General features: G+C 38.3%; 1 protein-coding gene and 2 long non-coding RNA genes across 4 annotated transcripts; 2 read left to right on the top strand and 1 right to left on the bottom strand.

Annotated features, from left to right (window-relative positions):
* The first annotated feature begins 62,571 nt into the window (after positions 1–62,571).
* LOC123652793 lies at positions 62,572–80,377 on the top strand. 2 transcript variants are annotated; one of them, XR_006742284.1, is made up of 3 exons: positions 62,572–62,854; positions 79,939–80,074; positions 80,162–80,377. It is a non-coding gene; the product is annotated as an uncharacterized LOC123652793 (long non-coding RNA). The 2 variants fall into 2 exon arrangements; XR_006742285.1 differs by lacking the exon at positions 62,572–62,854 and adding an exon at positions 78,062–78,186.
* A 30,151-nt stretch (positions 80,378–110,528) lies between these two features.
* LOC118723387 lies at positions 110,529–114,960 on the top strand. Its single transcript, XR_004989249.2, has 3 exons — positions 110,529–110,730; positions 113,912–113,917; positions 114,949–114,960. It is a non-coding gene; the product is annotated as an uncharacterized LOC118723387 (long non-coding RNA).
* Positions 114,961–122,991: 8,031 nt separating this feature from the next.
* TTLL7 (tubulin tyrosine ligase like 7) lies at positions 122,992–251,520 on the bottom strand. The gene is made up of 21 exons (XM_036445638.2): positions 251,340–251,520; positions 206,077–206,272; positions 205,769–205,900; positions 202,879–203,003; positions 202,043–202,110; positions 198,793–198,951; positions 194,633–194,849; positions 191,872–192,036; positions 187,612–187,770; positions 182,412–182,506; positions 175,481–175,628; positions 175,326–175,399; positions 173,547–173,682; positions 168,286–168,372; positions 164,431–164,623; positions 159,841–160,043; positions 156,979–157,113; positions 154,658–154,738; positions 145,962–146,122; positions 141,675–141,848; positions 122,992–127,548 (listed from the first exon to the last, which is right to left on the bottom strand). Exons 2-21 carry the CDS (start codon positions 206,099–206,101, stop codon positions 127,443–127,445), a joined length of 2,643 nt encoding a protein of 880 aa, XP_036301531.1. The 5' UTR covers positions 206,102–206,272; positions 251,340–251,520; the 3' UTR covers positions 122,992–127,442.
* Between the last annotated feature and the right edge of the window lie 36,838 nt (positions 251,521–288,358).

Raw genomic sequence — 288,358 nt, 5'->3', positions numbered from 1 at the left:
ATGAAGTACCCTCTTATTAAGGCCTCCCTGCATCTTCTGAATCTGCATAAATGCCAGGATCCCCATCCATTAGCATGAGAGAGGGAAAGGAAGCCATGAACAGTGACTGATAGAAGACACCTCACCTAATCTTGAGGATAGGGTTCAACCAGAATTTATTTTGATTTTTGATAAAGAAATGAAGCATACTGATACATAGGATCTCATGAATAATCCAATGCCTATTACAGAACTACTGAAAAGTTATCATTCCCATGGGGGAGGTTCAAGATCAAAGAAGAAGATATTTCAAGGAAAGCAGGACATGCATTGTATTGGACTCTTCAAAGTCCTTTGTACAACCTTATCAGTAATTGGTTCAAGGTTGGCATTTGATCTAATATGGACAATGAAACAAGAGGGGATTTCTGTGAAAGGATTCCTCATTCTTAATCAAGAGACCTAGAAAAAGAGATGGTCCTTTTTCCTATGAACATCGTATGTCTAGATGAGCCTGCTAGATTGCTGCAGCCATGTTGCTGTCAGCCCAAAGACAAAGTCAGCATGTGGAAGAGAATGGCTGACAAGGGGACCTGGAATCCAGACTGACCACATCAGAGCCACTGCTTTCTGAATACATTAGATGAAATGATGAGTTTCAGTTTTCTCCCATGTGCTGACATGAGTATTTGATATACAAGGTGTGGCTGTTTTGGTGTAATCCCCTCATACTTAGTGAGACAGTTCATTAAAGTTCAACCAGAACAGCGGATCAATACATGGAATGATGGGCCCTTTTGACCCCACCAAAATGCCATCATCCCAAAATTATCTGGTCAGATTGTATCTCTCCTTAAACATCAATATGGGCTTTCTATTTTCCTTAGGGAAAACGTTCTACTATGGCAGGCAAGGTCTTTGGGAATCTGGGCTTCACTTGCCATCTGCTAGCCTCCCACTGAAACATGGGGTTCATGGTGCAGACTTTTCTTCTGATTGGATCTTGTCCTCACAAAGTTTGAAGCATAAACTCATGGACAAAAAGGCTTCTTTCATTAAAATGTAGTTCATTGGAAGCAGATAGAAACTCCATCTGGGCAAGGGTGTCCCCAAAGGGGATGAACTCTACTCCCCCCCCCTCCCAGCAATGGGAAAGGCGCTCTCTCTCTCTCTCTCTCTCTCTCTCTCTCTCTCTCTCTCATTAAAAATCCCTGCCTTAATTTGGAACCCCCACATTTCATATAGGATATAGAGTTCTTCTACTAACTAAACAACCACTTCCAGTGCCTCTTGAGAGCATGACAACTAACCATGAGATGAGTTATTCCACCACCTTAAGCTATATCCTGACCGCTACTTTATCCAAAGGGCTGATCACTGTGGTGGGCATGACTTTCTTATCCTCTTCTAAGTGTGAATATGGAAACCGACTTCCACCCACTACAGGGTTATTTGGGATGGTTGCTTAACACATGTATGACATTGTCTTTTTTTAAAAACTAAATGAGAATCATGTGATATAGTGGCACAGAGACCAAAATAAATATCTTGTATATTTTCAATGACCTTGCTCCTAAATATATTTCCTCATTGATCAAATACAAAATGCATATATATATTTTATATAGAAGTATTTTCAAAAGAGAAAAATGTTGGTAGGAATTAAAATCGGCCATATTTATGTAAAGTATGTAATTAGTAATATGTAGGCATGAGTCGGTATGAATACTTGTTGAAAAACAATAGATGTATTCAGAAAGATATACACAATCATGATATATTCAGGCAAGAAGACAGACCAATGAAGCTAGGCATTATGCTGATACAATTCTTTTCTCAACAGCTCTTCATCAGCTGCTTGCCACTGGGACCCAAACCATGGCATTGGGAGGTCTGACAAAGCCCCACTGGTCTCTGGCAATTTGGAAAGTTGGCTTCAAATGGGGGTTTCCTGAGGTGTCTGCTTGCGGAGCCATGCTGGTGGCATTGCGTCAGTGCCTGGGAAATACTCATAGCGAAATGCTTTCCCTGTTTCATTTTCTAAATTCCATAGCCCAATAACAGCCAGGCTGTGGACGTTGTATTCTGAAAGGATTGTTGCACTTCCTGAGACGCTAAAGTCACTCAGCTTTTGCCCCCGTGGCTTGGGACACCAGCCGAGGCACACTGCAGCCACACAGCTGCAACGGGCTGTCTCTGGGGGCCTCCTGCTTAATGACATTCCAAACATCAGCGCTCCCTTCTATTATACAAACTCTTTGCCACCAACTCCCTTTTGCTTCTTTTAAGGCTTTTTCCATTTTTTTGTGTGTGTGTTTACCTTATTTATCTTACCTTCACACTTCCCTGACCTGATTACCCTTAGACATAATCAACTCCTGTTCTCCTTTATGTATCAGTGACTGCCGCTTGATATTATGGGGTTATTTTAATATAGTAACGGAAAATGATAAAGGCCAATCAATTACTTTGTATTATCCATGGTGTTCCATTGGGATTGACTTGCCTCTATGTAATCATGTTCACAGCCATAAAAACAGAGATTAAAAAGGGGTTTCTTTCTATTTTTTCATATTCAAAGGAGTTGCATTAGCATCTCTGCCTCATAATGTTTCTGCTAAGGAAGCAACATCTAGAGAAACGGAGCCGCTAAGAGGTGACTAGAACCGTGGGCAGGTCCCGCCACTAGCCCTAGCACTACGGCCCATATCCCCAGGATTTATTTTCCCTACTGCTCTTTAGAAATCTCTGGCATCACATGCATTAATTAATAAGTGATAACCCTGTGCCTGCTGCACGTTTTTACATAAGAGGTTTCCACCTTCTCCCCACCACGTAACTGCTTAAAACCTCCCGTATCAAGGAGCCTCGAAATGGACCCATAATGCCTCTTCCCCAGTACTTCAGTGCCATTCACTCACTGGAATGTCATGCCCCGGGGCTCCCAGTCCTTGAGAATAAATATCCATCAGATGCAAGCAGGGCACATACACTCCCCAGCAGATAACACAAAGCAGGGCAGGCAGCTCGCAGGAGACACCTGCAGAAGACTCCCAGCCCCTACAGCAGGGAAATGCTCTGAGCCAGATAACGGCTTTCAAGAGCCGAGCTAGAGAGCCGTAATCCTCCATCGCCAGCCTTACCTGCACTGGGATGGACACACTGGTGGGCAGCCCCGAGCAGCAGCCCCAGATACCACAGAGAACACTGCTCTCCGCAGCCCAGCCGGCGGCCTGTCCTCCCTGCTCTTCCTCCCTGCTATTCCCATGGCCAAATGGCTCCACCGGCCGTTTGTCTTTTGTTAGTCTGGAAACCCAAAAGGTAACCCTGCCTGCAGGAAAGCTTTGCGACTGAGTGACTGAGTGTGGCCCCACCTCACTTTCATTGCTGGGGTGCTCCAGACCCTCTTTGCCCTCCTCTGCCTCCTCAGCTGACTTTCCCCCTGAAATATGCACAGTGCATGTGTCAAAACTCATCCCCGGGTTATGGGGGACCTGAGGCGGGGGTCGGGGTTGGTGCTGCCACATTCCCCTGCACACATCGGAGGCCTGTGGAGTCTCAGAGATCTGGGAGTGGGGGTGCAGGGACTCTGGCCCGCAATCCAGAGGCTCCCTGGGGGCTGGGTTGGCAGGGCTGCCCCGCTAGGGCTAGCCTGGTTTGTCCTCTCTAGAGGCCAGGGAGAGCCTGCTGCCTGTGGGCCTGGGCTCTGGAAACCGCTGCCCTGCCAGTGGCCACTGTGCAGACGCTGTGATTGAGGCGATGGTAGAAATCTCCTCTGTGCCTGTGGAGGTGAAAGAGTGCATGGTATCAAGGAGACAAAGAAGTGCTTTGTACGCGTTGGCATGCTGATCGGCCCTCCCTGAAGTTTCTGAGCTACCCTCACCCCTTTGCAGCCCTTGAGCCTGAATTCCCTTCTGCGGCTGCCTCCTCCCGAGGCCCCCAGGGGCAGCGCTGTGGCCTCACAAGCAAATGAAGCCCGAGGAAGCCAGGGAGGCCTGTCCCCACGCGGCCCTCCGCTCCCAGAGCTGCAAGCTCCTGTTTGCTCATCTGGTTAAAACACCATCTCCGACTGCCTCCCGCGGCACCCTCCCTTGGAGAGTTCATTCTCAAAGCCGCCGAGGAGTTTTTATGGTAGAGCAAACAGTTGCTTAAATAGGTTGTCTCCTCATGGCCACTACCCCTACCCCCCTACCCCCCCCCCGCCCCCCGCTCCACCTCCACCTGCCACACGTCTCGGGGGCCTCGCAGCTGCTGCCAGGCCTGCCCACTCCGCGGGCCTCCTCACCGAGCTCCCCGTTTGCAGCCTCAGACCCAGGCGCAGGGGGGAAGGACGGGTCTGGAACTTTTACAACAGCCTTCCAAACGCTGCGTGGCAGGCACCCTTAGCCCTTTGAGGGTAGGGAGGCTGTGGGAATGGGGTCAGCATTCCCCCTCTGGAGAAATCACTCCATTCGGTTTTTAAATCCGTGCTGCGCTGTGATAATAAATACAAATAAAATGCACCTCCCACACGCAGGGTTTCTCTGGCCAGCACTGTGCTCCGAGGTGGGCTCCCCCTACTGTTCGCCTCTGTTCGGACAGAAAAGTGTAGGAGGGTCATTTTCCAGAAGCCGCTCCAGGACTTCCTCCACCCCAGTCCCACGCCCATGGCTCTAAGGAACTGTCTTTCTCTGCGGACCCCATCACTGGCTCCCTGTTCTCCTCCCCGCCCGCGTCTACTTCCTCTCCTTCTTTGGTTCTCTCCAGCTCAGGCAGAGAAGCACCCCTCACCAACACCCTCCCCCCCAATCAAACGCAGTTTCACCGAACCATTCACAGCACCCTGGGCCGAATAACAAAGCACTGCCCCTGCTCCTCATCCTAGGACCATATTGGTGCTGGCCCCAGACCCACTGCACCCCACGCCAGCTCAAACCTGTTTCCAGCACCGCCCAGAAAGGTGACACCATCCAGAATGAAAGTTTAGGGTTCCAAGTCATCCATGCAATTACATCATCAACCTTTACCGTGGTATAGAGTAACTTTGCTTGGGGTGAGATGTGGGAGCTGCACTGATGGGTGTTTCCCCCTGTTTTCCAATAATTATCTCGCTGTAGTGCAGAGGAGACATTGTTCTGTCCTAAGGCATCTCATGAATTGTGTCCAAACACAAAGAAAGCCGGCTAGTTTTGAAATATCAACATCTGCCCCATGTGACTGCTCCTGCATGATGATTCTAATTGCACTCCATCTAGCCTATTGTTGTTGGATCCCCTCGAGGTCTTGGAAAAACTAGTGAAAACAGTGTGGAATGAATTCCGTGTGTGAAATCAACAGGCTTCTTTTTTTTCCCCTCTTTTGCCTTAAATATTAACTTAGAATATATAACACTCCAGAGCCCATATGAAAAGCATTTCGTGAAATGGATGAAATTATCTCCTGAAACTAATTTCTCACATAAAAATTGAACTGGGTGAACCCTTCTCACAGTAGCTGACAGGTAAAAAAAAAAAAATCAGTAAGTTAATTTCAGTTTTGGGATATTCTTCACTCTAAATATATTATTTAAGTAAATAATTTGAAGCATTTGTAAAAAGCATTTTAAAGGCGCACATACCTGAAATATTTTGCACCTATCTTAAATTTCAGGGCACGGCATTGCATGTGCAACACATTCTCGTATCTACCACCATTTAGTGTTGTCATCCGAATAATATAATAAGGATGTCTCTGTAGATTTAAAAAAACAAAAGCACGTTTTGCTTCAAGCACTTATCGTTGTGGAAACAGGACTTACAATTCTTCCCCTTCACAATATCTTCAGTGCTTAAAATGTGCTGGGAACTGTGTTCAGCATTTTATATGCAATGTGTGTGTTCGCCTCTCACAACCTTTCCAGGCAGTTTTATTCCCTCTGACGTACAGGTAGGAAACCAAAGAGGTGAAAAACGTTGCTCAGAGGGAAATGGCAGAGTCAGAACTGAATGCAGGTCCATCTGCAGATCACAGGAGCCTTATTAAAACAGGAAGATACAGACAGGATTTCTGTGGCTGAGGACTGTTTTGAATGCAGGCTGACTTTATTGACTGCAGACGAGCTGATGTTTGAATATTGTTAGGAAAGATCCCGCAGGAAAGAGCTGTGTGTGCAAGGAAAGTAAACTTTTATTCCTGTGTTGTTTCAGGAGACTTGGCAGCACCGGCTTCTCCCACAACTCGCATGAATCGCTCTGTGACTTAATCAGGATTGTACAGCACCACTTAATCCTTTTTATGGCGTGGCTTGTCATGTAACGGTGTACTGCTGATAAACCCACTCCCAGGAATAATGTACTTTTTAAAAAATCAACACCACGCTCTGTTTTTAAAGCAAGGACACTTTACTTGTGAAAGTTTCTGTTCTATCACCGCCTTCATCACAACACAGACACTAACAACAGGGTTACCCGATAAGGACTTAACAGAGATGAAACCGTTTGAAACACGTTATTTACGGCACTGTCCTCTAAGTTCTGATTATAGGGCATGAGTCCTCTTGATCCCTGGGTTAAAAGCATCCAGATTGAATTTTTATCATGTGATACATCAAATATTTCAACAGTTATAACTGTAGTAACATGCTGTTGTTTTTTTTAATGGAAGAAGCATTTCAATCCTGAAAACGTGCACAAATTTGGCAGGTGGTGGGGGTGGGGCAGCTAATTAAGGCAATATTTATTATCCTCCCTTCTGCAAAAGCATTTTGCAGTCAATATCCAGAATAACTAGCAGTTTTAATTTCAGCAAAATGAGCATCTTAAATAAATTGAGGGATTTTTAACATCGCATCAGAGTGACAGCATCAGCCTGCTTCCCTTTGAGAATCAATTAGCAGCTAAACAACTACACAGACTCTGTAATGATACATGTCGGTGGTATTTCCCCAAATTACCTGGAGCAAGGTAAATGGCAGGAGAGCTTTAGTCACCAGGGAAAGCATGAAAGGGGATACCACCCCAGCGTGAAGTTATTCAGGAAAAATCTGTAAAGAAAAAATAAGTGTCGGAGGCTACACGGCAGCTGTTTCAAATAATAAGATATTTGCATCTCTGCTGAGGATTTTGGTTTTGTGGGCTGGTTGTGACCCATACTTTTTTTTTTCCCTGAACCTGCTGCTCATTTTTTGAGCTTAACCAGTTACAATTAAACCATCAAGTAGATACACGTGTTTGTTTTGGGAATCTGAGAGACAGTCAAGCTTCGCTTCAGACAGAGGTGCCCAAGAGGAAGGGGTTAGAAAGTGCTGTGCAACGCTGTGAAACACTGGCTAGCAATTTAAATTGGAGTCAGACAGTTCCATGTGAATAGGAAAAGGGGAAAAATTCCTCACATATACAGAGTATGCAGTAGAATGGGTGAGGGACGGCAAAAGAGGTTTTATTTTTAGAAGTTTTTGCTAAGTTCTTTATAAGCATCTCAATCTTTGTTAAACAGAAACAACAGATATGCACATTTTCCTTAGGGGAGCATTTTTTTACCCATATAAAATTTTAGTATTGGGCTGCCTAGCATGATGCTTTTTGTAACAGAATATACAAATTGTATTTTGTATGGTTCCTTATTTATAGTGAAACAACCATTTTAATAAAAAGATTCACTTAGATTATTTTACTGCTTTTCATTATGGATCTTTATACTTTTTCATTTGTTCTCGTCGTTCTTCCAGTTCAAATTAAAATGTTTGACTCCATGATTAATCCCAAATGGATTTGATTTTTGAAGTTATTCTTTCAAAAAAAAAAAAAAAAACCCACTCGCTAACATATCTTTCTACAAAGATCAAAATCAATACAAACCCTTGGCTGCTCAGGTAAGTCATCCGGGGCTGAGTTAACTGTTATTCAGAGCAAATATCTAGCACTTATTTATTGGGAAGAGGGAAAATGAAGAAAACTTAGCACCCTAAAAGGAGCAGACTGCCCTGCCTCTTCCAAATTATAGAATCAATATTGGTACTTACCTAATGCAATTTTAAGGGGTTTTATTTTGACTTGTTTTGCTGGAGGGATAGAGATGGCTTTTGTTTTGTATTTGAAATATCACAATCTGAAGTCTATTCTATAAAAGGCTTTTTCATGTTGTGTGTACCATCATTTACCTTAAGTCATAAAGGAGAAATATTGTATTCAACATCGTGAATAATGTTAAAGAAAAGTCTTAGGATTTTGCATCTGGGCTCCAGTAAATCCAGTTTAAAGCAACAGGGCTTATATCTGTGGAGATGAGGATGGTAAAATGTATCCCATTTATATGAATGCCTTATGCATGCCTGTTAGCAAGCCAAGAGCCTTGTGACACTCAACTGTAGGTTTATAGTTCTACAAAAAGAAAATACTGTTTCAATATAAATTATTTCTCATCTTATCTGAATGGCATGATTCAAATCAATGTTAAATAGAACTGATGATATGAACATGAAATTAAACTGCTAAGATAAATTTTAAATTAGGAATTTTAGCTAAACACTGAAAAATACAAAATCACATCCTTTTTGTTCTTAATGTATTATCGATATATTGATGGAATGTTCAAATATTACTCTGGCAACATTCAGTGAGCCTAAATATTTGTAAATAAAATAAGATTTCAGTGAGAAAATATCTGTAAAGAGAAATGCTGCTTGTATTAATATATATTCTCACAGAATTTGTAGCTTAAAATGTAAAAATACACACACACACACACACACACACACACACACACACACAGAGTCTTTCCTCTACCTAATTTGCTGAGTTAATGTACCTTCTCAGAAAATATATACTTTGAATCAGATGAATTAAATATGTTGGTTGGGTTTGGAATGCAATAAAATGATTACATTAGGAATGACCATATTTAAGGGGAAAATAGCTAAGTTGGGCTAATTTATTATTATTACTCCTTGCATTTAAAGAAACTTGGACTAGAGATCAAAGTGCATTTTGATTTGTTTGAAAATTGTAAGTGACCCATTCCCAGATTCCCAGCCCCAATAAAGCCAGAAGGCAGTCTGCAAGTACTCCCTGCCCTAATCAAGGAGGAAGGGACTTCAGCTTCAGATGTCAATGCTGTAAACACGGTAAATCTGGAAAATATTTTCTAAGCAAGCAACCATGTGTTAAATGTACCGAACTTGTCATGAAAGGGCTGCAGCTGCAAACCTGCAAACTTCTCACTTCCATGGAGACTCCAGATGCCGAGACGGGGAAGCGGGGTTTTCATCCTGGCTCCCCAGCTGTCACACCTCAGAACTTTGCCTGCCTCCATCGCTTGAAACAGTTTTCACCGGGGAAAGAAGCAGTGACTGTGGAATCCCAGGAAGGAAAATCCTGGGCTTGCTGCAGAAAGCACTCCATGTAATTTATTACCACAACACCGACCAAGCATTCAACCCTAGATTACAGTTTGCGACCCATCTTGCTGCCCAGCTACACCGAGTTAGTTTCACAAAAGCTTCCAAGATGCACAAGGAAAAAAACCAGCTAATTATAAAATCAGGCAATTGCCATGTGCTACTGCCGAAGAGGATGCCCATTAAATGGCACGTGTGCATCATTTTGTGGAAACTTTTTTTCCTAAAACCGTGTTTGTGACTTATAACTAAAAACATCTTGGGATAAATTTAAAACTTTACTACAGAAATATAAAATCTGCCAGATATCATCGTAAACAAAGACAATTTGATGAATTTTTAAAAATTACTAGCACTACTTTTAACACCACAAGCATTATATGTAATATTTACAATATGCAATCTTCTTTTATAATGCAAAGTGTTTTTAAAATGAAATCTGCACTTAAATGCCAATATCCTCTCCTTCTGGCTTCTCACTTTATGACACTAACATAGGATCTCATTCACAAGCCAATTGAAATTTTAATAAAAGAAAGCAGGAGTTTCTAATAAACTCCTGCAGTGAGCTGATAATACTAAACATCTTTAGCAGCATGGTGTTTTTTATTATTATTTTAGCTGTATATTAATATGCTAGTATTTGTAAACTCCCCAGTGCCACTAGATTTATTTCAGAAGCCTTCACTACATTCTTCTATTGTGAAAAGTTTATCCAACAAAGAAAAAAAAATATTTTTTCAGTGGTTTACCATCCAACAACTACTTGACAGGAAAATATATAATTGATAAATGTATTGTGAATACTCATTCAGTTGATGCTAGTTCTGGGCTAACCAGGAAAACTGGCATAATTCATAACTGCAGGAGAGACATTATTTTGGCTTTTGTTTGTGATTTAGCAAACCATCCTGACCTACATTTCTCACAATCATATCTCCATGCTAACTTTATTTTTTATTCCTTTCCCTCAGTTCCTCCACCCTTAGACCACCACCCGCTACTTCCCAACTAGACCACCACCACTCTGCTCTCTGAGCAATAGGGATTGTGACTGCATAGCTTCTGCTTAAAACATAATATATAAGAACCCATGTTTACAAGGTAGTTTGGAGTGTGGAATTCCAATAAAACCATGGGGGATGTCCTTTTATGACACTGGGTGTAATGTGGAATGGTTACTGTCAATAGGCAATGAACTTCAACATATATTGTATGTGATAGGGTTGACAATTAGACAGTGTTTACTAGGCACCAAGAGCTGTTCTAGGCACTGAGTGTGTGTGTGTATGTGTGTGCACAACATGAAAAATTTGATGATTTCCATAGCTCTCTGTGGCAGATATTATTATTGTTCTCACTTTATAGATAATAAAAGTAAGATGCAGAAAAGTAACTGGCCAAGATCACTCAGCTAGAATGACTAAAAGAAGTTTGGGTGCAAAGGAGGTAAAAGCCCTGTACTCCAAAATTATAGGACATTGAAGAAAGAAATTAAGGAAGACACAAATAGGGGGTGTTTATGGATTAGAAGAATAAACATTATTAAAACATCCATACTACCCAAAGCAATCTATAGATTCAACACCATTCCTATTAAAATAACAATGCATATTTCACAGATCTTGAACAACAAACATTCCAAAAATGTATATGAAACCAAAAAAAGACCCTGAATACCCTCTTCAATCTTAAGAAAGAAGAACAAAGTTGGAGATATCACAATACCTGGTATCGAGCTATATTACAAGGCCATTGTAATCAAAACAGACAGGTACTAACATAAGAACAGGAAATAAATCAATGGAATAGAACAGAGTCTGGAAATAGACCCACACCTTTGTGGTCAATTAATACTTGACAAAGGAGGGAAGAACATATAATGGAGTAAAGAGTCTTTTCAATAAATGCTGTTGGGAAAATTGGACAGGTACATGCAAAAAATTAAACTGGACCACCAACTTACACCATACACAAAAATAAACTCAAAACGGTAAAAGACTTAAATGTAAGTCATGGAACCATTACAACACTAGGAAAAATCACACACACACAAGTAGTAAAATCTCAGACAGCTCTCACAGCAATATTTTTCCTGATATATCTCCTCAAGCAAGGGAAACAAAGGAAAATTAAACAAATGGGACTACATCAAAACAAAAATATTTTACAAAGCAAAAGAAACCATCAATAAAACAAAAAGGGAACCCACTGTATGGGAGAATATATTTGCCAATGATACATTTTATAAGGGGTAATTTCCAAAATATAAAAAGAACTTATACAAGTCAACACCTGGAAGTCAAACAATCCAATAAAAAAAAATGGGCAAAGGACCTGAATAGACAATTCTCCAAACAGGACACACAAATGGCCAAGAGATATAAAAAAAAAACCAAAAACAAACAAAAAAAAAAAACCATAATACCACTAATCATCAGAGAAATACAAATTAGAAGGGAATCTTAGTACACTGGTAGTGGGAATGCAGACTAGAGCAGCCACTATGGAAAAGAGTATTCCTCACAGAATTAAAAATAGAATTTCCATTTGACCCAGTGATTCCACTTCTAAAAATATATCCTAAGAAACCTGAAACACCAAGCAGAAAAGAATGTATGCACTCCCATGTTCATATCAGTGCAATTTACAATAGCTATGAACTAGGAGTAGTCCAAGTGCTCACCAGTAGATGAGTGGATAAAAATGATGTAGTACATTTGCACAATGGAATAGTACATAGCTATGAAAAATAAGGATACCTTATCCTTTCAGACAACATGGATGAATCTGGAGAGTATTATGTTAAGCAAAATAAGCCAGTCAGAGAAAGATAAGTAAATATCACATGACCTTCCTCATATGTGGAATCTAATGAACAAAATAAACTAACAAACAAAATAGATCCAGAGACATGGAAGAATGAAACAGACTGAAGAAAGATGGAAGAAACAGTCTCAGAGGGAAGATGGAGGAGGGTGAGTGAGTTGGTGGAAAGAGATTAACAAGGAAACTTATATATGTATAGTCCATGGACCCAAACAATAGTTTGGCAAAGGCCTGGAGGTTGGGAGAGACAGGGTGTAGGGGGGCGATGAGGGCAAATGGGGACATCTGCATTACTTTCAATAATTAAGATAATTTTTTAAAATGTAAAGAACCCAAAAACAAAATATAAAATAAAAACAAAACAACAACAAAACAAAAAAACCAATGAAATATCACCTCATACCTGACAGAATGGCTATCACCAATAAATCAATAAATGACAAATGTTGGTGAGGATGTAGAGAAAAAGGAACCCTTGTACATTGTTGTTTGGAAGGCAGATGGGTATAGACACTGTGAAAACAATGAGAAGTTTCCTCAAAAAATAAAAAAATGGAACTGCCTTTAAATCCAGCAATTCCACTTCTAGGGATTTATCTGAAGCAACCCAAATCACTGATTCCAAAGAATATATGCACTCCTACATTCATTGAAGCATTGTTTACAATATCCAAGATCTGAAGCCAGCCCAAGTGTCTATCAGAAGATGAGTGGATAAAAAAAAAAAGCGGTGGTACATTTACACAGTGGAATACTATGTGGCCATAAAAAAGGACATCTTACATTTTACCACAGAATGGATAGTCCTGGAGATTATTATGCTAAATAAAATAAGCCAGTGATCTCACATCTATGTGGAACCATTAAGTGAACAAAATAAATTGATTAAAAAAAATAGAAATAGAGGCGTGGGTATATGGAACAGACTGACACCTGTCAGAGAGGAGGGAAGAAGGGGGAATGTCTAAAAGAAGGTGAAGGGATTAGCCAAAGAATATATAGGTGTAACACATAGACACAGACAATAGTGTGGTGATAGCCAGAAGGAAATCAGGGTAGGGGCTAGGTGGAAGTGGGCAAAGGGGAGGGAAATGGGGATGGAAAAAGACTTTGCTTGTGGCAATGGGTGCATGATGCAGTGTACAAATGATGTTTTTATTAAGTTGTACTTGCAACTTGTATGGTTTGGGGACCAATATCATTTCAGTAAATTCAATTTAAAAAGTCTGAGGAGTGCATATGTTCTTTCTGATTGGTATTTCAGGTTTCTTAGGATATATCTCTAGAAGTAGGATCACTGGGTCAAATGGCAGTTCCATTTTTTGAGAAAACTCCATACTGTTTTCAATAGTGGCTGTACCAGTCTGCATTCCCACCAGCAATGTACTAGTGTTCCCTTTTCTCCACGTCCTTGCCAGTATTTGTCATTTGTTGATTTGTTAATGACAGCCATTCTGGCAGGTGTGAGGTGATGCCTCATTGTCATTTTAATTTGCATCCTTCTGATGACTGGTGACTTTGAGCATTTTTTTGTATGTCTCTTGGCCTTCTGTATATCCTCTTTGGAGAAGCAGCTACTTAGGTCCTTTGCCCATTTTTTATTGGATTGTTTTCTTAAATTGTATAAATTCTTTATATATTTTGAAAATTAATATAATGTATCATTGGCAAAGATGTTCTCCCATACAGTGGAATCCTTTTTTCATTTTGTTGCTGTTTTTTTTGTTTTTTGTTGTTGTTGTTTTTGCTGTGCAGAAGCTTTCCCTTTTGATGTATCTCATTTGTATACTTTTCCTTTGTTTCCCTTGCCCTAGGAGATGTATCAACAAACATTGCTACTAGAGGTGTCTGAGATTTTGCTGTCTATCCTTTCTTCTAGGATTTTTAAGGTTTCACAACTTACATTTAAGTCTTTAATCCATTTTGAGTTTATTCTTGTATATGATATTAGTTGATGGTGTATGTTAATAGCAGTATTATTTATAATAGCTAAAATTTGAAAACAGCCCAAGTGCCCATCAGTAGATAAGTGGATAAAAAAGATTCAGTACATTTACACAATGGAATACTATGCAGTTATAAAAAAGAAGGATCTTTTATCCTTTGAGATGGCATGGAGGAACCTGGGGAGTATTATGTTAAGTGAAATAAACCAGCCAGAGAAAGACAAGTATCACATTATCTCATTTATATGTGGAATCTAATGAACAAAATAAACTGAGAAACAAAATAGGTCCAGAGTCATGGAAGCATGGAACAGACTGCAGACTCTCAGAGGGAAGAGGCATGGAGGCAGGAAGAGTTTCACCAATGGATTTATAGGCATACCAGAGGCCTGGTGCATGAATTCATACACAGGTCGGGTTCATCCAGCCTGCTCCCCCCCTCCCCCATTGGGCTGGGGTGGCCAAGGGTAGGGGTTGAGGATGTTTGGCCAGCCAGTCCACCTCCTGGTCAAACTCCTGGTTGAACTTCCAGTCAAGGGGACAATTTGTACAATATATTAGTATTTTATTATATAGGATACGTATATCCATGGAAACAGATAATAGTTGGTGAAGGCCTGGGGGACATGAGTGGGTGCAGGGTGGAGGCGGTCAATGGGGGGAAAACAGGGACATCTGTAATACTTGCAACAACACAGGTAATTTTTTAATTACAGAATTTAAAAAGGTTTAAAGGCTGGACACAGCATGGCTATTATCACCCTGCTTCTCTGTAAACTCTGTGGTATGAAGAGTGAAACTGTCTTAAGAGTTGGTTTTAATTGGGTGGCTTCTCTAGATGGCACCTTTTCCCCTGCTTCTTTATAATACCCTGTGCTCTAAGGAAGCAGGATACCTGGTTTCCTTAATCTTAAATTCAAGAAAGAAAAAGAAAACTCTCACCTTCAATCTATACTACCTTGTCCTATTTGATTAAGTAAAAACAGTAAATAAATAAATAAATAAATAAATAAATAAATAAATAAATAAATTTATTGTTGGTGTTCTTAATACAAAGTTAAAGGGGAGAGAGCAACCCAGGCTGTGCTGACCCTTAGGGGTCTCTGTGAGGTTTAGGACAAAGTCCAAACGTTATATCGCTTAACAAGTAAGGGATCCTTACAAAACATTTTAAAAGGTACCCTTTCCTTCAGGCTGTGATACAAGGCATGGTGATTAGTGAGCATCCTACACCATGGTACCCATGGTGATCCTGAGGCAGCTTCTGTTGGGCTGGCACAATGTGGATAAACATAGATGCAGGTCTTCGTGAGCTCATCTGGAGAATCCCAATGATAAGGACACACCTTTTAGAGAAGGAAAACTTAGTTTCTCCCAAAGCCGGGATAGGGAATCAGTTCAACAAGGCAATGGCTGCCCCAGTGGCTGAAATTGAGCTATAGGTCAAGCAGATATACAAAATGGATCACAGTGGACCTGCCCCCCTACCTCCCAAATTCTCAATTCTACTTTTCTCCCAAAGATTCTTGCCTCCATCATAAGACCAGATATTAGTTTTAGGTAGTCTGCCATGAGGGCAGCATCACGCCATTTCTTGAGTCATAATTCAGATGTGTGGACGTTAGATTACTGTCCAATATGGCTCACAGTATTCAGTCATTGATTGCACATTAGGTGTTGTATAATTGGTTTCTATAAGCCGGCTACCTGAAGCTATAGGCACGTTTTTAAAAAAATAAGGTAATATTTGATTATAGGAATACCTTATATCTTTGTTTAGAAGGAGAGACTTCTATTAAATTTAATTACTTCCCCTGTAGCTTTAAATCAAGGGCAGCTTCTGTTAAAGTTAATTACTTTCCCCTGCGGTTTACATGGCCAACGTGTCATTACTATTTACCCAGTGCTTGTGGCCAGAGTGAAGGCTTGGGCATGATTTGTTCCATTATACCAGTGTCTTCCCTCATAATTATGCTTTCTCCCTTTATCCTGTAGCAAGTCTTTGTGGACATTTTGTTCATGAAACCTGCCTTTGGTATCTTTGAAAGTATTCAATTACAGTAGTAGCATGTGATTGACAACTGAAATCTGAAGAAAAACATGTTTGATACATTTCAACACAAAGATAGGCTGAATTTATTTCACCACTTTATGGTACTGAGTTTAGTTTATGTCACACAACAACACATTAAAGTTATCATTATGCAGAATCTGCATAAAGAAACGCTTTTTTTTTTAAGTTTTCTGAATGTGGTAGTTATGATCACTTTTATTTTAATAGTTGCATGCCCAAGTTAACAATTTTTACTACTAATTATGTCAACACCAATTCCAATTATTCTTCTGCCCCCTAATTGTCCAAGTTTACATTCAAGGGTAGCTCCTTAACAATGTTGCCCTTTATTGAGTTGCCATTGAAATGTATTCACAGAAGAGAATTCCTAAAAGTTTGCTTCTCTAAAGATGAAGAGGATCTTCATTAACATTCCGAAAATGAAATGCAGCTTCATAAAAAAATAAGGCAGCTTTCAGACCATTTTAGAATTTCAGAGAAATTTTGCATTATCTTTCCCATGATTCTATGCTGATGTCAGGTTATATTTCAACTGAAATGACAATGAAATCATTTCAATTCCATGCAATGTGCAAAAAAACAGTCAATTTTTCACTTGGCAAGCTGAAGTCTAAAGTAATTAAGCACTGCTGTGTGGGAGGCAGCTTCCTGCTCTGAAGTCAGCCTGAGATAATTACCATATTAAAGTCAAAACATCATGTGCCGCCCTGATAGATGGATGGAGAGATTGGGCATCTATTAAATGATCCATTTTGTTATGCTTCCTGGGAAATGTGCCATTGATGCCAATTAAGAAATATATATTCCAAGTGAGTATTTCTAAGTGACAAAACTTCTATCCAGTAAATTGAATTTATTATTTACTGATCATGAAGTACTTAAAGTCATAAAATCTAGACAGAGAGGAACCTATGAGTAGAATTACATGCTCTGACTCGGTTTACAAACCCTCATTACCCAATTGCCACGTTAGCATAAAGTTCTTCATGATAACATTTCTAGCCAAGGTACTAAGTTATTTCTGTCATGAAAACTCTAACTAGAATAATATGATATTGCAGATAAAATGTAAGCATTCAGAAATTTCAAAGGCACAAACAAGTTAAGTGAAAATTTCATTTTTATATGCTGAAAGGGAAGGTAAATGAAATAAACTTCAAAAAAATAATCTCTTTAAATACCTTTAAATCTCTTCTCATGGCCAAGGAAAAATGAAATGACGCCCCCCCCCCCCCCCCGCCCCTGATATCATAGTGAGATAGTAATTTATTCAACTGACTGCACCACATCGAGATTAAATAATGTTAAAATTCTTAGGATTCCCATTTATTAAAAAGTTAATAATGTATTAACATTCCTATGTGTGATTATTTATGCTTTTTCATGATGATACCTGGTTAATAATATACTAATGAAGCATGTTAGTCTATGATTTAAATCTACCCCCCATTCATCACAAAGCTTGCATTCAATTGCAGCACACAATAAAACTTTATTTTTGTGTAAATATTAGTTAAAGAAGAAAAAAATATGTTGGCTCTCTGAAAGAAGAGGGCATCTTCAAGTCAGGATTTTTTTTTTTTAAGTAAAGAGGAGTAGGCACCTCTATGTCTGCAGTGAAGGTTATGTTTGATCTTTAACATACTTTCTATGAGATTTACCAGTATCCACCACCATTTCCACTAGCTTATTGATACCATAAAGTAGGGGTGTCGAACTCAATCAGAGAAGGGGCCAAAATCTAAAATCCAGCCTAAATCGCGGGCCGAATGGTTTACTGAACAGTCATAAACTGTCATTGTGATGGAAACGCAGCGGAGTGCAGTGATGATAGCGCGGTGCGGGCCACATTGCAAGGCCTGGCGGGACGGATTTGGCCCGCGGGCCTTGTGTTTGACACATGTGCCATAAAGGATGGAGAAGTAAAGCAATATCCCTTTAAAATCAGAGACAAGAACTTTGAGGATCACAAGTAGTATTTCTCTTGTTGACAAATTTTTTCCAAAAAAAAAAACAAAACAAAAACAAAACTCTACCCATGTAAAGATTAAACAATAATTAGTTTCCCGAGAAGGCAATCTACAGAATCGATAGTCTATCTTAATACCAGCTTCCGTCCGTGCCCTCTGGCACATTACTTGATCAGGAATCCCAGTGAGTCAGGCAGTCATCTGAGCTAGGCTGCGATTGCTAAATCCCAGGCTATTCCGATAGATACTCTCAGGCCTTTGGTTCTGTGTGTTTCAATGAAAATTCTAAAATAAATGAAATTTTAAATTGCCTTGTGGGTGGCTAAAGTTTTATTCGGGCTCGTTTCTGTGCCCTGGTAGAAACGAATAAATATTTCCCTTGATTCTGTATATACTTTATATATCTGCATGTATACATACACACACACACACACACACACACACACACACACACACACAGTAAAGATTTTTTCATTTTAAACCAAGAAGGGAAACCATCTAAATTCTTAAGAATGAAAATGAAGATGCTTTTTTGTTGTTGTTGTTGTTCTTAGCAGGAGTTAACATTCCTAGTGAACTATGAAATTTTATTTCCTCCCTTCTTTGCTTCTACTTTGAAAATATTCTACAATGAAAATATACATAGTTGAAAAAATGATTCCACTTTTATTTTTAATTTAGAAAGAAATATTTCATCATTTTATGATGCATTCCTAAGCAAAATGAAGCTTAGAGGCTTGGGGGCGAGACGGCTTTGCAATGGATGGTCCTGAAGAGAAAACAGCAGGCAGGGGTCTCAGCGGCCTGCAGCCCTCCTGGAGGCGGATCCAGCCCAGGCCAGCTGAAGAGCCCTAATAACCCCAATCAGGGCGGGGCCTTCTTTGGTCATTTGGGTTCCATTCTGTACATGCAAATAAACAAAGAGATTTAGATGGACCAGAGAGTGGGAATGTGGTTTAGTAACTAGAGCTCTGGTCCGGGAGTAAGATCTAGATTTCTATTTCTGACCCTGCCACTGAATCGCTTTGTGAATTGGGGCAGATTAGAGCTTCACTCGTTCCTTTTCTCCAGCTGTAACGTGGAGGCAGTGTCATGCCCAGCTTCTCCTTTAGCGAAACCGAATTAGCAAGTAGAGAAAGACCGTGTGCATTCAGAGCACCGTCAGCTCTGGGAGAACTTCAGTTCTTCATTGTGAACTCCCGCATCATTTTCAGCTGCCAAAATCCAGGTGCTATTTAGGGAATTCAACCTTCAATGTTGCATTTATTTTCTGCCCTTTAAATGTCCGCGGTTTTGAGGTTTTTCTCACCATTTTAACGGCAACAGTAAAATTAGATTGTTCAGCTGCAGTTTCTACTCCATTTCATTCTTTAATTTCTGTGCTCAGAGATGATGAGTTTGGGTTTGCATTCACAGTGTTCCAGAAAACTAACAGATAAAATGGGTTTTCATTTGAACTTCATGAAAAAAAAAAATCTGCGCTGAGCATTGTGAATATAAATAGAATCATACATGGGGAAGCAGTTTAAGCTTTTCTAAGAAGAATGTCCCCAACTCTCACCCTCAGCCCCACCACAGCACACACACTTACCGCTACCTTCCAAAGGCTATTTAAACGTGTTTTGATTATGCATTAGAAAGTACATTTTTAAAAAAAAGTTCTTCTAACACGCGAAAAATGAAACAGATTAATTTTATCTCGAACTCTTAAGTCAAATAAACAAGACATCAGTGCATGTAACTTTTCATTCACACTTCATCTACCACCTCATTCTTTACTCTCTTGCACTTCACCCATGGTGATCTTCCTTCTCTCAACAAATGTCATAGCCAGTAACACAATCATACATCTTAATCAAAAGCAATAAGTGTAGCACCCGACATGAAAGAGCACCTACATAAACATAGTCTGTTGTGCCTTCACGTGTCTCCTATACTGACACTGCTAACACAAGACAGCCCTTCTCATCCATGGAAACACACCCCTGATGTTGTTCAGTGTTCAACACTTTCTCTAACGTCATGGAAGGACAGCCAGCAGCGGTGTTGTCTGATTTTTAAAGCACACTGGCACGGAAGGAGGTTAGACTTGAGAATTAAGAAGAGATAAGAGTGTTGCTTTCATTACCAAGATAGTTCCCTCAAGTTACTTGAATAATTACCTGACCCTTAAGTAGTATTTTTATATATAATGTGTCCAATTGCTCCTGACGACTGAGGCAATAAAAGGAATTCTCTTCTGTCTTCGAATTTCAAACCAAGGTGAAGAAACAAGATTTTTTTTTTTTTTGATGGGCTAGCTAAGGGGTTTTCATCAGATGTAGTTTCCTGCCATCACCTTGGAGAGTATGGCCATTTCCGCGGTGTGCCGGGGTAGACTAAGAAATACAGCCATTCTCTTCATTCTCATACCCGCATGACTTTATTTGCTTCCTAATATTGTAGTAATATTACCCTGATGGCACCTTAATATTCTAGCGTACAGGTAGATGAAAGGCAACTAACGTACTCTGAGCCCCTGGTGCAAAGCAGACACTGTACTGCTTTCACATGTTTTATGTCAATGTCAATTCATACACCAGCTCTGTTAAACCAGTGTGGTTTCTCCCCATTTTTACAACAAAGAGATGTGTGCTGTATTAAGTAAGTTGGGTCACAAGCTAGAAAATGGGAATGCCAGGCTGGATTACATGTAGCAGGTTCTCAGTAAATATGTGTTAATAAGTGTATTAATTCATTTCTAAATATGCTCTAGCCTATACCAGAGAGAGATCCTATAAGTATAGGAATAAAAAATTAGAATGTTTAAACCTAAATGGTGCAGGACTTTGTGTTTAGTTTGAGTAAACTGTGTCCTATCAAATTACCTTCCATAAACTAAAAGTTGAATATACAATATTTACTCCCATTGTACAGAAGAAAATATTGAGCTTCAGAGAAAATACATCCATATAGCTTAGTAAATGTCATGCTTAGTATCAGGATCACACTTAGATTGCCTCATAGATTATCACATAATTGAAACCTTATGGGGAAAAATAGACAGAGAATTATCAACCCTGAAGAGAAAAATGATGTTTGTAATGAATCTGTATAATGTTTTTTCAATCTATGTCTCTCGTGGACTTGAACAGACTGAGTGTAAGGTCAGGAGATTTGGGTCCAGTCCTACATACATTACTTATTGCTGAGACTTGGTTTTCTCATGTAAGAAATGGGGAGAAAAAAGTTTCTACCATTGAATCCCAAGCATCAATACCTGGAGCAAAACAAGTCCTTCATATTTGTTGAATCAATAAATGAAATGAATACCTCACAAGCAGTTGTATAAACAGTGTTTGGTAAGTATGAAGTTCTGAGTAGATTTGGGGAATAAAAACCCCAATTCTCTAGGCTTGAAGTGTGTGCACGCGTGCGCGCACGTGTGTGTGTGTGTGTGTGTGTGTGTGTGTGTTCACATTGAAACTACAAGTTCCTAAATATTTATTTGTAGAAATAAGCTGCCTTTTAAGTAGGTCAACATTTTACCATGTATGAATAAATTTTTATAAGTTCATTTGGGTCGATGTTTACACCAGTCTTCATTATACATTAAGACGGTCATTGTCTTCTTACTATGTCCATGGTTGGCAAACTAAGGCTCGTGAGCCACATGTGGCTCTTTGGCCCCTTGCATGTGGCAATTCCACAAAATAGCACAGCTTGGGCAAGTCTATTTTGAAGAAGTGGTGTTATAAGAAATTTAAGTTTAAAAAATTTGGCTCTCAAAAGAAATTTCAATCATTGATATTTGACTCTGTTGGCTAATGAGTTTGTGGACCACTGATCTATGCAAATATTTAGATCAAGGGTGAGCAAACTTTTTATGTAAAAGACCAGATAATAAATATTTTAGTCTGGTAGACCATATGGTCCATATGGTCTCTGTCAAAAGTACTCAACTCAATCATTGTAACACAATACCAGCCAGACAATGTGCAAGTGAATGAGCTTATCTGAGTATCAATAAAACTTTATTTAAACAAACAGATGGAAGGCCAGATTTGGCATGTGGACTTTATAGTTTGACAATCCCTGATTTAGTATCTTAGTGACCACCAGAAATGGCATGTTTTAATCATCATATTACCTCAAGTGCTTTGTTCAATAGTATTTTGCTGAGATAAAAGAAGTTCTTAACTTGTGTTAGGTACTCTACTATGTACATACCGAGCATAAAAGAAAAGATGGTGACCCAGATTGCTTAGATTCAATAGCACACCTACATGAGGAAGAGAGTTTATCAAGAAGCACACCAGGAGGGCTCAAAGGCCTGTACTGCTTTGATAGTACCAACACCTGGCAACTTTCACATTATAACAGGGTGTTTCTTTTGGGTTTGGAGGCACATTCATTAATCTACAACACATTAGAGTTTCTGCAATAATGAAGTGTGAGCTATAATATCACACCAATGACAAAATGAAAAGAAGCACACATGAGTGCTCTTTGTAAAGTCAAACATACCAAGAAAAGCTTTTAGCAGGAGCCAACTGTAAAGCTTGTTTTTGAGAGAGAAGTAAGTAAAAGGTAAGAGAAAAGAAAAGGCATCCTAGGTGGGAGGAAAAACATATGCAAAGCCATAGAAAAAAGCAAAGTAAAAGACTCTCATGATTAGCTTACATGAAACCATTTGGGTGAATGACAAGAAACCTTATCAAAGACTTATAGGAAAACTTGCTCACTCAAAGTTACTCTTTTCTTGTGCACATTATTTAACTTGAGAACTGGAAGTAGTGTGACAATAAGTTCTTAAAAGCTAGCTCTCTCGAGTGAGATGATTTCTGGAAATGGATCTCAACTAAGTACGTCTGCCAAAGGTGAATTTTGTTATATGACGGGTAGTACGGTAGATTAATAGCAATAAAGAAGTTGAAACTCTTAAAGAAATTCCATGTTGTTCTAGTGTCTTTAACCAACCAAAGTTCGGTTAAGTAAAATTCTACCTAAAGAGAGAAGTAGCCCACGTATAAGATTCAGGCACAGCAAGAATTTCCCAAACCTGCCAGCAATGCAGTTACTGTCATTCTGTAGCACACACCTGGCTGCCCCTCGTCCAATCTTGAACTGACCGTACTTGCAATAGGCAACATCTGTCAACATGCACCTGGCCTTTTGGGCAAGTAAAATTCAGTAGCCAAATCTCTTTTCATATGCTCACTTTTATAGAAAGAAAAGCAAGTTTTAAAATATGGAGGGAAGAAGCTAGCCCAAGTGCCCTCTACTTGGAAAAGCCTCCTGTTTGCCCTGGTTAGAGCTTCAGCCTTTCCTCAAGAAAAGCTATTCTCATGGCTTGGGAATACTCAATCATCTCTCAGGTCAAAGTAACTCATATGGCTTGGAAACGGGCATCTCTGCCCTTTATCCCAGAAAAACAAGTGTTAGGGTAGAAGATGGGAAGAGGGCTTGATTCAGAGATTCATGTAAGAATGTGGTAAGTAGTTAAAACGAAAGTTTGGTTCCCAGAGATTCCTTGGCGAATTACACACTTCATTTTCCTAGCAACGAAAGTTGGCCAGAAATCTAGTTCTGTGGAGTCTCCAAGTGCATTAACTGGAACAATAAAACCAAGCAAGCCTTTCTCAGCGCAAGTTAACATTTCAAAATAAAGCAACGAAACAAAAAAGAAAAAAACCAAATGGACAATAGCAAGGCATATAATTTTATATGGCAACAAATTATCTCCAAGATCCTCTGTGGCCCCCGAATCTATAACACACCGTTGCTTTAAAAGCCAAAGGAACCCATTACCTGGAATGCTTGAAGAAGTGGATTGGAAACACTTCTCAGATTGACATGAATTACAATTAGTAGATTGCTTCGTTTCTTTTAAAATACAAGCTTTTTACTGGCCTTTTACTGGAAGACTGTGATGGAATTTCTCTTTGATGGGAAACAGAGAAGCAAGTGCAGCAACTGGGCAAAGGCGCCCAGGAAGCACGGAGCCTCTCATCTCTCACACAAGATCTGCAGCGCGCATTCTTGAAGGCAGAGTGACATCTAAAGGGGTTTTGAAATAGCCAGGGCTGCTAGATGACAGCCAAACTGACAAAGTCAAGGGCATGTCATATTCTGGAAAACTGATGAGTTTTCGGGTTTCCTGTGCTTGATTGTCCCAAGTAACCATGAAAAGAGGATCAAATTCCGATTTTAATGACATGCCTCAGGGTGCCCTCAGGACAACTGCCATTTTTATCTTAGATTCTGCAGGTCCTCAGTGAACAAAAGGGGGGAAAATCAGCTTTGAATAGATTCCTTACGCTCTTGTCAAAAGTAATCCAACTCTGAATATCTATATCCCAAAAATATCATCACGCGGGCAGTTTTTATTAACCTGAAGAATTAATAGAGCAGAATATTTAAAATGGGGTTTCAGTTATTGATTCTCCAATTAGATCGTTGTTCCCTAGGTGCTGTGTGTAATAATGGGTTTTGCTCAGTCTCCCGCACTCCCTAGCTCACTCTTTCCTCTCTCTCCTTTCCTCTCCCCGTCTCTATGCTTCTCATAAGTATGCATGCTTTGAATACACATGTGGTGCATAATGACCAGATCTGGGAGGCGAGGCTGCATCTGTGGATCCCGATTATGCTCCTGAAAAATATATCCAATCCCCAAACTTAGTCTTTTTCAAGCTTAGAAACCCCGCTCTCCTTCCTTCTTTCTACATAAAATATTTTTTATTTTGGAGTTGACTATCATAATGTGTGGCAGCTTAGCCAGAGAGCAGGGCCCATGTGCTTGTTAACAGCACCCTGATGTTAACAATGAACTAATTACTTTTACCACTGATGTGCTCTGGGGCATTATTTTCTTTCTGTATGCTTTCCTACCGAACTGTTGTCATTACTCAATCAGACGACTGAGGAAAGCAAAAGCAAAAAAGAAAAAAAAAAAAAAAAAAAAAAAAAAAAAAAAGGTAAACGTATTTTCCTCCACAGGGCTGAAGCCAGCTTCCCATTTCCTAGGTCTTGATTTTTCTCCACTTTCTTTAATTGTGCCTTCCTTGGGAAGTGGGAATGCCTCCTGATGCATTTTTACTTATTTATGAAAAATAGTCTAAAATCATGCAAGGCTCCTGGGATACTCCAGCACATTTATAACCATGATGCCCCAGTGAACTGCTTAAGCATGGCTCAGCTGCCGACCGAGACATTAACTCTTTCTTCTTTACAGAAGCTGCGTGAAAGTGGTGGAACAGTTTGTGGTGCATTCCCCTTTCACTAAAAGTGCCTCCGGAAAGGAGAAGTATGTGTGTTTCTCAATTTGCACAATAGTATGTCTCATTTTATTGGAGTTGGGGGGCATGCGTGGGAGGGGAGCAATGAGAAAGGACCACATTAGCCCAGAGAAAGCTACACTCAGAGATCATTTACAGTGGGATATCATTTGCAGCAAGTGTTATTTTGCCCGGAGATAGAATTTGCTCACACAACTGACTTTCTGTGATTGTTTTTATACAAAACAGCCACCCTAGACCCATTCGCATATCTACCCAAAACAACAATATTTCACTTTCCTGTCAAAAGACGTTGGCATAGAAAATTCAGAACAAAACAAGGAACTCCTCTAAGGCATTGAAACGCTAAATGACAGGACCTCTCAGCTAGTATTAATAAAAGAGATTAAAGCAACATTTAACATAAGATGTATGTTAATAAAACGAGTGGTGAAAAATAATAAATTGACTACCCAAATAATAGATGCATATCTTTACATTTTAATTAGTCTTTGGCTGGTGCTGTCTTCTTCTTTTTTTCATTCAAACTATCTCAAATAGAGCAAGAATTCAACATGGAATGTTCAGACGCTGCTCAGTTTCCTAGAGCCGTCAGTGCCCACAATCTGCCTTATAAGGTTGGAATTCCGATAAGAAATCAGAAATGTAAAGACTGAGATGAGAAATCTTGGGGCAAGGACAATAATAATTAAAAAAGCCTTTATTGGTTCACAGACAGTGTTTAGGACCAGGAAAAAAAAACAACAACAACAAAAAACAGCTTCCTATTAATAATGCAATTTCAACTTCTAAAATATTTCTTCAAGTGTGAGTCAGAGATTCTCCTTTTTATTCCTTTGTTCTTCCAATAGTTATTTTCACACTAAGATGTTGAATCTGTTTAGCTGTTTTCCTGTAGAAGAGAAACTATGCTGATAGAATAGGTCTTTGTTCCTGTTTTCTTACGGAGTTGAACAATAGCAACAGTGGAAAGAAACAGTAGAAGTAAGAAAGTAGAACGGTGGCATGTTCAGCTATTATGCTGTATTTTCAACACACAATTTATAAGTCTGGTTTAGCTCTTTTTCCTCATGTAAAACTCTAATTTTACATTGCAATATCAGAGTTTTAGGAAGTTGTTGCTTTTACAAAGGAAACATCTTGAAGGTAGGACATATAACAGTAAGCAATGAAAACTGTATCGGATAAATATATCTGAAAAGGATTATGCTAAACTATAAAACTGAGGCATCTTTCGATAGCTTCAGACAGTATCATAAAACTAAAATATGGGCCAGTGCAGAGATCCAGTAAAAGAACTAAATCCTAAACTGTCTCAAAATGTAAAATCAAAGCATTATCAGGAGAATGCTGGCTTTGTATTTTTATAGAGGTAAAAAGCCCATCATTAGAAAAGAGATCATTTAAGGCTGTTAAATTAGTCTATTCCAGCTAGAGAGGGGAGAGGAGAAAGCAGACATTTGGGAGTAAGGTTGACAATTCTTTCCACAGTGGCTTTATTACTTAGCCTCCATGGGCTTTTTCCTGTATTATATAGGTGGTAGGTTTTATTTAGATACAATTTTTTTTAATCTTGATAAATGAAGTAAGGCTTGAGCAATACAAAAATTCAAATAGTGTTTTTAAAAATATTTTCTTAAAAGTTTCTCTATAGATTTATGTTTAAATTATTTAGCCTTAATCTGTACTTTCTATTATGAAATATATGTTTTTGCTAACATTAAAACTATTACTCCAGATATGCCCATATATCTTAGGTAAGTTTCTAATTGTATATGTTTCAGGGGGAAAAAATGGTATTGACGCCAGAACGAAGAGAAGAGCTAAGCAATTACCTAGATAGGTTTAATTCCATGAGCCTTACGTGGCCAAAAGCAGGGTTCTATGCACTAATTTCTCCTTGACAGGCTAACGGTTGTTAATGACTCCAGGAGAGTATATAAGAAGGCTTAATTGAACAGACCGAGATCAGCTTATGTCCTTATAAACTGAATGATGCAGACATTGATCAATTCCATAGCAGCCATTCCCACAAATTCATCCACACTGTGAATAAAAAATGTAACATACAATTACAATGTTGGCTGAGCATAGCTGAAACTTTTTTTATCCTCAGTTACCAACAACTTCCACTCCTTGCTATATAAGCCGCAGCACCCACAAAGGAGAGTTTCTTTTTTTAAGTTCTAATTTTAACTTGAAAAATCACATCTTAGGAAACCTAATATCCTTTTTAAGAGTAAGAACAATAAAAAAGCTGTATAATATATCCAGTTCATAGCAGAGTGAATCATTGAGGCAAACTTCCAAGATATGAAAATGAAGCTGTTAAAGCTTAGACTTGGTTTGGTTAGAAAAGTTGTATTAAAAATAGCAAGCTGATTATATAACTGAGGGAGGGTACAGTAAGGCAAGAACAAACAATGAATGAAGGGAAAAAATAAATCTAAATACCATCTTTATGAATGTGTAAAGAAAAGAATCACACCAGAACAGAAATATAAGTTTTCAGCCAATGAGTAATACAAAAGGAGAAACATGCAATTTGGGGAGAATTAATGAAGCACAAGTCGCTGATAAATACTTGCAATTACCTGGCACCTTCTCTCAAAGCATCACCCTAGGCTACTATATTTCTGATCATGACTATGGACTTAACAGAGCAGGTATCATTAGCACCAGTTTGCAGAATGACAAATCTGAGCTTATATTTAATTCTCCTCTTTTTCTTAACATCAAGTCAGCTCTTTTTTTTTTCCTTTTTCTTCCTAATACAATATATAGTATACAATAAGAGTTTCTGAATGTCTATTAAATGAGGAAACAAATGAATAATTAACTATGGACAAGGATATGTAAAACAATAAAATAAAAAAAATTAAAAAAACTGACTGCTCAAAGCCCATTCCAAACTTCTGTCTCAATTATCTTAATTATGGATGCTACTAGCAATCACAAGACTATCCCAGATTGGCCCTGGTGTTCATTTATTCAACGGATATTAATCAACCTCTGTCACGTGGCATGTGTGTAGCCACGAAGATTAATATAACAGTTTCTGTCCTCAAGACATTCACTCTAGTGGACTACAAGACAGTGTCCCTATAAATATAAAATGATAAGTGTAATAATAAAGACAATCTCAGAATGTTACAGTAGTTCCAAGAAAGATTACCAAATGCAGCAGGATGGTGTGGGAGATTCAGAAGCAGCTTCCTGGAATAGATTGTGGGGTAAAGAAGGAAGGAGAAGAGCAGAGGAACAGACTCTAAGCAGAGGAGATATGTCAGGGATCCCAAAGATTATCCCCAGTTTGTGATTCTCTAGGAGGATTAGATGCAGTATATACTGAGCGCTATGGTTTATTATAGTGAGAGGATAGACAGGGAAATTGGCAAAGGGAAAAGGCACACCGGGGCCAAGGGAAACCACAGGAGGCACTTGATTCTCCCAGCAACAAATTGTGATGACACGTGTAAATTGTTACCAACCGGGGGCACTGATTAGAGACTCAGAACCCAGGATTTTTTACTGAGGGATCGTCATGTAGGCATTCTTTGCCTCAAATGTACCAAAATTCCAGATTCTCAGAAGGAACACAGGTGTTCGGTAGAAACCATATTATTTGCATACACAGTTTAGTCACTCTTATCAGTTTTAGAAATTATTAGAACCCTTCTGAAATCCAAGCATCAACCAAGGGACAGCCTTATAAGTGGGGATTTCAAAAGATAGCTATGTGATCTGCTCTGCCTACTCTTCTTTGCACAGGGGGTTAACACGAATAAATTCAGGTAGGCAAACAAACAAACAAAAAACACACATAAAAAAAAAAAAACCTAGAGGCTTTCAAGAGTGAAAAAGGATCAATTAAGTATTAGGCTAGGACAAGAATGTCCTGGGGGTGGACATGTGAGACAATAGTTTGTTGTGTTAGAGAGCAAGAGTGGGTAAAAAGTTGGCTGAGGCTAAATCATGAAAGGCTTTGAATTTTAAGTTTAGTCTTTATCCATGGGCGGTAACAAACTAACAAAGAGTTTTATATAGGAGAGCCAAAGGTCAATAGTCATCTGGAAATTTTAATCTTTTAGTTGAAGGTCTCTAAAGAGAAAGCATTTCTTCTTTCCCCTTATGTACCAAGGCGATACAATGAATGGTGAAAAGCATAATCTTAAGGCCCGAGACTCCTTCCAATCCCATATTTGCCACCTACTAGTTGTGTGACCTTAGATAAGTTTATCTCCTATGCTTCAACTTTCTCATCTCTAAAAATGGATAATGATACAACTTGAGCTTTTATGTGAGAATTAAATGAGTTACCTATATTTCATAACAGTAAAGGTGTTGTAACTGTAAGATATATTAGAAAAAAATACAATTAAACTGTGATTCAATACCTTCTCATCATTTAAATTCATTTTAACTATGATTTAGATATAGCTATTCTTCAGTTATTACATAAAAAGAAATATATCAATGAAATAGATCGGTTGTTTCTTTTCAAGAAGACATTAAATTATGAGCATTTCTCCTAAACATATGCTTCACTAATGTTACATTTGGCTGTCTTTTCTTGCTTTTCTGAACATACCCCATCTTTTGGTTAGTGCTGAATCACAATGTAATCATTTAATAATATTTTAACACTCAAACTCAACAGAGGCACCAAAAATGCATATGAATCAACTAAAATGACAATATGAACAACTGTAGCCAAGCTTGTGCATACACAGGCAGTGATTACTGTGTCCTAACTTTTACTTGGCTAATAGCAACTATAAAATGCAGAGCTTATCAGACATAATTCATTTTCAGAAGTGTTAAAATGTTGGGGGGGAAATGTGCCTCTTAAAATAAATGAAATAATTGTAATAATAGAAGAGGTAGATTTCTTGTGAACCTAATGGAGCTAAGCTTCAAGGCCTCTCAATTGCATAGGTCCTGTGAGGGACCCTAGTAATGTATTCACATAGTTGCATGGTTTTGAAAATAGCTTATATTAAAAAAGAACAATAGCATAAAATTAATGATCTAAGGTTCTACTTAAAGAAGCTAGAAAAAAGAAAAGCAAATTAGACTAAAAGGAAAGAAATAATATAATAAAAAAGAGAGGAAATCACTGAACTAGAAAATGGATAAACCACAGAGAAAAATTAAACTCCAATATTGGTTTCTTAAAAATATTTATGAAACTGATAATAACCCTAGTAAGACTTATACTTAAAAAAAGGAGAGAAAATGCTGATCTATAATAATAAAAGCATAATATGCTAATTAGACCAGACATTCTTCCGGACATCCTTCCAGGACAAAGCCAGGGCTGCAGCCATGGGATAGAGGCAGCCGCCCTGGCTGCCAGTGAGGGATCAAGCAGCTGTGGTTGCAAAGGCCTACTCTTGCACAGATTTTAAGCATCAGGCCCCTAGTCATTAATGTTACATATAGTAAGAATGAAAAACAGGGTATCATTGGACAAATATTTTAAAAAATAATAAGAGTATGCTACATATTACACTATGCCAGCAGATTTCAACCTTTTTCATCTCATGGCACACATAAACTAATTACTAAAATTCTGCAGCACACCAAGAAATACATTTTTTTTTTGCCAATATGGCCACAGTAGGTATAATCTTGGTACATTCACACTGGATAGCTATTGTTGTGTTGGCTATTGTCATCTTTTATTTGACAATCTAAGGAAAAGAGGTCAATGCCCCTGACTAAATAGTTTTGAAATTTCTGGCAGCACACCAATAGGAAACACCTGCTCTAGGCCCAATAAGTTTGACAACTTAGATGAAATGGAAAAATTATTTGAAAAACACAACTTGCCAAAATTAACATAGGAATAAATAGAAAATCTAAAATAGCCCTATATGCAGTGGACAGACTGCAACAATTACCTAACCATTACAGTATCTCTTCCTCCTAGTATTCATGCCTTTTTGTAATTCCCTCCCTTTGAGACACTTGCATCTAATAATAATATAAGGCCTAGTGGATGGGATGTCACTTCCAAGATGATGCTCCGTAAGATTGTAACTTCCATATTGCTATAAACATTCTTTTCTTGTTGGTTTTGATGAAGTTGCTATGTAGTGAGGCTCACCTGAAAAGGAACTGAGGCAAGTCTCAAGCCAACAGCTAGCAAGGAAATGAGGCCTATAGTTCCTAAAAGGAACTAACTTCCATCAATAACAAAAGTAACTTGCAAGAAGACCTTTCTAGAGGCAAGCCATGGTTGAGACCTCAGTCTTAGACCAACACCTCAGTTACACCTTTATGGGAGAGTCTGAAGCAGAGAACTCAGCTAAGATATGCTTTACTCGCAGCAAGTCTGAGATAATAAAAATGAGATGTTTTAAGCTGCTAAGTTTGTGATAATTAGTTATACAGCAAAAGATTAATAAAACCTATTTTTTAATATATTTCACTGATTTTTTACAGGGAGGAAGAGAGAGGGATAGAGAGTTAGAAACATTAATGAGAGAGAATCATCGATCAGCTGCCTCCTGCACACCCCTACTGGAGATGTGCCCGTAACCAAGGTACATACCCTTGACCAGAATCGAACCCGGGACCCTTCAGTCCGCAGGCTGAAGCTCTATCCACTGAGCCAAACCAGTTTCGGTAAAAACCTATTTTTATTAAATGTGCAATAAATAATGTTCTCACAAACAAAACTTCAGGCCAGAAGACATCAATGATGAATGCTATAAAGAACCAAGGAGGAAATAATACTAATCTTACAAAAACATATTTCAGAATATAGAGAGAGAACTAAGATGGCGGCATAGATAAACACCTATACTTGCTGCCTCTCACAACCACATTAAAATTACAATACAACTAAAAGGGAGAACAGCTACCACCCAGAACTGCGGGAAAGCTGGCTTAGTGGAAGTTCCACAGCTAGAGAAGTGAAGAAAGCACATGGAGACGAGTAAGAGGTGCAGTGGCCTGGAAAATGCTGGCACCTGGATGTGCTGCTCTTTTAATTGGGAGGGAGTTACAAGCTCCTGCTTGCTCTGAACTTTAGTTCCGGGCGAGACTCTTGGGAACCCAGGCACATACTGGGAGAAACTGGACTCTCTGACATTGGGACAGGAATGCAAGGGTGACTTTCTCTCAGAGGTGCTCACAGCAATCATTGTTTTTACATGGGGGTTCAGGACGTGGAGACCCAGGGACCTCTCTGGTACAGGGCTGATTGGCAGCCCTTGCTGTTTGCTCCACCCTGGTGATTCTCAGAGACCCAGTCCCATCTAATTTACAACCCCACCCAAGCTGTGAGCATTGGCTTTTGCATATGAAATGGTTTGTTCTTTCACCTAAACCTGTCAAACTGCAGATGGGTCAGAGAGACCCAGAGCTTCCAAAAGAAGGCTCAAGTCCCAGCAGCAGCAGCGGTCTTGCTTCACAGCTAGGCCTTGTCTGGGCACTTTCAAACCCCATACAAAGAGGAGGAATCTACAGGTGTCTCTGTAACTCCTGTTGTATGGCCCCAGACAGTGGCTGATCTTACACCAGTGTACCCAATGGTCATATTGAGACCATACCAGATTACAACTCTTCACATCCATAAGAGACATATTCAAGGGGCAGACTCAGTGAGCACCAAAGCACCACTGAAGTATGTCCTGACCCATAAGGGTGTCTCCTGAGCAACAGATCTTCCAGGATAGACACAGCTGATCATCACAGCCAATTGGCCTGGAAGTCAATTCCTCCCAGTGATACCAACAATAATCAACTGTTAAATACAAGACTGTGCACACAGCCCACAAAGGGGTGCACAAAGAGCATCCAACTCAGCTGACTGGGCAGGCTGAGAGACTAGGCCCTATAGGACACCTACCACACAAGGCCACTCTATCAACTCAAGGAGACTTAGCAGCTACCCAGTACATAGAAACATGCACAGGGAAACAGCCAAAATGCAGAAACAAAGAAACAAGTCACAAGTGAAAAAAATGGATAAAAGCAAAATACTGGATATAGAATTCAAAAACCATGGTTATAAGGTTACTCAAGAATCTTCTAGAAACCTCCAAGAAATTTAGTGAGACCCTCAAAGATATGAAAAAGGACCAATCACAAATTAAGCATACACTCACTGAAATAAAGAATAATATACAGAGATTCAATAGCAGACTAAAGAATCTCAAGAATCAAGTCAAAGACTTGAAATACGAAGAAGCAAAAAACACCCAACTGGAAGAGCAAAAAGAAAAAAGAATCCGCTGAAACTGGTTTGGCTCAGTGGATAGAGTGTTAGCCTGCGGACTGAAGGGTCCCAGGTTCGATTCCAGTCAAGGGCATGTACTTTGGAAAGAAAGAAAGAAAAAGAAAAAAGAATCCAAAAACATGAAAATTGCATAATTAGCCACTGGGACAATTTCAAGGGGACCAACATCTGAATTATGGGGGTGCCAGAAGAAGAGAGAGAACAAGATATTGAGAACCTATTTGAAGAAATAATGACAGAAAACTTCCCCTATCTGGTGAAAGAAATAGACTTACAAGTCCAGGAAGTGCAGAGAACCCCAAACAAGAGAAATCCAAAGAGGACCACACCAACACACATCATAATTAAAATGCCAAGAGCAAAAGACAAAGAGAGAATCTTAAAAGCAGCAAGAGATAATCAGTTAGTTACCTACAAGACAACCCATAGAACTGTCAGCTAATTTTTCAACGAAGGGAGTGGCAAGAAATATACAAAGTGATGAATAGCAAGAACCTACAATCAAGATTACTCTATCCAGCAAAGTTATAATTTAGAATTGAAGGTCAGATAAAGAGTTTCACAGATAAGAAAAAGTTAAAGGAGTTCATCACTACCAAACCAGTATTATATGAAATGCTTAAGGAAAGGAAAAAGAAGAAAATGCTAAAAATAAAAAATTATGAACAACAAAGTGACAACAAATACATATCTATCAAGTGAACCTAAAAATCAAATGAATAAAACACTTGATGAACAGAACAGACTGGTGAATATAATAGAATCAGTGGTATGGAAAGGAAGCAGACTGACAAATCTCAGGGGGAAAGGGTGGTGGGGATGTGGTAAAAGATTGGACAAAGAGCTTATACTTATGGATGAGGTCTCTATGGTGAGGTGGAGGGGAGAAGGCCTGGAGTGGGGTTGGAAGTGGGTGTAGGGGAGGCATGGGGTGAAAAAAGAGGAACATCTGTAATAATATGAACAATAAAGATTTAAAAAATTAATTAATTAAAAAAAGAAAGTACCTGGAACAGAAAAAAAAAAAAAAAAAAGAATACAGAGGAGGAAGAAGTACTTGCCAACTGATTTTATGAGGCCAGCAAAACCTTAAAATCAAGATCTAACAAAAAGATCACAAGAGAAGAAAATTACACTAATATCCATTCTGAAGATGGATATAAAAATCCTTAACAAAATATTAGCAAATCAAATACAGAAAGATATAAAAAAGAAAATGCATCATCACCCAGTAGGTTTATTCTAGGAATGGAAGGTTGGGTCAACATTTAAAAAGCAATCAATGTAATTCACATTAAAATGCCAAGAGCAAAAGACAAAGAGAGAATCTTAAAAGCAGCAAAAAAACGAATGGGGAAAAAATTATTTCAATAGAAGAAGAAAACAGATTGGCAATACTTATCTGATTAAACTCTCAGCAAACTAAGACTAACATGGAATTTCTCATTCTGATAAACATATCTAAGAAAAACCTATTGGCAACGTTATATATATATATATATATATATATATATATATATATATATATATATATATATATATATATATATTATGCATATCCTCACTGAAAAGTGAGGATATTTTTTCCATTTTTTTTTAGAGATAGTGGAAGGGAGAGAGGTGAGAAAGAGTGAAACATATAATAGATGCAAGAGAGATATATTGATTGATTGCCTCCTGAACGTGCCCCAACCAGGGATGGGGATCAAGCCTTCAACCTAGGCATGTGCCCTTGACCAGGAATCGAACCCATGCTCTCTGGTGCACAGGTCAACGCTCTACCCACCCAATGTGGCCAGAGTGGCAACATTATTTTAATTGTTAAAGCTTACTTAAGAGTTGAGGCAAGTCAACTATGACTGCTCTCACTCCTTTTCAACATCATAGTGGAAGTTCTAACTAACACAATAAATGAGGATAAATACATTACAGACATAAATATTTTTTAAATAATAAAACTGGAATTATTCAGACAATATGATTTGTACATAAAGAACCCCAAAAATATCTACAAAAAAGACAATAATTATAAGTGGATTTTGCAAAATTACAATATACAAAGATAACATTTAAAAAGCAATTTTATTTTTATATAATTACAGCATAAAATTTAAAAACACAATTTATAATAGTACTAAAATATATCAAATACCTAGGGAAAATGTTAATGAAGAGGTGCAAGATGGCTACACCAAATACTATAAAACACTGGTTAGAAAAGTTAATGGCATAAGTAGATGAAAATATAGATCGTATTTATGGATTGGGAGACTCATAGGATTATAATGCCCATTTCCCAACATTGATCTGTATCTTCAGTGCAATCCCTATCAGAATTTCCATCAGGCTCTTTTGAAGCAATTTACAACTTAATTCTAAACCTTATATGGAATGCAACAGATCTAGAATGGTATAAGTAATATTGAGAAGAATAATAAGTTTAAGGACTTTCTTACCTGATTCCAAGACAATAGCCCTAGCCTGTTTGGCTCAGTAGTTACAGCTTTGGTCCTCAGACTGCAGGATCTCAGATTCATTTTTCAATCAAAGGCACCTACGTGGGTTTCAGGTTTAATCTAGGCCCCAGTTGGGGCACGTGAAGGAGGCAACTAATCAGTGTGTCTCTCTCACATTGATATTTCTCTCTCTGTGTCTCTTCCCCTCCCTTCCACGCTCTCTCAGAAAAGAATAAATTAATTAATTATATATGTTAATAGAAAAAATATCCTCAGGGGAAGATTAACCAAAAAAACACAATACAGTGTGGTACCAACATAGAATATCAAATCAATAGAAAGTGAGTAAAAAAATTTACCTCATAAATCAGTTCAACTGATTCTTTAGCACAGCACCAAGTTAAAGGGTCAAGACATCTTTTTTACAACTAGATAGCTATATGAAAAAAAATAAATAATAAACCTGAATCCCAATTTCACTCCATTCAGAAAAAAAATAATTTTAAATGGGTTATAGATCTAAATAAAAATACCAGAACCATGAAACTTCTAAAAGAAATAATAGACACAAGAGAATGTCATTTCAACCTTGAGTTAGGCAAAGATTTCTTGGACATGACACAGAAAGCAATTACCATAAAAGAAAAATTGATAAATTTTGTAAAAAAAAATTAGATTTTAAAATTATTAAATTAGATTTTTTCCCCTGCTGATCAAAAAACACCATTAAGAAAATTAATAGGCAAATTGCAAATTGAAAAAAATATATTTGGAACACATATTTTGAAAAAAAAGTCACATATAAAGTAAATATGTAAAAAAAAAAAATACAAATCGTACAAATTAAGAATAAAAAGACAAATAACAAAAAGACCAAAGACTGGGGCACTTTATAAAAAAAGATGAACAAATGGCCAATAAGCACATTAGTGATCAATATCAGGAAATTAAATCCACAATATGATACTACTTCAAACCCACTATGCGGGAAAAATTTAAAAGATTGAAAATGCTAAATGTTGGTGAGATATGTAGAGCAACTAGAACTCTCATATGGGGGGAATATAAAATGACACAACTATTTTAAAGAACTGTATTGCAGTTTCTTATAAAGTTAAATATACATTTTTCCTCTAAACTTGGAATTGCATTCTAGGTATTTACCAAGAGGATACAAAAATTATGAACAAAAACACTTGTACTAGACTGTCAATAGACCAAAACCTGGAAACAACTGAAATGTCCATCAATAAAATAATGGATAATTAAATTGTATTATATCCATAAAACTACTCAGTAATAAAATAATGAAGTACAAATTCAAGTAACAAAAGAATTTCAAAACATTAAGATGAGAAAACGAATCCTGATGCAAAAATACAATGCATGTTTTACAAAATCAGTACATATAGAGATAAGTAGGAAGTGGTTGAATTCAGATACAGGGAGGGGATTGACTAAGAGGCAAGAGAAAACTTTCAGGCTGATGAAACTGTTTTATTTTTTTGGTGCAAGTAATGATTACAGGGTTGGAAAGAACTGTCAAAACTCATCAAATGAATAACTAATATGTGTTCATGTTATTGCATTTTAATTATATGTCAATTAAAATTTTTCAATTTCTACTTAACAAGCATATATTGAAAACCTACTATTAAAAAATACTATACTATGTTATAAAAATGCCACATTTTTAAAAATCATAGCTGGGTAGCCATATTTTTGCCAGCACTGATTAGTTATAGAAGTTTTAATAAACCTGTATAGTTAAAACTAATGCACAATGAGGAAACATTTTTGTTCTTAAAACTCCAAAGAAAAAAACAAAAACTAGAATTATTACTAGAAATAAGTGTAAACCCTTGCCAAAAAAAAAAAAAAAAAAAATCGTTTCCTTGAAATTAAAAATCAGGTGGAAAATATCAGAAGTAAGCAAAAAGTCAACAGAAATGAGAGGGTAAGTTGCTCACACAAGGCCTTTTGGCTAGGATGCCCTGTGACCTCTCCTAGTTATATAAAGTGACAGACTTTATAATTGTCACTCATTGCACCCAGCAAGTTTTCTGTCTCAAAGAGCATGACCTAATCCAATTTGCACTCACTTTGCAAATTGTTGTATTGTGATTTATATATTGCTCATATGTGTTTGGTCTTTGTCCATGGCACCTGACTTACAGCTCCCCAAACCCAAAAGAGTTGGTTTCAGTGAAGTGAAATTTGCTAGTACCACAAATGGTTTGGAAAGAGAAAGAATGAAGGGGTAGTGGATAAGAAGCTTTAATTCCGGAATGACCACATAGTCACCCATAGTATGAAGCGCTCCTGTGCTTAAGTCAGTTACTAAAGGTGAAAGTTACCAGTTTAGAGATGGATCCACTCCATGAGAGTGGGTTCACTTAATACATACGAAAATAAAGGCTAATAAGAAAAAAACAAAATATTCAATCCATTGGTTATTGTTATCTGTAATGGCTAAAATGAAAGTTAAAGAATGTACTAGATTGGGGCTTGATGCTAAACCAAGATCAGACTTGGGTCAGTCTCAGCGATAGCCACTCGCCTCAAAGCTACATAGAAAGATAAAAACTGTGCACACCACAATGTACATCCAAGATGTCTAGTCACCAAAAAGGTAGTCAATGTGTGAGGACGGACACAACTAAGAAATTACTGAAACCAAGGAGTATAGTGTAAAGGAGTTGTTTTCTTTTGTGGATCAGTATCTTCAGCTTTCTGAGGAACCTTTACTGAAATGGCATTTTCATTTCTTCAGACCAAGGAACACATGTATAATGTCCATCAAGGGCAGAGAGATATCTTCTTCAGAGTAATAGTCTTAATAAAAAAATTGAAACAGGCGATTAAAACCTTGGTTGTCCAAAACAGAGGGGGGTGGGGGGAAACATGAAGGAATGGCTTCCTTGCCTTCATAAGTAAGCTCACATTCAATATAAATGGGGCAAAAGAATTGTCCCACTAGAGCACATGTGTCAAACACAAGGCCCGAGGGCCAAATCCGTCCCGCCAGGCCTTGCAAAGTGGCCTGCACCGCGCTGTCATCACTGCACTCCGCTGCATTTCCATCACAATGACAGTTTATGACTGTTCAGTAAACCATTCGGCCCGCGATTTAGGCTGGATTTTAGATTTTGGCCCCTTCTCTGATTGAGTTAGACACCCCTACTAGAGAGATGTCCTTATGTTTCTAGTATGACTGGGAAAGAGGGATGGGAAGGTGCTAATATTCTTTCTTCCCCATATCACCTCAACTTTTTTTTTTTTTAAACCCCTACATGATGCAGTGATCACAGGATCAGGGCCACACTCCAAGGACTGGAAATGAGGATGCTGTAACTGTGTTTTTTACTTTTGTGTCAATATTCCTAAGATATTCTAATCAGTTTTATATGTATTTTGTGGATTTTTTTTTTTTGATGCTTATTAACTTAAGTATTTTGTTTTAAACCATCTGGCAGAATTGGAATTAGCAGTGAAAGCAGCCCTGTTGCCAGGTGGTAAAGATAGCCCACCCCCAGTAACTTTACCTTATCTCAATAGAAGTAGCCTGAGGGGGGCGCTTGTTAGACTAGTATTGCCACCAGCAATCTAAACCAACACAGTGGTTGAATCCAATGTCCCTTCCAAAGGTGAAGTTTAAGTGTAAATAAAAAGAAGAAAAAGCAGTAGGCATGGGTAAAAATGAGGATAAATGCAATTGGTAATGAGGGAAATCCAATATTATGTTAACATCTCCCTCAAAAGAAGTTCGGAGCAAGAAATGATATTGTCTCTTAGCTTCATTATACCAGGTGCCTGACAGGGGGAAGTCATACACTGCTGACAGCACCCCTGCTTTGGAACCTGAAGAGATAAAACACAAGCCTCAAAACCTGAGTGGCCTTGTCCTGGGAGACATTCCCATTCAACAGGATGATGGTCTGGATAGTAATAATTAATGACAATGAGATTCTAGTATCTTCTGACTTTTATGTTGTTGTGTTTTTGTGTGTGTGTGTGTGTTTTTTATAAGGACTAATTCAAAGACTGTGATATTGGGATGTATATATTTCTCATATATATTTGGTCTTCACCCACAGGTCCTGGCTCACAGCTCCCAAAACCCTTGAAATTTCTAAGTGCTGAAAGTGCTAAAGGTGTCTTTTTTTTATGTTAATGTGGATACTTTTGAAAAAATATTTCTAAGAATGGGTCAAGTTGCTCAAGGAACCAACCTTGTGATTAGAGGATTAAAACTTTCAGCCCCGCCCCTTGACCTTCTGGGGAGGGGAGAAGAAAGCGAGGTTGATAAACACTCAGAAAGACTGGGTTAGGAGAGCTTCTTTGTACACACACGGAGACTGGAGACAGTGGGGCACCTGGAGAAAGCATGGAAGCTCATTACCCTTTCCCAAACCCTGCCCTGCACATCTCTTCTACTTGGCTGTTCCCCAAGTTATGTCCTTTCATAGAAAAACTGGTAATCTAGTGAATAAAATGTTTGAGTTCTGTGAGCCGCTCTGGCAAATTAATCAAACCCCAGGAAGAGGTGTGTGTCAAAAGTGCAGGTAACAACCTGGATTTACCACTGGCATCCTGAGTTGGAGGGGGTCATTGAAACCTCTGATCTATAGCTGGTTGGTCAGAAGCACAGGTATCAGACTGGGCTTGTGGCTGGAATCTGAAGTGGGGGCGGTCCTGTAGGACTGAGCATTCCATCCATAGAATCTGACACTATTTCTGGGTAGATAGGGTCAGAGTAGAGTTGAATCCTGGAACACCCTGTTGTTGTCTAAGAATTTCTTAGTTTTATTGTGAACAGTCCCTCGTACTCCATTAGAATCCGGTCCGGGTGTTACAGAAAACCGAAGAAGAACCAAGCAATACTTAGAGAGATGGAGTTACATTTATTATGCGTAAGTCCAGAAGAAAATATCTCAAATTCTGGGCCCCAACCTGGACGAATTTTCCCTATTTGTATGCTTTTACCTTCTTTGTCTCCCAAATATGTGGTGTTCCTGACCCCTTATGCAAGTTCTTAAAGAGCCCCTATGTGCTGGGGCCTTGAGACCGCAACCAAAGGCCTGGCCTGGTGCCAGCACTGATAACTTCGTTCGGAGAAGTTTGAATGGCCTCTCTGAAGTGAGAGTAGTCTTATTTTCCTTATTATTTAAGCAAGCAAGCATTTATAGAAGCCAAATATCAGGGTTAAAATTTCAAACAGCAGTTTTCATATACGATGGATTCTTCACAGAAATCAAAAGTCTAAGAAAATATATAGTGGGAGCCCCTATTCAATACACTTTCAAAACTCTGCACCAGGTGATTTCATTTGATCTTCACTTGAAGATCAAATTTCATTTGATTTAATTATTACAATGAGGTTGGGGGTATAGAGAGATTCTTTATGGAAGAATTAGAAATTAAGTATGACAGTCTAATCAGTTTTATATGTATTTTATAAACCTTTTGCTGTTGCTTATTAACTTAAGTATTTTGTGTTAAAATTGAATCCGTTAATTTAAATATTTTTTAGATCAAGCCTAAAATGATCATTTTCCAAATACCTTTGCATTTGTTTAAATATCCATGTCATCATTTATTGTCCCCATTTGTTTCTAGAGGCTTTCTTTGTTTGAGAAAATATGGTATACTATTTAAAAACCCACCAGGGAAACCATGGGGGCATATCCACTTGTTATATAATACATAGATGCTCAATAAAAAATTTGCTGAATGAATTAATGGACAAATTTTATACTCATCATGGGCCAACATTTCATAATGTCCTATCCCAAACACAGAACTGAACATGGATCAAAATAGTATTGTACTTCAGTCAGTCTCCAAAGTCTGGAGTTATAGGTTCCAACATTTTAATTTATGAGATTATCAGCAAATTTCTTAATAGTTCTAAGTCTAAATTTTCTCCTTTATAAAATGAGGATGAAAACTATTTACACCCAATACAATTATAATAAAGACTAGAGGCCTGGTGCACAAAATTCATACATGGGAAAAAGGGATGCCTAAAACTACAGTTAGCATCAAGCCCTATCTATACTTAATGTACCTACTAGAGGCCCAGTGCATGAAATTCGTGCATGGAGAAGGGAGGTTCCCTCAGCCCAGCCTGCACCCACTCCAATCAGGGACCCCTTGGTGGTCAGACACCCCTCTCACAATCTGGGACTGCTGGCTTCTAACCTCTCTTCCTGCCCACCTGATTGCCCCTAACTGCCTCTGCCTACCTGACCATCCCTAACTGCCCTCCCTTTTGGCCTTATTTTGCCCCCAACTGCCCTCCCCTGCCAACCTGGTTACCCCCAACTACCCTCTCCTGCCAGTCTGATCTCACCCCTCCCCATCCCCAAATGCCCTTCCCTGCTGGACAATTTTGTTCTGATTTGTCAGTTTTCATACCAGTCAGTGTCAAAGCTCTGTCTCCTAGGCAGCCATTGGCTCCTCACCGCTGACACAGATTTGGTTCTGATTGGTCAGTTTTATGCCAGTCAGAATCTCTGGGCCTATCAATGGGGCCTGATCAGAAAGGCAGGGTTGATCAGCCTCCCCCAGTATGTCACCTGGAGAGAAATAGAGGCACAGCTGTTGGCTAGACCAGGAAAGAAAGAGAGCTAAGTTCTGATCAATAGCTGCCACAGAGGCTACAGATTAGACCTTACTTCTCTCTCTGCAGGCCTCTCTCCAGGCTTGATCCACAGCCCCCTAGGCAGTCAGTGCTGGGTCTGGGCACCAGCAGTGGCCCCAGTCAGTGCTGTGTCACCATGACAACCCAGCACTGACTTCTGGTCTGGTCGAGCTTTCAGTGGTAAAGGTTGTTACAACTGTGGCTCTTTATTACATAGATAATAAAGATTAATTTATAAGTTATGCACAGAAAGAGATTAACAATAACAATAAAATAGAACAGTTAAAACAATGTACTGTAACAAAAGGTATGTGAATGTGATTGCTCCTTCTGGGGATCCCTTGATGAAGTCTTTATGTAGATTCTGGTGTAATATGTTGCCATCAGTTGGAACACATTTTCTCTTCATGTTTCCACCCACAAATTTAATGCTTTTCATGAATTTCTTTTTTCTTCTTCATAATTTCATAGATAGATGCTTCATTCTTACCACAGGTCTTAGCAACCTCAGCATACAATTTTTTTTTCTTTCTTTATTGAGTCATTAACTTTCACCTTTTAAAGGCAGCATTTCATGGCTTCTCTTTGGCAAATTGGAATTGATAACACCATTCTCTTTGGGCAATTATTAAGTAAAATAAGAATTAGTTGAACATAAGCACTCTGATACTTCAACAGGCTATTTCATAATCAAGAGGGGTACTAAGTGACTAAGGAAGGGGGGGGGCAGCATATAAGCATGTGTACATACTAGACAAAGAGATGCCTCATGCCCTGGGTGGGATGGAGCTGGAAGACACAAGATTTCCTCACCCTACTCAGAACAGTGTGCAATTTAAAATTTATGAATTGTTTATTTCTGGAATTTTTTATTTAATATTTTTGGTCCACACTTGACTTTAGGTAACTAAAACCATGAAAAGTAAAACATAATAAGGGAGGATTACTATAATGAATGGACCCTATTATCAGTGTAGTATAATAGTTATCACCATCATTATCATCTCTACCAAATAACTTCATATTTATTGTCTGAAAATATTCTATATAATTAAGAGATAATATACAAATTAACCTTCACACCATTACAAGATGGCTGTACCCACAGCAGAGGTGGGGTTCCCATAGCAAGTGATCCACAGGGACCTGAGGTTGTGTGGCACCAGGCCAGGATGGGAAACCTCAGACCACGCACCCCACTGCCCAGCAGGGCTTGACAGTGTGAGGCTGGTTGGGTCTGGGTCTTGCCTCAAAATCATGCAAGACCCAGACCCAACCAGCCTCACACTGTCAAGCCCTGCTGGGCAGTGGGGTGCGTGGTCTGAGGTCTTGCATGATTTTGAGGCAAGAGTGAGTGGGCAGGGACTTGATTCTGGGTCCTGTGGCATGCCCCAGAGTCATATACATTTTACTAATTTTCTTTCATCTCTGACACTTCTATTATAGAGAAAGGGCAAATAGCAATACTAAAATATTTCCTCTAATTAATTCTCTTTTAATGTGCACGAATTTCATGCACTGGGCCACTAGTAAACAGATAAAAGCCATATATAGAATGAATATGGAAGCACACTTCTGAAATACCATTGCTTTAGTTCACAATTCTTAGAGTGCACTGTTTCAAGGTCTTAATTCTCTGATCTGTTCTTTCATTTCCTCTCCATCTAGATAGTTCAAAATCTCCCATGATCAAAAACAACTCTTCCTTATGAGCTTTAGAGGCCATTTTCTCACTAATTCAGTTACTCCTTTAGAACTAAAAATATAATAAGTACAAATTCTGTCACATGAAGACCAAGATATGTTACTTCTGTTTCTGAAATTGCCACTAAATTGGATGTCCTTGGCTAACTCTTCAGTTCTGAGTTGTATATATTCTTTCTCAACAATTGTGTCCACAAGCTAACCTGAAAATTTATATACAGCCAAGGCTGCATGTAGAAAATAAACTAACTCAATCCCCTGAACAAATACTCTAAATTGATTATAATTATCATCATTAAAATTCCATAAAACTGCATCAGAAATACAACTGTAGTTGACTTTCAGCCTTTCTGGCCAAAGCTGACCATTGAAAATCCATGCTCTCTAACTCCAGTGGGCAAGCATTATTTAATAGCATGAATAAATAATATAATTAAAGGATTTCAAAGATTAATTGGAAGAAATATTAGAGATCATCTGATTCAACCGCTCATTTTATAAGAACAAAAAATAAGAGTGAAAGATGCCAAATATATGGCCAAACACATAAATTTATTTTGTGCAACTTTAACAGTAAAATAATAGTAATCATAATAAGAAGAATACCTCATATTCAAAAAGCCCTTCACACATTAGAGAGCACTTTCGGGTATATTTTATTTGACCGTCACCCAACTCTATGAAGTAGAAAGAAGGTATTATTTTTAAAAATATATTTTATTGATTTTTTTATAGAGAAGAAGGAAGAAGGATAGAGATCTAGAAACATTGATGAGAGAGAAACATCCACAAGCTGCCTCCTGGACAGCCCCTACCAGGGATATGCCTGCAACCAAGGTACATGCCCTTGACTGGAATTGAACCTGGGACCTTTTAGTCCGCAGGCCAACGCTCTATCCACTGAGCTAAACTGGTTTCAGCGAAGGTAAATATTACTATCTACATTTTACAGGTAATGAAACAGGCTTAGAGTGGTGAAATGATTTAACCGAAGTAACCAGCTTATATATAGGAAAGCAGAGATCAGAAACCAGTTCCTTTTGGACTCCCATACCCTGATTTTTCTGTAAATCAATCATTTGATAGGAGAAAAGATTTGTGCTAGGGTCTGAATGTGTCCCCTCAAAATTCATGTTTAAATCCTAACTCCTGAAGGTAATGGTATTATTAGGTGGCTTTATCCTTAGGTCTTAAGGGCGGAGCCCCCATAAATGGGTTTGGTGTCTTATAAAAGAGGCTCTAGTCTAGAGGAATCCCTAACCATTTCCACCATCTGAGGACATAGCGAGAAGCCACTGGCTATGAACCAAGAAGAAGACCTTCACCAAAACATGACCATGCTGGTGCCTTGATCTTAGATTCCCAGAATTGTGAAAAATAAATTTCTGTTGTTTGTAAGCTACTGTATTTTGCTATAGAACCTGTAAAATTAAGACATTATGTTTTGAGTGTGTGACATTACAATTTGATTTGTGATAGGGAGAATGTAGAATATTTATTATGCATTTTTCTTATATAGACACTGGAGGACTTTGAGACTACCATCCTCATGTATCAAAGCAGGAATTCACAAAGATCATATATGGCAGACCAGGCATTTATTTGAAGATCAAGTATTTTTCAAAATCTTCAAAGAATGTAGTTTCAACCCTCTTCATCCACAATACATTTTTACTATGTAATTTGACCAAACTGACAAGTTTTTATGCTTTACCTAGTGTTTCATGCAACTAGTAAAAAACTAAGATTTCTTTTGTATTCCAACTCAGAATAATCTAACTATTCTAAAAGTGATGTTTACATATCTATTTATTTTATTTTAAAATAACAACAATAATCAGTAGTTTAAATACTTATAACAAGTCCTGATTAATTTAATCCTATCAGTGAAACTCATCTCCCAGACTACAACGATTGAGTCAATTTGGGCACTTGACCTAACATGGGCCAATGAGTGCCAGAAGCTGATCATTACCAATATCCTTCATTGCTCTGAAAGGTCAGAGCTAGTTCGCTCACTGTCTAGTTGAAACATTGTTAGCTGAAGCAGTCTCCACCTCTGTTGTCTTACATAAATTTCTGTTATTGGAGTTTCCTGCCCAAGGGCTATGGGTGTATCAATAAAAGAGATAGCTAGACCAGAGAACTAGGGTAGTCCTCCCAATAGAGGTGGGCTCCCACCTGGCCCCCAATATTCCCAAGTTAATTCTTTTCTAGTCTATTTTGATTTGTGTGCAGCCTTCTCCAGAACCCAAACCCTGAACCAGAACCCTGAATCAATGCGGGATGTGAAAGGGGTTCCCACAAATGAGAACATAAGAAGGTTTCTAGAGCTTCTGGGAAAGGAAAGGTGTTTTCACTTCCTGCTAGATATAGGAGAAAAAGTATATTGCCTCAGAATCTGTCCAAAGTCGGTTTTAGTCTGCCAGCCTTGGCCTAAAGCCAACACTGTAAGTTAGAAAAACAACAACAAAACAAGATGTTTGGTGAAATGTTTGATGCATTGTACACAATCTTATAAAACACATCCTATTTATTAGCTTTTATGCTACTTGAGCCAGTAATTCCCCTTAACTTTTTAGCCATTTTGACATAAGTCTACCTCAGAAATACTGTATATTCGGTTCCAGACCAAGAAAATAAAGCAAATATCCCAATAATGCAAGTCACACAAGTTTTTTTGCTTATCAGTGCTTCCAAAGTTATGTTTACACAATACTGTATAGTGTATACTATTAAGTATGTAATAATGCTATGTCTAAAATCAACAATATATATAATCTTAAATAAACAATATCTTTTTGCTGGGAGAGGATTGTACCTTAAATTTGTAAAATAAATAAATAAAAACAAACAAACAAACAAACAAATAAATAAGGAAAAAAGCAGTATCTGTGAAATGCGATAAAGTGAGGCACAACAAACAAGGTATGCTTGCACTAAATTCCAGGTTTGAATGCAGTTCATCCAGTGTGTGTGTGTGTGTGTTTAGCAGTCAGTGGAATACTGGCCCTTTCATGAGGCAGAAGACAGAAGATAGAGGGATGAAACTTTTCTCTGGTCACACAGACCATTGACTCATTGCAGTACTGAGCAATATATCTTGTGACCGGCCTGGCAAACAATAGCCCATGAAATACTGGCAGGATCCAAGGGGAATGGGAGCCTTCTCCTTCACTTGCCCAATAGTCTAGTAAAATAACATAGATAGAAACCCCAAGCTTTGATATCAAGACCTTTAAGAACTAGCAGATCAGGCTACCCAAACCTGACAACCACCATGACCTAGAGACAGAAAAACAACCTCTGCTAGTTACTCAGATTCAAAACCATCAATGCCTAAGGCTGAGATGTGCCTTCAGCTATCCCTTTACTGCATTGGAAAGGCCTCCATCACCAAGGGATGACCTCTCCAGTGAAGTGCTGCCCACCCACATAGAAAGCTGCCGGCTCTAGCCCTTACAGAAAGGGTAGTGTGATGCAGAGTGGCCCATGACTAGACCTGCATCAGAGATGAATAGTCACAGTCAGAGGGGCTTGAGGAGGTGTAAAGACCAATTTCTAGACCATTTTACCAGCTTTCTATTCTGCCCTAAGACCCTCGCTCCTCTCCTGAGATATCAGTAATCCCAGAAACCACAGCCACCAAGCTGGGCAGAGCAAGAAACTGGTGTTTTCCATTACCTGCTGACCATACACCCTTTTGTTTCCAGGCTTTTATTTTAGAGTTCCATGACCCATATTCTGGAAAACCCAAGCTTTCCCTCAATCTCAGCTCTCTGCTGCCAGCATTGACTGTCTTTCCTACTGAGCTCTGAATTCCGTTGGCTCTAATACCAATCCCCACAAATCTTAGGTAGGTTTCCTTAGCAATAAACTTGAGGAGCTGGCCACATATTGCAAATATGATTATATAAATAATATGAAATTTACTTTTTATGTCCTTGTTTCTCTCTAAATCTAAATATAAGGCATTCCACAAGTATATGGACATCAACTTAGAGCAGGAGGTCATTAAGTTTTCCATTCACCCTATCAAGATCCCAGATATTGGGTTGTTTTACTTCTGCCAGAAAAAAAACAACCCCCCCCCCCAAAAAAAAAAAAAAAAAAAAACAGTTATCCATGTGAACGTTATCTATCTGAGGACAATACCAACTCTCAATGATCCAGAAGCTCCAAACAGAAAAAGATATAGTCTATACAAAATGAGACATCCAGGACACCTAAAATCTCATCTGTATCTGGTAGTGAGTAAAGTTAACCTTTTAGGTTTACCACCATCCAGCTCTCACTGAACATCATCTCAAATAGTCAAACCAAGGAGACTGGCTTAATATGATGCCAATATGCAGAGCCTAGCTGACACTTTATGAGTCTGACCATTTATCAACTACCAGATGCCACCACTTCTAAACCAAATCTGAGATGTGAGCATTAAGTCAACTCTAAGATCTGAGCATTTGAAAATGCAAAAGTGGAGTTATGGGATATAATCTGTCCATCAAAAGGTCTGGGGAGAATTCTGCCCCAGATATCATTAGCTGTGGAGTAAGTGACATCAGGGCAACCAAAACACCAGCTCAACCCAAGGTTTATGAATCTCTATCTTGTAGCTACCTACTCTCCACAGTTTTGTACAATTTTCTTTAGTAATTTTATGTTTTCTGGTTTGGCCCAAAGACCACTGATGCATCTTAGGAGAGAAAGACCTTATTTTTTTTTTACCCCAATGTTATGCACTCTCCAATTTGGTGAGGTGGGCATGGGGAAGCTCAGAACCAAGAACTTCCATTTCCAATTGAGTTGGTATTCTTTAGGATATCTGACTCCTAACCATTTCATATTGTATCTTAGCTTATCCCATTGCAGGCTATAAGACTGTGGCAGGTAAGATGGTTCCTGGAATCCTGGGGAGGAGGGGAGGCATGGTTATCATTTCTGAGTACTTTTGTTTTTCTATTTCACAAGTACCAGGTGCCCCAGAATAGTGGGTAAGAGCCCTATTTTGGAAACAAGAATATGAGACTTTATCTCCACCAACCTCTCACTGCCTCCCTTATATAATGAAGACATTTTCTGCTTCTGTGAACTGTCATGCTATAGAAAATTCAACTGCTGCTTCTGAAAGGTCTTCAAGCTCTTAAGGGGACTTTAAATGTTTCCAAGTTTTGATTTACCCAGGCACCACTCACCATCCTCAGACTAACAATCCATTGTTATACATCAGATCCTTGAAGAATAACTGCATGGCCCAATTCCTACAGACAGCAAATCTGGCCACATCTTTGGCTTATATAACTCACTGCACATCTCAAATCACAACAAGCAACTATAACTTACCACCGTATGATCCCTTTTCTTTCCTTGTACGTTCCATTCAGTATTAAATAAACATCCTCAGCATGACCTTTATGAAATCTTTGGGTAAGCTAAGAAATGGGATCATCATTTAACAGAAAGAAGTTTCTGGGTAAGATGTTTGCTAAGAGATAGTTTGGCTTTCTTTATTTATTTTTTTAAATAGATTTTATTAATTTTTTACAGAGAGGAAAGAAGAGGGATAGAAAGCTAAAAATATTGATGAGAGAGAAACATCGATCAGCTGCTTCCTGCACACCCCCTACTGGAGATACACCCACAACCAATGTACATGCCCTTGACCAGAATCGAACCTGGGACCTTTCAGTCTGCAGATGATGCTCTGTCCACTGAGCCAAACCGGTTTTGGAAGTTTGACTTTCTTTAAACAGTACACACAAATAAGCCTCAAAAAAAAGGTGGGGGAGAGAAACATGTGATAAGCCTCAGAAAGAAGGTGGGGGAGAAAAATATGTGGTTTTTTCAATGTTTTTGGTTTTCCAAGTACAGTTGCTTTTTTCTCTGACCATTCCTCTCCCAGGCTGCTTATCATGTTCTACCTAAAATGAGAGTCCAGCGGAATGAAGTACTAGTGTCTTGGTTCATTCAGGCTGCTAGAACAAAGGACAATGGACTGGGCAGCATATAAACAAAAGAACTTTACTTTGCTCAGGCTAGAAGTCTGCGATCAGGGTGCCAACATGGTCAAGTTCTGGTGAGGGCCATCTTCTGGGTTGCAGATGTCCACCTTTTCATTGCTCACACAGCAGAGAACTGAGAGGGGAAGCCACTTCTAATCCCAATCTCCACCCTCATAACCTCATCTGAACCAAATTTACCTCCAAAAGACCCCACCTCCTAATATCATCATATTTTCAGGGAGTATATGATTTTGGGGGGACACAAGCATTCAGTCCATAACAAAATACAGAGATGTCTTGACCAGCCATAATATTTGGGCCTTCGGTTAAGAATGTAGCCCAGGGAGCCAGATCCAGGAATTGGATTCCTACTTTTATATCATTTCTTATTAAGTCTTAACTCTTAGTAAATCAGGAAATGCCAGTCCATTTATATCTTCAAGTTAGTTCTCAACAGCTACACAATTTTGGCTCCTATTTTTCCTAATATGTCTTATCTTATTTCTATAATATAGAAGACTAGAGGTCCAATGCATGAATGGGCCTTCCTTCCCTGGATGCTAGCACCACCTTTGCTCAGACCAGTGCCACCTTTCTGCCTTCACTCCAGCCCTGAGCTGCCTTTTCACCTTCCCTTGCTGCTCAGAGGCCTGAACTGCTGGGGCGGTGTAAAATGCTTACATTGTCGCTATGGCACAAGCATCCCACCCCGGCCTGGTCCATTTGACACCTACATATGCAAATTAACCTGCCATCTTTATTGGGTTAATTTGCATGCTCACTCCTGATTGGCTGGTGGGTGTCACAAAGGTATGGTCAATTTGCATTTTCTAATTTATTAGTGTTAGTAGTCTCACCTGTTATTCAGTGTGTTCCCTAACATTGAAAATGTGGTCCCAATAATTTTTTTTTTTTTGTATATTAATTGGGTTATGTAATTTCTAATGGATGATGTCTAGTTTAAATGATTTCTTTTTCTCTGTAAAACAAACAAACAGACAAACAAACAAACAAAAAACACATTTTCTTGATTTGAGGCTTCAATCAGACTACCTCTTAGTTTATAAACTCCATAGCTATTTTTCCAGCAGAAGCAGGTGAACACTCAGAGGAGCAGAATAGATAGTAGATGTGGATGCATTTATAAGCCAAGGCCTTGGCAATGAAATGCATGTAAATAATTGCATTAGTATGTGAACAACCATTTTAGAGAATCATAAAATCTCTCTATCATGTAAGCCCAGAGCAGTCTGGCACCAAGAAAACATATCAGAAAGCCTTCTTTCCATTTTTCCTATGATTGTCTTGCAAAAGGCATACCCACTGATGTTTTTGGAGAACTAAGTTATTAGTATGAAATCTTAGGAGGAAAAATAGACAATAGTATTAAAGTACTAATTGAAAGAAATAATCTTTCTCATGCTCAAAAATAAAACTAGAATGTTTTATTATTTCAGTTAACAAAAATTAAGTAGTTAAGGCCATAAAAGGAAGCAACATACTCTTCTGCTCTTAAAAGAACTTCAAATTTTATCAGGAAAATAGAAAAAGCATATATATGCTAGAATATGGTTGATTGTCTTTAAAAAGAAAATCACAACATTTGAGACCAACCAAAAAGGTCTTAGGTTTTATGTAGAATCAAACTTCCAATCAGGACTTGAGAAATTAGCTAAGATTTCCAAAAGGAGCATCTGAGAAGAGTTTAAGTTAATCAGTGAATAAGTAAAAATTCATTGATTAGTTTATGTATTAACAACTAAACTAAGAAATTCTGGAATGAGAGAAAAATAAATGGTTGCTTAATACATGAAATTTTTTCAGCTCTTTCATTTAGAAGGCTGGTGCCTTCAACCAGAACATTTGATGTTACCTCTGGCAAGATACAGCTGGAACTCTGAAGTTGAGTACTGGTGGTTTAAATTAAGAAACAGCGTGTGATATTAAATTTAAGACACTTTTGAATAAAGCAACAAGACATGTCACAAACTTCACAGAGAGATAGAGCCTTTTATATAGTCCAGCAAATACAGAGGTAGGATTCTATTTACTTACTCTTTTAATATGCATTCATTAGATACCAACTGTCTACCCCATATAGCACTAATTGCTACAAAGACATAAAGGTGTGGAAAGAGTCCTTGCCCAGTAGGTAGCCTAATATCCAAGAGGTGAAATAAGATATGTAAAAATAAAGTAGGAGAAAGTTTCTGGACAAAATATGAGAAATTGAGAAATGGAAATGCTACCCACAGTTTTCTTCTCTCCCAGGGGACTCAAAGCCCATCACAATTACCTGGCAGAGTGTATCATTCCCATAAGCATTTTACAATGTGATTGGCAGGGATGCAGAGAATCTAAATGATCAGCATAAAAACCAGGTGAGTTGAGTGGGAGTACTAGAAATTAGTTTTCTATGTGGGATATTGCAAGAAATATTGGTAAGTCCAGAGTCAGAAGTCTTCAAGGTTATTTTTTCCCTTTCTAGGCCTCAGATGGATTCCAGGAAAGGTATTTAACCATCTCTGAAATAAGGTTTTTTCATCTGGGGATGCTATCTTGGGACATCTACCTTTCATACCTCACAAGGGTTCTATGTGAATTGAGTGAGTAGAGGCAGGGGGGAGAATTTTAAAGAGCTTTGCAATCCACAAAGCATTTATAAGTATACGATAGAATGTCATTATTCATTTGTTATTTACTGTGAGCCTATACACAATTTAGGTGACAGGTGAATGGGTGTGTTATGTAAAAAGATTGAAGATACAGAGAAGTTTATTATTTCCATTGACTTTCATTGATAACAGCTCCAGTAAGCACCATGCAACATTTTGGGTGACAGAATAACAACAAAAAATAAAATAAAATAAAATAAAATAAAATAAAATAAAATAAAATAAAATAAAATAAAATAAAATAAAATAAAATAAAATAAAATAAAAGAGGGGCTAGAAACTAGATTTAAAAAACTCAGGAGCCCAGGCACAGATGCTGGAGGGTAACAGAGATAGCTGTTGGGAGTGTCTGGGTTGCAGGGGATTTGGATATACCCACTGCATCTCTCTCAGCAACCCAAAGCAGTAAAGTCTTTCGATCTCCCAGATGGGTACATAAATTAACTGACAAAGAGAGACATCCAGCTGGCCCAAATGTGATGCCCTGTTTGTCACAAAGAAATGCCACAGGAGAAAGCAGCAAAGAGCATAACATCAGGGACAGTCTGGAAAGATGGGGATCTAGCCTCTTGGTGCACACCAGCATGGAGCAATGACTGTGCCGGACAACTTGTTCCAACAGGGTCAGACACCAATAATAGCCCATTGACTTCCAGGCAATGCAATTAAAATTATGTGAGTCCCTAGGAATTCTGATGGCAGGAAAATGAGGTGGAAAGCATAGAATGGCAAATTAGGGTTGACTAAACCTCAATATAAAAAGTCTAAGAAAAACATGAAGTGACTGGGATCTTCTAGAAATGGCCAGAAAAAGTTTTTATCATTAAATACTATAAGAAACCTGACATAAAAAACTATGTTCTATATACAAAAATAAAGTTATAGCTCTGGACTACCTGATGTGGTAAGCTGAAAATGTCATATCTGCTGCAAGATTTTATCTGGTAGATAACGAAGAGGTCTGGGAAATTTTTTAAGTAGAAGAGTGACATAATCAGATCTATGTGCCATAAAGAAAGGTGTGTGGAGCATGCTGACAGAGGAAATGGATGACAGAAGTACAATGGATGGCAGCTTGTGGTAATCTAGCTCAGTGATCGTCAATATTTTTTAAAAAAAATATTTTTACTTATTTCAGAGAAGAAGGGAGAGGGAGAGAGAGATGGAAATAGAAATATCAATAATGATAGAGAACCACAGATCTGCTGCCTTCTGCATGCCCATACTGGTGATCCAGCCCCCAACCCAGGCATGTGACCTGAGGGAATTGCACCATGACCTCCTGGTTCATAGGTCAACACTCAATCACTGAGCCATGCCAACCAGGCAATCAATCTTTAATGTTCAGACAGATCACATGGGGGAGTTCGTTAAAATGCAAATGTGTCGTGGGACTAAGGGAGCCACTGCATTCTGAATGTCCAACAAACTCTGGTGAATCGGGCGCTCCAGTCCTCCAAACAAGTATCTGAGTGACAGGTAACCTCAACCTGAATTAGGCAGTGACAATGGAAATGCAGAAAAGATATGGCTGAGAACCAGTCAGGAAGTAAAAGTGGAGAGACCCATGGTCGTCAATTAGGGTGAGAGGAAACGTTTGTGATGGCTTTAAGATTTTGGGGCTCAGACAAATGGGCAGATCACGGCACCATTAACGGGGTCCTTGGGAAGCAAAGGTTTATATGAAACACCACGTTTCTACCAAGCAATTGAGAAACACTCCTACAGTGTGAGGTTGCTATTGAACAACCTTGGCAGAGTTCTCTGTAGCACTACCTGCTTCTCAGCTCTTTGGTGTGGCTGCTTAGCACAGTGAGCATTCCACCTCCAGAACAGTTTGATACTGGAATCCACTTCTCTCTGCTCGGTGGGTTTGGACTGCTTTGTTTCATCGCACATTGTTAATAGTTTACCCCTGAACAAACTGAAAATATGCCATTGGGGAGATTAACAGACATGAAACTCCAAAGAACAGAAAAGGACTTCAGTGTAGCGTGAGGATTATAAAGTGAGTTCTTCCCTAAGTAAGGAGGAAACCATGGCAAACAGGTGTTTTAAGATTCCCCAAGCAATAGTCCAGAGAGGGCCCTGGAACCCAGCAACCATCCACAGGCGCGGTGTGAGTCTGGCGCTGCATCTGAAAGAGAGAGAGAGTGATAAAGAGATCAGGAGGCGCCTCTGCTTCCGCGGATACCCAGGAGGCATTATTATAGTTCACCTGTAGTCAAGAGGGTCTGTGCTGTTGCCAAAAAGCGTCCATGGAGATGCACTATATTGGAAATGTCTGCAATTTCATTTCTTATTGAAGTGAGACCAGATTCGACTCCAGCCCTAGTGTGCGCCATTGGAGGAGAGTGGGGTGTGAAGGAGAGAAGGGGTGGGGGCCTGGGAGGGACCTGCATTGTGCTTCTGTGGACTGGTTTCCATCATTTGAGGAGGTAGCGCTTAGAGCAGTTCATGGCTTCCCTGGGAAACCATTTCTAAGTGGGCCACGTGCCCAATGGTTTCCATCCCAGTTAAATAAATAAATGAAATATGCTAATTAGCACCCTATTAGCTCGCAGCGGGGAGTAATCCATGGCATTTTGATTGGAAAGAATCCTGTCATCCAAAAGCCTGGCCTGTAACAGAATGCAAACCGGCCCAATTTCCTCCCTCCCTGCCTCGTGGCAGCCGTCCAAATGTCTGAGAAGCAGACCTCACAACTGCGTGCAATTCCGAGGGTGTCACCGCGCACCTCCTGGCCTCCGCGGAACCTGGCAGCGGGCCCCGCTCCCAGCACCGGTTTATCCGATCCAGAAATGTGCACCAGGGCTCCGAAACACGCATGGGTGTGGGGGGATCTTTCTGGGGCTGCTCTTCTTTCTTTCACAGTGAGAACATCCCCACTTCTATTCTCTGGCCCTCCCAGACTCTAACCCAGAAGGCGCTTCCTTAACACAGGTGTGCAAGCATGTCACTGCTGAGCCATTCCTCTAAAGGGGGCCCTCTTATAAAAACGGCAAAGCTTTGGGGTTTCAATTGGGGAAAGGCAAGCTCATTTCATTTCACCTCTTTATATTTTTATTATTTCATCTAGCTCCTGTTTCCCTATTGTTATTTAAAAGCCCAGACTTACATCATCTTGCCTCTTCCCTCGTGCTTTGCAGAAGGCAGGGGTTTGGAGGCAATACAGACACTGTACAAGAACAGCAGGTTTTCCAATTTGCTCTTTGACAACATCCACTGTCCAAGGGCTGTGGGTGTTTACAGGGCTTAGCTGTTGTGACACATCTGTCAGATTGCATCAGGATGTATCAGAAACCCCTGTGAGAGTGGGGCAATGAAGCTTTGGCTATATCGTGGATAGGCTTGTGACACATGTTCTGTTCTTTTTTTAAAAATTTTATAAATTAGAAGGAAGGAAGATGGCAGCACTGGATAAACACACCTAAACGGCTGCCGGGCACACCAGTCCAAGGAAAAACTATAAAACAAACGTCTATCTCCCAAAAACCAAACGAAAGCTGGCTGAGAGGAAGCCCTTCACCTAGGCTGAGAGAGAAAGAGGAGAATCCAGGGCACAAGCGCTGAAAAGCTGAGGTAGGAGGGCGAGGATGCTATATGGGTTGGCGGAGGATCTTGGCGCGCAGAGGGTGGTGCTTTCCTCAACCCGAAGAGAGACAAGCACCCAATCTCTCTGAAATCCAGTTTCTGGGGAGAGGCTAGACTAGGGGTGTTGAACTCAATCAGAGAAGGGGCCAAAATCTAAAATCCAGCCTAAATCGCGGGCCGAATGGTTTACTGAACAGTCATAAACTGTCATTGTGATGGAAACGCAGCGGAGTGCAGTGATGACAGCTCGGTGCGGGCCACATTGCAAGGCCTGGCGGGACGGCTTTGGCCCGCGGGCCTTGTGTTTGACACATGTGGGCTAGACTGTCTGCCATGGGTCAGAAAGTGGGGCTGGCTGAAACCGGTTTGGCTCAGTGGATAGAGCATTGGTCTGCAGACTGAAACGTCCCAGGTTCAATTCCGGTCAAGGGCATGTGAAAGAAAAGAGCCACAAGCTAACCTGACAAGCTCAGGGAAGGCCTGCGTGGCAGTCTTGCAAACCCAGAGATCTAAGATAACCACAAAAGATGGTTTGAAAATTAAATGTCTAACAGGTTATAGTAGGTAGTCATTTCCCAGATATTTCCCCAGACAAAGATCAACTTTGATCTTTTTACTGAGCCATTTGCCTTTTTGCCTCTAAGATAACATATCTGTGAGATGTCTGGGTAACTTGTAACTTCCCTTTTTCCGGAGCCCCTGGGGCACAACCAAATGTGGTGGGCGCCAGGACAGATGCCTCAAATTCCTTCTTTATCATGTTAATTGTTCCTGCACTCACCTGAGTACACCTCCATCATTTTACTTTTTATCCAATCCCAGGAGTTTCCCACCGCTTTGCTTTCTCCCGCCTCCTTACTCCATCACCAATGAATTTCATGTAACCCACCTATGTCCCTCCTTTGATTTCAGTGTATAAATAGAGAAATGTAATCCACCATTCTTTGGAGCATTATCTCAATCCTTTGAGGTTCTGCTTCCCGGCAATTGTTGACAGTAAGGCTCAAATAAACTCTTTAAAAAAAATTCTTTACAGGTTTCAATAGTTTTTTTCGTTAACAGGCATGTACATTGGTTGTGGGCACGTTTCCAGTGGGGGGTGTGCAGGAGGCGGCTGGTCAATGTTTCTCTCTCATCCATGTTTCTAGCTCTCTATCCCTTTCCCTTCCTTTCTGTGAAAAATCAATAAAATATATTTAATTAAAAAAAAGAAAGAAAGTGGGGCTGGCTTGCTTGCAGAGCTGAGATTGTTTACCGTGCTGTGATGTGAGATGCAGGGAGACACAGGGATGCCATCCGAGAGGTGGCCGGGCCCCCATTACTGTTGGCCATGCCCCAGCCTAGTGATGCCCTGAGACTCTGCCCTAAGACTCCTTCCATTACAACACATCCAAGCTCCAAGCAGCAAACTTTGCATATGAATGGCCCTCTCTGTTGCAGTTTAGCAAAATTGCAACCTGGGGCAAACAGATCCAAGGAGGACAGGACTACAGTTCACGCTGTAGCTGAACTGCACTTCATTGAGACCCAGAAACCAGAGTTCTAGTGCTCAGTTTCAATCCCTTACACCCAGAAGTGACACCAAAGCCCCACTGAAACAAGGTGTGTCTCCAGCGCAGCAGTTCTTCCTTTATAGACACAGCAGGTCCTCACAGACAATTGGCCTGGAGTCAGTTCCTCCCAGTATACCAACAGCAATCAGACTTAATTACACCAAGACTGTGCACTAAGCCCATAAAGGGATATAGCAAAAGCAACCACCTCAGGTGTTTGGGAAAGCTGAGCTACTTACCCCTATAGGTCAACAACCACATAAAGCCACTCTATCAACACAGGGAGATTGCCAAAATGAGGAAACACAGAAACATGACATGAATGGGAGAGAATAAACTAATGGATGACACACAGTTCAGAATCACATTTATAAGATTACTCAAGAATCTTCTAAAATCCTTTGAGAAACTTGATGAGACCTCCAAGAAGCTTGGTGAGACTTTCAAGGATCTTAAAGAGAATACCAAAAAAAATGGAAAAAGACCAGTCAGAAATTAAGCATACAATCTCTGAAATCAAGAATATACAGAAACTCAACTATAGATCAATATACCCCAAGAATCAAACCAAAGATCTGGAATATAAGGAAGAAAAAAATCACCCAACCAGAGAGGCAGAAAGAAAGAAGAATCCAAAAGTGTGAGGACAGTGTAAGGAGCCTCCAGGATGGCTTAAAGCGTACCAACATCTGGATTTTTGGGATGCCAGAGGAAAGCAAGCAGGATATTGAAGGCTTAATGGAAGAAATAATGACAGAAAACTTTCCCTACCTGGTAAAAGAAATAGACTTACAAGTTCAGGAAGCATACAGAACCCCAAACAAGAGGAATCCAAGGAGGGACACACCAAGAAACATCATAATTAAAATGCCAAGGGCAAAAGACAAAGAGTGAATCTTACAAGCAGCAAGAGAAAAATAGCTAGTTACCTACAAGGAGTACCCATACGACTGTCAGCTGATTTCTCAACAGAAACTATGCAGGCCAGAAGGGAGTGGCAAGAAATATTCAAAATGATGAACAACAAGAACCTACAACCAAGATTACTCTACCCAGCAAAGCTATCATTCAGAATTGAAGGTCAGATAAAGAGCTTCACAGACAAGAAAAAGTTAAAGGAGTTCATCAACACCAAATCAGAATTACATGAAATGCTGAAGGGTATTCTTTAAGGAGAGGAAGAAGAAGAAAAAAGTAAAGGTAAAAATTATGAACAACAAAAAGACATAAAATACATACCTACCAACAAGTGAACCTAAAAATCAAGTGAATAAAAAATCTGAATAACAAAATGGACTAGTGAATATAATGGAATCAGGGACATAGAAAGGGATTGGACTAACAATTCTCAGGGGGTGATGGAAGAGACTGGACAAGAATCTTACACCTATGGATGAAGACAGGGGTGGGGTGGAGTTGGGGATCAGGTGGAGGGGAGCTATGGGGGAAGACGGGGGAAAGAGGAGCACCTGTAATAATCTGAACAATAAAGATTTATTATAAATAAAATTTAAAAAAAACAATATAGGCTCTATGAAAGATGAGGGAAGAGAAACATTCTGAAGTCTGAGAGAAAGTATATTGCTCTGAGAATGGGGACAGTACATATTTAAAGATAGTTAAGGATAAGGAACCAAAAGTTAAATAAGAAGAAGAAGAAGGAGATGAAGAAGAAGAAGAAGAAGAAGAAGAAGAAGAAGAAGAAGAAGAAGAAGAAGAAGAAGAAGAAAAAGGGGAATTCTAAAAAAAAAAAAAAAACTGCATAGCTAAAAAAAAAATTATAAATTACTTTTAAATTTACTGCTTCTTAGAGAGAGAGATAGAGAGAGGGAGAGAGAGAGACATTAATTTTTTGTTCCCCTTATTTATACATTCATGGATTGATTCTTGTATGTGCCCAAACCAGGGGTCAAACCCACAACTTTGGTACATGGGGATGATGCTCTAACCCAGTGGTCAGCAAACAGCGGCTCAGGAGCCACATGTGTTCTAAAGCCACTTCTTCAAAATAGACTCACCCAGGCCATGCGTCACAAAGTTCCAATCGCACTATACCTGTGCCCCTGCACGTGGCATTCTGTGGAAGAGCCACACTCAAGGGGTCAAAAAGCCGCATGTGGCTCGCGAGCCGCGGTTTGCCCACCACTGCTCTAACCAGCTGAACTGCAGAGCCAGGGCACACGTTCTGTTATTGACACCAAACGTTACAGGAATCACCATGTATTTCTTGACGGCTATCTAAAAAAAGGGATGAGAGGACAAGATTTTTAATCATCTGAATGTTATAGACTCTATAATATAGAGGGAAGTTTCCAGTAGGTTTGCTGTCTCAGGTTTGGTTTCTTCTTGTATGATGACCTACTTAAGCCAAATAGATACTGAATGCCTAGGACAATGCCATTTGAAAACACTTTTCTCTGTAGGCTCTTATGTTTCCTCCCTGATAAAGAAGTGATTAATATATTTAAATCTAAAATATATTAACAGAACATATTGGCTAAAAGCACATTACTCTTTCCCCCCCCCCATACCAGTTTGTTTGTTGTTTGTTTGTTTGTTTGTTTGGTGTGTTGTGTTTTTTTTTGTTTTTTTTGTGTGTGTGTTTTTTTTACTTATAAAGAAAATCTATTTATCTTGATTAGATACAAATTCAAAACAAATGCTGGATACCAGCTGTTGTATCATCAGCATTTTAAAATTCAACTTTCAATAAAATTTTTAAGAAGGCAAGTCTAGAAAAAAACTTCGTAGTAAAATTTCTGTCTCATTCACTACCATAACCAAACCACATTGATTGCTGTACCTGAAGATATCTATTCAGAATATTTTTTATCCTGTATTGAAAAATAAAGTATATTACCTAAATGACTCAAATGGCAAGAAACAAACAGGGTAAGGGTATTCCTAAAAGCCATCTGTGAACTAACGTGTGCTTCTGGAACCCAACATCTTGGTTCTATATGTGTCAGAAGAAAGGGGGGAGGGAGGAGGAGAAAAGAAAAAATTAAAGGAAGAAAATGGGACCCTGTCTTTAAATATAAAACAAGGAATGACTTTCTTCAATCAAGGTTATTTCAAAGAGGGAAGGTATTTATGAGAATGAAGCAGTCAATTAGACTTCACAGCAGCTCTACCCAAAACTGATACCAAGAGCAGTCACAAAACTTTGTCAGCCAAGACCAGATGCTGCTAATGAAAAATGTGCAAATCGAGGCATATTCAACATGCACCATAGGCTTTGTTGTTTTGGCAAATCAATCTATTTTGAACTAGAAAAAAGTTCAGTGAAAAATTAAGAAAGAAAATATGTAAGTGAAAAGCAAGAAGCCTAGCAGTGGTAGCAAGCATTAGTGAGTCTTAAAAGACCCTCATTTATACCAGCTATTACCCCCAATCCAGTTGGCAAAGTGGAACTTTGCAGCTTTTTAAAATCTAAATGTCCAATGCTGTGTATCTGCCTTGAATATATAGGCTGGTCTAATCTGACCAAATCATGTGATAGAGGAATGATGCCTAAATGCTTTTACATATTTTGAGTTTCTGAGTAACTTTTTTCTCCCTTGAAATTCATATGTTCCAAATATCTGTCTGACTTTGAGCTTGGATTCTCAAGGGGGAACTCACAACCTGGCAGTAGGAATAAAAGACAGAAATAAACTCTATTGACACTTTAAATTAGACATGGTTGCAAGGCCACTCAAGATGACAATCACCCCCACTGCAGCCATTATTGACGGATTACAAGCAAACACCGCCTGCTACCTGGTAATTCTACCTGTTAATTACTTGGAAAGATTCAGATTCCCAACAACTGACCTCAGTATTTTCTTGGGTTTGAGGGCCAATTAGGGAGGGGTAGGAATGACTTTAGAAAGCCACATAGCAGAGTTGACAAGTCAGGCTGGAGCTGCTGAAATTCTATAAAAAATATTCTTGCATCATAATGAAGCTTTTTAGGCAGCCAGTCTCCCTAGACACTTGCTTTTGCCAATAGTTACAACAATACGGAAAATTTTATTAGTGGTGTGGCGATTTCTTTTTTATTTTTATTTTTTATTTTTTAGTGCTGACTATAAAAACACCCACTGAGTTATTTGCAAGCTCTGCCAAGTGGCAAGTGCAGAGTGAATTTCAGATAAGAGAAGACTTTGGACTCCAGCCCTAAACTGATACTTGGGAAGTACATGTGTGTCTTTCTGGAAGAGAGCAGATGGCTATTGGAGAGGGAGGGTTGTCTGTGTGTGTGTGTGAGGGAAGCAGGAATGATGATGATGACAAGAAGCAGATGAAGAAACGCTGAGACAAGCTCAGGCTACTTCTTTTGCTTGTTTTTCTTCTACTTCTCAGTCATCCCAGTGGGATAGCATCTAGTGAAGTCGTGAGGCCTCTCCAGTGATAATGGCAAACCTCGGTGCTGCCGTGGCTCTGCCTGTGAAGAGCTGACCCCTGAAGGAATTCCTGTTGAAGGAGCAGCACTATGACAGGCAGAGTGGAGGGATGCAGATGGTGAATGACTTGCCAAGGGTCATGAAAGTCACCCTTTAAGGTAAGAGGAATTAGCTCATTCATTCAATTGGCATTTGTTGAGTGCCCATTATGTGCTATTGTAGATGGTAGAGATACATGGCCCCTATATGTAATTTAAGCACTGTCATAGCTACTACAGACTTTATTCACTAGAAGAAGAAAAAGCCACAGTTCCCTGCCTCTAGAAAGCTCACAGTAAATAATAACTGTTAATATTTTTACTTGGTACTTTGACAAAAGCTATCTCATTGTATCCACACTATACCCCTCATAAAATGATAATTGTTATCTCATCCTAATATATAAAAACCCTGGGTCCATCACTGAAGGCTCAACCAACTGGAAGTGAGTCCTGTAGTCAGTGTTGGGTTGCCATGGCGACCCAGCACTGTTTGCTATGGTAGCAGGCGTTGTGACCCAGCACTGACTACTGAGGGGACTGTGAACCAGGCCTAGAAAGAGGCCTAAAGATAGAAGTAGGGTCTGATCTGTAGCCTCTGTGACAGCTGTTGATCAGCACTTGCCTCTCTCTTTGTTTCCAAACCTAGCCAGCAGCTGTGACTCCATTTCTCTCCAGGCCTCCACTGGGGGCTGCTGATCAGCCCCACCTTTCTGATCAGGCCCCATTGATAGAACCAGAGATGCTGACTGGCATAGAAACAGACCAATCAGAACCAAATCTGGGTGAAGTGTGAGGAGCCAATGGCTGCCTAGGGGACAGAGCTTTTGGCAGTCTCTGGCATAGAAACTGACCAATCAGAACCAAATTAGCCAGCAGAGGAGGGCAGTTGGGGGTGAGATCAGGCCTGCAGGGGAGGACAGTTGGGAGTGAGATCAGGCCAGCAAGGGAAGGCAATTGGGGGCCATCAGGCCAGCATGGGAGAGCAGTTGGGGTGATCAGGCCAGCATGGGAGCAGTTAGATGTTAATCAGGCCAGTAGGGGAGCGGTTAGGGGGTGATCAGGCTGGGAGGCAGAAGTAATTAAGGCAATCAGGCAGACAGGCAGGTGAATGGTTAGGAGCCAGCAGTCCCAGATTGTGAGAGGGATGTCCGACTGCCAGTTTAGGCCCAATATCAGGCCTAACCTGGCAGTCAGAAATCTTCCAAGGGGTGCCAGTTTGGAGAGAGTGCAGGCTGGGCTGAGGGACACCCCTCACCCCAGTGCACAAATTTTGTGCACCGAGCCTCTAGTAAATTTATAATGAAGACAATGAGCCTTAACCTTGCTCAAGATCAAACAGCTGTTAAGTAGAGCCTCAAAACTTACACTCAGGTATCTTGATTCTTAAGTGTCTAAGACTGCAATCCTTTCTGTCTGAAACAATACAGTTGTGAGTTTTGATACAACAAAACTCAACGGAAATTAATGCCTGAGATCCCATAAGACTCCACTAGGAGTTGTTCATACTCACACTACATGCCAGCCTGCTACCATAAAGATTCAAAAAGAGACACCTAAAAAAAATAAGAAAGATCTCAAATGAACTTAACTTTACAATCTAAGGAATTAGAAAAAGAACAAGCTAAACCCAAAGCCAGTGGAATGGAGGTAATAGTAAAGATTAGAAAAGAAATAAATAAAATAGAGATTAGAAAATAAAAGAGAAAATCAACAAACCCCAAAGTTTCTTCATTAAAAAGACCAACCAATTGACTAAACTTTAGCTAGATGGACTACTTCTATTTAACATAATATGGGAATCCTAGACAAAGCAATCAGGCAAGAAAAAAATAAAATAAAAAAGGGCATACAAATAGAAAAAAATAAGTAAAATTCTTTTTTCAAAGATGATGTGATCTTATACATAGGAAACTCTAAATATTGCACAAAACGTCCTCTTAGAACTAATAAACTAATTCATAGTTGACACACAAAAAGCAATAAATAATCTGAAAACAATTCCATTTACAATAGCATCAAAATTAAATACTTAGAAATTGACTTAACCAATAGGTGAAAAATTTATATAATGAAAACTATAAATTCTGAAAGAAATTAAATACATAAATAAATGGAAAGATATCACATGTTCATGGGTTGGGAGAAAATATTGTTAAGATGTCTATATTACCAAAAACAATCTCTAGATTCAATATAATATCTATCAAAATTCCAATGTTTTTGTAGAAATAGAAAAAAATTATCCTAAAGTTCATATGGAATCTCAAGGGATTATCCCCAATAGTCAAAATAATCCTGAAAAAGAACAAAACTCTTCTTCTGATTCCAAAATTTACTACAAAGATAGAATAATCAAGAGTGTGGTAGCAGCACAAAGACAGTCATACAGACTAATGAAATACAGCAGGGTTCAGAAATGTGCTCTCACAAATATGGTCAAGTAATTTTCAACAAGGGTGCCAAAACCATTCAATGGAGAAAAGACAGTCTTTTAAACAAATGGTGCTGAAAAACTATATATTCTTATGCAAAAAAATGAAGATGGACCCTTACACTATAAGATTATATATACAAAAATTAACTCAAAATGAACCTTGGCCCAAAAGTAAGACCTAAAACCATGAAATATCTTGGAGAAAATACAGGGCAAAAGCTTCATGACATCAGATTTATTAATTTTTTTTTTTTTTGGATATGACTGAAAGCCAAGAAAACAAAAGAAAAAATAGAAAATTGAACTCCATAAAAATTAAAAACATGTGTGCATCAAAAGACTTTAACAGAATAAAGAAGGCAGCCCACCAAATGGACTAAATATTTTCAAATCATATATCTGGTAAGGCATTAATATACAGAATATATAGGAAATTTATAAAATCCAACAACAGAAATAAAAACCAAAACAAAAACAAACAAAAATAAAAACAAAAAAAGCACAAATAACCCTATTCAAAAATGGGCAAAGGACTTAAATTTCTCCAAAGAAGATATACAAATAGCCCATGAGCACATGAAAAGGTGCTTAACATGGCTAATGATTATGGAAATGCAAATCTGAACTACAATGAGATACCACCTCATATCCATTAGAATGACTATAATAAAACAATCAAACAAAGAGAAATAACTAAGGTTGGTAAGGATAGGAGAAACTGGAACCCTGGTGCTCTATTGGTGGGAATGCAAAATGATACATCCGCTGTGAAATATGGTATGGCAGTTTCTGAAAATAATAAAAATTATCATATGATCCAGCAGCTCCACTTCTGGGTATATACTCAAAGAAATTAAAAACAGGATCTCAAAAAGCTATTTGTACACTTACATTTGTAGCAGCATTATTCACAATAGCTAAAACATGGAAGTAACCTTAATGACCATCAATAAATCAATAAACAAAATGAAATGGGAGATATATATATATAATGGAATCAGTTAGACTTAAAATTATGGAAATGCTGACACATGCTTCAACATGGGTGAACCTTGAGGACATTATGCCAAGTGAAATAAGCCAGTCACAAAAACACAAATACTGTATGAGTCCCCTTACATAAGGTACTTAGAGTAATCCAACCAGAGATAAAAAGAAGGAGGGAATTGGGGATTATTGTTTAGTGGGTACAGAGTTTTAGTTTTACAAAATGAAAAAGAATTCTGAAGATGAATAGTCCTGATGGATAAACAGTGTACTTAATACCACTGAACTATATGCTTAAAAATGGTAAAGATAGTAAATTTTATAATATGTATATTTTACCAAAAAATTTTAAATGGTGGTAAAGTAATTGTTAATGATTATATGATTATGGTAATTATTTACTCTTCTATAATGATTACTGCACACCACTCGTCTAATCCTTTTATGCATATTAACTCACTTAATTCCCACAATTATCCTGTATACTATCATCATGTTCCATTTACATATGAGAAAAATTAGGCACAAAGAAATTGACATACCCAAAATCACATAGAAAGAGAGGAGGCAGTATTCAAACCCAGGTAAACTGGATGTATAGTTTACATTCTCAACTGCCTCTCAAAGACGAAGTAAAAAACGTAGGAGACAAGTTTATGTACGTTTTGATTGAACCTACAAAGCAGAAGCTTCTCTGCAGCAGAGGAGGAAAATGGAAATAAATAAACAAAAAAGATATTCGTGGTGATTATATTAGTTACCTGTTGCTGTGTAGCTAAATTAGCCCAAAACTTCAAAGCTTAAAGCAATAAGCACTTATGATCTGCAGCTTTCTGGAGGTCAAGCATTTGGAGTCACTTGACCAGTTAGTTCTGGTCCAGGGTTTCTCAAGAGGCTAGTGCTGAAGTCATCTGAAAGCTTGACTGGGACTAACGGATTGGCTCACTCACATGGCTGGTGGCAGGAGGCCTCAGCTCCTTGTCATCGATTGGCAGGGAACAGCCCATCCTTACCATGTGAGCCTCTTCAAAGGGCTTCCTGTTTCTATAAAAAGACAGTGGTCTTCCTCCAGACAGTGGTTCTCAACCTTTCTAATGCTGTGACCCTTTAATACAGTTCCTCATGTTGTGGTGACCCCCCCAACCATAAAATTATTTTCGTTGCTACTTCCTAAGTGTAATTTTGCTGCTGTTAATGAATCATAATATAAATATCTGTTTTTCCGATGGTCTTAGGCTCTACAGCAGCAGGTTTAGAACCACTAGCAGGGTCGCCTAAGACCATTGGAAAACACAGATATTTACATTATGTTTCATTAACAGTAGCAAAATTACACTTACGAAGTAGCAACGAAAATAATGTTATGGTTGGGGGTCACCACAACATGAGGAACTGTATTAAAGGGTCACAGCATTAGAAAGGTTGAGAACCACTGACTCCAGAACAAGAGATACAGAGCAAGGAGGAAGCCACATGGTATGACCTAAACTTGGAAGTCCCACATTTTCTCTGCTACCATGTCCCATTTGTTTCAATCCAGGTGCTAAATCCAGCTCTCACTTAGAGATGGAAATTAGCTTCACTTATTGAAAGGAGGATTATAAAAAAAATGTATGGGATATAATTTAAAATCATCACAGTAATCATATTATGATTATAGGAATGTGAGTAATTTGTTTTTATAAACAATTTTTTGTATTATATTTTTATAACAAAATAACTGAAAAGATAAAATTGTGTTATAAACACTATCTCTGTATTTCAATGCACTCAGCAAACTTTAAAATTTTTATTATTTTTTAATTACAGTTTACATTCAATATTATGTTGGTATAATTGTACAGTTTCAGGTGGACAACATAGTGGTTAGACAATCACACATACTTTACAAAGTGTTCTCCACTATATTTCTAGTACCCACCTGGCACCATACATAGTTATTACAATACTATTGACTATATTCCCTATGCTGTACTTTACATCCCTGTGACTATTTTGTAACTACCAATTTGTGCTTTTTAATCCCTTCACCTTTTTCATTAAGTCCCCCACTCCCTCACCCATCCCAGTCTGGAAACCATTAGACTGTTTTTTGTATCTATGAGTCTGTTTCAATTTTGTTTCTTTGTTTAGTTCTTTAGATTTTACACATAAGTGAAATAATATGGCATTTGTCTTTCTTTGACTGACTTATTTCACTTAGCATAATACCCTCTGTGTCCATCCAAACTGTTGCAAATGGTAAGATTTAATTTCTTTCTTTTTTTTTTTGTGGCTAAGTAATATTCCATTTCATTTATGTACCACATCTTTATCTACTCGGTTACTGATGGGCACTTTGGTTGCTTCCATATCTTGAACTATTATAAATAATGCTGCAATAAACAAAGGGGTGCATATATTCTGTTGAATTAAAGTTTAGAGTTTCTTCTAATATACATCCAGACGAGGGAATAGCTAGGTCATACGGTACTTTCATTTCTAAATTTTGAGGAACCTCCATACTGTTTTCCATAGTGGCTGCTCCAATCTGCATTCCCACCAACAGTGCACAGCAGTTCCCTTTTCTCTACATCCTTGCTAACACTTGTTGTTTATTGATTTACTAGAGGCCTGATGCATGAAATTCGTGCAAGGGGCTCGGCCCTCACAGCCTTGGTAGTTTGCCTCAGCCCTCACTATCCCAGCTCCATCCAAAAGGTCGTTCAACTGTCCAGTCTAATTAGCATATTACACTTTTATTATTATAGATTGTTGATAGCCATATTGAAATATGTAAAGTGGTATCTCATTGTGGTTTTAATTTGCTTTTCTCAGACCATTAGTGGTGTTGAGCATCTCGTCATGTTTAATGGCTATCTGTATGTCCTGTTTGGAAAAGTGTCTATTCAGGTCCCTTGCCCATTTTTAAAAAATATATATATTTTATTGATTTTTTACAGAGAGGAATAGAAAGTTAGAAACATTGATGAGAGGGAATCATCGATCAGCTGCCTCTTGCACACCCTCTACTAGGGATGTGCCCGCAACCATGGTACATGCCCTTGACCAGAATCGAACCTGCGACCTTTCAGTCCGCAGGCTGATGCTCTATCCACTGAGCCAAACCAGTTTCAGCCCTTGCCCATTTTTTAATTTGATTGTTTAGGGGGCTTTGTGTTGAGTGGTATGAGTTCTTTATAAGTTTTGGATATTAAACCATTATCAGACATATCATTGGCAAACATCTCTTCACACTGAGTAGGTTGTATTTTCATTTTACTGATGGTTTACTTTGCTGTGCAAAAACTTTTTAGTTTGATGTTGTCCCATTTGGTTTTTTTTTTCCCCTTTGCTTCTCCTTGCCTGAGGAGATACACCAGAAAAAATATTGCCTATAGTAAACTTTTTTGAAAGACACTTCTAAAGGTCAAATTCAACTCTATCAACTACTTCTTTGTTCTTTATAACATTCTCTTAAAATAATAGTCACTAGACAAACAGTTCTTCCTCAAATGTCTGCCATACAACTGAGAGAAAGGAATATTTAGGGAGTAAGCCTTAAAGCACAAGTGTCTCATCTACTCCTGGAGGCAGGCCTCCACATCTGCCTAGCTGCGCTTAATCATTGTCTTAAATTGCACAAAACACACACACACACACACACACACACACACACACACACACACACACAAAAACAAAAAACAAAAAAACCTGTGCCTTTAGCTTTCCTCCATTCTTACAATAGTCACATGAAACCTATTAGTATAGATTTTACAGCTCTGTTTTCAAGGACACTGCATATCATATCTCTCACTGCCTTCCACAGAAGATTCCATTTGGGAAATATCTTTTAGAATGCGCTGCCATGAAAAAAAATTACTCCCTTGAAGAATAAATGTGCTTAGTCACCTCTGAGTTATAAAGCTTGACATGTTTCCTTTCTTTGTCCTGGCTACAAGGAAACTTATAGTAATGAGTGTCTTTTGCAATTAACATAGGTCTTTTCCTTTACATGATCTTGATTTTATAATATTGTAACTTTATTTTGCATCAGCCCCTTATTCAGTCATGAAAAGTATTTTTTAGAAAGAAGCAGATAGGAATAATAAGTACTCTTGTACCACAACATGCGTTAATCATTGGCAAGATCTACAGATATATAGTAAGGTCTCCAGTGAAAAGAATTTTTATTTTCTTTTTAAACAACAGAAATGCAATTTGGGAGTAGTTGACAGTTTTTTATTTGTCCAGATAGAGACCTTTGGGACATTAGTGTATATCATCATTTTTATTTCTTCACTAAACAGTTATTAAGGACTTTCCGTTAAGTGGTATGATAGTCATGTATACTTCTAACCCATTTAACATGACTGGCCACCATACTGAGTGATTATATTTCTGTTGGTCTCTAAAGTCATTTCCCTCAAAATGAAACAATTAAGAAGGTGAGCGTTTATATATGGCCATCTAATACAGTCCCCATACTGCCTCGTGGATACTATCGGAAGCTGGCGGAGCACATCACACTGATCACTTGTGGCCAAGGAACACAGGCATTGGATGCTGCGCACATCCTCAGAGTTGAATGCATTCTGCAATCTTTGCTCCTCTGAGGCTTCTCTTTCTGCCACTTATTTCTGGCAAATAGTTGTGATGATAATGGCTGAAAAGGTAAGCCAAGTGAAGTGTTTATTTGCCACAAAGAATGAGAATTATACTAACTGTTCAAATGCAAGTTTTCAAGCTATTCAAGGATACAGTGGAGCAAACCAAGGATAAATGTCAGCAAGCAGTTAGGGGTCAGTGGGTCCTTGGACATTAGGAAAGACTTCATAAACATCACCACAGTTTGGAAGGATAAGTGGAAAATCTTGTAATTGTCAAGAAACTATGGCAAGAGATATGTCATAGCCCATCTGCTCTCACCCTCTGTAGAATGCTAATTTGTAATAATATCTACACTCTGCACTAAATGGGCTACATGTACACTATCTCATTTAATACTCATAACAACACTATCATTTTGCAAGTGAGAAAATTAGAAGCCCAGAAAGGGTAGGGAAAAAGCCTCCCAAGGTTTTACAGCTAAGAAATTAAACAGTGTATGGACCCACACAATCTAACTCTAGAACCCACGAGCTTAATTGCCGTCAGTTCCTGCAATATTTTTTTTCTTCCTTGCATTCAATTACATTTTATTAAATTTGAGTCTTAGCAGTTTTGAGCTGGGAGGAGGGGTTGGTAATGGTAAGAAAGTGACAAAGTAAAACTGGGAGTGAAAAAAAAAGCCTTATGAGAAATTGTCAATGGCTTATACCCAACATCCATTTTCCCTTCTTCCTCAATAATAGAATCACCCTATACCCCTGTGCCCAACTAAAAATATAACATGTCTCAGTTTCTTATGCAGGCAGATGTGGTCATTTGATCACTTTTTGGTGAATAAGATTTATACCAAAAATCCTTATATGCCCATCCTCCTTCCTGCTGCTTAGAACTTGGGTAAGTTAGCATAAGCTCTGCAGCTATCATGGACCATTATAAGGCCTTGTCCATGGAAGCCATCTACTTAGGATAGCAGGGGGGGGGGGGGGGGGGTAGAACTAGTTCTCTAATGTCACTACGAAGTGGTAAGACCAACCTGGAAGGCCCACTTCCTTTTACATGAGCAGGAAATAAACTTTTATGTTACTTAAGCCAGTGTTGCTTTGGGACTTCCTGTTAGATGCAGCCAGACACTGCCCAAGGCTGTCGCTGCTCATGGTTGTATTGGTTTTTTACTGCCCCAAAGCATCTGGCTGAAAAGGGGGTGAGGGATAGGGGGTGGTTGGGGGGAGTGAAGGCTGCAAACCCTGGATCCTGATATGGAGCTGAGTCCATTTGGATAAAGAGGACATTGTTTTCCACCCCAGCCAAAGCTGTGTCCCTGTCTGTATGAATCCTTTGCTGATTCATACAAAGGCATTACCTACATAGGGGAGCTGTGGCTTCATTCTAACTAGTTCCAGTCCAGAGGAGTGAGTTATACAATGGCAGAGGTTACAGGAGGTATCTGGAACAGAAATCTTTCAGAGGAATAATAACTACCAGAGTTAATTGGTAGAAAGAATAAGTCTTTCTCTGCTATTCCCAGAAATAATTCAAAGAAGAGGAATGCAGGGGGAAATCGGACTTCCTATTTGCCTGTTACTTCCTAGTAACATGAGGGCTCAGGGTCATTTAAATACGAAAGGCAATGTGATTTTATTTTTCAGTCATGGCCTCTTGTGCATTCATCATCTGGTTTAATCTTCAAAACTACTTTATAATTAGATATTATTGTCCCAGTTCTACAGATGAGAAAACAGGCTTAGAGGAAGTAAATAAATTATTCAAGGTCACAGCTAATAAGAGGCGAAGCCAGGATTCTGACCTAGATATATCTGACTCCTGAACCTGTGCCCTTTAGCCACCACTCTACATCTCAGCCTATCACGGGTTACCACACGTCCGAATTAGTGCCATCCCGATTTTACTCGAACTTGTGGAAACTTCAAAACACTTGTAATGTGCTAACTGATGTGCTAGAATCCCTTTGTTTAAAATAGAGAATTTCGTTCACTTCTGCAGTTATTTCTGTTTCTGAGAAGGGGAGTGCTCCACAGATGTGAGGAGCAGCCAGGATTCCCACTCAGCATGACACAGCCCTACTGGCTTCAGGAAGGCAGCCCCAGAACTCCCCGTGGAAAGGGCAAGTCCTCTTTAATGAAATTTTTCCTCTGGAGGTGCAGCTTCCCTCTGCTGCTCAACTCGAGTTCATCTTGAGATTACCCTACCCTAAGTTATTTTAAGGCAGTATTAATGTTTTATGACTCATTTCTTAGTTTCCCGCTGGGGAGGGGGAAAAAAATCACAGCCCATGCATTCTGTCCCAGACACTGCAAACAGCTGATGTGTAATTTGGAAAAGTCTATTTTATGGGAAATGGGAGGATAGGAAAGACAGAGAAAATTATTTCTGTTGGAGTAATAACTGTTTCTACATCTCCCTCTTGTCCTGGTGCCCCTGCCCCACCTCCCACCACACACACACATACACACCTGGGCTTCTGCAGTTCTCTGCACTGACATTTTCTACATGACTATAAAATTTACTTTGTAGAAGCAAAGGGCTGTTATTGAGCAATTTTTGCCTCCAAAAGTTAACCCAAGATCATTTCAGGGATGTGTCCTTGGATTATCTTACTTTTTGGGGGAGGAGGGAAGGGTCTCTCTGAATCTGCCCTAACTTCAGATGTGCAAGTGTGTGTGAAGGGAGGAGGGAAGTTTATTATTTGAAATAATATATTTTTCTGCCTCTAAATAAAAGCTGATACTCAACAAAAGGAACACTAATAAAATTTCCCTACTACCTAGCTGAGGTCTGTAATAAGTGCTTTTGCATGTGTTTTAAGAGAATTGGCCATAGTTTAAAAGACAGATGTGAGCTCTTAACATCTTCCTTTGAGTGACACAAAAAAGCCCTGGTCTGACTCTACCCCAGGTGGAACTCTCTCACATCTGACCCCATGTACAGACGAGCCAGTCACTCTATAGGCTTGTTCCAGGAACTACTCCTCTTACACCATTCACAAGGGAGTTCTGGGAGGCAATTGGTGCAAGCTGTTAAAAAAAAAAAAAAAAAAAAAAAAAAAAAAAAAAAAAAAAAAAGTGTGGACAAAACAAAACAATTCTAAAGATTCACTCACGCTACCCTAGGTAGAGGCCTGAAAGTGTGAAGTTGTGTAGCTGATCATAGGGAAAGCTATGAGGACAATTAGAACTGATATTCCAAATGCCCTTTATAAAGAAGCAGCAATATGCCAGCATTTTAAATTTGTGTATGTGCCCATTTGTATGAATTTTTGCAGACTGGTATAATGTGAAATATATATCCTCCAGAAAATTATTTTTCTGTCCCATATTAGAAAATAGCATTTTTGAGGGGAGGGCAAGAACTGCATTTCTTGCGTCCCAAATTCTTAGGTTTCCCCCTTTTTTAATGTTAATGATTATTGAGTGGTGACTTTATGCTAATCACATTATGCATTATTCATTTACTTCTCAAATAGTACATACCTATGATGCTATTACTTAATTATTCCTCATTGAAGGGATGAGGAAACTGAAATTTTAAGTAACTTATCCAAGGCCGAATTCATTTGAACAGAATTGTCGCATATTAGCATCCAAGTTTTGGAATCTCAAACTTATGTTCTCAGATGTTTGTCTAGATGTGTTTGGCAGGAAATGGGGTGGGGATAGTCAGGCCAGCTTGCTGAGGGATCCTTTAAGGAAAGCGCTAACCGTGTAAGAGGACCTGTTATGACATAACACCTGTGCCCATCAATACATGAGAGTCTAAGTTTCATGATGCACTACCTCAATCTAGTTAAAAACTGCACGCTTTCTTTGCAATAACCTTATAATGAACTATTTCCACAGACCAAAGTGATGAAATGATAAGCTCATGAATGATCACAAACAACTCACAGATTCCCACTCAGCCAGGCATCCTGATGTTCAATAACTTGAAGCTATTATACCGCTCTTGTTCTTGTTCTTATTACGGAGACAAAGCATGTCGATGTCTTTAGTGAAAAAGTGGTTTCCCAGCCCTTTTCTTACCAAACCACAGAACAGCCTCAGGGCTAGCCTTCCATCAATCTATTTCTTCATTCACTCACCAAATATTCACTGAGCAACTTCTCTGGGCCTGCTTTAGGCCCACTATTCTGGACTCTGCAGATACTGCAGGGACTGAAATGAACTTCCTACAAAGTCTATATTCTAGAAGGAGAGACATGCTTTAAAAAATAAATGTGTTTTTGTGTACAGAACAATAAATCTGGTCAAGGGACAGAATGTGGTGGTCACTGGCTCTAATTTAGATGAGGTGCTCAGAATAGACCTCCCTGAAGTAGTGGCACTGGAACAGAGACTGGAATAGCATGCTATATACAATGAGCATCCAGGGATGGGATCAATAGGCGGGAAAGTTCTGAGGTGGGACCCTGACTTCTGCATGGTGGGACACAAGGAAGAGGCCCATGGGCTGGGAACACAGTAAGTAAGGGAGAGACAAATAGATGAGATGGCAGAGAAGGCAAATTAGGTCCCATAAATTTCCCTACATCCTAGCCAATGGGATGCGGGACCCTGACTGTTATTCTAGGTAACATGGGAAACCACTGGAAGGCACTGAGCAGGAGAGTGTTATGTTTTGTCTGTCATGTTATAAAGAATCATCTGGATGCTGTGGCAAAAATGGACCATAATACCTAATGCTACTAATGTTAGGTCACAGTCACTCACTGGTTTAGAGGTGACCATGCTACTGAAGGTCAGTTATAACTGTGTCTAGTATCTTCACCCCAGAAACTGAGGCAATGTAATTCAAACCTGTCCCTATGGAAAATCTTAAGATGAGCTATATTAATTGAGCAGAAATGTGAACTTAAAATTGTACATTTTTAAAGCTGTCATGGTACAAAGTCAGACTTCTGTTCTGGCAGAAGGCACCCTAGGCCATCTTCAAGCATCCCAAACCCTCACCTTCCCACTGAGATGGACAAGGAGATGTGACCAAGTAACAGCATCACAGGAATAGACCAACTGTAGGGTGAGCTGGTGAGTATTCATTTACCTCAGGTTAGTCAGGAGGGAAGAGGGAGAGGGAGGGCAGGCAGAGAACACAAAATCCCAGGTGATGGGAGGCAAAGTGGACCCCTAGAAATTACCACGGCAGGCCTGATTCTGTACAGATGTGATCCTGTTCAACTGGAACAACAACACTGAGAAAAAGGAGACTCAAATATGTTTAATAAGCATCCCAAGGTCATGTAACTGATGAGTGACAGAGCAGGCATTTAAGCTGGGCTTTTTTCCCCTCCAAAGCTTGTAATTTTTCATGCAACGTCTAGTTGTGCTGATGGTGTTGGCACAGTGACAGCGAGAAGACTGTCCTAAATAAATGTGAAAATAAATCTTGGGCCATTCATTACACGAGCTATATAAGCAAGCCATCATCCCTGTGGCAGGACTGAGCAGCACCAGAGAAATCTGCTGCTCATAAAAGGGAGCATCATTCTAGTTTATGGTGGCTTTACCTGCCAGGTTGGAAGAGTGGGGTATGGAGGAGGAAGTATCCCAAAAGTTTTATTTAAGTCTTCCTTAGAGCTGAAAAAACAAAAAAGGGAAACGGAACTCTAGCTAGCAAAAACAAAACAAACAAACAAAATATGTAGGTTGAGCTCTCTTTTGCATTCAGAAAACATTTATCATTAGTTTTAACCAATTGTTATTAAATCTCTAACTTGTTTGGAATTCTACAGAGAACCCAAATTGCAAAATGTTTTAAAAATATGATTTGCTGCCCCAGTCTGCCTCCATAAATACTATCCTCACAGGTGAGAATATATTATCTCATACTTTCATTCAACGAATGTTTATTGAGCATCAGTTATGTGCCAGGCACCAGGGTAATTTGGCCGAGAAATTCCTAAATCCTGCTGGTATTCTTTCTGAAGCAACCAAGTCCTCCTGATTCTTAATAACAAATACCTGACAGAAAAGTCCCCAGTTAAATTATATAGAAAATCTACTGCCTTTGGAATCTAAAAATGTATGCTATAGGGAAAAAAAAGAAAAGAAAAAAAACACAGGACATACAGATTATTGCCCTTCATTTCTCAGTAGTCTTGCATCTTGTTCTCATTCTCTGAAGTCTGGTTATTATTAAGTGGAGAGCATTCTCAACACACTACATACAGCATATTAATTTCCACTGGCAAAGTGTCAACTAGAATAACCGTTTTTTATGTGTGGTTGGCATGTATGCATATGGAGGTTGCTAAATCTCCTCGTGTGTTCTGAAACTAAGACGGGGCTGGGTGTGGAGAGAGGAGGACCTCATCGTGGACTGGTGTTGCCCATCTGGCTCCGATATCACCTCCAGAATGAACATTTGGAGGCCCTCCAAGGAAACAATCGCTGTGACCAGTTCTCAGTTGAGCCTCCAGTCACGCTGCTGGAATTATAGAGGCCAAGGAGAGCATGGGATTTTCTCAAAGACCATCACTGTATTGTTAAACCAGGGTGCGTTCCCTCCACCAGGCTCTGCATGTCGTGGACACTAATCCTCGTGCCGGAGGAGAATTGAATCAGGCCAGGCTGACCAAACTGCCAAGCTAGGCAGCCCACATTAGTCAGAGACCTCCCTGGGGCACCAGATATGCTGAGCTGAGAACTTTGCAGCAAGGACCACCACAGAGCTGGCAGGGAGCTCTCACATATTAAATGATGAAATCACCGCACGGAATTTTAGAGCTGGGAGGGAACTACATCAACCTTACCTTTTACAGATGAGGAGATAGCCATCCAGGGAAAGTAGGTGCTTTCTCTAAAAACATCCCATGGTCAAAAGGCAAAGTCAGGCCTGGACTTCACGATCCTGGAAGCCCAGACCCAGCTGTGCAGGTAGGCAAACTCCCTGGTGGTGTATGAGCCAGAGCTGTATTATCAATGGGCCACTAATGTGTTAGCTGATAACATGTTTAGACCTCTCCACAGGTGCTTTTCTCTCCCAACTATTTTTTTTTTTTAAATAAACTCAAACTTGTATAAAAGTTGTGCATTTAGTCCACAGAACTGTTTTCCCTAAACCAGTGGTCGGCAAACTCACTAGTCAACAGAGACAAATATCAATAACACAATGATTGAAATTTCTTTTGAGAGCCACATTTTTAAAACTTAAACTTCTTCTAATACCACTTCTTCAAAATAGACTCGCCCAGGACTTGATATTTTGTGGAAGAGCCACACTCAAGGGGCCAAAGAGCCCCATGTGGCTAGCGAGCCACAGTTTGCCAACCACAGCCCTAAACTATTTGAGAGTAAGTTGCCCAATTAAAATAATTCAACTAAGCAGAGTTGTCTTCTGTTGGGATTTCATGGTAAATAAGAACCATTTTCAGCAGGGAAAGAACTGACGATTTCAAGAGAAGCCGCTCATCCAGTCCTCCTACCAGGTAACATCTGGGGCATAGGATATGGAGGAGTGAGTGGGAAAATTCACTGCACTTGGAAGGAGACAGCATTGTAGCTGGGACTCGAAAGATGAGTGTGATTTCTAGTAAGCATACCATACGTGAAACGGTGTATCTGGTGGGAATGATGACAAAGGCGTGGAGATGTAAAGCACAGGAAGCTCAGCGTGCACCGAGTCCCCCAAAGATGGGCAGGGCACCGAGGAACCTGGAGGAGCACCACAGGGCCATGATGGTTCTGCCAAGGAGGAGGAGAATTTTGTAATATCATCCTGTGGCAATGTGGGACTTTCAATTACAGAGAACCAAGGGCTGGGGATAAAGAGACAAAAAGAAGGCAAGGGTAATATAATTACACCCCAGTGAGACAAAGACAGAGCAGGGTCTATGGACAGATGAGGTAATCAAGTCAGAAATATTGATGTTATATTAAGTTAGAAAACATGTAATACAGTCTTCAAATTGTTTCTTGAGTTACTTTTATCTGAAAAGTTAGATAACGTGTAAATATCCTACTTAAAATTGCAACTCCACCCCAGACTCCTGTTCCCCTTCAATCTCTTTACTCTTTCTTTCCTCCATAAAAACTGTTAATATTACCACTAACATTCTATATAATTTACACTTGCGATTGTGCATTGTTGATTATCTGTCTTTCCCCACTGGAATATGAGCTTCATAAGGAGAGACAACTTTGTTTAGTTTGTTCATTGATTATCCCAAACACCTCACTGCCAAAGACATACTAGAGGTACAACTAATGTTGCTAATCAGTGAATAAGCACACACATGCATCGGCACACTCCTAGCAGCACTTCAAGGTAGACAAATGACATAGCATACACTAGAGATAATGTCAATGGTACTTAGAGATAAAATAAATATTCTCTATTAAAATACCTATACATGTACCTTAATGGTGGAGGGTCAAAGTAAATAAACAAACAATAAAAAACTTCACATGCAGACAACAGTATGGTGATTGCAAAAGGGAAGGGAGGAAGCAGGAGAGGGTAAAGGGGGTATAAATGGTGATGGAAAGAGACATGACTTGGAATGGTGAACACACGATACAATATACAGATGACGTATTATAGAATTGCACACCTTAAACCAAAGTAATTTTATTAACCAGTGTAACCCCAATAAATTCAATGTTTTAAAGAAAAAAGAGAAAAAGAATAAAAGGGTTTCATGATTCGTAAACAGCATATAACACTAGTCCAGGAGACTGGTACATATTTAATACATATTTTTTTGCATGTACTAAAACCTTGTATTGTCTGCCTGAAGCACAGTGGTTAAGCATCAACTTAGGAACCAGGAAGTCACGATTCAATCCCCAGCGAGAGCACATGCCCTGGTTGTAGGCTCATTCCTCAATAGGGGTGCTTAAGAGGCAGCCAGTTGCTTTTTTTCTCTCATCATTGATGTTTCTACCTCTCTCTCCCTTTTTCTTCCTCTCTGAAATCAATAAAATATATATTTTTTAAAAAAATACAAAAAACCTTGTATGCACTAAATATACTTGTAGAGAGGGCAAGAAATTGATTATAGGAAGGGTGCTGCAGTTGTGAAATCATATTATGACAGAGCTCATGACAAGGTTTGCTAAACAATATTTAGAACTTGGTCAGACCGGGCACTATGAGAGATTTTTAAACATATTTTATCATAATCAGTCTTTGTAATAGTACATTAGCACTCTAAGGTATCACTATTTCTATTTAACAGATGAATAAACTGAGACTCAGAAAGGCAACTGACTTGCCCTGTGACATAGCTGGAACAAGTCCATCTGATGTTGGTGCCTGTGTGCTTCCCACTATGCCAAGAAAACTAAAACATTAACAAGGAAAAGAAGATTTTCGTAAGCATTTATTCTGGACCAGACACTGTACTACTCTCCTTGCAATAACTCTATAAGATGTTTAACATTAGTTTACCCATTTTACAGATGAGAAACCTAGTCCAGAGATTTGAAATAAATTGTTCAAGATCACGTCTAGAAAGTTCTACAACTGGGATTCAGACTCATACTTGATAGACTTGAAAGCCTGTGCTCATAACCACTACACCATATTGCCAAGTGGGAAGCTATGATATTGCCAGATGGAACAGGCTGCGGTTTTGCTAATTTAGGGAAAAAGGAACTAGCAACGATGCTTTCCACAAGGCAAGTACAAAGAGATAAACATTTAGCAAATTAATGCAGTAGTTTGAAAAGTAGTTTGAGCAGATGCCATGTGGAAGTTACCAGAAAAAACATCAGTTCTTTAAGCCAAATGGTATTTTGAGAGCATGAAGAGAATGTAATTATAAGATTTTTAATCATAAAAACAAATCCATGTACATAAACACTTAGCTAGAAGAAGAATAGGGCATATTGCTGGGAATGTTACGTTAAACATCTCTTTTATTAATTAATAAGATACTGGTCATCATAAAATTACAAGTGCTCAAACACAGTAATAATATTAGGATTTGATATACAATCTCGGATGTTAATGTTTATAAAGAAATATGAGTCTTCCCATTCATGTCTCCCAGTGCAGGGTCCTGCGAAGCCAAGACCGAAGCAGAGGATGTCATCTGTGGCCATCTGAGGCCCTCCAACTCCTACAGCAGAGCCAGGAACTGTGGGAGAAATGGGAATCTGAAGGGAGCTGGAATCGGTTGCCAAAACAAGGATGCGATGACAGAGACCAACAACCACCTACAGCAGATGTTGGGCATTTCATGGGGGCCAGCTCTCCTTCTTGCTCTTATCTGCATACTGGGACGTGCAACATCTAAAGGGCCAGGAAGTGAAGGGAAAGAACTTAAGAGTTCACAAAGAACACTGACATATATGAGTTATCTTACCAGACTACGAATTATTCAAAGGCTGTGCGTAAAGCTAATTCATCTTTGTTACCCCAGCTCCCAATGTGGAGGCTAACAGGTTGCTCTGCAAACATCTGTTAACTAAATGAGACTAAACGATTGGGCTCATGGATCAAAAGATTTACAAATTTTTTTTTTTTCAATTTAAGGTGTGGCTTGGACATTCCACAGGAAAAATAAAAACAACACAATTATTTAAATGATAAAACATTTTTAACTATCTAGATGGAGCCCAAGTCTTTCCTGCCATATTAGGAGATGATTTTAAAAGTTTGTCTAACATGAAGCATGACCTGCGTTAGCTGAATTTTAGGTATAGTCTCTCACACCGTGGACTTAGTAGGTGTCTGTGCATGACAGTGTGGAAGGAATCTGACACATTGGCACTGCCCATTATGGAAACTAGAAGCACAGAGGGAGGAGAGCTCTCAAAGGAAGAGCAATCTTTGCTGTTGAATAGTGAGGAGCTCTCAGTCTCTTCCCACTCGGCCTGGCTTGCTTACTTTATGGAATAAAAAGCATGACTGCTTTTCTCATTCTTTTGTGTTTTTTCACCAGCAATCAACATCTCTGCCATTGCCCTTCTGAATGCCATGCTCGGATGGAGGATGAAAGTCTTTGTCTTTATTGTACTGAAAAAAACAAAAACAAGACAAACTTTTAAAATCATCTCCTAAAGTTAGAAGTGGAAAAAAGCTGCAAACAACAACGGAACCAAAACAAAAAAAGCAGAGAAATGCTTGACAGAATGCGCTCTGACAAATCTTTTTTTTTTCTTTTTCTTTTTTTGTCTCTAGCATTTTGCTGGTCCTTTGCAAGTCGATCTTAGGAAAGTTATGTGTTAAAAAGGCTGTACGTTATCAGGTACATGATACATAATTGGTACTCGGTAAATATTTGTTGAATTAATTAATGAATCCTAGCTTCAGCAGCACCTGCCAGATGTGAAGATTCAGCATCATTGTTAAAAGGTCTCCAACTCTGTCACCTGGCTTCTGTCACACCAAACTTTGCTGATTCTCATTTTTCCTCTCTACTCAGTCTCCTTCATTGACATTCTCTCCCTCTGTTCACTCAAAAAGGCTGTATCCCTTAGAGGACTGAACTTAGCTTCCTTTCTTCTTAACTGCTCACATTCCACATGAACATGCTAATGAAGTTTAATCTGGCCTTAACCACAGCCTCTGTGATAACGATCCCCATGTCTCCATTGCCAGCCAGGACTGTCCCCTGAGCTTCAACTCCAGAACATTCCCTACTTCCGCCATTCCCTCTCTCCTCTCTCCTGCTGTCCTTCCCCAGGTCCTCATCAGGAATAGTGCAATGTCTCGTGTCCTCTACTTCCAGTCTTGCCTTTCTCAAATCCATGCCTCCCAGGCTGATAAACCTACTAATTACTCACCTTAGGACTTTCAGTCCTCCATCCCCCACCACCACCTATAAGATGAGGCTTCACCTCTTCAGGATGGACTACAAGCATCTCCAGGATTGGTCTCTGCCAACTTTTCTACCCTCATCTCTCCACTCTCTATCTTGTTTTTTATTTACTAGAAACTCAAGCTGCTCCTTGTCACCCATACACTGCATGCTGTTCCTTGCCACCTTCGCCTTCCTTGTTCCCTTCCCTCTGACATACTGCCTTTCAAAGACTCAGTTTTACTAGTCCCTCCCCCAGGAAACTCTACCTGACTTCCTCACTACCCCTTATATACTAGGTCAGGTCCCCCTTAGCCATGCTACCCCGATCAACACATTTTGCTATCACTCAGTTTATAACACTGCATTAAAATAATCCATGAACAATTCTTCCTCCTCCAACAGAATCTGTTCTAAAAGAAGAATAAGACCAGATTTTATTTAGCTTTGGGTACTCAGCCCATAAAGTGGTATCTGATACAGAGGCTGAAAACCTAAATAAGTATTTGTTAAGTAAAACTGAACTGATGGCTGCACCTGTGTGAATTCATTAGCCTCTCAACAATCGCTGAGTGCATAACTATTCACACCATAATCCATTATCCATTTCCTAAATTCCCCTGAGGAGGAAGAAGCTTGACCGCTTAATGTTATTTAGAGGCACAACTGCTTCATTGATATTGCCAAACTGGGTCTCAAGTAATGAGAAAAAAAATTTCATTTTTCTGAGCTGAGGAGGCTGAGGTTTACAAATGGTGCTAGAATCCTAGCCACTTGGCCTTCCACATTTAGGGTCACACCACCTATTGTTATAAATGTGTTGACTAATTAAACATACTCTGAATGATAGTGTCACAGGCCAGAAGAACAAGTCTGCCACAGGTAGGTTTCCCATTAACCCCACCGGAGTTTCCATTTCTCTGTCTTTACACTGTGTGCAAAAATAAATTGCGGATTTTGTCGATGCAAGCACATTCTCAAACAACTAGAAACTACTCCAAACACCAACAGCCATGTGAGAGGGAAAAAGATGAAATGTAGTCTGTGGGAAGTAAATTCTTGATTATCTTGGAGGTAAAGGGTATATGCTTTGCTGCACTCTCAAGAGCTACAGATAAGAAGGCACAGCGGTGTTTTACTCCTGCGTCAAAGGCAGAGCTGGCAATTTACGGTGCAGAATAAACAGATGGAGAAAAAGAGGAAGGTGGTATCTCTGCTTTTTAACTATACTCCTCATGGGGCATCATGAGGAGAGGAAATAATAAGTATACCAACTGAGCGGGTTGTTTTCTTGCCTCTTGGAAAGCTTTATAGGCCAGTTGTTTACTGCAAACTTTTGGTGAAAGGCTAGTTTAAGTATATCAAAGCTTTATGGCCTGAGTGGGAGCCATCACAGGCGGAAGCTGACCTGACTGTTACTTAGAAGGAGGCCATAGGCTACTATTCAAGAAATAATAACGTTACCATTGTGAAGAGTGGCTGGGATTGTCCTAAGAGATCATTTTGAGTCATCAAGGCACTAGCTTTCTGTGGCCGCAATATTCAGGGACTTTATGTGTGGTGATCCCATTGAAAGAAAGAGAAGAGGAAAAGAATCTCTACTCTGGGAATTGGTGAGGGACCATATGTTTATGGGGTTTGAAACGAGTCATGGTTTGAATCCATGGTTCACTTTGAGGGCACTCAAATGGATATGAAATAAACAGAGGACTTATGTGCATGCATATGGGCCTAGCCAGTGGCCATGGACAACAGGGGGTGGGGGTGTATGTGGGGAGGGGTTTTGGATGGGAATGGGGGAATGAGGACAATTATGTGATACCATAATCAATAAAATTATAAACAAATAAATAAACAAATAAAAAAACTCGCTCAAACAGCTGGATCTATACTTGAAGAGTTGCTGGCATTTGGCTATTTGTTAAACTGTTCTGAATACTAATGGTGGTGAAAGCCATGAGGTCCAAGTTTTCTTAATCCCTTCTTCAAAACAGTACTCATGGCCAATCCTTCATTTCGATTCCCCTGGTCACCCAGCCTTGTTGACCTAGAGAAGACTAATCATGGCACCCAGTCCCCTGACCAGCCAGATACATGCTCAAACTTTTTATTAAAAAAGAGTCATCAAAATGTGGAGACTTCTGAACAAGTGGGTTTACTGTAAAGCTACAGAGGTTTAAACTTCAGAGCCCTTTACTGGGACAGCCTCCTGGGAGTGAAGGGCATGCTGGGAATTGTAGTGTCTTGGAGAGGGAATGAAGCCAGGTTACAATCATGAGCATTCCTATGCATTTCTGGCAAATTGCTTAGAGAGTTCAGAGAACAGAGACCTCTTCGAGGCTCTAATAATTTGGTGAGATTTTGTTTCTCATTCTAAATAATTATATTATTTATATATGTAATGTTATATTCATATTTCTTTACTCTTTTCCTTAAAGAACGCCTCTCAAATTATGTGAATGGGAGGGTACTGTTCCAGAGCAGAGATATATGTATACAGCAATTCCTTATTTAACATCTTCAATAGGTTCTGAGCCCTTAAGATAAACGATGTATAACAAAACCAGTTTTACTATAGGCTAATGGATATTAATAAGAGTTAAATTCCTAGGCATCTCACCAATGTTGTTATAACAAAATGAAGCTGAAAGAAACAATGCTCTTCCAGGACCTGCTGTAGCACTCTTTGAAATCTCCTCCAGAATATGCCCCATGGCCACTTATACTCCTCATAACCCTCCTTATCACAAGCACCCTGGATTCCATCCTCCTCACCTCCTCACCACTCCTTCCTTGTTACTCACCCTTTCTGCCTTGGAATGCCCATTTGGATCAGCCAAAAACCAATCCTTGAGGCCCTGCTAACAACACCCCTCTTCCCTGTGGTCCACCCAAATAAGTTAGCCAGAGATGTCTTACTCTGACTGTCTCTCCTTGCTCCTCTCATGTTTATTTGATGAAACTGAATTTAGTTCATATGACTAAGAGGTAGCAGAATGAGAATTCAGCCCCACACTTGTTAACTACTATATTACATGACCTTTCCAGGGTCAGCTATTGGTCTACCTTTGTTTAATCTTGCACCTCAGTGTTAACTGAGTTGATTACTATTGCTTTACAGAATGTGATCATATCTTATAGGCTTGTACCCCCGTACTCTTCTTTTCCTACATTTTGATAGCCATTTTCACTTGTTTATTCTTCCAGAGAAATAGTAGAATAATTTGGCAAGTTCCAAAAATTCTTTTGGAAAAAAAAACTTATTGTGTTAGGATACTCATCACAATATACCTTGCATGAATAAACTGATTATATATCAATGTGACCTTACGAACTTTGGGAGGTCAAGACTTTTATTTTTACACTACAGCTTCTATCACTGCTTTACACATAATGGGCACTCAACAAACACCTGAATTGAATTGAACAGATGCACTAATTAAGTGGCTGTTGTTTGATCTCAGGGTAAGGATTTCTGTTTTCACAGACATTTCCTGAGCTGGGAAACCTAGAGGAAATTGGTTCCATTTCTCAGATTTTCCTCTTTTAGCCAAAGAAGCACACAGTGGGGAAACAGGCACAGCAGCCTAGTACTCCTGGGCATGGGAACTGAAGTCCTGTTCAAACGAGTCCCTTTCCCTTAGATCCCAGTCAACAGCTGTGGCTCATTATGCTCCCTGCCAAGTCCCTGCAGGAACTGTCTGTTGGTTTGCAATATCCCCCTGGCAATCAATATCTCACTTATTTACAACTTTTTCTAAACAAACCTTGCTGGAGGGCATGTGAAGAAAGGCATAACCAAGGAACCTAAGGGGTAGACAGGTAAAGCAAATGTTTAGGGAGCACAAACCACCTGAATAAATAAATAGCAGGACTAACCATGATTCCTAGTGGTTAATCTGCTTCTACTCAAGTTATGTGAGAGGAAAATAATAAAGATTCTAAAGGGCACACAGACCTAGATTATTCAGTTCAAATTCAAGGCACATCAGTTGGGGTACTTAAGGCGATTTGTTAACCATCTTGATAGTGCTTGTTTGGAAAAAAAAAAGAAACTGTTCTTCAGGCAGCTTTGTGGTCCACAGTTATATGTCAGGGTTTGGCTTGTATTGTATGGACCTGTTATAAGGATGCTGTTTGTACTAGAATACTTCCTTTCTGGGGTTGGAAATTGAGATGGTTTATTTCTTTTGCAAGCTCAGGTCGCCAACACAAGGGAGGCATGTTTCTTTCCTACCCAGCGTCAGGTACCCCACTTACGATTCAGAGAGAGTAGCTCAGAGAGGCAGGGGAGTAGCTCAAATTCACAGGCAGAAAGAAAGAGGATTCATTTTGGGCTCGACCTCTGCCTGGCCTAGGAAGATTGAGTTTGCTATCAGTGTCGGAACAAGCTCCAGGGGTTAGTTGGCTCTTCCATTTGAGGCTGCCCTTTCTCACAGGGTAAAGTATTTATTAGTGAGAAATTTCAATTTCAGACCTTCAAATTCTCATGCGTGGCCTCAAGTTCTGTCCATACTATGTATTTGTAATACACTTTCACTGTTTGAACTTTTTTTTTTAATCTTGTGATCATGTTCATGTTTGTTTACAAAGGGGTTTTCTTTTAAAACAAAGGAATTATTACTTCACTTGAGCAGTTTTATCCAGTGTCCTAAGGATTCCTAACAGACTGGTGGGAGATCATAGCCAACTTAGCGGAGAATCACAGCAGCAACTGGCAATGCTGCGTGCTGGTCAGCAGGCAGGGTCTGATTGCACTACAACTGCCATTTCACTTACATGCAGGGGCCTGACTTCCTTTAATAAATGAGATGATTTACAATGATGACATTGACTATGAATTTTTTTTTGTCATTTGGGCTACCAAGCAGCCAACTTCCTTTAATCTTCAATATAACATTTACTAAGCATCAAAACACATTACACAGGACTGATGGTCCTGGCCCCGCTGGCCCTGCTTGTACTCGCTATTGGTGCAGAGCGATTGGGGCCAGTGCCAGCAACTGGGATGAGCAGAACTGGCTGCCGCCCCCTAATGCCCCCAGGAGTAGGGGGAGGTGGAGAAGCCCTGAGGGGCAATCGGAGCCTGCTGCCTCCATTCGCATCCACTAACGGAAGCCCCCGGGCAATCGGGGCCAGCACCAGAAGCTGGCAATGGGTACAAGCGGGACGGCGCTGGCAGCAGGTGTGAGCGCCTGGTGGGACTGTGGCACACTGGAGTAAAGAATTTTCAGTAACTACCAGAGGCCCACTTGAATGACAGCAACCGGTGCCCCGCCTTGGTCTGGCACCCCAGCTCCACCATCCCACTGTGGCCAACACCCACCATGTTCCACACAAGCCCCCTGGTGGTCAGCACATGTCATATGGACTGGTTGTTGGATTGCTCAGTTGTTCCACCATTTGGTCTATTTGCATAATAGGGTTTTATATTTAGATTATACCACATGTGAGCTCTGTGTCTGCTTCTTTGACTTGGAATAATGTTTCAAAGCTCAACCATGTTGTAGCATGGATCAGCAATCTATTTCTTTTATGAATAAACTAGAGGCCTGTTGCACAGATTCGTGCACTGGTGGGGTCCCTCGGCCTGGCCTGCAGGGGTCAGGTCGAAACTGGTTCTCCGACATCTCCTGAGGGGTCCCAATTGTAAGAGGGTGCAGGCCAGCCTGGAGGGATCCACTGGTGCCCAATCAGAGCTGGGGAGGGACCGCAGGAGGGCTCCATGGAAAGTCTGGCCCAACTCACCCAGTCCCAATCAGCCAGACTGCAGCAGCAAGCTAACCTACCAGTTGGAGCATGTGCCCCCTGGTGGTCACTGTGCATCATAGTAACTGGTCAAATGGTCAAGTGGTCAGAAGGTTACTTAGCATATTAGGCTTTTATAGAGAGAGACAGATGATATTCCATTATATGGATTTACCACATTTTGTTTATCCATTCATCAGTAGATGGCCTTTGATGTTCTTAACATCTTTTGATGATTATAAATAGTGCTGCCATAAGTATTCATGTACAAGTTTTTGTTTGAATATCTGCTTTCTTTTTTTATTGTAGATATAGATCCAGAGGAGGAATTACTCATCTACTCTATCTAATTTTTCTTCATGCTTACACTATTGGCATATCTGACAAAACCTCTTAGAGAATATCTATTTTTTAAACTCTATATTTATTTTTTTAAGAAACTTCCAAACTGTTTTCCACAGTGACTGCAACATTTTACATTCCCACTGTCAAAATAAAACTATTCAGATTTTTCTACATACTTGTCAATATTTGTATTTTCCATGGTTTTTTTTTTTTTAATTGTAGCCATTCTAGTGAGTGTGAAGTTGTATCTCATTATGGTTTTGATTTGCATTTTCCTAATGTTAATGATGTGGAGTGTCTTTTAATGTGCTTGTTGGACATTTGTATATCATCTTTGTAGAAATGTCTGTTCAACTCCTTTGCCCACTTTTAATTGGGTTTTGTATTTTTTATGTGAAGTTATAAGAATTTCTAATATTCCAGATACTAGACCCTAATCAGATATACTAGAGGCCCAGTGCATGAAAATCATTCACTTGGTGGGGAGGGTTGTCCCTCAGCCCGGCCTGTCCCCTCTCACAGTCTGAGAGCCCTGTAACCAATCACCCTAAGGAGGTAGGCCTTGCCCACCCAGCTGAGCCTCTGTAATGGATTACCCCCGCAGAGGGAGTCCCCACCACCCACTGCAGTGCCATTGCAGGGTAGCCTGAGCCTTCCTCTATGGGATGATCATGGAGCCCCCGATTGATTGCCCCCCCAGCCAGTGGCCTGGGCCTTCCTCTGCAGGGCAATCATGGGGCTACAGCCAGGCCCCTGACCAATCACATCACACCCACCGTGGCTGGCCTGGCGCAAGTGGGTGTCATAGCATGGTTGTCCAGAGGTCATCAGGATGGTCGTTCTAGTGTTTGGTCATTCAATAGATTTTCATATTATGCTTTTATTATAATAGATGATTTGCAAGTATTTTCTTCTATTCTGTAGGTTGTATTTTCAATTTTTTGGTGGTATCCTCTGATTCACAAAAGTTTTTAATTTTTATGGAGTCTACTTTACTCTTTCTTTGTGCTTATGTTTTTGGTATATCTGAAAAAGCTTCCTGAAAAAAATCTATTTTTTAAAATTTGACTCACAAACTAATTGAAAAGAGAAAAACAAATTTATTAATAAAGACAGAAAGATTAAAGGGGTCTTTTGTAATCTTCTCTACTCATCTTTGATAAAGAATTTACTAAAATTAATTTCCAATTTATATTTTCCCAAATATGTATTTGTTATTATCTTTATGGTTATGTGTAGAATCAGACAAATATGAGAAATATGCAAATTTCAATAAGATGTCATTAAAATATCCACGTGTTGTGACCCAGAGAGGTAGGAAAAACATGAAAAGGATCCAGAATTTAATCAGGAAATTTAGAAAATAAAGAGCAAAGTGTTGGCAGTTAGTGATATTCTGCTTGAGCTGAATATAGACTGGCACTGAACCAAATCAGCCAAAGCAATTAGACAAAAATATATCCTGAACCTCGGAGATAGGGGTTGCAAAACAAACCTCATCATAGTAGTTAATATGAAACTAAAAAGGACTCCAGTTGTCTATATTTGAGATAGAAAGAATAACTCTAAACATGAAAAGCCTCAGATGAAAAAATAAAATAAAACACCACTATTCCCTTAGTTGTTGTCTTTCTAAATCTAGATGGGTTAATTTAATGACAAAGATGATAAATTATCAATACTTTTGTGTCAAATTAAAAAAAATAGATGTTTAATCATTGGGACAATATGTTTATTCAGTATTTAAAGATTCTGTAATGACTTGTAATTGGCAAATTAGCTAACCTGACAGATTAGCCTTGTGATTTCAATTTAAAATTTGTAATTAACTTGTGATTTCAAGTTGAAGGTGCTCAATTTCTTACCAAGTTTGTAAACAGAATTAGAATGTTTATGAGAAATAGATTTACCAGGTCTATAGGTTTAATAATTTATTAGGCTGAAATGACTTCTTTAAATTCTCAAGATAGTTTTGCTCATTAGAGACAGAAACTTATCTGGTCAAGTACCTAAAGTGCTTAAAAAGAAAACAAAATATATTACATTTGTAGCTGCAGCTTAAAATGCCCAAGTTTATAAATGAGACTGGTTGCTTAAAGAGAAATTATTTTGCTAAATTGATCAAATACTTCATCAATTCCTCCTCAAAGTTATGGTTGTTAATTATTTCTAAGTTTATATTTTTAACAATAATAACAGTAATATTTATAAATTGAACTTCAAGATTTAGGAAAAATTAGGGGATTTTAATTTTTAAAAATTCAATACTAATTTAAATTATAGGTAATCCTAGTAGTATATTATACTCAGTATATAATATACTGGATTTTGAAGTTCTAAAATTTTATAAGTCATGAGAGACGTTTCTAATATACAGTCTCTAGTAATAGGACAAATGCATATTATAAAATAACAGCTCATGATCTATTTTGTTTTGATTACACTATTTAGAGAGAGCCAGAATTTTCTGGATACCAAACCATACTTATGGTAAGATGACGATGGTTCTAGTCCCAAGTTACATTTGGTGTGAATCATGGTACTTTAGTGTTTTTTAGTCATCAAAAAATTCAAACAGGAAAAGAAAGAGAAAAATGGTGAAAAATTTTAGGCAGGCAACATATTCAAAGTACCCCTGTCCACAAAGTCATCTAACAGATTTGAGTGCTATGAAGTGCCCATTTTCATCATACCCACTCAAGTTGTTCAATCAAAGAGCAGTACTTATGGGATAAAAAAAAATGAAATTAGTGAGCAAAGGTCAACCTGAGATAGTCTGGGTGTGGGCAATTCCACGTAAATTAGGTAAAAGCTTAACTTTTTTTTTTTTTTTTAATAAGTGGAAAAGTCAGTCTGCTTCCAAGCAATTAAAAAAGAAAATAGAGCTTTAGAATAAGGTATTGTTCTATGAGTTCTGGTAATGGAGAAATATAATTGCTGCAACTAATATATGTCTCTGCAGCACTGGTGACCAGAGTAAATCTCCCAGGGAAGACAAGGTCTTGACATTCAGGATGGCTGAGCTCAACATCCTTTAAAACTGCTTGCACATGACTTTGTGGTTTTAAAATGAAAAAGCTTTGAGATTTGAAAGACCTCAAGGAGTGAATAACTGATATGATTTTCTAGTGGAAAATGAAGTGCCATCAGATGGCTTAAAAGTATGACTTTGGAGTCTGATAGCTTGGGTTCAAATCTTAGCTCAGCTACTTATTAAATGAATGACCTTGGACAAATCACATATCCTCTAGAAGTTCAGTTATTCACTAGAGCTGTAAGTAGGAAAGGTAATAACTATCTCTTAGAGTTGTAAAGTATCATAAAGAGCTTAGCAGCATGATCAACACATAAGAACCACTCAATAAGTTATACTTTTGTTTTCACTTCATTGTTAGATATAAGAAAGTTCTATAAAAAGACAGGAGTCCACCATTTACATGATTACAATCTTTTCTCTTTAGCCTCTGGCTGAGAAACATACATTACTGTTTTTATTATACATTAAGTTTTTGTTCTTCATACTCCTTAAAGCAAGTTGTTTCTTTAAGAATCAAGAATGAAACACTGTCATCTGTTAAACATTTGAAGTCAGGACATGAATGCTGAGGGTTTTATTAAAACTTCTCTAGATATGAAATAACATTCTTCTCATGGTATGGTCATAAATTGAAAAACATGAGAAAAGCCAGCTTGCACTGCTGTGAACATCTAGTTATTGAAAACCAAAATTCGACTTTTAAAAACTTCATCCATATATGAAGTAATGACAAAATTATTAAAAATTGGTGATGTTTGGGAATTTAGGCATGATTTTACTTTTCTCCTAATTAGTCATTCAGTACTTCACTGTGATTTAAATTTAGCCCACACATTGAGATTGAGCAGTTCAAAGCATTAATGAAATGATCGTGGTCATACTTTGTGTATTGTTAGGTAAACTTGGGAACCTGGTGATGGTTATATGGATCTAAGATGTCTCAGGTTAGCCCAGCTGGCGTGGCTCAGTAGTTGAATGTCAACCTATGAACCAGGAAGTCACAGTTGGATTCCTGGTCAGAGAACATTCCTGGGTTGCTGGCTCAATCCCCAGTAGAGAGTGAGCCGGAGACAACCGATCAATGATTCTCTTTCATCATTGGTGCTTCTCTCTCTCTCTCCCTCTCCCTTCCTCTTTAAAATCAATTAAAATATATTTTAAAAAATAAGATGTCTGAGGCCACCTTAGGAAGACAAGGCTCCTCAAAAACCACCACAGGGCTTACATCCACCTACCTAAGTCCGAGAAGAGATCCCCTTGTAAGAAAACTGCTTTGCTCAATAAACTTTAATGATAAAGAGACTTGAAACTTTGTTTACTGGCAAATGGCATTTTTTAAAATGACATTTAAAACAATGTGTTCCCTATGGTTTCAGTAAGGATCAAATTTTTACTAAAAATACATGGAATTTCATTTTTTGATTAATTAAGGAGTATTTTAAGTAAAGGAATGAAGATTTCTTTTTATAATCACAGTAAAGGAGGGATAAGGCTATCATGAATAAATAAGCTTTTTTACAGATATGGACCAGCTGAATAAAAACTGTGTCTTTCACTAAGAAGGAAAAAAAAAATTAATTGGGAAAGTAAGTCCTCAAATGCAGGGGACATTTAGATGGTAAGTATAACAAGAGAAGGTCATGGAACCTCTATGCCTGGAAGTCTTCCAAAGGACAGTCTGTACCTACCAGGGATGACTAGGTCCTTCTGGGTCAGGTGCCATCACAAAGCCCCAATTACTCTAAATATTCCATTTTGGGCAGATATACCCTTGGGGTTTCTATGACAGGAAACTGAAATTTACAGTTGAGGAGTGTATCTTTGTTTGCTAAGCACTAAAATATCTGCCCAAATTAAAATGACCCAAGATGTGGACTTTGATCTCAAAACGGTTAAATCGTAAAAATACTGTCATTGTCTTTAAAAGCTGCAAGAACTTATAATTTAACTAGTATAATTAGTGTGAAAACATCTTTCACAGATTGCGTGGCATAACCTTCCATAAACCTAAGAGAAATACTTTATCACATCCAGCAATTGGGAGAGTCTTTCCATACATTCCTATTTACCCAGGCTAAAAAATAATAACTATTATTATTAAAACTAGCTAAGGCATGCTTAGGGCTCAAAAATTAGAGTGCTTAGAAGGTTTATTGCAATCTCCCAAATAACAGCTTGGAAACAAATCATGTTAAGTGCTCCATTTCCCTATTCTTATCAAAAAAATGTACATGGCCGTTTCCCCTCTTATTAAATTCTGTACATATTTATTGTAATGCAAAATAACATGAGTGGTCAGTAGCCATCACCTGTAGTTATCAGCATTCTTCAAAGCAGTTAGAAAGCAAGGCTATGAGATTGACCAATATGGTAAAGGATTATGAAGGTAGGATTCATCAGATAAAATAAACAGAGGAAATTTTTTTTAATGCTATGAACATCCTTCCTCCACCTTCTTCAGTTCTTTTTCCTCATTAGTGTCACCAAAAAATTATTTGGGTATCAAACCCAAGTTTTAAACTGAATGTATGCTGCAAAATCCAATGAGCTTTCCTTGTCCTTTGGGTTATATTTGCAATAAGACTCAAGGAGTAGGGAAAACCTTTGAAATACTGAAACTAACACATGGCTACCAAGGCTAAGATTCTGAACTGTCCAGGAATGGCTCTCAAGAGGCTCCAAGCAGTGCAGCTGGGTAGACACTATAAAGGAAAGAAGATGATGCTGATGGTCTAATCGGGGAAACACACCATCCTAAGAAGAGAAGATGGAAGCAGACACTTATCCAGGAGTGCCTGGTTGGGGGAGAGTGGGCAGTATCAGAGAATGAATGACTTTCAGTTCAGTTTGGTGACACTCATATTACCTTCAAAATAAAATAATTGTAACAAATATTTAATCACATGGAAGAGTCAAGCCACTGGAGGTGAGAAAGAAACACAAGAAGAAAAAGAGAATATTTTCCCACTTCCATGTGGAGACCACTGAAGCAAGACTGAAGAACAACTGGAACTAAGCCACACGAAAATAGCAAAAGTTAATACCACAGCTATCGCTGGGCATCATGGCCTTTGCTGAGAGTGTCAGAGCAAAAATAGCAAGGTGAGACATATGGAGAGCAGCTGTTTAAAGGACTTGACAAAACAAAGGATACTTCTTTAATTGATAGGAAGAATTTGGGGGAACTAGGGTTCCAGTGACTTCACTGTTAGGTGCAGAGATTGTTGCTTTTCACTGTTATTGTGTGATCTCATTATGGTTGCAAATAAAAATCCCAAAGGAAGCAAGTACAGGTGGTATAATGCAGAATCAGAACACTCAAGGTTTGGTCCTAGCTCCACACTTTCTTGTAAGAGAGATGCTCTCTGTTCTCTGGATTTCTTCCAACATTCTTTATCTGCCCCTGGCCCAATTCCCCCCAGTGTCTCTGCTGCTAGTGTTCCAACATCCAGCACTTGGTCAGTGTCCTGGCCAGATGGTTCAAACCCAGCTGGTTCCAACAGAGTCCCAAGTGTTAAAAGAAACTCAAAGAAAACTACATTGGTGTGACTGTGGGCAATATATCCATTCCCTCTCTTGCTGGAAATATTTCATTGCCATCTCTCACCCATTCCTTTTTCTTTTACTCAATCAGCAAGTCCACCTCCTACACAAACATCCACTAGTAGAGAAGAGGTCAGTCTTCCTGTTTTTCAGTCAGCCTTACAGCTAAAAGCCTCTCTGAGATCTTCCCTCACATAATTTGGTGTAGGGTGTGAGGAAGGGAGAGTGTAGGTGCTCCAAGATTGTATTGTCCACTAAGCTGACTCCTCTCATTAGTCTCCTTGACTTCTTCTTCTTTTTTTTATTTTCTTTTTTTTTTATTGACTTCAGAGAGGAAGGGAGAGAGATACATCAATCATGAGAGAATCATGAATCAGCTGCCTCCTGCATGCCCCCTACTGAGGACTAAACCTGCTACCCGAGCATGGGCCCTCGACCATAATTGAACCCAGACCCTTCAGTCCGAAGGCTAACACTCTAGCCACTAAGCCAAACCAGCTAGGGCTCCTGGCTTTCTTTATATAAATGAATTGGATGGTAGTTGTCTAGTTTGCCCATCTCTTAATTAGGTCCTGCAGCATTTTGGGGGCTGTTTTAAGAATGGGAGGCCTGTTGTTCTTTTTTGAGGGGAGGGGGACTTAGCTGCAAATCTGAGGCACAGGAATAGTTCCTGTTATATCCAGTAAACACCTTAGTAGACAGATGTCAAATCAAATAGGGCAGCAAAAATGCTGCCACTGTCTATAGACAGTGAAAATGAATTTTGGGAAGTTTAAGCAGTTTGCCCAAGATCACACAGCTAATAAAGGGTAAAAATGAAAATATGTTTTCTCTTGAGCTGAACTTCGTGATTTGACTTCTTACTTGACATACTGTCACTATTATTTCATATTTTCCCTTTTTATAGTGAATATTTTAACTGATTTAATCAATATTCATGTGTTGATGTGCCTGAATATTTTATGTAGGTAAAAACTAAAATTCTTAGTTCTAGCATGCCAGGTATGTATTATTCGGACATTGGCCTAAACATGTGGCTATATTCTCTATATCTGAAACTATTTTTTTTTCTTTGTGTTCTAACTCTCTAAAATTGAGAATCTGTTCTCTAGTTACGCAAGAAGGACTCAGATTCCGTCAGTATGATAGTTCTTATGTAAATATTCAGAACTTGAAACTATCTTATATTGTATGTCCTGTAATAAATAACAAGCCAATTACAGACCTATTAGGTAATGGGGGGAAAGTCACTAGTGAAACTAGATCTAACATGCCTGTCTTTCCAGGCAAACACCCTGCAAAAGAAAAAACAATCAGTCTGACCTAACTTAACCCTAAAGAAATTGCAGTTCTATTTACTCATTGTATCATGTCCAACACAATCCATTATCCTAAATACTGGTGAATTTTAACATTGTGTCTAAGAATATCCCTCATCAGTTATACATAGATTTGATACATAGATTTTTATAAAGTGGCCAACTTTTAATTTTTTCCCAAAGTTTAAAAGACTGTTTTAGAGATATTTTAGGTTCATAGCAAAATTGAGAATGTACAGAGATTTCCTATATAGCTCTCACCCCTACACATGCATATCCTCCCCCATTATCAACATCACTCACCAGAGTGATACATTTACTGCAATTGATGAACCTATATTGACACATCATAATTACCCAAACTAAAGTTTACATATGGTTCATTCTTGGTGTTGTACATTCTATGGGTTTGAGCAAATACAGGGTGGGACAAAAAGTAGGCTCATAATATAATCCTACATCAAAATCTTACAAAATAGGTGATATGCAAATTGACCATTACTCCAACATACAAGATAGCCATCTCCATGTGGTCAAAGATGGCCGCCCCCATCTGGACACAAACTGGCTACCACAAGATGGCCAGCAGGGGAGGGCAGTTTGGCTGGACAAGGCCTGCAGGGGAGGGCAGTTAGGGGCAATTGGGCTGGCAGGGGAGTGGTTAGAGAGTGATCAGGCTGGCAGGCAGAAGTGGTTAGGGGCAATCAGGCAGGCAAGCAGGTGAGCAGTTGAGAGCCAGCAGACCAGGATTTCAGATTGGAAAGAGTGCAGGCTGGGCTTAGGGACACCCCCCATGCACAAATTTCATGCACTGGGCCTCTAGTAATTAATAAATAAGAATACAAGAATGAACTGTTTTGCATACTCACAACTGTAAGCCTAATTTTGCTGCACCCTGTGTATAATGACATCTATCCACTATTACAGTATCAGACAGATACTGCCCTAAAAATCTTCTGTGATCCACCTAATCATCCCTCTCCTAGCCCAACCTCAGTCAACCACTGATCTTTTCACTGTCTCCATAGTATTGCATTTTCAGAATGTCATACATTTGGGATCATACAGTGTTGGCTAGAATTAAAATGTGTTGCCTTCTCTTATATTTAGAGGTCTTGGATGTCTGTTTGGCTTCACCATGGATAGTAGTAATTTCTGGGTTCCTAGCATGTCCCAAGATTATGAAAACAATGATGTTTAGAGTATAAGCTATCTGTTCCAGGGGACTCCTCATCATTTAGGATATCTGGGTTTTCTTAAAGTCTCTTTGTCTCTTTGACTTTATCTTCCCTGTGTAATTTCTGTTCTATCATATTTAGTTTGGAGATTAGTTCCCTTGACAGATAACACAGAAGCAAACAAAAATAATTGAGGAGTTCTCAGGGTTTTCTATTTTCTTTCAATATCATACTATCAGTCCTTAACAATTAAATTAAACCTCCATATTTTGTTTTTACTTGACTGACAACTATTATTATAGGTCCAGTATACTCTTTTTTAATCACTGTAACTATATGTCCTCATTTTAATTTTTTGAGCATGTCTTTTTAATTCATTTATTCCAAAACTGTTTCTGGGAGCCTTCTGTTTGCTAGGTCATATTCTAAATGCTAATGATTCATTCATGAACAAAACAAAGGACAAAAGGCTGATTTTTGGAGCCTATATTCTAGTATGAGGAGAAAGAAAACCAGCAAACATGTGTAAATATAATGTCAGGTGGTGAAATGTGCTATAATGAAAAATAAGGCAAGGTCAGAGGGATAATGAATAAGGGTGATGAATGAAGGCCTCTTAAGGTTATGCTGGAGCAGAGAGGAAGTGAAGGAGTGAGTTATAAGAATATCTTGGGGGAGAATTTAATAGACAGAGGGAATAATAAAGGCAAAACCTTGAGGAAGGCCTGTGTTTTGCTTTTTCACTACAGTGGGGGAAGTAGAATGAGTGAAATGGGTGGTGGGTGAAATAAATGTAACACTATGAAACAGAAGAGGAATACAGAAAGAAAAAAAAACACAAGAGAAAATAGACAGATGGGGAAAGTAGGAAACAAATAGCAAAGTAGAAAATGTAAACCAACCATATCAATAAGTCATTAAGTACATATGGTCTAAACCAATTAAAAAGCAGAACTTGTCAGTTTGGTTAAAAAAGCAAGACTCAATTATATACTATATATAAGAAACAGCTGTCTACACAAATCTTTAAATATAAGATTCAGAAAGATTGGAAGTAATAGATTTTCAAGATATATATTATATAATCACTAACCATAAGAAACCTAGTATGGCTATATCAATGTTAGACATAGAGACTCCAGGCCAAAGAGTATTACTAGGAGCAAAAAGGGACATTTTATAACATTTAAAGGGTTAACTAGTCAGAAAGCCATTAGAAATGTTTTATTGTGGTAAAAGATATATAACATAAAATGTACTATTCAACCACTTTCAGGTATACAGTTCAATGGCATGAAGTACATTCACATTTTGCAACCATGACAAACACCCATCTCTAGAACTTTTTTAACTTCCAAAACTAAAAGTCTAAACCCATCCTATATAATAAAAGCCTAATATGCTAAGTGTACAGTCAACCAATCAAAGCATAATATGCTAATGGTATGCTAAGGCTACTCAACCACTAGCTATGACATACACTGACCACCAAGGAGCAGACAGTCAACTGGTTGACCAGTCACTATAATGTGCACTGACCACCAGGGGACAGACACTCTGACCAGTAGGTTAGCTTGCTGCTGGGGTCCAGCCGATTGGGACTGAGTGAGATGGGCCAGAAACACCCTGGAGCCCTCCTGTGGTCCCTTCCTAGCTGGCCAACCTCCCGTGGCCCTCCCTGGCCCCGATTGTGCAACAGTGGTGTCCATCAACTTGGCCTGCATCCTCCCACAATCCGGGAGCCCTCAGGGGAAGTCAGAGAGCCGGTTTAGACCCATTCCACAGGCCAGGCCTAGGAACACCACTGCTGCATGAATTCATGCACTGGACCTCCAGTTGAAAAATAATTTCCCATTCCCCCCTGGCTCTACTCCCTACCAACCACCATTGAATTTCTCTCTCTATGAAGTTGACTATGCTAAGTACCACGTTAAGTGAGATGATGCAATATTTATCCTTTTGTGTCTGGTTTATTTCACTTAGCAAAATGTCTTCAAGGTTTATTCATATTGTAGCATGTGTCAAAATTGTATTCCTTTTGAAAGGTAAGGTGTATTTCACTTGATGTGTATACCATATTTTTTATTCATTCATTTATTAATGGGTATTAAGGTTGTTTATAATTTTTAGGTATTGTGAATAATGTTGCTATGAACATGAATATACAAATATCTGTTCAATTCCTTGCTTTCAATTTTTTTGGGTACATACCCAGAGGTAAAATTACTGGTGGAAATTATATGTTTAATTTTTTTGAGGAACAGCCATACTGTTTTTCACAGTAGCTCACCCTGATACATCCCCACCAGCAATATACAGGTATTGCAGTTTCTCCACCTTCTCATCTACACTTTATTTTCTGTTTTATTTTGTTAATAATAACTAACTCCATGGGTGTGAAATGGTACATTTTAGAGATTTGATTTACATTTCTCTAAAGATTAGTAATATTGAACATCTTTTCATGTGCTCATTGGCCATATGTGTGACTTTTTTAACAAAATGTTTATTCAATTATTTTGCCCATTTTAAATTTGGGTTGTTTTGGGGGGGGTTGTTGTTGTTGATGAGCTGTATAAGTTCTTTATATATTCTGAATATTAATTCCTTATCAGATATCTTATTTTCAGATAGTTTATCCCATTACATTGGTTGCCTTTTTATGATATTGATTTGTCTTTGATGCATATATAAGAATCTTAATGAACTTCAAAATACATAAAGCAAAAATGACTATACTAAAAAGATAAATAGAAAAATCCATGATCATAGTTCATTTCTTTTAACATCGCTCTCTCAGTAAGTGATGAAGAAACTAGATAACATATCGGTCAGAATATTGAAGTTTTGAATAATAAAAATAAATTGAGATTTATTTTCTTAAATAGCTAAGTGGAGATAGGAGGTAGGGATAACTCTTTGGGAAAGTTCTGTTATAAAGTGATTCAGAAAAATGGTGCTAAAGGGAATGTGAGGTCAAAGTAAGGTTGTTTTTTAAAGTCAGGTGATATTTCAACATGTTTGTACCATTATTCATGAAAATAAAAAGGAGTATATGAAGATACATGGAAAATGACAGAAATGCATTAAATGAGGTGCTCAAGAAGGTAGAATGGAAAGGATTCAGCATTGTGAAAGGATCTTCAGAAAGGTCTTTGAATAAACCTTTGAATCAATCCTGGTTTCTTTAAACCCCCCCAAATTAAAAGAGATAGTACACTTAAAATGTTTATTGCAGTGCTGGCATATACTCAGTTGTCAAAACAAAAGGACCAGAGGCGGTGGGGGTGAAGAGGGAACCCCACTATTGGCTGCAGTTCCTTTTTCATTATTACACAGATTACACATCATGGCTGATTTCACAACAATTTATACTTCTTCCAGCAGGCAAAGAAAGAAAACTTTGCAACTAAGAACGGATGATGAATTTGGGTTAAGAGATTGTGACAAAAGGTTTTAGAAACTGATAACTTTAATAACTGTTCTCAAAAGACAAGCACAGCATAAAGAGGGAATGTCAAAATGACTTGGTCCAATCCTGGGTCAAGAGCTGAATTAAGGTTACAGTACAATAACTGCTAATCATCCTTGCCTCATTTTGAACTAATTGAGAGCTCCAACTCTTCCACAAATGTTACAAATACCCTAAACTGCCTGTGATTTCTCTAAGCCTCACTGGTTTAGAATTAATATCACTAAAGCTCCCTTCTCTCCACATACAGGACTATCACACACACACACACACACACACACACACACACACACACACAGCCTGTGTTCAACATCGACAAATACCCACAGCTTGAGATTAATAGCAAGGAATTAGGAGGGCAGGAACCTTCGATAAAAGCCACATGTAAAGGCCAAAGTGGATTTTAATATTGGGGACAACAAGCGTTAACTAATTTGTCCTACTGGAGTGCACTGTCCTTTAGTCCTTATTTTTGCTCCTAATTGTTCCTGCAGGTAGTAGGTTAACATGTAATGCACTTAGAGAAGGAGGCAATTGAATATGGCATAGATACCCAAAGAAAGGGCTCGATAAAAGAGCAGCATGTGCTCTAATCTGGCCTTTTACAACATCTACTATCAAAGAGCTTTGGGGGTTTAAGGGGATTAGACACCATAACCCATCTGTCAGGTCATTATGTAAGGAAACGCTCCCGCTGCTTTCAAGAGAAAATGCCCTACTGTACATTATTATCATTAAGCATTTACAGAGTGCTCGAGCCTTGCAAAGCCCTTTCAAAGCATTTTTACTTGTTCCTCCTCACAAAATGCTGTCAACGCGAAGAATTATGTACAAATAAAGAAATGAGGCACAGGAAGATGAAGGTAAACACCTCGGTCACCCAGGGGGTAGCAAAGCTGTGAGAGAAACTTGGAGCTTTGAGAAAAGGGTGTACCTCCAACCTCCTTTACCTGAAAACATGTTCGTCTGTTTGTTTGCTTGCTTACTTATTTTAAAAGCCAAGACCAATTCTGCTGTGTTTTCCTGTAGTCTTATACATTATTCCATAACAAATACTGGTGGATTATTTTCTGTAGACACAGGATGTAGCTTAACAACAGCTGTACATCATGATTGACACTGTTCCATCTGGGAGGAGACGCGGGATGCATTCAAGCATGAGCGTGTGTAAAGACGGACTGATATATCGTAGCTATCATTTACAAAACTGAGGATCTCAAATATAAAGCATAATGAGGCAAAATGAAATACTGCATGTTCTTCCATCCATATTGCTTGTAATTTGTTAGAAATAATTTAGCATTCCATTAAACCTTAAGCCAACAACTTGGTATGAGGGTTGGGGGAGGTGCCCACTTGAAAATAGCCATGCTATTGAATGTGGGCTCCTGGAGAGCCTTACGGGTCACAGTTAGAAGAGGTGCTATTACCTGATCACATTCCTTTTTCTGAAATTTCCCCTCCATTCAGAACAGAATTAAGAAATTCGTTTCTGCCAAAACCTGTTTGGTTCAGTGGGTAGAGCGTCAGCCTGTGGACTGAAAAGTCCCAGATTGGATTCCGGTCAAGGGCAAGTACTTTGGTTGCAGGCACATCCCCTGTGGGAGGTGTGAAGGACGCAGCTGATCGATGTTTCTCTCTCATTGATGTTTCTAACTCTCTATCCCTCTCAATTCCTCTCTGTGTAAAATCAATAAAATATATTTTTTAAAATAAATTCATTTCTGTGAATTTTACTAGTGAAGGATTAAAGCTTTCTTTTGAAAGAATGAATCCCTATTTAAAGTAAAGGAATGAATAATAATAATATGTTTAGACCTTATTGTCAGAAAATATCTTCTTCAGTTGTGCAAAATTGGGTGAATACACTGATCAAACTGGAAGACTTAATCAAAAGACTGTTTTTGTATTTTTTAAAGTTCTTGTATCTTCCCTCCATTAAAAGGGAAAAAACATACTATTCTTTAATCATAAGTTGGTAAAGATTACCAAGATTCACTTATTTGTTATCTACTGGGTACTTTCTAGATGCCAAATAATAATCTCTTTTCTAAGGAACCCACAGCCTGATAGAAGCAAGAAGATATATTTACATATAACTATATTCCAGGGTAGAGGTGATGGTTCCACACGTGAATTAAAGATAAATTATTCTGGAACTAGAGGCCCAGCACATGATTGAAATCACATGAGGAGGCGCCCCACCTCCCACCATGTGAGAGGCAACCTGAGAGAGGCCCAGACCTAAGCCTGACTCGCGCAGCACCAGCCACCATGGGAGTCAGGCCAGACCAATGCCATGGGGAGCAGGGATCCGCACCTGACTTGCAGTGCCCCCTGTACTCCCTGCCTGTGTTCTCTCTGGGGCTGTCTGAGCCACAGCACCCCCTGATTCTGTCTCTGCTCCTGGCCCCTCACCTACGTGTGTGAGAAGATCAAGCACTGGATGAAATTATCATCTCATTCTCTGGAGGAGGCAGGACAGGGTCATATAAGGAATGAGCAGGAATGTGGGGAACTTTTACATCCTTTCAATGAAGAGTTCCTCCAAAAACATCAGGAACTGGCAAACAGGGAAGTAGGAAATGAAACATTATAGGAGAAGGCCAGGCACATGTACAAAGGCAAAGAAGCACTGATGATAGGTGGTAGGAATTTGTAGTTCCTACTGCAGCCTAAATAGCTATGTCTAAAAGGAAGTAAGAGAGAGGCATGGGCAAACCCATCAGTGCCATGGTTCATCAATGTGTTTAATCACCTGGCTTAGGAGATTCTGCCAGGTGCTCTGGGATACAGCCTTTGCGTTTAAACGGCTATAATTCCCCACAGTTGCTTCAGAAAGTTAGCCTGAGGCTAGTGGAACCATTAGCTATTTTCATTCTGTGCCTTCATTTGATACTCACTCCCACTGCCCTACTCTAGGTCCAAGTGACCACTCACCTAGAGGACTGCAATAGCGGCCTGCCTCACCTCCTCATTGCCGCTAGAATCATGTTCTAAAAGGTATGTTTGTTCCTCATTGCCCAACTTCAAAACCATTTATGGTTCCCTATTGCCCATTATAAAAGGACGTAATACACTAGGTTAGGAGAAGCTGGCCTAACCTACCTCTCCTGCTCTATCTGCTTCCAGCACAAATGTACATACAAGCCCTGCCAGCAATTCCTAAGGCCTCTGTTGAAATGTACTATGTTCCTTGCCTCTCCCAGCAAAAATATTAATAACATTTAGCATTTTGCTCCTATGAATTTATTTTAAAGAAATAATCGGAAATGCTAAAAGGTTTCTCTTGAGCCCCAAATTCCCACCTCACACCCTAGCTCCAGGTGTAAGGAACTGCTTGTAGGCCTCTTGTCTCTCTGCCTTTGCAAGTGGTCTCTCCCTGCCAGTGGTTTCCTGCTGGCTGATTCCCCCACCTCAATTTTCACTCTCTGTGTTTCATTCTTAAAGCATCTGCTCAAATGTCCTTCCCCTGGCAGGTCTGCATTTTGCTAAACAATTAGCTATTCCCTTCACCAGACTGTCTGAGCACCTTAACCATTATCACCGTCACACTCATCACGTTACATTACAATGGCTTGGAAGTTCATTGCTCTCCAAACCGGAAGGTCCCGGAAAACAAGAAGCATTTCTTATCTAACCGTGTGCTTTATCCTTAGCATTGAGCCCTCCACATGTGAGAACAAATTAATAAATGGCTTAATGAGAAGTAACAAAAGCTTAAACCAGGGGTGTTTTGAGAGCTGTTGCAGAGATAGATTAATTGGTTTGTTGGCTTTTGAATGGGAATGGGAAAGCTAAGAGAGGTGTCAAAGACAAGTTCAAGCCTACATGATGGTGAGGATGATCTTGCCACAAAAAAAAGTTGGAAACATAAAATGAGAGAGAGATTATAAGGGAGATGTTGACTAATTCAGCCTGGGGCTTGAGGAGAAGGAGAGGGAGAGTTCTTGGTTCCTGGCATAGATGAGTTAGACATACGGATCAGCTCAATCACCGCTCTCTGTAGGTTGGGAAACCTGAACCTTTCCATACTTTGCCTGCGATTCTCGTCTTGTAGCTCTTAAGCTGCTGAGATGCAATGTGGGTTGCTATTAGTCACTGTTTGACTACATGACAATCAATAGGTCTGTACCCAGTGTATTAAAGGGCTGAGTGTAGTGACTACAAACAGGAAGCAGCTGTACTTTCCTCCTACGACTGCCTTTCGGCATGTCAGATTCCCCTTTGCCCACACCTTCATGGCATTTCAGGCAGCATTTATAACATTCCAGTCATTTTCCACAACAACCAAAAGACTCAGTCTTATGTCAGGATTATGACTCACTTTCAGAGAGTGAAAGGTTCTGTTAAATTTGAAACTTTATTCTCACATCCCTTTCAAAGCTCTTTTTCCCTCCCCTAATGTGGGCTCAGGCCCAGTCTGTCTCTGGGCTCCGGGAGAGGAGAAGTGAGCATGGTCTGTTTGCTCCCCCTCTCTCTTCTTCACCACCTGCCCTGGCTTTTCTAGAGTCAAAGCAACAGAAGGAGTGTGGAGCCAAAGGGACAAATATTCTCTCTTAGGTGGTGCTGCTTATAGTTCTGTACTGGCTGTTCCTATTTACATGCCATCTGTATGTTCAGGGGTCAGCTTTCCTGCAGGATCTACTTGTGTGTTCCTCAGAGCCCCCTTATCACACTCTCCACTTAACTTCTTATGATACACACACACACACACACGCACATGGGTTTCATCAAAATGCCTAGAGCCTGGCTACTACCAGCACTTGCTGATAGAATATTCATATTTTCATGACACCAAGTGATGGGAGCAAAATCTTGCATTAATGCTGCTCATTCTTCCTACACAGGTGCCTCCATAAGCCCCCGAGGTCCCCGCCCCAAAATTTTGATGCCCCCTTCACTCAATAAAAAACAGCCTTCTTTGTCTCTGGGAGGTCATCCTGGTTATAAGAGAAATAAAGAGAGAGAGAAAAGCAACAAGTAGTCCATGCTCAGTTTTTGTTTTTTTTTTCAAAGTAGATTTGTGAAACTGATAGCAGAGACAGAGTGTGAAAGCTAACACTTTTCCTTGCAAGAACCAGGTTATTTTGCAAGAAAGAAAGACATTTAAAATTTTAAATGCATGATTTGGGGAATTGGGCAAGGAATAAAAAAGGCAAAGCACTGGAGGAGCTCAGGACATAAAGTTTATGCCATAAACACTAATTAGAATGAGCACTAGTGAGCTGGGTTACTGCACCCCAGGGGAGATAAAGATTCAGAGGGCTGGAAGAGGGAAGATGATAATGAAGGAGAATCTGACTAAGGAAGAGGTCAGTGAGGCCCAAGATGTGGATCTGAGTCTGGAGGAAGAACATTGGGCACCCAGAAATTGCCCAGCCTTTGCCAGAGCAAAGGCCTTGTGTTACTAGCACTATAGTTCCATATAGTTCCATCACGTTGTTCCATGGCCATTCTAAGAGCATCCAATGGATCACTGTACATCATTTGTGCTGAGAAATTCCATCAGGTGTTCTATTACCATCCAGGGAGAACCTACTAGCCACTGAAGACTACTTATCACCTGGTGACCATGCTTACATATTCAACTTCATATAAATCATTCTTTCCACTGGAAGGACAATCCACTCCTTCTAACTGTCCCTCTGACAGCTCAAGACACTTGAAAATCCCCAACACAGTGCCCTGGGATGTTGAGGTGGTAGTATCATTGTGGAAGGAGAAGCCACCAGACTCCAGATACGTGACTTACACTGATTCACCTCACCCAATACCCTTACCAGTCCACATGCCAAAACACCATGCATATGTTATTTATTTTTACTACAGCTTACCTAGGATAAAAATCATACTAATAGCAAAAATAAAACATGACAATTTTGGAAAGGCAGAATAAGCCAGAATAATTTTACATCCTATTAATCACAAGTTATCCACACCATCTGTCAAACCCCCTTTCTCAACTTGAACATGTGGAAAAGTGGGTGGGCTTACTATATTATTTACTAGAAACTATGTTATATCAAATAGGTTCCTGGTCTTATCAAAAAAGCAAAACAAAACAAAAACAAGAAAAAGGAGAATATAAAGAAATGGTATGGCTATGAAGAATTCAAGTCCACAAAAGAATTTAGGGTCCCTATATATGAATTAAGTCCACAAAATTAAGTTAAGTCCACAAAAGAATTTAGGGTCCCTATATATGAATTTGGTAATATTCAGTTTCCAAATTTAAATACCTGAAATTTACCAGATCATAGAAAATATCATTGTGCATTCTTTACTTCTCTAGAAATTCACAGGCAAGTATCTCATTCAACTTCAGAGAGGTTTTCCAGGTTTTCTGAAATGTATTTGTATTGATTAGTAAAGAAGCTATCAATGCTGACCTTGACAATTCCAAGTCACAACTCCTTCCTTGCATTGCTGGCCATATCAATAGGCTAAAGCATAGGTGGAAAACCTTCAATATTCAGTTAATCACTTACAGTCCTTGAGGAGTGACTATAGTTGATATATTCTACTCATGCCTATAGTTGAAAAGTACTTTTGTAGAATACAAGAAGAGATAGTACTCAAGAAAAACTTGTTTTCTCTGTTTTTTCAACATTTTAACAAACATTTACTAAGAACTCACATTGGCATGCTAGGAGCTAAAGACACAAAGATAAATGAGAAACAAGCCTTGCCTTTAGGGAGTTCATAATCTCTTTTATTTAGTGTATTTATATGGTGTTCTCTTTTTTTGTTATTCAGTTTAACTGACAAGTGGGTTGTGCATGTTAAACTTTGCATTCTTAGTTGTGTTGCTGTGTTTGAGGGGAAATCTTATTCTCCCTTTCTCTTTGTAGCTCTTCATATGAGTGCCAGAAGTCTATTTCTTTTTTGGTTCTGTCCCTCCCTCCACTTCAAATTTCTTCATACTCCTTTCTCTTCCTAATTGAGCTAAGTGAAGGTACATTTTATTCATTATATTTCCTAGATTTTTATGTCCCCTGATCTTAAATCTTATTTTTATACACACTTAATTTTTTTCTTTATTACTTATGTAGCCCTTATGTGATTTTATCCCTTTACTAGAGGCCCATTGCCTCTAATTAAAGGGATAAGAGATTTGTGCACTGGAGTGGGGAGAGGGGGTGCAGTGAGCAGTCCCTCAGCCCAGCCTACACCCTCTCGCAGGCCTCGTGAGTCTGGCTTCTGACTGAGCAGCACTCTCCCTGTGCATAGAACATCTGCCCCCTGGTGGTCAGTGCACATCATAGTGACCAGTTGTTCTGCTGTTTGATCAATTTTCATATTACCATTTTATTATATAGGATATGTCAGTAGAACTTGACAGGAAAACAAACCCTCTAGCTTCTGAGCTGACACCTTCTGCGATTTAGATAGAGATATAGGTCCTTAGATTTCACATATATATACTTAGATTATATATATTATGTATTATGTATAACTTGGAGGTTTTCATCTATATCTACATATAGATATGAATATAAGATATATATGCTTAGATTTTTGTTCCAAAATAAGTCCCTAGAAATACAATGATAATAATAAAAACCCATAAATAATAGAGGGATGATTATATTCATTTTCATTGTCTGATAGCAAAAATATCACTATGGTTTTCATTAAGCTTGACCTATTTCTTTTATATAATAGTACATAGGCTGGGATAAAGCAATTTAATATGAGAGCAATAAAAAAAATAATACCCTTAAAGGAAATCATGAAATGGGCAGATTAGTTCGAAGAAAAAAAAAAATTTGTGTACCTAGAAAATAACATCTGGAAAAAGCCTGGCTCAATCTCCATTCGACTTTATTTCATGCTTCTATATAGTTAACTCCCCAGTACAATGAAACCACGTCTTACAAGTGCATTAGGGACACCCTAGTTTGTGAAACTTCAAAAAGCTAAAATCAGCCAGATTATTCACTTCATTATTCATTCTGATTTTGAAACTCTTCATTATTGTCTCAGCCTTAGTCTTAACTCAATGTACTGAGTGAACACGTTATCAACTGGCTCCTTCTGAAACGTTGCCTCCCTCCAATTTACTCTATGAAGCCCCGGCCATGGTTGTAGATTCCTTCAGCTCCCTGTCTCTCTTCCCCTGCACACATGTCTGAGTCTCTCTGTGGGGACCTTCAGTCCTTTGTTCTGACAGCTGCCTTCTGTCTGTGTCCTGTGATGGGAGAAGTTTTGAAGCTCTTTGTCAAATGTCTGCATTTGGGCTCTAAGCCGAACGTTGATTGCGCTGCTACCTAGAGCATCTGTGTAGCTCAGATGTTCCCTGCCCCCTCCTTAACCCCCACCCTCACAATAGCCCTTACTGACGTCGTGCTCACCTCACACGGGGGGACTAAAGTAATGACATTCAGTCGACATTTTTGGAATACATACTCTGTGCTACCTAATCTGATAGTCATTTAGACACACAAAAAATGAAAAGACAGGAAACTAGTTTTCATTAATTAGCACACAGTGTAATAGGAGGAAAATGTGAGTAATCACAAAGAAGCTTTAATGCAACTTTAGAGACACATATAAACCTTAGCATAAAGGACTGAGGCGATTATTCATAAGGATGTTGGGGACAGATGGAGATTCTGAAAGATATCAGATAAAGAAAATAACATTTTACAAAAGGAACAGCAAGGAGGTAAGCAGCAGAGCTTCCTCCAAGAATTGGGTGAAACAAATGCTACGGAGAAGCAAGTAGGCTCAGAGACGTTATAAAAAGGCATCCGATGACGAGTATTAGAATTAGAATTAATACTCAGGTCTGACTCAGGAGTCCACACAACTGCCTCAGAGCAGAATGCAATTCACTGTCCATATTGCACACACATAAACACGTGGGATGCCTTCTCAATTTCCTGTCAGTATCTGTGCTGCCATGATATGTTCAACCTGATTTAAACTGGCTTCCTTCCCCACCACTCCACTGAAACTGTCCTGTGAAGGTCAGTCACTTCTCATCTTACTCATCATCTCTGCAGCTTTCAACTCCTTGAAATCATTTCTCCTCTTGCCTCCTATGACCCGTGATACTCCTGGTTTTCCTCTGATCTCAGTGGTTGCTCTTTTTCAGTCTCTTCCTAAGCGACTACCTTCTTCCTCCTTCACCTCCTCTAATGCCAGAGTACCCAGGTGTGGCTGTGTGCTTTTCTACTCTCTCTCTTCTCTTCCAAACCGAACTCATCCCTTCACGACGTTTTAAATAACTTCTATCATGCCTATCAAATTGACAGAGGAGGGGCTATAAGTGTAGAATCTGGAGCCAGGCTTCCTGGATTCTAAAACCAGCTCCACTGGCTAAATTAGGCTAAGTCAGTGGTGGGCAAACCACTTGCGAGCCACACGCGGCTCTTTGGCCCCTTGAGTGTTCTAACGCCACTTCTTCAAAATAGACTCACCCAGGCCAAAAACCTATTTCTGCGCATAGGCCGTGAAGTTTCAATCGTACTGTACATGCACACCCGCACGTGGTATTTGGTGGAAGAGCCACACTCAAGAGGCGAAAGAGCCGCATGTGGCTCCCGAGCTGTGGTTTACCAACCACTGGGCTAAGTGATCTTGGGATAGTGCTTAATTTCTCTGTACCTCACTTCTCTAATTTGAATATGGAGATGATTTTTTAATACATAACAATCCAATATCAAGTTTAACATGTCCAAACCTAAATTCTATATTCCCCTTAATAACCTATTCCTCCGCATGTCAATAAATGGCACCATCTTACACTCAGACGGTGAAATAAAATAAAATAAAAAATCTAAAACATCCTTGGTTCTTCCCCTTTACTGATTCCCAACAAGTCTCATCTGCCCTACTCCCACCTATATTCTAAATTGCCACCTTCATTTTTCTCTTTCCCACCCTAATCAAAGCTACAATCATCATCTCTTACTTGGACAATATTAGTAGCCTCCCAGATGATCTTATTATACTCATGCTTGCCATCCTACAATCTATTTCCCACACAGGAGTAAGAATTATCTATCTTAAAAGGCATGACTGCACACCACTCCTCTTCTTAAAACCTCCCAGTGACTTTCCACTAAACCTAAAATCCAGATGTTTGTGCCACACTCCCTGACTCATCACAATCCAGCCATTCCTGTGTTCCTTATACACACCACTTTCTACAATTCCTGAACCTTAGAGTTTCGGTGGGATGTTCTTACCCTGGCAGAGATATTTTACCACCGAATTTCTAGTGCTTACAGGAGTGCCTAGAACACAGAATGTGCTCAGCAAATACCTGTTTGATTGTTTGATCAATTGATTGATTGATGGGTCTTTAAAGACTATAAGTCAAGATTTAATTCATTTAATTTATAGTTTTAATTCTTTAGGGGAGCTTTCTGTGTAAACAAAACAAAACCTTAAAATGAAGTATTTTAAAATGTGTAGAATAATTTCTGTTACTTTTTTTTTTTTTGATTCTGCAGTTATAAGGACACATATTTGATCTAGGGATGTGTGTGGGTTTTGTTTTGTTTTAATAAATTAGGTAGCTAGTTATTATATTCTGAGATGACTCTGTCAAGTATAGAATTAGACCCAGGGTTTTAGATATAATTACTGTTTTCTAAAAACTAGGACAAGAGTAGAATCAGACCTCAGGGGTACAATGACACAGGGCACTGCCTCCTTGTGGCATTAACATTCCTAACACACGCCTGTCAACATTCCTAACAGCAAGCTGCAGAAACCATACAAATATTTACACAGAAATTTTTTAATCCACAAACTCCTTCCTGTAAAGACTTCTAAAAATTATTTTTTAAAATAATGCTTTAGATAAATTTTTTTTCCTGAATTTTACTAAATTTAAAAATCACATGAAAATAACTTTCCTAAAAACACAGAACTAATGCATTTGTTTGTATCCATGATCTTTTCTTTGCTTTTCTTACCCTGGTAAATGCTCCCCCAGAGGCTGACAAGTATCTAAAGATCCATAAAACATGAGTGTAAGAAGTATAATAAATCATTTGTCACTGGCATTTTAAAGATTTGGCCTTATTGAGTTTTAACTGATATGTTTTGCAGGTCCTCCTGCTGTTATATGGAAGCAATATAAGTTTAATATTTAGTTACTGCAAACTAAAGACACTATGTTTTACTGAAGTATGAAAACCTTGAAAGAAGTAATGTCCCTAAAATCATTAAGGCAAGACATTAAGCTATAAAATCTAGCAAAGTTTCTAATTAAAGTTAATCATAATTCTTTAAAAGTTCAAAATTTATTGGTGAAATCTTCACACTTCCACTTTATGGTCATCAGTTGTTTATATTCAAAGTTGCTATTACATTTAGTAGTACTAAAATCTTTCAAAAGAAAATTTCCAGACATACCAGTTATCTTAAAGTTACATATTATGCACCTTAATTATTTTTAAACAATATAAAAATTAAAATTCTACTACTCACGCATTTGAGATCCTTGCAGTTTTACTTAACCTCATAATACCAGAGGTATCCTGTTGAAAGCCATTTCTGACAGTAAAAACAATGTCTATGCAGAGACTCATAAACATGGATGATAAGTGAAATCATAAAGAAGAAACATACAGTGTATAGAAATTGTCTGAGGACAAAAATACTATCTCTATAGATTGCATCTACTGCCATAACCCTCACTAATGCACTTTCTTCATCAGGTTCAGAGGCAGGTAAAGTAATAGGTTCCTAAATAAAGCATGGACCCCTTACAAGATAAAATGGCTATGTAAATGTATTGCTGTAAAGTGTGCTTATGTTGCTCTCTCTTGGTGAAAACGTAGTACTGTTCAAATTGATTGCTACTGATTTTTAAAACTTTTTGTAAAGGTTTTGTTTTTTTGTTAAAAGAAAGTATTTTGATACAGCATTTCCAGTGCCATTTACACAAATTAAAATGCTAATTGCAAACCTTAGAACAGCTAGAACTGCTTTAAATAATTCTGAGTTTCTAAATTGATGTGAATTAAAAGCTAGTCAGAACACACATTCAAATGTTTTCATTTATAGACTCCAAGGAAATTTCATCTTGTAATAAACAAAGTACCAAAGAGAATGATTAGGAGGGTACTAAAAGAAATTCAGTTTTAAAACCTGATTTACTGAAAGAAAGGTAAAAATATTTATAGTCTCCTAAATACTCCCTCCATTTACATATTTGCAGAAACAAATTATGATCCATCTGAAAAGAAAATTCACTGAGTAGACATAATTGGTAGCAGAAGTCCAAACATGAAAATAAAAATATGTATGATTACAAATTTTAAAATCGGGACCAGGAGTTTACTAGAGTCAACTAGTATCAACTTGAAAGAGTTGACTGGGCACATAACTTTCCCAGCTCCTGTTTCAGTGACATAATTTTGATAATTGAAATCTGTCATGGTGGGAGTATTTACACTTTCATAAATTGGCAAGCAATATAAATCAGGGTGTGTGTGTGTGTGTGTGTGTGTGTGTGTGTGTGTGTGTGTGTTTGGGGGACTGGTTGTTAAACATTTACCAATGCCCCACTAGAAATGCCAAAGAGCATGTTAAAAACAAGACCTTTTTCTTCGATCAATGACTATTGATATGTAATTAACAAAGCTACAAAATTGTGATAAATATACTGAATGAAGGACTTCTCAAGGAAAGTCGTTGCATAGTAAACTTTTATAAGTAAAAATATTACTAAATTTAGCATAGTATCTTGAAACAAAGGAGCATCAATCCCATCTCTTTAATCCACTTACAAATAAAGTATATAGTATTTTATAGTGGAATGAAAACTATTCACAATTACCACTCCCTCATTTCCTCTCACCAAATCAAGAGTCTTTTCAGAAAGGCACTGGAGTCATAGTTTCAACCAGTTCTCTACAGTGGTCAAAGAGAGCTCAGTAAATCTTTGGGAAATATTTTACTTATTAGAATACTACACTCAATCAAAATGAAAAAAAAAATACTTTGCATGACTTTGTATTTAAATATGAGACTGGACAAAGTGAGATGCTTAGCAGCATGAATGAAGACATAAAAGATATAGACAAACATCTGACAAACACTTGAAAAGGATGTTTTATGAGTGAAGCCCCTCTTGTGTTTGTTGGGTTACACTCATCTTTGGATGCCAGGACTCAGGGACTTTTTTGAGCTTTTCCTTGAAAGACTTACTCATAATTCCAGAGAAATAACCTCAGGAAACAATATTTATGGTGTCTGAAACCTTCAAGCAGGGCCTCCCATCCAGAAGACATGAAAACTTAACTTCTGAAGTGTTACAGTTTTCTGCAGTTCACAAATGTCAAAGGCACTGAAATGAACTCATAATACGTGGTTGGATAGCTGGCATTTGCTTTAGGTACAATGTGAGGGGAAGATTATCAAGGGAAAGTTTGATTGATTATTATTCCAATTTTGCCTATGCCCCCAGGACCCACTTAAAGATTTTATATCTCAAGGTGACTATTTTATTGAAAAAGATATAACATTAATTAATTAATTATCACATATAAATAGTGGAAAGAGACTAATTGAGTGATAGTTCAGTTAGATAGTTCCAACAATGTCACTAGTAGTAACAACACAGCTGCACAATTGATAAACAATACCAGATATTGAGGGCAGAAAAAGAACCTTTTAAATTAATCTTTCCATGCATTTCCTTACAATGAAAACTAATAACAAAGGCATACTTTAAATGAATCAATGTTCGAAGAGATATAATTATTAAAGCAACAAGAGCTGTGTCTCTACATCATTAAAACCTCATAATAGAAAGATATCTGGTGATGTAAGATTGTTTCTAAATATTATTGACAGGATAGGAAGATCATTTTATCAGTAACAGAAAGAATTATACTGCAAAAAACAATCAATGAGAATGCAATTTTCAAGGTTACAAGTCTTTAAGTTGAAGATATATGAGAATCACTTTTAAATACAACATATAATCAGAACCTACTGCAAAACCACATAACGAAAATATTATTTTAAAAACACTAAGTCAAGAGGGTATTTAATAGAATAAAAACCTGACCTCTGATAAAGTGATTTTGAAGTTTCTCTATTTTAGGGAATGAAAATGAGACTTCATCTCAATGACAGCCACAAAAATGCACAAATCAATCTTCATATCCATCCTATCACTACTATCATTATTATCTCCATTTTACAGATAAAGGAAGTGGGAAAAAGATAGCAAGAAATTTATCCAAGGTTAGACCAGTGAGAAGAGATGAACCTGGGATTCAAAGACCAAAAGCTTAGCTCCTGAGTACAGGACCTTAGCAACTACACTGCACACCTCTCATCATTTGGATTAAATGAAAATTCAGGAGATCTTCCTAAAGAGAATATTTATCTTGAGGTTTTTTTTTCCTCCTCTGTCTTCCTTGTGCTCCTATTTATAGTCTACAATATTAAACATACATGTTTAATATTGTAAAATTCAGCCATTATACCTGAAGCCCATAAGGACCATTCCAGAGGTAGGCCCTCACATTATATAGAGGTGTTCCATGCTAACAGTAATAGAACATTTTGTAGCATTACTTATGTATACCTCTGTTATATATCCTTAGCACATTTCATTATAATTGTTTAGATGATATTATCCAGTTCTAGAATTTAAGCTCATGAAAAATGAGGATGTTATTCTATTAACAATAGGTCTCTCTTGTAACTAGCGCATTACTTACAGAGCCAGTACCCAGTATATGTTTGTCAACATGTAAGTTCATGCCATAGCCAAGCAAGCTGGACAGAAAACACATTTTTTACTAAATAAGATTTTTCATGACAATGAAAAAAATTTTAAAGAATCTTAAATTATCTCCTTGATTCCTCATAAAAAATAGGACAAAAAGTCTGAAGGGTTCTCCTTCAGATATGTCTCTTGAATCTGTATTGTCTCCACTCCACCTAAATGTAGGCCCCATCCTAACCTGCCTGCACTCCAGTCACAGTGTCCTAAAGTTAGAGGCAGAAATAGAATAGCGGGGATTAAATATAGTTATCCTATATAATAAAAGCCTAATATGCTAAGTGTCTGGTCATCTGGTTGGCCTTTCAATCAATAATATGCTAATGTTATGCTAAGGCTGCTCAATGGCTCGGTATGACGTGCACTGATCACCAGGGGGCAGATGCTCAGACCTATAGGTTAGCTTGCTGCTGGGATCCAGCCAATTGAGACTGAGCAAGATGGGCTGGACATACCTTGGAGCCCTCGTGTGGTCCCTCCCTGGCTGGCCAGCCTCCTGAACCCGTCCCTGGCCCTGATCGTGCACCCTGGCCTGCACCCTTTCGCAATCCTGGACCCCTTGAGGGATGTCGAAGAGCCAGTTTTGCTTGACCAGACCAACCAGTCCCTATGATGCACAGTGACCACCAGGGGGCAGACACTCAATGCAGGAGCTTCCCCTGGTAGTCAGTGAGCTCCCACAGGGAGAGCACAGCTCATCCAGAAGCCAGGCTCATGGCTGGTGAGTGCAGTGGTGGTGGTGGGAGCCTCTCTTGCCCCCTGCAACAGTGCTAAGGATGTCTGACTGCTGGCTTTCCGGACTGTGAGAAGGCACAGGCCAGGCTGAGGGCCCACCCCCCATGTGCATGAATTTCATGCACCGGGCCTCTAATATAAAATATTAACCACGCTTTGTTAACTATGATTGTTCCATTCTGATTAGAAAAAACACATTCTAACCTGAGAGTTGTACACCCAAAGACATGGGAGCTAACATTGGAATATAGTCCATCCTCCTTTTCTAAGAACTACCTACAACTATGGAAAGATTAACAACCTTATTATTGAAACAATTTGGTCCCAGAGGTGCCTGCCCTTTGCTCATCCTTTGCGATCCCCAGCCCACATTGAATGTAATCTGCAACCATTACACCTTGCCTACTTCCTTATGCCTATAATTTCTTCCTTCACATGTAATTTTTGTCCTTCTTCCCTATATAAATAGCTGGCTTGTAAGAGTGTCGAGGAGGGAGGGAGATTGCAAAGCAGATTGTCGTGGATGACCTGCTTCTCTTCCATACTGCTGCTATTATTGGATTAAACGCTTATATATGATTCAACTCTTTCTCTGCTTAATTGACTCAAGTAACAACAGGCATCCCAGACCCACTGGTTGTCTGGTTTCACTAAGTACTTTATGGCCACAAACCACTCTAAAGCCCAGACTTCCTCCCCCTTCCATAGAGCCAACACAACCAACTCTACAAAATGCAGGCACCATCTCCTTACCTAATATTAAAAATGTTCACATATTCCACAGTATAAAGGGTAAAATCCAAACCCTTAAGCATGGCATCTAAGGATTTGGCAATTTGACACTAACCTGTCTCTTCATCCACTCAACCCCCAAACCCATGGTTAGCCATGATGAGCTTCTCTGTTTCCCAGGTCAGGCCCTCTCATTTCTGATATGCCCTGTGTCTAGATCACTCTTGTTTGCTGTGGAAATCTTGCTCACGCTTCAAGACCCAACTCAACTGCTCTCTTGTGACAACTCTTCCCAATATTTATACACAGGATACTCATGATTACTATACTCCTGTAATCTCCTTGTCACTCCATTGCACCACTTGTCTGCATTAGTATTACCTAGTAGTGTTTATGTATCTCTCTACCTGCAATATGAGCTTTTTATACCCCAGAACACAATTTAGCAGTCCTTGGAAGGTCTTGTGTGGTTTGTGGTGGCTACCAATATGCATCAAGAACAAAACCAGGAATAGTCAATTAAAATATTTCCTTTATTATAATTTTTCCCTACACCTTCTTGTTTCACAAAAGGCATGTGTATAGTAATTCCCTGATGTTTATATTTAGCATTTCCTCAGAACAAATACTCAAAGGATTGTTCCTTACAGATTGTTTCATTGCCCTTTCTATCTAATGTCTATTCAAAGATTTTGATGGTTAGAACTTTTTTGGAATCCAACCACTACACTGACCCTTTGTCCAGAAATTACATTACAAATGGAATAAAAGAGATAGCAAGGCCAGTAAATGTGTGATGGAAGAACCTGGAGCATGCTCAGAACCCCATATTGGCTTGGTAGTATTCAATTCTAAAATGTATCAAGAGTTGTATTTCTGTGGGCATGGTAGAGAAAGGTCTTGTATGGAAATAAAAATAAGAATAAACACTTATTGAGAGGCACTTGCCAGGCTCAGAACTTCACATAGGGCTATCCCAATGAATTCTATTACAACAAGCAGGAATATGAGGCTCAGAGTCATTTTCCTCTGGGGATTGAAACCCAGGTCATCTAGCATCAGAGGCCATTGTTTTAATCATTATCTTTTTGGGGAATAACAAGATGTAGGTGTGTTATTTGATTTTTATCTAAAATTCCTGGCTGAGCCGGGACCGGTTTGGCTCAATGGATAGAGCGTCGGCTTGGGGACTGAAAGGTCCTGGGTTCGATTCCGGTCAAGGGCATGTGCCTTGGTTGCGGGCATATCCCCGGTAGGGGGTGTGCAAGAGGCAGCTGATCGATGACTCTCTCTCATCGATGTTTCTAACTATCTCTCTTCCTTCCTCTCTGTACAAAATCAATAAAATATATTTAAAAAATAATAATAAAAATAAAAAAATAAAATAAAATTTCTGGCTGGGTGAATAAATTTTAACTTCATGATCTTGAGACTGATTTTAGTGGATACACAGAAGGCTCTTATTGAAAGAGGTGAACACCTGTAACAAGTTTTCTTAGTCTCATTATTACGGAACCTGAAACCCAATGACAACCACCAGACTTAGAATCCCAAAGTAGAGTCTTCTGGTCATCCATGAAACATTTGTAAGTATGAGTAAATGACAATGCTTTACTACAGAGATTAGTGATTCCTATTTTTCTCACAACGTAACTATCACATAGACAACATTGTTATTCATGTTTTGAAAACAAACACCCTATCCCTCCCTGGTAGTACATAGCAGAACTCACATCCTCTGCTTCCTATTACACAGTACTTTCTATTACATAAAAAAAAATTAAACAGTAAAGTAGATGAAAGGTAACAAATTAAGGAAAATAATAGTAACCCAATCTTTGTAAGAAGCTTTACTTTATTTACTCAAAGCCTTGGGATTACTTGGGTAAAGTGTTGTGTACTATGGAATCTTAAAAAAACAAATATCTAATCCCCCTATAATAATTAAGTACCTAGGTCAGATCTACAATCTGTTGTGGGAATTTTAACCATATATAGAAAGAAGCAAGATCAATATTAAGGCATTTCTAGTCTAGAGTGGGTTTCTCATGGTTAACCAGGGTATACATGAGATTCTGAGTAGCCACAGAATTTAGAAAAGTCATAACCTGCTAATTACCTGCTTCTCAGAGAAATAGGACACCATTACTATCAGCCAAAGTGCTAAAAACATAAAATACAATGTTAGTCCCAAAGTGTAAATAATAATGCAAAAGTAGAACCTGCCTTTGCTCTTTCTATGCATCTATGATAAGAACTCAATGTTTTCATTAAAACAATCAAAACAGGCAATGTGGGGAAAGTGGAATGAATGAGATCAATGTAGAAACTTAGAAATGGTCAGGAAAAAAATTAGAAAGCAAATAGAAGAACTCATTGGCTCAGAGACCTAAGGCTAAAATATATAATCAAGCTCATTTCTGAGGAAACTACTTATTCTGTATTTATAGTAAATGTTAATAGCAACAAGTCTAGTGCTTCAGTTTAGGAAGAGTTAAAGACATAATGGAATTATCTAAATTTGCTTATTTTAAAAAATGCCTTCAATTTCTTCCTCAAAGTTTTCCTTTGTACTTTTCCCATTATGATGTAGAACATTTACTGAACAAACACCAATCTGAGCTAAAATGATATTAGGTATTGATGATCTACCTATTTTTGCAGCCCAAGGACTAAGTAATTTTCGGCATTCACATTTTCATCATTTTAATGAAATTGAGGCAATATGTTGAAATGGTATTTTCTTAGATTGTATTAAAGTTTCTATACTCTAGATTTTTTCACATGCAGTATGTCAAATATTTTTCCTGTAAATCATATATATTATAAACATGCAGATATATTCATATTTTTACTAACAGCATACTATAGATTTAAAAAATAAATTCTATTGCTGAAACCAGTTTGGCTCAATGGATAGAGCGTCAGCTTGGGGACTGAAGGATCCCGGGTCCGATTCTGGTCAAGGGCATGTACCTTGGTTGCAGGCATATCCCCAGTAGGGGGTGTGCAAGAGGCAGCTGATCGATGACTCTCTCTCATCGATGTTTCTAACTCTCTTTCTCCCTTCCTCTCTGTAAAAAATCAATAAAATATATTTTTAAATAAATAAATAAATTCTATTGTTTCTTGACCTTTTCAAAGTCATCTTATTCTAACACTAGCAACAGCATCATAGAACAGAGATTGTCTGCATTTATATAAATTTGTTATTAACCTTAAAAGTTTATATCATAACGCTGTCAGTTTAGTACTTAAAGGGTTTATCTCCACTTGTGCATCTGGTTCTCAGTATAAGATATGGAATTTGCTTATTCTAATTGTATTTATAGTATTATATAAAATACTGAAGGCTGCCTTGCTATAAAATTATCCAAATGGTATCATTTCTGTAAACAGTAAAGATACTGCTTTCTAAGACAAAATTCAGTATTTTTGATAACCAAATGAAATAGTTTCACTTAGGTGACTATAATACCATTTAGTATATAACTCCCTAAATATACTGATTAGTATATTTTTTAAACAGGGAGGTTTGGCAATATTTCACTCGGGACAAAACAGAACTGAATGTGAAGAAACTTCTTAAGTCTTCCGTGTCTAACGTCGCTGAAGAAAAATTTAGATACAAGAAAAGTTGGACAATAAATGTTGTCTCATAAAAAATACAACGAATTTTTAATCAATTCCAGCTTTGAAGGATTTTTCAGAAACTAACAGGCCTTTTTGTTTGTATGAGAATATACTTTCAGATGGCCAACAAGTGCTTCTAGGTATGTTGTGTGCTATACAAAGTTTTTATCCTCTGCTTATAGGTGATGTTAGACTTTCATTAAAGACAGTCTTTTACCATGTTAGACCTAATCAATCATCAATGTATTTTCATAAGGGCTTGGATCACATTCTGACTACACTCTTACATGCTTTACATTACTTTTCACATCACAGTTATGTTGCAAATGTCTAATGTAACTCATGTGTGCCATTAAGGTTATTTATCTATGGCCATCCTTTCTGGGTCAAGCCATTTCCTGGGGAAGCCCTGGTTCAAATATTCCTCTGGAAATGACCAAATTCTCAATTACAAGGGCAAGTAAATTTTTGCACCGGATTTGTCATTGTTTATAATTATACCACCAGTGTGTAAATAAATGATTGAATAAATGCCTTGATCATTTTATTAGTGAGTGAATTAGTGTTCGTTGGGCACTTTGCAAAGTTTGGTCAATGAAAAACTAGCCCTGGAAAGATGCATTTCAATAACAGGGAAAATCATTTTAGGAACTGGTGCACATTCTAGTCCCTTACATCTTAAAATACTAAAGACTCGGAGATAAGAAAATAGAGAAACACGTTTTAATTAAAAACAAAACACTTTTTAAAAAGTTACATGACCATGGGGATAGGCACTGTTGTCACCATATTCTACATATACATGAGTAATCATTAAGAGATAGCTCTCTCTAGCCCTGGCCAGTATTTCTCAATGGTTAGAGCATCAGCATGCACACCAAAGGATCAAAGGTTAATTCCTGGTCAAGGGCACATACCTGGGTTTCAGGCTCTCCTCTCTGAACAGGGTGCCTGTGGGAGGCAAACAATTGATGTGACCCTCTCACATCAATGTTTCATAAGGACTTGGATCACATTCTGACCACACTCTTACATGCTTTACATTACTTTATTACTTTACATTACTCCCCCCCCCCTCTCCTTTCTGTTCCACTCTCTCAAAAATCAATGGAAAAAATATCCTCCAGTAAGGATTAATACATGCACACACAAAAAATAACTCTCTAAAGATCTATGATATTTCTACAAAAAGCTAAATACTAATTTTGTTTTAAGGCACTACATCAAGTTTCCTAACACTTGAATTATTTTGGGATGATTTATTTTGTAGTTTAAAGATCTGCAGTCATTTAAGTGAACAAAATTTTATATATTTTTAAAATTACAAATTAGTAAAATAGGAAGATATCACATACGTTGGCCTCACCAGTTTATGAAAAAAATTTATGAAAAAAAAATCACAAATTCAACTTCGAGCTTTCATACAATTTTTTTACTTTATAAAAATAGCAACTTTTAAAAATATATGCTTTAAAGTTCCTACCATGATAGGATTTTTATGCAAAGTGCTTTCTTTCTTTTAAGTAAAAATATTCTAATTTCTTCATCTTAAAGAGCAATGGTATGAATGGCAATAAGATTAGGATATGATTCTTATATGATATTTTAACAAATTAAAATTATAAATTCCTCCCAAAATGAACTTCATAGCTGAGATGCTGACATAAATCTATTCAGATTAGTAATACTTTTGCAATCAATGATACTAGAAAGATATAAAAGTGTCATTTCTAAATTTTAGAAATGTGTACCTTCCAGCAAAGCAAGGAATTGATACCAATTTTGTTTACTCTACCTGACTTTAATAGCAGGTAAAGCTATCCCCATAGTGCTATTGCTGTCTGTACAGCAGAAGAAAATTACTGTGAAAATATATTCCATCACCCTGAAAGCTTCATTCAGAGCCTATCTTTTACTTCTAAAAACTGTGTGTGTGTGAGTAAAACAGAAATAATCATTTGATGACATATCGCAGCTTTCTTATGTTAAACATTTTTTATTATAGTAACATATCAGAGTAATTGAAATAAGTTCACCATACAGATAGCACATGCTGAAGCATGGCAAGGCCATACTAATTGCACATTTTGTAGACATTTCAAGCATATTTCCTGTGACAGCATTTGCATTCATATACAGATAGTAAAGCACATGAGGGTAATTTGAATCATGATTTATGGTAGCAAATGTATAGCTTTCAAGTTAATCTTCAAGCCCAGAATCTTCAGCAAAGCTATGAATATTCGATGTGTAGAAAGTACATTAGTTCCTGTATGAACTGACCAACTCAAGACCAAGAACTGTCGGTGTTAGCCTTTGAAAGAGAAATATTAGCATTATAGGATTACTTTTGTAAGGTATGTTTTCTTACTAATTTAGAAAATATCGGTCTATTGAATGATGACTTGACAACAGTTTTCAAATTAATTGGTGGGGGAAATAAAAGCTTTATTTTGCAATTCTTGGATAATACAGCCCAGTTAATGCAGAATGTGTTACCTGAATAGTTTCCTCCAATATGCCATATACTCGTTTATGACAAAGCACACACACACATACATACACACACACACACACACACACACACACACACACACACACTAGCAATCTCAAAGTGTGAAATAAGTTTCAATATACCAATTTTTGGTTTCAAGACTATAGCTATTAACCTTGGTTCACATGGATCCAGACAATTAATGCTTTTTAGGCCTAGAGACTTCAACCTGATTCCTAAAAATCTCAGCAAACTAAACTAGATCCAATGACACATTATCTTTTATTGTCACTGAGGATTTTTCTTTTCTTGTCTTTATCCATACTAAAGTCAAAACCTCAAAGAGAACTTAAAGTTTAAGAAAAGAAGAAAAAGAAATAAAGGAGGAAGGACAGTGTAAGGAATAAAATTTTGATCATTAATATATTTCTAAATTTTTAATCTATTCAAAAGTAATATTAGTCCAAAATATGTAGATAACTAATTCAGTTATTGAAAAAAAATGTAATCTCTCAATTTAAAGATGAAAGCAAATTTTCAAGTCACAGAAACACATTAATTGTGGTCACACTTTTTATTGTTTAACCCTTATAATCAAATTAAGATTCAAAATGTAAATTAGCAGAAAATAGAACAGAAAAAAAATATTTTGTCATTCTTCTCAAGGTATCTATTATATTTTAAAGAATATATTTTGAATGAATCCCTGCTTTATAGAAAACTAGAAATAATAACATTTATACAACTATTAATTTTGGTACTTTTTAAAATGTCATGTAATGTGTATGTTTAGATTTCAAGAGAATTTTTAAACAAAATGGTTTCAACAGACTAAAGAAGAAAACATTTGGATTAATTTACATGAAAACATCTGAAATTTCCACTTGGATAACAAAACGCTACAATCATGAACTTTCCAAACTAAAAAGAATAAGGTTGAAATGTTTGTATTGATGTCTGGAACCCACTGTCATCTAGCTGTACAGAAGGTTGGGGTTATTTGCTTGAATTTGGTTCATTTTAGTTTCAGGGAAGAGGCATTAACAGAAACTTTTAGTATCTGAATCTACAAAAATGTGTATAGATCTTTGCATTTTATAACCAGTGCTATTTAACCATGTTCTAATCAGAGGCTACTGCTGTCATTAGCATATTTGATTCTGTTATAACTTCATTTTTATACATACAAGGTAAATAAATGCTAGTAAAATAAAATTGTTTTACTGGTAAATAATGATTTCCTCCAACAGATTGCAAATAGCAACAAATCTACAATACTGGATTATGCAAATGAAAACTAATCTGAATGTAAAACTGTTCATAAATTATTTAAAATAAAAAGGTTGCTTTTTATACAATTCTGAAAATCATTCCAATCCTAGATTTACAGAACAATCATGGGTATTTTCTTAGCAGGAAAATATGCTTTCATCGTAAGTAAATAAAATTCCCTAATAGAAACACCTGGTAAAATTGAGTAGCTTATGAATTTTTCAGATAAGTTATTTTATCTCCTAGGAGAGAGTGTCAGACCCACACTATTATTTATATTGATGTTTAAACCCATTAATAAAAAATTATAATAAACACTATGGAATATGTTTTACCTCTAAAACATTTCTATGTCCTCTAGAAACTTCCACGCCTTATTACCGTATCTTCTCTTCTTAGTGTCTCAAAAGGGAATAAACAGGACAGCAATCATAGACCACTGCATATCAGTGGTATATATAAATATTGAGTATGTGGCTTTTTTCACAACTTCATATCAAACTAGATCAATATACATAGGCAAATGTGGGCAAAGAAATTCTAGTGCTCAAAAAAGGACTTAAGTAGCTATCAAAATGAATTTGTTCATAAATTAGTTGGGTTGTTTCATATATTAAATTTATTCTGAGTTTTAAAAATTCTAAGTGTGTGTGTTTCCTAGGGGAAGAGGGTACATCTCCATGTTCTTTTTATGTCTTAAATAAAAATTGCACTCCTGTGCAACTGAGGACAAAAGTTCCAAAGCACTGGCTCTAGCAAATTAAATAGCCATTTTTTTATTTAAACCAATGCAAGTGAGAGGCCAACTGTGTTGATATTATATACCAGACACCTGAAATTGTGTCTCATTCATGGACAAATCATGAATTTGAGAAATGACTAAAAATACTCCTTGAAAACACCTACTTGGTGATTATTCTTATAATGATCTTATAATATCCCTATTTTTGCATTATTTTTTCTAAAAAACCTATAACACATGTTTAAGAATTTACAAAATTGAGTCATAAACACTCAGGGTTACGCAGTGATTTCCTTCATCCTGACATCCTTATTCTCTTTTTCAACAAGGATAAAAATATCCTTCTTTGGGATACATCTAGCAAGAAAAAGTATCTATCGGAATATAGATGTTAGGTAGTCATTAGCAATAGTTCCAAGAACACACTACTTTAGTCTAACCCAGACATAGAACATGGCTTTAAAAGCAAAGTAGATCTAACTTACAACTTGGGGTTGCCAATTATCCAGCTTGTGAATTAAAAAAGGCTAGTTTGCCTCTCTTAGCGCTCCTTCTGATTTGGGCCATTTCTTGATTTACTGGAATTAGCTTTTAGAATAATAAAAGGAGGTAAAACACTCATGAATTTTGTAAATAATTAGTGTCTGTGAGAAAATAAAGCTTTGGGGAGAAGTTTAAACAAACTTCTAAAAGAGTGAATATTGCAATTTCTAAGGATCTACATGTCAATGATAGTGTTTATATTTTCAGAGAAAACTGAAAAGCTCACTCATTGATTTTGAAACTCTAAGAAATGGAAGCTGCTATGAAACTTATGCATAATAACTTTGAACTAGAAGAAACTTCATACTTTATTTTTATTTGATTCTTAAGGGTACACCACAACTAATAATATCCAGTAATCAGAATCCTTCATTTGCAACATTTTAGATTATTTTCTATGGTGCAATGTGAAACTGTATTAGACTTTGCAATGTAATTTGATCTCAACCTTGAAAGACGTAAAATAAGTGTGACACATTAACACTGAAATGAATTTCAAAGGTCAACTCTTCTGCTGAAGAACAGGAAAAAATATTTTTGACTGTGTATACACATTGGAAATATACATTCCAAATAAAAATGAGTAGTATGAGATAACAAAAATCATCTGAAAAGATTTCTGTCATTATCATCATTTTCTATTCATTTATGTAACTCGTGATAAAAAGTGAAAATAAAAGATAGTTTATGTTTTGTTTATTCTTAACCTACTGGATTGTCTTCCATTTTAGATCAGAATATGGTCTCACTATATCCTTACTGAAAATTTACACTATCATAAGTGGCTAAATTTTCACATACAGGAATCAAAATGTGGAAGAATCAAGTTGGAATTTGTATAGTGTGCTATAGTCATGATAAACCCGTTTTACGCTTACTCCTATCATCAAAGCAACTCCAGGCTTCTAATTTTTCCTCATTTTTATATGGCTACTATGTATGTAAGAGAATAAGGTATTATACTACTAGAGTTTATTCAAGTTAAATACATATTATCTAGAAAATAATTTAACACTGTAGTGAGATCTTCAAGATCAGTTCTGTTTCATATTCTCTGCAGCAAAAATACCATTTCTAGTAGGAAGGTATTAATTATAAACCTAGCAAATTCTAGACATTCACATATTGTGTAAACAATATTAACATGGTTTATTACATTTCCAGAAAGGTTAAGTCTTCTATCCAAGTTTTCTAATTCTTTTATATAATAAATATATTATTTGAGTGCATGTGTGCATATATTTCACACATATATATGTCATATATACATAAAACAGCACTTAATGGTTGCTTTCCTTGCATGTTTACATTTGGGGGCAATGAATTGCTATTATGCATAACCCATGGCAATCTTCCCTTCTGTTTCACAAATGGCCTCATCGGGATGTAAACAAAACATTGGAGCGAGTCATTCCAGGTGAATTGTATTTCAAGTTGTAGACTGGTGATCTCATGAAGAATGTACTTCTTGGTAGTAAATGCCTAAAAATAACAGTTAAAAATTAGACTTTTACAAGCAAATTAATATTAACATCTCTCACTGACATGTTAGGTGGCTTGTAATTTATATATCCTACATGAGAAATTATACTATAAAAACTATGCATTCCACATAAAAAGATTTCTTCTCTCATACTCAAGAGGGGAAGTGAGGAGAGGGTCATAAAACTTCACCCAAAAGGCTGATGATAGAAGCAACACATGATCTTAGCATCCCAAGACATCCCATGAAGAGCCAGCACTCACATGCAAGAAAACTATTTGTGTGGCTCATGTTAATTTGAAATTCATCCTAAATCTTTGTAAATAATGTGTGGAACCAGTCAACTATTTCTTAAAAACATGTGATATTGCCGAAACCGGTTTGGCTCAGTGGATAGAGCGTCGGTCTGTGGACTGAAAGGTCCCAGGTTCAATTCTGGTCAAGGGCATGTACCTTAGTTGTGGGCACATCCCCAGTAGGGGGTGTGGAAGAGGCAGCTGATCGATGATTCTCTCTCATCGATGTTTCTAACTCTCTATCCCTCTCTGTGAAAAATCAATAAAATATATTTTTAAAAAAACATGTGATATGAATCATAGCCAGTTTGGCTCAGTGGATAGAGCACTGGCCTGAGGACTGAAAGGTCCTGGGTTCAATTTTGGTCAAGGGCACATGCCTTGGTTAAGTCCTGGCCACAGTCCTGGTCAGAGTTCGTGCAGGAGGCAACCTATCAACGTGTTTCTCTCACATCAATATTTCTCTCTGTCTTTCCCTTTCTCTTCCACTCTCTCTAAAAATCAATTGAAAAATATCTGCAGGTGAGGATTAAAAAATAAAAAGAAAATGTAATATGAGAATCTGGCTAGCCATAATACCAAAAATTATTTGTTTCAAGAATATAGGAACCATTGATTATAGTTTAATAATAATTTATGTATTATGACTAGGTAATGTATAAGTAAAAAATGAAGATTAACATTCATAACTTATATCTTATATAAACCTTATATTTCTAACCACAAAGTGTTTATGATTACAGAATATCAAAAATAATCATTACAAATCACATTCAATCTTTGCAGCCAAATGTATTTCAGAATACGTGAATTTTGCAGAATTTTAGGACAATACACTATATAGAGGATGTGATGAAAGTAGTTTTACAGTTGTTCATATGGAAAATAATACAATAATTAATAAATGACAATACAATAATAAATTGTGTTTCACATACAACTCTAAAGCTACTTTTGCCCCACCCAGTATATCATCTCCATCAGGGCTTTGAGGAAGCATCCTGTAACCAAGCCACTGATATTTCTGTAATGAAATGTGTAAATATTCACAATAAATCAGAGGAATAATATAAATAATTTAATGCCAATTCAGTTCAGATTTGCCAATAAATAGGTTACTTTTTTGTTTGTTTTCAGAGATTTAGGATTAGGAATTACAAATAAGAGTGTGCACCTGTATAATATGTTTTATTCTGGAGAAACTCTGATTAGCATTAGGCCAGCCCAATCTATATGTCTAGAGAGACACAAACTAGGAAATCCACATGAGCAAAGGCAAATCAACATCACTACTAAAAGTGTAAGTCCCAATGAGGAGGAGGACATGTTATAAAGCGGGGTTGGAGGACATCTGGCCTGTGAATCACGTAAGGCCCACAAAATCATTTGGTCTGGCCCTGCCCAAAACATTAGAGGAGAGTTAAATTTTTGACCAAATATTGCCAGCTAATTTTTAAGTTGATAATTGTGCCTGGCCCACGAATGATGTTATAAATATCCAAAGGGCCCTTGGCAGAAAAAAGTTTCCCCGCACCTGCTATAAAGTCTGAACAAAGACATCTATGAGGAATTTTTAAGAGTAAAAGTAGCCCTAGATTTTTAATTAGCAGTGGTCTTGAGAAAATAAACAATGGTAGAGCATCAAATCATTTATTTTATTTTCTTCACTTGACATTAGAACCTTCCAGCAACAGTATAAAACTTCCATAGATATATGAAGAAACTGAGGGCTAAGAGTACTATAAATTACCTATTCTATATTAAATAATGTTGATAACCACTATACCTATATATCAATGGAAAATTATATTCATAGCTGTGTGATATGAATTTTGTAGAAGGATATAAAGACCCGATGCACAAAATTCATGCACAGCCACAGCTTCATCCTGAAAGTCATTTGGCTGTCTGGTCTAATTAGCATATTATGCTTTTATTATTATAGATTATGAACTGTATACAGCATTAGATTAAAATGGAAGAATTCTCCATAATATTCACAAACTTCATTTTAGTATAAATTATCTAATAATATCCCCTAAATCTACTACCTAATATCACAAACTATAAATAATTGCTCAAATCATTAAGTTAATAGAGCAGTAAAATAATATTCAACAAACCAAATTAAATCAAAATTTCACAATGGGTGATAAATAATAAAACAATTGATTTCTCACATCACAGATTATACAAATTATTTTCTTAATATCACATGGGTAATTTATATGGATTAATTATTATGTCAAGAGCTAGTGGAGTCACAATGATTAATCTGATATCTTCTTTCATGAAAAAGGTACACTTTCTATTTAGGACAAAGGTGAAAAAAAGTGTTTGATCAAGATCTACTATATGTATTAGTTGAGGGTTATTTTATCTTCTATTGAAAATGCATTCTGATTACATTGATAATTATCAGAGTAAACAGTAACTTCTACCAACCTTATTTTGAAGAATTTCCAAGTAATAGGTAATATTGACATTACAATAACATCACATATCCTTTTGAGTTAAAGATCTCTCCATTTCACAGATGAAAAATAAAAACACAAAGTCCTGGTTACAGCTAACTTATACTATCTTATTTAACACTATTAAATACTGAAATGGTGTTTTCTATGTGCCCACTATGATTATAATTGTTTTACAATATTAATCCAGTTTCCATTACAATTCTATATGGTATATATTATTGTAGGTCCTATTTTATATATAATACACTAAAGCACTTGGCTTGCTCACAGTCACACAGCTAGTAAGTGGTGGAGCCAGGATTAAAATCCATGTGGGCCAGCTCCAGAATCAGTACTCCTAGCAACTATGTTATATTGTAATTTCTCTCTATGTATCCCAATTTTAAATCTAATGGCTACAATGATGATGCTCCTTTTTCCAGAAATATGAAATATAACCTAGAAAATAGAAAACACATAAACAAACCTAAACTTCTTTAAAAATGTATTTTTTCTTTATTTCAGAAGAGAAGGAAAAGGGAGAGAGAGAGAGAAACATCAACAATGAGACAGAATCACTGATCAGTTGCCTCTTGCACACCCCCTGTTGGTGACTGAGCTGCAACCCGGACATGTGCCCTCATAGGGAATCAAACGGTGATCTCCTGGCTCATATTGTAGGTTGATGCTCAATCACTGAGCCACACCAGTCGTACTAAGCTTTTTAATAGAAGCCAAAATGAAACTTTTTAAGAAGAAGTTCAGTATGAACTCAAAAAGGAATATAAAATCACACTGGCAGAAACACTTTGCTTCCCTAAAGCAAATGCTATGGAATATTTTAAAGCATTAAAGGGATATACTGGATTATTTGCCTTAATATCACCACTAATGTCTCTTGGGAGATCTCATACTAACTGAACATCAAATATATTTTAAATATTCTTTGTAATGAAGTTAAATAATAAAGTTAAAAAAAATAAAGTTTATTTTTAATAGAAAGAATATCTCTATGAAGTATATTTATAGTCTACATCTAAAGACTCGGTGTTAAAGCAGCAAAAATGTGAAAGGTTTACAGCTTCGTTTTTATTCTGATTTACTCCTGATATACAAAAATAACTAACTTGTAGCTAATTTGCACCAAAGAGAAATACCTCATGCTACCCTACTTGCTTCACATACATATCCTATCTCATCTCTGAGGCTAAGTCTGAACACCTTCACAAATCCAGCATGTAGACATAAAATACACATTTATCTAATTCTTGCTTGATGTAGGATTGGTCAGTCTGTCATGTACCAACTTATTGCTGACCATGGACTATCTCTGAAACACAAAGCCATTCCTTCTTCTTCTTTTTTTAATTGGTTTTAGAGAGTGAGGAAGGGAGGGAGATATAAACATCCATTTGTTGTTCCACCAATTCATGCATTCATTGGTTGCTTCTTGGGTGTGCCCTGACCGGAGATCAAACCTGCAACCAAGGTGTATGGGGATGGTGCTCTAACCAACTGAGGCATTTCAAGAATATTTAAACTGCACCACCCTCCTGAGAGTTTCCTGGAGTAAGAACAGGATCCATGAAACCCCCAGAATAAACTCAGCTTTTTGGTTTGGGATGACAAGGTAAAATTAATCATAATATCGTGTGTGTGTGTGTGTGTGTGTGTGTGTGTGTGTGTGTAATGTGGTAAAATATATATAAGATGAAACACTATTTTTACTAAGTATACAATTCAGTGCATTAAGTGCATTTGCAATGGTTGTGTAATCATCACTAATATTCAGTTTAGACATTTTTCTTCATCCCAAACAGAAACTGTACCCATTAAACACTAACTCCCCATTCCTCTTCCTTCCAGATCCTGGTAACATCCACTCTGCTTTCTGTCTCTAAGAATTTGTCTATTCTGCATACCTCATTCAGGTAGAATCACATTGTATTTGGTCCTTCACTGCTTACCTCGCTTAGCATGCTTCTGAGGCTTCTCCCCATTGTAGCATGTATCAGAATTCCATTCCTTCTTATACAGGCTGAATAATATTCCATTGTATGTATCTACTACATTTTATTTATCCATTCATCTATTGATGGACACTGGTTTGTTTTACCTTTTGGTTATTATGAGTAATGTTGCTATGAACGTCCATTTAAGTCCTTGTTTTCAATTCCATGAGGTATTAATATATACTTAGGAGTGGAATTGCGAGGGCATGTGGTAATGCATAGTTACTTTCCATAGCTGCCACACCAGTGTGAACCAGCAAAGCATGAGGGTTCTAACTTCTCAATATCCTCACCAACACTTACTATTTTGCATTTTATTATAATAGCCATCCTAGTGGGCATGCATTGTCCCGTAGTTTTAACTTTGATTTTTTGAGGGAAGCCCTACTTTCAAGTCTCACCTCTGCCATATACTAGCAATGTGGACTTGGATAAGCCATTCAGCCTCTCTGGCCTCAGTTTTCTCATCTGTGAAGAGAGTTCAATAGTGTGCGCCTTGCCTGATTCATGGAGTGTGGAGCCAATGAAATAATGCACAAGGGTGAAATATTTTGTATGTACTGTGAACATAGCCTCACTAGCAAGACTAGCCTGTTCTGAGACAGATGTATCAAGCTGTCTTAGCCTGAGGCCATAATGGTACCATGTAGTTAACTCGGTTTTTAAAATGTTTTTATTGTAAAGTATAACACATTCAAAAAGTGCATAAAATTTAAATGTCCAGTTTAATGAATATTATGAACTGATTACTTGAATAGCTGCTAAACAGGTTAAATAATTGAACATTCCTAATACCTCAGAGCCCTGTATTATAGCACCCACCCTCCCCATAAAGTTACCTACTATCCAGGCTTTTACAGTAATTGCTTCCTTTTTCCCCCAGGTACACATTCCAGAAACACCATAATTTAGTTGTCCCTGTTTTTCTTTTGTTTTTTTAAATAAATGGAACAAAGTATGTAATCCCTTGAGTCTGGCTTCTTTTGCTCAACTTTATGTTTGAGACTCACCCATGTTGCTATGTGCACATGCAGTTTGTTCATTTTCAATGTGCATTATATTCCGTTGTGTGAATATTACAAAAATGTGTCCTTTCTTCTATGAATAGATATTTGGGTTGCTTAAAAATTTTAGCTATTATAAGCAAATGTTACGACGATATTTCTAATAATGGTCTCGGTGCACATATTCAGACATCCCTGCCCAGAATCACCTGTAATAAAATAGCTATGAAAAGGATAGATTATATTCTGTAACACCAAATTTATTAAAAGGTACCAATTTTCACTATCAACAGCAGTACAAGAGAATTACCATTATTTCACACTTTCATAAACTCTGGGTATGCAGTGTTCTTTTGTTTTTTGTGGTTTTTTTTTTTGTTTGTTTGTTGTTGTTGTTGTTGGTGGTGGTGGTGGTGTGTGTGTGTGTGTGTGTGTGTGTGTGTGTGGTGTTTGCATTTACCTGATTAATAGCTTAACTGCTTTCAAATATTTATTGGCGCTGTTTTGTTTTGTTTTTTGTTTTTTTTTAACTATTTTGTGAACAGCCTCTTCAATTGTCTTCCCCATTTCCCATGAAGTATTTTGGGTTCTTTTACTTTCACATTTGTAGGAGTTTGTATACAGTCTGTATAAGAATATTTAGTAGGTTATATGAACTGCCAATACCTTCTTCTACTCTGGCTTTCATTTTTAGCCTCTTAGTGAGGACTTCTGATGACATATGTTCTTAATTTTATGTATTAAAATTTAACTATTCACTTATGATCTATACTTTTGATTCTATTTTTTATAATATTTGCATACCACAAAGTGATGAAAATATTCCCCCATATTTTCTTTTGAAATCTTTAGTTTTGCCTCTCACATTTGCATATTCAATTCATTGGAAATTATATTTTATATGGTATGAGTAAAGTTACTTTTTATTATTATTAAGAAACCAAATTGTTCCAGAACCATTTGTTTAAACCAAATCTCTATATACGCCTGAGACTATTTATGGCCTTACTGAATGGTTTTATTGGTCTATTTGTCTATCTTTTAGGAAATATTACAGTGTCTTAAATTACTTTAACTTTATTGAAAATGTTAGTACAAATATTTATCATTTTACCATTTTTTATTTCAAGAGTGTCTTATCTAATTCTTGGCCCATGTGCTTTTTTATGTAAATGCTAGAACAAGCTAGAACTCCTCCACCCCTACCCCGCCAAAAAAAAAAAAAAAAAGTTGGCATTTATATTAGCACTAGAGGCATGATGCACAAAATTCGCGCACAGGATGGAGGGTGTATCGCTCAGCCCAGCCTGCACTCTCTTCAATCTGGGACATCCCTCTCACAATCCAGGACTGCTGGCTCTCAACTGCTCGCCTGCCTGCCTTCCTGATTGCCCCTAACCACTTCTGCCTGCCAGCCTGATCACCCCCTAACCACTCCCCTGCCAGCCTGATTGATTCTAACTGCTCCTCTGACAGCCTGTTTGCCCCCAACTACCTTCCTCTGCCGGCCTGGTCACCCCTAACTGCCCTCCCCTGCAGGATTGATCATCTCCAACTGCCAACCCTTGCAGGCCTGGTGCCTCCCAACTTCCCTCCCATTGACCATTTTGTGTCCACATGGGGGCAGGATCTTTAACCACATGGGGGCAGCCATCTTGTGTGTTGGAGTGATTGTCAATCTGCATATTACTCTTTTATTGGATAGGATAATATCTGGTGCATGAGTGGGGGCTGACTGGTTTACCCTGAAGGTTGTCCCAGATCAGGGTAGGGGTTTCCTTGGGGTATGAGGCAGCCTGGGTGGTTTGCAGGTCAGCCATACCCCTGGCAACCCAAGCAGAGGCCCTGATATCTGGAATTTATTTACCTTCTACAATTGAAACTTTGTAGCCTGGAGCAAAGCCAAGCCCCCTGCTAGCTCCTTGGATGGCGCCATTTCTGTTTGGATTTGTTTACCTTTTATAACTGAAATTTTGTATCCTTGAGTGGAGGCCTAGGCTGGCCAGAGTGTGTGGAAAGCTTGGCTTCCTCCATTGCCGGGGAAACCCAAGCCTCTCAACTGCTCTCTGTGGCTGCAGCCATCTTGGTTGGGTTAATTTGCATACTCATTCTGATTGGGTGGTGGGTGTGGCTGGTGGGCATGGCTTGTGGGTGTAGCAGAGTGATGATTAATTTGCATATTACTCTTTTATTAGGTAGGATTATATTGAACCTGAGGTACAGAACTATTTGAGGAGAATTGCAATATTGACTCTAATGAATAAGATATTTCCATTTTTTACATTTTCCTGCATATATATTTTGTGACACATTTTTGTTACATTTATTCCTAAGTATTAGCTTTTGAAAAAAAAATCACAGCTAAATGTTCATATTCTTGCTGTTTGACTTTAATATTGAAAAAGTATAATTGATTTTACTTGACTTATTTTATCAAAATTGTTAAACTTACTTCACAATTTATCTGTAGAATTTATTTAGATTTCTATTAACATAGTTGTATATGCTAGTAATGAGTTTTATTTCTTTCTCTCAAATCTAATGTCTTTTATTTCTTTTGCTTGCCTCACAGAGTCAGCTAGGACCTCCAGTACGATGCTTAATGTTTCTCATTTCAAATGGAGAGCTTTCAACATTTTACCATTAGGTATGTCTATTGTAGGTTTTTTGTAGTTATCCTTTATTGGATTAAAGAATTTACCTTTTGCTTCTAGCTCGCTAAGTATTTTTTAAAAGCATGATTATATATGAAATTCCAGCAAGCGATTTATCTGTATCTTTTGAAATGATCTTATTCTATTAATTTTACATTGAACACTTTTTAAATGTTACTCTATCTTTAAGTTAATGTTAAAAAGGTTCATTTTGCTAATATTTAATATTTTTGCTTCTATATTCAGGAGTAAGATTGAACAGTCTTCATATTCTGACATAATGTCCTTTCCTTTTCTCTGGGTAGGTGTCATAAAATTGGATTGTGAAGCCATATGGATCTAGAGTTATCTTTGTGAGAATTGCTTTTTATTTACTGATTCAATTTCTTCAATAGTTAAGTCTATTTAGGATTTTCTATATCTTTGTGTGTCACTTTTGATAATATGTGTTTTTCCAGGAATTTGTTAGCTTAATCTAATTTCTGCTCTGAGTTTTATTTCCTTTTTCTGTATTCTTTGGGTTTATTTTAATGTCATTTTGTCATTTTTCAGGATGATTACTTAGGTCATTTAAATTTTCCCTTTCTGCTTTTCTAATATGTTCATTTAAGTCTATAAATATCCCTTTAATAATGCTGTGGCTACATGTTGCAAATTTTTATTTGTAATGCTTTTATGATTATTCAGTTCAAAATATTTTTCCATGTCATTATTTCTTCTTTGATTCATTGGTTATTTAAAAGTATATTTTTTCTCTTTTCAAAATGTGAGTTTTTCTGACTATATTTTACTAGAGGCCTGGTGCACAAAATTCGTACACTGTGCCCTCTCGCAATCTGGGGACCCCTCGGGGGATGTCTGCCTGCTCACTGCTCTTTACCCTTTGGCTCACTGCTCCTTAGTGCTGCCACAGAGGTGGACAAGGCTCCTACCACCACTGCTATGCTCACCAGCTATGAGCCTGGCTTCTTGCTGAGCAGCACTCCCCCTGTGAGAGCACAGTGACCACCAGGGAACAGCTCCTGCATTGAGCGCCTACCCCCTAAAGGGTCAGTGCACATCATAGCAGTCGGTTGTTCTGGTCATTCCACCATAATAGTAGCTTAGACTTTTATTATATATTGATAGATTATTACTTCTAGCTTAATGGCATGTGATCAGAAAAAATACTCTGTATGATTTCAATTTTCTCAAATTTGTTGAAAAATGTTTTATTATTCCACTGTATATATGGTTTTCAAAAAAGTTCCTGGTGCACTTGGTATACTGTATTCTGAGATTATTTGATTTACCTTTACATATGATTGTTAAATTTGTTAATCATATAAAATATTCTATGTTTTTTATAAAAATTATTATATTGCCCTACCTGGTTTGGCTCAGTTGATAGAGCTTTGGCCTGCAGACTAAAGGATCCTGGGTTCAATTCCAGTCAAGGGCTCATGTCCAGTTGCAGGCTCGATCCTTAGTAGGGGGCATGCAGGAGGCAGCCAATCAATGATTTACTCTCATCATTGATGTTTCTATCTCTCTCTCCTTCTCCCTTCCTCTCTGAAATAAAAATATATTTTAAAAATTTGTTTAATCATTATATTAAAATTGTCCTTTATGGTTGGTTATGGATTTGTCTGCTTCCCTATAATTCTGTCAGCTTTTGCTTTGGAAAAATTATGGAGCACTATTACTCCTAGGAATCTAGACTATTTCCAAAGGACACAATCTTTGCAAGCCCTGAACTACTACTTCTTTCCTTGGGCCCAAGAGTCTGTCAAAAGCATTACTCAGTACTAACAAGTACATACTCATTCACAAGTACCTGGTTAATACTCTCTGACGTCTTTAAGCAAATGTTTTGGAATTTTTTTCCAGCTTTTCTAGTTGTCATAAGAGGAGGATTTGTCCAAATACCAAGGCCCTAACACCAAAGCCAACAGTTCTAACTCAGGGGTTTTTAAAACGTTTTTAGCCATAGAACCCCTCATTCTGATATGAAATTATATGGATGTTCAGTACATGAGATAGAGAAACAGAGACGTTGAGGTTGGAAAGTGTTTGAAGATCCCAAAGTTTCCCAAGTAAGTCTAGTTATGGCAAAATACTGAATTGATCCCAAGAACTCTAGTAGTGTGTGTGTGTGTGTGTGTGTGTGTGTGTGTGTGTGTGTGTACTAGTGCCCTGGTGCACAAAATTTGTGCATTGTGGGGGAGAGGGAGAAGGGGCTGTATCTCAGCCCAACCTGCACCCTCTACAATCTGGGACACTTTTTGCAATCTGGGACCGCTGGCTCCTAACCACTCACCTTCCTGCCTAATTGCCCCCAAATGTCCCCCCTTCTGGTCTGATCACCCCTAATTGCCCTCGCCATTGGCCTGCTCACCTCCAACTGCCCCCCCCCCCCACTGGCCTGCTCACCCCTAACTGCCTCTGTTTCAGCCCTGCCACCATGGCTTTATCCAGAAGAATGTCTGGAAGGTCTCCCAGAAGGTCTCCCAGTCTAATTAGCATATTACCCTTTTATTAGCATATATATATATACTAGAGGCCCGGTGCATGGATTTGTGCACTGGTGGGGTCCTTCAGCCTGCCCTGTGGAGATCAGGCCGAAACCAGCTCTCCAACATCCCCCAAAAGGTCCCGGATTGCGAGAGAGTGATGCACCCCAGAATCAGGCTCTCTTTTCTCTGGTTCCAGGTGCGTCACCCAAGAACCGCTGCTGCCAAGTAACTGCAGTTTGGCAGCTCCTGCATTGAGTGTCTGCCCCCTGGTGTTCAGTGTGCATCATAGCTACTGGCTGGTTGGCTAGTAGGCCAGTCGCTTAGGCTTTTATATATAAACTAGAGGCTTGGTGCATGAAATTCTGCACTCAGGGGGTAGGAGTCTCTCAGCCCAGTCTGCACCTCTTGCACTCGGGGAATGTCTAACTGACAGACATCCTTAGCACTGTCATGGAGAAGGGAGAGGCTCCCAACACTCCCACTGCACTCATCAGCCACGAGCCCAGCTCAGGGCTTCTGGCTGAGCAGTGCTCCCCCTATAAGAGTACACTGACCACCAGGGGGCAGCTCCTATGCTGAACATCTGCCCTCTGGTGGTTAGTGCACATCATAGCAACCTGTTGTTCTGTCATTCAGTCGATTTGCATATTAGCCTTTTATTACATAGGATTATATATAAAACCTTAATTAACAGTTTGACCATTCATCCAGTAGCTATGATGCACACTAAACACCAGGGAGCAGACATTCATTACACAGGGATGGAAAAATGAACAGACTGATGAATCTCGGGGGGGGGGGGGGGGCGCGAAAGATATTAACCAAAGATCTTATATGCATACTAGAGGTCTGGTGCATGGTTTGTGCACTGGTGGGATCCCTTGGCCTGGGGTCCCAGATTGTGAGAAGGCACAGGCTAGACCAAGGGATCCCACTGGTGCATGAATCTGTGCACTGGGCCTCATCTGGGTTTATATATCAGTTCCTTTTGTTTAGTTATGAGTCTAACTCTGAGAAATGGCTTTCATTTGATATGTCTATTCAATTATTGCTTTACTGAGACCAAGGATGAAGGCCACTCTCTTCCAAAGAATGGGTACCATATAATCTTTAAAGATTATTCAGAAATAGCCTACAAATCTGTGATCAAGAAAAACATAGTCATAGACCTTAATTATGTTAACTCTATTTTCTTCTCTCTTAATTTTTACAGATTAAATTAGGCAAATATAGCCCTGACCAGTATGGCTCAGTTAGTTGGACATCATTCTGTGCACTGAAGCATTGCCAGTTCAATTCCCACTCAAGGTACATACCTGGGTTGTAGGCTTCATCCCTGGTAAGGGGTGTGTAAGAGTCAGCCAATTGATGTTGCTCTCACATCTCTTTCTCTCTCTCTCCCTTCCTCTCTCTCTAAAAATCAATTAAAAATCACTTAGTTTTTCAAAGTCATGGTTTACTCTTTTCTATCCTGAGTAGGACTACAACTTACATATCCTATATAATAAAAGCCTAATATGCTAAGTATCCAGTCATCTGGTCGGCCATTCAACCAATCAAAGGCGTGATATGCTAATGATGCACTAAGGCACTCAACCACTCACTATATGATATGCATTGACCCCCAGGGAGCAGACAGTCAACCAGTCATCATGAAGTGCACTGACGATAAAGGGGGCAGATGCTCCAACTGGTAGGTTAGCTTGATACTGGAGTCCCGCTGATTGGGACTGAGCGAGATGGGCCAGACATACCCTGGAGGCCTCCCCAAGTCCCTCCTTGGCTGGCCAACCTCCTGTGTCCGTCTGTGCCCAACCGTGCACCAGTGGGATCCCTCAGCCTGGCCTGTGCCCTCTCACAATCTGGGATGGTTTGGCCCCATCTTGTAGGGATGAATTCATGCACCGGGCTCTAGTACTAAAAATAAAGTCATAGTCTTCTTTAAATCTAATGGGAACTATGATTGTCTTGTGGTGCAAAAATGTATTTCTTATTTACTCTGTATGTTTTGCAACTTAATAACATTATTTTTATGTGTTTGAAAACTACCTATTTTAACGGTAACATTTATAAAAACTCAAGTTTTAAATAGAAACTATCAAACTTATATCCCACTGATTTGTGTGCTTTTCTGTTGGGTTTTTTTTTGTGTTTTTCTGCCAATTTTATTTTTTAAATCTTTAGTGTTGAAATATCACGTATGTTCCCTTTTTCCCCCCATTGACCTCCTCTAGCCCAACCCCATCTCCTGCCCCAGGTCTTCACCTCCCCACTGTCTGCATTCATGGGTTATGCATATATGCATAAAAGGTCTTTGTTTGATTACCCCACCACCACCACTTACCCTCCCCTGCCTACCCTTCAAGATTCTGCACTCTGTGCCATGGTTTCATGTCTCTGAATCCACTCAATTCATCACTTTATTTTGTTAATTAGATTCCATATATGAGTGAAATTACGTGATACTTGTCTTTCTCTGAGTTATTTCACTTAGCATGGTACTTTCCAGGTCCCTCCAGGATGTCTCAAAGGGTAAGAGGTCCTTCTTTTTTACTGCAGCCTAGTATTCTATTGTGTAAATGTACCTCAGCTTTTTTATCCACTCATCTACTAATAGCACTTGGTCTATTGTATTATATTTTACATATATATATATATATCTATATATATCTATATATATAGATATATATATATATATATTACAATATGTATATACAGATCTTATGTATTATAAATTGTGTTGCTATGAACATAGAGGTGCATACATTCTTTCTGATTGGAGTTTTGGGTTTTCTAGGATATATTCCTAGAAGTCCCACTTATTTGTTTTATGATGAAGGAAGTAGTAAAGGCATAAAGGCATTTTTCTCAACTGTTAGGCTTAAGTTTAAATGGTAAATATCCCTATTGGGAGGTGGGGGTGGTAATTTTATTAGCATTTTTCATTGTTCTTACTTAGCTTTTGAAAGCAAAACCATGTAAACCAAATAATCTCATTCCCATGTAGTTTATTTCTAACCCCTTCAGGTTTGTTTGGGCCTATAAAAATAAACATTGTGCAAATTTAAAGTATTTTGTAGACTACAATATGTATGAATTTTCAGTCTTTAGCTTTTTCCCTAGCCATAAACAAAAAGACTTTCAATTTCAAACTGCCTGTGGCTTCACTTTGTATAAAACGCATAGTCTATGAAAAATATGCAAGTACCTGGAATTTCCCCAGTCAGTACCAATGCCTGAGAGTGATCCTCTTGTCTCTGTTTCATATTTGTAAACCAGAAGCAGGCAGTGTTTACATAGTTCAACCAGGCGCTGGCAACACTGGAGCTGCAAAGGAGTCACCACCTCTGGGCTTCTACTGAAAATACTCTCCCAAGAGGACCTGTTGGCATGGAAACAGACATGACCTCATGATGCTGCTAAAAATGGCAACCAGCTACATCACTTACCTAGCAACAAAGCAATAAGAAACAATAGAAACTCACACAATTGAAGTGACAGCAGACAGTTGAAAGGTATAAAATAAATATATATTTGGAAATTAATCATGATATTAAAAAACAACATAGAATATGTGTCTTTTAAGAATTTACTGCTGCCATCAGTGGGTAAGTAAAAAGATGGTTTTCCAACACTACCTAAAAAATTGAGTTACTCTACAAATCAAGTATTTGTAAAATACTGAGCTATTTTCTCAAAAGTTAGGTATTTCAGGAATTTAGGTTTTCCAGAAAGCTATATTTACCTTTACATCTCTCTATATATAAAAGCCTAAGCTACTGTTACAACTGAATGACCGTAACCATCGGTTGACTGGTCACTATGATGCACACTGACCACCAAGGAGCAGATGCCCAATGCAGGAGCTGCCCCGTGGTGGTCAATACGCTCACAGTCAGGATGAGTGCCCACAGAGCTGCACTGGGCCCTGGCTGGGGCTCCTCCCTGACCACCTGCTGCTTTGGCAGGGCTACATCCCTGGGGGGATGTCAGACTGCTGGGTTTCAGCCCGATCCCCACAGCCCTAACCAGTTTGGCTCAGTGGATAGAGCATCAGTCTGCAGACTGAAGGGTCCCAGGTTCGATTCTAGTCAAGGGGATGTACCTTGGTTGTGGGCACATCCCAAGTGGGGGTGTGCAGGAGACAGCTAGTTGATATTTCACTCTCAATGTTTCTAACTGTCTATCCCTCACCCTTCTTCTCTGTAAAGATCAATAAAGTATATTTTAAAAAGTAAAAAAGAAGAAAAAAGAAAATGGTTAAAAAGTTCTTTCTGGCATATTCTCACCCTCAGAGAAATATTAAATAAAATGACTTTTGTTAGTAATCTATACTAATAAAAGGGTAATATGGTAATTAGACCAGGAGACCTTCCGGATGACTTTCTGGACAAAGTCATAGTGGCGGGGCTGAGGCAGAGATGGTTAGGGCAATCAGGCCAGGAAGGAAGGGCAGGTGGGGGCAAACAGGCCAGCAGGGGGATAGTTTGGGGGTGAACAGGCTGGTAGGGAGGGCAGTTGGGGACAAGCAAGCCAGCAACGGGGGGGGAGAGGGGACGTTGAGGACAAGCAGGCTGGCGGGGGACAGTTGGGGATGATCAGGCCAGTGGGGGGGTAAGTTGAGGGTGATCAGGTCAGCAAGGGGGAGAAGTTGGGGGAGAGAAAGCCAATGGGGGGGGGGGGCAGTTGGGGGCAAGAAGGCTGGCAGAGTGGTTAGGAGCGATAAAGCAGGCTGGCAGGTGAGCTGTTAGGAGCCAGCAGTCCCAGATTACAAGAGGGATGTCCAACTGCTGGTTTAGGCCTGATCCCACCGGCAGTCAGATATCCCCTGGAGAGCGTTTAGGCCTGGCTGAGGGACCACCATCCCCTACCACTGTGCATGAATTTCATGCACCGGGCCACTAGTATATCAATAAGATACAGAATACTAAATATCTCTGGCAACAAAAGGGGGGAGGAGAGGTATTAATGAGAGTTAGAAACTTGAAAAGCTTCCTATCATCCAGTAATGCAATAATTTTCATGCCCTTTCTCATCAAAATATTTAATAAAGCAGTTATTTGAAAAGTGAAAGCAACTTCTACCTTCTCTGGTAGAAATCCTAATGGATGGATGAGTGGTCCAAAGTTAAATATAATCAGGGAAAAGGGAACAGAAAGAGTAATGAGCTGAAAAATACTACCAACAACACATCAAAATGAAAGTGATAAGAGAACAGTAAGATTCACATAATTTTAAGTTACAGGTACATTTTCAAGTAGTCATATAATTTAGCTTAGAAGTAGACTACCTTAGAATATTCCTTACAATTTCATCTTGCCTTAAGATGCTATTATAAAAGGGAAGCTTCTCCATGAAAAACTTCCAAAGGAAAAATGCCTTTAGTTAAAAGGATCCACACCAGATTCTCCTCTTTGGCGTTTACATACCAGGGTTTTGAGAGGAAAGAGATCTTTTCCAAACAAAGTGTTCCTTCCCCACACTAGCTCCTGCATTCTCGTCTTTGCTCTGCCTGGCCAGCTCCTTTCTTCCTCTTACTACAAACCTCACCTGAAACGTTACTTCAGTTGGCCAGCCTTCCTAAGTGCGCAGGCCTTGTTGGAGTCTCAACAAAACCTAAACTTCCGCTATCCCAGTAAAACATAGTGAATAAACCCAAGAGCTATCTCCTTGGAGAGAACACATTTAGAATGTGGAGCAATATAACATTCCCAGGCAGCTGCATGTGGAAAAAAATAAATCACTAAGCATGGACTTCAGCGGCCTGCAAGAGCAAGAGAGAGGGATGAATATGTTCTCTGTTTGATGAATCAGTAATACCGCTACGCCAATTCTAGAGAAACCTACCACAAAGATCTACCATATTCTTTAATAATTCTGGATGTGGAAAAGGAATGATTTATTTATTTATTGTTTCATTATTAAGGTGTTGACAGATAGAGGCAGTAATCAAGTTGATGCACAGTTATTCGAATTATATTTTTCCAAGATTTTACACCTAACTGTGAAAGAGCTGAGTGCTTTATTAAAATAATTCCTTCAGAACTGAGCTAAGAGTACAGTGTTACCCTGATTACTAGGCTGTTAGGCCAAAGTTAAAGGATTATACATTGACTAGATATGACCTAAATATAAGTAGAACTATTCTGGGTCCAAACTGAAAATCAAACACACACCACCACGTGGTTTCATAAAATTGAGGAGCCCTAAGAAACTCATTTGTAAAGCTGCAAAATAAAATCTAGTATTAAACCCACCTCTTCAAACCACCAAGTTTATAAAGAAATGGGTTCAAAGCTACTCCCACTCCACCTGCCCTGGTGCTTAGCGACCACTAGCAGTGCTACTTCGACCACAGAGATTATTGCTTAAGAGCACAAACTCTGGGGCCAGGCGCCCTGAGTTTGAATCCCAGGGTACTAAGTCATTATCAACTAACCGTGACTCAGTTTCCTTGTTTATGAAAGAGATAAAAATCAGAGAACTTGTTTCAAAGTCAAGTTATGAGGATTTAATCAGTTAATACATGTAAAGTGTCTAGAACTGTGCCTGGCACATTGTAAGTTGTATGGTGTCAGCTATTAACTTTTTTTTTTAAGTTTCTTGAGGATCAAATCTATGTTAGATTCAACTTTTTATCTCCAAAACTATTTAACACAGTAGGAAGTAAGTACTTAATAATTGTTAAGAATGATGAAAAACAATCTAGAGCAGCCAGTGGGAATGTGACAGAAAAACTAACAGGATTTAGCAGATGGCTGGAAAAGGAAGTGAAAGAAAAGGAAGATGCAGGAGTTCCTGAGATATTAACCTGTACGATTGGGAGCATACAAAAGAATTAAGAGAGGTCCAAGAGGAAAGTCATTTATTAATAAAAGAGTGTTATGATATGTTTGGCTTTAGATATCATCACAAGGCTAAAATGATAATGAGTCATAACAAGTATGGCAGGACTGAAATTCTGAAGAGGAGCGGTCTAAATAGAGCCATAATTTTCAAAATTTGCTACATAGAGGCAACAGTAGAAGAACCTTACAGATTTTGAGATTTTCATTAAGACCACCTCTCTTCCCTGAATCCTGAATCCAGATTAGTTAGGTGGTGTTGTCATATTAATCATCTCAAATAAGTCAGTTTAACTGCTATAAATTATAGCTGAGTAATTAACATTTTAAGAGATTATTAAAGAAATTCAATCTTTTCCAAACTGGTATGGCTCAGTGGTTGAGTGTCAACCTATGAACCAAGAGTCATGTTTGATTCCCAGTCAAGGCATATGCCTAGACTGTGGGCACAATCCCAGTAGGGAGCCTGCAATAGGCAGCCAATCAATGATTCTCTCATCACTGATGTTTCTATCTCTCTCTCTTCCTTCCTCTCTGGAATCAATAAAAATATATTTTTAAAAAGAAATTCTATCTGTTTATTGAGCTACTTTTATAGCTAACCATAAAATATTTTAAATGACAATAATAAAAGATAACTTAGAACTTACCCTGAATCACAGAAACAGTTCCATAGTCCTTGGCCATGACTCCAGAGTAAGCGATTAAAAACCCGGTTAAAAATCCGATATAAAGGTAGTTCATCGACATCAACCACCTTCCAGATGCGTGGAAGGGTTGTGCGAATACTTGTTTTCACTATATCCAAAACCTAGTGGGGGGAAAAATATTGCAAAATCTAGGCGTATTTGTGTGTGTCTCAAAGTCAAAGATTAAAAAAAATTATTAATTTATTTTATTTGGAAAATAAATGTAATATGGAAAAATGCTTTCAACATTTGAAAGCTTGTAAAATAATCTAAAGATTACACACACAATCACTCATAACTGAACAAAAGCACAGATTAAAAAGTCCACAAATTTTTTTAAAAAGACCTAAATAAATAATAAATAAAAACAAGTACATTAATGTATTCATGAAATTTCATATATGACATAGATGACAAGTCAGACCACTGTAGTTAAGAAGATTAAATTTAATCCAATAAGAGGGCTTAGCCTTTATAAACATTTATGCACCCAACATAGGAACACTTAAATATGTAAAGCAAATCTTGAAGGACATAAAGGAAGAGACTGACAGTAATACGATCACAGTAATTAATTATACCACGCCATTAACAACAATGAATAGATCTTCCAGACAGAAAATCAACAAGGAAATGGTGGCCTTAAATGGCACACTTGATCAGATAGATTTAATTGGTATCTTCAGAGCCTTTCACCCCAAAGCAGCAGAATATACATTCTTTTCAAATGCACATGGAACATTTTCTAGGATAGACCACATATTAGGACACAAAAACAGGTCTCAATAAATTTAAGAAGATTGAGATCATATCAAGCATCGTCTCTGACCATAATGGTATGAAACCAGAAATCAATCACAAGAAAAAAAATCTGAAGAAACACAATACATGGAGGCTAAATAACATGTTTCTAAACAATGAATAGATTAACAATAATATCAAGAAAGAAATCAAAAGATACCATAAAACAAATACAAATGAGAACACAACAACCTAAAATCTATGGGACACAGTGAAAGCGGTCCTCAGAGGGAAATTTGTAGTATTATAGGTCTATCTCAAGAAACAAGAAAAATATCAAATAAATAATCTAATTTTACAGTTAGAGGAACTTGGGAGGGAAAAAAAACCTAAAGTGAGTAGAAGGAAGGAAATAATAAAGATCAGAGCAGAAATAAACAAAATAAAGTCTAAAAAAACAATACAAAAGATTAGTGAAATCAAGATCTGGTTCTTTGAAAAGATAAACAAGATTGGCAAACCTTTAACCAGACTCCTCTAGGGAAAAAAAATAAATAAATAAATAAATAAATAAGAGGACCCAAATAAATAAAATAAAAAATGAAAGGGGAGAAATAACAACTGACACAAAATAAATGCAAAGGATTGTAAGAAAATGTTACCACAACTATGACAACAAATTGGACAATCTGGACAAAATAGATAAATTCCTAGAAACCTACAATATTCCAAAACTGACTCAGGATGAATCAGAGAATCTGGACAGAGGATTGACAGTTTACAATAGTGAAATTAAAGCAGTAATTTAAAAACTCCCAACAAACAAAAGTTCTTGACTGGATTGCTTCACTAGTTAATTTTACCAAACGTTCAAAGAAGAACTAACACCTAACCTTTTCAAACTATTTCAAGGAAATCCAAGAGGAGGGAAGACTCCCAGGCTCCTTTTATGAAGCCAGCATTATCCCAATTCCAAAACCAGACAAGGACACTACAAAGAAAAAAAATTATAGGCTAATAACCCTGTTAAACATAGATGCTAAAATCCTCAACAAAATATTAGTAAACTGGGTTTAGCAACTCATCAAAAAGAACATACACCACAATCAAGTGGGATTTATTCTGGGGATGCAAAGTTGGTACAATATTCACAAGTCAATAAACGTGATACACCACACAAATAAATTGAAAGATAAAATCCACATGATCATATCAATATATTCATTTGATAAATTTGATAAAATTTAGCACACTTTTATGATAAAAACACTCAGCAGTGGGAATGCAGGGAACATATTTCCATGTAATCAAGACACAACATGACAATCTCACAGCCAACATCATACTCACTGGGCAAAAACTACAAGTGTTTTCCTTAAGATCAGGTACAAGACAGGGATGTCCACTTTTGCCACTTTTATTCAACTTAGTACGAGTAGACCTAGCCATAGCAATAAGACAAGAAGAAGAAATACAAAGCATCCAAGTTGGAAAAGAAGTAAAACTGTCATTATTTGCAGATGACATAATACAGAATATAGAGAACCCTAAAGATTTCACCAAAAAAAAAATTACTAGAACTGATAAATGAACACAATAAGCAGCAGGATACAAATTAAATACCCAGAAATCAGTTGCATTTTAATACACCAACAATGAACTATCAGAAAGGAAAACTCAGAAAAGAATCCTATTCACAATTGCTTCAAAAAAAAATACTAAGAATAAATTTAACCAAGGGTGTAAAGCATCTGTACTCAGAAAATTACAAGATACTGAAGAAAAAAACAGAAGGAGATACAAATAAGTGGAAACATATACCATGTTGATGCATACGAAGAGTTAACACCATTAAAAAGCCCATACTGCCGAAACCAGTTTGGCTCAGTGGATAGAGCGTCGGCCTGTGGACCAAAAGGTCCCAGGTTCGATTCCGGTCAAGGGCATGTACCTTGGTTGCGGCACATCCCCAGTGGAGGGTGTGCAGGGGGTAGCTGATTGATGATTCTCTCTCGTCAATGTTTCTAACTCTCTATCCCTCTCTCTTCCTCTCTGTAAAAATTCAATAAAATATATATTAAAAAAAAAAAAAAAGCCCATACGGCCCAAAGAAATCTAGAATATTCTAAAAATTTATATGAAACCACAACATTCTCTGAATAACCACAGCAACCTTAAAAAAGAACAAAGTTGCAAGAATCATGCTACTTAATACCAAACTATACTAAAAGGTCATAGTAATCAAAACAGCATGCTACTGGCATAAAAACAGACATACAGAGTAATAGAACAGAACAGAGAGCCCAAAAATCAACTCATGTCTTTATGGTCAATTAATATTTGACAAGGAGCCAAAAACATATAATGGGGTAAACAAAGTCTATTCAATAAATAGGTTGGGAAAATTGACAGATAAGTGCAAAAAAAAAAAAAAAAAAAGAAAGAAAGAAAGAAAGAAAGAAAAAAGAAAAGAAAAAGAAAACAGACCACCTTCTTACACCATACCTAAGAATAAGCTCAGAATGGATTAAAGACTTAAATGTTAGACTCAAAACCATAAACATCCTAGAAGAAAACAGAGGAGGTATATATCTCATAGCAATATTTTTTTTCTTGATCTATCACCTCAGGCAAGGGAAGCAAAAGAAAAAATAAACAACTGGGACTACATTAAAATAAAAAAGGTTTTGCACAGACAAAACTTTTGAAAAGACAACCCACTGAAAGGGAGTACATATTCATCAGGGATGCAGCTGATAAGGAGTTAATATCCAAAATTTATGTATATAAAAAAAGAAACATATACAACTCAACACCAAAAAACAAACAAACAATTCAATTTTTAAAAATGGGCAAAGGTCCTGAAGAGACACTTCTCCAAAGAGGACACACAAATGGCCAGTAGGCATATGAAAAGAAGTTCAACATCACTAATCATCAGAAAAATGCAAATTAAAACCACAGTAGATAGCACCTCACACATGTCAGAATGGCTATCATCAATAAATCAATAAACAGCAAGTGTTGGCGAGGGTGTGGAGCAAAGAGAACCCTGGTGCCCTGCTGGTGGGAATGCAGACCGGTGCAGCCACTGTGGAAAGCAATATGGAGTTACCTCAAAAAATTAAAAATGGAACTGCCTTATGACGCAGCAGTTCCACTTCTGGAAATGTATCCAAAGAAATCCAAAACACTGATCAAAAGTATATCCACGCCTATGTTCATTAAAGTGCTATTTACAGCCAACATTTGGAAGCATCTCTAGCGCCCATCAGTAGATGAGTGGATAAAACAGCTGTAGTACATTTACACAATAGAATACTACCCTAGGAGAGAACCAAATGGTCTCTTCTAAGATTCAAATTCACCTCCAGTTAAGAAATACTTGGGAACTTGGGTGGGATTGTTGTGTATAAACAAGGTTGCCTAGACACTCCCTCCATTGGGGCCTTAGTGCAAGGGCTAGCTTGTTTAAAAGACCATCTTGATGGGAAGACAAGGACTGTACCTTTAGTAAAACACTCGCTAAATAAGTTTAGAAAGGCAGGCTGAGGTGAGGTAAATCAGTATAGGTTCTTTTTGCAATGCTCTTTTAGACCTCTGAGTTAGAAGAAAGTGGATGGAAAATTAAAAAAAAAATTTTTTTGAAACACTAAAACAAATGATCAGCAAGGTGCCATTTGTGTTTACCTGTGGATTCAAGTGAGGCAAACCTACAGAACATGGGCATCCATTTCCAACACTGTGACTTTTAAAAACATTCCAATCCAATATTAAGTTCTCCAAGGGAAAAAGTAAATGGAAGACTCAGTCAATGAAAGAATTAATAACATGAAAAGATGTGTATTTTCCATAAGAAATATAGCACATTTGAAGGCATAAAGCACAGACACAAATTTATATTTTTTACAAGAACGTGCAGATGTTGAATGACAAACTGCTCCATATGGCTGAACAGTTGGTCCTAAATTAAAATAATGGCATGAGATGAGGAGGATTAGAAGTAACATTAACATTACTACATGCTGTATTAATAATGCATGCAGCAGCCATGGCTATGGGGTAAAGGCATCTTTGCTGGTGCAAAACCAACAGCTCTTTGTAGCATCTATGGTAGCCCAAATAAAAAATAAATAAAAAATAAAAAGAGAAGGAAAATAATAACACCAAAATGCATGCAGAGGCAGCTACAGTAGGTATGAAAGAAAAATAGTTGTTTAGAGAAAAAAGTACTTGATAAACAAAGATCTCTTAGAACCCTAAAATAAATGCAAATATACTACCATGTTAATATCACTACTTATCTCTCTTCATTCTCCAATCTTAGTTTATGCCTAAAGATGAAACTTCTTAGCAAATTTGGCATTTTTCACAAAACACAACACTGCAATATTTTCATACTTCATATATTCCTTACAAACTATATAAAGCAACTGCATTATTGGCAGAAAGCTAAATTATGCAAGTGTGAAATTACCATAACATGGCATTTAGTAAGATTAGCTGTTTCCATTTTCACCTGGTGAGGATTCTTTTCAGTATTTAATCCCTACATCCTTGACCTTTACATTTTACACCCATTAAGGGAACTTTGAAATAAGGCATGTGAAAGAGCTCCTGTGTATGGCATTCTTATCTAAGAGTTTTACAACATTCTAATGAGCAACCAGCAAATGCTTAGATCCTGGAACAGAAACAGTGAGACACATATTTTAACAATGATCTCTAAATGGAATGAAAAGATTTTTATGAGTCTTGTGCATTCCACACCTAGCATGGTGCACAGGACGTGGTAGTCCTTCAATTAATCTTGTTCAATGCATGGTTGAATACACAATTAAATAAATGAAGAAACAACTCTGCAAATCCCCAATATTATCATTCATGCACAAAATTGACAACCAATAAATGTTTGTCAACTTAAATCACACCCCACACAGCCTTTGTGGCAGCCATGGAGACCTGCCATTTGAATTAACTTGTTCCCAAGAGTGAAGTTAGCTGACAGCATCTCCATTCAGGTTCACTACAACACTCAAGCCCGCTTATGCTCTCCCGGACTATTCCTGGCCAAGGATCCAACCGGGTTGGTTTCCAGCAATGGACTACGTCTGCCCAGTTTGATCCCCAGAAAAGCAGTCTTTGTTCTGGGATCCCCATCAGCTGCCCAGGGCTTTCTCAGAAGTTCACCAAAGTCTAAGGGTCTTCATACTCCACCCTTCTGCCTTTCACTCACAGGTGTCAGACCTACATTGCAGGCTAGAAGCTCTTCCTGCCTACTCAAAGACTCTCACTCAACAATTCTTTTGTAGTATAGAGTTCTGCAAGTGGTTTTGCTGAGTCATTAGGTTACGAACACCTATCATTTTAATAGGTAGTGCAAATTATCTTTCTAAAAGGTTATACCAATGTATTCTCCCTCTAATTGTTTGGTAAAAGCCTTTTATCCACATTATTTCATTGACTGGATATCATCTCTCTTATTAATTATTGCCAATATGATGGTTTTTACTTGCTTTTCTTTCATCATTAGTGAGGCCAAGCATCACTTTATACATGAATTGGCTATTTGAAGATCCATAAATTGTCTTTTCATAGCCTTTTTATACACTTGCCATTTTATTTATTAATATTTACAGGATAGTTTCTTTTGCTCATTGATTCATAGGTGATGTTAGTTTACTGGTGCTTGTGTTTTATGTGCTGCAAATACCCCCTTCTTCCTCACTGCTTCTGCCTTTCGGCTTGGTTTAAGGAATCTTTTGCCATTGGTAAGTTTTTATGTAATCAAATATGTCTATCTTTTTTAAAATATTTTTGAGTTTTAGGTCTTTCTTTAGACATTATTTTCCATTCTAAGATTATAAATATATACTAGAGGTTTGGTGCACAAATTCATGCACAGGTGGTATCCCAAAGCATGCAGGGGCAGGACAAGATTGGCCTTCCAGATGCCCTTGCCTATTGGGGATCCAGATCCATTCCGCTGACATTCATGCCAGTTGTCAGGAGCCACCTGGTGGCTGCTTTTATATTCTTTCTTCCTTGCAGAGCATCCAGGGAGAGGAAGTGGCTGTGATGCCTGAGGCTAACTTCCAGGAGGCCAGCAGCACTGTTGGGATCCTGCCAGCGGTGCTGGTCCATTGGTGCCTGGCCCATTCTCTGGAGATTGGACCTGCAGGACTACTGAGCCAGGCTGTTGGGCCACTGGGATGGGTCTGTCAGCTGAGCAGCACTCCTGCATTCCGCATGTGCCCCCTGGTGGTCAGTGCATATCATAGCAACAGGTCGTTCTGGTTGTCCCAGTTGTTCGGTTGTAACGGTCACTTAGGCTTTTATATATAGAGAGATCCTTCTATGTTTTCTTTTAAAACTTTCTTTTTTACACATAAAATTGTCATCTGAAATTTATTTTTGTATATGGTAAGAGATAAGGCTACAACTTAATTTTCTTACAAATAGGTACTCAATTGTTTCAGTATCATTTAGGGGAACAATTATCTTTTCTCCACTGATCTGAAATGTCACATTTATCATGTGTTAATATCTTATAAATTCTTTAATCTGTTTCTAGATTGTTTTGTTTTAATCAGCAATTTACCTACACTATTCTAACTTCTAGATTACAAAAAGTACATGGACTTTAGAAAATTCAGGACACTTATTCTAATAAAAAAAAAAAGTATTTTAATCAAGCAAGGCCACAGTTGGTGATTTGGCAAAAATCTATTCAGGGTTTGTAATGTGTTTTGCAATCTACCTCTGTTACCAGCTTTGTTATACCCTCCTCAACAGCAGTACAATATTTGGCACATGCCAGAACACCAAGCAATTCTTTGTTGAGTGTGTTACTATAATAGTGAGTTCAGTTACTCAGATGACAATATGTAAGTTATCACTTAATTAGTGTCAACTTTCATCTTATTGCAGTAAATCCTAGAAAGGGGAAATAATAGCTTGCATTACTAAAGGAACACAACATTATCACTAAAGCTATTAAAATTGTATCTCTCCCCCAAAATAATGTTGCAATGCATTTGATGGCCCCTCAGACTGCTGGCCTCACTCACCTCCTACTCTCCAAGATAGCTATTACATACTTTCCACTGCCTGCTCAAATCTCTAAAGCCCTCACATCTTCTCACTACACTGCCATGGTCTCTGCCTTCCCTCCTATTAGATAATTAGAATTAATGCTCCTGTTAGGACAAACCTCCCCCACTTACTTACTCATGGACTTTCTGTCACCTCTCTTTCCTCTCCACTAGATCATTCTCATCAGCACACAAACTGTAAGTCTCTTCATCTTATTATTATTATTATTATTATTATTAGTCCTCACCCGAGTTCATGCTATTGATTTCTTTTTTAGATATGGTCCAAGTGAGTGAGAGAGAATAAAAGCGAGAGAGAGAGAAATGAGAAATATCAATCAATTCCTCCTGCCTGAGCCCCCGGGATGGAACCCACAACCTAGACATGTGCCCTGATGGGAAATGAACCTGCGACCTTGTGGTGCAAAGAACAACCAACTGAGCTACACCAGCCAGGGCTAAATCTCTTCAACTTTAAAGGAAACTTGTCATTAACCCCCATCCCTGTTCCCTTCTACAGCAAAATTCCTTGCAAAGAATGCCAGTACTAGCTGTTTTCTTCTTCTCTGTCTTTTACTCTTGAACCTGTTCCTCTCAAGTTTTTGTAAGCTCTCTGAGACCATAGTTTGTGTGTGTTTTTTAATTCACTTTTTTATCCTCAGAATCTAGGACAGTGCCTATAACAGCAGGTATGCAATTAATATTTATTGAAAAGATGAGTAAACAAATACATATATGTATATAGTTTGACTATGAATGTGGCTTAATCATTCAAGTTCAAGACGATCTAAAAGGGAAAACTCGCTTTGAAGTATTACTCACTTTTCGTTGTTTTACAGAGTCCAATTTTATGAGCCAATATGAAGCCACTTTTGTTTTATGAAGCTTCCAGTTATCAAGGATCTGTCATGGGGGAGAGACATTAAGAAATTTAATCGAGAATGTTCCTCAAAAGTAAAAAGTAAAAAAGTAAATAAATGGGTTGAAACTGGTTTTAGTACTGAATTTGTGAAATGAAAGCACTATAATATTACTTGCAATAAAGAATGTCTAGTTTAGCTCTGACCAGTTTGGCTCAGTGAATAGAGCGTTGGCCTGCAGACTGAAAGGTCCCAGGTTCGATTCCGGTCAAGGGCATGTACATTGGTTGCGGGCACATCCCCAGTAGGTGATGTGCAAGAGGCAGCTGATCGATGTTTCTCTCTCATCAATGTTTCTAACTCTCTATCCCTATCCCTTCCTCTCTGTAAAAAATCAATAAAATATGTTTTTTAAAGAATATCTGCTTTACTAAAAAGGATTTCTAACATAAGGTTAAGAAGCCATCTGAATCCAAATTTTTTGCTTCTTGCTATAAAAAGCATAGAGTCTATAATAAGTGAAAGTAAAATGTCTTTAGGCATATAAGGTTTGAAGTAGATTTTCCATTTTAATTTCAAAACCATATCACCCATAATAACAGAATACTGAATAATACATAGAAGATAGCCTATATATAACTAGGATTCTATTATCCCTTTTTTTTTTGTCAAATCTGAAAAATTTCTGAATATATATTCTAGTAATATATACTGTAACAAATAGATTAAAATATTTGCTGCATATAGTGAACATATAGTAAATAATCTGAGTAATGATCTAATTATTAGTTATTAATTATGTAAACCCATATGTTTTTTAATAAAACAATCACATTATCCACAAATATTAGTTCTACTCTCTGATCATTTTTTCTTCTACATGATTTAAAACGATGGTATCTTATTAATATAGCTAAGAAATCAAAGCAAACTATCTGGTACAAAGTCATTGGCTATATTTAGAAAAGAACTTGATTAAATAAGATAACATATAAATAAAAGCATGTCTATCATAGTGACTTACAACTAATATCAATTTGTATTCCTTTTCCCTTGATGTAACAAATAGCAGCTCATCTGCAGACAAGATGCTATTTTTACTTTTTTTTAAATATATAATAACACAATGCAAAATATTTGGAGGTTTTGGTTACAACTATATCATGATTACAAAATAGAAATATCCATGATTGATTTTTTAAACTAATAAAGTCGTTTTTATTACTTGTTTTGGTATTTGTTTCTAGATAGTTGCTTTAGACAAACTTAATGCTAAAAAGTGAAAAAAAGGCCAGTGCATATCTGTGGTTTTTATCTTACAACTGGCCACTAGATGGTGCCCTCGCCACTGGGAAAAAAAGTAATATTAGGGAAACCTGAAAATAAAGTTCTATTATTGAGGAATTATCTATGAACAGCAATTTGAAAAGAATGTTTGAATGAAGACATAGAACTTTAAATTAAATGTTTTTTCACCAAAATATTTAAATAACGTGGACCTTTCTAATAAGTTAAAGTCATTGAGTTTAGTGTGAATTTTAGGACTCTGCCATTTTAGAATGTTCCACTGGGTGGTGCAAATGTGTATGTAACAAGAAAAACACTGCATAAGCCACTTCAAAATTTAACCAAAATCATTCATGGTATCACATTCTTGATACTTTATCCCCAAAGTCTACTTTTTTTTTTTATTACATATCACTTCGATATTAGATCTTTCTAAATCTTTAGAGAACCAACTTTAACTTGATAGTTCTTTAAACATTAAGAGCAATAATTGAATAACATAAATCATTTTTGCTTGGTTACATCATTAAAATAGGACAATGAACTAAAAGGTATTTTGCATTGCTAATTATAAAGGTAATCTCACTGCTCATGAATAGTAATAATTCAAATAGCCCCTGTATTTTCTGCAGCTTGAGGAGGTTAAAGAGAACATCAGTTAAATTTACTATGACACTGAGAATGCCTCCATGGGTAAATAAATGTTAATATTCTAAGCAGAATAAAAAGAATGAGCTCCCACCGAAACCAGTTTGGCCCAGTGGATAGAGCTTCAGCCTGCGGACTGACGGGTCCCGGGTTCGATTCCAGTCAAGGGCATGTACCTTGGTTGCAGGCACATTCCCAGTGGGAGGGGGGGGTGCAGGAAGCAGCTGATCGATGTCTCTCTCTCATAGATGTTTCTAACTATCTTTCTCTCTTCCTCTCTATATAAAATATATATATATATTTTTTTTAAATGAGGTCCTTGGAATTTTATACATGTCAAATACTCACATCTTCCACCAGAAGTAGTGATTCTGCATCTGATTTCCCTGGAAAACGGATTTTCATGTCCTTGAGAACAAATAAGGTCTGACTTGTTAGATCCTCTTCTTGTTCTTTTGTTTTCGGTTGCCGCAAAGACTCACTCTTAAATTTGAAAGAATACAGATATTTGGAGGGGGTCTTATTTCATTGTGCCACTATAGTCTGAAAGATATTTCTAGGTAAAAACAATGCACTTTTAATTGGAAAAATAAAAAAATGAAAAAGGCAGAAGAAAAAATTTTTACATTTATTCTTAGAATTCAATTCTTAGGATTAAGTGGACATGATTTCCCAATAATATCTTTTATACTTCCACACAGTGCATTTTATTTAGCTCAAAATATTAAAAAATAAATATGAATGGTTAAAAAAAAACTTCCAGGTCAAAAGTTTCACTTATTACATACAGTGGTGCCTCGCATAAAGAACGCCTCGCACAGCGAACGCTGCACACAACGAACTTCGTTTCATGATTCATACAACGAACTTCGTTTCACACAACGAAGTCGCCCGAGCTTCCACGACCGCTTTGCCCGAGCTTCCACGACTGCTTCGCCCGAGCTTCCACGATCGCTGCCGATGTATTGCATCCTTCCGCGCAGGCACTGCAGGCAGTCGTTAGTCACTGCGCTTAACTTAAGCACGTATCGCGGCAATCGTTCTTCATTACGAATTAAATCACGCACGTATCACGGCAGTCGTCCTTTTAAGTTAAACTCAATATTTTTTTTATATCATGGCTTCTAAAAAAAGCAGGAAGGTGATTTCAGGTTTTTCATGAAACCATCGGCCAAAAAGCAGAAAATGGATGAAGATGTGCAAGATTCGGTAGACTCTACTTAGTCTGTCTTAAAATTAAAAAAATGTGTGTTTTTTTTTTTTAATTATGTTTTTAGATGTATCTAAATAAAAATAATAACAAAAAATTTATCTTTTTTTATGTCATCTTAGCATATTTTATGCTACAGAACGAATTATTTTTTTTAACATGTATTGTTATGGGAAAACGCGTTTCACATAACGAACTTTTCGCATAACAAACTTGCTCCTGGAACGAATTAAGTTCGTTGTGTGAGGCACCACTTATATCTTCGGCAATTCTTAATTAGGAAAAAAGAAAAAAATCACTCGTTAACAAGTGAAACTCATTCGCTTATATTTTCCAGACGCTTTCATTGGATCATCCACAGTAAATAAACAAATTAAATAAAAGTCTAGTTTTTGTGAATATACTTGGCATTATCTATTTGAGTATCTACAAGTCTGATAGCCAAATAAATTCATTGACTTATTCAATACTGAACTTCTGGGATTCTTGCTAAGGAGGGAATACTATATGTTAATTTAATATACAGAAAACATAAACAATGTTGTATTTCAGTACTCTAAGGATAATTTGTCAATTGTTTACTTTTTAAACTATTAATCAATACTCATTAAAAATTCTACATAACAAATTTCTCCAAATTTTCAAATATACTGCATAATCCTACCTAATAAAAGAGTAATATGCAAATTAACCATCACTCTGCTACACCCACAAGCCGCGCCCACCAGACAGAGTGAGTATGCAAATGAACCCAACCAAGATGGCTATCAGGAGGGAGGCTTGAGTTTCCCGGGAGGAAGGCAAGCTTTCCACACACCCTGGCTAGCCCAGGCCTACACTCGAGGATACAAAGTTTCAATTATAGAAGGTAAACAAATCCAAATAAAAATTGCAGCAGCCACAGAGCAAGCAGGAGGCTTGGCTCCGCTCCAGGCTACAAACTTTCAATTGTAGAAGATAAATAAATTCCAGACACCAGGGCCTCTATTTGGGTCGCAAGGGGCCTTGGCTGGCCTGCAAACCACCACAAGCCCCTCATCCAGCCCACCCCATGCCTCAAGGGAACCCGACCCTGATCAGGGACACCCTTCAGGGCAAACCAGCTGGCCCCCACCCATGCACCAGGCCTCTATCCTATCTAATAAAAGGGTATGCAGATTGACTATCACTCCAACACACAAGATGGGTGCCCACATGTGGACAAAGATCCTGCCCCCATGTGGACACAAGATGGCCACCACAAGATGGCCAGCAGGGGAAGGCAGTTGGGAGGGAACAGGCCTGCAAGGGAGGGTAGTTGTGGGTGATCAGGCCTGCAAGGGAGGGCAGATGAGAGGGGCCAAGCCTGCAAGGGAGGGCAGTTGGAGGTGATCAACCCTACAGGGGAGGGAAGTTAGGAGTAATTAGGCCGGCAGAGGAGGGAAGTTGGGGGCAAACAGGCTGTCAGGGGAGCAGTTATATATCAATCTGGCTAGCATAAGAGTGGTTAGGAGTGATCAAGCTGGCAGGCAGAAGCAGTTAGGGGCAATCAGGAAGGCAGGCAGGTGAGCAGTTGGGAACCAGCAGTCCGAGATTGTGAGAGCGATGTCTGACTGCCCATTTAGAACCGATCCCTCGAGGGGTCCCAGATTGGAGAGGGTGCAAGCTGCGCTGAGGGACACCCCCTGCTCCTGTGCATGAATTTTGTGCACCGGGCCTCTAGTACACTATAAAATCATATATTTCCTTAGGTGATTTTCAACAAAATTACCAACTATATAAGCAAGTGGAAAATAAAATGCTATTCACAGTATTCATTCTAAAGTTCTTTGATATTCTGGTCTGCCTTGTAAGAGATCATACTAAGTGATAAGCTAAAGAGATTCAGCAATCCAAAATCCTGGAGACCGTGAGTTGAATAATGGGGTTCCATCTATCTTCTTTCTAGCTTAACCCTTTTCCACCTAAATCTTAGTACAATGCTTCCTGTAATCTCAAAAGGAGCAAAGTAGATGACTTACCACTTGAAAGTTAGAGCTGGCATCGTTATTATGAGGCAGATGCCTCGTGTAGGAGGAAGCACGGTTTAGGGAATGTGACCGACACGATGAAGTTGTCCGGGATGCTGACATCGTTTGTTGAGCAGAAAGAGGGCGGATGTCTGCACTACAAGGTGATTGAGAAGAGATGGACCGAGGGCAACTGAATGAACGCCTCATGGAACCTATCAATGATGGAGAAGAGGAATACTTAATAGAATTTCCCACCATATAAACTAACAATTAGATCACAGGGTAGTGGCATGGCAAATGATAATTGTCAAAGCAATTGTGAGAACACAAGTCTGGAGTTAATTCTTCAGTTTAAATAGTGAATTTGGTGCAGAACACGTGTCATGTATGTAGAATGGCTATCATGAGAATATTTAAACAGCACCCTTAATTTTCTGTTCTCAAAATATGACATAGAAGAACCAGAGGAAAGGTAAACTAATATTTGTGGAAAGGAAAACTAGCCTTCTATAAGCCAGGCATCATGTTACATACACTTTTTTTTCTAATCCTCACAGAAACCCCCTGAAGCAGGAATCCCCATCACCCGGAGGCTCGGGGAAAAAACTTTCTCAGGGTCACACAACAAAAGAGTGTGCCAAGCTCAGGTGTAAATCCTGATCTGTCTAATGCCAGTATCTCATTCTTTCTATGAGACCATGAAAATACTATCCTTTGTCCTTGAATTAGATTGGTCAATCATTAGAATCTGTATATAAGTCATAAGAAAAATATTTTATGGTAAGATTTATAGGAAGGAATGGACAGGAGTCTATAGAGTTACAAAATTTCAGGCCCATGAGGGGAAAAAAAAAACACAAGAAGAAAAATATAAACATTATCCTAATAGAATTTAAATATATATTACATGAGTGATGTTAGACAGTCTTCTTATTCACATGAGAGAAGAATTTTTTAAAAATAGATTAAATTCCCACAGCAATAGATTATAAAGAAAAGTATATGGAACTAAAGGGATGTAATCAGAACAAACAAGTAGGAAAACCATAGGATATCTTCCCCATTATACATTGGGGAAATTTAAAAGAGAGAATTCACTGTTTCAGGAAAATTTGATTTCTGACACAGAAAAATAGAATATCACTCAATATTATCAATATTTATACCTTTTTTTAGTTCATATATTTTATATACCTTCTGTGCTATATTATATTCTCTTTAGGAATATATCAATCTTTACTGGTTAAATAAAACTCACATAAAGGCAAGCTGGATAGCAAATATTTCCCTTCATTAGCTGTTGAAAAAGTGTAAACCTTTTTAAAGGCAGTGGATATATAAATCTTATATTTAAGGGTGTATTTATAAATGATATTTTGAATAGATATGAAGCCTAATACTCCTCATTTGGTTAAAAAGAGTAAAAAGAAGTATATATTTAAGCTATAAAAGATGTTTTTTTTTGTTTTTGTTTTATTGATTTTTTTACAGAGAGGAAGAGAGAGGGATACAGAGTTAGAAACATCAATGATGAAAGAGAATCATCGATCAGCTGCCTCCTGCACACCCCCTACTGGGGATGTGCCCGCAACCAAGGTACATGCCCTTGACTGGGAATCGAACTTGGGACCTTTCAATCCACAGGCCAACGCTCTATCAACTGAGCCAAACCGGTTCGGCTAAAAGATGTTTTTTAAAAAACACTTTTACCAGCTCCATTTCTTTAAACTAGTAACTTCCACCTAAATTTAAAAGTCACACCATTTTTGAAAGGACAGTGCTGCTAGTGAAGAGCTGTGTGGAGAACATATCCCAGATCATTCTTCTACCAAGTACCCAAAGCATGTGCTTCAGCCTGCACCTGGACCCTGCTGTCTTGTAAGGCTTCAAGTGGTGGTTTGTGTGGAGAGCACCTGGGAGAGCACCTAAGCAAAGGTCCTCAGCTGAATCACTGAAGCAGTCAGCAAATCCACTCTATGGAAACATACCTTGCCAAAGGTGAGGAATGTTTGTCAGTCCTGACCTTTAGCTCAGGCACCAAGGGTAGATGCTATTATCTAGGCTCACTCAGGCACCAGGGGCGGATGCTATTATCTGGGTTCATCCAGGCCTGACAAGATTAAGAAGCCTCAAGAACAAAGAATGCAGCTTAATCTTTAAGCATGATTTAACATAATTTCCTGCTTCTTAAACTCTAGTAAAACTTCCTGGTATCATGCTGTATATAATAAATGTGCTGCACTAGCTCTGAGTCACTGTCTCTCCATCGAGAGCACTGTCCCACCTGATCCCAATTTTACTTGTATAATATCTCTGTGTCTTTTCCTTAATCTCCCATTGCCCCTACTCAGGTCTTGTTCTCTCTAGCCACACAGGTCACAGCATAGGTTTGGACATGTGTAATCTGACAAGAGATGTAGAAGGAAATTATCCTTTCTCTTGAATGGCCAAAGATTCCCATTTTCCCCATGCATACTCTGAAAATTCAGACACAGTAACTAAGTAGTTAGATATGCCAACAACATTTTGGTCGGTTAACAAAAAAAAAAACAGTTATAATTTAAATAAACAAGTTATGTGAAAAAATATTTAATATAGTTTTGTATATGACACATATCAACCCAAAATATATTTTTCGAAACTATAACAAGTTGAGTTTCCTACGTTAACCATCTACAACAGAAAGTGCTACAAATAATCTGGACTTTGTCCTTGTTCATCATCATTACTTTGGACAGAAAACTCAAGAAGGGTCTGTGGCTATATTACTTAGTGTAAGAGAATATAAAACAAAGAGAAATCCTTATTACAATCTCTAATGACTATAAAAGTAAAATCTAATACTTAGTTAAAAGATATGAAATTGAATTAAATTAATTTTAAAAGGAGAATTCACACTTGAAAACATTTCAGTGTATAATTTGTCCAATATTGATTTATTAACCTATTGGTCTAAGAACAAAGAACAATCTCAAAGCTATGAGAACCTGAATAATTTTTCTTAATCCTACCCTTTTCTCTGCTAATTCATTGCTATGAGGGATGCACACATTAGTCAATTGGAGTTAAAAATGGGTGAATCTGGGCAAAACAAGTCCACCTTCTGAGAGAAACAGAGTCATACACAGAGACATACTGAAAGTACTTAAGAGAACTTTAAGAAAAAAAGGAAGACACTGATAAAATAGCTATAAACTATGGAACAGGTGCTCAATAAACATACCTTAAATGAGTAAATAAACAAATGCAATGGAACATAATACAACATTATTTCCCTTCCAAACACATAAACCTTCAAAGACAGGAACATTAGCAGGTATCTTTATGAAATAATGCAGTAGCAAATGAAAGACCATTAAGATCTTCATCTATTAGTTATGCATTCCTCATACATTTTGCCATAAGTGTTGAAGACAAAATTCTATTATCAGGGAAGCGAACATATTAAAACATTGCTAGAAATGAACAAAGGCTCATATCGTGTTTATTGGATGATTGGAGCAGTCCCTTTAATGGAGCCCTGGGACAATGAAAGTCAAGGCAAACAGAGACGTGAGAGACAAGAGATAAGAATTAGTCCTGCATTGCAGGCAGTGTCAGGAAGGGATAGCTAAGGGATCCGGGCAAAGAGGGATGCCACACTGGACATTTAGGGATGAAAGAAAAACTATGGACACGATAGTGGACACTAGGGATCAAAGAAGCAATAAAAGACAGGAGAACAGAAGAAAAAATGTAAAAAGACATAAAGGAAGAAAGAAAAATAATACTAAAGCCGAAACCAGTTTGGCTCAGTGGTAGAGTGTCGATCTGCAGACTGAAAGGTCCCAGGTTCGATTCCGGTCAAGGGCATGTACGTTGGTTGCGGGCATATCCCCAGTAGGGGGTGTGCAAGAGACAGCTGATCGATGACTCTCTCTCATTGACATTTCTAGCTCTCTAGCTCTCTCCCTTCCTCTCTATAAAAAAATCAATAAAAATATTAAAAAATAATAATAATAAAAAAGAAAAAGAAAACTAAAAAGGAAGAAGACAGAGAAGCTGGTTGTTCACTCCCCCAATACACAAAAAGCCCCAACTTTAGCGCTTACCCATGATGAAAATGAGAGGAAACAAAACTATTTCACAATTGTGTGGCTCACAGACACATTCAAGTCAAATACCTAGAGAGATACATATTTTAAAAAGTAGGCAAGGATACGCAACAAAATGGGTGGCAGAGAGGTAGAGAAAGCAGGAAAGGGCATGAAAAAATATATTGGCTTAAGAGAGAAGGCAATCAGCAGATCAGTCATGCATCACAATTTATAAATCCATAAAATTTATAAATCCTAGCAGAAGCCTAGGGCTTAACAAAAACTATGAAATACAGAAGAATGGACTATAGTGATTCTTATGTCAACTCTTTCATCTTCTACTTGCAGACCCTGAATGGGATTGTGGGACATACCCACGTCTGGTTAGGGAAGAATGTGGGATAGAATTCAGGTCTCCTCACACCGAACAAGCATTCATTTGGCTCAAGATCCTTTTATTGAGTTTTGTAATTCAGTTCCATAATTCTTCAGATAATAACTAAATTTTAAGAAATTAACTTACTGGATGGTTGGAATATTTTGAAGTGGTTGGACTGTTTAAGATTATAAGTAACTTGCTTTTCTCTTCTTTTATTTTGGTACTCTTCATTTTCATCTGATTCTGAAGAGCTCTCACTACTATCATAACTGCTGTCACTGCTGTAGTACTTTTGTCTTTTCATCACCTCCGTACTCTCAGGCATGGAACAGAGAGGCTAAAATACAGAAAAAGGTGTTACTGTCAGAATGTTTCTTAAGAAGGCACATTAACATGATTAATTACTATTTTCAATTTCTCACTGTGCATGTTACTTCTCACTGACACTTGAAAATCCTCCAAAATGCTACTTGCTACAGTGCTATTAGCCTCCAATGCAATTCACTAATTTTTCTGTGAAATATTCTTTCTTAAATCATAGTTCAGTTATAATGAGGATAATGCTTTTTCTCGATGATTTAAAGGACAAGGTTATCACAAACAGAAAATAGAGATAAAATTATAAAAATTAGAAACATAATCAAATTTTCTTCATTACATACAGAAAGGTTACCCATTACTCACCAAGACACAGAGATGTACCTCTGTTGTATCATTAATGTTCACTCACTCAAAGTGTGTGTGTTTGTGTGCACATGCTTATGAGAAAGAGAGGAGAAGGAGAGAGGGAGGACAAGAGGGGCAGAGAGACAAAAAGAAAAAGCAAGCAGAGGCCAGATATACCACAGAAAGTAAAGAAAGATAAAACACTATACATCGACAAAGGACACATCTTAAAACAGAGGCCAAAGAACCAATTCACTCAGATAATGTGCAAAAAGGACTAAGGTATTGCTCACATATCTAACTTGCTTTTTTTACAAATGAAAAATTGTATTTAATTGTCCACTTTCCAAATTGGTTATGGACAACTTAGGTCCTTTCTCAGAAGATTGCTAATGATGACGCAAAGGGTCTGGCCATAATGGGATAACATTGCTTTTCACTGCCTGTGCTACATTTACGGAAAGCAAACGTGATATAATGTAAATCAATATGTCATAAACTTTTTAAATGACTGGTGCCATGCAGGAGGGTAAAACTGTAAAGATTCAAAATGCCGGGCTACTGTGTTCCAACATCTCCATTAGAATCACTTGTCTTCAAACCTCCCCATCAATGTGCTTCCAATGCAGCTGGAAGAATTAGACCAGGGAAGTGGGATAGCTTCACTCCACAAAGAGTGCGCACCAACAAGCTCAAGACAGCTCTGGAACTTGGTCATGTGAAGAGACTATTTATCACACATGCCATATGCCTCTTATTCCTGCTGGAAAAAGTTCCCATAGTTGTATATAAGTTTCTTATTCTTTGATCAATCAGACACAGATGTTTAGATGTTAGCATACAAAACAATGAAATCCTTGGCTACCATGGGATTTCCCTGGAATTAGGCATGTCCTCTCAGGTAACAGTGTGAGATGGACAGTACAGAAAGGAAGAGCATTATGTGAAGTGCCTGGAATCCACAGGAAGCCAGAGCGTGATCTTCTTAAATTTGCTGGCTTTGCAAAGGAGGAAAATTAACCAGAGGAAAGTAATTTAATATACTAAGGTACCAACTTGTGCTTAAAAGTATGTTCTCCTTTTAATAGTCTAATATTTACTGGCATAGCAATGTTCATGGTGATATGCATAAAAACCAGTAATTTACCAGTAATAAAATCATCAAATATCTTGACAGCCTTGGGGAGTAAGTATTCTGGAGGAAGGGTGTTTCTTCGGAAGTCTAGCCGGCCCAGAAGAAACAGTTGCACAATTAGGCTCCCTGACAGAGCCTTCCTTCACGGAGGCAAACAGATTTCAGGTTTTTTAAGGAAGCCTGACTATATAGTGAGCTATTCGACCTTTTAGAGAATCACAAGAGGAATCTACAGCCTGTGCCTTTTGACCACTACACTGTCTCAAGCAATAACTAATAAGATATCATAGTGGCATAAACGCTAAACAATGCCTTAACTGCGAAATGGAATTATTTGTGAACTGGCATTGAGTAATCACATAAACCATGCTACTTACTTTTATGTCCAATTTCATTTGTAAGTGGGTCATACATGAATTGCAATTAATATACAAAGCTCAGAAACTTCCCAATGTTTTCCAAAGTGAAGCAATGACTCATTAAGCTATTCACTTTTACAGATATGCTAAAATATATTTGTTCCAAAGGCAGTAGCAACACCATCTCCCACAATTCCTCAATAGAGAGGATATAATTCAGAAGAACAGCGCCTGACATCCAAGACCTCCGGTCTCCACTATATCCATATCTTTCACCAGGTTCATCATGTACCATTGTACTCTCCAAGAATCTTCCACAGGTGTCACACTAAATTCTTCATGTTTCTCTAACAAACTAGGCAGTGTCACAACTCTGTGTCATTGCCTTTAACGTTCCTTTTAACCCAAACGTCCGTCCTTCACCCATCATAAATGTTTACAGCATTACTCATTTGTACAGGCCCAGTTTGAATGGCATTTACGGAGCCATACACAAGTCTACCAATCCCTTTCTTCTCTCGCTGTAACACTTTCCACTCGCTTTATTGCAGTATTTGCCACAATCTGTTTTTTGGTTTACCTATTGGCTCATTCTTCCAATGAGGTCCTTGCAGACACATTCAACAAATTTAACTAATAGTGGTTTGTTTGTTTTTTTTTAATATTTTTATTGTTTTTTAGAGAGAGGAAGAGGGAGAGAGGAACAATGATGTGAGCTGAGAACATAATCAGCTGCCTCCTGCATGCCCCCTACTGGAAATCGAGGTGCAACTCGGGCATGTGCTCTGACAGGGAATCATACTGGCCACCTTTTGGTGCACTGGGCAATGCCCAACCAACGGAGCTACACCAGCCAGGGCCTAACTAATAGTATTTGAGAACCTACCAAGTTCCAGATGCTGTGCGAGATGTGCGAGATGCAAAGATGAAAATATACTTCCTACCCTCAAGAAACTTACAACCTTTCATTAAGGCAAAGATTCAAGTAATTATTTGGCACAACTGCTCTACAGAAGCATTATTTGTGATACAGCAGGAGGAGGGGAAGGAAGAGCTAAGTCTAATTTGAGAATGAAGAAGGTTACACAAAGGTAGCACCAGTTCAGCTGGATTGGGGGGGGAGGATGGGGGAGTCTAATCAGTCAGCACAGAGGCATAGAAAAAGCATGAAAGGACAACAGAGAAAGATGCGTGTAAGGACATAGCTTAGTATTGCTGAAACGTAAAGTATTAAGAGCACAAGACTTAACAAATTCATCTCTTCCCTACTCTGTTAGCAAGAACTTTTTGACTTTTGACTTATAACCAAAGACCACATTGATGTCATCACCACAGAGCAAATAAAGGTAAAGCAAACACCTGCTCATTTTTGCATGCACAATTGCTTTCTCTTTATCCTAGACGCTGTCTATTTTAACTAACACAATTTCAATGTTGTTAGGTCAGCAAAATATGAGGCTCATGATAAGGTTTTCTAGAGTCATGACTTGCCTCATCTATATCACTATACTTCTCTGGTAATTATATGTCTAGAGAAATGAGGAAAAATTAATACTGAGTATAAAATAGGGTTATTAGTGCTAGGTTCCTTTTGGTCCCGAGTCATCAGGATTTCACTAGTATTACAAAAAGAATCCAAAAAAAGTGAGGAAAACTAACCAAACCAAAAAATAGAACTTCTATGTGTGGTATAACCAACTCTCTCTGTACTGCACACATAGTCCATGCTGTTTCATGAAAGTGGCATCAGTCATTACTATAGTAATAAATACAAAGGGGAAACAACTGTACTTAGTAGTCACATCTACTCTCATACTAGGAAAGATAGAGGTACTGTACCTTTGGTCCTCGAGGCCTGGAAGTTTTGCCCATCAACTTTTCATCATCAATTTCACATTGCTCCAGAAGATCCAAAATATCTTCCTCCTTAAAAAGATATTTAATTAAAACTATGATCACCAAATGACTCTAGGATTTTTCAAAATTCATTCATCTCCATAAAATAGTGTACAATACAATTCCTAAAACTATTTAATGAAGACTACTCAGATCAAATGAGTAATAAAGGGTCATGAAAAACCTTTTAAAAAAAATGTTGTTCACTAAAATATAACAAATAATACATTGCTGAAAATCTATTATATATTACTATAGGCCCAATGCATGGAATTCGTGCAAGGGTGGGCCTTCCCAGCCCTGGCCCCAGCTGCTGGGGCCCTTGCCTGGTGCTGCTCGCATCCACTGCACACACACCCACTTCTCCAGTTCTGTGGAGCCCCCTCATCGATGGCCCTACAGAGAGTGGCCCGAGCCTCCCTCTGTGGGGCAATCGTGGGGCGATGGTGGGGCCTCCTAACCAATCGCATAGCACCTGCCTTGTCTGGCCTGGCGCCAGTGAGTGTGATCGGGAGGGTCTTCTGCTGTTTGATCATCTGGTCGATTTGCATATTATGCTTTTATTATAGATTATAAACAAATGTATCTTTATGTTTTAGTACATTGTTAATACTGACTATCATAAATTAGCCTATTAGAAATTTTAAAATTTCTAAAAATCACTCTAATTTTCTAGACCAAAATTCTATCAATCATTTCTATATTGATTGTTTTTAATTGGCTTTTTTTAAAATTTCACACATAAGTGATATCATACAGTGTTTGTCTTTCTCTGTCTGACTTATCTCACTTAGCATAATGTCCATCCAGGTTGCCTCCAATGGCAGGATTTTCTTCTTCTCATCACAGAATAATAGTTCATTGTAGTCTACAATACATTATCTATATCCACTCCTCCACTGACAGGCACTTAGGTTGTTTTCCACAGCAGCTGAACCAATTTACACTCCCACCATAAGTGTGCAAGAATTTCCTTTTTCTCACATTGTAGTCTACAATACATTATCTATATCCACTCCTCCACTGACAGGCACTTAGGTTGTTTTCCACAGCAGCTGAACCAATTTACACTCCCACCATAAGTGTGCAAGAATTTCCTTTTTCTCACATCCTTCCAATAATTATTAACTCTGTCTTTTTTTATTAATAGCCATTCGAACAGGTATAAAGTGATTGATAATTGTAGTTTTTCTTTATATTTCCTTCATGATTTGTGATGTGGAGCATCTTTCATATCTTTGTTGGCCATTTGGGTGTAGTCTTTGGAAAAATGTCTATTGGGTTCTTCTATTTTTTAATCAGATGGGCTTTTTGTTATTGAGTTATATTAATTCTTTATATATTTGGCTATTAACTCCTTATTCTAGATATATAGTTTGCAAAAATATTCTCTCATTCTGTAGGTTGCATCTTTTGTTTATTTGTTTCTTCTGTGTATGGAAGCTTTTAATTTTGATGTAGTACCACTTACTGATTGCTTTCCTTTAATTTTTCTTGGGCTCGAAGTAATTACCCCCTCACTCTAACACTTTGTATTAAGAAATATTTGCCTTCTTTTGGAGAAAATAACATCATTTCAGCTTTATGATTCTTTTATAAGCATCTACCAAACAAAAATTATAGGACATCTAAAATAATAATAAAAAAATGTGACCTATAATCAAAAGTATTGGATATCAATAAAAGCAGGTCAGTAAATAATCCAAATATTAAAATTAAAGATTTTTTAAAAATTATTATATACATGTTACAGGGAGCAATGAAAACAAAATGAATTAATGATGCAAAAGTAATATATGTGAAACAGCACAAAGTTTAGAGAGAGGCACCAAAAAAAAAAAAATTAAACTGTTAGTATTTTATTACTTCACAAGAACCCTAACTCAAGGTAGACTTTATAATTTAAGGATGTATATTGTAATTTCTTTTTAAAACCCCTTATTATCCTGCAAATATAACTAAAAGCCAATAGTAAAGATAAAATAATGTAATTTTAAAATTAACTTTTCCAAGAATAAAAAAAGAAGCAAAAAAGGAATAATAAACAGATAGTATAAATAGAAAGAAAAAAAAAAGATCAAAAGGCAGACATAAACCCAACTATACCAGTAATTTTGAAAAATGATTTAAAGACACATAGTCAGACTAGATTTAAAAACAAGTATTACCTAACTTCATGCTATTTACCAGAGGTATTGTAAATATTGTTATTTTTAATATGAGTTAAAAGTTACTTTTAATATGATAGAAAAGATATGTCATTTAAACAGTAACCACAAGAAAAAACCTATTAATCACGTAAAGTGAAATTAAGACAAAGAATGCTACCCAAAAGAAAGAGAAACACTGCATAATGATAAAATAGAAAAGGTGAATTAGAAAGACACCTTCAGAACTTTAAAGTATTTGAAACAAAAAATGGCAGAACTAAATCCACAAATCTCTCTCAGCAACTGCTACACCAAGTAGGCCAAAAATTATATAAAAGGATACAGACTATTTAAACAACACTTAACAGCCAAATTTACTTAAATGACATCTATAAATCTCTACAACCAACACATACAGTATACATATTACCAACTAGACTTGGTACATTTGCTAAAATAAGCACTATATTGAGACACAAAGCAAGTCTCAATTCACTTTACAAGACTGAAATGCTTTTCTAACACCAATCAACAATATCAGAAACCCCTAAAAAAATAAAAGTACAAAATTTTAATGTATGGAAATTAATCAACAAACTTCTAAATAACCAAAATCAAAATCAAAATTTAATAAAAATACAATATTCAAAAATATTGTAAAAATTGCTAAGTATAAGGGCAATATATAAAAATAATCAGATATTTACATCCAGTCAACAAACCAAAAAGTGGGGGGGGGGGAATGAAAAACTATTTATTGGCAACAGTAGCAAAAAACTAAAATACTTAATAAATTTAATGAAAGATGTTCAAGAACTATACAGCAAAAACTACAAACAGAGCTGAGTAATAAAAGACTAAAATAAGTGGATATGCCATATTAATGAATCAGAGACTCAGTATTGTTAATTAGTGAGAAATTGTTTTACAATTTCTTCACAGTCCCAATCAAAATTCCAGCAGCCTTTTCTATTCTAAAATTTATAGGAAAATGTAAAAGGACCTAGAAAGCCCAAAACAGTTTGAAAAAGAACAAACTTAGTGCAGGTACTACTAATCTCAACACTTACTAAAAGAAACAATATTTTTTTTAAAAGTATAAAATTTGCATAAGAATAGGCTCACAGGCCCAGAAAACAGGGCAAATAAAGTGGTGACATTTAAACTAGATTTTGAGGAACAGAGATAAGGATTTAAGATTTGAAGCCTATTCATTAAGTGTCAAGTAACTTTAATAGACTAGTTTAGTTAACCTCAATTTTATTTTCATAACTAACCTGACAAGTAGTTTTGATACTACTACCCTGTTTCCCCGAAAATAAGACAGTGTCTTATATTAATTTTTTCTCCCAAAGTTGCGCTAGGTCTTATTTTCAGGGGATGTCTTATCTTTCCATGCACTAGGTCTTATTTTCGGAGGATGTCTTATTTTTGGGGAAACACGGTATTTTGGTGCCAAGGAAACTACTGATCAAATAGTTTAGCCTAAGGTTATAAAATTAACATATGGGGAAACTAGAATATGAAACCAGGTGTATCTGTACCCTGAGGTTTTCTACTAGAAAAAAAATAAGGATAGAGGATCAGTGTAATGAGAAGGAACAGATTCTTTATCCACAGGAGAGAGAAATAACATTATACAACAGGTAGGAAAAATTAAGAAAAGTCTCCCACTGGGTTTAAAAACAAAACAAAACACTAAAACAGGGCCTGGCTGGCTTGGCTCAGTGGTTGAACGTTGACCTATGAACCAAGAGGTCACAGTTGGATGGATTCTTGGTCAGGACACATCTCCAGGTTGCAGGCTCAATCCTAGTGTGGGGTAAACTGGAGGCAGCCAATCGATGATTCTCTCTCATCATTGATGTTTCCATCTCTCTCTCCCTCTCATTCCTCTCTGAAATCAATACAAATATTTTTAAAAATAAAAACAAAAAGGCCAAAGAACATAATTCTAATGGTAAAGCATTTGCCTACATAAAAAGAGGAAAATAACACTGGATATACAATGTTCCTTCTGCTTCTATCTCTTAGGTCTAGCCAGCTTGAAAGTGGCTTTGAAACTTTCTGTTGTGGAATCTGAGTGAAAAGATCATATTCTATCATGATTTTTGAATCACTCAACATAACTGTGTATCCAAGATATGGGGAATATATCACTACAGGGATATGTCAAGTAATATAAAGTCTAAACAGTATTAATAAGTCCACATAAAGTTATATGTCCAATGAACATTAGTAAGTGTGATGCAAGCAGAGACTTGATTAGCACTTGCACACTGGGCCTGTCTTTAAATTCTCCCTTTTGGAGCCTCAGGTTACCACAGTGAGAGATCTGGCTACCCTGATGAGAGACATTGAGGAGAGTGAGAGATACCCAGTCAGCTCCTCAGATGTTCCAGCTCCCACCTAAGGCTCTAGACATGTCAGTGAAGGCATCTTGCACATCCTTTAAGATAAATGCAGTGAATACTTTATTCACTTCAAGCAAGACAAGCAGAAAGAACTATTCAAGTGAGCCCAGCCAAGAGAGCAGAATACTGAGCAAATAAATGGCATGGTTTATTATGCTGCAATAGATAACTGATAGACCGTAGGCAAGGTAAAGAGATTACTATGTGGGGAGTACGGGGAGGTCCAGGGGTATGCATGTGTTTTTATTACTTCTCATATATCAAGCCTAGACAGTATCAGGGAAAAATACTGAATAATTGTTAGTTACGATACAAATAATGAGAACATTACAAACCACTTGGTAGACACAATGGATTTTTTTAATTCAGTTACATATACATGGTTGTTATAACACGTGTTTATTACAATAGATCACTATTGCAGCATATGATATCAACACTCTCTACTGCATAATTTGTCCTGTTCGACAACATCTTATTTTTGAAACCACCTGCTTGGTTATGAAATGTTACCAACTGTGAAAATGGAAGCAAGTGCATCTTCAACGTAAAATGCTTGTATATGTGGGACTGAGGTAGGTTGTTTTGAAAAGTATTAGGCATGATTCTTTTTTCTCTTTAAAAACACGTATCTCTTTACCTTCATCCTTTTCAAGGGATTGTTCAGCTCACGCTGGAATGAAGCTGCTCTTCCTGAAAGAAAGGTCTGAAAGGCAGCAGCCAACAAATTTTCATACTTTTCAAGTAGAGTTTTATCTTCAGGAGGATAAATTCGTCTACAATAAAATCAGATAAACCAACGTGTTTAAAAGAAACTATTAACAGACTGACAACTGTCAAAGGAGAGGGGAATTGGGTAGCTGGGTGAAAAAAGGTAAAGAAAGGGATTAGCAAAAAACAAAAACATATACATAATGCATACACACAGAAAAACAGTGTGGTGATAGCCAGAGGGAAAGAGGGTAGGGGTGGGTGGAGGTGGGCAAAGAGGGAGAAAATGGGGATGGAAAGAGACTGCTTGGGGCGATGGGTGCATGATAAAGTGCACAGATGATGTTTTGTTGAGTTGCACACTTGAAATCTGTATAATTTTGCAACCAGTGTCGCCCCAGTAAATTCAATTTAAAAAAAGAAGCTATTATAGTGTAAGAGTTAATGTCAACCACATAGCTAATCCTTGACCACCTATTCTGCCTTTACTGGGTGCCACAAATAAAGATGAATACAGTTATGAAAAATCCATAAATGTTCATTGTCATGCACACAAATTAAAGTTTATCTAGAGAATTATCTTAAACAATCCAACTCCAGATGATACAGTATGAAGGTTTAGTTGAAGGTAGTGGTTGAAATCATTGCAATTGGGGATACTGAAGAAATCCAAAACTTCATGGGGGAGAATTTAGGTGATGAGGGATAATTTGGGAGTCTTGGATTTAGTGTGGTTATTGAAGAAGCCCGAGATTAACCTGATGACCTCTTGGAATAGTGGAGAGAATTTGGTAGAGGTAGGGTGAAAGGAAATGTGATATCATCACTCCTGCTGATGGTGTTAAAGCTAGGGAAGAATGTCTTATTATGAGTGCAAGATGTTCTATGGCCCCCAGTTCTCCTAATTCTGCTGAGGTCATGTCAAAGCTTAGGAGAAAAGACGTCTCTTTAAGAACACAAGGAGTTTAGGGAGTCTCCTTTTATCCTGACAAAGCTGATACCATGGAAGAGATTTCCTTTAGCAGAGTCCACACACTTTCTAGGGTCTCATACTTGCCTCCTACTTGCCTCCTTCAAACATCTTCCTTATTTGCCTAGACCCTGATACATTAGAGTTTAAAACAAAATATAGACACCTCTTGAAACTGGCAGAAAGAATACTAGAAGACCTGAAACCTTTCTCAAAACACCATATTATAGCCAAACTAGAGGCTCAGTGCACGGATTCATGCACTGGGGCCCACTGTGGGAGCACAGTTCATTCCAGTCAGTCAAGTGACTATGGACCTGTCCTCTGAGCAGCTGCTTCCACTGTGGGAAGCACACTGACCACCAGGGGGCAGCTCCTGCATTGAGCATCTGCCCCCTGGTGGTCAATGCACATCATGGCAACTGGTTGATGGGTCATTCTTGTCATCCGCCATTCAGTTGCTGGGCTTTTGTATTATAGATATAGTCATGGTATAATACCTGATTTGAAAGATAATATCAGATTTAACCACCCTCCAGGCTAGCTAGTAGGAGTCTCCCAAGTCTAAACCATCTACTTACTGTCTACCTTTTCATTCTAGAAAAATATCAAACAAAAGCACTATCTCAAAGTAAAATGAACAGTGCTTAAAACAAGCCTAAAGGGTTAAAAAATGTAGACTCATTTTTGTTTTGATACTTCATTTGTACAATCTGTATAAAAAGGAAGCACGCTTACCTATAATTCCCCATATGTCGATTTTCGTGTTGTTCTTTAGAGACCTGCTTTCGCACTTGAACAAGTCTCTCTTTCTAGAATACAGAAATTTGACAAATAAAGCCTGGCAAATGAATTATGCAATTCAAAACGTTGGTGTGTTAAAACAGTCATACCAATTCCTCTTTCCGCCTCTCCAGCTGATGCCTCTGCTGCTCCCAGTCTGAGGAACCTGGCAAGAGCCTTTTGATTGAATTCTGACCATAAAGCCTCCTCTGAGCCTCAGCTTTTTGTTTGGCTAAGTTTTTCCTTTTATCGCTGGACCTAAAATATAAAACACAAGATTCTATTCTAGAATTCCAATTCTGATCTTATCCCTGTGAGGAGAAGGAGCAGAAAAGGAGACACAGTGACAATAGGAATCAATGTTTATTAAATTATATATTCAAGTATGTGATATTCATCTAATCATCCATCAAATAAGGGTCTCTCCATAGTAAATAGAAGTTCTGAAGGTAACAAAATAAAATGAAAACAGTATAACGATGTACTAGCTCTACAATCTCAGGCTAATTACCTGCTGAGTCTGTTTCTCTGTCTACTAAATGCTAACACTAATGTTTCCTTCCTACGGTTCTTATAAAGATTAACTTGTGATATCAATAACAGGTTCTTAATGAATATTGGCTCCTTTCTCTTCCTTCAACAATTCCATTCATATTTAAGTAATCCCTCATTTGCACTAATCACTCCTTAGTATATTTTTAATTCTGACTGAATTCCTAGCCTAACAATCATTATTTCTTTGAAGACTTCTACATGGTCCTTCTCATTTTTGCCCAATCATGCAAATTTAGTCACAGCTGTCTGATTTTCATAGAATAAGTCCTGTTGGGAGACTGCTTTCCTCTGAAACGCTGTTCTTCTTTCTTCCCTCCCAGATAGCAGGTTCAATCTCTGGAGAGTTCTGGCTTAATGAGTACAGACTTTCAGTTTTGCACAATGAAAAAGCCCTGGAGATGGATGGAGGTGATGGTTGTACAACACTGTGCACATACTTAACGCCACTGAATTACACACTTAAAAATGGCTAAGATAGTAAATTTTATGTTAAGTATATTTACCCCCCCCCAAAAAAAAATGTAATGAGTTGATATTCACCAGAGGAACAAAGATAAATGTACATTTAAATGAGAAAACATGCAAAAACCATGAACATGGGGAACAGCACCACACATGTGTTCTTAGAAAAATTAATTCCAAGGCAGGGGAAAGAACAAAAAGTGATCATATTGATGAGAGAGGCAAAGACCAGATCAAATGCTGTTTTGTATACAATCTAAAGATCAAAGCTGCTTTGATGCAATGTTTAAACTTTATCTGATAGAGTAGAAACAACGTGATCAGAATATCAGAGTTTATAAATATCTTTTCAAATGTTGGAATTCCTCGCCGACCTACTGTGGTTCAGTGGTTGAGTATCAACCCATCACCAAGAAGCCACTGGTTCTATTTCCGGTCAAGACACTTGCCCACGGTTGTGGGCTGGATCCCCAGCAGAAGGCATCAGGAGGCAGCCAATCAATGTTGATCGAAGTCAATGTTTCTCTCTCATCGTTGTTTCTCTCTCTCTCCCTTTGCATCCCTCTCTCTCTCTAAAAACATTTTTTAATGTTGGCATTTCTCAGGACTCTGCCAGGATCCCCTTTATTTCTCAATATGTACACTCTATGTGCTTTCATCCATTAGACCCAACAGCAATCTGTACATGGCTGTCAGTCAAACAGACATCTCTATCTCCCAGGGATGTCAGATTTCCCAGTTAACAATTCTGCCTAGGGTCTCAGAGAACCTCAAAATTAACATGTTTAAAACTGAACTATCTCTCTCTACCTTCCCCCATCGCTCCTCTCAATCTGTTTCTTACTTAAAATTTTTATCTAAATCAGTACTGTATTGTCAAACAAGTTGTCTAAGCTAGAAACCCAGGAATCATGGGACACACTGAATTCCTAGTCCCTATTGCAGTAGTAGTTAACACTTGTCAAATGACTTGCAGAGCAACAGAACGGAGGCTGAAAAATGGGTGGGGTTAGCACTAGAAGAAGGAAGAAAGCCAGTAAAATAATCCAGGAGAGAAATGAGAAGTCATTAAACTTAGTGAAACTAAGAAATTAAATGGTAGTCATACCTTGTACAGGATTAAGTTGATTCATTATAAAGGAAGAAGCTAATGATAACTCCCAACTTTCTAGCCTGAATATTTATATGGATGGTTTTATCATTAACTAGCAAAGCAAAGCAAGATGCAAAACTAGGTTTGAGTGATTATCATTGTAAGTACTTTTCTATGAGCATATGGTTTCCCTTTTAATAACAGCCACTTAAAGAGAAAAAATTTTACTCATTTTTTATCTCCAACTTCTAGCACAATATAAGCTAAGAATGTACATTAAATATATGAAAAGATTTTCTTTTGTAAGTTGAAGGTAATTGACATCATTAGCAGAAGAAAAGAGAGAAACCCAGCGAGACAAATATAATTGAAGGAGAAGGTAATGAAACTTCTGATCATATTGAATTTAAAGTGTCATCAGGACATTCACCCATTCATTTATTTACTTACTTCTTTATTAGTTCACTCATTCATTACAAATTAACTGAGCCTCTATTAGACTAGAAACATCGAGCGTAAATGCTCAGCAGAGATCTGCAAATGCAAGACCAGAGCCCAAGAGAGGACAGAGCTGTTGAGAGGAACCCTAATCTGTACCTCAATACAGGTGTAGAACTGGGACTCCAGTGTCTGACTCACAAAAGATGCCACAAAAATGAATGAGACTGACACAGAGGAAAAGAGGTCTGAGGCAAGAATACAGTGAGAAAATGACAAGTAAAGAGACATAAATGAAATCTTAGAAGACAGAGAAATGCTCAAAGTTAAGTGAATTCAGAAAATAGAGTGTCAAAGAGGCCAATGAGAATTAATTTTCAAGGGCAGAGTAGCATGAAATGCTGTGTACACCATGCACATGTAGCCTGTGAACTAATCATAAATAAGGGTCAGGTAATCTAATGTAACCTAATTCAATCTAAATTAAACTAATAAACAGTACAGTATTTCAGACTTACAGAACTCATGAGACTATAATTATCTTTTCTAGACTCAATGATTCTAATATAATTCTCATGGAAGAAAAATGATTCTTCTTATCAACACACCAATACCCTCACTATACAAGATTGCCTTTTCCTTTTATTACTAAAAAAGCATCTTTAAAAATATATATTTTTAATTGATTTTTACGGAGAAGAAGGGAAAGGGAAAGAGAGTTAGAAACATCAATGAGAGAGAAACATTGATCAGTTGCCTCCTGCACACCCCCTACCAGGGATGTGCCCACAACAAAGGTACATGCCCTTGACCGGAATCAAACCTGGGACTCCTCAGTCCATAGGCTGATGCTCTATCCACTGAGCCAAACCAGTTAGAGCAAAAATATCACCTTTTTTACTTATTACTATTTTACTGTTTACCTTTGCTTATTATTTTTTCTCTTGTTCTTCATATAGTCCCTTTTGTACTCTCTTGTCTCTGAAGACCCCATGCCAAATGTTTCAGAAAATTATTTGAATCTGAACTCAAATTACATTGTGCCATCCAAGTACAAAGGGGATCAATTCTGACCCATTAGTATGAGGTTCAGTATTCTCAGGGGCTGTGATACATACTCTGAGCTACATACACACTTTTGGATTTTCTTGAGACTGAAAGATACATTTACACTATGAATTTTGGGGTACATGTGGAGCCATACTATAAGCAAAGCATCCTTCTAGGAATTGTGGCTGGCAGGGGGGTGCAGTTGGGGGTGACCAGGCTGGTAGGTGGAAACAGTTGGGGGTGATTAGACTGGGGGGGAGGGGCAGTGAGGGGCAACTAGGCTGACAGGGGGATTGGGCCTAAACTGGCAGTCGGACATCCCCTGAGGGGTCCTGGATTGGAGAGAGTGCAGACTGGGCTGAGTGGATTTGAGTGGATCTCCCCCACCCCTGTGCACAAATTTCGTGCACCAGGCCTCTAGTATTTAATAGACAATAATTTTTCTAGTGTTCTCAGCTCCTGCTTATTTCCACTAGAGGCCTGGAGGGAGGACATCCCACGGCCCAGCCTGCCTCCTCTCACAGTCTGGGAGTCCTCAGGGGCCAGAGGTGACCTGGCGATCAGGGAAAGGCAATGCCCCATCACACTTCTGCTGCTGCCACTACTGGCAGCGCAAACCTTGACCAGCCCCGGTTACCTTAGATTCAGGTGGCCCTAAGCAGCTGGACGGCTACCATCTGAGGCTTGCCTGCACCTTGGGCTGGCCCTGGGTGGCTGGGGGGGCTGAGGAGCCTAGAGGACTCTGGAGGCAGGCACATGGAGTGGCCAGGGCCGCCTGGGGATGGCCTAGCCTTGCTGCACTTCTTGTTGTTGTGGTACCACCATCTTTTAAGGTGGGGCAGTCAATTAGCATATTCCCTCCTTATTGGCTGTGAGAGCTGCCATCTTTGAAGGCAAGGCAGTCAATTAGCTTATTCCATCCTTGTTAGCTGTGGGTGCCATCATCTTTGAGGGCAGGGCAGTCAATTAGCATATTCCCTCCTTATTGGCTATGGCACTGCCAACTTTGAGGGTGGTGCGGTCAATTAGCATATTCCCTCCTTATTGGCTGTGGGTACCGCCATCTTTGTGATGGTGTGAGGGTCAATCAGCAGATTCCCTTTTTATTAGATAGGATGATGTGCCCATTGCAAACCTCGTCATAGAGAAATACAAGTCTAACATATGCCCAAGGAGCCCTCCATCTGGCTGGAGAGAAAAGGCACTGCTGTAACCTAAGCATATGCTCTAACTGTTATGAATTGAGCTAAATTCTCTTAGTGGAACAACATTAAGAAAATTAAGAAATATGAAGTCCAATTCTCCCTTAGTTTTAAGCCTAGAAATGTCTCACTGTTTCAATGTATATATCTCTTTTAAAAATACCAGAAACAGCCAAAACCAGTTTGGCTCAGTGGATAGAGCGTTGGCCTATGGACTGAAAGGTCCCAGGTTCAATTCTGGTCAAGGGTATGCACGTTGGTTGCGGGCACATCCACGGTAGGGGGTGTGCAGGAGGCAGCTGGTTGGTGTTTCTCTCTCATCAACATTTCTAGCTCTCTATCCCTCTCCCTTCCTCTTTGTGGAAAAATAAAATAAATAAATAAATAAATAAATAAATAAATAAATACCAAAAACACCCATAGTTAAGGTCCTGAATTGGAACCATAACTGGCAACATCAAAAGACATGCCAGAAAGAAAAAGAAAATTCAAGGCCTACTTATACAATAATAGTAAATGCCAAAAAAAAAAAAAAAAAAAAAAAAGTATAGGCATATTGCTTAAGCAATTCAAAATAATGATACCGTGTAAGCTAAATAAATAAAATAAAAATTATTTTCATTTCTTTTAACATATTTGAGATATCAGCAGAATTTAGGCAAATCGTTCTTTAATTGGCAAAAGAAGGAGTCATATGAACATTTTTGAACAAATTTATATGTCTATCTCTTTTTCTAATGATGCTTTCCAAGAAAGGTACTTTTCTATCAGGAATTTGCTAAGTGCTTAGAAACATTTAACATAAACAAATTGCATGGAAACATCCAACAGCTTCTTTAAAGCTCTTAAAATGACAAGTGGAATCAATTGAAATAATAAAACCTGTAAGATCAAAAAACCTTATAGATCCTTTAAGCCAACACTCTTAAGTGCTGTTTCAACCCTTATAATTGCAAATATTTCATTACTTCTTTGAGAAGTTCAGTTAAACTTCTAAAATATTTATTTCATGAGTAAAAAGCTTTCCAATATAATAGTGTTTTGAATATTTGACATCTATGATCATATACACTGCAACTTCTGGGTATATATATCCAAAGGAGTTGAAATTAGGATTCATAGCAATATCTGCACTCCCGTATATATTTCAGCATTAGTCACAATAGCCAAGACAATAGCAACCTAAATGCCCACCAGTGGATGAATGTATAAAGAAAATGTGGTGCATAATACAACAGAATCAGAATATTATTCATCCTTAACAACAACAAAAAGGGGGGGGGGAGAGTGGGGGAAATCTCTCAGATATTTTTTCAATGGGAAAGTTAAGCCTCACTTAACAACTGTCTTTCTTTTCTATTTACCCAAGTAGCAAGATATATTGGGAAGACCTCTAGATAGAAAGGCAGGAAATCAATGTTTGAGATGTTTTACTTTCTGAATAACCTCTCTGCTTCAGTTTCTTCTTATAAGATGAGGAAATAATCTAGAGCATTTCCTAAGGCAGTCTCCAATTCAACCTCATCTACACTAATAAAAGAGAGACATGCAGATTGACCGTCCCTCTACTATGCTCACCAGCCAATCAGAGAGAGTATGCAAATTAACTCAACAAAGATGGTGGTTGATTTGCATACACAGGTGCAGAGAAAAGACTGAAGACAGTGTAGAAGGAAGCCAAGTGCTGCAGAAGGGAGTGAAGCTGCGGAGAAGCAAGCAGGGTGGCAGAGAATGGAGGGAAGCCCGCTCCCTTATCTGCTTGGCTCCAGCCACGGAAAGCTCTATTCTTCCAGCAATAGGCCTGAGGAAGCCCTATTCTTGCAGGAATCTTCCTGTAACAGGTCTCTAGTATTCTATATTAAACTTGCTGATCCTTAGCTGCTTCTTAGTGAACGCACTGACCACAGGAGGGCAGCTCCTGCATTGAGCATCTGCCCCCTGTTGGTCAGTGCATGTCATAGCAACTGGTTTGTCTACTGTTTAATCAATTTGCATATTGGGCTTTTATTATATAGGATAAGTATAGAAATACTCTAACTTTACTGTAGGTTCAGACCCTTAAGTAAGGAGAAGAAAAACCTATGTGTTAGAGGAGATTAAAAATTCAAATTTACTTTGAAGAATGGAATCAAGAAATTCAAAATATAAAATACAAAAAATGTCAAGCCAATCCCATGTACAAATGAATGCTCTATGTCAGATGTCACAAAAACTTTCCAAAAGATGGAGGGAATACTTTACCTGATGTTGAGGAGCTTCAGTGCATTTAGCAGCACTCCCCTTTTTACGTCATAGTCTATTTTCTGATCAGTCCCAAAGCTCGGAGCTCGGTTGATCTAAAATTTACAAAGAAAACAATGAGAGTAGCCAAATGTGGGTAGGCAAAAAAATACGGGGTGTTCCCCCAAAATTGTATACATACTTTAACAGCTGATTGCTCAATTTTGAATGTGAAATGAATTTTAATAAAAACTGCCTTTATTAAAGCGGGTGTATGTATTTTGGGATGCCCTGTATTTAATCCATATTTGTTAATCTAATGTGGAATCCCCAACCAGTAGTAGGACTCTACAATAAACCTCAAAGCTCTGCCTGTAATCACCTGGTTACTACTGACAAGCCTCCCTTCCCCATCATCCTCAGCCAGGGCGTAAGGAATTGACTATCACCACCCCTTTCCCCTGTAGGCCTTGGCTCAGGATCTTCGGTCAGCAAATCTGCCTACCCCCTCCTCTCTACTCTCTTTAACCAAATTACCCCAGGCACTCTGAGTTTTAACTTCAGAGAAGTAAAAGTGACTCATCCTCCTATTGCTGACTAAAAAATAAACTTTGCTTCTACCTACCTGGATCAGACAAGATTCATCAATTTTCATTTCCAAAGGCACTGAGTACATATTACTCAGAAGATGTCATTAAGGGCAGCTGCAGACTAACCCCTGTGAACTTTCTAGCTATATAAGGACTCAAGGGAATAAATGAGCCATGTGTGGTTGTGATGTCATTTCCGACATCACTGCCAGGATTTCATTAGACAAAAAGCAAAACATAACTGTATGTACCCAGAAATCCATTAGATAATATACTCCCACTTCAGCAGCTGGAGTTTTTTGTCTTCATTGTTGTTATGAAAATGTAACTGGAACATCCCGTGTTTAAGAAAATTAAACACAGCTGAGTTCACAGCTGCAGGTTGGCTTCATGACCACCAGATGACCCCACAGGCTACCTAAAATCATATGCTACGGGACATAGACAAGGGCTGTGTGATACAAATCCATCACCAGGAAAGAGAAGGTAGTTGATGGCATGCATTTTACAAAAGCTGAACGAAAAAACACATTAAACTTAAATCATTCAGAAATACAAATGCCTCTAATTAGGAATGTGGCATGGGATCACTGCAGAAAAATTAGTAAATAAAGGCTAAATAAAAAAACAAAGATCACCTGTAACCTGACTACTTAGTGTATTGTTACTCATGAAATAAATGGTATTCCAGATATTTGTTATGCCTATTTATAATATTCATTTTCCCTTCTCAATGTCTATATTTAATTATATTATTTTACAATCCAAGTTTTCTTTTAACAATGTATCATGAAAATCTCCCATGCCAACATTTTGAGGAATGCACAATAGTCTTTTTATAGAGATACTAGAGGCCTGATGCATGAAATTCATGCAAGAGTAGGCTTTCCTTCCCCCGATTCCAGCACCGATTCCCTCCGGCACCTGGGACCCGGGTTTCTCTCATAGCCCCAGCTTCATCCAGAAGGTTGTCCAGAATGATGTTTGAAAGGAAGTCCAGTCTAATTAGCATATTATGCTTTTATTATTATAGATGCCAAACTTATTTCTCCTTTGCTAATTTCTGATTCAGAAGGTAATTAACATATTCCCATCTGTGTGTTGTGCTCTTAAGGGAAGGGAGTAGCTTGGCTGGCAATTGCAAGAACATCCATTTATTCCAGTGTTATTCAAGTGTTATCTCTTTTTTTAAAATATATTTTATTGGTTTTTTTATAGAGAGGAAGGGAGAGAGATAGAGAGCTAGAAATGTTGATGAGAGAGAAACATCGACCAGCTGCCTCTTGCTGGGGATGTGCCTGCAACCAATGTACATGCCCTTGACCAGAATCGAACCTGGGACCTTTCAGTCCGCAGACCGACGCTCTACAGCTGAGCCAAACCGGTTTCTGCCAAGTGTTATCTCTTAAACATGCAGAGAAAGGATAATGTCTTTTATATGAAAAATGTTTCAACCATTCCATAGTAACTCAAATCTCTAGAATTTATAATACAGTGATAGTTCTGCTATTATATATAAGTAACTGATTATAAAATTAACCAAATATTTAGGTTATTAATTGACCCACTGAAATGTTATCTGTATAGAATCTCTTAGGAGTTCCATTCTAAAACTGTATCCTGGAATTCTGCCAGGCATCTCCCTCCTGCAGGAAGGTAATTTGGAACAGTACAATCTCAGACTCCTCTCTCTTATCTATTTCAAAGTCTCTCCCCTGCTATCACATAAAAGAAACTGGTCGATGAAGAAATATAACCAATTAAACTAATAACATGAAAAGGTTAAACAGAACAAAACACCTTTTGTTCAATTAACATCTTGGATTTTTAAAATTTTTATGAGAATGGTACAGAAAAAAATAAATAAATAAGAGAAGAACCGCAAACAGCTCACAGAAAAAACTCTGAAAATTGGGTTTCATACAGCCAAAATTCTACTTTGTAATGTTGATGGCTTCTCTAGTTCTCATTGCCTGAATTCTAAAACAGACAAAACCTAGCCAATGGCATAGTCTTAAAATTCAGCAATTTGTAAAAAAGATGCAAAAATAAAAATTATTAGAAAGCAAATTAAATTAGTATCATTTGTTAGCTATCCAAATCATACTTATATTAACAAAACAAGCACAATCGTTTCATGCACATATAAAAATATCCAGAATAGGTTCTGTGCTCCTAAATTAGTGCTTCTCCCCACACCACCCCCATTTCTCCAAACCCCAACCCCTATCCCACCTTCTAAATACCCTGTTCAGGTGTTCTCTCTTTTGCAAAGATTGTTTTAACTCTCAATACACACATGAACACAGAGAGGTTAATCAGTTTATTGTTTGTTCTGGAACCCTGCTTCCACTTATACCTACAACCATTACCATAAAATACATATCTGAGTCCCCACATATGTTTTGTCTTATTCTTCTGGTATCTCTACCACCTGGCAAAATGACTTATTAAAATTAATTCAAGGCCCTGCTGGCATAACTCAGAGGTTGAGCATTGACCTATAAACCAGGAAGACCTGGTTTAATTCCCACCAGGGCACATGCCTGGGTTGCAGGTTCAATGCCCACGGTGGGGCATGCAAGAGGCAGCTGAAAACATTGATGTTTCTATCTCTCTCTCTCCCTCTCCCTTCTTCTTTAAAATCAATTTAAAATATTTTTAAAAGAAATTAATTCAAGGATATTTAAAATATGAGTATTCATATCCACCCAAATTCAATTTTTTTCCCTAAAAATGTTTTCTAAGCTTGAAAATTTCTGCAGTTTGCCTCTACAAATCATTACTGGCAATTATTCCAGTGAACTAAAAGTTACCGTATCACATTCTCAGAAGCACCTTCTTCTTTGCTCCACTGGATGGTGCCAAAAGGTTTTTAACTACATATTAGAACCACTATCATTACAGAGGAAAATACAAACAAACAAAATCTACATAAGGTTCTTTTCATTATTTTAATATAATTAAATGTTCATTCTCCACAGCTGTTAGTTTTGTTTTGCTTTGGAGTTTTTTAATGGTTCTGATTAATCCAGAAATTATGAAAAAAAATGAATAGAAAATGAAAACATGTTAATGCAAACAATGGCATTTAGCCGTTGGTTATTGTGGAATGTTGTAATGGTTCTTATTGATGTGAAAATGAAGGAAAGAATAAAGTAGAAGAAACATTAATGCAAACAATGATATTTTGAGCCTTAAAAACAAAAAACAAAAACGGAATTCTACCATTCAATCAATTCTGGTTTGCCCAGCTAAGTTCCAATCAGGCCACTGCTTTTAAAAACTGTAAATGTCTATAAAGTCATTCATCCCTGCTCTCCTTGCAGTTGTAACTCCTGCATGTGCCTTCCCTTCTTCCCCACCCATAAGGATAGAAGACAAGCAGCAGGGATAAAAAAAAATACAGCTGACAAAACAATAACCCTAGGACAGTGTCAGGCCTCGGTACACTAGACGTGGTGCAGTCATGTGCTTTGATATCCAATGGAGGGAGCTAAAGGATAAGCAACCTTCCTCATATTCATCTTATTTCTAGGACCTGAGCAGGAGCAAAACTGTGATTGGAAATACACATATTATTTGCTCATAGTGCATTCAGTACACACAGGAAACCACTGGCCCCCAAATTAGAAAAGCATTCTTCCCTAAGAATACTATTTTGAATGTTTTTATCTCATCTATCACCCATTCAATTTTCTTTTGCAAGCCTTGATATTAAAGATGTAACTGCAAACTTCTAAAGCATTAACAAAAAAGAGAGAGATAATCAAACTTAAACTGAAAGGTAATTGCTGCTGATATATTTTACCAGAATATATCCCTCAAAAATATAACTAATCTTGTAAGCATTAAGTGTTTAGAAACGTGCTATTTTCCTGATAAAGTTTCCTACATGTGGTACTTTGTGACCATACACTCTGCAACCTAAGGTTTCTTCTGAATATATTATAAATTAAGACTGGAAGAAAAGGTATAAAAAAATCTTTAAAAGAGATCACTTTTATTTTTTCCTGTATATTATAGTATTCTGTTTTCCAGATGTTGAGTGACCTTTTATAAATAAAAGGAATGACAACTCTGCCCATAGCAGGGACTTGCAGAAAGCCCAAAGGCACACAGCTGACGGACTGGACATGAGGGAACCCCAGGTACGAGACATGGCCAGAAAGGAACATTCAAGCCACCCGGGGGTCAGGATTAATGAACCCACTGGAGCATCTCTCTTGGAGTGCATAAGGGGAGACACACTGCGGACAGAGAGGCTGTGGTCCCGAGGCCCAGGCGCCCACACAGAGAGAGGAAAGACAGCACCCACATGTCATGAAGTGGCGAAGCCCTGAGGCTGAGAAAATATTGGAGGAAGTAGATTTAAAAAATCAGTAAAAGTAGATCCACACATATATTCAAAATTTCTGGCCTACAAGTTCAATACTAATTTGGGAAAAGTAATATCAAACACATATTGATCCTTTCTTAGAACTGTTCTGTTCCATGAATTTTCATTCTCTTTCCTCCCACACACTCCATTCGGGCCTCTTTCTGCTCAATGAGACAACACTGCCAAGTACACATTTAAAAACATATGGTTTAATACACAGAGATAACATCTCTTCTTAAAAGTGCCTTACCTCCAGAAGCCACGGCTTTAGCTTTCGGTCCAACAAAATGTCAAATCCCAGGACTTCAAAGCAGACACTTTCACTCCCCGGAGGCTGCCCAGGTCTGCACATCCGGTAAGCATGCAGGACATGAGGCTCTGCCACAATGAGAGTCTTAACAACCAATTCCTACAAGCACAGATTTTTAAAAGGTGAAAATGCCTTATTTCTTCCTCATTTACACATGTGGCAATGGTTCTCAACCTTTCTAATGCTGTGACCCTTTAATACAGTTCCTCATGTGGTGGTGACCCCCAAGCATAAAATTATTTTTGTTGCTACTTCATCACTGTAATTTTGCTACTATTAATGAATCATAATGTAAATATCTGTGTTTTCTGATGGTCAAAGGCGACTCTGCTAGCGGTTCTCAACCTGTGGGTTACAACCCATAGGTAGAGAACAGCTGCTGTAGAGCCTAAGACCATCAGAAAACACAGATATTTACATTATGATTCATAAGAGTAGCAAAATTACAGTTATGAAGTAGCAACAAAAATAATTTTATGGTTGAGGGTCACCACCACATGAGGAACTGTATTAAAGCGTCGCGGCATTAGAAAGATTGAGAACCACTGCTAAGGTCTGGACTTACAAACTAGCCCTGGGGCATCTAGCCCCTCCATTGCCCTGACTTCCCTCCATCCAACTCTTCCTGGTCCTGCTAAGCTCCCGCCACACTTGTCTCCTTTGAGATCATCCCAGTAACTGTTCCCTCTGCTTGGGACATTCTTCTCCCCCTATGCCTATGTCTAGATCCTTGATATTCAGAGCAGCTTTCTCTGACCTGGAATCAGAACTGCCACCCAACATCCCTTCCTGCATAACTTTGCAGCACAGAACCAGCCGATGGTTCCCTTGTTTTGTTAGAGCAGGGTCCTTGTGTGTCTGGTTTACAGCCCCATTGCAGTGCCTACCATAGTACCTCACATTTAATAGATGCTCAAAAACGTTTGTGAACAAATGAGTAAACTATTTCACAAACGACATGACAGGCCATCCACTTGGACATCGGCTGGAAAGAGCGAGGAGAGAATCCCGGAGAGCTGGGTTTCTTTGTGCAGTGATGCAATACTGCCAGTGAGTGAGCTGGCTGTCATCATTGCTGTGAGGACACAGAATATGATGGGGCTGAGTTATTGATGCCAATAGAGCAAAAAGTTGTTGAACTGAAGTTGGAGAACAAGCTATGAATTGTTGAAAAGCTGTCCCGCTGGTTTTTGCTTAGACTATATTGTCTTTGGAACTGGCTCTCCACAGGTACTGTTGCCAAATGTAAACTAGCAATAGCAATAATATTGTACCTGCTGCAGAAGACTGACGAAAGGACAAAGTGAGACTCCAGGTGAAACTCATGGTGTAGCGACCAAAGCACATTAACCTGAACTAAGTGTTAGCAGCTTAACTAAAACTACTGTTACAGTTATTCTATTATTCCACTAGAAGTCCATAACGTCAGGTCAGACACAAAATCCCACTACCTGCTGGGCACAATATTTAATGATATGGGAGAAGAAAATGGAAGACAGAAATTAATCTCACTGATACCCAGAATCTCAACCCAGCTGCTATCTGGAAGTAAGAGTCAGAGATACCATGAGGTTGTTTTCAGAAAATTGTATTCAAAATAACAAATTAAAGGTAACGCCAAAGAATTTAAAGATAAAAGACAAAAAGCACTCCATATAAATCTTTGGAGATATTACTAAAACTACTGGAGGGTAAAAAAAAAAAAAAAAAGCTAAAACCTTGGCTATTAAGTGTCTGGTAGAACAAGACAGTGGGGAGAATTAATAGACCTTCTTACCAATCTCTCCTTTTTTCAATATAAAAAAAAAACAAAAACACATTTTTAGAAACATAAAGGCAAGCTTGCAGGTATATGTGAAATCAGGAGTGATATAACCAAGCACAAATCAAATTTCACCAATTCTTTCCTGTGTCATTGCTTTGAAATATGATTTGTAGACTTTACACAAAATATACAAAAAGGCGGCGTTCAGTAAAGATGGTTTTATGAATGATTACAATCATTTTTAATCTGATTTTCTGTTGATTTTCTACTCATTATTAAGTGGCACAAAAACACATTTCTTTGCTTCATAGAAGGTATTGCTAGTTTTTAGATACAGGCAGTTACTTTTATTACCCCCAAAAGAGAGGTAATTTTTTAAAAGCCTTAAGTTAAATTCATAAAATTTATAAACTATAACATAAAGATAAAAAATCTACTACATTCTGCCTTTTCCACCTCCTCCTAACATTCTTTTTATAAAATAGTATTTTGTTGACACCTTAAACAAAGAGATCTATATAAAGTACATGTAATTCTGAATAAAGACAAAATTTTAAATAACTAAATAAATGCAGACGATCTGACAAGATAAATGTAAGAAATGTACTTGGAAAAGTTAATAATTTATTAAGTGTTAAGTAAATAATAGACTCACATTGGTCATGTGTACATCATATCTGAAAGCTATACTATAGGCTTTCACAGAAAAGTCAATTGCCTAACCTACTAATAATATTAGCCTTCTATACCTTCTCCAAATTTAATCATGAGGGAAAAGTACCACTTACAAGCTCATGATACTCACTTTTCTCTGATTGATTCTCTCTATACATACTTCACCAAGGCAGCCCAACAGGTGCCACCTTTTCACAAAGATATTCCCATTTGGACATGAAATATTTGGTAAAGAAAAAAGAATATCAGAGGGGATATAAAGTTTCCTTGGTCTCACTATGCTAATCATCAAATAGCCCACTCATTAAATCATCCAGTTAATATAATGTATGATCTTCCATCAAAGAGCTACTGCCCCAAAATAAACTTCTCAAGTCTGATTCTTCTGATCCACACTGGTAATAAATCTATCATTAGAACATTTTTTTGTTCTGGTCATTCCACCATAACAGTCGCTTAGGCTTTTATTATATATATTATTTGTCCCCAAAGACAAATCAAATTCTATAGCCCTAATCACATTATTTTCAATAGATACAGTCTTCTAACTTGGAATACCATTTTAATACTTCTGCTAGGATTAATAAAGGGTCTGTTTCACCAAAGTTACTTTCTAATATCTTTTTTTCTCATTACCTTTACTTTTTGGAATTTCATCCACTGCCATGGCGTTACATATCAATTGCACCACAAACACATTTCTGATCTTTCTGCCTGGAGACAGCATTTTAGGTTTAACACATCTAAAGTAAAATCCATCATCATAGCCTCACGGACTTTTAAAAACTTAGTTCGGAAGTCAATGCCTCCAAGAAGTCCTCCTCTCTCACCACCCACCCAAAGCTACGGTATGTGGTTTCCTCTGCCTCCCACAGAATCCACTGCTGCCTCTGCTGTTGTGCTTGCTACACTGCATTTTAATAACAATTTTTGTGCTGATTTTTCCTGCCAAACTCTTAAGTTTTTCAAGAACTGGAGGAGTAACTTATAAACCTTCAATTTATCAGCCAGAGATAGGCTTATACTATGAGTTCAATAAATGTTTACTGGATAAAGGAATGAATAAAGAAATAAATAAGTAAAACTATTTTTCCCTCATCTGCAAAACTAAGTTCTAAATCTTTTCAAAAATAAATTCCTTCCTATTCTATGTCAGATAATGCCAACCTCATTCTCCCTCTGAGTACTTCTCTCCCATTCTGAACATTCAATTAATCCCAACATTTACCTCATTGCCACCCCTTTATTGTGTTCAATTTAGGCCGTTCTTTTCACTAAACGTACTCCCAAGGGCTCTTTTACCTACTCTTGGTCTTCACTCTAACAATCCATCCCACACCCTTTTTCAGATTTACCTTTTAGTTCATAGTGCTTGACCTTATTATTCTCCTCCCTTAAAAACTGGACGTTAAGCCTTGATTATCAGACCTGAAATTTAGCTTCTACATTATCTTTTCAGCCATAACCCTTCATGCCTCTCCCACAAATACCAAATGTACCAACCTGCACCACTTACCAGTACTCTCACACCTCTCCACGCTTTTACTTATGTTTTCACCTCCACCTAGAATTCCCTCTCCCATCCCTAGCAGTGAAAATACTACTTATCTATCCAGGTCCATCCCAAATTCTACTTCCTTCATGAAAACATACCTTATCTGCCCAATCTAATACAATCTGTTCTTTATTTAAAATGCTTGGCGATCCTTTAATTTAATCTGAGGAAAGACAGTCATAATTGTGGAATAGTATACTCTTACTGAAATGTCACTCCAAAACTTGGCAACATCATGTTGATTTGCTTGCAGGAATTCTGTAAACCATTTGATGGAGCGTTTGCTGCCCTTGTTTTCTGTCTCATCCCTTTCAAAACGCTCATTGTGTTTGTTCACAGAGTAGTTTGTCAGGTGCATGTATAACTGGGTCTGTAACAAGTAAGAACCAAAGGTATCACCTATGAGACTCTAGAACCGTGAGATTTCACAAAAATAAAAGTATCCAAAGATGAAAGATAATTTTAAAGTTTAAAATATACAGATTGACAATTTCATGATTACTTTGATAATTTCCAAATTAAATGGAATGGCACATTTCCCTTAACATGATTTTGTAATCTATGTCTGCCACAGAGAGCATTAAAATAACAAGAATCTACAGAGTAATTAAATGAAAATATGAAATTATGCATTGCCAAGCAAGAAAAATGCTCTTTCTGTCTTAACAAAGAAAAATTTAAAAATGAAAGCTCAAGTAAGTAGCATCAACCAAGAGACAAGACTAGCAAACACAGCCTCTGCCCCCATCCTGATAGGGAGGCCACTGTAACTCTTTAACAAGGCAGAGTGAGTGCTTTTAGCAGACAATGCTGTTCCCCACGCAGTGCTGTAGTGTCTGAATGATCAACAGCACATTTACGGTGCTCCATATTGGAACTGTTTTGTCTTTGTCTCTTTAGATCCTTATGTTGGCTGACAGTGTTTTTCTCAAATAAACCTGAAAAAGAATGGCTCCTTACTGATCTCCCATGAACATTTGAGTCTATAAATCCTACTCTCATGATCCATCTCCCACAGGTGACTTCAAGTAGCACTGTTGCATCACAATGAATATATGCTTCATGAACATGATTAGTATTTTGGCTTGTTAATAACTAAGTATATCCATGTCACATTTTTCACTGCTGTTACTTAGGTCTACAATCTTATTAGTAAAATCTTTGAAGCAAATATGCAGAACTCCTCATTTGAATTATATGTGCCCACCACTAATTAAGAATTTATTTTTTTCATTTACTATACAATATTTAAGGAGCCCCTACTACCAGATCCCCTTTTCTTCCTCTGCCAGGTTTACAAATTTTTTTGATTCATTAAACATACTAACATTTATGATCAGCCCTTATTATTGAATTTTGAAAATATAACCATTTTTTTTCACTAATTTTTTTCTTTTTTTAGAGAGAGAGGAAAGGAGAGGGAGGGGGGGATAAAGGGAGGAGGAGAAGGAAGAGGAGAGAGAGAGAAAAGAGAGAGGAGAGAGAAGAAAGAGAGAGAGAGACAGAGAGAGAGAGACAGAGAGAGAGAGAGAGAGAGAGAGAGAGAGAGAGAGAGAGAGAGAGAGATATTTTTTGTTCCCCTTATTTATGCATTCATTGTTTGATTCTTGTATGTGTAATGACCAGGGATTGAACCATAGCAAGGGCAAAATATGACCATTCTTAACAGAGTTAATTATGTGCATAATAGTGGAAGAAAACAATAACCAGGCCTTTGACAAAAGGGGAAACAATTCTAAAACAATTCTAAAAAAATGATTGGAAGTTAACTAAACTTTTACTTTTAGTTAATAAATCAACAAATACAAGAAATAAAAGTTTGTTTTATATAAACTATCAGTTATAGTTTATTACTTTATGAAAAAATATATTACATTTCAGTTTAATAGACTTGAAAATCACACTGAAACAGACCATTTATGTCTCTATTTCACATTTACTCAGTGTAAATTTACAATCTTCTCTTTATTCCAGCAAAAATAAGTAACTCTACTTTCTGATATCTTTTGCTTCCTCTGTTTCACGTACTTTCTCCCACATTCTATATGTTTAAACTGTAACTCTTATATAACAGTATAAACACTGTTCAAGTACAGCACCCTCCTTGAGGAACTAAATACAAGCTAGCCATTTTGTACTCACCTACATAAACATTTTATCTACACTTCCTAGGGGCATCTTATTTTTTTATTTATAGTTATAGAAAAATCATTTCTATCCAGGGCTACTGCATACACACATGTGCTTAGAAATCTAAGCCTGTGCTTGCAGGGTTAGTCTTCCTGGAGTGGATACCGTTTTATATTTGATTTTTCCCAAAGCTGTCTACAGATTGGAAGTAATCTTGTTTGTACATGCAATCATTCTAGACCAGCAATTTCAACCGTTCTCATCTCATGGCACATATAAACTAATTACTAAATTTCTGCAGCACAACAAAAATATCATTTCTTGCCAATCTGACAAAAAAGTATATAATTTTGATTTATTCACAACTGAACAAGCTATTGTTGTGCTGCCTATTGTCATTTTTTCATTTGATAATCAAGGGCAAAGAAGTTAATGCCTCTGACTAGTTAGTCAGGTATTGAATGTTTTAAAATTTTCTGTGGCACTTCAGTTGAAAATAGTTATTCTAGATCAGGGGAATGTCCAGCCCATGGGTCGCATAAGTCTTGTGAAATCATTTGGTCTGGCCCTGCCAAGGCATTAGGGGTAAGTTAATTAAATGCTTGACTAAATATAGCAGGCTAATTTTTAAGCTGATAATTTTGCATGTCCTATGAATGATGTTATAAATATCCAATTGGCCCTTGGCAGAAAAAAGGTTCCCTACCCCTGTTCTAGACTATAAGAACCTAAGACAAGTAACTTTCATTCATATAACCTTTAGATATAATGGGTTCTTTTAAAAGTACACGTTGAATCTATGAATCAAATCATAGATTCTGTTTGGTATCACTTACCAAATTGGACTCATTAGGTGGAATATACTTCTCCGTTCCCATTCGCACAAGTCCATCGTGGTAGAGAAATACTTTCAGTGGATCACATGATGTTACCAGAATGTAAATTCGTAAATCAAACTTGTAGCCTTCCATTAGGAAAGGCTTGTCAATGTATTCTTGAACAATCAAATGATCCTGAGATGGAAGTTTGTCACCATTTCTTATCAAAGAAATCCTAAGTTTAGAAAAAGAATCAAAAGAACAATTTGATATGGAGTCTACATGTTTATAAAATTATAGCTAATACTCAAGAAGAATACAGAGGAATGGGTAACTCCAAAGTCTATGCCTTCACAAAAGCAGTGAATTGCAAAACAATAGAAATAAGAAAGTTGTCAGAATCAACTTTTCTGGAATTCTGGAAACTAACCAAAAGCTTGTAACAACCGAGGATCACTTAATCAAAAAATAAGTTAAAATAAAATTAAAATAAAAAATTCTCAGCTGAATCTAAGTAAAACAGCTTTGTGGCATTTTAACTTATCTGGCACCAACTCTCTACCCCCAGCTCACCAGGGGGGCTTGAACAACAGGCATGTTTCCAGTAATGGTTCTGATTCTAGAGGGAGCAGAATAGATCAAATTCTGATGGTTGCCTTTTTTTTAACCTGTGTAGTGGCTCTCTGGAGGACCTCAAAGGGCTTACTTTTATCTTGCCTAACTGGAAACTCTCCCCAGGCTGAGGCAGCTACTTAGGGAGGTAATTATGGAGAACATTTAATTCCAAGAAGATCAATGAACTCTAAGTAGGACAAACTCAAAGAGATCCACACTAAGACACATAATCAAACTGTCAAAAGCCAAGGCAGAGAGTCTTGAAAGCAGCAAGGTTGAAGCTACTCTTCATGTCCAAGAAATCCTCAATAACATAAAGAGTTGATTTCTCATCAGAAACAATGGAGGTCAAAAGACAGTGGAATGACATATTCAAAGAGCTGACAGAAAAAGAAAAAAGAATGTTTAACCAAGAATTCTATAGCTGGCAAAACTATTCAAAATATGCTCCCAGATAAACAAAAGCTGAGGGAGTTTCTTGCTAGTACATCTCTGGCCTACAAGAAATGCTAAAGAGAATCCTTCAGGCAAAACAAAATGACACTAGATAGTAAGTCAAATACACACACAAAAATAAAGTTCACCACTAAAGGCAATTCATGGTAAATATAAAAGTCACTACCCATGTTTCCGCGAAAATAAGACACCCTCCGAAAATAAGACCTAGCGCATGGAAAGATAAGACATCCCCTGAAAATAAGACCTAGCGCAACTTTGGGAGAAAAAAATTAATATAAGACACTGTCTTATTTTTGGGGAAATAGGGTAATAGTATAGTTTAGGTTTGTAACTCCTCAATGTTCCTATATTATTTAAAACATAACTGCATAAAACAGTAATTACTAGTAAAATCTATGTTATTGGACACACAATGAACAGGTTGTATTTTGTGACAATAAGTGGGAGCAAAGCTATAAAGGATCAGGATTTTTTGTGTTTTGTTGTTGTTTTTTAATTTTTGGAAGTAAAATGATGTTAAACCAAACAAGACTGCTATAAATTGAGATATTAATTGTAATCCCAGAGTGACCACTAAAAAAAATAAAAATATATATAGTTAAATAAATGACAAGAAAATTAGATTGGTACACTAGAAAATCCTATATAATAAAAAGATAATATGCAAATTGACCCTCACACCCTCACAATATGGCTGCCTACTACCAGGCCAGCAGGGGATTTAGTGAGGAACATCCAAATGACTAAACAAGCAGGCTGCAGGGGCAACCAGCCGGCAGGAGGGTTAGTGATGGATGGACAAATGACTGAACAGCAGACTGTGTGGGGCAACCAGGCCGGCAAGGGATCAGTTAGGGGTAACCAGGCCAGCAGGGAGAGGGCAGTTGGTGGTGACCAGGCCGGCAGCAGGGGGCAATTAGGAGCAATCAGGCAGGCAGGCAAAGGCTGGCAGGGGGGCAATTGGGGGCAACCAAGCCTGGAGGGGGGCAGTAAGGGGTGACCAGGCTGCTGTGGGGGGCAGTTAGGGGCGACCAGACAGGTAAGTAGGTGAGCAGTTAGGAGCCAGCGGTCCTGGATTGGAGAGGGTGCAGGCAGGGCTGAGGGGGGAACCTCCCCATGCACAAATTTCATGCACCAGGCCTCTAGTAAACATATAGGTATCCACCAACAGTGCTCTAAAATATATGAAGCAAAAACTGACAGAATTCAAAGTAGATGTAGGTAGTTCAACAATAAGAACTGGAGTCTTCAACAGCCCACTTTCAACAATGGAGAGCTCAATCAAACAAAAGATCAGCAAGGAAATGGATATATTCCACAGATGGCAGAGGTGTCCTTTACCTACTCGCTGCATTACATGAGATAAACCCAGTAGCACAGTGTGCTTTTTCAGCTATTTTTCATACTGTCGTCAAATCAGATTAATACTTCTGTATAATGTTTTACCTCTGAGTATAAATAAATAAATATATATATATGGATAATTTTTAATAAGAAAATTGAGAAAAATGTGAACTTCAATTAAACCCCCAAAATTTTTACTTTGAGACTAACATACAGCACCAACTTTACATTAAACAATTAACATAAAATTCCCACTAATATTACATGTTTATTTTTTAAACTAGTAAACCATAGTTAAAAAAAATGTCTGATTAAATTATTATTGAAAATTAAAGGGAAATTTGTTGAACAGCTACATTTCCCAAAATCTTTTTTTCCCCAAAGTATTTAAAACAAAAGATCAAAATGACTCATGAGTTTTTATTAAAGACTAAGTTACATTTTTTTAAAAGTACATTGAAGAAAACTAACATAAGAAAGTAAAAGGAAAGAAATATAAATTATATAATCTTTTCTCAGCTAGCATGTCTACTATTTGGTACTTTAGCTTAATATATTCTACTTATTCTCAATCCAATCACCATGGATACATAAAAACGAGCAAAACAGAGACCGACTCGTAGCTAGAAAGCAGGCCGTCAGCTGGGAAGGGGGTTTTGGGAGGCTGAAAGGGTGGAGGGAGTGAACATAAAAGAGAAAAAACTCATGGACATGGACAACAGTGAGGTGACTGAATGGGAGAGGGGAGCTGGGGAAGATGGAAAAGGGTATAGGGAGGATAAATGTGATGGGCAGAGACTTGGCCTGAAGTGATGAACACACAATACAGTGTACAGATAATAAGTTGTTGAATTTTGCACCTAAGATCTGTATAATTTTGTTAATCGGTGTCACCCCAATAAATTTAATAAAAAAAAATGTATTTGTAAAGCAAAGAAGACACATGTAAGAGTAACTCCCTTCCCATTTTTCTCTCCAAGTAAATTTAGCTCTGTGGTATCCAAGATTATATAAAATTATTATAAATGCAAATTTTGTTTAAAAAACAGCAATGATCAGAATCCTATTTTATCCTGTTTTTCATATTAGTACTCAACCATGAGTGAATAGTCACATTTATTCTCCCACCCTCCAACTACACACACACACACACACACACACACACACACACACACACACACTCTAGAGCAGTGTTTCCCAACCTCTCATGATGAGAATCACCTGGTGGAGTTGTTAAAACACAGATTCCTGAATCCCAACTAAGAAGTGCTAAACTAGAATTTTTGAGAACATATAGGTAAAATTGCATACCTAACTTAGTGTCTGTATATAAAATCTGTCTTAGAGCACTAGTTAAGTATACAATTTTACCTATATGTTCCCAAAAATTCTAGTTTAGCACTTCTTAGTTGGGATTCAGGAATCTGTGTTTTAACAACTCCACCAGGTGATTCTCATCATGAGAGAAGGTTGGGAAACACTGCTCTAGAGGACCAGTGCACGAATTTGTGCCTGGGTGGGGTCTGGTCAACTGGGGGGAGGGGACCAGAGGTTGGCTAGCCGGCCCTGTCCCCAATTGGGATAGGGAGGCAAGATCAGGGGTAAGGCAAGATGCAGGGAGGGACCACCAGAGGGCCTGCAGGAGATTGGCTGGCCACAGTGCACATCATAGTAACTGGTCTTTCCAGTCATTCTGATCACTTGGCTTTTATATATACATATATAGATATATATATAATTCACAGGTGAAAAATACCTACCCATGACCCATTGCACCATTAGCTGGCTTTACTATAAAAGTTTTCTGCTTTCTTTTTTTCTTCAATTCTTTCATGTAGTTCTGGAATTGAGTATATTCAGCAGGGAAGATCCATGTTCGAGGAATAAAGGTATAATCCAGAGGCCGGCACTTGATCATTCTGTTAGAGATAGTATAAAAAGTAATATCTATTCAAACTTTTCTAAATTTTCTTCCAGTGATCCTGACATTTACTACAAGGATTTAAAACCTTCTATTTATTTATTGATTCATTCAGCAGATGTCTATTAAGCATCTATTAAGTGCTAGGCACTCTTCTATACACTGTGATACATCAATTTAAAAAAAAAAATAGACACAGTTCTCTGTCCTATGTACTAATTTACTTATTAGTAAATCAAACATATATTTGAGTACATACTATGTGCCAGGCACTGAGGATATAAATATGGCTTTTTTTAAGAAATTTACATATAGGATATTAATTATATGCAATGTAATAGAGGTAATAAAGGCATATAAAACAGGATAACATGGGAAAAGTCACTAACTATTCCTCAGGAAATAGCTCATGGCCAGGTGCCACTTATATTGCTTCTTTAAAAATGATTTTGAGTTCTCTGGGTCACCTATAGCAAGCAGTTTTTATTGCCTATTACTCTGGTGTTTTTGGAGTTTAATTCTTTTATAAGAAAACTATGTAAAACCTTTAGTCAGTACAGGTTTTGTTTATGTGAACTATACATGTTTATACATGTGATTTTATGGCTACAATGCATGTCCTAGTATTTTTGTATTTGCTATAAATCAGGCTGCCTATTTGATACATACCTTAAAGATAATACTCAGTATCAAATATTTACTTTTTTGTTGTTTTTAATTCTCACCTAAGGATATTCTTTCCATTGATTTTTTTAGAGAAGGTGGGAGGAAGAGAAGAAGGGAGGTAGGGAGAGAGAAACATTGATATGAGAGAAACACATTGATTGGTTGCCTCCTGCATGCACCCCAACAGGGCCTTGGATTGAACTTGCAACCCACATACATGCCCTTGTCTGGGAATCGAACCCACAACCCTTCTGTGCATAGGCTGATGCTCTAACCATTGTGAAACATCACACAGGGCTAAATGTTTATTTTTGATGAATCCCAAATGTTAACTAGTTTGTATACATTGATTCTTAATAAAAATAAATTAAGAGAAATATTTTAAAATATATTAAAATCTGATTATTTAAAAAGTGTCTTTTTAATAAATGTATACCAAGTCTTTTAATAGGTGAGAAAATAATGTAGCAGGTATTATCCCCAAATAAAATTAGGAGAAACTAAAATGAAACCATAGAATGTAGTATGCAGAGAGGTAGGACCTAAATCTACAATCTATTGTAGTTGACCGCCACAACTGGAAGTTCATACAGTAACCATATTTCAAGTGTTCTTTCAAGAGAACCCTGTAAGAAAGTTATGTTTCTATTATGACAAAGGATATAATTACCAACTCTATGTGTCAAGCCCAGATTAAGCCAAACAAGTTAAATTATCTTGGTACATTATTTATTGATTTCAGAGAAAGGAAAGGAACGAGATAGAAACATCAACGAGAGAGAATCACTGATCAACTGCCTCCTGCACACACATACACTCCCACTGGAGGTCAAGCTCACAATCTGGGCATGGGCCCTCACTGGGAATCGAACCATGACCTGATGGTTCATGAGTCGATGCTCAACCACTGAGCAACAGCAGCCAGACTATTTATTATATTTTTAATAATAATATAAAATCAGATCAAGTTAAAACTTTAATTAGAACAATATAATACTTTTAAATTAACCATGTAGTATTTATGAATAACATTCTTTCACATCTATCCTTGGAATATTCAAGATAAACATTTTTAATTCCTATACACTTTTCAATATCCATATCAATTTCATTCTTCCAGAAAGCCTTCCCTCTTCGCTCAAAAATAATCTCTCCCACTATCGTGGTCACCACCAACCTTTGACTCTACCTCTAATGCGGCACCATAAAACTGTACTGTATGTGTCAGCCTTCCTCCTTACTAAAATGTGAGTTCTAGGGAGGGACAAGGCCTTATTTATCTAGTTTACCTCACAGCTTGCGGTCTCTAGGGGGAAAAATAAGCATTCAAAAATATATGTTGAGTGGATGGATGTTTAAACTTCCACTTGGATACATACAGATATTTCATTAATTGTACACACAATCTTACTAACATTTCTCTGTGAAAGATTTCTCTTAAAAATTTTCTCAATTTATCAGTCAAGTTTCTTAAACTAAAATAATCTATTCAGTAGAGTTATAAACTGCATAAAAATTCTATAATTCTACTTGAGTACCTGTGAACTGTTTTTCCCATAAAAGTAGATTGTTCCTCTAAACCACATGTGTCAAACACAAGGCCCGCGGGCCAAATCCGTCCCGCCAGGCCTTGCAATGTGGCCCGCACCGCGCTGTCATCACTGCACTCCGCTGCGTTTCCATCACAATGACAGTTTATGACTGTTCAGTAAACCATTCGGCCCGCGATTTAGGCTGGATTTTAGATTTTGGCCCCTTCTCTGAGATCGACACCCCTACTCTAAACAGTGGCCTCGGAAATAAATGTACGTGCATGTATATTCCTGGGGGGGCATGTACAGTGTGGGGCAAAAGTAGGTTTACAATTGAGGTTTACAATTGTTCATATGGAAAAATACAATAAATAACAATGCAAGAATGAACAGTGTTTCACAAACTTACAACTGTAAACTTATGTTTGCCCCACCCTGTATAAATGTGGTCTATGTGTATGTGTGTGCCCACACACATCTACTACAGTGCCTGGCACATGTTAGATGCTCACTAACCAGCATATGAATACAGATGCACACACACAATAATGCAACAGATTAGATCCTGCAAGGTTTAAATGAAAATAAATAAGAACATATTGAATAAAAAGTAAAAAGAACACTGAGATTCTAAAACCCAAGTTTCTGCTCTAGCTCTGATACCAACTCTGTGTTGACTTTGTACAAGATATTTCTCTGACCCTCAGTTACCTCCTCAGCAAAGTGCAGGAATAGAACCCAAGAACTTTTCAGACCCTCCTAGATCTAAAATTGTCTCTCTTCCATCAAAATATCACTTCAAATGAATGTAACTTTGTAAAAGATAGCACTCTAATATTCAAAATGTAAATTTATAACAGATTTATTCTATTATAAGAAAATGAAGATTACTTGGTCATATTTCTTGCTAAGAAATCTTTCCTACAGATCTCCCCCATTCCTGGAAAATGGTTGATCCTCTGGAAAATAAAAAGGTAAATATTAATATCCTCATTGATTTAATGAATAGAGTCATTTATACTATTATACAGTTACCACCATCTTTTACTTTTTGTGTTTTAATAAACTGAAAATATTTAAGTTAAATGTCCTATAATTAATTAAAGAATCTATAGTAATTGATTATGTAAATTGCACAATTTTAAAGAAGTCAAAAAGGGTGTTTATAATGACATTAAAGTTACAATTTTTGGTGTTGAATAACTGGTAATTATCTAAATTATCTTTTACATTCTAAATGTACAATATTCATACAGATGAGCATTGCAGAAAAACTAGTGAACATGGACTTATTTTCTTTTACCCTCTAATGGAAGAACTGCATGAAATGTGAATTGTCCAAAATTCCATGCATTTGACTTTTTTTAATATGTTTTTAATGCATCCTAAAAAATTAAAGAATGAAGCCAGATATATAATGGACATGGAATTGCCAGGCCGTGGTCTCTCTAGGCATCCTATTCCACATGACTCCTCTTTAAGCATAATGCAAAACACCAGTTTAGTAAAGGTTTTCTTCTATCAATTCTTACTTAAAGGTGCAAAGAGGTTAAAAGTTAGTATATCTGAAAGGATGCAGACTCCATGCAAAGTCAGTACTGCACAGCAACAAAACAGGCTATTCAGGTGAGAGTGTCAACATAGCAAGAACCTCATCTAAAGAAAAGTATGAGGGAGTGTGTGTAGCTTTCCTAGTGGCCAATGAGAGGCCACGGCTCCCTCCCCACCTGGTAGTTTTGCAGCTCTGCGATCTTCTCCTGCTGGACCGCGGCGTCACACCATATCAGGTTACTCGTTTCATCCTCGTCTGAAGCTTTCATAAATCCCATTTCATCTATTATTACTAAACGAACTGCAAGTCAAAGGTTAAGTGAAACCAAACTTAAAATCCTTCTGAAATATATCCAATGGGGAAACATATTTTGATATGTACACATTTTAGCTCAAAGTATTTTGTTGGCAAAATATCCATTAGTTAGAGCATAACCTTATTTTGAGTTATAACAATTCATCCAGGGCCAGATTATACTCAGCGGTAACTGAGAACTGTTTTTAGGTTGCACCCAAAGTCCTCAGAGATTTAACAGGGACACTGTGAAAGAGCGCAGTGATTATTCACAGCACAAGGAGAGCATATGCACAGCTGAGACAACACCTCTATCAGCAAAATGTACTTTCCTGGCTTTTTCATGACCTTGGGCTGGGTACAAAAGGGAAAAGGGAAAAATAGCCCCTGGTCATTAGATCATTAGACCTAAGCTACACTTTCCACCTCCCTAGTTCCAATTATTTTTAGCAATTAAAACCAAGTCAGCATGTTGACTCAGGATGCAAAATTAAAGAGAGAGAGAGAGAGAGAGAGAGAGAGAGAGAGAGAGAGAGAGAGAGAGAGAGAGAGGAGAGGAGAGAGAGAGAGAGAGAGAGAGAGAGAGAGAGAGAGAGAGAGAGAAGAAAGGAAAGAAAAAGGAAGGGAAGGGAAGGGAAGGAAGGGGAGGGGAGGGAGGGGAGGGGAGGGGAGGGGAGGGGAGGGGAGGGGAGGGAAGGGAAGGGAAGGGAAGGGAAGGGAAGGGAAGGGAAGGGAAGGGAAGGGAAGAAGAATTCACTGCACAGATTCAGAAACTGGCTCTCTCCTATCTGCAAACCCTCTAATTTTACCAGGAGAAAAAAAAATGTGCTCAGAGAAAAGCTTGTTTTTTAGTACAAACTATTTAAAGACTCTTCTCTAATTTAGATATTATAATTAACATATCGACATTTTTCTTCCAATAAATTTCAAGTTCCTTCTTGCCTATAATAGAGGTAAGCAAAATACTTATTTTTAAAAGTTTTACTGATATCCACTATGAGGAGAAATGGTACAAAGCAATCAATTGTCTGAATTTATTTGGCTCAAGTATGATACTGATGAGCAAACTTTTGTTGGTCTCAAATCCTGGGGACTCTTGTTTGTTTTGCAGCTGAGGAAAAAGAAAGAACTTTTTATGCAACAGTGCCTAGAACACAGGCATAAAAGAGGACAGTGACTGGCAGTGGATGAGGTCGAGGAGGGCATTGTGAGCTGAAGATGCTGTTTGGCATGACAGCCTCTCTGAAGGGCAGGTGAATGTAAGAAAGAGTCAGGGGAAGAGCTGTTCCTCTCTCATCTGCCACAGCCCACCAGGCAGCTGTGGCATCCTGGGGGCTCAGGAGCTGCTGTGCCCCCTACAGGTCATAGGGAGGGACCGGGCAATAGTGACACAGCCTGGGAGACCCCTTTAACTGGCTCACAGGCAGAAGACAATGAGGTCAGGCCGGCAGCTCCTGAGGACATGAGGACATGAGGCGCATTGTGTGAGCCTCTCAGAAATAACTGGGAAGACCTTGATGAGAGAAATGTAGCCAGAATCAGTACAGAGAACATTAATACCCCGTCAGCCCTCTGAGCACTTCCTGGGAAAGTGAGAGGGAACTTCATTTAAACACTCTCCTTTAAATCAAGGTTCCTTATGAACCCTACGGGGAACTTCAAAGTGAGAGGATGAGTTAACACCACCCAGCTATCAATTTTTAAAAATATTTTTTATTGATTTCAGAGAGGAAGAGAGAGGGAGATAGAGAGAGAGGAACATCAATGAGAGAGAATATCAATCGGCTGCCTCCTCCTCCACACCCCATGGGGATCGAGCCCACAACTCGGGCATGTGCCCTGACCCCGGAATCGAACCTCGAAGTCCTGCTTCAGAGGTCAACGCTCAACCACTGAATCACACCAGTCGGGCCATCAGTCACTTTTACAAAGGCCACTGTGCTCTTGTTTTTTCCTTCAGAAAAAAAAAAAACACACGCTGCAATAAACCCTGACCCTGTCACATCTCGTCCTCTCACACCAATATGCTCAGCATGGTTCCCTCCAAGGAACACCTGTTGGCACAGAGTGTTGGGGGAACTCAGTCCCACTGAAATACTTCACTGATTGCTGCTGAGCTTTGATGAATTAATGTAAATGAAAATGAGATTCTCAAATATTAATAAAGGGTACAAAAAATTAATATCCTTGAGGTTCATATGATTTTCCTCAACTCTTTTAATGCAAAATAACTAAGAAAAGAGAAATGTTATTTGAGTGCTTGTTATTCAAATGAATTTTACAGTGCTGGGCAAAAGTATCTTAATTTCAGGAATTAATTCTTGTCTGCTACCTACACTATAGATTGTATTTAGACATAAAGACTAGAATTTCATTATTAATAAAAAGCAACAGCATCATTAAAAGATTTATTTTAAAATGAGAAAAATGTTTTTACTACATGACAGCTTCTCGTTTTGGTAAAAATCTCAAATTTTAAACTGTTCATTTTCTATTTAACATTTTAATTTGTTTAATGTTCTTATCATTTTATGCTTTATTTTAACATTGAGTTTAATCAAAATTACTCCATTAATAACTGAAGTTTTCATTTACACTGATGCTCTATTTGATTATTAACATGATAAATATCTCATTAAAAATAAAATTTTATAAAAGGCATTTAAAATACATTATATAAAAAAGAATAATTATGAATTTCTACATTTTTTTCAACATCAAATTAGACTTTCCAACAGGTATGAAAATCTCATGATTTTGAGAAGACCTACCAATCTCAAACTTTGTTCCAGCAACATTGGCTGTAATTGTTCCCTTCTTTTTCTTCTTTCTGACTCTCCTTTTCAGTGTGCTTTGTAAAGGCAGCTCTGTACTCAGATCCAACGCAGAAGGCCCCTGAATAACTTTAAGAGAAATGTAAACCAACCAAATATCATTGAAATAATAAGAATTCCATACCAGAGAACACAAATTTTAAGTTCTGGTTCTTTAAGAATCCCCAATTTTTAATTGTTAAGAATATCTAGCAGTTACGACCTGTAATCTGTATTCTGTGATGTGATGAAGTCAGTCAGCTTACCTTTTTCTTGAGGCAGAGATGGCATGATTGCCGCGCCAACTAGCAAGCAGTGTGTGCTCTGTACCAAGCTCTCAGGACCTGTGGAAGGCCTGCATTCATCACAGATATGGCTCCAAACCACGGGAGGTGCCTGTCATATTATCTGGGTGGATTACTCTGATTTCAGGGCACTGAAGTAATGGGGAAAAAAAGATATCTGTGGGGATTTAAAAACAAAGCCATTTTAGAAAACAACTTTCATGAAATTTTGTGGTATCTACCAATACTATTTTGAAAATCCAAGTAAAAGTGAAAGTTAATGGACTCAATCAACACATATTTGTTAATTTATTAAACTTTATGTAAAATGCCAGGTGATGGTTGCTTGTCCTAAAAAGTGCAGTCTGGAGACGAGGGTTTTATTTAAGTCACACATCATGTTTACATGCAATAAGTAACATGCCATACACAGCTAATGACAACAATAACAATATTCACTACCATTTACTGAACACTGACTGTCTTGGGCCACTGACACTACTGAATCTTTCAACAGCACTATGAGGTAGAAGCTTTTACCCCCGTCTATCTTACAGACAAGAAAATGTAGCACAGCAAGGAGAAATCCTTACAAAGAAAGTGATCAAGTGAAGGTTGAAATTAACATCTCTCTGATGTCAAAGCCAGTGGGACCCCATACAACCTTCAACCTAACGCCATAAACTTAACTGTGTTTACAATGAAACAATGCCGGGCAGAGGTCACATGCTGACAAAATGCAGCCCATGTTCCTTTTTAAGGGGTGTGTGATTGGGAAGAGAGCAAGCAGACTATAAAATAAAAACATTTCAATGATGACTTTAAAAATAAGAGCAATTTTCAGAGGCAGAAAATAGCGGTTGTTACTATGATCATCTTATAGGCACACAAAGGAATGAAATAACCATTTTTTATTAAAGAACTATAGGCCCACTGCATGATATTCATGCAAAAATAGGCCTTTCTTCCCCTGGCTTCTCTCCCAGCGGCCCAGGAGTTGGCAAGTTCCCGCTCCTGGCCCACCCAGGAGCCAGCAAGTCCACAGGACTTGCAAATCCTTGCTTCTGTGCTGAGCATGGCTCCAGTATTTCCCTCTGCCCCGCTTCCCCTCGTAGCAGGCTGCTCCTCGCCTACATATCTTTGTTGGGTTAATTTGCATACTCATTCTGATTGGCTGAGTATGTAGTAGAGTGATGGTTAATTTACATGTTTCTCTTTTATTAGGTAAGAGTCTTTTGATTTGGCTACACTTTAACATGACCTATATTAAGTTTCACTTATATTTTCATTGTGTATATAGACATCTAGGTATTTATGACCTTACTATATTATACTGCCTACTCTATACTATCTATCTACCTTCCAATTTCTCCCTTCATATTGTAAGAATCGTGAGTTCTTGTAAAATGTCTCTAAACATAATGAAAATGTATAAAACATATCATGATAAACAAATGTATTAAAATCTTTATCAGGAGATTCCAAGGTTTATTAAAAATTCAGAAATTTTCTACATAAAGTATGATTTATATACATCACCCAAATAATCATTATTCATAAGATTCATTATTAAAGAAATTTTAGAACTTAATTTGTTCTCAGGTATCACTTTTATAGAATAATTCTCTAGAATAATTCAAACTCAAAACTACAGAAAGATTACTTATTACAGACCAACTTTGGGCAAGTACTATATTAAAAATCTAAAACATTTCATTATAATATACACTCAATAATGTAGGTATTATTTCCTCAAATTTTCCAGCAATGGAAACTAATGCTAAATAAGTTAAATAAATCAAGGTAAGAATTAATAAATAGAAAACCTAGGCTTTGGACACAATTCTGATTATCCTATTCACCAATTCACTAAGTCCCACTGCATTCAGATACCATACTAATATGGTCACATAGATGTCAAAGAAGTTTGCAGCCCTGTTGCTGTACATACTACAAATATGGTATGTTCTGGAACTTCACAATACTTCAAACCAAACAGTGAGATTACAGTAAATATCCCTAACCTGACCTCAGCTCCAAATTCCAAGCTGAAAGTAGGCTGGATTACTTTTCAGAATAAAAGCTAAGAATACTCTAAAGTTCAGATTGTTTTATTTCTGGAAGCTCTCTGATACCTCAGGGAGGGAGCTATGTGACTTTACAAGTCCTTGTCCAACATCTTGTTACTGGAGTAAACAAAGATCCTCTTATGGTAACAGACTACTTATTACATTGAAAGTAGGTGAAAAAGTCAACAGGAGTTTAAGAACGACGTTTGCCTAATTATACTAGCAATAAAGTAGTATTTGTTATAGACTCTAAAAACATTTTTTTCATTTCTGACTGAAATAATGAGCCAAAGGATTTTGATTTGCATAGTGCTTAAAACAAGAAGTATTATTCCTTCCTTGTTCACACAGGAATTTAAAAGCCTTAAAATTATTCTATCTATTCATATGTTTTAATTCCATTTATGGTTTGGTGATTAACAATAAAAAACAAAGTCAAGGACTTGATTCTACCATCCCCATTCTAATCAGTTCACTGTATTCTAAGCAAGAGATTGAGAAGGCAGATTGATCACACCACTCAGATAAGCCATGGCTACCTACTTTCTAAAGTGGAAAGCATGTTCCAGTTATGTCTGAAATCCTTTAGGCCAATGGTTTCTTAAGCTTGGCTGCAGAGCTGAGGGGCTTTTAAAAATCTAGTTCTAAGGCCAAACCTCGGATGCAGGTCGAGCCCAAGCATCGGTATTTCCAAAGCTCTCCAAATGATTCCAGTGTACATCCAAGGTAGACAACCTCTGCTGTAAGCACATAATGGTACTGAAGCAAATAAAAATTCATTATAATATACACAAATGAAATTATTTTTAAAAGCTAAAGAAAACTGTTGTAACTGTATTTAAAATTTTTAAAAAGGTCAAGTCCAGCCAGAGTAGTTCAATGGTTGAACATCAAACCAGGAACCAAGAGGTCACTGGTTCAATTACCCATTAAAGCACATGACAAGGCTGCAAGCTGGATTCTCAGGAGGCAGCCGATAGCCGGTAAATCAATCAATCAATCCCTCTCTCTCTCTCTCTCTCTCTCTCTCTCTTATCAATGCTTCTATCTCTCTATCCCTCTCCCTTCCTCACTCTTTAAAAAAAAAAAAATCAATACTAGAAAATGGTCAAATAAGTTGAAATCGCCTATAAAAATCTTCATGTCTAGTTCAACTAAACAAATTGGGGAAAAGAACTAGGTGATCAACAGAGATCAACTTCTAAGACTAAGAAACAATAGTAGTTTGCAAATAAAGAAACCGCTTCCAAAAGGAATCAAGATTTCAAAATGTCAGGCAAATGGTAACCTTGAATGTAGAACTTCACGTGCTACCATGAAAAACAACAGATGCACAAGACTGAAACAACAGCAACAGCAAAAGAATTCCAATTCATTTATCCTGCAATTTTACCCTTCTTCCCACTGAATTTCTACCCAGCACTTAAAATCCAGATAATCTGCTTTTTCCATCAGGTCTGAAGAAATCCACACCCTGGTGAATGCTGTGTATGGGCTCTTTGTAAATATTTGGGAAATTCTGTGTACATAGATTACTAAAATAATCTCACACACACACACAAAAAAAAGTCAATTGGAATCAGAATTAGGGCCAAGTTGAAAATATTTTAAATAATATTAAAGAAAAAATGTAATGAAAGCTGTTTTTATGGAGCGGTGGGGAAAGAAAAGAGAACCAGTATAAAATAGTACCTACTCTGTGCTAAGCATTTTCACATACTGTGTATTAAGTCCACCCAATAGGTGCCCTAGTACATTTTATTCCAGTTTTACAGAAAGGAAAACTTAAAACTCCTTGGTTAGGTAACTTGCCCAAAGTCACACCAAATAAGTAACAATGAAGTGGTTTGTTTCTAAAGCCCATGTTCCTCCCCACTTTTTGTACTACCTTCAAAATTCAGTCTTTACACACAGCATATGGAAGATTTCACAAAGAAGTTTATCTGCTTGACTGGAACTGTTTTTATAAGACACAGAATGAGAGTGAGGGGCTCAAACTGTGGTTAAAAATGTGGTCAGAGCACAGCGTTGCCTCAGATTGAATCTCTGCTTGGAACACCTGGCAGCTATCCGTATCCCGGATGTTCCCATTTATCCTTCACGAAGGTGGTGCATGCAGCTCAACAAACACTGTTATGTACCAGGCTCTGTTGTCGGTCAACAAGATGGATAAAAGTGTCCTTTCTCTGTTAGCATTTGCATTCCAGTAAGAATAGAGGAAAATAATAATAGTAAACATATTAAATAAATAAAGAAAATGCTAAGTACTGCAGGGATGGAGGTGGGAAGAACTAGTTAGATCAGGAGTGTGAGAGGAAAAGAAGAGGAAGGTTTTAGATATTGTATACAGACAGGCCTCCTTAGGTACTGACTTGTTTTCACAAGTAGGGTTGATTAAAATATGTGATTATGTACACATGAGCATGTAAGAACATGTGAATGCAAACATGTATGATGAGGAGGGGATAGGGAGACATATTACTTTCTGTGGTACTAAAAAAAAGTCTTAAACCCTCCAACGTTGTTATTTTTCCTAAATCCTGGTTTTCTATACACCATATTTCTTTTCTACATTGATTTTTAAGTTACTGTTTTCACAATGACAAAGAGTAGACCAAACATACTCCACGTTGTATGTATATGCTTGTGTTAGTTTGTCAGTTCTCTGCATGGAACAAGGAGGCAGGAAGATCTCAACCCCTCTTTCCACCTTATGCCCCAAGACTGACATTAGATTTGCTCACACTCCTAATGGCTCTTCTTGGTAAGCTTCTAGCTCCTTGGTTTGGGGAATCTAGCTCATCCTCTCCCCCAACCATCCTTCCCTCCCACACACACACACACACACACACACGTCCACACTTGCTATCCTATGTATGACTTTGTCGTTCTCAAAACCCAACCAAAAATATCTTTACTAATCAATACAGTTCACATATTGCTGCAATAAACAACCCTCAAATCTCAGGAGCTTAAAACTACTAAGGTCTATTTCTTGACCATACTATATAATAACTGAACACTAGCAGGGGTGCTCCACATAGTACAGTCACACAGAACCCAACCTGTCAGAGCAGTCATCATCCTAACAATGACCAACCACTGTTCCAGAGGTAAAGAAAGTTTTGGAGGAGCTCACACAGGCAACTCATGACACTAAAATGTCTGCTCTTAATTCAATGGTCTGAAGCAGTTACATGATCCTAGTCAATGACCCCAACCAACAGTAATTAGAAAGTGCAATCATAAAAAGGACCAATCCTATATTTAAAAAAAAAAAAAAGCCAGTAACACTAATAACCACCACAGACTCCAACCTTGATTACTCCCTATTTGAACCTAGCTGTCTATCCCTAGACACTATTTTTTAGTTCTCCATGTGGAATACTCTCCACTGCTTGGAAAAAAATAGCTGAGACTCTGTACTGTATCCAGTCCACCCCTTGGCTTTATACAGTGTACAAAATTCATGCACAGGTGGGGTCCTAAGGCCTGGCGAGCAATTAGGGCCGATCAGTTTCCCAGTTTCCCTGCCTCCTTATCTCCTCCTTCCCTCAACACCCACATGCCGCCACCATGTGGCTCTCTGCCTTCCCAACCCCTCTCCACCTAACCCTCCCTCTTTCCCTCACTTCCTATGTCTGCCACCACCCACCCTTGGTTCCCCATCTCAGCCTGGGGCCCAGCCAAAGGTAGGAACTGGGAGGTTGGCCAGCAGGCTGGGGGCAGCTCCTGCATTGAGCATCTGCCCCCTGGTGGTCAGTGTACATCATAGTGACTGGTCGTTACAGTCATTCTGTTGTAATGGTGGCTTAGGCTTTATATCCTACACAAGTACCCATCCATTCCTCCCTGAAGCAATAGAGAATAAATGTAATAACTCTTACACAGTTCAGTTTGTCTCATCTAGAAGCATCCACAGCTCTTTCCTTTCTCATTTTTATACCAAGACTAAAGGCCCCGGAGATTGGGCCTAAGCTAGCAGTCCAGGGCTCTTGCAGTCCAGGACTCCTCGCTCCTTACTGTAGGAGGGGTTCCCGCCACCACTGCATTTGCCAGCCATGAGCCCAGCTTCTGGATGAGTGGCGCTCCCTCTGTGGGAGCACACTGACCACCAGGGGGCAGCTCCTGTGTTGAGCATCTGCCTTCTCATGGTCAGTGCACATCATAGGACCCCCCCCCCCCGCCCCAGTGCACAAATGTTGTGCACCGGGCCTCTCTTATGTAGATAATTAACTTCTCTGACCTGAGCTGCTATGTATTAAAACAACTATGATGAGGAAGAGGAATGAGACAAGGAAGAGGAAGAGGAGGATGGGGTTGCTTAAGTCACTTATGGAGACATACTATGTGTCAGGCACTCTTCTAAGTTTTTACATATAAAACTCTGATCTTCCCTACCCTAATAGGTTTTGCTATTATTATCTCCATTCACAGTTATTTAAAGAAAAGAGGAATAATGAACAATTATATTAAAATACAAGTTATAAGAACATTTTAAAATAAGTATTCTGCAAATTTGCCTCAAGACAATCCTCTCTGGATTCCTAAACTATAATTATCTGATGAAAGATGTTCCTATTATGACTTAAAAAAAATCATAATAATAATACATATAGCAAAAATTATATCCAATTAGGCTTTTACTTTATGGGTAAACTACTCTCCATACACATAATGTATTATTTACAGAAAGGTTATTGCAAGTGGTAATCAGAAATATATTACTTTATGAAAATTATTAAAATGAGGCAGATGATATTTTATGTACAAGTAGTAATAGTTCCAAACATGAATACGACTTTGTCCATTTTTTTTTTTTTTTTTCTATAATGCCTCATTAATTTCACTACTTGGTCCCAAAACCAAATTTGAGATATTCTTTTTATTTTCAAAGAAATGATGCTTTCCCTTACATGAAAGTAAGAAATGAAAGTGAATAAAACATGTGCCACTTTTTAAACATTAAAATCTGAAGTGTTCTTGCTGTGAATACTGCTGGGATTTGATTTAATGTGAGCCCCATACTCTAATATGCATACTAATCACCTGGGAATACCATTAAACCTTAGATTCTGATTCATTAGGTCTGGTGTGAGGCCTAAGAGTCTGCATTTCTATAAATTCTCGGGTATTCTGGTCCACAGATCACTCTTTGGTAGTGGAGTTCTAGACCACCACAATGTTTAATACTATAGGGATACAATTTTTTTTTAACTTGAAAGCCCTTCTTTATAACATGTCAAGTTATAAAACAATTTTAAAATTGATGTGGGTGGTATGGAATTACATCTTAATATTAAAGGGGCCCATGAGTCAAAAAAAGTAAAATAGGTTGGAAAATGTTGGCCTAAAGCAGTGATGCTCAAAGTATGGCCCCAGGAACAGCAGCAGCAGCATCACCTGCAAACTTATTTGAAATAAATATTCTCAGGCCCAATCCCAGATCTTTTCTTGAATTATAAATCTGGGAGTGAGGCCAGCCCTCCGTGTGATTCTGAAGCAGGCTAACATTTTAGAACCACTGGACTGGGGGACTGGAGGGCTGAGTAGGACACCACTCCTGGCGTCCATCCGCTCCTCATGGGCCTTCTGCAGCATAGCCATTTGGATGGCAGAAATCACCTGGCCAAGCACCATGTAGAGGAGAAAGCATTTGCCAGGGAAGCCTCTGAGCAGCTGGAAAAGAGAAAATTTACTACACATACTGCTCTGGACAGCCCTGCTAAGTGAGGTGAGTTTCTGCTAATCTAGAAAGACAGTGATACTCCTAGTTGAGCCCAAACCAGCTACCAATATTGAGCAACCAAGTCATTCACTTTTAAGGAATTCAATCTACCAAAAATATAAGGATTAACAGCAACCACAAATAATAATGTACCCTCTACTCCAAAGTATTGGGCCAGGAGCATGGGAGCTTAATCTGAAAAGGTTGTGGGTGGCTGAGAAATGGGGGAGAGAGGATATAAATGAACATCAATAGAAGGGTGAATACATTATGGTACACTCACACAGTGGTGGGAAAAAAATGGACTAGAACTAAATGATCAATCACACACAATAAAATCAAAATATATTGAGGAATACATAAAACAGTATATCATTTACATAAAATTTTAAATAATGCAAAATTTATTATATATGTTGAGATAAAGAGCTCAGAAATTAATACATATGAGGGGGAAAAACTTATAAAAAACATCATCCATGGGAATGATAAATACCAAGCCCAACAACTCGTCAAAGTGACCACCCATGTTCCATATACACTGAAGATGTAATGCTTAATATAAAGTATGAATATATCTTTATCATGTTTTAGCCTTCTGAAATACTGTCACAGGTAAAAACGAAATAGCCAGAGTACCGGTACTTTTGCTTGAACCATTACGGGTCTCCTTGGAAACATCTTGTTCTAAGTCCCACTGTCAGAAACTTAGGCCCAATCCAACTGACAGGCAATGTGAGGTCACTGAAGGACATAAGGAGTAACGTAATCCAAATTTCCTTCTGATAGATGACACCGGCAGTTATTGCGCAGCCGGATGGGAGAGGGGCAGGAGTGGAGACAGGGTGTCTAGGAAGGTGTTGGCAAAAGTCCCAGAGAAGTGGTAAGTGTTTAATTGTGGGTGGAAGGCATAGACGCAGGAGACGGAATACTGCTGCTACAGAACAGCACCAGAACTTGTTGATCAAGATGGAAAAGGTAATCTCGGATGACTTGCAGATTTCCGGCTTAGGAGAACTGGAACAGGGGTGGGGAACATCGGGCCTGCAGGCTGCATAAGGCGCATGAAATCATTTGGTCTGGCCCTGATAAGATATTAGGGGTGAGTTAATTAAATGCTTGGCCAAATACAACAGGCTACTTTTTATGTTGATAATTTTGTATGGCCTGCAAATGATAAATATCCAAATGGCCGGTGGCAGAAAAAAAAGTTCCCCACCCCTGGGCTAGAAGGTGGCAGCATCTGTCAAAAGAAGGCTTCAGAAAGAAGAGATGGGTGCGGGGGGCGGTTAGGATGATTTGAGTTTTACATTTGCAGAAATGGATAGGTGGGGGGGGGGGGGGATACAGAAAATAAGACAATAGAATTAGAGATTGACTGGAAAGAAAGAAAACCTCTGCTTGTATAAAAAATACAGAAAGGTCCTTTAGAAAGCATAACTGCTCCTATTTCTATGCTCTCTGCCAAGAAATGACAATAGACTTTCAAAATGCCCAGCTGCCTGACTTGTGAACAAGTGGCATCATCCAAACAACTGTCGTAACAAGAAAAGGGCAGCACCACTCATTGTGTGTACAAATTAAGGGCCTTTAGAGAAGCTACTTACTCTCTGTACAAACTTTTGTTTCCCTTTCTCAGTCTGGGTATATTCTCAAAAGTTAGATCTGTAGTGTGTTCTAGACCTTGAAAACACACACACACACACACACACACACACACACACACACACATTTGATCAACCAATTCTAAAAAAGTGTGACATTATGTAAAAAATAAACAGAACTCTATTAACTCTGAAGTAACAATTAATATTGATCTTAAACAACAGTCATCCCCCCTATTGTACTGCTCATTTGTTTTTCAAACTATCTTAGCCTTATTAGTACTTGTTCAATGTTTATGGTTAAATTATAGCATCCCTACAAAATGCCCACTAAACTCTGGGGAATGCCTTTTCTTTGGAATTCAGCCTCATATGACATGAAAAAGTAGAGGTTAGTAAATAGGTAATAACATATCATACCTTGAAAGCATTTTTCCCTTATTAATAATTGTATTGTATTTTCAGTATTTAGAATGGAAAAAGGAAAAAGGCTCCCTTAATAAATGTTGAACTAAATAAAGTTCAAAGCAATCACAGCTATAATTCAGTTATTACAGTGATAGAAGACAAGTGAGTTCAGGGTAGCCACCAAATTCCTGGTATTTATAAGTGATTAGAGATAAAAGTGTCTTTTAGTAGATGTCTCCTAGAATATAAGATTGCAGTTCTATATAAATCTATGGTAGGCCTAAAAAAAGGTCTCCTGCTCACCAGGAATAGCATATCAAATTATCAATGAACTATGATATATATCACTCTCTTCGGTAGGTCCATGTACCTCTCTCATTCCTTCACCCCACAGAAGAACTGTGTCAAATCTAAGGCAGCTGAATCTCACATCCTCAACACACCCAATCTATGCTTGACTAAACACAAGACTTCTTTTGTTCAAGGGAATAAATTTGGAATTTAAGTTCCTTTGGACCCAACTCTCCAAAACTTCTAGTAACCTAGATCACAGGTGAAAGAGAGAAACTGAAGAGAACAGAGGATTTCTAAAATATCCAGTTCTCTGTTCTCTGCCAGAAAATGCACAACAGTGCAGCTGGTGAACAAATGACATCACCCAGGTGTCATCTGATGCCGGCATATCTAGTTAAGTTTAAATGTCCAAAACTTAACTCCGACTTCTACTGAAAACGTGCACTCCTCCATGTCCCTCCCTTGGTAAAGGGCATCGTACTTAGCCAAATCTCCCAAGAAACGGAAAAACCAGCATCGTTTCCAATTCTTCCTTTGATGACCTTGCTACATTCCAAGCAATATTGCAATATTGGAATGTAGAACAGAATTGGCACCTCAAGTGGCCCAGTGCACAGTCATAATGAGACCCACAGATTCTGCATTCTCAAATTCATTTAATGCACACCTTGTTATCAATTTTAGGGTATATACTAGTTTCCTTATTTACATTACCATCTACTTCTAGAATGAATTTTAAATCTTAAATGTATAATTCATTGTGTTGTTAAATAAACTTCCTATGTCATTCATATCCGTTAATAAATTAACACATGCTGAAGACTACTAGCTACTTACCTAAGAGCCATTCACTAGTTCTTCCTTATTAATAAAACCCCTATGGGTTCATTATTAGGGCCAGCATTATGCCTATCTACATACCTACATTCCCAGACCTCCTTACAGATATATGTGGCCATGTTACCGAGTTATGGCCAATGGTATACAAGTGCAAGCTGTTGAGCAGAACTTCCTAGTAAAACTTTAAAAGCGATGTAGACAACTGGCAGACACCACAAATGTGATTGCAGGAGCCGCAGAAATTCAGAGTGACATTGGTCTTGTCATGGCAAAGCTACATCAGTCTCAGACTGCCAAACTCCAAAGAAAGCAAGCCTCCATAGTTTTAAACCCTGTTATTTGGACTCTCTGTTGCCATTAGTTAAATGTGCCTTCAAATGGACATGCTACTCTATAGAAATGACTGCTTCCGTTTCTGAGAAAGATACGCCAGCTTAAATTTAAAGTCACTGGCACAATGACTTCGGACACTCATCGTTTTTAAGAGCCACGTTGGTTTCTGAGAACAATAAATTTCCTCTGAAGAGGCACTACTCTCTACTCTCCCTCCACACACACTTCAGGTGGGATTGATGCTGACCCCAATGCCAGGGTGGGCAAATAACTTCCATCTCAAATGACTGTAGAATCCTATCCCCTTGATTATGGAATTGGTTCAGAGGAGAACCTGGAACTCAACTAAGACCAGTGAGAGTCAAGTTTCCAGAACTCCACTGAGACTCTTAAAGAACAGCGGTTCTCTTTTGAGCTGAATTTGCAGATACATTCCTACATTGCTGGTCCTCATCTTGCCTCTGCACAGTCTGAGGGTGAGTCAACATGAAGGAGACAGGAAGATGAGATAACAGATTCTCTAACTTTTCAGTAACATAAACCAAATAATTGGTTTTCCAGGTTTTGTTTGTTTGGGGTTTTTTTTTTATTTTGGCTTTGCCTTTTTGTTTTGGTTTTGCCTGAACACATCTCCTAACCAATTCAAATAAAAATGAACTTGGGTTCCACTTTTCAATTTTGTTTTTAAGTAAAGAAAATTTCTTCAAAATGTCCTTGCAAAAAAGGCCACAAGTCACATGAAGTGAGGAGGCTTCTTTGCATGTCTCCTCCCTCCAACTACTGACTCCCAGGCAGCAACTTTGAAATGTCCTTTAGTTTATAGGTCCTTCAATCCCAAACCCGGAAGAGAGCCTGGAGTATAGACACTAAACTTCTGAGCTACCATAGCAGAAGGTGACAGTTCTTTGGGAGGTTTAGAACTTGAAATAAGAAATTGTCAGTTATATTAATTTCTAGAATCCAGTTATATTTGTCAGTTTTCAAATTTCTCTAAATTAAATTAAATCCCAATAAAAATTAAGCCACAGTCTGAGAGTTATGTAATCAAAGATTAAAAAGTCCACATGGAAAAAGGAAAATGTAGAGGCTCCGTTTAGATCATGCTCTGCATACCTCCATAGGTTAAGCTAAGCTAAGTGTGTAAGACCTTCAACGGGGGAAAAAATAATCATAAGGCTATTTTGTTTCTAAATCATTAAACTAGATGTAAAGTGAATTTATAAGATCAATTTTTGAGGAAAAAAATACTAATAGCCTTTGTTTAACAGGCCCACTATTTAAAAAACTAATTAACTATATTTCAATAAGTTTAGCTCATTTTAAAATAAGAATCATTCCCTCCCAAAAGTCATTCCAGTCCTTTAAAAGCACTGTATCTACCTGGCACCACATGCTTTGCTGTGAGACAGTCCTTTTACAGCAATGCAGAAGAAAAGAACTATTTTTGTCTTTAATTCTGACAAGCAAGATTGGAATGTAGAACAAAATTGGTGCCTCATGTTGCCCAGTGCAGTCACATGAGATCCACAGATGCCGCATTCTCAAATAATACAAATTGGGTTTTTTAATTGTCTTTGTTCTCTTGACCTCTCCTTTCACACAGAGTTAATAAAATTATAAAGATGTATCACAAATCTGTTTAAGTTTTATAATCCCTTCAATATTTTATTACATATCAAGTAAAAGCAAAAAGTATTTTTAATGGTCATCATTTTATAAAATGCTCCATTGAGAAAGAAAAAAATGTGTCTTGCCTCCAACATACATATTTTTATTTCAGAGAAGAGACTTGGCAGATCCAAGACAACAATTCATCCAAAACATACTGGCATACTGATTGTATCAACTACAAATTATATTCATGAATGAAAGTTGACCTTAAATATCTAGAAAAAAATTATATGCAACCATATATTCAAATGCATCTGAGTTTTACAAATTAAGGATTATATTAAATCAACAAAGCTGATTTTTTTTTTTTTTTTTGCCTCATGGAATTTGGATTTACTATTGTATATTTCAATTCTATCTGGTATTCAAAATTATCCATACACAAGCCTGACTAGAAAACAGTGTGCACTGTTTAGAATAATTTTAATCCATGTACTGCAAAATTGTCATCTATTTCTGTCGTAGGCTGACTTTTGTGATAATACCACATTGCTGGAAGTTGCACCAACAGATTATTTTTTCAAAGTTTCATTTATATCTTGCCAGTCAACCTATTAAAGAAAATGGTTTGCTTTTGTGAAGAATATGGGGCCCAGAGTGACTCAGTGGCTGAGCGTTGACCCATGACCAAGAGGTCCCGGGTTTGATTCCCCATCATGGCACATGTCTGGCTTATAGACTTGATACCCAGTGGAGGGCATACAGGAGGCAGCCAATCAGTGTCTCTCTCATCGATGTTTCTTTCTCTCTTTATTCCTTTGCCTTCCTCTCTATATCCTATCTAATAAAAGAGTGATATGCAAATTGCCCATCCAACACACAAGATGGCTGCCCCTATGTGGTCAAAGATGGCTGCCCCCATGTGGACACAAGATGGCTGCCATAAGATGGCCAGCAGGGAAGGGCAGATGTGGGCAATGAGGCCAGGAGGGGAAGGCAGCTGGTGGGACCAAATCTGTAAGGAAGGGCAATTGGGGGTTACCAGGCCTGTAAGGGAAGACAGTTGTGTGTGTGGGGGGGGGGGGGGGGGGGGAGATCAGGCCTGCAGGGGACAGCAGTTGGGAGGGACCCAGGCCTCCAGTTAGGGGCAACCAGGCCTGCAGGGGAGGGCAGTTAGGGGCAACTAGGCCAGCAGGGGAGGGCAGTTAGGGGTAACTAGGCCAGCAGGGGAGGGCAGTTAGTGGCAACCAGGCTGGCAAGGGAAGGCAGTTAGGGGTTACTAGGCCAGCAGAACTTATAAGCATGTGTGGACTCAGACAATAGGGTGGTTGAGATGGGGGCCTGGGCAGGTTATAAAGGATCAATGAGAGAAAAAGGGGCACATATGTAGTACTTTCAACAATAAAGATTTAGAAAAAAAGAAATGTTGTATCACTAATTCTTGATGACACGGACAATCATGTCGTATGGACAAAACATGGACAGTGAGAACTCTGAGTTGTAGAAGAGACTGATGTGTCTGTCTTTGAAAGTGAAGAAGTTTAAGCAATGCCTTGATCAATCTATTTTACTTACATTTTCCTTTTTTGTATGCATAAAGTGATATTTTAAATATTACCTTTTAAATGCTCTTCCAACATGCATAAAATAAAGTTTCGGTATTTGGAAAAAAGCATTATTTTATTGTTGAAATTGCAGAGGGTTTTCCGCCAAGTAAATAAAACAGTGGTGTGTCTCACAATAAATGTGATCTTAACTGTGATGAAAAGTAGCAGCAGACTGACTATCCCAATTTCTAGCGTACAGAACTAATGCCATTTGACATTTTTGAAACTTTGTTCTGTGCCAGCCATTCCCAAACTCAAATGTGCATCAGAATCTCCCAGAGGACTTAAATAAGATTGCGAGGCCCCATCCCTGAGCTTCTACCGTGTTTCCCCGAAAATAAGACATCCTCCAAAAATAAGACCTAGCGCATCTTTGGGAGCAAAAATTAATATAAGACACTGTCCTATTTTCGGGGAAACAGGGTAGTTCAAGGCAGCACAACACATGTCATTCCTCACTCCCGGACAGGCTGAAAATCCTCATGTCTTCTCTGACCTGGGCAGGATTAGTTCAGTGGCAAGGGGCTGAGACTGCAGAGAAACAGCATCAGTACCTACAGCTGCACAGGAAGAGGCAAAGCAATGACTGGTACATGCGTGATCCATCTCAAAATCCAATTTTAACACCAACAATCTATGCAATAACTGCACAAGGTGCTAATGTTTCCAATTATTCACCTGAAAATAAAGGGGAATTAAAATCTCTTCTAGCTGTAATATCTTTGGCCCCAGGAAAGAGGAAAAAAAAGTGTAATATAAGTCATTAATGATGTGGACAGGTTTTCTACTCAAGGTTCACTCAAAATATAGCTTTCAACATTCCAATTAAAACTGGACTCAGAAAGCAGAATTTCTAAAATAGTGAAGACTTCAGCAATTCTCTTATTTAAATGATAAAACTGCATAAAACTGTCAAGAACGACTATTTCAGAACTCTGGGAAATGACCAAAGGGGTACAAGAATGGAGAAGCTTTCCTTCAAAAAAGCTGCTAAACTTGGGGTAAGAGCGGTGGGAGTAGCCTGAAGCCATTCCCGTACACCACCACCTTCCAGCTCCTTCGGTGCAGTAGTTCTGCCAGGGCTGGGCAAGGCATGAAAAGCAATAGCTTTACTGCTGGGAGGAAATAACTTGTTTGGAACAAAGTGTGTTCATTGTCAAAAAGAATAGCAAACTTGGTGGCAAATGATCAGGAGGGCCACTATCACAGAAAGTATAGCAAATGCATAAAATATGTATTGTGTTTATGCTTTTTACTTGGTAACTCCAATTCTAGGAATCAATCCTAACAAAGTCATTCAAATGTTGAGGCACATTTGTGGACAGGAATGTACATTAAGCCACTACTTATACCTGTAACTGAAAGCAACCTAAATGTATCCAAGGGAAATGAAGTAAATTATGGTACAGCCAAATGATGGTGATCTTTAAAACTGACTCTGAAGAACTTACTGCAATGGAAGGCACATAATCATTTCAGCAAGGACATGAATGACTTGTAGTAAATTAATCACATCATTTTTTTTACCATGAACAAATTAATGATAAAATTGTAGAAGACTTGCTTTAGTTACACAGGATTTTTATTGTGAATTACATTTTGTGTTTACTGTGGTGCTTGGAATATTTACCAAACTAGCTCTGAGGGCAGCACTTCCAGAGTAAATCAACATGTTAACTAACCAATCCCAGATTCCAGGAATTCAAGCCAAGACTCAGATCATCAAATAAAAATAGCTAGCCGTAAAGTTACAGTAAAAGTTAAAGTGCTATTCACACCCAAATCACAGAAAATGAGGAACATACAGTACATACTGAATTAATTTAAAATGTTTCCCCTTTAAATATGAACAGAAAGAAAGCACACGGACAAGTCCTAAATATCTTCTTTTCCTAATCCATGTGGGGACAATCTTTTTTAAGTTTTGATTTCAGTATGGTCATGTCAGGTTTCTACTGCATATCCAAGTAGAAATTTCAGGTAGTTGAAAATTAAAATAATTGCTAATCTAAAAGCAAACAAACAGGTCTTCCTCTCTTCCCCTGTATGCTTTTTAGTTGCAGGTATTATCCAACAGAGCTTAGTTCGGGTTCCCAGAAACAAACCCTAATGCAAGTAGTTTATGTGGGAAAATGTAGAAAACACAGACAGGGGAGCAGGAGGTGAAACAGGGAAGGGAAGGCAGCCAATAAAAGGCTATGTTATAAAACCAGCTACACGTTGGGTAGCTGGAGCATAATCCACTAGGAAACTCTGGGAACCAGTATAAAATGCAACAGCTCAAAGTTAACCAACCCAGTCAATCATTGTTTGAGGGCTGCTGAGGTGTGGGTTGGGTATTAATTCCATGGCACTTCCAGACCTCCTGAGGGTAGGGCTGAGAGGGGGGGAAGATGGAAGAAGTCTAGAAAGGCAAGGGACTTCTAGTCCCATGGCTTCCAGAAAGTCCTCAAAAGCCCTTGGGGAAAGAAAAGCAGATATTGGCAGGCATTTGGAAATAGGGAGAACACAAATTTGGAAGTGGGTAAGATGCCAAAAAATATGGGTAGGGCACTGAGGGCATCTACTCAACAGCTCTCCCATCCCTAAATTATGTTCTCTCTCTCCAAGATGTCAGTTACCACTAAGCTGAAGATGGCTCCCCTCCAGACATGGCATTTAAATTCACCCTACAAGATCACCTACTGTGGCCCAGCTATCATTTAAAAAGCAGTTAAAATATCTTCACTGACTCTTCACAAGGCCTGGAATCCAGTTTCTCTATTAAGGATTTAGAAATGGCATTGTGTTTTGGAGGGATGGTAATAGGAGATATGATTTGACACAGCAAGCACACTGCAGTTGTTTATATTGTTTATGTACTGTGCATCTGTTGTATTTGTATAGCAGGTATTCTATATTTAGGTTGTTGTTTGGTAGTATTTTTTTAAGTGACTTTAATAGAGTTGATGGCGAATGGTCACATGTGGTTCACATCCACAGGATACCCTTAGTGCTTCACTGCTGAAACCTCTCCTTCTGTCATCTCCACTTTACTTGCTGGAGCTTGCAAGGCTCTTGGTTCTATGCCCCATCCTCAAAAGCTCTGTCTGGATCCTGCAGTTTTAGGGTCCACTCGGACTTCCCTTCAAGTTCTTCGCACACAGGCGCTGGTGAAGTCCTTGCTGTTAAGGTTTTGATGCGTCTGTTATCTCTATTAATAAACTCTCCATGCCAGTCCCCTCTCCCCCATAAAAGTCCATAAACAGTCCCAGACATCCTAAAAATAAAGGTAGGAGGCAGACAAAAGAAGAATAATGGGAAAATGGGGTCTAGACTATCTACCTTTAGTTCTTAACTCTCCAGAAAACTCAAGATCTATGTAATCAAAGCTTTTCCTTTAGACATTTCAAACTTAGGGCATAGGTCTACCGGAAGACCTGTACAAAAATGCTCATAACAGCATTAGCAACAATAGCCCAAACCAGAAACAACTCTATTATCAACTAAGAGTAAGATTAAATGAATTGTGATATATTCAGACACTGGAAAACTGCACAACAATTTTAAAAAGAATAAACTACAACTACCACAACAACATAGATTACTATCACAGCATAATGACAAGTGGAGGAAGATGGTCACAAAAGAGTATGCCCATATATTCCGCATTATTTCATTTATGAGGTTCAAGAACAGGAATTACTAAATCTAATTTATATTAGTCATAAAATAAAGGCTACCTCTTGGCAGGATCAGTAGTAATTGATTGAGAAGAGTTGTGAGGGAACCTTCTGGGATGCTGGAAATGTTCTATATCTTGATTTGGGTGATAGCTATACAAATATTTGCATGTTTAAAAATCCATCAAGTTATACCCTTAAGGTACACTGCTTATGTTATTTGCATTATTGTGTGTGTGTGTGTGTGTCTGCAATTTTTTAAAAGGTAGTGAAATATAGCCATCAGAGATAGGAGGAGAATGAGACCCCAGGGGCATAAAAGTCAAAGGGAGAACACTGTATAGTATTTCAAAGGGTATCATATAAAACAACCATATAAGGAAAGATCAGAAAGAAAGAAGATCAAGAAGTAGTCATCTTATTTAGAAGAGTGGGAGCCATAGTTATTTTTGAGAAAGCAAGGAAAGTCAGATTACTAAGGGTTTAGTAGACAGAAGTAGTAAAAGATGACCTTCAATCGGGGGGGGAAAAATAAAATATGAAGAATAGGAGTTTTGACTTCAGATGGTAAATACACAATGCAATCAATACACATGCAGATGATGTATTATGGAGTTGTACACTAGAAGCCTGTATAGTTTTATTAACCAATATCACCCCCAATACATTTAGTTTTTAAAAAGAAGTAATGGGAAAGAAGGTATGTAGTTTAGGGGAGAAAAGGTCTAAAGGGAGTTTTTGGGGGGAGTGGGAAGGAAGGAAATATGCTAGAAAAAAACAAGTATGTTTAAGAGCCAATAGATTAAAAATAAAATAAATAGAACACCTAGTGGTCTAGGTGCAAGGGTCCACCTATAGCCCACAGGCCAAGTCCAGACCACTGACTATTTTGTTTATGTTTCACCTCAGGCTGCTTTTGGCCTAGAAAGGCAGGATTGAAGAGTTGCAATAAAAACCATCTAACCTTATAGAGAAAAGTTTACTGACCCCTGAATGAGGCTCCTCTAGGAACTAGGAGGAAATATGAATAACAGAAGTAGGAAGGTTAGCCCTGGGAAAGAGTGGAAAATGTGTGATTATGACAAGCCAGCATGGCTCAGTGGTCAAGGTTCAATTCCTAGTTGGGGCATATACCTGGTTGTAGGCTCAATCCCTAGTGTAGGTTGTGCAGACAGTAGCCAATCAATGATTCTCTCTCATCATTGATGTTTCTATCTCTCCTTCTCCCTTCCTCTCTAAAATCAATAAAAATATATTTTAAAACACTTAACCCTAGTCTATGCCAGGGAATGAGCAATGTACTAAATACCCATAAATAAATCAGAAATGGTTTCAGGCCTCCAGAAAGTAAGACAATGATAATATTATTAACAACTACTACAGGAGCTTGTACTACTATAGCAATGACTCATATTAGCATCACACTGCTACTGAACATTTCCATCTGGGTATTCTCAATGCAACCACAACTCCAAATATTCAAACCAAACTCATAATCTTGGCATCTTTATCTCCTTCAACCACTAGCAATTCCAGCCCAAAAGCCTATTTTCTTTATCCTCTACTACTCCTGAAGCCCATCCACTTGTTCCCATTGCCTTCACCTCCACCTTCACATACAGCCTAGCCACCACAAAGCCTCATTCAGCTCCTAATGGATCTACTGAAATCTACCCTTAGTCACCCCCAACCCATTTTGTACAATGCAGATCCAAAATACAGATCTGATCACAAATGTTTTAATGTTATTCTCCCAATTGCCTTTCCCCGCTTCACTCTAGCTAGCTTAACCCCTTTGATGGTTTTTAAATTCTCATCTGATGAAATCCAAAAGGTCATTGTGGCCAAAAACAACCTTGCTAAAAAAAACAAAAAACAAAAAAAACAACCTGTGACACAAGTCAATTTAGCTAAGCTAACAAAATTTCCTAGAAATCCCTCCCTTGAATGGTTTGAGTTAGAGCTGGCTACAAGAGAAATCTGCTTGCAATTTTGAAGGCAGAAGTAAAACAGCTATTAAGCTCTGAAGGTCATTTTAGGACATTGGGCACAAAGTTGATGGGAAGACATAGCACAGCACCTTAAACCACACAGTTGTATGTAGTGTGTACTAGATTTCCCGGTTAATAATGTGGATTTTTTTTTTTTTAAATAGATGGAGTTACACATATCCTATCTAATAAAAGAGTAATATGCAAATTGACCATCACTCCAACACACAAGATGGCTGCCCCCATGTGGACACAAAATGGCTGCCACAAGATGACCAGCAGGGGAAGGCAGTTGGGAGGTACCAGGCCTGAAAGGGAGGACAGTTGTGGGTGATCAGGCCAGTAGGGGAGGGCAGTTGGGGGTGACTGAGCTTACAAGGAAGGGCATTTGGGGGGTACCCAGGCCTCCAGGGGGAAGCAGTTTGGGGGGGACCAGACCTGCAGGGGAAGGTAGTTAGGGATGACAGGCCTGAAGGGGAGAACAGTTAGGGGTAATCAGGCTGGCAGGGGAGTGGCTAGGGGGTAATCAGGCTGGCCGGCAGAAGTGATTAGGGGCAATCAAGCAGGCAGGTGAGCAGTTGGAAGCCAGCAATCCTGAATTGTGAGAGGGATGTCCTACTGCCCGTTTAGGCACAATCCTCAAGGAGGCCCAGATTGGAGTGGGTGCAGGCTGGATTGAGGGACACACACCGCATGCCCAAATTTCGTGCAACAGGCCTCTAGTGTTAATATACATGCAATTTGATATATATGCTATTTTGTTGTATTGACAACAAACTTCACAGCTTCATATGTCAAATTTTCTGAAGGTGTTAACATCATAGATATTTTTACGCTTAAAAATATGGAATTCCCTACCAAAAAAAAAAGAGAGAGAGAGAGAGAGAGCATTTGCAGGAAGTTTTAATCCATTACTTTATTTTGAAGAAAAGTGCTGCTGAATACTTTAGGAAGCTTATGGTGAACATACTCCATCTCAAGATACTTGTGAATGTTGGTTTAAATGCTTTAAAAAGGAATGATTTCGTTGTGAAAGACAAAGTACATTCAGGTCAACCAACAACGTTTCAAGACCAACAATTACAAGCATTATTGGATGAAGATGTGTGTCAAAAACAAAAAACAACTTGCAGAAAAATTAAACAATTTCTGATCATTTATAGGCAAAGGGAAAAATTTTAAAGGAAGGAAAATGGGTGCCACATCAACTGAACAAAAGACAAATGGAAAACTGAAAACTCATCAGTAAAATGTTGCTTCAAGGGCATGAAAGAAATTATTTTTTGCATCAAATTGTGACTGGTGATTTATTTTGAGAACCCCAAATGCAAAAAATCATGGGTTGATCCAGGTCAACCATCAACATGGACTGCAAGGCCAAATCACTTTGGAAAGAAAACAATGTTCTGCATTTGGTGGGATCAGGAAAGTATGGTGTATTATGAACTTCTAAAACCAGGTGAAACTGTTAATACTGATTGCTACCAACAACAAAAAATTTGAACCACGCTTTGATTTTGAAATGAGAAGAATGTGCCAGAAGACACAGCAAAGTAATTTTGCTCCATGATGATGCACCACCACACACTTCAAAACCAGTTAAAGACACATTAAAAGATCTTGCCTGGGAAGTATTGTATTAACCCACCAGCTGTATTCACCAGACCTTGCTACTTCAGATGACCACTTGTTCTGATTGATGGCACACGCACTTTCTGAGCAGCACTTCAAACGTAGGAAGAAGTGGAAAATCAGGTCTCTAAATGGTTTGCCTCAAAACAAGAAAAGTTCTATTGGGACAGTATCCACAAATTACCTGAAAGATGGGGGAAATGTGTAGCTAGCAATGGACATTACTTTGAATAAAGCACTTCTGATGTTTCTCATGAAATTATCGTGTTTTCTTTGATCATAAAATCATCATTAACCAGAACACCTAGAAAATGTTGACGCTATTCTGCTGGCTCCCCGTAGGCCCAGGGAAGCATCTGAGCCTGTAGCTCCTCCAGGACCTGCTGGATGACCTTCATCCTCTCCAAATCCTGGCATTTCCAGCCTCCCTGGGCCAGGTACATGCACAGTCCCATGGTAAAGAACACCAGCTCTCCCTGGAGGTAACCCACATTGCCAAGACTAGAAGGGGCAAGAGTCAGATATAGACTCTTGTGGTTTCTAGTTCAAGTCCAGTTGTCCTTTCTGATTGCCAGCCTAGCTGATCCACTACACTATCATAAGTGGTGAGACTGGCATCCTACTACTGGTGCAAAGAACAGTTTTACTTTGGCATTAACACTCTAAATCATTTTGGCCTTCATAGCACCATAAGGTCATTTTAAAGATTTGTTTTTTCATTTTGCAAATGAGGAAGCTAAGATTTAAAAAGTTAGTTGACTTGCCTAAGGCCATACTAGTTACCCAGTTGAAGCTAGAATTTAGTTCCATCATCAACTTCATTGTTTTCTTAAAAACTTGATCCCTCTGCCACTCTACAGCCAAACCTCAAATTCGCCCCCAAACTGCTGTCAATATTCAGATTCACCAGTTTTCGCCTATTATGACTGACTTCTACAGTAAACTTCCTATGAGCACTGTCTTCTCTTCAAAAATCAATAAAGTTGATGGGAAGACATAGCATAGCACCTTGAACCACACAATTGTATGTGTATAATCAACAGCGCCATGGCTTATTTTTCATTAGCACCATTTTAACATCTCAAGCCCTTTAATAAAAGGAAATCCAAAATAGAAAAAAAAATATATAGCACACCATATTTATATAGAAAAGTTTTCAGAAGGATGCAGTTAATTTTTTAAAGGAAAATGAATGAAAGAAGGAAGAAATAAAGGAGAAAAACTAAAGAAAGAAGATGGGAGGGAGCAGTTGAATGTTAACTTTTTGCGCCTATTAAATCAAGACAATTTTTTCAGTCACATAGAAATGTACAACTTCATTAGCTTCTACAAAATATGCTTACTCATTAATATTAGTCAGTGGTTGGCTAACCACGGACTTATATTAATGAGTCAAATATCAAAAGAGCCAAATATCAAAAGTAGAACAATTGAAATTTCTTTTTAGAGCCAAATTTTTTAAACTTAAACTTCTTCTAATGCCACATCTTCAAAATAAACTCGCCCAGGCTGTGTATTTTGTGGAAGAGCTACACTCAAGGGGCCAAAGACCTGCATGTGGCTCATGAGCCACAGTTTGGCGACCATGGATCTAAGTGAATCACATAGTCTTTGACAGTGCTCTCCTAAAACCTATTATATTTGTGTAATACATTCTAGATTTAATTTCCAAACACAAGAGACTTCTATTGTCCCACAATGTAACAGGAGATAATTTGAGAATGATGACAAAGGAATGGACCACATAGCAAATAATCATACTGACACACATATCAGTCTTCAGAAGATTCCACTCAATGACTTAGATACTTCTCACAAACTCTAGAATTCAATCCCAGTGGGTTATAACTAGGTTGGGTTTTATCATATTGGAATGCTCTGAAAACAATCCTTCATTCAAAACCTACATTCAGAAAATGTTTCTCCGTTCTCTACTAATACTTCTCCTCAAAACTGTTCTGCTGTCACTGAGTGAATATAATCTTGTTAGTCTACAAAGACTAACAAGTAAAGGCTTAAATATTCTTGAGGCTCACAATTATTCAATTTTTCTTAAGAGCAAAGATGTTAAAACTAAATTATCTGTAAAACTGCCAAAAAGCTAATTTCCCCTCCTAGAACCAGACACTTAAAAGTGAAATACTTAATTACAACTTTAATGTGTGATATATGATGCCATTTGGCATATCATGCATTTCATTTCCATGTGCACTGACAGGCATGAGTGCAAACTTTTACCCAGTCACAAAACTCAAAATTCTTTCATTCTTTTGCAAATATCTGACTCTACCATAAGGAGCTTTTGCATGTTGAGTGGATAATGATAACATGTATTAAATGCTTAATAATCACCAGGAACCATTCTAAGAACCTTACCTCTATTAACGCATTTGAATTTAGAAATATAGGTATCTTATAAATGTTTTAATAATTGAATAGGTTGAAAAAATTCACAAAGAAAAATATAAGATAAGCATGCATTCCTTGACATGGGAAAAATATTTGTTCTAAATATGTACTAAGTGTAAGGATCACATATAGCCATTAAAAATAACCATTATAGAATATTATATTGAAAACTAAGAAGCAAACTAAAGATTATACCAAAAATGAGTAAATGCTTATCTAAATGCAAAAAAATAATAAACTATAAATTGAAATAAATTTGCATTTAGATGTTCTTTTTAAAGAAGTTACTATATAAAAAAAAAACTTATATTGAAAAATAGTTAATAAGCTTCCTAAAACCAAATATCCTATCTAATAAATACAGAATATGCAAATTGACCATAACTCCATGACTAAAATGGCAGCACCCATAGCCAATAAGAAGGGAACATGCAAATTGATGTGACAAAGCAAGAGGCGGAAGGCTGCTTTGGCTAGAGCAAAGACTGAAAGGCAGCTTCAGCAGGAGTGAAGGTGGTGCCGGCAACTAGGAGAATGAAGACCTATTCTTGCATGAAACTTCATGCATTGGGCCTCTAGTTAATAAATAAGCTTCCTAAGACCAAAATCAACAATCTCAAAAAGCATACCAGCAGACTACTAAATATCTCTAATTAATTTAACAGAAAATATTGACCTTGTTAATAAAAAGTCTTCTCATCATGATATTAAACCTAACACATTTTGATGTCAAGTAATGATAATGTGGAAGAAGTATTCATAGGTTAATACTCTTTGTACTATCTGGATTATATATACTAGTCACAATCTACCCCATACAATTCTGCTAAAATTAGAACTGTTATGTGTTTGTGGTATTTATCAAATTGATCTGTTATACCTGCTAGGTAACTAATGGTGTAAAGTTTAAACTAGAATCTAAAATATTTTTTATAAGTTTTTACTCTATATTCATTTTGTTTTTATTGATTTTTTTTTTTTTTTTTTTTTTTTTTTTTTTTTTTTTTTTTACAGAGAGGAATAGACTGTCAGAAACATCGATGAGAGAGAAACATCCGTCAGCTGCTTCCTGCACACCCCCTACTGGAGATGTGCCCGCAACCAAGGTACATGCCCCTGACCGGAATCGAACCTAGGACCCTTCAGTTCACAGGCTGATGCTCTATCCACTGAGCCAAACTGGCTTTGGCTTTACTCTATATTCTTAAGGCTGTTCAATGAAAGCCAATTCCTCTGATTTACTAAAATAATTATATGGGTAACTGAATTCCTAATGATAAAAGTAGCCATTTTCCTTTCCTTTTTATCTCAGCCATTTAATTTTATTGTTTGACAGAATAATAATTTTTAAAAAGAATAGCATTGCCTACATGATGTGAAAAGTACTTAGCACAGTATCCAAAACATAGTAAGCACCACAGAAGAGTTAGCTATATATTATTGTTATTATTTACCAAGGGAACCATACATGTATCAAATACCTGTCAAGTTCCACACACTGTGCTATAGGCTTTACAATCAGGCATTTCTACATAGTCTATACCAGAGGACCTTTAAAAAAATGCACATACCTATAAAATACCTGGAATAAGTGTAACTAAAATATGAAAGACTTACACATTAAAAAATATTAAACATTGATGAAAGAAATGAAAGAAGACACATGTAAATGGAAAAACATCCCATGATTATGGATTGGAATACTTAAAACTGTTAAACTTTCCATACTACCCAAGGTGATTTATATATATTCAATGCAGCTATCTAAATCCCAAAGGCTCTGCCAGCTGGTGTGGCTCAGTGGAATGAATGTTGTCCTATGCACCAAGAAGTCAATGGTTTGATTCCCAGACAGAGTACATATCCAGGTTGCAGGCTCAATCCCCAGTAAGAGGCATGCAGGAGATAGCCAATTGATATTTCTATATTTCTCTCCCTCTCCCTTCCTCCTTCTCTAAAAAAAAAATCAGTAAAAACTTATTTGGGGGAAAAAATCCCAAAGGCATTTTTTACAAAAACAGAAACAGCAATCCTAAAATTCATATGGAACTACAAAGAACTATAAAAACCCAAAACAATTTTGAGAAAGAATAAAGCTGAAGTAATCACACTTTGTGGTTTCAAAATATATTACTAAGTTATTGTAATTTAAACAGTATAATAGTGAGGTAAGGATAGTCATATGGACCAATGGAACAATAAGAAAGCCTAACCAGTGATCATGGACAACAGGGGGGTGAGGCATACGTGGTGAGGGGTTTGGGATGGGAATGGGGGGATGAGGACAATTACATGATACCATAATCAATAAAGAAATAAAAAAACAGAGCCCAAAAATAAATCCATGTAAAAATTATCAATAAGCAATGGGGAAAAGATAATCTTTCAACAATTGGTGTTGGGAAAGCTGGATATTTATATGTAAAAGAATGAAATTGGACCCTTATCTTACACCACATGCAAAATATTAACTCAAAATCGATTAAAGACTTCAACATAAAATCTGAAACTGTAAAACTCCTAGGAGAAATGTTCCATAACAGTGGTCTCAGCATCAATGTCTTAGATAGGTCACCAAGAGCACAGGTAACAAAAGCAAAGATAGCCAAGTGAGACTATGACAAACTAAAAAGCTGCTGCATAGCTAAAGAAACAAGAGTAGAAAGACAACTTACAGAGTGGGGGAAAATATTTGCAAACCATAATATCTAGCAAGGAGTTGATATCCAAATATATATGACTTCATAGCAAAGAAACATACAAACCAATTTTAAAATGTGGGGTGGGGGGCTTGAATAGACATTTCTCCCAAGGAGACAGGCAAATGTCCAAAAGGTATATGAAAAGATGCTCAAAAATCACTATTTGTCAGAAAAATACAAATCAAAGACACAATGTAGCCTAAGAAACCTGAAACATCAGAAAGAACAGGTTTACCCCTATGTTCATAGCAGTGTTATTTATAATAGCTAAGATCTTGAAAGTACTGCCCAAGTGCCCATCAGTAGATTAATGGGCACACAAAAAATTGTGTTTCATTTGCACGATGGAACATGCAATTGTAAAAAAGAAGAACCTATTGCCCTTTGAGACAGCATGGAGGGACCTAGAGATGATTATGCTTAGTGATATAAGCCAATCAGAGAAAGACAAATATCACGTGATCTCACTTATATGTGGAATCTAATGAACACAATAAAGTGATGAATAAAATAGAACCAGAGGCATGAAAACATGGAACAGACTGATGAATTTCAAAGAGAAGGGGGCCGGAGTAGGAGGAAAAGATTAACCAAAAAACTTTAATGCATACTAGAGGCCCAGTGCACAAAATTCATACATGAAGGGGGTGTCCCTCGGCTCTGCCTGCACCCTCTCCAATCTGGGACCTCTTGGGGGATCAGGCCTAAACCGACAGCATTCCTCTCACAATCTGGGACTGCTGGCTCCTAACCACTTGCCTGCCTGCCAGCCTGATTGATGCCTAACTGCTCCCCTGCTGACCTGATCACCCCCAAATGCCCTCCCCTGCCAGCCATCTTGCGGTGGCTATCTTGTTGTGGCCATCTTGTGACGATGTTGCAGTGGCCATCTTGTGACAATGTCGTGTGAAGCCACCTAGGCTTTTATTATATAGGATAGGCATTGCCCATGAATATAGACAGTAGGATGGTAAAGGCCTGAGGCAGGGAAGGAATGTGGGAGATGGCAAAGAGGGAGAAAAAGGGGTTAATCTGTAATATTTTCAATAATAAAGATATATATATGTATATATATATATATAGGTATATATAGAGAGATATATAGATATATATCATCTCACACTTGTAAGAATGGCTGAAACCAAAAGTTAGCAAGTGTTAATAAGAATGAGAAAAAGCTAAAACTCTTGCATACTATTGGTGGGAATATAAAATAGTACAGCCACTATGAAAAGCAGTATGGAGGTTCCTGAAAAAAATTTAAAATAAAACTACCATATGATCTAGCAATACCACTTCTTGATATTTATCTAATATAATTGAAATTAATTGGTCTGGGAAGCAGCCTGAGTATGGAAATTTGTTAAGCTCCCCTGTGCTTTAAATGTATAGTCAAGTTTGAGACCCATCTTAAAGCAGATGTTATTTCATTTAGTCCTAATAAATTTTTTATTAATTCCATTTTACAGATGAGAAAACTGAGATTCAGAGAGATTCAGCAACCTAAACAAGTCTGCTCTACTCTCAAAACCTGTGTACTGTACCATGTTACCTTCTGAACCACAAATATGTTAAAGCCACCAGTATGTTTATTACAGCCTTGAAACACTGCTGAGAAGAACACTATTACTTCCTTTGCAAATGTGCCCATCGGGTTTGAAAAGGGCCTCGCTATGAATCCTGGGCTCTAGTACAGGCTTTGTTTGCCTGTTTGTTTTATTTTTAAGTACAGACCATAACCCATAGAGAGTAATGAATGAAAACAATTCAGTGCAAGTCAGTAAACTTTTTTTTTTAATTAGAACAGACTAGAAGAAAACATAACAGTGCCAGACTGCATTGTATATAGCACAAAAATATTAATTATAAGTACTGACTTTTGAAACTTATTTGTGTGTGTGTGAAGTAATCATAATTAGTTAACATGAATAGCAGCCAAATATGTTTGAAAGATATTCTAGCTAGAGATAAAAGCATGAGATTACAAAGACAATACTGAAAACATTATTCATTTTCTAATTTGCATATATTTATTTGTGTTTGCCTCTGCTCCTAGGATGTTTTTCTTCTCTACCCACCATTCAAGCACAGCTTAGCTGTCCTTCTTTCCTTCTGTCCCTAGGCAGAAATAACTGTCCTTCAGTGCATCACCACTGTTACATCAACCACACTTACTGCATTTTTAAAGCACTTGCTTTAAAGTTCTTCATTGGAAAGGACAGTGTCTCTCCGAGCAATGAACAAGACAGAGCCTGATACACAGTGGAGCATAACTTTTTAAATAGGTACAGCAGCTCTCCATTATATTACTCGTGACATTTTGATAATACAAATTATAAGTTAAAAATGAATCACATCTTCCATCCATTTTTCTGAATAATCACAAATTACCACTAGACTCACTTTAACATCTGGCTTATCCACATCTAGTCTAGACGATCCTCTGCTCTGCCAAAGATTACATCAAAGAAGGAAGAAGACAAACTTTAAAAGTAGCTCTACTGGATTAGCTTACAATGTTTATAACAGCCCCCTCTCTTATCTATTTTAATACTGAATTACTTTTTTCATTCCTGTTTCCATATTTACTTTTAACTAAAAATTTATGGAACACTTACCAAGTAAAATACACTAAATAAGTTGTGGTTTGTTTCTAGTTTATGAATGGTAATGGGGAAAAACACACATTTCTTCTAAAACATCAATAAAAAGGAAAGAAACAACCATTTACTCTCTCTCTTGATCTTAACTTCTTAATATCATCCAACTCATTTTATCATCTATGTTCATCTCCATAAAGGCATTTTATCATGAAATATTGGGACTATTTGATAAATCAAAAAGCCTTTCAAAATATATAATATATAGATATATATGTATATATAAACAAATATATGGTTTTAATTTTATATCCCTAATCAGACAAAAGTGCAATATTATCACAGTGATCTGACTAATTAAAAGATTTAACACATATCATTCACTGTATATATTAAGTACCAGCTGGCATGGAAACTATATAAATTTAAAATTCAAAGAAAGCAATTTTAAATTTTAATCAGATAGAAATGAGAACTATAATTGGAAGCTTTCCAGAGATCATGCTCATAAAAATCTATTTCAGGAACCCATGCCTTTGCCAGTCTTTCTGCAAAGTTAAGCTTCAATATTCCTAGTTACAAACTTATACAATCTTAAATGTGAAAAAGAAAATCACATACCATATTTTTGCTTCAAGTTTTGGCTCAAATCAAATGACTTTATGATCTTTTAATTTGTGCAGCTTCACGTTACACTACAAGCCCGACTATTAGTCAACAGCCAATCGTACTGGAGCAGACTGGCAGGCAGCACCGCTGATTCATCTCAGGAAAAAACAGGCTGCAGCATCTACAGTTCTGATGATGTCCAAAGAGGGTAAAGAATTGGTCATAAGCCAAGTATTTCCTCTCCAAGCACAGGCAAAAGGACTGGACGTAGGCAAAACTACAAGACTCCATAAGCAGCAAAATAGCAGACATATGTCATAGCAATATCTTTACAGACACAGCTCCTAGAGCAGTGGTTCTCAACCTTCTTAATGCTGTGACCCTTTAATACAGTTTCTCATGTTGTGGTGACCCCCAACCATGAAATTATTTTCATTGCTACTTCATAACTGTAATTTTGCTACTGTTATGAATCCTCGTGTAAATATCTGTGTTTTCCAATGATCTTAGACAACTCCTGACAGCGGTTCTCAACTTGTGAGTCACGACCCCTTTCATAGGGGTCACCTATACCAATTCCAACATGTAATAATTACAAGAGTTTTACCAAAATGTTGGTGAAACTTGGGGGGCTCAACAAGGTGAGCCACACATTTCGTTTACCTGTTGGAAATAGCTAAAGGGCATTTTCAATTTAAATGTGATTCTTTCAAGCCAGAAAAGGGGCCATGGGGGAGGGTGCAAGTAATAATTTGCAAAGCCTTACTTACTGTGGTCCCAAGACAGACAATTTAGGTACGTTTACAGCAATGTTTTTCTTATTCAGTTAATTCCATTAACAATGTTTATATGACTATTTCACCAATACTATATTAAATATTTAGTTTGTACTCTGAATGTAACTCCCTCAGGTGACCTATAACAAAACAATGAATTTCCTATTTTCCTCATTTTAGTCCATTTAATTTTCAATAACATCTCTCTTACCTACCAATTACATAATAAAACTTCACTGAGTTAAAATAATAAACCATCATCTATTACTACTCATCATCTATTCATCTGACGCAGCTGCTTAAGTAGACCATCCGGGTAAAAATGCTACCGACACCAGTCAGAAAGGGAGATCAAGTTACAAATGTGCCCAGGGGACTACATGAATCAAAGCAGCTTTTCTTTCTCCTATTCCCAGTCTATTTAGGGGGCTCCTCACAAACAAGAACCCACAAATTAGAAGACACAGCCTAACAAAGGAACCCTAAACCTAAACCCTACCCAAAACTCAAATGACTCAGATAAATTATCCTATATAATAAAAGGCTAATATGCAAATAGACTGAACAGCGGAACAACTGAACAACCAAACAACAAGTCACTATGATGTGCACTGACCACAAGGGGGTGCATGCAGAACATGGTGGGCCAGCCCCAATCACTCTGCACCGTCAGTGGGTGCAAATGGGGCCAGTGCCATCAGCGCATGGGAGCAGCAGCAGGAGCAGGGCTGCCAGCAGACAGGGGGCTGGGGGCCACAGCAGGAGGGGCTGGGTGGAGGTGTGGAGGGTGGGCCGAGACCCACCCCTGTGCCCACCACAGCCTTGAAGCCCACAGTTCCTTTTAAGGTGCATGAATTTGTGCACTGGGCCCCTAGTAATCATATAAAGAAAGGAGGAAAGGAGAAAAGAAGGAAGGCAAGAAGATGGAAGGGAGAGAGGAAAGGAGGGAGGGCTCTTAATCACCCTTAGAATGGCATACTGAAGACCTTACACATTATAGAGAAGAAATACTCTTGGCCAAAAATCAAACATTCATCTAGTTTTCCTATTGGAAACTACTCATCTCAACCTTGAAAGTAAAACTATGTGGCTAATGGAAATAAATGAATATTCTAGAAAAACTGATTGTACTGTACAAAAAGCTGTTCCTAAAGTGTTAACAAAAATTCTTATTGGCAGAGCATCTCATGGTAAAATTGTACAAGTTTCTGATATGAAAAATATTTAGCTATGTTATTATCAAATTAGTTGCATATAATTTCAAAACAGTTATGGGGGCTAAGATATAAACTTGACTCTAATTCACTCATTATTTCAACATATATTAAAAGTACCCAACTGACTCCAAACCTAAGACCATGTCCATTGCACTGACAGTTTGGACAGGAAGTATCTGGACCCTTCTTTTTCTTGTGAGCACTCAAAACAGAGAGACCATATTCTGTCTTCAGGGAATAAAACCTCAAATGTATTGCCCTTCAAAATCTTAGGTTATAAAAATATATGTATGAAATGATTAAAAAGATATGTGGAACCCTCCTTCTTTGAGACACTGTAACATGCATTCCTGGATTAAGCCGAGGTCATCAGAGAGCTGTATACCTGGGCCACTCCACTTTGCCGGTCACAGCCGCCCTGCAGAATTGCTTTAAGAAGATGACTAGTTATTTATTGAGAAGCTAGGGTGATCTTTGTTTGCCTACATCTCAGTGCTCTCAAGGTAAATATTCTGCTTGTGTTAGGAAAAGAAAAGAATCAGATCTTGAGAGGTTATTTCCCCCAAACACACAGAGCTCTACACCATAGGCCTATATGAAGGATATTATAAAAATTAGCTCAACAAATCTTGTTGCATGTCACGGTAACAAAGTTAAGGACATTTTGCATCACATTATAAGGAATCCACTTGAAAAGAAACAGTAGCAGAAATTTCACTCTGAATTCTATACAGGAACAACGCTGTTCCTCTTAGGCAATTGGTTTGTTTTTCTCATGAGCTTTTCCATTAATCATTAAGTTTTTGTGTCTCCCTCTTTGCCTGGAAGATAGAAAACTCAGTATTAAATGTGGGACTAGCTCTAATAAACATACACAATTTCAGGAGGTAAGTGTTCTAAGTTAATGTCAATGTTTTCCCTATCTCACTTTATCTTCTTTTCTTACTGATATAATTAGATTCTTTTTCATCTCAATTTGCATGTTCATACTATTACAAACTATTGATACTAAGTGCTGGGGAAAAGTATAAAAGAAAAGCCACTTACAATAATCAAAATAAAAGGACAGCAATTCAAGTATTTCTTGAACTATCTTAGAGTCAATCCTTAATAAAACATTCTAAATTACTTCATACTTGCATAAGTCATCACTGAGTTAATATTGTTATTCTATTTATTATAATTTATAACTTAAAATATAGTTATATGTCCATATATGGCATTTGTTAGAATGGGAATAATTTAAGGGATTTCATTTGGTAAAGATTACATTGTAAAGTTCTATTGGTATATTTACCATATTTATTCAGATCTGCTTCTGCATTCATTCTGATAAATTATTTTGACTGAAGTATATTTTTAAAATTTGGCTTCACAGAGATATGTAGTGTAAAAAATTAGCATTTTTATAGCCTTCTCAGGTAATTATAGATATCTGATCCATCACCAAAACTCAACAAGTGATAGTTTCTTAGACCCACATAATGCCAGTAGTACTCTAACAACCAAAACCAAATTTTAAAACATAACAAAAAAGAATACTAAAAACCAATATATCTCATAAGTGTAAATGGGAAAATCTTTAGCAAATTAAACGCAGTGATGTATTATATCCTTCCTAATAAAAGAGTAATGTGCAAATTAAACCACTCCACTACACCCACAAGCCATGCTCATCAGCCACGCCCACCAGCCAATCAGAGTACATATGCAAATAAACCCAACCAAGATGGCTACAGCCACAGAGAGCAGGAGGAAGGCTTCAGTTTCCCAGGCAATGGAGGAAGCCAAGCCAAGCTTTCTGCACATCCTTGCCAGCTTAGGCCTCCACTTAAGGCTACAAAGTTTCAATTATAGAAGGTAAACAAATCCAAATAGAAATGGCTGCCGGCCACAGAGCAAGCAGGAGGCTTGGCTCCGCTCCAGGCTACAAAGTTTCAATTGTAGAAGGTAAATAAATTCCAGATACCAGGGCCTCTGCTTGGGTCACCAGGGTGTGTGGCTGGCCTGAAAACCACCACAGGCTCCTTGCTCAGGCCACTCCACACCCCAAGGGAACCCCCATCCTGATCCAGGACACCCTTCAGGGCAAATCAGCTGGTCCCCATCCATGCACCAGGCCTCTATCCTATCTAATAAAAGAGTAATATGCAGATTGACCATCACTCCAACACACAATATGGTTGCTTCCATGTGGTCAAAGATCCTGCCCTCATGTGGACACAAGATGGCCACCACAAAATGGCCAGCAGAGGAGGGCAGTTGGGAGGAACCAGGCATGCATGGAGGGTAGTTGGAGGCAATCAACCCTGCAGGGGAACAACCCAAATGTATAAGCAGATGAGTGGAAAAACGAAAGATGGTATATACACACAATGGGATATTATTTAGCTTTAAAAAGGAAGGAAATCATGTTATATGCTACAACATAAATGAACCATTAGGACATTATATGAAATGAAATAAACCAGTCACTCCCTAGCTGATTTGGCTCAGTGGATAAAGCATTGCCTGTGGACTAAAGGGTTCTGGGTTCGATTCCAGTCAAGGACACATGCCTGGGTTATAGGCTTGATCCTCAGTGGAGGGGGTGTACAGAAAGCAGCCGATCAATGATTTGCTCTCATAATTGATGTTTCTATCTTTCTCTCCCCTCTTCCTTTCTCTCTCAAATAAATAAAAATATAATTTAAAAAAAAAAGTCACAAAGTCAAATACTATATCATTCTATTTCTATGAGCTATCTAAAGTAACCAAATTTATAGAAACAGAAAAGAGAATGGTCATGCCAGGGACTTGAGGATTGGGGAAGGGGGAGTTGTTTAACAGATATAAAGCTTCAGATTTCAAAATCTGAAAGTTCTACAGGCCTGTTTCACAACAATGTGAATATATCTAACATTAAGCTTAAAAATGGCTAACATTATAAATTCCATGTTATATTTCTGTATCACAATAAAAAATTATATATTAAAAAATGCTACAAAATATTCACTGGAAGAAAAAGTTACATTTGTGGGAATGCCTACAAAATGCCAGAAATCACCCAAATAATTAAATAATTCACAACATTTCTATACAACTTTGAAAGAAAAAGTCACTATGTTTTTCTTCCATAAAACATGATAATCATTTTCATATTATCAGAATATATAGTTATATCAAGGACAGAAAAACTCCTGGACTATGATTAGGTAATTTTACTTGGGAATCTAAATCTCTATATTCATAGATATTTCTGCGTGTATGTGCTTAATTTTGTTCCTAATGGAAGCTACAATCTAGGAACTTCACTCCTCCATGTTATATTTATTATTCTGGTTCCTTATGGATTCTAAAAACAAAATTCACAGATACACTCTCAAGCACATTATGGAAGTAAATATATCATACTACATCTAATGAAGAACAAATTTAATTTTTAATTCCTTAGTCAAGGATGAAAATAGCTCTTGACATATGTACCCAAGATAATTATTTTAAAAGAGAAAATGCCTCCTATTCCAAAATGACAACCCTCCTAACATATGTAGCAGCAAACTTATTTTACTACCAAAAATGCTCATTTGCACTGGTTTTTGACAAGTCAAAAAGCTTTTCCACATATATATATATATAGTCTGCTTGAGTTTAAGAAGCACTGATCTCTCCCTTCAAACTTTCTATAATATTTAAAGAGTGTACTTTGCTTTAGTTTTTTGCAGAAAGTACAAGAAGTATTTTGTTTCAATTTTCCAAAAATAATGAGTTGAAATGTGTGTGTGTACCAAGGGGAAGCAGATGTGAACTGAAAGTAGGTGTCAGAGGTTAGGAAAAAATATTCAATACATTCAACAAGTTATTTTTCTCTCAAATTCCCTTAAGAAATAAAACCTTCAGCCGAAACCAGTTTGGCTCAGTGGATAGAGCCTTGGCCTGCGAACTGAAAGGTCCCAGGCTCAATTCCGGTCAAGGGCATGTACCTTGGTTGTGGGCACATCCTCAGTAGGGAGTGTGCAAGAGGCAGCTGGTCGATATTTCTCTCTCATCGATATTTCTAGCTCTCTATCCCTCTCCCTTCCTCTCTGTAAAAAATCAATAAAATATATTTTTTAAAAGAAATAAAACTTCAAAACTATCCAACAAACTAATGAAAGGTATCCTCTTGTTTATATATTGTATAATAGTAAATATTAGCTTTTAGTGTCAAAATTAGTTTCTACAAGGGGCAGCTATAGACCAATTTCTACAGGATTCCTCAGGTGAATCTTGCCTGTTTTCTTTTTCCCCTCTTTCCCACCAGCTTCATTTTTCATGCTGCTAAAATGGAGGGAAGAAATCATATCTGCTAATCTTTAGGGTTCTAGATTAAGAGATGCTAAGTAATTGAATATTATAATCTTGGATGTCACCAAACCTAAAACTGAATGAAATGCCCCATCTGGTTTCATGTACAGTAAGCTGATTATGGAAAGTTTTCAATTCCTATCTTTCCCTTCCACAGAGGAACTAGCACATATGTGTTGGGTAACTGCAGACTGACTGATTCTAAATATAAATTGGATGTGTACTAAAATTATTGTCCTGGTTTTTCTAGCAACCATTTTAAATGTCACACATCCTTATACATTTTATTTACTAAGGACCTTGAAGAAATAGATTTTAAATAATGTTAATGATAAAATTACACACGAAAATTTTCCCATCCAATGCAATGAGTCAAATTAAATCCACAGTTGCTAATTTCCCTACCAATACTCCTATATAAGCACTCACATCACAAAGCCAGTCAAACCTCGTATTAGGACCATACCAAGTAAAGTAATGTTACACACAGAAGTTTTTAATGGGGCCACTTCTCTTACTAAAGAAATATAGTATTACCTTATAGTATTACCTTAGTCACTCTCACCAAAACCTGTCCTCCAATTTTATTTACCTAAGTAACTCTAAAAATCTAAGCCAACAGAAAACATTGAAATAGTTTTGAAGCAGCTGCCTGGATTACTTCTGATCCATCTTCCAAATCTATATATGCTTAATTTACTTAAAAAAAAATCTATTCCACTGCAAATACACTAATGGAGAAGAGAATTTTTATAAAAACAAGCAATTGTCATCTTGTTGATTAGTTGTGGCATCAGTTCAGACTCTCAAAAATAGAGAAATGTTCAAAATAATCCTTGGTCAAATAATGTTCCATTTAATACAGATAAGCAGAGGAACAAAAATAAGAAGTTTGAAATCTTGGATGACACCAACAATTTAGAAAAATAAAAAAATGTGGGTAACTCGGAGTACCCAGCGGACCAAGGATACCATCCATTTGAAAAGGAAGGAGTCCTTTCCTTTAGGGAAGCCCTGAAAGCGACCCAGTGACCACATGACCACCTACCTCTAAGCTTTCAAAGGAATCGAAGAAACAGAGGCTTATCACTTGATTGCAAGTGAAAAATGAAAGAGAAATATATATTTATCATTCACATTCCCAGCGGCTAAACAATCCCAACACCTTGGCTTTGCCAACTGCTTTATGTACCATATGAGTATGTTAGCAAAGAAATGTCAGATGGGAACAAGAAACAAGGGGTAGTGGAGAATAAATAGGCAAGCCTATTTAAATTTAACTTTTTAACTTTAACTCAAGCCCAGGGAAACTGTTGTCGAAGTCAGTTCACCTCTGACAGTAATAGAAATAGATCTACCGACTTCTACAAGCTTAAGCAAACTCTTTTAAATAATAGTCCCAACTAAGTCCAGGACAAATTCTGCCCCAAATACTCTACTTACCTCAATATCCTGCTTCTACCAGAAGTCACCTGTCAGGCCCTGAAAAGGGGGCTCTCTTTTTGGGTTTATATGGTGATGCTTGTTTCCACTGCTTCCTTTCAGCTTTCCCAGAACTGATAGAATATTCTAAGAACCTGCCTCTCTGCTCCCTCCTTATGCCCTCAAGACACATTCATAGCCCCTGGCTCCCCTTCTATCTAGCCTCCCAGTTAATGGCCTCAATGAGGGTGGGGGTGGGACCAGGAGGAAGCTCAGGTGGACTGCGGTTCTTTTTTTAATGTATCTTTATTGATTTCAGAGAGGAACAAAGAGGGGGAGAGAGATAGAAACATCAATGATGAGAGAACCATTGATTGGCTGCCTCCTGCAACCTTGACTTCCTGGTTCACAGGTCGAGGCTCAACCACTGAGCCACAGGCCTGCTGTTCTTAGAGGCCATCTCTGGCAATGTGCAATGGAAAGGGGCCAAGCCTGGGATGGGGTGGGGCCGGTATCCACATTGCCCACCACATTCTTGTACCTTGTAACCAGGGCTTCAGCTGATAACTGCGAAATCTGGAAACCCTGCCCTCACCTATGTGCATTCTCCAAATTGGAGTGCAAGAGTGAATCCATAGGCTTTGCATTGGCAGGATACTAAAGCTGGAGCCCTGGGCATCTGAGACAGAAGGATGGAACAAGCTGAAGCTTTAAGATATAGACACTTCAGGAAGGGGGCGTTCAAGTCCACAAATACCTGCTACAACATTAGGACCAGAAAATAGTCTATCACATATGACCCTTCTCTAGCTAATAAACTCTTGGTCACTCTCACCAAACCTGTCCTCCAACTTTATTTATATTGTTTTCCCTCAGTGTCCCTAACTGCCTGCCTTTTTCCCAGTCCCCAGGATTCAACCAGTCTTCCAGTCAAAAGAGGTGGCCTGAAAGATTGTAATATGAGAAACCATTGAGAAGATTACGTGTTATTTTGGACTAGAGGCCCGGTGCACAAAATTCATGCATGGAGAGGGGGGATGCACCCCCTCCGATCTGGGATCCCTCTCACAATCTAGGAATGCTAGTTCCCAACTGCTCACCTGCCTGCCTTCCTGATTGCCCCTAACCGCTTCTGCCTGCCAGCCTGATCACCCCCTAACCACTCCCCTGCCAGCCTGATTGATGCCTAACTCCTCCCCTACCAGCCTGTTTGCCCCTAACTGCCATCCCCTGCAGGCCTGGTCACCCCTAACTACCCTTCCCTGCAGGCCTGGTCACCCCCAACTTCACTCCTCTGTTGGCCTGGTGATCCCTAACTGTCCTCCCTTGCAGACCTGGTTCTCCCCAACTGCTCTCCACTGCAGGCCTGGGTCTCCCCCCCACCCCCATCTGCCCTTCCCTGCATGCCCAGTGACCCCCAACTTCCCTCTTCTGCTGGCCTGGTCCTTCCCAACTGCCCTCCCCAGCTGGTCATCTTGTGGTAGTCATCTTGTGTCCACATGGGGGCAAGATCTTTGATCATATGGGGGCAGCCATCTTGTATGTTGGAGTGATGGTCAATCTGCATATTACTCTTTTATTATTAGATAGGATAGAGGCTTGGTGCACAGGTGGAGGCCAGCTGGTTTTCTCTAAAGGATGTCCTGGATCAAGGTGGGGGTTCCCTTCTGAGCGAGGGACCGATGGTGGTTTGCAGGCTGGCCACACCCCCTGGTGACCCAAGCAGAGGCTCTGGTATCTGGGGTTTATTTATCTTCTACAATTGAAACTTTGTGTCTGGAGCAGAGCCAAGCCTTCCACTTGCTCCGTGGCAGCAGCCATTTCTGTTGGGGTTTATGTATCTTCTATAATTGAAACTTTGTTACCTTAAGCAGAGAACTTGGCCAGCCAGGGTGTGTGGAAAGCTTGGCTTCTTCCATTGCCAGGGGCAACCCTAGCCTCCTGCTCTTTCCAGCTCTGTAGCTGCTTCCATTTCTGTTTGGATTTGTTTAACTTCTATAATTGAAACTTTGTATCCTTGAGTTGAGGCCTAGGCCAGCAAGGGCAGGGGGAAAGCTTGGCTTCCTCCAATGCTGGGGAAACCCAAGCCTCCCTCCTGCTCTCTGTAGCTGTACCCATCTTGGTTGGGTTTATTTGCATATTGGCTCCTTACTGGCTTATGGGCGTGGCTTGTGGGTATGGCCCGTGGGTGTGGCAGAGTGATGGTTAATTTGCATATTACTCTTTTATTGTGTAGGATATGCAAATACCCTATACTTAATATGCAAATGTTCTAAAGAGAACATACAGAATCCAGTAGAATTTCAAAACTTGAATAAACATCATAAGAAAAAAAATTATTTTGCAACTATGTGTGGTGATAAATGTTAACTAGATTGTGGTGATCATTTAACAGTGTATACAAATATCAAATAATTATTTTGTACACATGCCTCAGATAGCAAATCATAACAGACTAGATATATCAAAATTTAGCTTTTAATTAAAATTATTAAATGTGCCCTTTTAAGAGCCAGAGCTGCGCTGGAATGTAGTCATGTCCTAGGGGCCTGTTGGCCTGCCTATATAGCAAGTTTTAAAAGGCATACTCTGCTTAAGATAAGAAAAGAATGTAGCCTGTTAAGCATGAAATAGCTGTGTGTGTGTGTTTTTTTTTTCTTTCTGCTCTTAAAATGGTGTCACTAACTTGCAATCCCAAGATGTGTCACAGACTTCTTTTTCTGTTAAAAACCATCTAGCCATAGACAGGTAGACCTGGATTGGATGCCACCAAGTGCTAAATAAATCAGATTGTGAAAGCTTCCATAAGAACTGACCAGTCAACATAGCTCTCAACCCTGGACCTATTCCTCATGATCACTCATGGATTTTTCTCTATAAAACCTCTTGTCTATAAACTTTCAAGGAGTTCAGGTTTTGGAGCACTAGCTTCCTGTTCTTCTGGTTGGCAACATGCATAATAAAACTAGAGGCCTGGTGCATGGCTTCATCCAGGGCATGTCCAACCCAACTCACCCAGTCCCAATCGGCCGGACCCAAGCTAACCTACCAGTCAGAGTATCTGCCCCCTGGTGGTCAGTGTGCATCACAGCGAATGGCCGAATGGTCGAACTAATGGTTGGACACATCATATTAGGCTTTTATTATATAGGATAGCCACTCTTTCTCCAGGACAAAGCCCAGTGTCAGTTCTCATTGACCTACTGTGCACACAGGTGGCTACAGACATCCTTTAGACTCGCTTAATTTCACACCTTAAACTACCATAATGTTATATATGCATTATATGTCAATTTTTAAAGAGTCAAATTAAGAAGTCAGACTTTTTTATTTCTTAGACTTTATTTTAAGTACTGATTTTAAAAATATAGAATTTATCAACAAAGGTACTCATCACAATGTTATTTATTACTATCAATAACATAGTGACCATGAGAAAAGATTAGAAAATTATGGCACATGGCGCTCATGGGAAATAATGTAGGCATTTTAAATGTTCACTGTCCAATTATAATTAAGTAAAAATTAATGCTATAAATTTAAAGTAAAAAAATATATTAAAAGTAATATACATAGCATGTATAAAATTATGCATGGAAAACACATCAAAATATTAATAGAGGTTATCTTTAGTTAGTATGATTATAGTGACTTTTTTCCTTCATGTATTCTTAAAATTTCCAAATTGTCCATAATTCTATATCGGAGAGGGGAAGCTTTCCAAAAGGCAAACTTCTTCGGAAAAGTTTTAATTGCATAAAAAGTTTTTCCTGGTTCAATTGAAAACTAATCCTTTTACTATCAGTATTCAGGAAATATATCATTTTCTGGAAGGATACCGTGTTTCCCCGAAAATAAGACATCCTCCGAAAATAAAACCTAGTGCATGGAAAGACATCCCCTGAAAATAAGACCTAATGCAAATTTGGGAGAAAAAATTAATATAAAACACTGTCTTATTTTCGGGGAAACAGGGTACTTGGAGCAAAGAATATGGAGAATGTGAGCAAGACCAGTCAAAGATAAACTTGGCCTGCTTAGAAACATACACTAGTTCCCCATCACTACCAGGTAAGGAGCAGATTTCCCTGTCTGATATTCAAGGTTCTCCAAACAGAATATGTTCACTTCTCAGCTGAACCTCTTTTCTGGCTTTTTCTTGGACTATCAAAATCCTCCCCATCTCTGTTATTTAATTCACGTCCACCCTTGCAGACTTTCGTGAAGCTCTGATGACCCCAGCCTCTACTATTTCTCCTTCTTCTTAAGGTGTTGATATAGCACTTATGTTTATTGACCACCTTTTTTCTAGTATTAAGGCAATTCTAATTATTTTGTTTATTACTTATATGTAATATCTTCCCAGCTAGATTTTAAGTTCCTTGAAGTCAAGAATTTAGATGATCTGCAGAAGGTAGTCATTTGACAAATAAAAACATAGGGAGAGCAGTTCCAAAGCCAAGTTGGTATTAAATATAATTACACTCTTGGTAATGATTCTATATAATAAAGAGGTAATATGATAATATGTAAATTAACCATCACACCCTCACAAGATGGCTGTCTACAACCAGACCAGTGGGGGGGCGGGAGTGGGGGTTAGTGAGGGACAACCAAATGACTGAACAGCAAGCTGCATGCGGCAAACAAGTTGGCGGGGGGGCTAATGAGGGATGACCAAATGACTGAACAGCAGGCTATGTGGTTTGACCAGGCCATTGTGGGGGAGGGGGGGCATGAAGGGCAACTAGGCCAGCAGGGGGTTTGGGGGGCCACTAGACCAGCAGGGGGGCAATTAGGGGCAACCAGGCTAGTGGAGGGGGTGCAGTTGGGGAGTGACCAGGCTGGCAGAGGAGGGCAGTTGGGGGTGACCAGGTTGGCAAGGTGGGGGCAGTAAGGGATGACAGGCAGGTAGTGAGGTGAGCAATTAGGAGCCAGAGGTCCTGGATTATGAGAAGGATGTCCCAGATTAGAGAGGGTGCAGGCTGGGCTGAGGAGACCCCCCCCACTCTGTGCATGAATTTCATGCACCAGACCTCTAGTATATATAAAATAAAATATATTGCTTCCATTTTAAAAGATCCTGCTGACCTTCCACCACTAGAACATAAACCTTCCTTAAAAATAAATAGCAGCGACACTTATTTTTGCTTACTCATTCATACTAATTCTGCTGTCCCTCTTCGGATTAACCAGATTGGGCTACAAGATGTTTCACACCAAGGTTCAGGACACAGTCTAAAGCCATTTAAAGAACTAAAAGAAATGAACTCAAAGAAATCAAACTTAAGACTCATCACAAGACCCTACTTCTCTTACAGTCTTGTCTGAACAATTAATGTAAATTCATGACTCCTTTTTATGGCCTTCTTTAGGCAGTGGCCTTTAGTCTATCGATACCACCATTAAGTTAAAAAAGAATTCTCCAATACAAGTGGTTCAATACTCTAGAAACGATGAGCTAAGATGACTATGTTCCTCTCTGCCATTAAATACTATTCCAGCACTTAGAGATAATGAGCATTTGTGCTATAGCAACCTGCCTCCTGAGACATTAACAAGAGTTACATATCTTAAGAGAAAATACATAAATCATAAATGAAAGCAAGTCAAATGACCAAGCAAGGGACACAGGAAAACCTAGCCATCATTATTTTTGTGAAAGGAGCACACAAGGTCCATATAATTGTTGATTCTGCAGGGCAGGGCAAAAACAAGTCAATTCCACTATATAGAACTGCATTTTGCTACCACACATGTGTTTTGTAAGTCAATGCTTGTTCAGATTCCACCATTTATGATCCTGAATCTTCTCTATATTTCAGTTCCTTAATCTGTAAAATGGAATTATTATACCATCTATTGTACCATATCACAGAACTGTAATGAATTAAACATTATTAGTCTGGGTTTATCTGTCACCTTATAATGAGGTAACACACCACACAAAAACAGTCACACACCCTAAGAACTAGATAATTGTTCTTTCTGCAAATGTTTTACTAAAGTTTAAAAAGGAAAACGATACTCAGTTGCTGTTTTTTACCTTCCTGATTGATTTCTCCAACACTTGAGCATCCACCAAAATCACATCTTACCTTTTGACATATGCTCCCTAAGAAAACAGGTTTTTCCCACATAATTCCTATATCTTACTCTCATATAAAACAGGGGTGGGGAACATCCAGCCCATAGGCCGTATAAGATCTGAGAAATCATTTTTCTGGCCTTCCCAAGACAGTAGGCATGAGTTAATTAAATGTTTGACCAGATATAGCAAGCTAACTTTTAAATTGATAATTTTGTATGGCCAGAGATTGATCTTATAAATATCCAAATGGTCCTGGGCAGAAAAAAGGCTCCCCACCCCATATTAAAGAACAATAATTCCACATACAGGAAGTTTACAGGTTGTTGTTGCTATTGTTTGAGATGAATATTCTCCTATGAATATTAATACCATTTAATAGACCATACAGTATAGGTACACTTGGATTAACAACTTCTTAATACAGTGAAAGGTACATGGACTTTAGAGTCATAAAGATCTGTATTCAAATTCCTGTTCTATGACCTTGAGCACATAATTTAACTTTCCTGCTCCTCACTTTCCACATTTGGTTCTGGGTTGCTGTGATGATTTAATTATATATATAATTAAATATATATAATTACATAATATATAAATCTTATAATATACATTTCATATAGATAGATAGATAGATAGATATAGATAGATAGATAGATAGATAGATGCATAGGCTCTGAAAGTATTATTTCCTACTTTAAATTTTTTCCTCTTATGATGCCAGGACCAATCAAACCACCCTGAATACAGGACAACTTAGATACAGGGACAACTTAGATACAGCATCTTTCTCACCCATTTGGGGAGGTGGGGGGGGAAGCATGTGTTGTAAAATGAAGTGGATGATGGCATGACTTAGACATCCAATCGGGCAAGAAGTAGAGAAACAGGTCTTCACAATGGCCCTAGGCGACTCCACTGGCTTGTGTGAAAAAGACACCAACCTGACACACTTTGAAGTCTGCAGGGCAAAGGCGCGCGGAGGTTTGTACCAGGGTGTGGAGGAAGGATGGAATTTCAGAACAAGCCAGCCGGGCCTCCTGCTTCACCCCACCTGACCCTGCCCGCCCGGTCTTTTCAACCGGCGCCTAAAAACAGCAAATGACCTCCATCCGCATCGTCCCCCGTGAAGCCCAAACCTCTGGGTACCAGCGGTGCTGAATCATGAGCACCCACCGCGGCGGCGCCCTGCGCTGCGGCTCCCGCGGGGGACAGCGTCCCCAGAGCACTGACCTCCTGCCCGGGTGGGGGGACCCACACCTCCGGGTCCAGGGTCCGCGAAGGGGGCCGGGGAGCAGCGGAACCCCAGGTACTCACAGGGTGCGGGAAGCCCAGCGCAGATCCTCGCCTCCCCCGGGCGGGCGGTCCCTCCGCGGTCCCGGTTTGGCGGGCGGCCGCCCGGAGCTCGCCCCCGCCCGCCCACCGCACGAGGCAGCCTCGGCTCGGCTCGGGGACCGCGCTGGACCCGCAGCTGCTGGCGCGCCCGTCGCCACCGAAGGGGGAGGAGGCTGCCCACGGGCCAGACCATTCGCGGGCCGCGGCCGGGGGTGCGCGGCGGAGAGCGGAGCGGAGCGGGCAGCCGGGGCGTATCGGGGCGGCGACGGTGGGGAACAACCCGGGATGAGGCGAAGCCTCTGCACCCCCCCGGGACCCGCAGAGGAGCAGCTGCTTTTGCGGGGGGGCTGTGTACTGAAGGCAGCCCTCCGGCTCTCCCGGGCACACCCCTCCCGGGTTGCCGTGGTCCCCCTCGGGCTCCTCTAGAACCCTGCAAACAGAGGACCTAGCAACCCGGCGCCCGGGCGGTGCCCCTGGGCGGTGCCCTCCTGGGAGATGCGAACGATGCCTCCGCGGGCCCCGCGGCGCCAGCTCAGGGCGCGCATCTGCCCACAAAACAAGAGCCGGGCATCCTGAGTCATGGAAAAAGGGGCTCCTAGCGCCTTTGATTCTAACACTTCCTGGAGCAAAGAATCAAAGGCTATCCCGTCCCAGGCAGCTTGAAAGTTAGAAACTAAAATGCAGCGAGACTCCATCCTTTGTAGATAAAGCCTATCTACAGAGTAAATAAAGGGGCAGGTGTGACTCCCAGAGGTACTGCCCAGAATACACTGGGCCACGCTAGTTTGGAACATGGAGATTTAGGAAATCATTTTAGCATGTAGACCTATAAGAGATGATTAAATAGATTTTAACACAGTTGAGGTTCCTTGCTCTCCATTTTAGAATTCGTGTCTTGGGAATTGTGGATGGAATGATGTCCTGGTGGGAAATGAACTGGACAGGACTGGAGGGTAGTCCCCACGCAGTCATCCCTTGGGTTTTTGTGAGAGCGCTTTTGTGGTCCCTGCCCCAGGCTATCCATGTTCATTTCAGACTGCGATACAGATGGAAACAAATGTATATTTTTGTTACAGATTGGGGGGTGGGGGGGAGGGAAAAGACGGTTGACAACTACCTATACTGGTAAAATACAACTTAAGGGAGCAAAGAAAAAGACCCTTTAAGTGCCTCCCAAACGATACAAAATTTCATATTAAAAAAAGCCATTTTCTCTGGATAAAGGTTTTGTCCTCTTTTGAGTAAATTAGCATAATGGTAACATAAACTGAGCACTTACTGTACTAGTGCACCAAACACTGAACTGAGATTATTTCCGCTTTATTTATTCTTCTATAAACTCCTGTGAAATTGGTAATAGTGACACTATTTTTTATAGAGAGAAACTAGGTAAGGGAGTTTGCAGTTCTGGGTTTACTAGTACGTCTCAGATTGAGTGGCAGAGCAGTCATTGCCATCTGGAATTTCTGACTAGTTCCTTTCCACCAGAAAACCTCTGGGAAACATACAAAAAGCCTGATCATGTCCATGATTGGCACTTGGATGTTTATGCTCCCTTTGTGGAAACTAGGTTTCATGGTGCAGACAGGGATTCTGTATCTAAGGGTGAACATCAGCCTTAGGTCAGAAATAGGGATCAGAAGGAAGAGACCGGAGTTCACTCAGAACTAGCCTAGAAAGGTCAATGTCAAATATACACTGGTAGGGTCACATGAGTGTGAGGAGGAATTCCTCGTTACCTTTTTGTTAATCATTTTCACGATCATTTACACTAGATTGCCCTTCACACTTAAACTAATATTACCGCATTATATATTATACTTTGCACTGTTATTCTTCCAGTTCCAGGGTTTTTAAATGGACCTAATGTCATATGCCTTACCATGATTTACAGAAGTTACAGGCCTTAATAACTCTCATATCACTTAAGGGAAGCTTTTTGAGAAACATTAAATTGTTACCCTCCGTTGTGCCATTATTATTATGTTAACTTTTATTATAAATGTTTGCACTTCAGTACTAGGGCAACAGAAATCCCCAGGGTTCCAAGAGAGAGCAGAGCAATAAATTCCCAGGGAAGTCACGCAGCTGTAACTCTCTGCCAGGATGGCATCAGCCTCAGATATGTGTGATTCGTCCCTCTGTGCTCAGTAGTTTCATTTTCAAAGGAGACAACGAAGGAACAGAATTGGAATAGGTAGGCAAGATGCTTTTTGTAGTATTCTCTGTCTGCTGACAGAGGTGTAAGAAAAGAGGATGAAGTCTTGGTGGTCCATCTGAGACCAAGCTGAGATTTAGAACCTGATCAGTGATAAGTCCTGATGGACTGATGACATCTCCAGCCATCTCTGTGTGTAAGTTGACTTTACTAGAGGGCATGTGTCTGAATGAAGGACAGGGGAATTTTGCGCCAGTAGCCGTGAAAAACTGTCAAAAGCAATAAAAGGAATAGTGTGGTGCCTGCATGCTCTGCTCTCCCACAGAGACTTCCAATGGTTTTGAGCTCCCTGAGGATGGAAACTGGGGCCAGAAACGGATGAATCATTTTCACAAATGATTGTGGAATTTAGGGTTTAAGAAGTACTACTTTGGACACTGGTGACAAAGTACAGCACAGGGGCCCATTCTCTCACCGGGTCTGCCATAGTCTTCTGTGCAGCCTTGCCACTGAAATAGAAAGGCTCTGCGCAATGAAGGCATAGTCTCGTAATGGACACTGCTGACCAGCACAGGGTCAAAATAACTTCACTCAGAGCATGCAGCGATAGAGCATGAGTGAGACTGTTCCTGAGATCCTGAGGGCGCAGCTGAGGATTTCCTGTCATAATGAGAGAGCCTGGGCAGAGGAGATGATTGTTAAATTGAAGATGATTGTTAAACGTCATGTAAGCAGTGTTAAGAGTCTAATAAGGACAGCATCAAATTTATGTCTTAATTTTTAGAAAAATTCACATATTTAAAACACTAAGTCATTACATCCAAATGGTAATAGACTTTTCTATTTGTCTGTACTTTTTGTCTTGCATTTCCCAAGGATGTTTTTATAGTTCTGTTCAAATATGTCCTGCGCCTTTCTTGTAAATTTATACCAAGTCATTTTCTTATACTTGTCTTCCCAATGCAGTTTATTCTTTGCATTTCCTTTTCTAGTTGCTTTTGCCTGAATAGAGAGGAATTGGTTGTTTCTATAGGTTATTTTGTACTCACTCAACACACCAAATTCTCTTATTTGTTTTTTTCACAGGTGTCTCTTAGGCTTTCTAAAAAACAAACAAAAAGCCACGACATATCACCAGCAGCAGGAACCTACGGCGGGCTGGCATGGCCATGGCATACTCAGCCCCACATTGGGCATCTTATGTGCCACACCGGCTCAGCCAGGTTAGGTGAGCCCAAGTGGGAGTGGTGAAGGATTGAGAAAGACAGAGAACAGAATGAAAGCTGGGTCTTGGTGGGAATGTTGCCCTTTCTGAAGGAGACAGCACCACGGACTATAAGCCATGTCTTTATTTTATAGCCAGATTCCACAAGGCAAAGTAAGGGTGTAGTGAAGATATTTACAACATTTTTGTGAGTTTTGCACCTGATCTCTATCAGACCCACATCACTCAGACACATGGAGCCATGTGTTCAGACCATAGGTTCAAGCTTATAACTATAGCTGTTGGCTATCATTGTTCTGGGAGGGCTCTGCCCTCCACGCTGGGACTTGCATGTGGCCATGGGAGGACTGTGCCCTCTTATTAGTCTGAGGCTTGAACTTGCCCAAACACTGTGGCCGCTCTCCACAAGAACCATACTTCTTTTTCCAAAACAAGTGATTATAGTGATGCCTGTCTGATTCCTGATTTTAAGTGAAAGATTTAATTTTTGCCATTTAAGATAATATTCAGAGTGGGCGTTTCTCTATTTTTAATTTCAGAAAATCTTTTTTATTGAATTTATTGGAGTGTCACTGGTTTAAAAAATTACATAGGTTTCAGGTGTACAATTCTCTGATACATCATCTGTATATTGTATTGTGTGTTCACCACCCCAAATCAAGTCTCCTTCCATCACCATTTATCCTGCCTACACCCTCTTCTACCTTCCCTTACTCCCTTTTCTTTATATTGTAAGTAATTTCCTGCTGTTCCTATTTTGCTTCCAGTTTTCCTTGGCATGAATTGCTTGACCTTTATCTGATGTCTTTTTCCCCCTCCCCCACTGATAATGGTTAGGTTCTTTTCCCTTTAATTTTTAATGTAATCAATATGTAGAAAGACTTTCTGGAAAGAAACTGCCCTTTCATCCCTCTAATACAGCCTGTTTCATCATAGTGTATTACTCTTTTGATGCATTTCTCTATTGTATCCTCTAATACATTGTGTAAACATTTGGCATATATAGATATAGGTGAAATTGCCTGCATCTTTAATTGTTGTTGTTGTTGTTGTTGAATTCCTTCTTTGGCTTTGGTATTTGAGGTATTCTGGTTTCATAAAATTAACTCAAGAGCTTTCTATCTTTTTTCTAAGACCCACAGTAGTTTAAATAATATTGGAATTATCTATTCTTTAATGGTTAGATTAAAAATTCAACTGTGAATCCATCTGCCTGCTGCTTTTTCAATAGGAAATCATTTATCACTTCTCCACTATCACTGTAATAATTGGCCTATTCAAGTTTTCACTAATTCTGGGCCATTTGTGATAATGTACGTTTTGTTAGGGAAGTACTATTTATTTCTTCTAGGTTTTATTAGTTTATGTACACTTCAGAGTCATCTTTAGTATTTAATACTTAGGATTCTTTTCATCTTTTTCCTGCTTTCACAATGTTAATCTTATCTAGTTGTTATTTCATTGTCTTTTTATAATCAGGCTCACATGGTATTTATTTTTATTAGTCTTTTTAAAGAATCAGTCTTTGATTTTATTATTCTTTTCTGCTGGTTCATCTATTTTAATAATTTCAACTTTTATCAATATTAATAACCCCTTCAAAGTTTCTTTCGTTTTTGTTCTTACTGAATTATTATTTTTAATTAAGATAAACACTTAATTCCTTTATTTTTACCTTTCTGTTTTCACATTTTCCTGTGAGTTATTTTGCTGTTCCCCATTGTTTTAGTATAAAGGGTTTGTTTTTCCAGTGCTTTTAGGTATCTCCATATTTCTCCTTGCTATGATTTGATTGTGTGCGCACCTCTCCTCCCCAAATTCATATGTTGAAATCCTAAACCCCTAAAGATAATGGTATTAGGATGTAGAGCCTTTGGGAAGTTCTTAGGTTATGAGGTAGAACCCACATTACTGGGATTAGTGACTTTATAAAAGTGGCTTCAGAAAGGTCCCTAGCTCCTTCCACCAGGCAAGGACACAATGAGAGGGACTGCTGTGAACCAGGAAGAGGACCATTGTCATAGGTGACCATACTGGTGTCTTGACCTAGGACTTCTAGCCTCCAGAACTATGAGAAATATATTTCTGTTGTTTATAAGTTACTCAATCTGTGATATTTTGTTAGAACAGCTCCAAGGGGCTAAGACACTTCTATAATTTTCCCTTTCACACAAGACTTACCTCATGTGTTTCTTAATTTCCAATTAACTTTATTGGATTATGGTGAAAGAATGCAATCTGTAAACTACTTATTTGTTAAGGTTTCCTTTTGGGTTAAGGACATGATTCATTTTTTTTTTAAAGTCCTATGGAAATTGGTATGAAAACTTGTACTTATGGTCCCCTTGGCTCACCACCCTACTAGCAGGCCCACTATTACTATTACTTATAGGCTTAATCTTTGGGCCATGTCTCATAATTTTGTACAGGATAGAATACAGGCAGTGAAACTAATGGTCTTACATACTCAGTATTCTCCACTAGTAGATACTAGAAATGAATCTAAGGTTTAGATTCATTCCCAAAAGACCAATAGGGAATTAAATATGGTAGCAATCATACTTGGGTAAAAACTACTGTTTGAATTTTAACCCTACTATTCTGATTTCGACCTTCACATACTTGCTTTGTTCATCGCGCAATGGGCTTAGGGAGGATGAGTTCAAGTTCTGAGCAAGGTTACAGGCAGAACTTTCTTTTTCATTAAAGAGCCAGCCCTATGTACACTTAGTGGTTATCTCGATGCTGGCCTCGAAAACAATGCTGTTCTATCCAATTAAAAAAAAATGCACCTGGCATGGTATTGAGACTGTGGGTATATCTGGTCTCTGGCCTGCAAGGTCAGACAGCTAAGTTTATCTTCATCATTCTTCAAACAGGCTAAAGCAAACTAGAAAGCAACATTTTATCTAGGAAGAACAGCAGAAAATTCCAAACAACAGTTTGTTGTAGAATGGGGGTTTTCCTCCTCAGAACCTTTAAAATTAACTACCTGCCCCTAAAGCCTCGCAGTCGTGTAGGGTCCGCCTGTGTATGGTACTCTTGTGGCTGCCCTGGCCAGTTCAATAAATTCTTGTTTGCTTTTTTAAATAAATTATCAGCCTCTAGTGGTCTTATTTTGAACCCAGGGTTCGACCCCACAACAGAAATATATATAAATGTACGATATATTGTTATATATAATACTAGAGTGCACAGATTCCCTGTCGCAATCTGGAACTCCTTGGGGATGTCAGAGAGCTGGTTTTGGCCCAATCCCCAAAGGCCAAGCTGAGGAACCCAATCAGTGCATAAATCCCCACAGGCCAGACCTCTAGTATACATTTAAAATCTTTGGTTAATCTCTTCCTACCCTCCCCTTCACCCCCTTCCCTCTGAGATTCACAAGTCTATTCCATGTTTCCATGACTGTGAGTGAGCATCTGCCCCCTAGTGGTCATTGCATGCCATAGCTATCAGATGGTTGGACTTTTGGATGGTTCCTTAGGCTGTTATATATATAAATATTAATGTAAATAAATACACATATCTCTTTTTCTAGAAATAAAATATTCCTATTCAGAGAATATTATCTATAATAATAAAAGCATAATATGCGCATTAGACCAGAAGTCCTCCCTGATGACATTCTGGATGAAACCAGGGCTATGAGGGAAGTCAGGGTCCTGGGTACCAGAGGGAAGCTGGTTCGGGCAACTGGGGAAAGGAAGGCCTACTCTTGCATGAATTTTGTGCATCAGACCTCTAGTATTAATATATTAAATCAAGCTTATTAATTGTATTATTTATTTCTTCTATGTCCTCTCTATAGCTTTTTTTGCAGAGTTTTTTTTAAAATTATTTAATTCTGGTAGATATACTGAAAAATCCAGAACAATGTATTTTTATCATGTTCTTTCATTATCTTTTTTTTTTATTATTGAAATAATCTGTCCCCTTCTTGTCTTAAAATTTTTATTTGTGTATTTAGATTCTTATTTGGTTTGCTGAAAACAGTGAGTTTAACAAATTCACAATGTCTGTTCCTATCCTATTTAGTTCTTTTAATCTTCTGTTCCATATTGTTGTTATTAATCTTTCTTTTAATTGATTTTAAAGAAAAAGAGAGAAACATCAATCACCTCCTGAATGCTCAAACCTACAACCCGGATATGTTCCCCAACAAGGAATCTAATTCTCCAACTTTGGTGTATTGGACAATTCTCTAACCAACTGAACCAGCTGTTTGCTATCAATCTTGGTATCTTTCTATGCATTTCCTTTGTTTTGTTTTGTTGGGGTTTTTTAGTTCTTTTATTTTCAAATCTCTTTTATTACTACTAGTATATTTTAAATATGTGATTTTCCAAAGAGCCTAAAACTGCTCTTTTTAAAAGAAAGTAAATTTAAGAATCTTTTTTAATAGAAGATTTTTATTTGTATCATGTTTTGTGTAATACCTGATATACTTTATTCTTTCTATCTTTTGTTTTTTTCTTAGTTATCATGCCATGTTGTTTCACCCTTTTTCTTATGCTTGTCCATCTGATCAAGTTTCATTCATTCCCCTTTTGCCATGTTTATTTGCAAGTTCTAGTGGGTATTTTTTTTCTTTTTATAAATGATTATATTCCCTTCCCTTGTTCTCATAATCAAATATTATTACTGAAGTGCTATAAGAAAACAAGATATCATTTTCCATACCAAAATCTTATATTTTCCTCTTTTCTTTTACTTGAATAAGTCTTTTAAAATACTTTTCTATTTCAACATTCTTTCTCTCCTACCTTCTTTTTTACTTCTCTCTTCATTTTCCATCTTGATATTTTTAGTCTGGTCCATGTCTTACTTGGTTAAAGCCTTTTCTTATGGACTTTTCTCTGATAAACTCTTTCTTGTACATTTTCACTTTTATGCTGAGAAATGAATAATATATTACCCAGTTAATTTGGTTGTGGTCCTATTCTGAAGTAATCTATGGCTATTAGTTCATTCTTGTTTCTAGCTTCCATTGTTGAAAATGAGTCTAAAACAAGTCTGATTTTTTTTTTCCTTTGTAATTTGTTCATGACTGCTTGGAAACTTGTAAGGTTTCCCCCTATATCCTTACACCAAGTAGCTTTTCAGACTTAGGTCTTAAAGTATAATTTTTTTCCTGATTTTATAAATTACTAGAGACCTGGTGCACTAATTCATGCATGGGTGGAGTCCCTTGGTCTGGCCAGCAATAAGAGGCTGTCTCTTTCAGTCCCAATTGGAGGTGATTAGGGCCAACAGCCTGGAAGGCTGGGGGGGAGGGGGGTAAGAGTGTGGGAGGTTGGCCAGCAGTAGGAGTTTGGCTGTGGGAGTGCACTGACCACCAGGGGGCAGCTCCTAAATTGAGTGTCTGCCCCCTGTGATCAGCAGAGCATGTCATAGCAATCAGTCAACCAGTCATTTGGTCCACGGGTTGTAATGGTTGCTTAGGCTTTTATATATATAAGTTGCCTGACTTCCATTTTATTTTGAGGTTCACCTTTTTTTTCTCTTTATGCTTTCAGATATTTCTTAGCACTGATTGTTAGACAACTGATTCAGATTTCAATACAGCCTATTCTCTCCTTCAACTTAATTCTGAATTTTTTTTTCCAGAAGCCATTATTTCAAATTCAAAAAGAATTTATAATGCTGGTCTTGAATGCTAATTCCAGATGTCACTACCTCAAGTGCAGTAACACTTGATCAATGGTATATTTGTTCTGATGACTGCTTTCCTCTTAGCCCTTGGATGGGTCATTTCCCTATATCAACTCCCTGGAGTTCAGATGCTAAATGACAGGAACCTCACAGACCATGAAAGATGAAGCTATCTCTGCCTTTAGGGCATGTAATTTATAGCAGACCCAGTTGCTGTCTTGAAGGAAACCCCTTTACCCCTTTGCTCTCAGATCTCCTGGTACTCCCACAGCCTGAGGAACGGGGGGGCGGGGGGGCTTCACAGCTCTTTTCATGAAGGTGTGAGGGTGAGATGTTCTAAACCAACATTGTCTTCTGTCTAGAAAATTCACAAATCTCTGATCTCCCAGCATTTCCCAATATCCACTGCTTTCAGTCATCACTAGTTCACTGATGATGTTCTTTGCCCATCCCATGAGGGAAAAGAAACATCAAACTAATTTCTTTCTGCTAAAGCCCCAACAAAGTCTGAAACCTCACTTCTTCCCAGTTGCTCATGGGCGCCAACAGCCATTAGGCTTTTGAGAGGCAGATAGCCCAGAGCTAAAGATAAAGGAAAAGGGAGTTGTGTTCAGTCACCAGATGACCAGAATCTCCCTTAGGCCTAACTATGTTTTTCTATAATTCAAATTAACTTCTATTTAAGCCTCCACTTCATCAGGTGATAAAGATTTAGCCCCAGTCAATTCAAGATCATCCCTAATTTTCCCTGGAACTGGATCATCATTCTGGAGGTCTTACATGGCACCAAGATGTGCGCCTCAGGAGAAGTGGGCCTCTGGTCTGAGTCATCTCTCCATTTCACAGGCTCCACCTGCATAGAGCCAGGCTGTCTGGGTTAATTACTGTTGCATGTATTAACACCTATCTTCATGTTATGAAAAGGATCCATAAAGGACAATGAAACTAGGGTTCCTGCCTGGGCCTAAGTTGTCCTAGTGCTCTGAAGCTCAGTTAGGGCTTCCCTGGAAGAATAATGTCTGCCAGAAATATATCTGAATGTTGGAGTGAGACGTTTCCTGGTAAAATAGAAATCCTAAGGCAAAAACAAAAAAACACAAAAACAGTTGGGCACATAGGCTTGTTTCAGTTACTATGCCCCTGTGCCAGAAGTTGAGTACAGCCTGATCTCTTTTGCTCACATTGTCCTGCAGCCCAGCTCTCAGGTTCAAGTCCTTGGAAGGCGGCCACTCAAGAAAAACTAACACCTGTTCTACTGGAAACTCAGGAAAACATTGAAAGCACAGAACCCTAATATTTGGGACCTTCATGACAAATATGGGCTTAATTTTGGGGGTGTTGCTGCTTGTTTATTTTCCTAATTTCAGCCTGACCAGTTTTTGAGGACAGGCATCATCAGCAATAATAGCAAACTAGGAAGAAGTGGCACCAGAGGCAACAATAGCCTCTGATTTCTTGGGAGCTCAAGCAAAGGGGAAGGAAAATGGAAAATGTGCTATGATTATTGGGCAGCCTAAGTTCTCAGTCAGCTCTTCACCAGTCCCATTTCTCTCCTTGAAATAATAGAGGAACATTGTTAAATGGAACCCAAGGTGGGGAAAGAACCTAGAAGAGATGGAGAAAGAAAGAAGGAACACTAATTGTTGTAGTTACTGTGTCCTCATTTTTACCCCATAGCTTCTGAGTTTAAGGAAACACAATTTTATAATCAAAATTTAACAGAGAAGAAAACTGAGTCACAGAACCATTTGCCAGAGTCACATAAAAAATTGAAGACTGGTATAAAACTAAAGTCTAAGTTCATCTAACTTATGACAAATAATTTCATCCCACTTTCATTTAGGAAATGAATAATTCAAAGTAAATCATCCACAAAGCAGATTAAAAAATAAAAATCTTCAAATATTTTTCCTACTTATTATGGCTCTATGATTTTATAATTGGATTTGAGGGACCAGAAACTGTCAAGACCTCAAGCATTATTGTGCAAGGTTCCCATACAGAAGTGATATGTTTTGAAGAAAGAACATGGTCCTTCTTATCCAACTCAATCCATTTTTTTCACTCTGTTAAAAATGTGGTTTCAGGATGCCCTAGCTGATTTGACTCAATGGATAGAGCCTCAGCCTGCAGACTAAAGGGTCCCAGTTTTGAATCTGGTCAAGGGCATGTATCTGGGTCGTGGGCTGGATCCCCAGTAGGGGGTGTGCAGGAGGCTGACAATCAGTGATTCTCTCTCATCATTGATGTTTCTATCTTTCTCTCCCTCTCCCTGCTCTCTGAAATCAATAAAAATATATACTTTTTCAATGGTAAGATATATACACATATAATACCTTAATAAAAAAATAAGAGAAAAAAATAACTTTTTAAATGCAGTTTAAGTTTTTTTGTTTGTGCTTCTCAATGACAGACACCTTTCTTTTTATAATTATAATCTGCATCCCTGGTAATTTTTTAAAAATATATATTTTATTGATTTTTTTTACAGAAAGGAAGAGAGAGGGATAGAGAGTTAGAAACATCAATGAGAGAGAATCATTGATCAGTTGACTCTTGCACACCCCTACTGGGGATATGCCCGCAACCAAGGTACATGCCCTTGACCGGAATCAAACCTGGGACCTTTCAGTCTGCAGGCCGATGCTCTATCCAATGAGCCAAACTAGTTTCGGCTCTGGTAATTTTTGTTGTTGTTAATTTTCACCCCCGATATTTTTTCCATGATTTTTAGAGAGAGTGGAAGGGTGGGGGAGAAAAATAGAGAAACATGTATGTGAGAGAGACATATCAATTGGTTACCTCCTGTACATGAGGCTAGGAATGGGAACCTGCCACCAACGTACGTGCCCTTGACCCTTGCCTTGACCAGAATCTAACCCGTGAAGCTTCAGTCCTCTGCTGATGCTCTAACCACTGAGGCAAACCAGTTAGGGCACATCTGTTTATTTTAAGAGAATTTATCACAATGCTGGTTGATAATCATGATAAATCAATGTTTTAATAACAGGATTTCAGTATATCAAGTTTACCTCCAAAAATTTTTAAACAATTCAATCTAAATCATCCAGAGAGGAAAAGAGCCAATAGATTGTTGTGGTAAGAGATCAAATAATGATAGTTATTTTTATATCGACCTTCCAGTAAGTGAAATGCGCTATACTAAGTACTTCATTTACTTTATCTAATTGCCACTTAAACCCTATGAAGAAAGGACATTATTCTCATCCTATATGAAGAAACTGACATTTTAAAGGAATTAAATAACTTCCCCAGTGTTACAAGGCTAGAAATTGCCAAAGTGGGCCTAATATCCAAGTTTGTCTAAATCTAGGTCTTTCTGATTTCTAAGTTCCCATTCTTACTGCTCCACTCCACATCCTCATTAAGGAGCAGAAGCTAGTATATTTCATCCCATTTGTGGACCCAAGTATCACAGACATAAAAATTTTACTTCCAGGCCAATTCCTCAGAAAAACCCATTACATTTGCCAAGCAAAAAATGCAAAATTAAACTTGCAAACCTTTTGGCCCACTTTCAGATTTTGAGAAGAGTAATTTCCTTAGAAGTACAGGAATAAAAATCTGACTCATGATAAATAATTCTAGCAAATGTATTTCTGTACTGCCTTTGATCTTGCCCTTTTGCCTTAAGTCACTGCCAAGATGAATAAATCTCATAATACTCTCAGAATACAAAGAATAATTATTGAAATTAATCTAACTATATAAAGATCTTAAGTGTTTTTGATACTAGATAGAACATTTATTTTCCAAAAGCTATTCTACTGATTTTCCTTAAAGTATCATATAATATCCACATGATGATTTTGCATTTTCAGTGCATAAAAATAGGTTCCCTGGTACTACTGTCTATTCTTCTATATAACTCACTGCCATAGCAAAATTGATTAGCATTTTACCTGTTCATTATTATCTAGATAATGAAAAATACAACTGAGAATAAGGAAAAAAAACAAAGAGAGTAAAATATCTCACAAAAATCAATAATTTCATTAATAAATAATTATTTTTGTGATTATTTGCCCATAATTCCAACAAAAGCATTGCCTTGCATATAACAAATAACCAAGAAATATTTGTTGAACAAACAAATGAATGAAATCTTGCTTATAATAAATTAAAATCAGTAAATCAGCAACATCTATGGTAAATTGGCTCAGAATACATTTATCCTATTCCAGTGATATTACACCTATTTCGGTGCATTCTTATCTTCCCTGTTTATATAAATTTCCATTTGTGTCACCTTGGTTTTCAAAAACCAAAAGATAAGCATGAGGAGTGAACTGAACAATCAGAAATTCTCCCAGTGTTCTGGCCAGTGTGCTCAGTGATTAGAGCATCAGCCCGCAGACAGAAGGGCTCCAGGGTTCAGTTTCCAGTCAAAGTCATGTACTTCAGTTGCAGGTTCCCCAGACCTGATAGGGGCGCTGCAAGAGGTAGACAATAGATATATCTCTCTCACTCACATGGATGTTTCTCTCCCCTCCCTCTCCCTCTTCTCTCCCTCTCCCTCTCCCTCTCCCCTCCCCCTCCCCTCCCTCTCCCCCTCCCCCTCCCCCTCCCTCTCTCTCTCTCTCCAAATCAGTGGGGAAATTATCCCAAGACTTTGAATCTTGAGAACCTAGGACAGCTGGAATTCATTCCTGCCAGTCAAGATACCTTAACAAGATAGTTAAATACTCCTTGTTTCCAGGAACCTCAGAATTACACTGGTTCTTGCCCAACTGGAGTTTGGTTCTCTACCTTACCTATAGATTTTATAATTCGCCAGTATCAACATAAGATAACTTTATGTTTAAATTATTCAAAATTAATTTTTAGTACTTAAAATTGAAGAGAATAATCCTGCAGCTTCCACTTAGGATGTGCAAGACTGTAAATATTATCACACTAAGCCTAAAAATGAGAAAACAACTTTCCTGGAGCATTTCAGAGAGCTGAGATCACAAGGCAACTGAATAATCTAAATTCCAATGAGAGAGAAGCTCCTTCAAGGAGAGATGGAACAGGCACCTTTGGATCAGAGTAGGGAGAAAGCTGGTAGCCACCATACAAATTAGCTGTTAGGGGATGGACACAAGGTCTTGTTTGTTTCCCTGTTTTCTTCTCTCCTATGAAGTAAAAGCTTTAAATCACTGTGAGAAGGGCAGCAAATTATCTTGCCTATGGGGTACAGGCAAAGACAGATTGCATTTACTAAGGAAGGAGGAAGACTTTCTGGAGGAGAGGCAAAAAACCATATTAGATCTCGAATCTTACAAATTATCATTCTGCTGCCAACTCCAGATACAAGAGAGAGTTTGGTTGCCACTGGCAGGATATCTATACTAATAAAAAGGTAATATGCAAATTGGTCACAAAGTCCTCACAGTAACAACCAAATAGCAGGCTGCATAGGGTGAAAAGTCTGGCAGGGGGGGTTAGCGATGGATGACCAAACGACTGACCAGCAGGCTGCATAGGGTGAACTGGTCAGTGGGGGGACAGTGAGGGGCAACCAGGCTGGCAGAGGGGGGCAGTGAGGAGTGACCAGACTACCAGAGGGACAGTTGGGGGCAACCAGGCCAGCAGGGGGGGGGGCAGTTAGAGGCAATTAGGGGTAATCAGGTTGGCAGGGGGTCAGTTAGGGGCAATCAGGCAGGCAGACAGGTGAGCAGTGAGGAGCCAGCAGTTCAGGATTGTGAGAGGATGTCAGACTGCCTAAATTGGCAGTGGAACATCCCCCGAGGGGTCCTGGATTGGAGAAGGTGTAGGCTGGGCTGAGAGACCCTCCCCTCCTGTGCACGAATCTCGTGCTGGGTTTCTATTGTAGACATATTAGGAAAGCTTCGTCTTTAAGAATCAGCTTTATAGGGCTACCAAAGAATGAGGCTGGAATAAGACAGCAGAGAATTCCCCCACACCAGCATTCTACTATTGGGAGAGGGGCAAGATTATGGGCAGAAACTGAAAGCTGAGGGGGGAGCAGATACAACGAGAGAAGTCCTCATCCCAAGCACAAGGAGCAGTAGTCCAACTTCCTAAAACATTTGAAGTCTTTGGTGCACCAAGGGCAACAAAAGCCAAAACAAACCCAAACCTAGCTCACTTCCTGCTTATATTAACTCAACTCCACACTAACAATCAGACAGAAGAAGAGGTATTCCCATATCCAGGGGTAAATACAATTTATCTTAGTCTCTGCTATATATGATGTCCAGCAGTCAATAAAAAATTACAAGATTAAAAAGCAAGAAAAAACAACCGACTCAGATGAGACAACACAATCAACAGAAATAGACTCAAAGATTACCCAGAGGATGCAACTATCAGACACAATCTTTAAAATAATTATAATAACATATTGAAAGATCAAATGTAAAAGTTGGAGAACATGCAAAACCTGTTCAGCATAGATCAAGAGCCCCATCTGTATTAGTGAGAAATTATATTGCCAAAAAGACTATGAACTCTGACTGAAACAACATTCAACTATTAACATTTAAACAACCTTCAAACTCCCAAACTTGCAACAGAAAAAAAAAAAAGAGTGGCAAAAACTCCACAGGGCTGTCCAGAAGGATTTGCTTATGGATTGATTGTGGATATGAAAGAAACAGAGAAATTAAGTCCCTATTCAGCCCGGCCAGTGTGGCTAAATGGTTGACCTATGCACCAGGAAGTCACAATTCAATTCCTGGTAATTCCTGGTCAGGGCACATGCCTGGGTTGCAGGCTTGATCCTCAGGAGGGGGAATACAGGAGGCAGCCAGTAGATGATTCTCTCTCATTACTGATGTTTCTATCTCTCCCTCTCCCTTCCTTTCTCTGAAATCAATAAAAATGTAACTTTTAATTTAATAATAATAAAAAAAGCTCCTACTCATCCTGACTAATTCAATCGAGATACGTGCCCTTGACCAGAATTGAACCTAGGACCTTTCAGCCAATGGGCCAAACTCTATCCACTGAGCCAAACAAGGCATGCAGCCAGCTGGCTGTGAGTTTGACATACTTGAGGGCATAATTCAGGTCTTGAAATGATTCAGATCTTGCTCCAGTTCTGTATGTTCCCAGTCTCCTTTTCTAATTCTGAACAATTAATCTTTACCCCTCCTGTGTCTGTCTCAAATTAATGCAAGTTGGGTCTTATTGAATTGCTCCTTTGACATTCTTTTATTGAAGTCATTAATGGGAAAATTAATGATTTATTCTTCAGGAAAAGGGATATGGTGAGATTCACCCTTTGCTCATCTCTTGTGAGATGAGATGAGATGAGATGAGATGAGATGATGACAGGAAGTTTGAATTTTTATCTTTTGTGAGTGGGTTTCTTCTGACAGGATTTACAGGCAGTTCTTTTTTTCATGTGCTTGTGCTGGCATCATTCACTGGAGTGCTTTGCCCCAAGATGATGAGAGAAGATGTTTTAAATCCCCAGAAGAACTGACTGCTGTGTCTGAGGGTCATACTCATGGTCCTTCCAGGGCCTTTGTCTCTTTCATTTCAGGTTCACTGAAGCCATGTGGTGCATCTCCAACAGATGGAGGATTTCTTCAAGTGTTCTTGCCATACCATGCATGCTGTGACATATGAAATGACATGCCAAGCATCAGCATCATCAAATTGTACTGTTTTAGAGGTGGTTTTGGTAGCAAACTTTATAACTTGACAGATCAAAAATAGCAATATTAAAAATAATATCAATGTCAGTATCATTTAGCATTTCAGAAAGAGATTGGCTGAAAGTACCTAAGGAGGGGATGCTATTGTTCAAACTGAGCTGAATAGAGAATAAATTCATCACCACATTACTTTTTATTTTATTATCACTCTTTATAAAACATTTTTATTTATTATTATTTTAATTTAAAGAGTGCTCTGAAAAGTTATTGAGATTTTCCAGGGGGAGAATGCTACCAAGGCAATCCTCAAAATACTGAGAAAATTTATATTACAATTTACTACTTATTTTATGATAATGAAGAGAGTGATGTGTAGAAATGGTAACTATTGTCAAAACAGCATGGTGCTGGCATAAAAACAGAGCTATAGACCAATGGAACAGAAGAGAGAGCCAAGAAATAAACCCAGGCCTTTATGTTCAATTAATATTTGACAAAGGAGGAGAGTACAATGTGGTAAAGATTGTCTATACAATAAGTGGTATAGGGGAAATTAGACAGGTATGTGCAAAATACTGAAACTGGACCACCTTGCACCATACACAAGAATAAACTCAAAATGGATTAACGTCTTTAAAATGTTAGACTTAAAACCATAAAATATGAGAAGAAAACATCAGCAATAAAATAGACATTTTTTATAGCAATATTATTTCTGGGCTATCTCCTCAGGCGAAAGAAAAAATAAACAAAAGGGACTAAAAAGATTTTGCACAGCAGAGGATACCATCAGCAAAATTAAAAGACAACCCACTCTATGGGAGAATATATTCACCAATGATACATCTGATAAGGGCTTAATATTTAAAATATATATATATTGCCGGGACCGGTTTGGCTCAGTGAATAGAGCGTCGGCCTGCGGACTGAAGGGTTCCGGGTTCAATTCCGGTCAAGGGCATGTACCTTGGTTGCGGGCACATCCCCAGTGGGAGGGTGTGCAGGAGGCAGCTGGTCGATATTTCTCTCTCATCGACGTTTCTAACTCTCTGTCCCTCTCAATTCCTCTCTGTGTAAAATCAATAAAATATATTTTTTAAAAAATAAATAAATAAATAAAATATATAAAGAACTTATACACCTCAACACCAAAACAAACTAACAATCCAATAAAAATTTTAAAAAATGGGCAAAGGACCTGACTAGACATTTCTGCAAAGAAGATATACTGTCAGAATGCCTATCATCAATAAATCAACAAACAAGTGTTGGCAATGATGTGGAGAAAATGAAATTTCTCTACTCTGTTGGTGGAAATGCAGATTGGTGTAACCACTGTGGAAAACAGTATGGAGTTACCTCAAAAAATTAAAAATAGAAATGCCTTATGATCTAGTTATTCCACTTTTAGGAAACCCCAAAACATTAACTCAAAACATTAATATATGCACCCCTATATTTATTGCAGCATTATTTACAATAGCCAAGATTTGGAAGCAGCCCAAATGCCCATTAATAAATGAGTGGATAAAAAAGATGTGGTAGATTTACACAATGGATTATTACTTGGAGGTAAAAAAGAAGGAAATCTTATCTTTTGGGACATCATGGATGGACCTGGAGAGTATTATGCTAAGTGAAATAAGCCAGTCAGAGAAAAACAAATACCATGTGATTTCACCTAAATGTGAAATCTAATGAACAAAACAAACTAACAAGCAAAATAAAAACAGACTTATAGATACAGAGAACAGACTGACAGCTGTCTAAAGGGAGAGGGTTGGGGGTGCTGGGTGAAAAAGATGAAGGACTAAGAAAAAATCCTAATAGACAGACAGCAGGATGGTGATTACCAGAGGAAAAAAGAGATGGGGGAGGTAGGAGAGAGTAAAGGTGGGAATAAATGGTTCTGAATGGAGACTTGACTTGAGTCATATACAATAAAATATACAGATGACTTATTATAGAATTGTATACCTGACACCTATATAATTTTATTAACCAATGTCACCCCCAATAAATTCAATTAAAAAAGAGAAATGTTAACTATTGTCAATTTCTAATTAGTATAGATTCTGGACTAGGTGGTGTGGACCAGTTTGTCATTTCAAATGTTAAGACAGTAATTCTGGAGAGGATCATAGCTCCTCCCAAAAATAATCATGTTCTGTTGTTTGAGTATTATTATCCTGTCCTATGATAATCTATCCTATATATCCTATTATGCTATATAAGCCAACGCTGATAGAAACACAGAAGTTTAGGCAAATGAGCCCCATTCAGAGTAATAAAGAATAAGCGGCAAGGAGTCTAGAAGTCTCACGAAAAGCTGCAGACACCTCATTGTGTTACAAACTGGAATGTCTGCCTGAAGTGTGGGAGTGGCTGGGAGAGTTCGCTGTTGGTTGACTTGGGTGAAATATGATACAACCTTTCTCTTACCTAGTTGTAGCTGAGCCAAAAGAGCTTTCTCTTGCCCTAATGGAATTGTTTCTGTCAATCCTTCTTAAGTTCTGTTTTGCTAACTCATATTCTTTTGATCAATATCTGAAATTAGCGTGTTATGACTTACCATCCTATATAATAAAGATTATGCAAATGATTGTTAAGCCTTGACGCGTAAGGACCGAGACCACGTAATGACCGGATCACGGATCAGCAGGAGGTTGGGGCAGTGAGCTACAAGTGGGCAGCAGAGAGCTACTGGAGGACAGGGCAGCGACTGGACAGCTACTGGAGGGTGGCAGCAAGCAACTGGCAAGCTACTGGCACACCAGATTCACGCGCAGGGCTACTAGTAGGTTTATAATTGTACTCAAAGTATGTCAATCAAGTCCACATCTCCTTGAGACAAATGGGGGGTGTCTGGTCCAAAGTCATCATCCTGGGCTCTGGGATATATGTAGGAGCTCCCCAAGAGAGGTCTTGCTCCTTGTTCCTTCCCACCTCCTACCTGGTGGGGAAGGATGGGAGCAAGAGCCCAGGTAAGGTTTATGAAGCCCCATCTTGGATATCTCAGAAAAACTACAGATTGCTTGCTAGCCTGCAAATGAAGCAATTTCTGGTGCAACTCAGGACTACAGCACCAATTGCAGGATCCCTGTGGATAACTGGCAGACTGATATCTATCCTTGATTCCCTACTAATGTATTGGGGTTTACTGTCATAGTTGACGCAAAATTTAAAAATTTGACTGCTTACTCTCAGTGTAATTTTTTTTTTTTCTAATGAAGCAAATCACTTAATCCCAAAATGTGTTACCATTCCTCCCTAATGGATGCATAAGATTTATACTAATTCTGAGTAATTCATCTACTGAGCCTGCATTGGGTGAAAGCTCATGTTCAAAGACATCTAATAAGGAGGGGGGGAAAGAAAAGTCATCCAAGCCTAACATATGTGAGGTAAACCCGAACTGACACAGTGGCAAGATGAAAGAAAAGGTTTTTAACTTTCTAGTCTAATAAGCATTTTAAGTAGTCCATTTAGAAGCAAGACTGGAGAGATTCGTGCTCTGCTCTCCATGTGGCTTGTGCATTCCTGCAACACAATATTAATAAAACAGCAGTCTCCGTGGCAGACTGATCTGTCCTAATGTGTCCCCAAGTCTCTAAAGTGCCTTAGAGGGTCTTTGGAGTTGGCACTGGTAACAGTGTGCAACTTTTCACAATAGTTCTTATGGGAGTATTATTATCAGCTCAGTTTTATGCATGAAGAAATGGAGGCTCAAGATAACTTGTTCAAGGTCACAAATCTAGAATGAAGCAACTCGTACTTAAATCTGAATTTCTAAGCTATTTCATAATACTTGCCCAGCTGCACCAAGCTCAAAATTTGGCGATCATTGGCATCCTCATTCAGACTTCTCATCCAATCAGTCACCAAGTCCTTTTCTTTGAATTTCTATAACAGTTTACCATTTGTTCTTAGCTCTCTGTTACTATTGCTCCTGGCATAGTTTCAGGGACTTTTATTTCTACCAACATTATTCTAATTCTGACAGTCTTGCCTCGAATTTTGTCCCATTTCCAATCCATCATGCTATTTCCTGAGTGATTTTGCCTCTTCCCTGCTTAAAAGTCTTCATTAGTTCTCCATAGCCTTCAAAGTAAGTTCAGACACTTAGTTTGATATACTCTTAGTTTCAAATGAAAGAACCTTGAAAATGTTTCCTCGTATTTTCTCTTTTGCTCTGGTCCAGTTCCAAAACCAGCTCCTCTAAACTCAGCTGCACAGTCCCCACATGAATCAGGATCATATCTCCCATCATCCAACCAGTTCTGGATATGGACTTACAGAGAATTCTTTATCTCTTTTATTAATTATCCAAAAATCTTACTTTTGAAGCACTGTCTTTATCAACTATATTTAGGGAGCCATGGATATTTATATTCCTACTAGAGGCCTGATGCACAAAATTCGTACATGGGGGTGTGTCTCTCAGCCCAGTCTGCACACTCTCCAATCTAAGACCTCTTGGGAAATGTCCAACTGCCGGCGATCCCTAAACTGGCAGTCAGACATCCCTCTCACAATCCAGGACTGCTGCCTCCCAACTGCTCACATGCCTACCTTCCTGAATGCCCCTAACCACCTCTGCCTGCCATCCTGATCACCTCCTAATCACTCCCCTGCCAGCCTGATTGATGCCTAACTGCTCTTTTGCCCCCAACTGCTCTCCCCTGCAGGCCTGGGTCCCTCCAACTGCTCTTCCATGCAGACCTGGTTGCCCCCAACTTCCCTCTTCTGCTGGCTTGGTTACCCTTAACTGCTCTCCTCTGCAGGCTTGATCACCCCCAACTGCCCGTCCTTGCAGGCCTGGTTTCTCCCAATTTCCCTCCCCTGCTGGCCTGATCACCCACAACTGCCATCCCTTGCAGGCTTGGTCCCTCTCAACTGCCCTCCCCTGCTGGCCATCTTGTGGTGGATTTCTTATGTCCACATGGGGGCACCATCTTTGATCATGTGCAGGCAGCCATCTTGTGTCTTGGAGTGATGGTCAATTTGTATATTACTATTTTATTAGATAGGATTTGTTTCTTCACAGCCAATGATGAAATGTAAGGATATGTCTTTTTCTTGCACCTTCGCAAATATACCTGCTACTAGAGGTCTGGTGCATGAACTTCATGCACTGAGGTGGGGGGTGTCTCTCAGCCCAGCCTGCACACTCTCCAATCTGAGACTCCTTGGGAGATGTCCAAATGCCAATTTAGGCCCAATCCCTAAACCATCAGTCGGATATCCCTCTCACAATCTAGGACGGCTGGTTCCTAACTGCTCACCTGCTGCCTGCCTGATTGCCCCTAACCACTTCTGCCTGACAGCCTGATCACCCCCTACCCTGCCAGCCTGATCAATGCCTAACTGCTTCTCTGCCAGTCTGGACCCCCACAACTGCCTTCCCCTACCTGCCCAGTTGTCCCAACTGCCCGCCCCAGCCAGCCATCTTGTGGCAGCCTTCTTATATTGACATGGAGGCAGCCATCTGGTGATGACATGGGGGTGGCTATCTTGTGATAATGTGAGGGCACGAGGGCCACCTAGGCTTTTATTAGTATAGATGAGTGTCTGCTAATTCTGTTTTCTTTTTCTGCAATGAGATAGATAGCAGGTTTTTAGATTATTCTATTTTTTTGGTAGGAAAATGCACTTCTAAAATAAATGCTAAATGAAAAGCTTTTTCTTACTCCCTAGATATCATTTATTTCACTGTGTGGAACTGTTAAATTTCAAACCATGACTACAAGACTTGATGTAGTATGATTAAATATAGTCAAAATATTTTCTACCTTTCAGAGCCATCCTTCCTGCCCTTTCAATGTCTTACTGTGGCCTGTGAAGTGGAGTGGAAATGTTGATGACAACTATAAGGTGAAGTTTTAAAAACCTAAAAGTGTCTAGGTACAGATATCTTTTTCAGCCTGAACTCCAAAATAAGAGGACATTATCCAGAAGTTAAGTCATTCAGTTAACATAATGAGAGTAAGAAAGAAATATTTGTTGTAGCATGCACCAAGATTTTTGGATTGTTCATAACTCCAGCATATCTAGCAGAAGTGGACTGATATAAAGGGACTTTGACATTTCCCTGCTCTATACTCCACCATGTGGATTTTTGACACATTCTCATCCATGGTCCCTGAAGCACCTTTGGTTGGCTTCTATGCACCATAATGGTCTCTTAATCCATATCTTCAAAATTCAAAGTGGGACACTGACTCCCAAAAGTCCCAGGTGCTCAAGGAATCCTAATGTCACTAGTCTGACTCCCTATATAGCACTTGAATATTCTATATGACATCCATGGCAAACTTCTGCTTGAACAACTCTGGTGGTTAGAAACTCACTCCTTTTCAAGGCAGCCTGTAGCACTGGTGACAGAAAATTCTTCCTTACCTTTAGTGGAATGTGTTTTTCCTTAACTTCGGATAGCCAATGGTTTTATTTCTATTCTGTGGCCATATGCTTCTCTCTCTTCTCCTTTGTCTGCTCTTCTCTAGGCTATTTGTTTCAGGATTATAGCCTCATCACTGACACACAGAGGAGGCCATATGAAGAAATGGGGGAGGCAGCCATCAACAAAGCAAAGAGCGAGGTCTTGAAAGTAGACAACCCTGTGACACCTTGATCCCAGACTTGTAGCCTCTGAAACTGTGAGAAAATTAATTTGTTGTTTAATTAATTGCATTTTCTCATACTTCAGTATTTGCTCTCATTTGAAAGCACTATAGTTTTCATTATCCCTTGTACAGTCTACAGTAATCAAAGCACCTTTTGATATTGATGCAGAGTAGAGAGAAGCTACCATTTCCCTGTTTCTGCATTTCTTTAATTCAAACCAAAACCAGTTTAAAGTTTTTTGCCAGCTACGTCACATTATGGGAAACCAGTTTGTTTGTGTTAAGTAAAATTTATGTGTAGAAGAAAGAACTAGAAAGAAACAAAATAAAAAACCAGAGTTGCATCTATATATATAAAAGCCAAGTGATGAGAAGGACCAGAATGACCAGAGAGACTAATAGCTATGATCCTCACTGTGACCAGCCAACCAGCCCGATCAGTTGAGGGTGGTGGGGAGATGGCCGGCTAACCTCCCACGACCCCTTCCCCCAGCTGGCCTGGCCCTAATAGAGGCAGGTTGGTCAGACCCCATTCATACAGGAATTTGTGCGCAGGTCCTCTAGTATGTAAATAAGATTGTGATGCTGAGTATAGATGAGAATTTTTGAATTAAAATATATTACCACTTCAGTGGTGTTAGCTAACTCTCAAGACTTCTATGTCTAAATAATCTTAATCAATGTGTTCTATTTAAAGAAGTACCCTCCTTCCTCAAGTCTAACTAAAAAAAATCATCTAATTTTATAGCATTCCCTAATTTCCTTACACATTTACTTCTCATTTTTTAGATACTTCTAATAAACCACTAACCACAATTCATCATAGTTGTTCAGTTATTATGTCTATAAATATCCCCATAAGAATAGTGTTAAGTTTAAATTTTTATTCCCTGCATTTTACAACTATACATTACAGCTATGTGCACATGTGTTTACTATATTCCATAAAGAGGGTCTCCACCAGAAACCAAAATTACCTTGTATTTCTAGCCTGCAGACTGTGAGAAAATGCATTTCTGTTGTTCAATCCACCCAGTTTCTGGTATTTTGATATGGCAACCTGAGCAGACTAATATACTAGTATATCTCGGTATCAAGCAAATGGGAGCAGCAAGGGCCAAAAGTGTGCTTTGTATGGCAAGTAACCAGTATCAGAAACTACAGCACCACTGAAAAACTCTGCAGCAGGGGAGACCACTGGGAGAAAAGAGGGGGGAAAAAAACACTTATAACTTTGGAAGAAGACTTCTGGGTAGAGAACCATGGAAGTTTATGGGGGGGGGGGGTATTTAATAATAATTTTAAACATTTATAGAATGCTTAGTACATGCCAGAGATTTATAGGTATAGCAGTGTTGATTTATAGTCATAATACAGACAAGCAGCATTATAACTACCTTTATTTCTTTGTAACTGAACTTAACTTGCTTATGACTACACTGAACCATTTATGCTCAGTAGAGAAAAACACTAAATCTTATCACGTCAAGAATTATAACCCCTTGGTTTTCTGACCTATGAAATGAGGGTTATTATGATGGGGAAGGCCAAATAGAAGCTAAAAATTTTTCTTCTAGCTAGAATAGTAAATGAAAAAAGCAATAGTATCAGATTCTTGGAGGGATTACAGAGATTATTGAAAATATGAAGGAATTAAACGATGCAGGGATGGTAATTCCCATCACACTTCCATTCAACTTGCCTATTTGGCCTGTGAAGAAACACCTGGATCTTGGAGAATGACAGTGGATTATTATCGATATTATTATTAACGAGGTGGTAATTCCAATTGCAGCCACTGTGATAGATGTGTAAGCAAATTAACACATCCCTTGGTACTTGACATGCAGATATTGATCAGGAAAATGACTTTTTCTCCATCCCTGTCAATAAGGCCCACCAGAAGCTATTTGCTTTCACCTGTCAAGACTACCAGTATACTTTCACTGTCCTACTTCAGGGGTTTATCAACTTTCCAGCCCTAGGATGTAATCACTGGGATATTTTTTTAAAATACATTTTAATTGACTTCAGAGAGGAAGGGAGGGGGAGAAAGAGATAGCAACATCAAAGATGCTAGAGAATCACTGATTGACTGCCTTTTGAATGCCCAATACTATGGTTAGAGCCCACAATCTGGGCATATGTCCTGACCAGGAATCAAACCATGACTTCCTGGTTTATAGGTCAATGTTCAACCACTGAGCAACACCATCTAGGCTCACTGGGATCTTGATTGCCCTTTCTGTCCACATGATATCATATAGGCCCATTATTTTGGTGACCTTTTTTGCTGGTTAGACCTACTGAGCAAGATGTAATAACTACTCTAGCCTTATTGGTAAGATATCTTTGTACCAGAGGATCGGAAATAAATCCAACAAAAATTCAGGGACCTTCTTTCTCAGTGAAATTTCTAGAAGCTCTGTGGTATGGAATATGTCGAGATATCCCTTCTAAGGTAAAGAATAAGTTGCTGCTACTATACCAAAAAAGAGTCACATGCTTAGTAGGCCTCTTTGAATTTTAGAAGCAACATAGTTCTCACTTGGGTGTGTTACTTTGGCCCATTTACTGTGTGACCTGAAAGGCTGCTAGATTTGAGAGAGACTGAGAATACATGAAGACTCTGTAACATGTCCAGCTGGCTATGTGAGCTGCTCTGCCACTTGGGCCATATGATTTAGCAAATCCAATGACTTTTAAAGTATTAGTGACGACCGGGACCGGTTTGGCTCAGTGGATAGAGCGTCGGCCTGCGGACTGAAGGGTCCCGGGTTCGATTCTGGTCAAGGGCATGTACCTTGGTTGCGGGCACATCCCCAGTGGGGGGGGGGTATAGGAGGCAGCTGATCGATGATTCTCTCTTATCGATGTTTCTAACTCTCCATCCCTCTCTCTTCCTCTCTGTGAAAAATCAATAAAATATATATATTTAAAGTGTTAGTGACACATTAGAATGCTGTTTGGAGCCTTTGCAGATGGGTCCCTCTAGGTGAATCACCATACAGACCCTTAAAATTTTGGAGTAAAGCCCTGCTATCCTCCTTAGTTAGCTACTCTCCTTTTGCAAAGTATCTTTTGATCTGCTGCTGAGCTCCAGTAGAGACTGAATATTTAACCATGGGCCATGCAACCTGAATTGCCCATCATGAACTGAGTGTAATCTAATCAGCCACACCACAAAATGGACTGTGCACAGCAGCACTTTATAATCAAATGGGAGTGGTGTACATGTGACGAGGCACAAGTGGGCCCTGAAGGCACAAGTTACATGAAGAAGTGGCCCCAATGCCCATGATCCTTACTCTTGCTACCCTATCTTCTCCCATGGGGATTCCCTATGACCAGTTGATGGTGGAAGAGAAGACTCAGGCCTTCTTTACAGACCTTTCTGCATAATCTGTAGGCACCACCCAAATGTGGACAGCTACAGTACTATAGCCCCATTTTTGGGACATCCCTGAAGGGCAGTGGTGAAGGAAAATCCTCCCAGTGAGCAGAACTTTGGGCAGTGCACCTGGTTGTTCACTTTGCTTAGGAGAAATGAGCAGACATGGGATTACTACACCAACTCATGGGCTCTGGCCAGCTGTTTGGCTAAATGGTCAGGGACATGGAAAATTGGTGACAAGGAAACTTGGGGAAGAGGTATCTGTCTACATCTATAGACCTCTTGGAATGGGCATAAACCATGAAGATAGTTGTTATTTGTGTCCCACATGAATGCTGACCACAGGATGACATCAGCAGAGAATTTTAATAATCAAGTGAATAGGATGACTCTATAACTCAGTCTTTTTCTGCAGCCACCCCTGCCATCACCCAATGGGCTCATGGACAAAGTGGCCATCATGCCAGGGGTGATGGTTATGCATGGGCTTAGCTATACAGACTGCCACTCACTAAGGCTCACCTAGATATAACTGCTGCTGAGTCTATCAACAGCAGAGACTAACACTGAGCTCCCAGTATGGCTCCATTCCCCAGGGTGATCAGTCAGTCAGCTAGCTATCTGGTGGCATATTGAGTACATTAGACCACTTCTATCATGGAAAGGACAGCATTTTGTTCTTACTGGAATAGATACTTACTCTGGCTACAGATTGCCCTCAGTGCTGTTGAGTTGGCAAAACTACCATCAATGGACTTATGCAATATCTTATCCACCAGCATGGTACTCCATATAGTGTTGCTTCTAATCAAGGAACTCATGTCACAATCAAAGAAGTGCAGCAGTGAGCCCATGCTCGTGGAACTCACTGATTTTGCCATAAAGCCACTGGTTTGATGGAACGGTGGAATGGCCTTTAGAAAATTCAGTTATGGCACCAACTCGGTGGCAATTGCTTATAGGGCTGGGGCAAGGTTCTCTGCAAGGCTGTATATGCTCTGAATTAGCACCCAATCAATATATGGTACTGTTTCTCCCACAGCTAAAATTCACACTTCCATAAATCAAGGGCTGGGAATGGGAGTGGCACCACTCACTATTACCTTAGTACAGTTTTTTTCTTCCTGTTCCCATGACCTTATGCTCTACTTCCCTAGAGGTCTTAATTCCAAAGGGAGCAATGCTTCCACCAGGAGACATGACAAGGATTCCACTGAACTGAAAATTAAAACTGCTGAAGACAGATGTACCTTAGAGAATGACAGAGCAGTATTCTAAATTGAATCAGATGTTAACTTTATTTGAATTTTGTTGCTAGTACAAATCAATGTATCTCATACTTTGTATGCAGGTTGTTGATTCAGCACTGGCTTTTATTCTCTAAACCTGTCAGCAAAACTATCAAAAACAGTTTTCTTTTCAGCTATTAGGGCCAACAATATCTCTTCATTATACTCTTCAGCTCAGACCAACCTTTGGTCCTCAGGAACCGAATTGCCTCCGCATTGCATAGGACATTACTATGGTCCAGTTCACTGATGACATCATGGCACCATTCTTATGGGCATTTTGGTAAGATGACCAAATATCAGGTGGTGGAATATACAATAAATTCATAAGAAATCAAAGACCTGACAGTTCAGTGAATTTCTAGGTTTCAATGTTCTGGGGCATATTAAGTTATTCCTTCTAAGATAAAGAATAAGTTGTATCAGGCCCCCCTCACTGCTAAGAAAAAAGCATTACAATGAATGGGCCTTTTTGAATTTTGAAGGTAATATATATATATATTTGAATTTTGAAGGTAATGCATTACCTTCAAAATTATATACATATATATATATATAGTATATATATATATATATATATGCTCATTTTTGTATGCTATTCTGACCTATGTAGTGTGTAATTGGAAAGTTGCCAATTTTGAATGGGGTGCAGAGGATTTGAAGGCTCTGGAATAGGTCAGGCCGCCATGCAAGCTGCTCTGACATTTGGGTATGTGGCCCAGCAGATGTGGTGGTGCTTAAAGTGTATGCAGCAGGCAGGGATGCTAAATAGAGTTTTGACAGGTATCTATAAATGACATTTAAGATTTGGAGCAAATCTCTTGCCACTCTCAGCATATAAATATACTTCATCCAAGAAATCGCATCTGGTTTGTTACTGAGCCCTAGTAGAGATGGAATGCTGTCTTACCAGAAACCATAAAGTAACATGCAACCTCAGCTGCCCATCATGAACTGAGTGCTGTCTAATCCACCAAGTCATAACATTGGGCACACACAATAGCACTGTGGTAAAATAGAAGTGATATATGAGACTGACCTTGAGAAGGACTTTAATGTATAAGTGAGTCGCATGAGCAAGTAGCCCATATATCCACGGCTCTTATCGCAGCTGCAGTTCCTCCTTCCTCTTATGGGGTGTTCCATAGTCTATTGACTTGGGAGAAAAAGAGTTTTATTTACATGTGGTTCTGTGTGATATGCTGACACTACACAAAAGTAGATAATAGTGAATTACTGTCACACTATGGCCCCACTCCGAGGTGGCCTTGAAGAAAACGCCTTCCAGTAGACAGAACTTTAACCAGTGTGCCTACCCTTAGTTAACTTTTTCTAGTGGCTTGTTCATTTTCCCTGGAATACCAGAGGTAGAAATCATGGACAGTGGCTAATGATTTGACTGGGTGGTCATATTGTAGAATTGACAGGAACATAATTGGAAAACTGGTTACAAGAAGGCGTGGAGAAGAGCTGTATCTCTGAAAGTGGAGATATTTACATCCCAGGGAAGTACTTATCAAAAAAGCTTTTAATAATCAAATGGGCATGACGACCAACCCATTGGCCATCAGTCAACCTCTTTCCCTAGCCACCTCATCCCTGCCCAATTTTATTATGACTAACTGTCCAAGGCAGCAGGAATGAAGGTTATATTCTTCAGAGCAACACAGACTTCTAAATCACCAAAGCTGATCTGGCTAAGTAACTTACAAATAACAGAGACTAACACTGAGCCGCCATATGAGATGATTCCCCAGGGGGATCAGATAACCTCCTAGTTGATTATATTGGCTATTTATGCCATAGAAGACTTATTTTCACTGTAATGGGCACATCCTCTGGATGTAGATTTGCCTCCTTCTGCCAAAGCCACCATCTATGAACTCAAAGAATGCATTATTCACTGTCCTCATATTCCACACCGCATTTGCTTTTCACTAAGGAGTTTGTTGTACAGCAAATGAAGTGTGGGATTAGCTGTATGGAATTCACTGGCCTTCCCATGCACAGCAGCTGGCTGAATAGAATGGTGGAGTAGCCTTTTGAAGGCTCCATTGAAAGCATCTTGCTAGATGACAACACTTTGCAAGGCTGGGGCAATATTCTAGATTGGTGACCAATATATGATGCTCTCTCTTATTTTCAAGAATTTATAGGTCTTAGAATTAACTGTTTGCAACAGGAATGTTTCTTCCCAATATTACTTCTAATCAGGGCCAGGATTAGGATGAGATGAGTGAAGCACTCATCTAGGATGCAAAATTTAGTGCAGTGTCAAAAACTTAGTATTTAAGAAATCATATTTTAATGTAATATTTTTAAATATGAAAATGCAAAAATCATAATAAATCACACAAACATTTAAATATATTTGCTTACTTTATGACTTTATGTTATCGTGCAAAGGGAACAGTCATTTCCAATCAGTTCAGTGTTCCTGGGCCCAAGTGGCTATCACACCTCCACCAGGTGGATTGATGAGGGTTGATAATAACCTGCAAACAGACTAAGCAACCTGGCTACATAGATAGTCATGTTTTTTAATTGCAGAGCTTTCGTTAACTTTTTCTAGTGGCTTCAAATATGAAGGATATTTTGACAAGTGTATATAGGATTGCATATGTTCCCTTTTTACACATGCACTCCCCTTTGTAATCCTCTATAAAAATTATTGCTTCCTTTGTCCATGATTTTGGGTTCTGCTGCTCTCGAGTTTCATTCCCAAGGGTGGCCTATTTCCATCAGTGGACACTGCAATAGTTCCATTAAACCAGAATTTGAGATTACTATCTGCCTTCTTATGGCTTGTTATGCAAGTGAATCAACAAAGAGAATTCATGTATTACTGAGGTGACTGAGTCTATCAAGGGGATATTGCATTATTACTATATAATCGGGTAAGCAAGAGTATATCTGGGCTTCAGGAGATCACCCAGAGCAACTCATAATAACTCATAATACCAATGTGTACAATGATAGAAAAGCAAAGCCAAAGGAAAGAACAACTCATATATGTGTGTACTAGTATATATATTACAGCACGAATGACCCTGGAAAACATTATGCTGCTTTTTAAAAACCAGATGCATAAGATCACATATCGTATGATTTCTTTTATATAAAATGTCCAGAAAAGGAAAAATCTTTCAATCCCCTTGGAACTTGTAGTTCCAAGCTAATGTTAGCCACAAGAGAAATTTGCTCAAAATTTACATGGTGGAAAAATATTATAGAAGCTGCCTTTTTGTGTTCTACAGTTCAATGTAGGGCACCAGACAATGTGACTGCTCACACTAATCACGAATGTCCCAGTTTAACCTCGTTGGTGTGGGATGCCACCAAGGTCCACAGCTTCTCCATCTCTCACGACACCTCTTCTTAGTGTCCTGGGCCAAGGGTAGTGAAAATCCAGGGCAAAGAATACCAACTTCTCCAGCAGGTCCCTCCCACTATTGAGGTTCCAGTTGTCCTCATGAAACCCAGTTTGTTCTCATGGGTTCCATTCATCATTGCAAGTTCTACTTGGTCCTCCTCCAGTCTATCTAGCTCTCTACAAATGCCCTGCCAGCTCACCTTTAGGCACAAAACCAGGTGCAAAGGCTGCACAGTCTGACATTGACTTCTTGAGTGGTTTCTACATTTGTGTAAGGTCTAATCCATATAATAAATTCCTTATTCTATGAAACTCAGAGTTGCTTTTCTTCTCTGGATGAATCCTGGTTGAAATAGAAGTTGTGGCAACAATGCTGGCAAGAGGTAATTAACATTTTTATTTAGCACTTACTTTGTATCATATGCTGTGATAGGTACTTTGCATGATTTTTCCCATTTTTGCTCTTCACAGCAATATTATAAAGTGGGCACTAATTTAATCTATTTTACTGATGAGGGAAAGGAGAGTTAATAATGAATTTTGAATTTATTCAGATCCCCTTATTTGAAGCCCAGATGTTATATTCTCTAAAGATAAAAATGGAATCTTTTGATAGTTTTACAAGATAAACTATATAAGTTACTTATTTACTCTGTCTAAAGCCGAAAAAACAAAACAAAACACCTTAGAATTCAGAAATTAACTTAGTGTTTCAAAAGGAATCACAAAACTCTGCTTCTGGATCTTCTTCCTGATAAATACTAAATGTCTTTAATCAAAGAGGATTCTTGAAGTTGTTAAGCCTAAGGAATATAGCGATTTTCTTTCCATTCAGAAATTATTTTCATCATTATATCAAGCCTTTGGGAACATTATAAAAAGGTAAGTTGTCATCTAATGTAATACCATAATGATAGCTTCAAATGCACTTTATCCTACTTTTAATCCATATGTAGGCTAACTAAAGCCAAAAAATTAAAAATTTTCATCCTCCTGTAATTGTCCTCAAAATCTAGTAACTAGCACACACACACACACACACACACACACACACACACCAAGAGTGAAAAATCAAACTTTATTCTTATTTTTAAGCTTCAAAGACAGTTTTTTTAAAAGACACAAAGACATGGGTCCAGAAACATTATTTTGATTTTTCACTTTCATATTCTATGTGTTCTCTCACTGAGACCATATAGATGAAGTTTCTCATTTTTATTAGAACTGCAGTATTATTCAAAAGAAATAGAGAAATACCATGAAATCAACTACAAATATTTCTGTGTTTATGATTTACTCTACTAAACTGGTACCCTTGAAAAGATAGTACAGTTTCAGTACCAACCTAACCTGTGCATTATAGTATGAATCATATTCCTAAAAAGGACTTTTTATCACATTTTTCTTTTCAGATAATATACAATGGTCTCTAAATTATTAATGCAATCCAATTTAAATTTCTAATAAAAGCTCTAGAGGCCCTCTAGAATTTAACCCCATCCAATTCACTTTCTTTAGTGTTCTAGCCCATGTTTTGCACTCAATTGAAAGATAATTCTCTTCCAACTCCTCTTTCCTAATTATGCCCACCAGCCATTTCAAAACACCATTCTTGAATATCCTTATCTGTGTAACACCAAAGACTAAATTTCTTTTTTTTAAATATGTTTTTATTGATTTCAGAAAGGAAGGGAAAAGGAGAGGTAGAAACATCAATGATGAGAATCAATGATTGGCTGCCTCCTTCATACCCCACATTGGGGATTGAGTCTGCAATCCAAGCATATGCCTCCTGGTTCATAAATTGGTGCTCAACCACTGACCCACCCTGGCTAGGCAAGACTAACATTTCTGTGCAGCTAAACAGAAGACCATGGAGTTTGGAGTTTATTTCATATCTAGTGAGAAAAGTCAAGAGATAATTAAGTAAGGAGTGAAGTAATATACTTAGAATTTTCTTGTCTTTACTGTAGTGACCTGGCTCAAGTACAAAAAGACATTTTTGAAAAAAGTTATTTAAATTCTGAGCTAATGTAAATAAGTAAGAATTTGATCTAGCCATTGATTTAGATCATAAGGAAAGGTAATGTAAGCAATCTTTTTGGAATGTAAGGTAAACTTTGTACTTAATACCAATTTTCTTATTATGATGTTATTTTTTGATATAATATCCACTAAAATTCTAGCTGTAGTCCTCCTTTATCCATGGTTTCACCTTTTGCATTTTCAGTTACTCACTGTCAATCATGGTTCAAAATTATTAAATGGAAAATTCCAGAAATAAACAATTTATAAGTTTTAAATTGCATGCTGTTCTGAGTAATGTGATGAAATAACCATCCCACCTGGGAAATGAATCATCCTTTTACTGTCACAGTATCGCAGTGCTTCTGTTCAAGTAACCCTTTTTACTCACTAATGGCTGCTAAAATGCAAGAGTAGTAATGCTGGCAATTTAGATATGTCAAAGAGAAGCCATAAAGTGCTTCCTCTAAGTAAAAAAAATGAGCACAGTACAATAAGATATTTTAAAAGAGAAAGATAAAGACAGCATTCACATACCTTTTATCACAGTACATTTTTATAATTGGTCTATTTTATTAGTAGTTATTATTGTTAATCTGTTACTGTGCTTGATTTATAAGTTAAACTATGTCATAGTTTAATATATCATAGGTATGTATGTATAGAAAAATATGTATATATAGGGTTTAGTATCTGTGGTTTTAGTAATCCACTAGACATTAGAGTTAACAACCACCTTATTATGGTATTGAATTATTTTGAATTTGACTATATACTTATTCTTACCAATGTGTCTTTGATTTTCATATGTACTTAGTATCCTTTCATTTCAGCTTGAAAAACTCCTTTTAGTATTTCATGTAAGGTAGGTCTAGTAGTAGTGAGTTCACTCAGCTTTTGTTTGTCTAGGAAAGTCTTTATTTATCTCTATTTTTAAAATATATATGTATATTTTATTGATTTTTTTACAGAGAGGAAAGGAGAGAGACAGCCAGAAACATCGATGAGAGAGAAACATTGACCAGCTGCCTCCCGCACAACACCCACTGGGGATGTGCCCACAACCAATGTATATGCCCTTGACCGGAATCGAACCCAGGACCCTTCAGTCCACAGACCAACGCTCTACCACTGAGCCAAACCAGTTTCGGCTATTTATCTCTATTTTTGAAGGACAGCTTTGTGAGGTAAAGTATACTTGGTTGGCATTTATTTTCTTTCAGTACTTTTAATATATCATCTCACTCTCTTCTGGTATGTAAGGTTTCTACTGAGAAATCCATTGATGATCTAATGGGATCGCCTTGTAAATTATAAGGGCTTTTTAAAAATATATTTTTTATTGCTTTAAGAGAGAGAAAGGGAGAGGGAGAGACAGAAACATCAATGATGATAGAGAATCATCAATCAGCCACCTCCTGCATATCCCCCATAAATCTGGACATATGACCTGATGGGGAATCAAACAGTGACCTCCTCCTGGTTCATGGGTCAATGCTTAGCCACTGATTCACACTGGTTGGGCACTCGCGCGCGCGCGCGCGCGCGCGCGCGCGCGCGCGCTCTCTCTCTCTCTCTCTCTCTCTCTCTCTCTCTCTCTCTCGCTCGCTCTCTCTCTCTCTCTCTCTCTCTCTCTCATTTCATTGTGCTTTTAAGATTCTCTCTTTGTTTTTTATTTTGACAGTTTTATTATAATGTGACTTGGAGAGGACTTCTTTATGTTGGTTTACTTAATGACCTATAAACTTTATGAACTTGGATATACAAATCTTTTATCAAATTTCAGAAGTGCTCAGCCATTCTTTCTTTAAATAAGCCTTCTGTCTGTTTTCTTTTTCTCTGCTCCTTTTGGAATTCAAATGATTCACAATTTGATTCTTTTAATAGTATCTTATAGATCTTATAGTCTTTTTTAATGTTTTCCTTTGCTCTCCTGACTAGATAATTCTAAGCTCCTGTGTTCAATCTGATCATTTCTTTCCTCTACTTGATCAAGTCTGCTGTTGTTGCTCTCAATTGCATTTTGTCATTTCATCCATTTACTTCAGCCTCAGAATTTCTGTTTGTTTTTTTTGTATGATATATGCTATTAAACTTCTTCTTTTGTTCCTGTATTGTTTCCACGATTTTGTGAAATTATATTACTGTATTTTCTTGTAGCTAATTGTGGTTCCTTTAAAGAGTTATTCTGAATTCTTTATTGGGTAAGTCGTAGATCTCCATTTCTTTGGTTACTAGAACATTATTGTGATCTTTTGATGGTATCATGTTTTCTTAATGATTCACATTCATTGGAGTTTTGTGCGTTTCTCTCTGCATTTGAAGTAGCAGTCACCTCCTCTAGTCTTTACTAACTGCCTTCAGGGCAAAAATACCTTCCATGAGCCCAGGTAGATTCTGAGGCTTCTCAGACTTTCTATGGACACACTCTTGCTCCCTCTTGTGGCAAAATTCTTAAGCTTGTATGCCCTCTCTCTAGCCTACAATGACCAGACTGAGTGTTGACAGCTTCTCTTTTTGTTTTCCCAAATGTGATGCTACTGCACAAGTGTATGGTCTCTCTCTGTCCTGCAGAGTTGGGCATGCTTTCTATGTATGTCCACTAGCCTTCTTCTAAAGCTCCTATTGTGTGAGTGAATCTTCATCAGGTTGTGTCACTTTCAGCAGCACGTTGCAAGGTGCTAGCCACAGAGTGGGTGTGTGTAGGTGATAGAGTTGACAATAGGCCAAATGGGGTGATCCACAGGTGGACTCTCCCAGAAGTTCCCTGGAAGGCTGCTTGTTGGAGTCCACCTAGCAGTTAGTAGGATTTCTGTCAGTTTAATGTCCCCTAAAAGTCTTACATGCCACATTCCCAGTCACTTCCCACTTGTGAAGATTTCCTCTTAGTACTCTGGGATGGAGCAAGAAAAAAAAAAAATTGAGCTTCCTTGTCCCCATCCATATAGCTGAGGAAGTTGGTGTTCATTTACCTGCTCTCCTTTCCTCCACAGGAGAAATAATGGGCCAAGGACAATCGCTCTTGGTCCTAACCTGTGCTGCAGTGTTCCTCTTGCCCATTCCAATGTGTTCAAACTCGTAGTTTTATTTGTTTGTTTGTTTGCTTCAATGGAATGTTAGGTCCTCTCCTCTGGAAACCAGGGCTTCAGCAAAGGGTTTCTTATGAATGAGTGATTGTCTAAGTGAATGTTATACAGGGACTCTGAAACTGAGTGAGATCAAGTACAACTGGAGCTGGTTCATAGATCACTACAGTGTCCAAACCAGGACTAAGGTCTTATAGTTGTAGGTTTTACACTTATGTATATGATATATTTTTAGCTAATTTTTCTATACAGTGTGACACATGGATCCAAGATACTTTTAAATATGGATACCTAATTGTGGAACCAATTGTTTAATGACTGCCTTTCTCCACTGAATATGTAACTTAACCTTTTTGTGCCTTTGTCAAGAATCAATTGAAAATATATATAGTTCTCTTTCTGAATTCTCTCTCCTGTTTCATTGATCTATTTGTCTATCTTTATACCAACAGCACATTATGCTGATTACTGTATGTGATTGTTAATTTTATGTTTCAACTTTACTGGGCTAAGGGATGTCCAGATATCTGGTAAAACATTAT

Source organism: Pipistrellus kuhlii, unplaced genomic scaffold (genome assembly GCF_014108245.1).
Source record: "Pipistrellus kuhlii isolate mPipKuh1 unplaced genomic scaffold, mPipKuh1.p scaffold_m20_p_2, whole genome shotgun sequence".
In the NCBI taxonomy this organism is placed as follows: domain Eukaryota; kingdom Metazoa; phylum Chordata; class Mammalia; order Chiroptera; family Vespertilionidae; genus Pipistrellus; species Pipistrellus kuhlii.
This window is presented reverse-complemented; position numbering and strand designations above follow the sequence as displayed.

Coding starts and splice junctions, on each gene's coding strand:
- TTLL7 (XM_036445638.2), bottom strand. CDS start 206,101: ATGCCATCTCTGCCTCAAGAAAAAG. Junction 192,037..194,632: donor CACCTAATGAGTCCAATTTG/GTAAGTGATACC, acceptor TACTTGTTACAG/ACCCAGTTATACATGCACCT. Junction 154,739..156,978: donor CACTACTTCTGGTGGAAGAT/GTGAGTATTTGA, acceptor CCCCCATGACAG/ATCCTTGATAACTGGAAGCT.